General features: G+C 41.0%; 10 protein-coding genes and 1 long non-coding RNA gene across 19 annotated transcripts in view; 4 read left to right on the top strand and 7 right to left on the bottom strand.

The window, feature by feature from the left end:
• The window catches only part of nedd4l (NEDD4 like E3 ubiquitin protein ligase), a 62659-nt gene extending 130 nt beyond the window's left edge, over nucleotides 1-62529 (bottom strand). The window contains 32 exon segments of the mRNA XM_048259554.1: nucleotides 1-1640; nucleotides 1745-1817; nucleotides 2059-2155; nucleotides 6673-6780; nucleotides 7043-7102; nucleotides 7596-7656; nucleotides 7775-7848; nucleotides 8018-8113; nucleotides 8268-8338; nucleotides 8447-8568; nucleotides 9722-9951; nucleotides 10486-10551; nucleotides 10698-10756; nucleotides 11644-11698; nucleotides 13651-13728; nucleotides 17487-17608; nucleotides 17611-17683; nucleotides 22115-22300; nucleotides 24611-24745; nucleotides 25752-25811; nucleotides 27756-27836; nucleotides 28180-28344; nucleotides 28486-28621; nucleotides 28785-28939; nucleotides 29563-29665; nucleotides 30846-30907; nucleotides 32828-32878; nucleotides 43133-43186; nucleotides 43774-43812; nucleotides 46062-46143; nucleotides 53514-53587; nucleotides 62076-62529. The exon segment at nucleotides 1-1640 is cut by the window's left edge and continues 130 nt beyond it. Coding sequence (XP_048115511.1) covers nucleotides 1538-1640; nucleotides 1745-1817; nucleotides 2059-2155; nucleotides 6673-6780; nucleotides 7043-7102; nucleotides 7596-7656; nucleotides 7775-7848; nucleotides 8018-8113; nucleotides 8268-8338; nucleotides 8447-8568; nucleotides 9722-9951; nucleotides 10486-10551; nucleotides 10698-10756; nucleotides 11644-11698; nucleotides 13651-13728; nucleotides 17487-17608; nucleotides 17611-17683; nucleotides 22115-22300; nucleotides 24611-24745; nucleotides 25752-25811; nucleotides 27756-27836; nucleotides 28180-28344; nucleotides 28486-28621; nucleotides 28785-28939; nucleotides 29563-29665; nucleotides 30846-30907; nucleotides 32828-32878; nucleotides 43133-43186; nucleotides 43774-43812; nucleotides 46062-46143; nucleotides 53514-53587; nucleotides 62076-62120 — 2976 coding nt within the window. The 5' untranslated portion in view covers nucleotides 62121-62529 and the 3' untranslated portion in view covers nucleotides 1-1537.
• A 45885-nt stretch (nucleotides 62530-108414) lies between these two features.
• LOC125305023 lies at nucleotides 108415-115260 on the bottom strand. The gene is made up of 3 exons (XR_007195319.1): nucleotides 115231-115260; nucleotides 115051-115117; nucleotides 108415-108709 (listed from the first exon to the last, which is right to left on the bottom strand). It is a non-coding gene; the product is annotated as an uncharacterized LOC125305023 (long non-coding RNA).
• Nucleotides 115261-116593: 1333 nt separating this feature from the next.
• Nucleotides 116594-139138, top strand: prlra (prolactin receptor a). 2 transcript variants are annotated; one of them, XM_048259787.1, is made up of 9 exons: nucleotides 116594-116746; nucleotides 126613-126712; nucleotides 126938-127070; nucleotides 128911-129080; nucleotides 129644-129810; nucleotides 135093-135234; nucleotides 137092-137188; nucleotides 137348-137417; nucleotides 137877-139138. In XM_048259787.1, exons 2-9 carry the CDS (start codon nucleotides 126646-126648, stop codon nucleotides 138720-138722), a joined length of 1692 nt encoding a protein of 563 aa, XP_048115744.1. In that variant the 5' UTR covers nucleotides 116594-116746; nucleotides 126613-126645; the 3' UTR covers nucleotides 138723-139138. The 2 variants fall into 2 exon arrangements, with proteins under 2 accessions (XP_048115744.1, XP_048115743.1); XM_048259786.1 differs by having other exon boundaries at nucleotides 116594-116874.
• Nucleotides 139139-147472: 8334 nt separating this feature from the next.
• agxt2 (alanine--glyoxylate aminotransferase 2) lies at nucleotides 147473-177837 on the top strand. 2 transcript variants are annotated; one of them, XM_048259771.1, is made up of 14 exons: nucleotides 147473-147670; nucleotides 149863-149954; nucleotides 150057-150224; nucleotides 150549-150668; nucleotides 151283-151377; nucleotides 153278-153371; nucleotides 153816-153909; nucleotides 154402-154502; nucleotides 172829-172921; nucleotides 174440-174572; nucleotides 175276-175364; nucleotides 175496-175645; nucleotides 176549-176647; nucleotides 176984-177837. In XM_048259771.1, the coding sequence occupies exons 1-14, from the start codon at nucleotides 147571-147573 to the stop codon at nucleotides 177083-177085; spliced, it is 1530 nt and encodes a 509-aa protein (XP_048115728.1). In that variant the 5' UTR covers nucleotides 147473-147570; the 3' UTR covers nucleotides 177086-177837. The 2 variants fall into 2 exon arrangements, with proteins under 2 accessions (XP_048115728.1, XP_048115727.1); XM_048259770.1 differs by having other exon boundaries at nucleotides 150057-150247; nucleotides 150545-150668.
• A 4640-nt stretch (nucleotides 177838-182477) lies between these two features.
• Nucleotides 182478-194127, bottom strand: dnajc21 (DnaJ heat shock protein family (Hsp40) member C21). The gene is made up of 12 exons (XM_048259893.1): nucleotides 193724-194127; nucleotides 193284-193377; nucleotides 190286-190409; nucleotides 189084-189212; nucleotides 188046-188350; nucleotides 186954-187108; nucleotides 186447-186531; nucleotides 185579-185743; nucleotides 185415-185463; nucleotides 185002-185231; nucleotides 184076-184157; nucleotides 182478-182772 (listed from the first exon to the last, which is right to left on the bottom strand). The coding sequence occupies exons 1-12, from the start codon at nucleotides 193818-193820 to the stop codon at nucleotides 182617-182619; spliced, it is 1671 nt and encodes a 556-aa protein (XP_048115850.1). The 5' UTR covers nucleotides 193821-194127; the 3' UTR covers nucleotides 182478-182616.
• A 997-nt stretch (nucleotides 194128-195124) lies between these two features.
• bxdc2 (brix domain containing 2) lies at nucleotides 195125-198030 on the bottom strand. The gene is made up of 10 exons (XM_048259718.1): nucleotides 197857-198030; nucleotides 197461-197572; nucleotides 197325-197368; nucleotides 197171-197241; nucleotides 197033-197082; nucleotides 196876-196949; nucleotides 196739-196789; nucleotides 196555-196656; nucleotides 196280-196408; nucleotides 195125-195648 (listed from the first exon to the last, which is right to left on the bottom strand). The coding sequence occupies exons 1-10, from the start codon at nucleotides 198007-198009 to the stop codon at nucleotides 195394-195396; spliced, it is 1041 nt and encodes a 346-aa protein (XP_048115675.1). The 5' UTR covers nucleotides 198010-198030; the 3' UTR covers nucleotides 195125-195393.
• A 109-nt stretch (nucleotides 198031-198139) lies between these two features.
• rad1 (RAD1 homolog (S. pombe)) lies at nucleotides 198140-204553 on the bottom strand. Its single transcript, XM_048259719.1, has 6 exons — nucleotides 204454-204553; nucleotides 204009-204220; nucleotides 203782-203890; nucleotides 202894-203152; nucleotides 198688-198786; nucleotides 198140-198518 (listed from the first exon to the last, which is right to left on the bottom strand). Exons 2-6 carry the CDS (start codon nucleotides 204201-204203, stop codon nucleotides 198341-198343), a joined length of 840 nt encoding a protein of 279 aa, XP_048115676.1. The 5' UTR covers nucleotides 204204-204220; nucleotides 204454-204553; the 3' UTR covers nucleotides 198140-198340.
• Nucleotides 204554-211583: 7030 nt separating this feature from the next.
• sema4d (sema domain, immunoglobulin domain (Ig), transmembrane domain (TM) and short cytoplasmic domain, (semaphorin) 4D) lies at nucleotides 211584-238128 on the top strand. Its single transcript, XM_048259032.1, is given in 17 exon segments — nucleotides 211584-211943; nucleotides 214681-214783; nucleotides 229391-229524; nucleotides 230141-230286; nucleotides 230399-230461; nucleotides 230580-230678; nucleotides 230786-230879; nucleotides 231023-231139; nucleotides 231314-231465; nucleotides 231787-231962; nucleotides 232135-232291; nucleotides 233600-233822; nucleotides 233943-234058; nucleotides 234677-234852; nucleotides 235078-235124; nucleotides 235530-236212; nucleotides 236215-238128. Coding segments are annotated over 16 exon segments (2721 nt in total). The 5' UTR covers nucleotides 211584-211943; nucleotides 214681-214745; the 3' UTR covers nucleotides 236515-238128.
• Nucleotides 238129-241262: 3134 nt separating this feature from the next.
• Nucleotides 241263-243299, bottom strand: zgc:86839 (Cyclin-dependent kinases regulatory subunit 2-like). Its single transcript, XM_048258924.1, has 3 exons — nucleotides 243121-243299; nucleotides 242325-242452; nucleotides 241263-242233 (listed from the first exon to the last, which is right to left on the bottom strand). The coding sequence occupies exons 1-3, from the start codon at nucleotides 243174-243176 to the stop codon at nucleotides 242190-242192; spliced, it is 228 nt and encodes a 75-aa protein (XP_048114881.1). The 5' UTR covers nucleotides 243177-243299; the 3' UTR covers nucleotides 241263-242189.
• A 2029-nt stretch (nucleotides 243300-245328) lies between these two features.
• On the top strand, nucleotides 245329-261536 carry shc3 (SHC (Src homology 2 domain containing) transforming protein 3). Of its 6 annotated transcripts, none has more exons than XM_048258919.1 (14): nucleotides 245329-245983; nucleotides 246224-246292; nucleotides 246935-247720; nucleotides 253987-254057; nucleotides 254593-254656; nucleotides 255456-255575; nucleotides 255691-255744; nucleotides 255865-255916; nucleotides 256145-256274; nucleotides 256499-256655; nucleotides 257080-257131; nucleotides 257222-257416; nucleotides 258214-258509; nucleotides 258667-261536. In XM_048258919.1, exons 3-14 carry the CDS (start codon nucleotides 247136-247138, stop codon nucleotides 258790-258792), a joined length of 1902 nt encoding a protein of 633 aa, XP_048114876.1. In that variant the 5' UTR covers nucleotides 245329-245983; nucleotides 246224-246292; nucleotides 246935-247135; the 3' UTR covers nucleotides 258793-261536. The 6 variants fall into 6 exon arrangements, with proteins under 6 accessions (XP_048114876.1, XP_048114874.1, XP_048114877.1 ...); XM_048258917.1 differs by having other exon boundaries at nucleotides 246568-247720; XM_048258920.1 differs by having other exon boundaries at nucleotides 245329-246292; nucleotides 246935-247015; nucleotides 247107-247720.
• Nucleotides 261537-261635: 99 nt separating this feature from the next.
• On the bottom strand, nucleotides 261636-263926 carry LOC125304540 (sphingosine 1-phosphate receptor 3). 2 transcript variants are annotated; one of them, XM_048258922.1, is made up of 3 exons: nucleotides 263772-263926; nucleotides 263021-263238; nucleotides 261636-262621 (listed from the first exon to the last, which is right to left on the bottom strand). In XM_048258922.1, exons 2-3 carry the CDS (start codon nucleotides 263055-263057, stop codon nucleotides 262002-262004), a joined length of 657 nt encoding a protein of 218 aa, XP_048114879.1. In that variant the 5' UTR covers nucleotides 263058-263238; nucleotides 263772-263926; the 3' UTR covers nucleotides 261636-262001. The 2 variants fall into 2 exon arrangements, with proteins under 2 accessions (XP_048114879.1, XP_048114878.1); XM_048258921.1 differs by having other exon boundaries at nucleotides 261636-263238.
• Nucleotides 263927-288358: the final 24432 nt, after the last annotated feature.

Raw genomic sequence — 288358 nt, 5'->3', positions numbered from 1 at the left:
CAGAAAGAAGAAAAAAGGAGGACAGATGTAAATAATATCATTAATTTACTAGATCACATGTATGTTTAGTGAGTGGCTGAAGGAAGAATCTAGAAAAGAAGTGGAAGGGGCCCAAGTCTGGGTGACATGACTGTGTGTTAAAACGTTAGCAGCAGTCAGATGTAGAGACATTAGGTATTGCACCAGGTAATTGAGTGCTTTCAAGAGCAGAAATCAACAAACAAACAAAATCATTCAAGTTAATAAGAGACGCAGGACAGCCGATATGATCAAGAATGGGATCTATAAAGTGCCCTTTTGGTTTAGTGTGTCAGAAGAAAGGGGGAAAAAAAAAGATGTCGAGAGTGAAAAAGAAAAAAACAAAAAGCCTGCGGCTTTCAACATCACATCTTGCACAGCTTCAATCGTTCATGTGTTCATTAATACTTCCATCTAATGTAGTACATACAGATGAGAAAGAATTGTTAAGAAATTAATTTACAGCATTATGGACATGGATAAGCATAATCTTCATAATAATAGTAATAATAATAATAATAATAATAATAATAATAATAATAATAATAATAATAGTAATATGTATATATCTGCTGTGACATCCCCTCCTTCTCCAACACACACTAATGTACATTTCCTATAGGTTCCCCCACAGCCCTTCTTGTACATCCCAGCAGGAGAAAAACAGAAAAATTACTATGGAATCATAGCAAACACAAGTAACATGTTCATGCCAGTTTCATAGCACTATGATAAATCTGTAATTGAGGCCTTCTTGCAATGATTTTCACTGTTGGCTTGATTCATGCCTACAGATAAACATTGTCTAAAAGAGCAAACATCATATTGGTACAAATATCACATCTGAGTATTCCCTACGAGTAACCACAAGGATGATAAAAATCCGATAAAAATGATTATGACCATCCTGTTGCTTCATAGCTTTCGTTGCAAAAGGGAGATTTAAAAAGCCAGGAGGCAGGACAGCGTGGCATGTTGGGGAGGAGAGTGGACTCTGATCATGGGTCATGTCATCATCAGTGCTTGGCTAGTGTTGCTAAGGTAATATGGTAGAGTGAGACCTGCTTAAGTCATAGTTGCAAGTTTGTCTTTGTGTTTTCATTTTTTTTTTGCTTTTTTATTAAAATAATGCAAAAAACTCGGGCCATGCCCATTTCCAGCAGAAGAGGAGAGTAGAAATGCACCGGAGGCTCGTGTCTTAACGAGATGGAGAGGGGACTTGCGCTCCTGACCGCTCTACTCTGGCCTGCCCAGACAGACAGGCAGGCAGGCAGGACAGAGAGACAGACACCAACTCCAGCATAAAGGGCACTGCTCTTTTGCTTGACTGCTAGACTATGAGCAGTCTCAGGGTCGGGTGCAGCTCGCCTGCATGCATAAACGTGCACGTCTGCGCCGCTACACCTGCGGCAAAATGGCAGCATGGTGTGTGTGTGTGTGTGTGTGTGTGTGTGTGTGTGTGTGTGTGTGTGTGTGTTGTGTCTGTAGTTGTAGTGGCAGGCAGTTGTGATCTCTCTTTTTAGTCCACCCCCTCAAATCCTTGGGCATTCTCTACTGCCATGAGCAGCTTCTCTCTCAAGTCTTCAAATGTGTCGTAGGCAGGCAGGTCCAGTCGATTGAAGCTAAAAGACAAAAGCAAGGTACAGTTACTCTATCTGAAGTGCCGCAATCTAACTGAATACGCATTTTAAATGTGCTCTAGGTTAGTCACACGCAGAGTACATACCAGGTGTGAGCTCGTGGCAGCTTATCAGGCGTCCCCCACTGCTCTATGGTGAAGAGCTGTGGCCCATTTGAACCTGAAAGGAGAAAAACACACACACACACACACACACACACACACACACACACACACACACAGAGCAATAATTGCACACAGCAAGAGAACGGTCATTCAATTAATAATTCATCAACAGTGCGAGAAGGTGTGTGTACATGCACCCCCATGCACAGTAATGATGTGCCTTCACATTTCCTTGAGTGCAGAAGTAGATTTGATTTTTTTAATTTGTAGGGGGTCTGTGTATGCATTTTATTTACCATAGAGCTCAGCAAAGCCGTTCATTGGCACTCTGGACGTTCCAGTGACAAACTGTAGCAGACGGATCCTCTTCTCCGCATCCATCAGAAGCACAGCCTAAAACGACACACACAGCCAGACCACAATCATCAACTTACTGAATGCTTTACTATGCCTTCATGTTCAGCCACATGTAAAGCCTCACATTAAAAAGACTATGGTCCCGAGCTCAGGGAGAAGAGTGCAAGTACAGTTTTCTTTGCACTCTTCTAATATGCAAGTATGGCTATTCTCAGCTAAGGATATATGCAAAGCTTCCGACAAATGTCATTAAGGGTTCCCACTCTAAGTCAAATGTAAAATGTCATGACTTTTCCCCCATTTCCCTGAAATTAAATTTCCACAACCTACTATATAATCAATGGTACCAAAGATTTCAGAGCTGCCGCACAGCAGCTTTGACTTTATGGAGTGGGAGATGAATAAATGGATATTGAAAAAACAAGGGCTAGCCAAACGACTCAAAGAAGCAGCAATGGAAAAAAAAGAATAATCGAATAAACACCAATACTGCATGGACATGAATTGGTATTCATGTATTTTGCTAAGTAAATTTGAACCAAAACACTTCTAATGCCAAACGAAAAACAGAATAGAGCAATTGTGGTCAACTAAATATTTAGGCAGGACAACTGTAACTTTCAAAGGTGCTGGGCTTCAGTTTGCAGATTCAAATTTATTTTCTAACAAGCTAAATGCAGAGAGGACTTTTGTAATCTTTCTCACTGTTCTGTGTTCTTGACAATCTTATTTTGTCCAGCTTCATGTTGATAAAACTATTAACACTTGGAAGATGTGACTTTCAGTAACCAAACCAATGTGTGATTAGTTTGTGATTAAGCTATAAATTAATTAATTAAATTCATGTGCGCATGCATGTGTGTGTGTGTGTGTGTGTGTGTGTGTGTGTGTGTGTGTGTGTGTGTGTGTGTGTGTGTGTGTGTCAGGGCATCAGGGTCCTGATAAACAGTTTCTGTTCCAACAGCTTTCATCTGAGCAAACAGCAGCAGTGTATCTCCAAATAGACTTTGATCTGAATCAGGCCCCATGCTGGGGGCCACAGATCACAGCGACACTGACACAGGGTATATGCAGGAATCATAGAGTTGAATTTACTACTTTTTACTACCTTTTTTACTACCTCCACAATATTTTTTACTACTACATCAATTATTAGGGGTATGCAATTATTACACTTCCGCCATTGGAGTCTATGGCAGCCCATAGAACGCCTGGCTAAAAAGTGCAGATTTTTGGCAGAAAGTTTCGGGACACTCCACTGACCACTCACACTCATTTACGGACCTCTAAACCCAGCCATCTAGCGCCATCAACAGGTCAAAATCTGGCCGAAAATTGAACCGCTGGGTCTAAAGTTATGAAATTTGGCACACTGATTCAGCACTGTCCCATGATCACTCTCACCAATTTACAGAACTCTATGCCCAACACTCTAGTGCCACCAATGGGTCGAACCTGGATTGCATTCACGCATGTGACCATTGAACGGTGCGTCCGATTTTCACATATCAGGCACCGTTGGAATCCCTGGACTGACCTAAGTTCAATGACCCCTATTACGTCACTTTTCGCCATATTGGACCTCCGCCATATTGGATTTAGTCCAAACTCTACGAAAAGTTTCAGCGGTCACAAATTTCATCCGATTTTCACGGAACTTGGCGGAGATGATCTTCTGCCCGAGCCGCACAAAAGATACTTGTCAGATTTTTCAATTTCATTTTTGTTTGCCCGTGACAGCCAATCAAATATGGCGATGAAACCGCCAAACAGGAAGTGGACAAACATCTAGGTGACGCTTTGAGTTAACATAACAAAACTCAATACAATTAGTCAGGACACTGTCCCAATCACTCACAGCAATTTTTATGCATATACATCGAACACTCTAGCGCCACCACCAGTTCAACGCTGGACATGTGTTCAGGTGCGTGATTCTTGACTCTTTTGTCTGATTTTCACAATTGAGGTAGCGTCTGAATCCTTGGACCATCCCGAGTTCATCGACCCCTATTCCGTCACTTTCCGCCATATTGGACCTCCGCCATATTGGATTTAGTCCAAACTCTACGAAAAGTTTCAGCGGTTACAAATTTCATCTGATTTTCACAGAACTTGGCAGAGATGATCTTCAGACCGAGCCGCACAAACGATACTTGTCAGATTTTTAATTTCAAGTTTATTTGCCCGTGACAGCCAATCACACATGGCGACGATGCCGCCTAACAGGGAGTGGGCTAACATCTCGGCTACGCTTTAATGTATGAAGTCCAAACTTGGTACAGGGACTTGGTACCTGATTGTGAGGACGCACTAGGAAATTGGAATCATTTGGCCTCTATAGGGGTCGCTGCAATACAGGAAATGAGCTTGTATCTCAGCAACACTTTGATGTCCAAAGTCCAAACTTGGTATAAGGACATGTTACCTCATTATGATGACACCCTAGGAAATTGGCATCATTTGGCCTCTATAGGGGGCGCTGCAATACGGGAAGTGAGCTTGTATCTCAGCAACGCTTTGATGTATGAAGTCCAAACTTAATACAGAGACAAAGTAGCTGATTGTGAGGACATGCAAGGAAAGTGGTCTCATTTGGCCTCTAGGGGTGCTGTAATAGACAAATTGAGCTCACATCTCAGCAACTCTTTGGTGTATGAAGTCCAGGGACATGGTAGCTGATTCTGAGAATGCACAAGGACATTGGTGTAATTTGCGCCTCCAGGGGCACTATAACAAAGTAAATGAGCTTTTTTCTTTATCCAATTGCAATCAAACTTGCTGTGAGTGCTTGCTCATGCCATGGCAACTCCATTCCTGCTATAGCGCACTGCTTGGCCCCCACATTGCACCATGAAAAATAAAATAAAATCTGAGGGTTTCAGTTGTTAAATAGGTGAAAACAATAAATGTAGCCATGTAGCTCCATAGGACCCCATGTATTTTGGACTCATGAAAAATACTTCCCAAAACAACAGTTATTATAAGGATGCCACCATCGCCATCTAGGTGAACTCTGGTGAACAGCAGCCAAATTCGGTTTGTATGGGATTAAGAGAGAGTGGGGAGGCTCTCCGTAGACGGGCTATGATTTAACTGACTCAAGTTTTCATAGGATATTGAATGCTTTAAATGTGAATGCCATAAACTTAATTCACCATTAATTAGATTAGCGTGGTTCTTCACAAAGTTGTCATCTAAATGCAGTGTTTTGTAGGCTATTCAAAGCATTTCACGTTCATCACTCAGTTGTGGTGTAGGCCTGTCTTGAGTGATCGCTGTCCCTTTATAAATGTCTGGGACTTTAAATTACGTTTTAACTCCATGCTGTTTTTGTTAGACAGCGCCGTCTTTAAATCAGTTTTTCTACCGTTTTAATAAATGACACACGCACTTAAGTGGTTACAAGTAAGGAATTGTTTTCACTCGTTTTCTTGCAATTCCCACGTAACATTAGATACTAGGTCTAGGTTATATTAAAAAAATGGTATCGGTTATGCCTACTATGTCAGTGACTAGTTTGAACTTTATTACTGATGGGCTAGGTGGAATAATTTAACTATTGCACGGTTCTGGATTATCACAGTCAGATGGCAGCGCCACCGTCAGCTGAACGAAAGCACACTAGTCAAGTCCACAGTTGTTAAAACTTCCAGCTGAAGTAGTCTAGTGCGAACTGAGAGAGTTGCCTCCTAACGGAGTGAGTGTAGCCGATATTTTCTTAGCTGCTATCAGAGTGATAGGCTAGCCTACATCTACCGCTCCTTTGCTACATGAACAAATATTATCAGCTGAGTGACAGAAGCACCGGACATTTGACCAGCAGGCCCATAAACGCTGCTCTGGTTCCTCTGGTAGCCTGCGGTAGGGCCTAGATGACGTGAAAAAAAAGCGAGGGAATGGACAGCTGTATTCATATTTTCTCCAGAATGACATGTCACATGATAAAGATACTAAAACTCCTTATGGTTTCTCTGATGCTACATTTCTGAGGGGGAAAAGTTTTGTAAGAATAAAAGACTAAACAACATTTTCACAGTCAAAGCTCACATCACTGATACTCTATGGTACAACATAACGGTGTTTACAGATATGGAAAATCCAACTAGAGTGACATGGCAAGCTAAATCTAGTGAAACTAGAACATGGGAATAGCTGAGGCTCATTGCAGTCAGTGTTTACATGTTAAACTGAGCACATATCTTCAGACAGATTCATTTTGGAGCTAAATATTAAAACATTACATAGTCCATCATATTTAGCCTTTTGTTCACACTGAAATGTCTCAAACAGTGCTAGTTAAACACAAACATTTCTAAATGTTCAAAAATGTCCAAATGTCCATTTGTCACGTCACCAATTCAGACTTTAAAGTCATAGCCTATGGGTACAAAAACGGCCAAAAACTGCACCGATCAGGTTCTTGGGGTTAAAGTGTAAAAGCCAAACCAAACAGTTGAGGGAGGATACCTATGCCACCTGATATTGTACTTTTGCACGCAGTGCGTGTGAAAAGAGACAGCAAAGAAAGAATGAGAAACAGGAGGAGTTACCTTCCAGAACCACTGGATGACAGGATGGTTGGGGCAGTAGCCATTCTTGTAGACAGTGTGCTGCCTCCAGTCATTCACATCCACATCACCCAGACCGCACATCAGAAGCTGGACAACAAAACACAACCATTAAGGCCTAGACTATACACAAACATGACATATGCACCACGAATGACAACTCACTACACATCATCAGGTGTATCAAATATTGAAAAAGCAGTACTGTGCGCTGGGGGTTACACAGAGTACTCAAGTGCAACCCCTACCTGCAGACTTCGGCAACTGAGATTAGCTTACTGCGGCAGTCAACACTCACGAGCACCTTCATATCAGCACTGCAACATAGTGTTTCTCTGGCGCTAGTGCTTACCTCCAGCTCATTCTCATCAAAAATCTTGATAAGGTCGATAATAATGAGTTCAGTGAAACCCTGTGAGAAAGACAGTATTTGTCATCAAACACCGATCCAAAGTATATTTTCACCATCTACCTCCAGCTAGACAGAAGCATACATCATTTTTTACTTTTCCACTGCAAATTCATTCATTCTCAGAGTTTACAATAATGTATGCCTGTTTTTAATTAAATACCTTTTATAAAGGTTTCAAATGAAAATTAAACTGGAATAACTCAAGCAAATGCTAATAGTGCATTATTTTTCCAAAACCCATTTCATTCTGCCCCCTTGTGGTAAATGTGTCATATCAACAGACATGCCACACGAGAGCAGAGAGAGAGAGAGAGAGAGAGAGAGAGAGAGAGAGAGAGAGAGAGAGAGAGAGAGAGAGAGAGAGAGAGAGAGAGAGAGAGAGAGAGAGAGAGAGAGAGAGAGAGAGAGAGATAGAGATAGAGATAGAGAGATAGAGAGATAGAGAGATACTTTATTGATCCCCAAGGGGAAATTCAATTGATGATGTAAATACCTCCAGAAAGGCGTTCATCTGCTTCTGCACCCGGTTCACAAATCTCCACTGGATGACAAGACTGCGTACAGAGCAGACAAAACATGTTATTTAATGAGTCATACTGACATAAACAAGGTGGCAACAATGCATGTATTAACAATCAACATCAACCAGTCATGAGGCCTTGTTATACTCACTCAATGTACTCCTTTTTGTTGTCATTTGTGACAACCATATCTGAGCCACTGGGTTTCAGGTCAACCTGATATGTCTACAAAAACAGACACAAAGTCATCTCACTACGGAGGGATCAATGTGCATCACATGCATAATGCAGTTCTCTTTAACAGAATCTAAAAGTGCATGATTTAAAGGGCTAATTAAAAGAGCATGTGTGTATGACTGCACCATGAAGTACATCCAGGGGGGTGTGTGCGCACCTGGCCAAAGTTGTCTTCATCAATGCAAAACCGCAAGTCCAGTTCAGTTGGATCATTCTCAAGGATCCATTTGAGGGAGTTGTAGTATTCACTATCCTGCAGGTGCGCACAAGGGCACAGAACAGGCAACTGAGCAACCATATCACACAGGCTAACACTAGACACACAAAAAAAAAAAAAAAAACAGTGACTAACATCATTATTTCACACAAGTCAAGACAACAGCTTAGAGGCCGCTTTGCTGCCTTACCACAGACTCCATATCCTTCAGTGTAATCTGTTTTCCCAGCATCATCTTATAAAATGGTCGGATGAAGAAGCCTGCAGAAATAAGGTCAAACTTGTTTTTAATAACCATATCCATTACATGAAATTAAATCTGAGCATATGCGTGTCCAGAAGCACTTGGAAATACTGCAAGATACATACCGTCTAAAAGCTTCCCATGGTACACAGCCATGCCTGCCACACGTCCAATGAACTTAAAGTATGACAGGTGGTCTTCGTTACACAGACCTGAGTTGGGGTTGATCTGCAGGGTGTAGTTATCCCTAGAAAACACCAGAGGAAACACATCTCGTCAAACACGTCAGACAACCGCCAGAGGAGGCGGCTGAGAAATCCATTTGACTCTAAGTAATGAGGAATGGCTCACTGGCTGCATTAGGGAATCTATTCTGCCAAAGAAAGCTCCTCATGGCCACAGAGGGCACAGAACGCCAGCCTTGATGGGCTCTGCTGGGTGCAGCCACCAGTCTCTGCTAGTGATATGGCTCAACATTTGGGGCGTGTGGGACACGGCGCCACCACACTGTTTTTCACGGATGAATTCCACTAATCTATCCATCTGTCATGAGTAGGAAAAACCTCAGGGAGGGTTGCGATGGCTGAGATACATATATAAGCACCATCTCTGAGTGGAAATGGTGTGCACTGCACAGTAGCATGGTGTTCAGTTCCTACTGCATGGCTGGTCAGGAAAGAGAGTGAGTGGAAGGACACGCATTGTGCCCCATGCTGAGACTTCCCTCAGTGAAAAACTGGTATGTATTTTCTATTTTTTTTTTTTAAAAGGTGCCACGTGTAAGAATTGAGGTAAAAATATCCAAAAAATTAGCTACACACATCAAAAGAATGAGAAGAAATAAGGGCGATGATGTCATTAAAAAATTAACAAGGTATAGTGCTGCAGAGATATCAACCTGAATTAGCATGGTAAATTACTAGCCACAGGCCAACAGGTGTCATAATACCAGTTTCAGCCATGGGAGGCAGTATGCAGGCAACATAACCGCCAGCCAAACTGCAATACACGTTTCACGGTTGTTACTCCAGGGTAGACCAACTCACTTTCTGGAGGTATACTGCCCACATCTTATATGGAATGTGGAGTATGAATTGATTTTTTGGCGGACATTACACATGGCACCTTTAAGTTCTCCTGAGTACTTTACTCTGAACTGCAGTACAATGAAAATGTTCTGAGATGAGGCACAGCACTGACCTAGAACAGCCCGAGTAGTGCTTTAATATTTGACCTCTTTAATGTAAGCATAAGCATATAGGTACTATCCAACAACAATTATTAAGGTACGGGAACAATTCTGGTCAATGAACTCTGTGTGAATCTAGTGAGCAGTGTGATTTTTCGAGTAAATGTTTAACGAAGCGGTGTTTTTGTAGTAGACACTCCAGTGAACTCACGTGGCGGAATACTCAAAGAGGCCGTAGTAGGGGTTGAACATCTCCTTAGAGAGCAGGAAGAACCACTCACGGGCCACACCACCATAGTCCAGACCCTTTTCAGACTCAAACTCGATCCAAAGACGCGCCTTCAGGATGTCCGGCCGCTTCAGTGACATGATGCGCCGATACGACTCCTCAAAGATGTTGTTTCTGTGCAACTTCATCTCAAAGCGGTTAGGGATATCCGCCTGTATAGAGAGGGGAAGAAGTTAGAAGAAGACTTCAATTTGAACAGAGATGGTTGTTGAAAGAATCTTTGATGAGAAGCACAAAACCAGTTTCCATTGGCAGCGGTCATGGTACAGATGTATCGGACCTCAAAAGATGGGAAGGTCTGTTCATGTTAATGGAACTTTCTGCAGCATTCTGAAAAGCTGTATAATAACCATCCATGTAGTGTTCATTTGAGCCAGCAGTGTTTTGAAATATGATTTAATGCAAGAGTGTTGTAGATCTTAATGTGTGAAGCCTGCCTGCATCAAGTTAAATCTAAAATGCCCAAATAGTGGTACAAATTGAAATGTCACAGCTCTTTTGCCCACTTCATTTAGATTGTTCTCACTTGTTCGCCCAACATGCAGTGTGAGGCCAGCTGCTTAGCAATGCATGGCAAATGCGTGAATTTTCACACTTCCTGAACAGAGATGAAAGTGTAGACACTAACATAAAACAGATTCATGTGAAGCCCTGTGGCTCAATCATGTAAAAAGCAGGGATCTTACCGGTTTCTTTAACTTCTTCCTGAAGTAGTCATATTTCTGTTTGAACTCCCTCGAGTATGGCACGGCCTGGGAGAAGGGAATCATGGGAAATGTCACATACCAAGACTTATCGGAGTTGGAACTGTACTGTGTTTTAGATACGTTTGTGTATTACAGTGACATCAAGCATAAAGTTTAGAGGTTCCTGAATCACTGGGGGGAGCAGAACTCACAGGGCCTGTGATGGCGGGACTCTGGAGCCGAGGGTCCTCCCACTGCGTATTTCTGGTGTCTGGAAGAAAACCACCGAAGAGGAATCAAACTGACAGCTCTTAACAGAACATCCCCACACAGTCTCACAGAATCATCTCACACCCACACACACCGATGCAGTTGGTCCGACAGGTTTATTGACTAGTCAGTCTCTCCAGTATTTAGCAATGTTTCAATTCCAACAATAAACACAAAATCAACCAATCAGCGCAAATTATGTGCACCCTTCCAACCAATTCTCTGCTACCTCCAAAAATTCAAAATTTAAATAATGATAATAATAATAATAATAATAATAATAATAATAATAATAATAGAGCAATTTTTAACTTTCTCACGCAATTTTAGGGCATTCAGACTTTTTGGCTGCAACAATCTCACAAAAGGCCAACGAAATCCTGGAGGGACTGACTAGTATGAAGATAGAGCTCATATAGTTTGACACGTGTCTGCTTAAGTGACAGCATCTCTTCCCATGTCAGCCTTCAATAATAGATGCTATGAAACCTGAGCGCTCAAAGCCATTCACATTCCCAGGAGCCCATGGCTATTGACTCTACCCTGCCAGTGAGATGAACACGTCTCCCTCTCACCCTTTTCTAGCTCTCATCAAAAAAAGTGCCCTCCTCACTTGCCTCTCTGTTGAAGGTTTCTGAGCTGTTCTAACTCTCCATCCTTCCCCCATGTTTTCTCTCCTCTCTCTCTCTCTCTCTCTCTCTCTCTCTAATATGCCACATAGCTTTGAAAGAGTTCATCAGAGTAATGAAGGCTGAGAGAATGAGAGTTAAAGAGAACCATGTGACAGAGAACTGGAGAGTGCAGAGGAGAGGGAGATGGAAGGATTAAAAACCATCTGTTCTCCAGGGGAACCCGTGTGTGTGTGTTGAAGAGGAAAAGTGGTCTTACTGTGGTCAATGTAGAAGGTTCTTCCATCAGCATGGATTCGCTCCTCCCATCCAGGCTAAAGATCAGAGAGAAGAGAGTTACCAATAAGGCCACTAAAATACAAAACAGACACAGAACAAGAGAGAAAGAAAGAAAGAAAGAAAGAAAGAAAGAGAGAGAGAGAAGAGAGAGAGAGAGAGAGAAAAACATACACAAATATTGACAAGTGCAACTTGCTTAATCTGATATATACAAGGGGAAGACAACAACATTTCACTCACATGCAAAACCACAAGCACACAAGTTTTCCCCATTTCTTTCCTTTAATAAGCCCTTCTCCCTCACTCTCGCTACCTCCTTCCCACCGTTTCCTTTAATAAGCCCTTCTCCCTCACTCTCGCTACCTCCTTCCCACCGTTTCCCAATCTCTGCTGCTGCCAGGGCAGGAGGCAGCCCGTTGACACAGCCCCTTCAGCTGGGATGGAGTCTGGCCCAGCTGCTCCCCCGGCATGCTGCATGGCACAGATACACCGCCCTCCGACTGAGACCTCTGCTCAGCGGGCCGACTGGGGCCCTGGCCCGACGAGACACAAAGACACCAGAGCCACCCCAATGTGTCACATCACAAGCACACGGGCCGCAGACTCACACACACACACACACACACAAACGCACCCCCCATGACTGAACAGGGGCTGGGGTGTGTGTGTGTGTGTGGGGTTTGGGGGCACGGCACACTGTGCAGTCGCAATCCAGGGAAGACTCCAGGCTCAGCTGGAGTGGAGGAATGGATGGAGCAGAATGAAGATGTGTGACTGGGGGGTGGGGGTGGGGGAGAGTGATGGAGGGCCAGAGAGACTGGCACATGTCAAGCAGGAACGGAGCGTGATGGAGGGGAGGGGAAGGGCTGGGGGAGCGGAGGAGGACACAGTCAGAACCATGCCAGTTATGAGAGTCCAGAGAGAGAGAGAGAGAGAGAGAGAGAGAGAGAGAGAGAGAGAGCAGGCAGAAGGAGGCTGAGCTTGCAAACCAGCACCAACCTCCTCTGGAAGATTCTACTGGCCAAACGCCACCCCGCGCCACACAGCGGGGAAAAACGTCGTCCCACACGCCACGGAGAGAACAGAGAAAAAGCAAAACACACACACACGCACACATACAAACAATAACAAAAAAACACCTGACTGTGAGAGACTGCTGCCTGAAACTGAAGATTATTTCAAAGTGTAATGCAAAAATATTGTTATACTTATACTACTTTACAGTTTAATGTTATTTAATCTGTATTTGTTGAGCTGCTTTTTCATTTATTCTCTCCTCTGTGACTCAAACTTTCCTGCTGACATGCCCCTATCTTACAGTGTCACATATCTCAGAAAGTCGTCCTTTGACCAAAGAAATGGGAAGAAAACACAAGAGTTTGATTGCAGACAGCAGCAGACATCATCTCTCATAACTGTGCAGCATTGGTGCTCCAGACCAATGCAGGCTCACAGGCATTCAGCATGAAGTCACAGCAACGTTTGTGATTGACTGATTCTAAAGCTACACTACAGATGACAAACTGAAAGTAAATACAACCTCCAGTGACTGGAAAAACAAAGTGCAAATGATGGCCGTGTCGGGAATGATTGAAAACTCGCACTTAAAAACACCATTACTGTGGTGTGAATGGAACCAAACTTGGGAGTTGAAATATTCTGCAGCATCATTCAAGACATGAAGACTTGAAGCAAAGAGTACCTCAAAATGGTGAGGTGTCTGCTTAGTGTCTGCTTTCTGGTCTATGGGTGAAAATCACAACCCGACATTTCACTGATAATGTGATTTCTTCTCATAGACACATTCACACACATTCTATTTACAGTCTCAGACTGTGCAGTCTGCTGATTCTTACGAAAGGTTGATATTTTCACCCCTAAAAGTTAAAGCTACCCTTTGTCAGAGGGTATATAAAGACAGTGGCAACAGACCAGGTCTTGAATGAGTGCAGGATTGTGGAAAATGCGGTTCTCTTTTCAAACTCACTGGAAGCGGGCCCAGGTCACCAGGGTCCAGAGATGCTTTTGTCCTCATGTGGATAGGGTATTTCAGGCGTGGATCCTCCTGAAAAGAGACAGAGGCAAACTGGCCGTAAGTGTTTGAATGTAAGCGATTATAAAAGCATATTAGTTTGCATACAAATACCTTACATACTGTACATATTCAACAACAAAATCAACTGGAACTATACAGCATATTGCAATATTATACAACAGTTTGGTCTAGTCAAACTTTATTAATTTCTGATTGGACAAAAAACATTTACAATATCCCAGGAAAATCTCCACTCAGACTCTTCACTGCTAGTAATCACTCCGGCGTGAACATTCCGTTCAAAACTAGAGAGCAGCAATTTCATACGATTTCAATTATAAACGTCACATTTGTCAGTTGAATGTCGGATGAAGGTTCAATTTAGCATGTGACCTATAGACATGCAAGCAGACTACAAAAGTTCTTGTGTGCACAAGCACATAAAACATGTCCCACTGAACTTGGCTCTTGAGTGATATGCCATGTTGCTTGGCAACAGGAGATCTCAAGGCAAATATTTTTTTGTGTCTTTAAACTTGATTAGTTGTTAAGTTTAGTTAGTAAATCCTTTTTGACTATAAAAAATAATTCAAAACTGAAATGTTCTATGTAAATATTTAACCACTTTGCTGCAATAACTGCCTTCATAGAATTGATATTGACCATCTAGGTTGGTGGGATTGCTGCCACAAATTCTCAGTAGGATTTTGATCAGGCCTTTGACTGATCCATTTCAGAATGTTCACTTTACTGTTTGTGAGGTACTCCAGTATAGTTTTAGCCTTAGGCTATACCTTGGGTAGCTGGTAGGTAATGGATAAATAATCCCTCTCCCAAACCTTATTTTTACAGCACACTGAAGCAGGCTTTCTTGCCATGTAGAGTTTATTTCCATTCATTCTACCTTCAAGACTTCAAACTTTCCAGCTAACAGCATACCACCACTGCCCTATTTCACCGTGGTGTTTCTTGAGGCATTGGCAGATTAACACTACATGTAGCGTTTTAGGAATTGGCCAAAAGTTGAACTTTGGTCTCAAATGACCATAAAATACCCCCACCCCATGCATGTTTTACTGTTAATCTTCTACACCAATGATTTGTTTCAGTCAACCTCCAATAGTGCAGTTTTATGTCTAACTATGGACACTACTGCGGATAATAAGATAGGACTCCTACAACTGACCCCCAATTCCAGTCACAGATGTTTTTTGGGTGATCAACTGGTCTCCAAACGGCCACAGCAACGAAGCGCAATGACTGAAGAACTTGTAGGAAATTGTTGGTATTTGTGGGGGCCTGCAACAAGGGTACTGCCGCAACAACTTGCTGCATTAGCCTCAAAATGTATTATCATCATTATTATTACTTTCTTCTCTATTATTGTGTTAAATGTTTAAAATGTAAAGCACTTTGAGCTGCATTCTGTGTATGAAAGGTGCTATACAAATACAGCTTATTATTATTATTATTATCTAGTGAAAGGCTGGCAAGCAACACTGGTTCATGCTGAAGAACTAGCATGACACTATTATGTAGCGAATAATAGATTAGGATGACAGAAAGGGGTAGCAGCAGTAGCGCCACAAATTCATATTTAATCTATCTGTCTTCATTAGTAATTAAATGGCACTGTGTTCAAAATACTGCTCCTACAAAGGCAAGGACACAACCATGTCCCACAGAGGTAAACAAAGAGATTATTGTGTTGATGAAATCAGATCACATTGGAATGCCCCAACCGGCATTACCCTTTCCCATCACCAGGTGTCAGAATGTAGCTATATGAAATATTACCATCTGCATCACAGCTTCATGAGCCACACTTCTCCTACGCTCCACTCCAAAGGTGTGTGTGTGTGTGTGTGTGTGTGTGTGCACATGTAGGCGTTGGCTGTTGCTTACGCAGTACCACAGTCTCTGGTTCCAGGCTGTTTTCTTTTTTTCCTTATATGGGTGTGTCAATACTCCAGCACAAAAGCGGTAATGGAGTGTCAGAACTATAACACAAGCACACAAATATAACATCCCCTGTACTTGGAGAGCCATCTCATACATAAGTCTGAAAACAGCACATTTTTCTTAATCTATCGGTCACAGGTTTCATTTGATGGCCTTGTTCATACTGGCTATTAAGTTTGTTTGCATATTGCATTGCACACTTAGGAACAACATGCCAACTCCCAGTATGCACTAAGAAAAGAAAAGGGTCATGATATGGGTCACTGACAAGCTATTACGGATTACATTTGCCAAAAAGAAAAGGAATATTTCACCTAAATACTATTAGAGAATCAATATGCTCAGTTTCCTTCATACGTTTCCTACAGATGCGAGATGATGAGATCAGTATTGCATTAGTCAACAAAAGGAAATATGATACCACAGTCAGCTAAGAGAGAACATTATCCTACAACAGAACTATAACCCAAGTGACAATATTAATGTCGCCCAATCATTGAAGAAATATGTAATTGCTTACGTACGGATCCCTTACCAGTTTGCTGGACAAAAGGAAAGCCACTCTAGCTAATGCATTATTTCTACAATTTCAGCATTTACATCAAGGTACATTATATGCAAGATTTGCTCTAACTGCTGCTCTGAATATACTGTAAGCTACAGGACTGTGAAGCATTTTATCAACCCAACTCATGATGCCCATAAATATCTGCATGGCATCTGATCAGAAATGGCACACAATTATTCAAAGAGCAACAAATAACATATGTGAATAATGTCTGCACTCTGCTGCAGGCTATCTTTGACCTGTTTCTCTTAAGGCTCCAGGGAGCAGGGATTCCCCTGCATTGTGCTGAGAGCCTGCACACCTGTCTGATAGCATGCTGACACTGAAGGGCTTTTTTGGGAGTTCTTGCCAGCTCAGCAGATCAGCTCCTCCATCTGTTGCCAGCTGCCCGCGGGCTCATGCAGGCTGACCAGCGTGGGAACCTCCGTTCCACCAATGGACATCTCCACCAACAGCAAAACAAAACATCCACAGCAACAGCCCAAAACAAAACGTCAAAACACTCTGATGCAAAAACATCCACAAAATGTGAACATTCTCACGTCTTGAGGGAGGGGAACCCAATGTATTGTTGATTTTATAGTCCTGACTTGATTATCAGTGAGCGGTATGGTGAGTTTGATCGTTTGAGATACTGCTGCCATTGATATTCCTGGCCCTGTTTTAAGATGAATTCCATGCCTTCCTGTCATTTAGTAAACAAGCTAGATCTGTAAACAAGCTATATCTGATTCACAAGAGCAACAGTAAACGTTATGCTAATCCATTTGGGCATGATTTATTTTCCATCCATTGTAGTGGTTCTGAATATAGCAAGCACAGCATGGAACTTTAGTATGGATAGTGCTAAGAATGTCTAGCACTATCCATACTAAAGGAGGTAGTGAGGGTAGTGCTGGGACAGGAGGTAGAGTACTAAAGGATGTAGAGGACTAAAGGAGGTGTAAGGAGGTACTAAAGGATGTAGAGGACTAAAGGAGGTGTAAGGAGGTAGACTACTAAAGGAGGTAGAGGACTAAAGGAGGTAGAGGACTAAAGGAGGTAGAGTACTAAAGGAGGTGTAGGGTAGTGCTAGGGCTAGGGTAGAGTACTAAAGGAGGTAGAGTACTAAAGGAGGTAGAGGACTAAAGGAGGTGTAGGGTAGTGCTAGGGCTAGGGTAGAGTACTAAAGGAGGTAGAGGACTAAAGGAGGTGTAGGGTAGTGCTAGGGCTATGTGTGCTGGGACAGGAGGTTATGTGAGGACAGAAAGGGTCTTACCCAGGTGGTGTTCCTGCTGTTGTGATCAATGAAGAATGGCCGTCCATTGGGAGCTATCCGCATCTCCCAGCCTGGTGGTAGGAAACTCTGGGGAGTCTTGTGCTGAGACTTGGGTGAGCTGAAGGGGACGCCTGGGGTGACTGGGGATTTGAGACAGTGTCTTTCACAGCTCGCCGTGCCTGGATGTTATTGGCCCCCTAGAAAAAAACAGGATTTATAGGTATGGGAAAGTTGGTTCCTGAAGGATGAACTTTCCTAAAGGCCCTCGCTGAGAATGACATCTAATGACAATTACTGTGCACCAGGAGCGCTGTGTAAAGCTTTAGTTCAGCAGTGAACTTGGTAATTAAAAATTTCTCAGGATTAAAAAAAGTTTTCCAAAGAGGATTTCACCTTTATGTGCTTTGACACATCACTCACACCTTTTCTCCTAACCTCTCTCTGACGCACACTCTTTTCATATCGTTTTGTAATTACTAAGGTAAGAGGTCTGCTCTCTACAGACAGACACACACAGCCTCTTCAAAAAGTTAAAAATACAACAGCAGGGTTATCATTTGTTTCCCTGCCACCTCAGAGCTGTGTAATCACTTGAGGATTGCTGCACTCGAAGGGCTTTTCTTTGCTCTTTAAGGCGGCCTTGGGGACAACTAGACAGGCAGGCATTTCTCCACTTCTCTGCCATCATACATTTTGACTAGCCAGCCTACATCTCTGACAAGACACTTATTACAGCAATCATTAAACTAATGGTGTGCAGATGTGGGCGCATTTGCGTGATCCTTACATTATTTCATAGGTGCTTCAATACTGAACACTTAAATGTTTCAAATTGGTGCACTCTACTACACACATCTGTTCAAAATAAATCAGTGTTTCTCAAACTTTTTTTCTGGGGACCCACTTTTTAAAAATGACAGACTAACGCGACCCAACTCGTGACTGTGGTAGTTAACAAACTAGATCAGTGGTTCTCAAACTTTTTCTTTCATTCCCCACTTTGATCAAGGGGGCATTCTCGAGCCCCACCTGTCCCTCATTGCTCTAAGAAAGTGGTAGGTCAAGCTTAAAATTGTCAAATTTATTGAAATAATGACAAGTTCTAAATATATCCTCTTCAACAGAGTTAAAATCAGCTGGTGCTGCAGATATAACAATAAATAAATACATAACACATATTTCTGTTTTCCAGCAACATATTAGGAAGCATAGGCCATTTTACAGCATTCTATATTCAATGAAATACCAACATGCTGCATTAAATGGATTCAAAATCCAGTCATACTGAGCACTGCTGGTTGGGAAATATTTTTGAATTAAACTTTGCAGGGATGTGATGTAGGCCTACTGTTTAATACATGGGATCACGAGTGGCTCCCAATCAGACGTTTCAGCGATTTCGCTCAGAAATCTCATAGGCATAATACTGTCGCGATCGAGGCCTGTCCCATACTCAAGTTTTTTTGGTGAATGCAGTAATCTTATTTGCTAGGTGAGGTAGGTGCTTGTCTTTGCCTTGTAACTGGACATTTAACTCAAATGTATCGCTAAGATATATCAAATATATCGCTAAGATAGGCCAGCTTCGTCAAGAAATGTTCATTAGTAAACGCGCTTTTGCAGATTCAAACATGCTTTTCCTCCAAGAAGAGGCAACCCGAGCTCAAAACGCCGCGATGACAGCACTTTACCTCGAAAGGCCACCTTGCCTCAGCTGTGAAACAGTACAGCCTTTGGTTAGCTACCATCTCTTCAAGCCAAAGTGTGGAGAATAGACGACTTTTAAGGGCCGGGTTTTGATGAAATTCACCACTCTCACAACAACATTCAAAATCTCATGTAGGTCGGGACTAACTAAGCTGCCTTGACATGAGCGCTTCCCTGTGAATAACACAGTGCGTCCATTGCACATCGGGTGCTACCTGGGCTCCTGTTTTTCACGTCAGTTCGCGCCCCACCTGGCATGTCGACCCAGTAGTGGGTCGCGACCCACAGTTTGATAAACGCTGAAATAAATAACCACACATCATTTCATATAGGTCTCAACCCAGCTTGAATGGCAAGCCATGAAAAAGCAATGTTGACATGGTAACACCAGATTCCTAACTGCCTAGAAGACCCTCATTACTGCCAGACTTGTTTTGACACGCATCCGATTGTGTTAATTAGGCTTAATGGTTTTGATGACAATCAGTGTTCCGTGGCAAAGAGATTTAATGGCAGTGCCCACGCTCATAACCAATCAGACACCCAACACTCAGACCAACATCTCCACCTGCCTTGCAGCAGAGTGTGTGAGCAGGCATGTCTACTGCAGTCAGTAACACACAGGGTTCTCCTGAGTCCTGACACCGAAGCTCACACAGGCAACTTATTACAACAGGAAGAAATGTGCATGAAACGGGAGTATGATGAATGAATGAGAGAAAGGCACAGGAGTGGTGATTAAAATACTAAAAGTCACGAGGTTCCTCTTTGAGGGCTGTGTGACCTTGGCTTAGGAAGAAAAGAGGATCACTTTCTCAGAAAGCTACTGTGTAAGCTCTGGATACGGTGAGTTAATGAGTGCCACCAGAAAAATTTGCTTGAGCAAGCATACCCACCCACCCACACACACACCCACACACACACACGAAGAGTGCATCTAACTTGATATCTACAACAGCTGCTAAACTTACTTCATCACCATGACGCAAGATTTCAGCATCACACTAGGAGTCATGCCCTTCGAGCCAACAGTTACAGAGAACACTTAACGAGAATAGCAGTCAACAGTGAGGGGAGAGGGACAACCAAAACATCTCCATGACCAATGCAATAGTAGCTTTGTCTTCCAAATGATCCCCACACAGCTACTGAGGGGTAGCCTGGGTGTTCCCATGCTGCCTTGCGCGCGATTTGATTCACGCTGCTAAGGCAGCCTGGAGACCATGGAGAACAGGGGGGAAAGCAAGACAATGATGAGCTATGCACAGACGCATTTGATAGACATCCGTGGCACCCAATAAACAGATCTGGGCATTTTTTTCAAATACGAGAAAATGAACGTTTGGTTCCCAGACCACGTCTCATTGAGAAGTGGTGGCGCTAGCCAGGCTAACTGAGGGGTGCATTGCATAATGAACATGGTTAAGTGACCCTTTCAAGAGAGTTCCATTATCAGCATCATAGTTGGCCCCACAAGGCTTCTGTTTTAACATTCCATTTGTTATCTTAAAGGTGCGATTTGTAGGATTGTTACCGAACGTTCTATAGGCCAAAATCAAAACACTGGTGAAATGTTCTCAAGACTACCAGACGCGAGCCTCTTCTGGGTTGCCAGAGGTAATGAAGACTTAGCTAACGTTAGTTGACCTGCAGCTGCTTTAACGTTTCTCCAACCATGACCCAGCTACACATTACGGAAACAGTGAAAACAAAAAATACCTCTCTAACCAACATAACATCAATGCAGATGAAGTTTAGCTAGGCTACCTGTTGTGGAGAAATATGGCCAGCTCTGCGTCAGACTTGATATTCTTCGTTTGACGAAGACGTCACCATCTCAGGAAGCTCCTCCGATGCCCACTTAATTTGTTTCTTGTTTTAATTTTGGAAATTTGCCTGCCTTTCATAGGCGTTCATAACTACAACTGACAGCTGTTGACAGTTGGTCTTTGCTAATTTGGCAACCCAAATAGGAGGACGCGCTAGCCCATTATTAATACGCTATTCTAGAATTAATCATTCAAAACATAAACGAAAATTCCAAGAGATTCCGCCCCGTAACTCATTTTTTTTCATGGGTTTTACGGGTTAGAGTAATGTTGTCAAATAAGCCATTACTTCAATTTATCGTGTTTTCTTACTCTTTGACAACATATGGTGATCATTTTTGGAATGGTTACAGTTTATTTTCCATTTTTTCCTACATACTGGACCTTTAATGCAGAGGAAGTCGATTGGGAACCAAATAGAACGTTCAAGCATTGTTTTTGTTTTTATTGTTGAAAGGGTCTATAATCTGCAGGTCCCCTCCAGACCTGCTCAGCTAAAGCAGGGGTCTCTAATCACAACCACATGGTCCATTACACATTAATCATAAACTCTACTCCTGCTATCAAAAAAACAATTACAGTAGATGGACAAACCACCATCAATCCCTTCACCAATACAGGCTAAAAAAGTAATCATCTTATTAAAACAACCTATCTGCTAGAATTATAATTGCAAACATAATCCCTGCAGATACAAAACTACAATTACACAATCATCTTTCTCACAGTTTCTGTATAAATGGCAGCGTGCCGAGTCTGAAAGCAAATGGCAGAAAGATATTTAAGGTGACAGTGGAACTAGATGCAATGCTGTTTCATGCTTACATCCAACAGATGACCCTCTAATGACACATATATGGCACAGAGACAGAGACAGACAGACAGACAGACAGACAGAGATGAAGACACTGAGACTGTTACAGGGGAAGAGAACAAGAAATGACAACAGCAGAATGGCAGAACCTGATGTGAGCACAGTGAAAAGAGAGAAGGGATGAGAAGATCAGTTAGACAAGACACGGAGGGAAGACGGTGACGATGGGACAGGACAGCAGACAGACGGAGAGGAGGAGGATGGGACGCTGCTCTCACCTCCAGCGGGGTGGAGAGGGTCACTGTGGGGGAGCTGAGGCTCCTGGGCCGGCGCAACTGGGGCTCGCTTAGGTGGCCGCCACTGGCCCCGCCTGCTGGCGTGGCTGGGGTGGCCGGGTGGCCGGTGTGGGTGGCCCCCCCGCTGGCCACTGCTCCAGCCGAACCGCTGGTGCCGTCTTCTGTGTGCTGTCGGGGGGAGAAAGGGCCATTAAAGAGAGGCAGCTCAACGCATGCGGCCGCAGCTCTTCTGCAGGAGGTGCTAATGAGAGGAAAAGCCAGAGAAGACACAAGGCAGGAAACGCCTCTCTGAAGGATGAGACAGTAGGCTGAAGCTCGGGTCAGCTGAACAACTACAGCCTGCAATTTGGTCTTAGTTTACTTAGGGCGTTTTCACACCTGAAAGTCCGGACCAAGGTCCCAACCAACCTTTGTGTTTAGTTACATTTAATACATCTGATCCGGTTAGTTCCTGGTTTCACATTGCAATTTTGCTACCGCACTAAAGAACGTTGCATGACATACCTATGCCCTGTTGTTACCACCTACATGTGCTGTGTCTCCCTTTGATTGGTTTGTTTACAGGCGTGCGTCGAACATTGGTGTGTTGCCAATTCGGCAGGTAGCCTTCTCCTTCCTAAAAGCACCGCTTTTTCTTATGGCTTCACATAGCCCAGCTTTATACAGCCTAGCCTACTGCTGCCGCAGTTTTTTTTTCCCCATCTTCAGATGGCATTGCTCTGCTGTCCTTTCATATCCTCCCTCTCTCATCCTCTCAAAATTATCTTGAAGATGTCAGCATTTTTATGCATTTTTTTTCTAAATCTGCTATACCAAATTGTAATAAAATAGTCCATTAGATCTCCTCCTCTCCCTGTGTGCGTCTGAGGCTCATTTTAGGCCATTTATTTTCCGGTTATTTTTCTTCTTCTATGGTGACTAGCTGCCTCAAATTCCTTTAATTGGTCTGAAAGTCCGAACAATCCAAAAAGTGTTTTTATACTGCAAACAAACTGAACCATGGTTCAGTTTGATCCGGACCGAGACCACCTTTTTTGGTCAGACTAAATGTTGGTCTTTTGATCTGGACTGTGGTTCGAAGCACCTTTCTCACCTGCAAAGGACCAAAGGTAGATATGAAAACGCCCTTAATCTTGATCAATTTAAATATCCACTGTGTAACTTTACATCCATGTGTTTGCAACAACTGAAACTATGAGTCTCTTTCAGGGCTACATCTGACTAGGAGCTCCTCTCATTGAGATGGCTACGCAAGTGGATATTCAAGCCAAGTTCTCTATCTAGCCTTCCCTACATAACCAGACAGTACATAAGGCACACAGTGAGTGAAGATAGAAGATTAAACAGAACACAAGACAGCGGTTGCAAAGAAGTGCCTAACACTGCAGAAAGGAGGACCAACTGGATTGGTCCGCTAGAAGAGAGCTTGGAGAGAAAGTGTATCAGCCAAATAAGGAGGAAGGGAAGGAAACTAAGCCCACCATGAGGAGCCTATTCTCTTTTCATCTTTTATTCATGGTTTATGGCTGATTCATTTGAAACTTTTTAAGATATCACGAAAACAGATGCCATCTCTGTTTTAAACAGTGGGAACAACAGCAACAGTAAAGGGCTGCTTTCAGTGCCTAGAAAGAGATGAGTAACAGGAAATAAGACACTGAGAGAGACTGAGAGTGGTTTTTCCATTGGCACTTTCGCCAAGCTGTGCCAAGCTAATTTGCATTTCCATTACAAGTTGAACAGTGGCAAACTGCAGAAGACTCATTTTGGACGTCTCCTCCGTAGGGCAAAACCTCGCTCCTGTGTTACACTATAATATCTCTTCTGTGATAGGCAGTCATCACTCGAGACACATATAAAGCAGATCCAGTTATAAAGTTGGATATGAAAACTTTCAATAGTAACTATACAACAACAGTAAATGGTTATCTGAGAACTAGCAAGTTTGCAAGCCAGTCCACATGGAGTTAGAAACAGATAACACAGAGACAGCAAGTATGCAATATAATGGAATCAATATTAACCCAAGCAACCTCTATTATCTTTGAATAAAGACAAATTACTAGTTGCTTTGTTTTTACACTAAACCAAATATTTCCTTCATGGACTAATGTTATATATACATTGTACCTACATGCATGTATGGCAACTGGGGTATTATAGAGCAAACATAAGGCTAGAATTCTTTGCCTCCATTTCCTTCAATATTTTTGTACCTTGGAGGCATTTATCCATTGCATATATACACACCCTTAAGCTAGTAGACGCTGAGGTATGGAAATGCAAATCTAGACTCTGCTTGGTCAACCGGCTAAGCTGAGCACAGCCACGCCAAGCGACGCCATTCATATGGAAAAATGGCATTAGAGGCAGGACAATAAGAGGAAATCATCCAACATGAAATGCAGGCCCAAAACATCAATGGTTTGTTAGCCTCGTCTTGATCTGAGAGGCCTGTGACCTGGTTGCTTTGTATACCTGCACAATTGGCCGGGTCCAGGTGGTGGTGCGGCTGTTGTGGTTGACGTAGTAGGTGCGTCCCTTGGCGTCCTTCCGCTCCTCCCAGCCAGGGGGCAGGCCTGGGGTGGTCAGCGCATAAGCCGCTGATGGAGACTGGGCCAGCAAGAGGCAAGGAGCAGGTTAGGATAGCGCAGAAGCAAGCACACAGCTTTCCACTTACTTACTTACACATCCATAGACATGAACAAGAAGGCCAGCTCATTAGGAATAACAGAGGAGAGAAAAGGGACAATGTGTCCTCCACCATGTTTAACTGTGTCAGCTCTTAGTACTGTAAATACAGCATCACTTTGCATTTAGATTTTAATCCCTTTTATGGAATTCCCAATCTAGCAAGTCTCCTTCAAGGGTTTCCTGGCACACTAACAAAGACAAAGAGTTGAGTTCGGACTAAAAACATCTGTGTTCCACATCTGTGTGGCTGTCTTACAAACCTGGTTGAATAGGTTTTGAAAACCTTTGCTTTATAACAAGTTAAACATTTGTGACATGGACCTGTAAAGGAAAATGATGTTCCTCTGTATGAGGTTATGCCAATGTGGTTCATGACCAGGGGGTGCAAAACATAACTCTTCAGATGACATGAAAACATAAACATAAACACAACCAGAGAGATTTAAGAGTGAATGTATGGACACAGTGAGCAACAACTTTAACATTCAGAAATAGACAGTGTAATCCAACTTTGTGAACAGGATGTCCAGTGATCTAATACAATGTTCAAAGACAATCATGCACAACTGCTCTGAAAACACACAGCCTCACTCCTAGGGAACAAAGTGACGTCCACAGGTGGTCACTAGAACCACATACACTACTTCAAAAATGCAGGGGTTGAGCAGGGCTATGTCAGGAACAGGGGGAGGGAGCAGTGCTGTCTGGAGACCACCACTGACGTTACCTTTATGTTTACTGATCGCCACAACCTGGAACCCCCTTTCACGCGGGATTTATAGTATGAAAATAAAACTGACTGTGGAGAAAGGAAGGCATGTCACAGTCATGTCAATAAAAAAAAAGAGGGGGAAAAAGATGTGTACAGTGGAAGTGTACAGTGGTGGACACTGGTCAGGGATATGTGCAAGAAGAGAGACATTACCATGGGCTCTTCAACGCCTGTGACAGTTTGAGCTCTGCCTCGCCTGGCCTGGGAACACTGCTGGCAGATAACAGCTGGTTTAAAAATGTGACCAAAGAGGGTGGGGGCGGTAAAACGCAAGGAAATCTGGTAAGGGGGCGTGAGATGAAACGAAGGATATAACCTGGAGTAGTGATTTGAGAGTTGTGAGGTGAGGAGTGAAGGTTTGAGAACACCATAAAGCAAGGCTGACTTCCCATACAGTGCTTAAGTCAGGTCTGAATATGATTTCCAACAGGGAAAAACACCAATCATTTAAGGACCAGGCTTAAAACACTGTGTAGAAAACTATGCCCCACAGTTTTTAGATTGGGATTTAAATGCAGTATGTGGTGGGGGATCGGGGAGGATTGTGGTTAGTGTGAGGGAGGCCGGACAGGACTGTGCAGCCAGGTGCACATGGGCACACGGGGAGGAAGAGAGAGTGTTGCTCGGGAGAGAGAAAAGCTGGCGAGACTTCAGATAGAGATTACCCCCAATGAATTATAATTATATTTGATTATAAAGCTGCGCTGATTGTGGAGCGAGAGAAGCATGGCAGCATGGAAAGGTCATCACGGGTGATTATGTCTGCCAAAGAGGTTAACTGGAGAGGTTGGGAACGACTAGTGCAATTACCGCAACTATTGTATTCCTGTCTCAGATTTGATTATTCTCATATTAGTAGGCCACTGTAACTGCACTGTAATTTAATCACTTGTCATCTAATACTACATCAGAATTACAGCCAAATTGTTTATGCTGAGACCTTTAGCTTGCTCAAGAGTATAATTTTAAGTCACATCCTCGCTGTAACACATCAATTGCAAACTGAGTCATCACCGGCGCACAGATGCACACATACAGTGTGACAAACTGTTCTGCTCTGTAAATGCCACCCACTCGGTTAATATCAATGAGGTATGGCAAGACTATGACAAATCGATCATTTGTGCTTCCAGGAAGCCCCTTACGCCAATTTGCATCCCACAGTCTTACCACTCCAGCTTTCACAGCTCTTCAGGACGGCCAGTGCCAAGAGCCAGAAAAAATTGTAAGATGAACAAAAAATAATTTAAAAAATGTGTGGTCCTATTAGCTCAGCCACAACTAAGTCTATTAGCATATCACAGACTAACGTTGAACTCTTAGAACCCCCAACAGACATTTGCCAAAGTCTCTCTACCAAAGTGCACTCAGACTGAAAAGGTTCACAGTGAGGGAAGCAAATATAGTAACAACAACTGCTATGTCCAGCTGGATTAAAGCTGTTCTGTAGGCTACATGGGCTGCCAGATGAACTATAGATCATATAGCTGTGATGCCCTAGAAACGATCATGTGTCAAGAAGGCCTACCTCCTGTGACACATCCTCACATTGTCTGAGGCTATGAAGCCTGTTTTCTCGCTCAAGTCAGGTGACCAGTGAAGTGTGGCCTAATGAGGTCATGGCTGGCGGCCGTCCACAGTGACAACTCTGCAGCGTCTGCTACCATTCACAGAGCTTTCCCACTCGGCTCGGGATCCATCAGCGCTCTCCAACTGCTAATGCATGTATCGGCACTAGTAACCTATGCCGCGGTCTCGTCTGACTCATTCATTATTAAACAGTGATCTTAAATGAGACTGTTACCAACACCATTTTAAATGAATCCCACACCTGCATCACTATCTGCTGCACCAGAACTGAAAGACCTGAAAGAGTTACAAGAACACTTCCATAACTTCTTATTTTGGTGCTATGGCAAATGAGATGTTTTATAGAAAGGATTGTATTTAATATGTATAAATGGGTAATGATTTGAGACTTCAGGTCAACTGGAAGCTTGTAACTCTTCAGGTCTGTCTGTCCCGACGGTTTGTTATACTGAGTTCACCAGTGAATCATCAGGAGCGGGGGGCACAGTAGGGACAGGCGAGGCAGACAGGAGAGCAAAGCGGGAAGAGCAACACGAGCGAGCACAACGAGCGAGCAAAACGGCATACCGTTGGAGGGGGGGGCTGGGCCTGCTCGCTAACCCCATCAGTCATACTGGAGGAACGTAGTCTGGAGGAGAGATGGCTCTGCTGTGGACAGCAGGAGGGAGGGAGGGGAGGAGAAAAGAAAAAGACATACAAGGATACAAATGAAGAAAAGTACTTACAATATTAGAGGTGTTTATTCTGTGTGTCAGTTGTTATAAACTAAAGGTTCTTTGTCATGTTACAACATCACTCCCCTGGGATAAGTTATACCTTAACTGCATGATCAGTTTGCGTTATATGAGCTACTTGTTGTTGGGAATGTTTTCACAGATTAAAGAAATCCTTCCTCTGTTTCTAAACAGATATTAATCTGTGCTGTGTTGTGTTGTGTCACCATGTTGAAGTGATCCCTGTCTGGATTGGGTTGTTGACATGATGTGCTTACCACAGCAGAGCTGGGCCCTGGCATTTCCCCGTTAGAGTCCGGGGTGAGTGACAGGCGGAGGCTGATCTCCTCAGAGAACTCCGGCCCACCAGGCGTGGCCAAGGACGGGCCTGGCTGAGACTGGTTAAGAGAGTCAACAGGCTCCTCTGTGATTGTTTCCCATGTCTGCTGGGGGAGGAGGGGGACAGCAAGCAGCGCTGTTTTCACTTTGATTCCACGATAATATGCCAGGCTCTACAGTGTTCTGCAAGCAACAACAAAATGGAGAAGGCCCCTACAGGGCAAAAGTGTGACTCGGAGACTCACATCGTCCGCCTCTCTGGGCTCTAGGTGCTCGTTCTCCAGATCCTCACTGATGTGTCTGCGTGAGCGGAACACTCGATGGGCTTCTTGGTTGATCTGCCGCAACTGGTTGTCATTCTCGGTCTCTGACACCACATCCCTAAAATGAAGAAAGGAGAAACTCACCCACTTTTTAACACTACGGTGGCATATCTGAAATGTACAGTATTTCCATGATGAAGTCAGCATCAGAACACTGATTTAGAATGGAGAGCATGAGGGTCCTGACAACAATAGCATGTGTGAGTGAATTGTGTACATACACAAGAGTTGGCCTCTTCCATTGCGTAGTGCGGTTGTTATGGTTGACATAGTAGGTACGGCCCAAGTTGTCGACCTTCTCTTCCCATCCAGGGGGTAGTGGGGGCAGAACCTGTTGGGGACGCTGGGAGCCTGGGTCAGTCGAGTCTTCCCAACCCTGGAGAGAGGGAGAAGGAGGGAGAAGGAGCCAGAGAGAAGAAAAGTCAGAAGGGCAAGAATAAGAGATGTCGGGTAAAGAAAACAATGGGGGCGTGTGGGCAGTGGTCATGAAGGGAGTCAATATGAGAGAAAGGGAGCATATCTTAATGCCAGGCAGACAGAGAGGGAGACAGGAGGAAAGTTTAAAAAAAAAGGACAGTATGGATGTCTTGACAAGAAAGAGAGCGGGTCAGCAAAAATGAGTGCAGAGCTGGAAAAATGACAACAAAAAGGCAGCTTCAAGATATCTGACATCTTAAACAGCACACTACATTTTCTCCAACTGCACACAGGCAGGCAGACAGACAAAAGGACTTTCCAAAAGATCACATTTCTCCAGAAAATTAGGGGAAGTAGGTAAATGGTCTTTCCAGACAGTGCTTCTCTCTTACTCCGTGTGTGTGTTTGTGTGTGTGTGTGTGTGTGTGTGAGTGAGTGAGTGAGAGAAAGATATTTTAGAAGGGAAGAGGAGTCAAAAGAGAGCACTACTATATAATGAGAAATTTAAAGACAGGGTGATCAAAAAGAAAGGCACAAGAGAACTTTTCCAGACAACTAGGATGGCTAAAGATCATGTTGTACCTCTGCCTCTTCTCTCATTTCATTGTTTTCTTCTTCCTGCCCTCCATTTTTTGGCAGATAGGCCATCTTCAGACGTAGGTACCCTTTCACCCGGGATTTGTGACTGCCATGTCCACACAAAAGACAAGAGAGTGACAGGTGGTACTATATCAACATTGACTGACATTTCCTCTAATACATTAATTAAAATATGGAAGCGCATAAAATTGGAGAATACATTTGCAGGAACACTTGATTAAAAAAAACAAAATTAGGGCTGTCAAAATAACTGATTAATTTTGATTAATTAATTTGAGAAAAAATAACTGATTAAAAAAAATAACGCAGATTAATCGATTCCGTATGACCCCGAGCCGTTGTAGTCAGTAACCATTAGACTGTAAAAAGAAGGAGAGAGAAAAAAATGTGCTGCCTAGATCATTGATTGGAACATTTACTTTTAAAAAACGGCCTGATGGTGTTGATTAAAATAAAGTCCTCTGCAATGTCTGCAGCAAGGAATTTGCATATCACCGGAGTTCATCAACTCTATAGTCGCACATCAATGCAAAGAAATAAGTGTTGACATTGAGGGGAGTGTTAATTTATTTTCATTGTGTCCCCTAGGTTATATCTGTGGCCTGACATACCTTTAAAAAAAAAAACTTCTGAAGCACTTTTGAATTTATTTCCTCAGCATATTAGGTCATATCATAGATTATTATGGCCATTATTAAAATAATAATAAAAGAGTTTTTGAACTTTAATGTCACTAATGCTGATTATTCGATGATTCATTTGAATTTAAATATTTAAAATACTTTTACAGCAAATATTATATATGCGATTAATTTAGATTAATTAATCACAGAGTATGTAATTAATTAGATTAACTTTTTTAATCGATTGACAGCCCTAAAAAAAAATACAATGTTTTATAACGTTTTGGAAAATATACAATAATTTGCATTTCCAACCAATAAAAGACTTGATGATGTCACAGAGATTTACACTTTGCGATAAAACTACAAACAAATGTAAGGTGATAAGGTCAAAAGTTAAATATCTAGGCCACTTTTATGACTAATTTTATGAGTTGATTCATACATGGTTCAGAGTTGGCAACATTGCAGCCTTTAAAAAAAAAAAAAAAATAATAATAATAAAAAAAAAAAATCTTCATCATAGCACACTAAGCAGCAAAAATTATCAGTTTAACAATAGTAGCTCAGCTTATCATGCTGCTCTATTATGCTAAATCTACAAACAATATACCTTTTAACTTTGCTTACATAAGCACTGACCTTCGAGGACGCAAAAGGAAGTCTTTAAACGTGTATGGCCGCTCCATTGTCGGGTCCTCTGTCTGTCAGTGAAACAAACAAAACATTCACCACTTATTCACTTCTGTTCAGTCAACATAAAAGTCAAATGAACATTCAAATACACACAGACCGAAACCTAAATGACAACCAACTGGTTAAGGGGAGGTGGGCCATTGGATTATGTCCAGGGAGTTCTTACACAACAGCCCTCTCCTGTTACATATTTAACAGCCCGCAGGTTGTATATTCATGGCAAAGGAGGACCTGTCATTAGTGGCTTCTGAGGAATCAGAGGACTTTGTGCTCTGCCAGAATGGGGACAAAAACATGCACTGGTCTAAGAAGCTACAACAAGAGAGGGTCTGTATGGGCTGATTGCTTAGTGTTAAATGTGTGAAACAGCAAAAGTATCTTAATGTTATCCATTATTTCAGACTTCAGATTCTGCCTTGGTTGAGAAGGAGAGATTCATTCCCATTAGGCACCCATGTTATTAATTATGTAGTGTTATGTTCCAGATGAGAAAAACCCAAGCAAATGTAACAATATATGGACACTGTAAAAAATATCACCAAAATTCAGGCTACCATAGGTAGTTAGCTAGTGTTCATTAGTGCAACAAAATATTTTGACTATTGTTTTGATAATTGATCTGTTTATTTATATTTTTTAAATAAACCACTTGGTTTCTTTTGAAAATACAATACAATACAGTTTTTACATCTCAAGATTCAATGTGCACAATCCGAAGCTTTATTTTCATTAAACAGATATTCTAAACAAACTGATGCATTTGTAGTAGTTTTAGAAAATGCTCCCTATGTGGTGGACAGCTGCTACTGCCCTGGTGAGATTTTTTACTCATGACAAAATTGAATGGTCCATAGTTAGTTCATTTTAAGACGTGGTTAACATTTCCTTAGAAACTAGCGAACCATTTTGAAGTCAAGCCTGAGGTATCGCAATGCAATATTACCAGGAAATTAAATTATTGATTCTAAGTGTTCTGATTGCATGATCATAATAAGTTGGCCATTAATTGATTCTCCAGAGAAAAAAAAATCAGAGGAAAAAAAAAAAAAAGTAAAATAAAAACATTCGATTCTATCAACACTATCGATTCATGTTAGGTAAGATCTACTCAGAGCCCACACTGCATATGCAAATGGCCTCGGCTATGCTGCTGTAAGCAGAAGTTATATGCGTGTATGCCGTTTCTGCATAAGGTGGGTAGCTCCAAAACGGTAGCAAATTGGAAAGACTTTGTCTTGGAAACTCCAGACAAGTGCTGCCACCGGTATTTGAGGGACAACTGAGGAAAATCTAATTTCACATTGATCAAAAACATAAACTTGAATTAAACAAATTAATTTGATGTATCGCCCAGCCCAAGTATGAACCATGGGAAAGCAGTGATGGTCATTGTAAATAAGGATGTCCATTTGACTATTCTGTATTAAATTTGAAGGTTTCAATCAATTTCACCTTACCATGGTATGGTTTTTAGGCTGTCATGCAACTAATCGTGGCTCATTGCGGCTACTAATCAACTTTGCAGAGAACAGGGTTTGCATTGTATGGGAGTTGCTTTAGAGAAAGTTTGAATGTGAGTTTGATCGTCGGCTGCACTCCCAGGAACCCTGTCTAAGACCTACCCCTCTGTTTACATTCCGATTGGCCTTCTTTCCACTCCGTACAGGGAGGTGCTCCCCGCATAGACACATCTAATTACAACAACTGCCTAACCGGCACCATGACAACGATCCCTAAAGCTTTCAGAATAAGAATCAGCTTTATTGGCCAGATTTGCGTAAAAACAAACAAGGAACTTGACTCCAGTTAATCTTTGCTCTCAAAGTACAACACTCACTTAACATATACGAATAAAAAAAACAAACAAACAAAAAAAAAAGTGTTGTGCCTTTTTACACCTGAAAAAGAAATATCCATTCAATACTCACCGGTAAATGATTAAGAGGCACATCAACTTGTCCAAGAAAGTCATCTCTGGTCTGCATAAAGGAATAGATTAAAAGATTTTAACAGAAAGAGGATAAGAAGAGGGAGAGAGGGGAGAGAGAGAGAAAGAGGATAAGAAGAGGGAGAGAGGAGGAGAGAGAGAGAGAGAGAGAGAGAGAGAGAGAGAGGGAGGGTGGGAGGGAGAAAGAAAGAAAGAAAGAAAGAAAGAAAGAAAGAAAGAAAGAAAGAGAGATAGAGAGGTTAATACAGTGCTACCCAAATGTTTGGCTGTCAGTTAGGGGAGTGGCTGAGTGCCAGAGGGACTAATAGGGGCAAACCACAGTGATGAGAGAACTTATACACCTGTGTGACCCAGAAGAGGAATGTGTGTAATCAGCAGGATGCAAAGAGATACAGCGAGAGACAGAAGTGGAAAAGAGTGAGAAGAGAGAGCGACCTGAAGGGGACTGGAAAGCCAGGAGCAGCTTGTGCACCAAAAGGTAATGTTTCAGCAGGGGAGGAAACCCAAACAACCCAGAGAGGACCAGGGGTCTCAGAAAGGGACAGAATCAGGGGTGGAGCTTTAGAATAGGTGATCCCCCATTCATTACGCCACCCACATCTGAACCAAACGGTGAGATTGACAGGTGTGACTGACAAATGACTGAACCACTCTAGAGGGTGGATTACCTGTCCAGGGTTGACATGCCCATTCTTGGAGCGACCGAGACCAAAGTGTGCCTGCATGTGGAACAAACTGGTTTAAGAGAGCAATGGGCAGCACACACAGCCACATCACACGTGTTTAGGGACTTACAAGGTAGGTGGAAATGGGCTGGTGTCTCAAACTATATCCTATGGAAAACCAATAATGTACACAATACATCATGGCTATGATCTGACCAGAAGCAGGAGTGCCATGGATTCTTAGCAATATCACATTTGGTTTCCAATTATTTTTCTGAATATTTACTAAGCCATGAAACAAAAAAAAATGAAATCTCCAGCAAAACTGTTATGCCACTAGTAAAATTTTGAAAAAACGGAACATATGCACATTCGGACGGAAACGAACAGGAGAGTGAAATGGTTCGAATGCCAGGTTCATGATGAAGTCATGATATTATCACAGATCTGTTTCTCAACATATATGTATAAACATAAATATGCTAAAAATACCTTGCATTCAGAGAGAGAAAAAACTAAATGGAAAGCTTAAAACAGCTTCTTATTTGGGATAGTGTAACTTATCTTTAAGGCCTATGCAAACGAAGAGAGGCAAAACAGGGATAATCAATGGAACAATAAGCTCTAGGCCTAGATTAGTCCAAGGACAAAACCTAACAGAGCTAACCAAACCTATATTTATTTGGCAAAAAAAAGTTGGAAACATTCAGAAGCTACACCAACTAAGGTGACTCCATAGGTTAATTTCACAAAAGAAAGTTCCAGACACAAAGGGCCCAAATATGCATAACTAAGACTCAGCACAGTAGCCCTGTTTTCTCTTCCAGTTTACACCCAAGACATTCATAAATAAAAGATTACATGAGTCAGTCAGTCCATAATAGCGAGTGTCCTATGGGTCACAAATTCTTCAAGAAGTACCAACACTACACTGAACAATAACACTGTGTACAGAACAGAGGAAGCAGAGATATGCTGAGTGCTTATGGAATCAGTTAAACAAGCAATGTAGACTTTTTGCTGATATTTTCTTAAGAATATGCTTATCTTTCGGTGTAATCTGCAGCCACATTTATTGGGGTCATAGTTGATGTACAGCTGTCTATATCATGCAGTTTATGGGGATGAAGAGAGTAACAACAATTAGGAACAGGAAACAAGAAAAACTGGTAAGAATTGCTCAAAGACACGGGCTACAAGACGTGGGTAAGATCCCCAAATGGAGAAGGCTATCCACACAATCTTTGGGAAACACAAAGGGGGAAAAAACATATAGGTAGGTACTGTATATACATTTCACTGATACACTTCACAGAAATTAAATTAAGGGGAAGCTGTACTTCCCATGCAGTCTTAAAGCAATCATCACTGATCTGTTGTAAATGGCAAGTATATCAGTCACGCTGCAGATGGCCAATAAGTAGATGGAAGCAGTAGCGGCTGGCTGCACCTGTGTGGAAACAGGAAAACTCCAGCAAGACCCCAGTAATAAGCAGATTTTCATTTCTCTAACACCTTTAAAGTAAGGCATCACAAGCTATAGTAAATGTCTTAAGAAATAAAAACAACATAAGGATTAAACCTAACCTCCTACCTAACCATAACCTCCAATCAAGTCAACTTGATCTCTCTTCAAGAGCCTGTAATCATTTCAAAACGTTTGCTTTGTTGTTATGGGACTGCTATGACAAATCATGTCTAGCTTGTTAAACAAATGTAGGCTATTCTCTTCAAATACACTGTTGCAAACTTCCAGGAGACAGAAGTGAGCGACTGAGATAGATGTCTGATGGCTTTTGCACATTTGAGACATCCAGATGCCTTCTTACTTCACTTCCAATAATCTCATTCAGACAGGTACTGGAAATAGTCAGCCATACTTCCTTTAAGCTTCTGTGGAAAACCTGAGAAGGGGCTTTGAGTGACATCACCTGTTTCAGGACTGCAGAAGCAGTAGAATTTCTGGCACAGTAGACTTGAAAGCTGACCATTGGAAAACAAAATGTCTTCTACATTTGAGAAGAGATCTTGCGGGAAAGAGACTAAGCAATATGAAGTGTTCCAGATAAGTACCTCTCTGATAAGGGTTTAAAATACCATTTAACCTATGATGAATATACTCATACAGGCAATACTCATACAGGCACATACAGGCAATTACAATGTTTATTCAGTACCATTTCTGGTTAAGGTTAAAGCTATTTTGAATGTGGTTGGGAGACATAAGAGGATACCAAATAAAGAAAAACACTAAATAAAAAAGTAAATAAAAAGTCCAACACCTAATTTCAAACGTGCCTGCTCTGAGCACATGCTATAGAAAGCAACAGGAGAGAGTGTAGCCTTGAGAAAATGCCTCAGATGGAAAACAGGTTTGTACATTAAGAAGCTCAAAAGGTCTGCATGTTGATCTAGGTTTTTTATATACACACTGCTGTTACTGAATTACTGAAGGCTTGTTAAATTTCATATGGTCAGTTTGCCAGTGCTGACATCTTAGATCTTAATCACCATGGTTGCAGCTGTCATGAGAAACCCATGCCGATCCAAGCCAAAAGTAGACGGACTGTTCTGAAAACCAACAACAACGATTCAACAGTGGGCTAAAGATAGCACTATCTCTTTAAATGGGATTAATAGGACTGATTTCTCTACAATAACAGTCAAAATTGTGAAAAATCTGTATGCCTGCTAGAGCAGGAAAAGCCATTGAAGTGTGTAAAAGTTCAAATGCCTGTGGTCAGGATTCGAAAGCCTGTGTGGTTAAGCCTAACTCCTGGCCAGACCTTCGTTGCATTTTCAGTCCTCAGAATGTGACTAACCCCTTCCTGCCTTCCTCGCTACATCCCTTTACCCCTATTTGTGGCTACTTACTCTCTCCGCACCTTGACATTTTAGAGCTGCTTAGATATAGATATATGCCCTTATTAAATTTTGCAAGCTTGATTATTTCATAGTTGAGAGTTCATTTAAAAGCATGAGAGAATGTCATCACTCACAGCAAAACGTAACAATATGTCGTTGAAGCAAGGCAATGACGGAAAAACGCAGACAGCAGTTAAAGGTTTTCTATGTCATTTAGCATACCTGAAGTTTTGTCCTGACAGGTCCATTTCTCAAACTTGCATCCTGTGCTGACATGGTACCTTGATCTGTACCCTGGCTGAAGTATATTTTAAACTGGGGTTGTCTGAGTTTCTGCTCATTTTGAATTTTAAATGTGCAGCTTTGAGCTCCATCCTCACTCTGGGTGTCCATCTGTGAGGTGGTCCCCAAAAGGTCTGGAGTAGACCCACTTCGTCGAGGGACAGAATGGGATTTAAGTGGCTGAGAGGCGCTCCTTTCCAGGCGGATCCTGGGGTACCGTACAACACGACCTCCTTTAGATCCAACAAAACCAAAGTTAAAAGCTTCCTTCTGGACTTCTGGCTGTCTCGGTTGGTCCTGCTGAAGCTGGAAAACAAGCCTCTGAGGCCCTGGGGCACCATCCAAGTTCTGCTGGACAGACCAGGAGCATGGGCCAGCCTGACTGTCTGATCCATAGGGCAGGATCCTTAATTGTTGGACTTCTGATCCATCTGGCGAGTTCCTCTTGATGCAGAAACCTCCGATACTAATCCCAGGAGAGGCTCCGGAAGATACAGTGTATCCATCCTGAAGATCGCCAGGCCTCACACAAAACACTCTCCTCTTTGGAAGTGCAGGCTCGGTATTGGTGTGGGTGTGCTCTGCACTCGCCCTACGCGAGTATTCAGGTGGACCATTCCAGCCAGGACTAGGCTCTGTGTAGGCTGGGGCAGGTTCATCTGGGTATCCTGGAGGGGAGTCCTGGTAAAGTGCATCATCCGCAAATATGTTAGAACGCTGGAGGGATATCTGCATTGAGGAGCTCTTAGTGGGCCGTGACTCAGGAGAACTTTGCAGCTGTGGGATGAACATGGAGGAGCTCCGCTTGAGTGAGGCGTCTGTGGCTGGCTGTGCCTCATAGAGCACCCTACCCTGACCCGGTCGCATCTGGAATGACATGGCTCCACCATGGCTCCCATCCCCAATGTGTTCGTCGTCAGGCTCCTGCAGCTCAGGGGCTGTGTTACTGCGGCCGGCGCCAAAGTACAGCCGCAGCCGATGGGACATTCTCTCGTCCTTCTGCCTTCTGGGCCAGCGTTGGGCTGCCTTTGGCTAAACTACTCCCGTGGCAAATTTGTGTCCCCTCCTTCCTAAACCTCTTTCTGTGTCTATGCTTCACTCTTGAAAATTTTCCACCCACCTTCTCTCACTGAAAAGACCCAAGAAAGAGAGCAGCGGCGGCAGCAGCAGCTCTCACCACAGTAACAAGAGAGAGGCACTGCCACAGTGAGCCAAAACTTCAGAGTTCTAATTCCAGAAAGAAAGAGAGAGAGAGAGAGAGAGAGAGAGAGAGAGAGAGAGAGAGAGAGAGGAGGAGGGGCAGCATTAGAGGAAGGGAGAGAGAGGGGGAGAGAGTGCTAGAGAGAGCCAGAAAGAGAAGGGAAAAATAAAAAGACTCCCATCTGCCAAACTGTTAGGACTGCCGACCGATAGCGACAGACATCAGAAATAGCCAGAGTGACAAGCAGCATTCCAGAAATGATTGGATAAGGCCTGCCTCCGCTCTGCATGGGGAGGTGAGGGTAGGGCACCCAGAGTCATGTGACACAGATGACACCCACTTAGGTCCTGGACACTTCACTCCCATAACCCCCCCCCCCACACCACAGCCCTCTCTCAGCTGCTCCAAACCCATCAGAGGGAACAATGCCCAAGGGGGAGGAGCCGAGGCAGAAAGCAGTATGCCAAATATATAGAAAGAATGAACACAAATTTAGCTGATCAACAAATCATGCATCATGAATTTGTGTGGGAACCTACATCCTACTAATTACAACCTCAGATCAAGACTAATCCAACGTATTTTATACAACATTTTACTTGGAAAAGAAATGCACTGTTTTAAAAACAGCCATCTTCTGTCAAGGGTGGTGAAGAGGGACATGAAAGCAATCGTCTGTGCAGGCAACACATTTTCTAGTCACAGTGCTCATGCTAGTCCTAATCCCCCGCTCTCCTTCCAACCCATCTCACCCGCTCCCCTCCCCAAAGAGTCTGTTTTTATAAACACACTCCTGCTCTACTCACTCCTAACAGGCCAGGTGGTCTTGAGAAAGCCACCCAGCTCACTGTACTGTTAAGAGGAACTTTGTTTTCTAGCACATACGAGCATTAAATTAAGTAGTCAACAAAACTACTGATAAAAACTCATACCCTGTTAGAAATATTATACCCCATACTACAGAAATTAAAGATGAGCTTAAGTTTAAGTTAATCAGAAAAACAAATCTTAAACTAAAATAAACTAAACTAAAAGTAAACATTGCAATAACATTTACAAAAAAATCAGAACTGAATTACTTCACAGGGTAACCGTTGGAATCTCAAACAGTACAGTCACTGCATGGGTTCATTGTAAAACACTGATAGGATCCAGAAAGGCACTGACAGGTCTGAAGTCTGAGGTGGGGAGAATCCTTGTGTGTGCTTGGAAGGCTCTAGTCCTATTTGATTCCATGGCAATGACACAGGTTGGGTCGGGTCTCTCTCTCTCTCTCTCTCTCTCTCTGTGTGTGTGTGTGTGTGTGTGTGTGTGTGTGTGAGAGAGAGAGATGGGCAGTGGTCATAGTGGGCGTTTTGTTCTTGTAGTGAGGGAAATGCCAGCACCCTCAGTGTGGCACTGCAGCAAACTTCAGTGATGACAGCTCCATGTCTTACGGTGTGTTAGGAGATTGGGTCTCTCTCTCTCTCTCTCTCTCTCTCTCTCTCTCTGTGTGTGTTTGAGTGTGTTAGAGAGAGACTGCAATGTTTCCAGACTAAAGAATACACAGAATTTTCAATAAGAAAGCTTTGTGAGGGATACTGACGTACAGGACAAGGGAATGGGACAGTTGTCCACTGTGTGATGTAAGCAGATGGAACACAGGACAGCCTCATACCAAATACATAGCAGCATTCATCCTAGCTGAAATGCTACATCTTCAAGGCATGTCAGTTCTTCAGGGATTTCAAGAGATTTGCAGATCATTAGCAAAATCAGAGGGTTTTTTTTTGTGATGCTGCATATTTTCATATTTATCACAAAACAGCAGATAATTGCAGAAAATAAGTCTTGATGTTAAATTGCAATTGACTTCCACTTCTTCTGATTCCTGATGGTGGTATGAGGTTTTGCATAGTCTATTTCAACATAAATATGTATCCCTAACCCTAGAAAATATAGTAAATAAGCAACTCTACTTACTCTAATTGTTTACTATTGCTTGCAAGGTCATTGTAAAAACACAATCTATGCTGCATACTCATTCTTTGCATTCACCTGTAATGCTGTTGTGGCATTCAACTGAATGCACAACGATTGTGGGTTATACAGAACAACTACAGAGAGAGAAAGACTCAGAGATAGTTGTTGATATGTGAGAGACCAGGCACTAGACTGAGGCATCTCTATACACAAACATATAAGCTAGTACTTTGAGCCACACAGAGAGACCAAGCCAGAAGTCCCCTGCAGCTATTAATTGCTACAGTAACTGTCTACTAGTTAAAGGAAAATTCCGGTATTTAGCACTTTGAGTCCCTTTTCTGGTTTGTTTTGGATGAACTAGAGTGGTGGACACCGAAATGTTGACGATTGGTCCTGTCTCGACTTTCTGACTAGTTTTGAATCGCCTTTGACTACTCAGAGTGGCTGCCAACAGGCATGCTCAAACATGTCCTAAAACAACCCTTAACGTTCGTTTTGAAAACTGTGCAAATCACAGAGTGGTTAGTGGTGTTCGTTGATGTTCCAAAACAAGTAGCGTAGCGAAATACAGTTTCTGTCGTGTTTTATTTGGCATTTTGTAAAATCCCACTGCTTTCTGTTGGAAGACTCATTGCACGTTAATATTACTGTGCCACCGTCTATGCTTCAGGTTCAAATATTGAGCGGAAGTTTATATGCGGTTGTGAGGTGTCTGGAAAAATAGTTCCACAATAGCAAATAAGATGGCTGGAAATCATACAATGCGTCGATATATTTGATTTTAATTAGGGCTGTCAATCGAGCCATGGCCTACTGGTTAGTACTGCGGACCTGTAACCGGAGGGTTGCTGGTTTGAGCCCCGACCAGTAGGCACGGCTGAAGTGCCTTTGAGCAAGGCACCTAACCACTCACTGCTCCCCGAGCGCCGCTGTTGATGCAGGCAGCTCACTGCGCCAGGATTAGTGTGTGCTTCACCTCACTGTGTGTACACTGTGTGCTGTGTGTGTTTCACTAATTCACGGATTGGGATAAATGCAGAGACCAAATTTCCCCTCACGGGATCAAAAGAGTATATATACTTAATATATAGACCCAATATCCTCAAATTCAAGGACCCAATGTGTCGATACATTTCAAGCGCAGGCATGGTTAAATCATGTTACCTCAACAGACCAAGGATACCTTGTCCCAGTTTTCTTTTATTTTTGGTCATATGACAAATGGTAGGCCTATTCTATTTTTTATGTTTGTATTTTGCATAAAACTGAGCTGAAAAACTTTCTAAACAAGTTAAACTTGTTACCATGAACCTGTTGGTTTATTCATCAATATGTTAAATTAAATATTGGGCAACAAATACTACACGCGGGAAACAAGCAGAAACCACGCTGGCCGTGTAGTTCTAACCAACGTAAATCAGGCATACGCATAGGATATCGACAGAAGTGGTGGCGAAATAATAGAAACATGTTAATAAGCGGATGGAATTATATGGAATTTTTTCCTCAAAACGAAATTCAAGGACTTTCAAGGACCTCCATTTATTTATGTCTGTTTTCAAAAATGTTCAAGGGCCTTGGAATTTTTTTTTCAAATTCACAAACTTTCAAGGATTTCAAGGACCCGTGGGAACCCTGCTGATTTTAGAAAATGTAAACAAATGTTTTTTAAGGAAATGTAAACTACAAAAAGCCATCTCAACTAGGGATGCACGATATATCGGCAGCCGATATATTATTAGCCGATAACTGAAAAAATGAAAATATTATTAAATTGGTCCGATAACAGAATTCTGGCCGATAATTTGCGCCGATATTTTTTAAAGTCCTAATATAGACCTACGTAAGGTCCGTCTGGCTACACTGAGCTAGCCTACTTGAGCTTGGTTGGCTATACTTTTTCCTCAATAAAATGTCAGCGGTGTGAATGTATTTCACCACTCTAACAAAATCTGTGGATATGCATTCATTTGGGAATCTGTGCATCTCAAAATCCTCTCGTTGAATGATCCGCCATTTAACCTTAACAGAGCCGGAGCTCAGCCCCATCTTAACCTGGTGTGTTTAACAGGGAAACAAATAAACAAACTCGTTAGTGGGACGAGTACATCAGCCCTAGTTCTAAGTTGTGTTTTAGTATTATATTTGCATTACTTTAGCTTGGTTTTGTATTATTACCTAGAAATATGCTAACCATTAGTGTCTCAGTTCCAGACAGGGTTATTAAAAAACCTTGGGGCTAATGTCTTTCATTTCTGCTGCAGCAGGTTGTGCGCAACAGAGTAGACGGACATAAGATACAGTCTGAGGAGTTGTAGCTTTATTCAGTTACCCGCAGTTAAAACTAAACCTAAGTTTCCCTCACAAACTCTGATTTGGTCGCTATACTGTAGCTTATTCCAAGCTGAGCTATTTATGAGCGTTTAGTCCTAAATGAAAACGATTCAAACTCTCTAGCCACTCACTCGCAATTCACTGACATCAGGTTCACTTAAAGGAGCCACACATACTGTAGGGCTAGGCTACTGTTACTGTATGTTGTTGACCGCCATACTATTGAGGACTATTATGAGTTCTGTCCATCATTTGGTGGTAGGTAAAATTACTGCAATAAAATTATGCTTATTAAATGCTTTCCCCAAATCACTTTTCACAATTTTTTTTCAAGAGCAATATTATCGGTTATCGTATCGGTATCGGCCACAACAAACCAATAAAATATCGGTTATCGTTATCGGCCCTAAAATTCCATATCGGTGCATCTCTAATCTCAACATTATAAGAGCTTGCAAGTAGAGTATTTGAGTTGTGAGGAACAAACCGCCTTTTGAGAGGCCACGGCAAAATGACAAACAACCTTTGTGTTGCAAGGAAAGCCACTCCAGACACGACATGCTCATAACTTACAGGCAAGACAGAGCTTTCATTCACCTTACTCAACACAGTACTCAACTAAGCAAAAACAACATCTTAACTACAAACAAGTATACCTTTGCCTAAAGTCTACTAGCACCAAGTCCTGCATCTAGCCTCTGGGCAAGGCAACTGCAGGACTTCAGGTTTGGCTAACTGTAAGCAAAAAGGCATAGATAGGAAATAGGCATGGATTATTGAGGATGTAAGGCCCCAGGGAATTATCCCCAGATTGAGCAAAACATGTAAAGTGGGTTGAGATGTCATTTAACACACATGATCAGCAGACCCTGGTGGTAAGGCAAAGCACACAATTAGGGTTGGCCTTCCAGAATGTGAGTGAGATCAAGGCATACAAGTAGCATGGAAATCAGACAAAATGTCTGCCACTTACCAGTCTATTCTCATCAAACACTTCGAGCATCAAGCGATGGTTCTGTGGGCAGACCTTGAGGGGAGGTTGAGAACACTACATCAGACGGTTTCAATTCTAGTCAACATAGTTACCTATGCAGACACCAGCAACTTACTAGGAATCACATAAGCATATGCAAGAACATACATGTTTACAGCCATTTACAACCAGAAAGGCAAATAAACAGAGAACTACAACGAAATTAATGAGCAGAGAATACTGCACACACAACTTCAAAAACCAATGTCAGGCCAGTGATTGTGAAGATATACAGGTGGCTTGAAAACAATGATGACATCCTTGGTAAAAAATGCCACACACTTACAACAAATTCCATAGATCATGAGGTATTCCACAGACAGGTCCTGAAAATCACTTTTATTACATGGGTGCAGGGCTAGATATGAAGTCTAATTCTTCACCCATCAGCACTGTAGTGTGGATGTGACATCACCCAAAAACATAGGCTGTTGTCACTGAAAAACCTTCTGTCTGGCATCTCTGCCCTTTACCTGATATATTGAACACAAGTATTCAATGTCTGAACACATGCATGATGGGACATGCATGCACACAGCATACACACACATAATAATGGGGAGTAGATAGTGTGTACTCACTCTGAAATAGAACTCCTCATTCCATTTGGGGTTCAGGGTCTAGGAAAGCAGCACAAAAAGAGCAAGGTCTTAAAGGAACATGCCAACTTTGTAAGAAATTAGATTATTTGCCATCTACCCCAGAGTTACATCCATCCCATTTTAATCTCGGTCTCCTTTTCTTCCTGTGGATAAACATGCAGCTGTATTAACATACCATCTTATTTATGCAGTGATTTACTAGTCAGATACAGTGATTGATATTAAAGGAACACGGCAACTTTTTTTGGAAATAATCTTATTTGCCGTCTATCCCTAATCCTATTTTAGCATAATTCACTGGAAATGGGTTAGACCAGTTAGAGTACAGCTAAACAAATAAATACAGGTTTGCTGTGTTATCCAAATATCCACTGAAGGTAGCATGTAAACCAGCCAGGGCTGGGTCGGTTCTCTTGTAATACCACTTAATATCATGTGTGGCTGCATTCAAGACAGATATTCCATATAGCGCCTTTAAAATACCCAGTGAGACATTGGCTGACACACACACACACACACACACACACACAAAACAAACACAAATACACACAGAGAGACAAACATACTCACTCACACACACCACACACACACCAGGCAAAATAAATTAAACATTGTTAAAAGAACCCTGACTAAAACATTTCACATGTCAGTTATAACTGCACCCATAACGGAGTTATATAAAAAGCCTGAGAAAAGCCTTCTGCAGAATAATCACAAATTACCCATGTAACAGTTGAGACCACACCGCAAAAGAAATATCCCCAAGAACAACTGAGCTTGATTTTCCCAATAAAATTTTATAGCAGAAATAGATACATATTGTATACAATATGTATCTATAGGTACATGGAAACACAAACTTTTATGGGTCCATGATTTGTGCATTTTGTGAACCATACATTTTCCAAAGAGATCAAAGAGGTATTTTCCTACACAGGTACAATGCCTAGTGTCAGTGTTTGTGTATGAGTATCTGGGTGTGTGTCACTTCAGTGGTTCAGACCAGAGCAATAACCACTCAAGACTCACACAGACATACAACTCGCACACAGTCACTCAGGGTAGGGGGGACTCCTGCTCCACATAGCAGGACACAGAAGAGCTATATTTATCATGGGCTGAGCAGAGCTATTTGGCTCCTTGGTGCGGCAGTCAGAGAGTACACCATCTCTCATCCACACAAGAACACCCCCCCCCCCCCCCAAACAGGTTTCTGTTCACCTGTTCATCACTTGGTCTGGAGACAACAATTTCATTAACCCTGACCTTCCTAATTATTTTAAAGCCCAAGTAATCATTACTTCTGCCAAGGAGGCTATGGTTTCATTAGTGTGTGATGGTTTGATGGCTGATGTTCATGAAACTTGGCAAATGCTCCACCCATCCACCAAGGAGAGCCCATTCAATTTTGTAGAACCAGGCATTTCCCACCCTTTCTTTAACAAGATTTTGGGAGGGCCAAAGACATGGGCATGCTTTAACCTTGTGGCATCACTGGCCTTGAAGGAGGTCTGCATTCTTCAAGTGCCCTTTTAGTTCTAAATTGTATTATGTATCCCTAGAATACATATTAATAAATGTGTCCTAGAAGACGTCTTTGTTCCTTATTTAAGAATTCGAAAAGATGCTTTTTGCCAAGCTTAAGAAAGACAGTCATTAAAGAGCACATTTAAGCACTCCTCTATTCAGGGCTTTACTGTCAAAAACAAGAATATATTAAAGAATGTAAATATTGTTATAAATCGATAATAAACTAGAGGCTAAATTTATATCTTGAGAGACTAAATCTATATCTTGTCTAAATGTACTTACAAAACAATAGAAACAAAAGAAAATTTAAATAAACATAATGCAATAAGATTCATAAATCAACAACAACAATAGTGATAATCATGCGTATGAAGGTTGATTTGTTGGAGATTTTGTTTTTGTTGCTTTGATTTTTTGGTTGGGAATTCAGCCTACTGGCAGCGCATTTGGTGCCGTGAAAGGTTGTTACGTATCCTGGGTACAACATGTGGCGTGTTTGCAACTGCCACCAACCAACTGTGCATTGTGGTTGTATCCTGTATCATGCTGTGTAATGTTAAATAGGCTTGGTTGCTGCCTCTGTGGGAATCCCCTGCCTACAGTAATGAATTGAACACCTCCTGTGTATATCAGAATTTTTTTTATACATATAAAATACTGCATGTCTAAAATATTTTGACAACTGTGCAGTCAAAGTGCTCCCTCTGGTGTTTGTGGCATTTAGAAGAAAGACTCACCTTTTTGATGGTTTTGGTCTGAACCAATGCAAGCTCTCGGTTTTCACTTGCCACATACAAGGACAGCTTAACGTAGGGGTCACTGCAAAGAGAAACGGACAGATGTGGTCATGCACCTGTCTTACTTTTTGGTTTTTCAAACAACATACGAATTTGTTAACATTTTCCTTCAAAGTTGTGACCTCTGCTTAGATACAAACAATGCAAACGATCTCCTTGAAGAGACAGAGGTATGGAGAGCAAGATATGCACTATATAATTTCTTTTTCAAAATGGCCACCATAAAAAACTCTAAAAATTGATTTGTTGTACAGAATTGACAAAGGAACTTATGGTACAGCCATGAAATTTGGCAGGTATGTGCTTAAGACCAACAATACATTCTAACTGATTTTCCAGTTTAAATGACGGCAATTTTCCAAGATGGCCGCCAAAAAATACCATAGAAATGGATTTGTTGCACAGAATTGATCAAGCAATTTGGCATTATGCTATACAATCAAATGAAATTTGAAATGAATGCCATTTTAAAATTGAAAACTGAAAAGACTGAATTTAGCCTAGAAGTGAGCAAGAAAATGATACAAGTATGTAATTTTGTGTGTTTGTGCTACAGAGCAATATAATCAAATCCACCTAAGTTGCAACTTGAAAATGTAATATGGCAGCCATTTTTAAAGATGGCCACCAAATAAGACACTAGAACTTCATTAATTGCAATTCATTTAGCAGATGTGGCCCAAATCAATGTTAACATTCACTACATTTCTGTTTCCTTCTATGATGAAGTCATTGGAAATTCAATCAAGCAAAAATCAAGCAAAGGCACATAACGGAGATTCAGTGTTTCACAAATGAACTATGTACAAAGACTACAAACCCTGGAAGGCCTAAATTAATCTCAGAAATCTCACTGAGGGACAATAGAAGAGAGCGTATGCAACAGCATCAGGACTGACAGAGCCGTACACCAACTTGCCTATCTAAAAAAATTTTTTTTTTTCTTTGTTAACTGTAACAAGGCAAAGAACTTGGATGCCAAGAAGAACAATATGGCAGTAAGTATCTCAGCATGGAAAAATCAGTCCATTTCACAGCAATGTGAGCAATTTTTCAATTGTGTTTTTAAGAAAACACCATCAACATTTCACCCTTTGCTCTTATCTTCGAATGTCCCAGGCTGACAAGCCAGAGCCGTTATGTGATAAGCTAAATCAAACATGTCACGTCCAGAGCCAAAAAAACGAATTCATGACAAAACTTCTTCAACGACCTTGGCTACTTTATGGCTGAGGTTGTTTCTGGTGTACACGCATCTTTTGTTTAACAGCAACCAAATCGAGAAAACCATGAATTGCCGTTATTAGCATATTAGTGTCATTATATTATTAGCCTGTTATCACCATGCTATTTGTGTGTCATAAGTGGCTTATTTGTCATTGTGGAACATTTTTAATATCTGTATATCAGTAATATCTGTATCACTTCATCCTCTATGGAAACATATTTAATGAGAGTGAACAATTATTTACACCACATTTGCAATTTGCAAATTTCTCGGGTCTTTTTGGACGCCATCTTCGAAAATGGCCAGCATTTCAAGTAGCAAATCAAGTGGATTTGATTGTATTGGTCTTGATCACATCCATGCCAAATTTCATGCGTCCATCATAATTTGCTTTGACAATTCTGTGCAATAAATCAATTTCTAGGGTCTTTTTTGGCAGCCATCTTGGAAAATGGCCACCATTTCAAGTGGCCAATCGGGTAGATTTCATTGTATTGCTCTTGAGCACATACATGTCGAATTTCATGCTTGTATCATAATTTGCTAGGTCAATTCTATGCAATAAATCAATTTCTGGAGTCTTTTTTGGTGGCCATCTTGGAAAATGGCCGATCAGGTAGATTTGATTGTTTTTTTGGTTATAAGCACATACCTACCAAGTTTCATGCTTGTATCATAATTTGCACGATTCTTGCCAAATTGGCCTTGTAGCCGCTCTACTACCTAGACATTATGGGGCAGCCGTGGCCTACTGGTTAGCTCTGGACTTGTAACCGGAGGATTGCCGGTTCGAGCCCCGACCAGTGGGCCACGGCTGAAGTGCCCTTGAGCAAGGCACCTAACCACTCACTGCTCCCCGAGCGCCGCTGTTGTTGCAGGCAGCTCACTGCGCCGGGATTAGTGTGTGCTTCACCTCACTGTGTGTTCACTGTGTGCTGTGTGTAATTCACGGATTGGGTTAAATGCAGAGACCAAATTTCCCTCACGAGATATAGAGTATATATATATATATATATATATATATATATATATATATATATATATATATATATATATATATATATATATATATATATAAAAGTATATATACTCTTTTGATCCCGTGAGGGAAATTTATATAAATAAATTGTAGCCCCCTATCAGGCCTAAGCAATACACACACATGGGATGCACCAGTTGTTGTTATCACTAGATGGGTTCATGGACAGTTTTTTTGTCATTTTGATTAGTGAAATCTGTTGCTCACTTAGTATTATGAAAAAATTTCAAGCTAAGGTCTAGATGGGTTCATGGACAGTTTTTTTGTCATTTTGATTAAACTACTCCAATTGAAAAATTCAAGTAGGTCTCACTGCAGAACACAAGATCCAAATTGTGGAGCTGGATCTAGGTCCAGTGGGCGGGGTTGGACCTGCCAGAACACAAGATCCAGGGGGTGGAGCTGGAGCTAAACGTAAAATATACAACATTTTAAAAAATAAACTTAATGACTTTTCAAACAAGTGTGTAAAAGACATGGCTACATGGCTACTAGCTTGGATCTCACAAACTTGCTTGACAGATAAAATATGCAGTTTCCGTTTTAGCAACACTAGGGTCCTATGAAATTCGTTTTATTATTTTCCAAATTCCATCTTATTTCCTATTCCATCTTATTTAATTTTAGTTGTTTCGGATTTATATATTTTTCTTCACTTATAAAAACTCAATGACAGACACATTTCAGCTTGTTAAATATTCAGCAAAGCCAATCATTCAAAATTCTCCAACATTGAGCCAAACATTCAACAAATCTCTGCGCAAAAACAACAGTTAGGGCCTAGGGCCTACATAACTTCAACTACATGGCCATAAATAGGCTGCAAGTTTAGATCTCAATAAAAAAGCACTTTGTAACTCAAAATGCCCCACTACTTAAACGTAGCCTACTTTTTTGTAGATTCTTGTTTTATTTTAAATATGTGTTGCTTTCTAGAGCATTTAGCCTACCATCGTTAGCACACATCTCCACTGAAGGATGGCTACATGATGGTAAGGCACTTGATGTTGCGTTCTCTCGTTGGTGAGAATCTATTGCAGCACTTTTTGAATGGTGGGTCTGCGTGTCTGCTTGAGGTTGTTGACATTCGTGTCTGGGAATGATGTCTGTACATGTGTATTTGTGTATGTTGCTTATTTTCTTTGTCACACACCAATCAACAAACTCATTTGTTTCGAGATATAATTACTAGGCTACAGAACGGTTTAACTAATGTCTTTCGGTCACGGTTTAGTTTTTTTGTTTTAAAGTAAACTAAAATAAAAGTGAAGCAAGTAGAAAAAACGTCTGTTTATTTAATGTGTCAACAGAATATCTGCAAATTCCGTGCAATTGACCGTTCGCAAAACCCCGCCCATCGAACGCAGATGAGCCAATGGCAGTCCAGTAGCTCCGTGCAGGCAGACATGGCCCGTCAACTTCACCTCACGGCTCCATAGAAATGTATTGGGAGCCTTGATGTTTGTCCGGTTTTATGGGATTTTATAGTGATATGAGTTGAAAAGGACAATCAAATGACATATGTGGGATTAACGCAACACCGATATACAGAAAAATGCCTTTCAATCTTGATTTGAAGTTTTTTGTAATTATGTTAAATTAGATTAAATTTTCTCGTCCCAGATCTCCACTATTTTAAGCAAAGGGTTAGAACTAGGCTACTCCTTAGCAAACCATAACGAACAGTGCTCCACCACATCTGTGGTTTAAGCCACACAGTCAACTCAATGTAAGTAAAATAAATAAGGATGTCAATTATTCTCAGCAGAAAAGCTAGCTATTAACTAGATATTATTTTTTATACATGTGTCTCCATGTCATACTGCAGTCTTTCAATGGATTGTAAATGATTGTGAATGAATTTAGGTCCGTGGCTCTCTAAAAGACCCTCTTGTGTTGTAACTTTTACAGACATCTTAAAGCAACACCAAAGAGTTTTTTATACCTTAAAATAATGTTTCCAAAATCGTTTCAGTGGTTCATCAACTCGTAACAGGGTGAACGGCAATTCTGCATTCGCTTCTCGGCCCTCTATCGGCTATAACTGCACTATGTAAGTTTGCCAGATCGGGTAGCGGATCTGTAGTTCGATGGAATGAGACATAAGAAACTACAAATTTGACTTGCATCTGATGTCGCAATACATCGTACTGTTATAAATCATGCTAAATATTCTACCTTGTCTGTGGACATCGTTATTTGCAAAGCCGGTGCTGGATAAACAAATAGCGTGCGTGCAACAGAGGGAAAGTTCTTTGGTGTTGCTTTAACAGCTACCATTGAATTTCTAGACAACTCCGGTCTGAGTTTGACGGGTGTAGTAACAATAACTAGGGGGCGCGGCTTTTGCGAACGGTCAATTCCGTGTTCTACAGAAATCGTAGGGTCCTACAACACCTTCATAGTAGCCTGGGAAATCCAGACCCTGGTAACCTAGAAAGATTAAGGGTCTGGCCACGAATAATGAAAATGGCCCAACTCGAGGGGCGGCACCAAGCATGCATTTGAAAATCTCACTGCACACAATTGGATAACACTACAACTAGGGATGTAACGGTGTGAAAATTTGTGTGTAGTAGAGACTAAAATTATCACAGTTTTCGGTATTATCACGGTATTTCTAAAAGTGTGTTCAATATGTTCAGAAACCACTGATAGGCCTACACAAGCTAAAATAGTTTCAAAAAGTATCCCCTTCACTTTTTTCTTCATGTTTAATTGGCTATGTGCTTATAGCTTAACTTACCCTACCATAACTTGGAGTTTGCCATTTCTGTTATTTGGATGCAACGAGTGAGACCAAAGTAAGCGTTCAAAATAAAACTTTAGGCTACTGTATTCTCCTGATAACGTGAGTGGAATGGATTTAATGTGGACATGAACATAAAAAGACGCAGAGTGGCTACATGATACAGTGCATCAGGTGTAGCCTAATCTGAATCGTAGTTAAAACCATCAATTAGACAACAGAATCAGTAGGGTACCAGTTTTGTTCCATTGTACCAGGCCTACTGTATGTCAAAAGCAGGCTCGGATGAAGCTGGGAAGGATTAAACACACGGTTTCCACACTGCAGTAATCAACAGTGATAATCATGATGTTTGAAATAAAAACGGTAATTATTATTGTCAATATTTTTATTGCGGTTTACCATTATACCGGTAATCGTTACATCCCTAACTACGACCAATGTTTACTGACTGATTCTGGACTTTGACGCAATTGGAGAACACTACTTCCAATGTTTACTGACTGATTCGTTGCAGCGCTGTTGTCATCTGTTTAGCTCGCCTCATGGCCTGCCTATATCAGATACACCAATGTGATTGGTTCCTCGTGATGCAAGGGGTAAAAGTAACATGCATCATTATTCATTGCCAGACTCTGGATTTCCAGGGTACCTTGATAGCTCAAACTCTTCAAACTCGCTAAATACACGCATATGACGATGACAAGGACTTGTAACCAGACTACTAGGCTATGAAGAGGGTTGTTTGTTTAATTTAAGGCCATTTCAGCAACTAGGGCAAATAGCCAGAGCATTGTGAGTTAGAGAAGCTTAAATATGTTTTTTAAAATCTATGCTAGTAAGATATTCTAAAACTTTCAAAAGGTGGAACCTTCCTAAAACATCAGCTATAGAATTTTGGTGATAAAATTGTTGTCTTTTGGTTTTCAAGGCAGGGCAACAGATCAAAATATGTCTCACTGACAGGGGCATTTTGGAAAATTGGCATAATGGAGGATCTTCCTACTAGGAGGTAAAGCCCAGCTCATAGACAGCGATACGTTCCTGCTTTCTTCTTCTTGTGAGCGTTTATTGGCAGATTAGGTGCCCTTCACATTAGCCTCTTCTGCATTACCGCCACCTACAGGATAACGTCAATGTAGAGCAGGGCGCAAGACAGATAGTGGGAGGAGTTGGATTTAGATCCAGCGCCAGCCCTTGGATCTTGTGTTCTGCAGCGAGGCCCATCTCAAAAAATATGTGCCGTCTGTTTACATGGGGTACGTTCTATTCCGATAAGGTGCTCTCAAACGCTTTAGAATCTTTGATTGGAATAGTCATTGTTGCCTACATTTCCTTGAGAAGATACAGCAGGCAATCCGGTTGACCATATACATGGCTGTTCAATCAGAATAGAAACGGAATTCTTACACCACCTCTTTCATTCTGATTAAAATTCCGATTGAGGTGCTTATATGAGATTTTTTATTTCGATTGAGCCATCATTCCATTTCTAAACAGAGAACGTGTCCATGTAAACGTGGCTACTGTCAATCCACCAAACTACTACAGAGAAATTATGGCAAGATGGCTAATCTAACGTTAGAACACGCCTGATTGTTGAGGTTAGCATGCTACAGCTTGTCAATTACTTCTACTTGTGCAAGTGAATAAAATTAGGCAAACGTGAACGTTACTATTAATCACTAACAATGACTGTTTGCATCTTCAGTCCTAATGGATTATGAAACACATTTTCCAAGACTCAGAAGAGAAGGCATTGGTTACATGTATTATCAACAAAGACTGTTGCATGCATTAACAAAAGTTAATTAGATCCATAAACAGGAAGATGATATGACAGCTGACAGCTGTCCTGTAAAAAAAAAAAAAAATAGTTAACATCTACAGTGTAGTGCTAGGAATACTACTATACTATCCAGCTACTGAATTTCATGATTTCTCCAGGCCTGAAAAATGTGATTTTACAATTCCATTACTTTTCCAGGTTTTCCATGACCGTGGGAACCCTGCTAGCCTAACCTTCCTCCTTTCTACACTCACCCGTTGCTTAAACAGCAAGGTAATGGTAAATCTAAAACACTCTTCATTTTTCCAGAAATCACTAATTTCCTGATCCTAAAGGGCTAAACTTTGTTGCCAGGATCACAAATGATAGGACCTGATTGGGACAAGGCCCTTGGCACAGAAAAAATAACTGAGTATCTGTGTTTAGGGGTAAAGTCTAACAGGGGAGCGTGACAATATGTGGTGTTACATAAATGCTCTTGACGATGTTCCAAAGAATTGCTGACAGTTTTACTGAGCTTAAACACAACCTGCTTTACACCACTCATGAAGTCATGGCATGGATCCACACCTTTCAAACAAACTCACCTGGCTCCGATGATGTCTTTTTTGGCCAGATCAATACCAGCGATGACCTTGACACGGAGAACACGGGATTCATTCTGTAGTAAGAGAGGAGAATGCTCAGAAATCAGAAGACCTGAACAACAGCTATTCCACTTTAAGTTTTAATTAGGCCTAAGTATTTTCACACTTCTCCAAAATGATAATACAATATAGGGATCTCATGGTAGTTACAGGGCTGAAGTGCAAGCAATCAACATAGCTACCCAAACATCCTGACAAAAACAGCCTTGCCATTTTACATTAACAGTGCTCTGTATGCCATGACTGGAGTAGGCAAGACAGCAACACCACATCAATTTATTACATTAATGTATGAGGTCTCCGCAATTGAAGATAACAGCACAGGAGTGCATGCTCTTAGCAGGTCTAAGCAATTCAATCAAGCATATTGCGGTCTGTAATAAGGGTCTCAAACAGAGGACACCACTGCCTTAGAAGCTTTGAGGTAGATACCTGACGCAGATAAGTGGTTATAAGCAGAGAGGTGCGAGTGTGAAACAGTGCATTTCAAATGTGCCCAACCATGTGCCCAACATTTTTAACATGTATTATTTTTTATGTTTAGCGGTAGAGGTGTTTTTTTGGTCACAACAAATAGCCTAACACAAACAAAAATAAGCAGTCATGGCTGAAGATTTAGGCTTTGGGTTTACAGTGTACCAATGACGGTCCCAGAAATATTAAAACTACTCAGATTTGCCAGGTAAAAAATCTAAGGAACCAATTCAGAGTACTTGTGGGGTGAGGATGTAAATATTCATTAAAAAGGTGTTATATGTAAGTATTTTCAAATACTTGCTTCAATGACAACAATGGTACAGCCAGGATGTTCACAACACAAACTTTCATATGCAGCCTGCAAATAGCCTACTGTTTACATTTTGAGTTTGTATTTTGGTCTGCGCGCTAGGGTTGGGTACCGACCCCTGGGACTTTACCGGTCCCCACCGAATCACGTCGGTATTACCGAGTATTGGTTCACGTAAAATCAAACTAGTGCTGGGCGGTATGACCAAAAATGTATATCACGGTATTTTTCAAAATTCTTACGGTTTCACGGTATATGTCGGTATTTTTTCTCCCATGCATAATCAGATGTTCACAGCATTTTCTACAGGTTGAGAGAGGAATTGCTGCAGTAGGCTACATAGACTAAGGATGGTCTATTTTACTGTCATGATGTAGAATAACTCCACACTAGTGGTAATGCAGTTTTGCATGGCCCCAGAAAATGATGCTGTTTACAAAGAGCCACTCATGATTCTAATCAGAATGCAAAGACAATTGCAGTCAAAATACTGAACTTTTACTGTGCAAATTTCACAAACATCTTGTATAAAACCAATACAAAAAGTAGTGCAACTTGCAATAATTATACTTTTTTGGAAATTCTACAATTTAAAATAAAACCTCTCTGCTAATATGCTTACTCTGTCAAATAGGCCTATCAGAAACATGCCTTATTGTTATTGTGTGGTTTACATGACGTTAGTGGTAGGCTAATGTTAACTTCATGTGGATGTGGATGTCTTGTTAGCCTGCCATGAGCTTTGGTTCGGTTCGCTAGGCAAAACATTAACAAAAAAGTTTGTTTTGGTGCACTGATAACAGTCAGGATCATTTCTAACTAGCCAGCTAGTATTGCTCAGTGCATGTCTATAACATGCTTTACTTGCTACCTGGATAATTTCAGCGAATATTCTTAAGGTGAGATGAATGATAAGAACATTAAACCACTGTGTTCGGTGGGTTGCTAACTAACGACATCACCTAGGCTACTAGCCAGCTAGTTACAGCTGTTGAACAATCTCAATAGAATTTTCGTGACGGTAAATCCCTTTCATTGCAGTATCCCTTAATGTTTTTCCCATAGACTGTATACAGTCTATGGTTTTTTCTTAACTAAAGAAACAATTTAAGGTATTCTGTGCAACACCCTTAAATAAACCCCTTATCTAAGTAGAAATTAAGCCTTAAGGGTCATACTTCAGGGGAAAAACTTGTGTTTTGTGTTTACCCTCACTATGCCTCGCAGTGGCACCATCGCGTGTGTGTGAAAAAGTCCCGTCCCGGAAACACTGTCGCTAGCGGCATGGCAGCATCCCCAAGCGTTGTGTAGCCTAGCCTATTCAAATACACCCGTATGGCGGTATATTAAAAATTCATATCATAACGAAAATATACACCGGTATACGGTGTGAACCGGTATACCGCCCAGCACTAAATCAAACGGTGCCAAATTTCGGTACTTTAACGTGTATCAGGAGCAGGGAGCACCAGCTGAGGATATGCTGACGCTGTGTGGAGCAGAAGGAGAAAGATGGCCAGCTGAAAGCATTCAGTTGTGTGGTTGTATTTCACAAACCTTGGCGGAGACAGTGGTCTGTGCAACATTTGCCAGGCAACATGCAAAATGGGCAAAATGGCAACACATCAAATCTTAGGAAACACCTTGTTAAACATCAAATAAACTTTAAGAGCAGAAGAGTGTACCGTGTTCACTTCTATAGCTGCAGAAACTAGCAGCACACCTGCAGCTAGCCAAGGAGGCAACGACGACATCAACGAGGCATCTTCGGCATCTTCAGGCAGGTTAACTATGTAATGTAGCTATTTGGATCAGTTGTTGGTAGAGGTGTGCAAAGTCGTAGCCTGGAAAATCCAGACCCTGATAATCTAGAAAGATTAAGGGTCTGGCAAAGAGCAATGTAATGGCCTAACTCGAGGGGCGGCAACAAGCATGCATTTAAAAATCTCACTGCACACAATTGGATAACACTAGACTAGGGCTGCAGCTATCGATTCTTTTTGTAATCGATTAATCTAGCACTTTATCGATCGATTAATCGAATATTTTTTTTTTAAACAACCAAAACAAATAATGCATAACGAAAATGACATGGCTGTAAAATGATCAAGCAAGGCCTATTCTAACTCCAACATTTGGCTCCAAAACTAAGCCCATTTATTGCAATTTACCCATTTAGTGTTTGTAAGTGCCAGTGCCAACAATTAAATAATGTTCAAAATGCTCTCTGTAAAATTGCAGCCTCTTGTGCATGACTTAGCTGTCCATACTATGTTGTGAAGTGCTGGGAGGGAGAAGAGGGAAAGCAATTTAAGTTCCATGAACTTAAGTTCCATTATCTAGACCTGAAATTAAAGTAAATATCTGTTTTATGTAGATTTCTACACCTGCAGCATTTACCATTAGGCTACTAACAAATAATTTTACCATTAGGCTACTAAAATAATTTCTGGGGTGAGCCTATTTGCTATGGTAACCTAGCAACCTGTGTGTGTGTGTGTGTGTGTGTGTGTGTGTGTGCACGGTATAAGAAGGGGTTCTTTTTTAGGCATACTGTCTTGCAATTGAACGTGAATAAGTTTACTACTTAAAAACATCAAAGCTAAACATTATACCACGACATCGCTACAAATACAGTATGTGATTAAAATCAGCCAACATCAATGTAGGCTATAGGCTACGTAGATAGATGATAGATAGGCTACATAGATTGATAGATAGCCTACTTTATTGACGCTTGGTGAAACAGCATGGAGTGGATGTTTTCGGTTCAGATGCTTGTACTTTTTTTTGATTAATGTAATGATTCCAAAACTTTACTTGAAAACTTTAGACATTCTCTGCCATTTATAGACATCTTGACTCTGCCATCGCGCCAGCTAAATTCTGAATGCATCACGATTCACGCGCTAGTGGTGTGCTTCCTGAACAACGGTCCGTGTGGAACAATCAGATCCCTGCGCGTATAGTGGGCGTCATAGTAATTTAACGAGGCTTCGAGGCAGGGTTTTTGCCTCGAGTAATTTTTGTAATCGAGTTATTCGAGTAACTTGATGAATCGTTTCAGCCCTACACCAGACCATGTTTACTTTGAATGATTTCGGACTTCGACGCAATGGGATAACACTATGACCAATGTGTACTGTCCTCCAACGTTGCAGCGCTGTCTTCATCAGTTTAGCTGGTTCCCAGGAATGTTGGGGAAAAAGTAACGTGCATCATTGCTCCAAAGATTGTTAAGGCGGAGCAAGATACTTCGTCGTAGTTCATGTCTATGGGCGCGAAATGGGGATCGAATCCTGTCTGCATAAAGAGGCGTGTCGATGACGTATTGACGAGCGTAAGTTGCAACCGCCAACAGCAGCGCAGAAATAACCGGGCGCACACCTGATATAAGGTTGATTTTCTCCAGACTGGATTGCTCAAAAATGCTAAAAATGTACCTGAAAAGTTCAGAAGGGTTTGAGGATCATGAAAATGTGCCCGAAATTCACATTCCTAACTCTATAGAACCAAGACCTTAGCATATGTGGTGAAATTCTGAGCTATGCCCATAGACTTCAATGGAGCAGTCGCTGCCTCTGCTCTGCATAAAGGGGGATTTTGACCCCCCCCCTCGTGCGATCCGGGTTCCCGGAAGTGGCTCCTGATGAAATATCTTGCTCCGCCTTAACAATCTTTGATTGCTCTTTGCCAGAGTGTCTCGCAGAGACAATTCCATTGTGCTCTCGCGAGAACACTGGATTTCCAGGGTAGCAAAGTCGAATAATTGGTTAACTATTATAACATTATTACCACCTTTATTCTAAAATGCATAGAAGCAGCATAACATGGCATAGCATAGAAGTCAGGTTATCCTATCACGGTAACGTTAAAGGTCTGCTAACGTTAACGTGCAGTGTCGTTAACTCAAAAAGTTACTAGTAGTTAAGTAACTAGTTTAGTTAGAACTTAACTACTAGTAACTTTTTTTTAACAATATTTATTGTGCCCCCCAGAGATCTTCTTTCAAACACAGTAAACCTTCATACCCATGCTGTGTACATCTCACAGACAGGGCCTGAAATAGCTGAAGAAATCAATTCAATTTTAGAGGAATTTTAGGTGAGATCCAAAGTGGTAGCACTGACATAACTAAATCCCACTGCCCACTACTAGCTGAAAAAGGTATATGGTCTCCCAAGCAATGATGACCACATACACAAGACATGCTACACCACCAACACCTGAACATCGAAGTCCAACCACATCCAATCAGGTTAGCCAATGACTACCCGTACACCCAATATCATACATTAACAAATTAGGCCCACTGTCTGAGTTGCATAAAACACAGCACAAATCCTGAAGTACATAACTTCCATCAGCTTGGTACTCTGATTCCCTTTTCAATTATTCAGATTCAGCATTGTTCCATTGTGTTTTCAAATACCCATGAACATTTAAAACGCCTGTGGTAGGTGAAGACACAGGTGTTTCCTACCTGCGTGAAGCTGGCCCCCATGTTATTCAAAAATGATTAAAAACACTGCTATTCGTTTGTGCTACGTTTGTGCCGGTTTGTTCCGTAAAAATTATTGTTTGTGCTGTTAAGGGTTTTAAGTAATTAAACTTCACATTTTCTGGCCAGTGACGTCACTCAGCCCCCCATATTTGTCCAAATCTTCCCAAAATGGTCTCAATCGTTTGTGCTAGGTTTGTGCTGATTTGTGCCGTTAAAAGAAACATTTGTGCTACTATGTTTTCTAAGTTATTATGGTTTATTTATCACTCCTGTGACGTCACCAGCCCCCCATCAATGTCCAAAACTCACCAAAATGGTCTCAATAGCACAAACGAATAGCAGTGTTTTTAATCCTTTTGAATAACATGGGGGGCCAGCTTCACACAGGTGTGTTACCTTGGCTTTGCTGATGGAACAATATTGAATCGCATGACATGAACCATGTAAGCTGTGAAAAAAATCTTAGGTCTACTCATTTGGAATTGTTTGAAATCTGTCAGGTAGCAAAATTAGCCCTGTTAAAAATAATAGCAACATCTTCGACATTCAACAATTCACAACAAGGCAGTAGGCAAAGCAATGGCGGCATAAATAAAGCCTGGCGCTTTCTGCACTGGGCCGTGGGCTATAGCAGGCTGGGAGTCCACACAGTTCGTACACTTAAGTTGACCTGGATTTCTGAAAGCTAGCTGGAGGTTTGGGAAAGACCGTTTCATCCACGACAGGCTCAGGTCTGGACACAAGTTCTAACTCTACCGTTATCGACTGTTGTTAACCTGACTCATGTCATCTCCACCTCCAAAATTAATTAATATGGTAGTCAATAATTGGGGGCCAAGCAGCGAAGCTGCGAAGGCACCCATTGTGTTTCTATCTTTTCTTCTTATTATTATACCTTCTTCCGCCATGGAAGTCAATGGCAGCCTATAGAACCGTCTGGTAAAAAGTTGTGGAATTTGGCACACTGATTGGGGACAGTCCCATGATTAATTTCATCAAGTTTCATGTCGGCACCTCTAGCGCTGTAGCGCCACCAACAGGCCAAAGTTGGACATGCATTCAAGCACGTAACTTTTGACCCGCTGACCCGATCGTCAGAAATGAGGTATCGTTGGAATCCTTGGACCAAGCTGAGTTCAACGCAAGTCTTCACAGGTCACAAATTTTGTCCGATCGACACCAAACCTGACATACATGATCTTCAGACCAAGCTGCACAAAAGATACTCCTTTTCGTCTTCGGAACTAAAACCGATCGTCCGTAACAGCCAATCGAAATTTTCGGCGAAGCCGCCAAACAGGAAGTGAGCTCATATCTCAGCAACCCTTGCATGTATCAAAGCCAAACTTGGTGCATGGACTCAGGTCTCAATCAGGGGGAAGCTCAAGAAATCTGGTGACCTTTGACCTCTAGAGGGTGCTGTAATTAAGAAACATGCCTTTTGGCCTGTAGCTGCTGTTGAGCTTAGAATTAAAACGCACTAGTGGTGTCTGGTAATACTGTTGGAGGTCCTTAGGCCAACCCAAGCCAACTTGTGATGTCATCGTAACTGATGCGGCCGCCATATTGGATTTCATCAAAAACACGTACAAGTTTTCGCAGGTCACAAATTTCAGCGGATCCTCACCAAAATTGGCAGAGACCATCTTCAGAGAATGCCTTATCAGTGCATTGCTTTCTGACAGAAGCAAGCAGAAGACAATTGACAGAAGCATTCGGCTGTAAGAGCCAATCGAAATTTGCAGCAAAGCCGCTAAACAGGAAGTGAGCTCATATCTCAGCAACCCTTGCATGTATTAAAGCCAAACTTGGTACAACTATTCAGGACCCCATCAGGAGGACGCTCAAAAAATGTGGTGACCTTTGACCTGTAGGGGGTGCTGCAATTAGCAATATTGCATTTTGATCTGTAGTTGCTGATGTGTTTTATCTATCTTTTTTTTATGTGAAACTGATGACAACATATTCCATCCAGTTCATTCTAATGCAGTGGTGGGGTGTGGGGCTGGCTGGGGAGACGGCGGCAATACTCAGCCCTGTTTCAGCCCTACAAAATCAGTTATGTTTTGATGTGTTGAAAGTGTTGATGGCGGGTGTCTGCTGAGTTCTATCTTGTCGCCCTGGCTACTCCGGCCTATTCTGCTTGGCCCCCTCATTGCTGCTTGCAGCTATATTATTCGTATTGTTTTTTCGGTTCCACGCCGACAACAGAATAACTTACATGGTGAAATGTATTGAACTGAACTAGACTGTTCTGCCGGCACTGCTTCACACATCATACACTGCTGAAGACGTTATTGTCTAGACATGTCATTTAACGTTAACATTACTGCTACACAAAACGTTATTGAAATGCGATATCCGCCGAGAATCGTATTGACAGACCACTTCAGCACGCTCAACGATATTGCTAATTAACATTTTAACTTGCCTGTCAACCATGTTAGCAAACCCACCAGGATTATTATCAACACTCAATATGGAGATGTAAGCTAAAATTGTTAGCACTGCTAAAGTAACGTCACATTAACTATTGCCAGCTACTCATTAAATGTTTTCCAAATAACGTTAACTTATATGCCAATGTTATTCATGCAATAAACATGCCAAAACTCACATTGCCCAGCATAATCGCCATAATCAATGCACTGGTTGACAGATGTATGTTAAACCCCATAGCTAACTTTAACTCCTAGCTCATGAGTTAAATACTAACGTTAACATTGTCCTAACTTGGTCATATTAACGTTACAGACCCAAAGAATATTACACGCCGAGTCGATAAGTTAGCACTACCAGCAACACCCAGACCTAGCTAATGTTGGTCGTCTTACAAGCTCACACGTTTCTGAGAATGTAGGCTAATACACAAATTCTTAAATTGACTTTACATATTAGCATATTAGCTAGCTAGTAATTACATAGCGTACGTAAATTGTGCTACATAACTAACAGACAATAACATGTTACACTATGTGATGTAGGTAAATTAGCTTCCCAAGCTAACAAGCTTGCATACCATGGTATTCTTGCCACTTCTCAGTCAAGACGCTGTGAACGAAGTTTAAACATCTTGATGCTAACTTACAGACAGCTAACGCTGGCTGGTGATTGCAACATTAATTCTTCAACTAGGTAAAGGCTAGGTTACCTGGTGGGAAAAGCGTGAGTGTTTGAAGCGTGACATTATCAAGCGTAAAAATCCACTTACTTCGTCTTCAGAAAGTCCGTAAATTGGTTCAAAATTCGTAGCCATATAGCCAAAAAATGCACTCACGAATACACTAGCCGCTTAGAAAGCTAGCCAGAACAATAGCAAAGTGCCCCTCCACCTCCTTTACAGACTGTTTTCGTCCGCGGGGAAATCCTTTCTTCGATTGATACGACTTGGTCGATTTAATTCCAGCCAATGTTTATACTGTATAAACTGGCGAAATCTCTGACTAATGTCACTGTATTTTGCATTAATTCTTGCCACTTCATAACACTGTTCTTAGTGAAACGCTCTTATGGTACAGAAATGCTGTCATCCAGTCACTTCCTTCCAGTGAGACACTGCCCACACACGCTGACTGAAGGCGTCTTAAGCCAACCACGATTATTCTTCCAAATTTATAGAGCTGAAACTGGCCAATAAAACCAACGGTAAGGCGTTGAGTTGAACATTTTTCAACACAAGGCGGTTTCCTGTGTTTTCGTGTAGGTCTGACGGCTCCTACTCACGAGAAAACCCGTAACCCATTTGAATGGAGTTTTAGCGCCCTCCATTGCATTATCCGTTTGTTGTAGGCTATGATGGAATGTGTAGGCCTAGTGCAAATTCTTGTTTCGGAACATTTCGAGCCGATTTGATGTTACGACTAGGCCTAATTTGTTGTCCCACTGTTAGTTTCACTAATCCGAAGGTTGACTGTATGTCGTCCTTTCCAGCAACAAACCGCATTTGTCTATCTATGATATTATGGTTGGTAGGCCTATTTAGCAGAGGCTTTCCAAAGCGACATACAAATAACAAAAATAGAAAATTAAATTTAACAGTAGGCCTAAACAAGTTGGTAAGACTACATTAAGGAGAATAGCAATAATAAACAACAATGTCAATTTGATCAATAGCCTAATGAAAATAAATAAATAGCCTATACTACTATAATATACAAACCATGGTAAAGAGGTGGGCACAAATAGGCCTAAATCAAAAACTATTTTGTTTCAAACTAAAAACTGGCTCATGAAATGAACAACAAGATGAAATACAAAATACTGTTGTGAAATGTATTTAATTAAATAATGTAGTAATTGGCCTAGTAATGTGAAAATACAAAATTAACCACACAATAATCATGGCATAGCCTATTATTATGACCGCTGCTAGCGAAGCGGTCATATAGTGATTTTTTTTTTTTCGTCATCTACTTCCTGAATTTTTGGTCAACGATACCCAGGACACCGAAACACCGGGCCACATCACCGGGGAAATTTGGTGGGTATGTAGCCACTAAACTTTTACGGAAAAAATTTGTTTGGTCCCCCGGTCCAATTTTTTTCTACTAATTTTAACCCCCACCCAATTTTGGATGTCTATTTTGGTGAAAGAAAAATAATTGTGTGAATTACCTTCACAGCTATAAATGCCCAATTTTAGGGTCTGGGCTGCTTGCTTTTGAAGCTGGCTGTACATATCTGGTTGTGCTTACTGGCTGAGACTGACTGTTCTTCACCTGTATCTGTAGTAGCCTATATTACTTGCCAAAGACATGTGCACTGGACTGGATTCCCTTCAATATTTTTGTTCAAAGTTAGCCTAAGCTATTTAAATATTTTAATAGGCCTTAATAATACTTTATATAATTTACTATGTGCAATTTACTATGTGCATCTATTCCCATATGCATCATATGTCCCATATACAGCACAGCAAATTAAAGTTAACCCACTACTTTACATTTTGCATACCAGTTGTATCTAAACAAACCAAAGCTTGACTGAAACATTGTAAAACCATTGTTTTGTTTTAAATTAATTAAGAGAGAGGTCCTCCTTGAATCCTGCTGAAAACTGCTGGTTTCATCTCAAGCACGTAGGCCTAGGTATTATGAACGCACGTTTTTTTTTTTTTTTTATATAGCCAGTCGCAGACAATCAAAAAAAATATGCGGTTATATTTCACAACTTTTGCGAAGTAGGCCTACTGGAAAAGGCTGACAAACAAGCTGCTGACAGATATTAGGCTACAGGTATTATAACTTAGACAGATATTTTCTTCCCCTAGGCCAGCAACACACGCCGGAAAGATGCAAACAGATAAACTTAACAGTATTTCTTTCTGATTGCGAAAATGCAAGTCAGTCCGTGGTTCCTTCATAAATTGCGCAGCAAATTATCAGACAAGTGACAGAAGCACTGCGCATAATTTGACCAGCAGTCTTCGCATCCATAGTTTGTGAAACCATGCTGCATCCGAACAAAGATTCTAGATGCCCAGCGCAACTCCAAAAAGGAGGACAAATGCGTCCGGCTTGAGGCTGCGCCGGGCGCCGGACCTGGCTTTTAAAATCCTTATGTCCGGTCTAAATTCGAACGTATGGCAACCCAATCGCTAACTGGCTTATCAACTTTCTCCCGCTCACGTAGGCTACCTGCATATGTCTCAGGCCTCGGCTACACCACGAAAACGTCAGGCATATTTGTACATATTATTAGCCTACCGTTTTCACACCTTTAACCACACCCGTGAAAATCATCTTCACTCTGCAACCACTACACTTCCTCCCGTAGCCTTATATAGCCTAGTCCTTATATAGTCACTGTTCGGTTTGATGGAGACATTTCACTCGCTCTCCTGCGCTCGCTCATTCGCTGGCGGTCTCATACGCAAATTTCTCCCTTTCGAAAATTCAAGACATCCCCGACAATTTAAGACTTTTTAGGCCTTAAAAACAGAAAGTTGTATTTAAGACTTTTTAAGGATCCGTGGGAACCCTGGTTAATCTTAAATTATAGCAATAGCCTAGGACGTAGGTAAAATAATGTTACCTTTAGTAGGCTATATTGGTTAAGTGATGGAGGCCAATTTAATTATTGATGTATTTGTAGAAAACCATAAATGCGGCTATAGGCTACCAAGCAAATTGATAACAGCACTAATTGTATCTTTCGACATCTCATTTGCTATGACCATAACCTATGCTACTAACAGGAGCTAAGTGAGTTAGCCACAACACGTTCGCTATGTGATGGAAAATATATAGGCTACCTGAAAGATACGTCTATGATTCATCCTAAACACCGGGCTGCTCAAAGTCTCAAAAAGCATCTGTCAATGTTCATTCCCAAACACCCATATAGGCTACTTCAATCCTCTATTTTCAAAGGTGATTCAAGTAAGGAAGAGCATGATTCAAAGTAAAGTAACTAGGACTGAAACTACATAAATTCGTCAAAGTGAATATTTTGTGTCAACTCGCCGCAATGTAGATTTATTAACGCACCCGTGATGATCTACATCTCCATTTAAACCAGTGGTCCCCAAACTTTTTCTTCCGAGGGCCAGCTCAAAATGCCTGGCTCTAAGAGAGGGCCAGAGACTCGGAGTATATCAGTAACCATAAATAGCTTAGTGCTGTGAACAGTCTACCTTAGTTGAATATTCCATTACATTTAATCATAGGCTACTGTAATTTAATACCATTGCTAGCTGTGTTTATATTGCCATCATGCCATATCAGTGTAAAATGTAGCTCAAATGAAAAATTAAAAATGTGTGAACTCTGAACTCTTTGCATACACAGCTCAAATTGTAAACAAGCAATATCCTACAAATAATTTAAAGTTCTCAAACTATGAGAGTTTTATGAAGTGCTGGCAAAAACATCTGAAATGACCACTTTCACTCACCTGATGAGAACTTTGTGAATTGTGAATTTGTATGAACATTTGAACGAGTGGATACAAAATATAAATAATTATCCCAGAAAGTCCCAGAAATATGATTTGAATAGAAGTTAGTTAGTTATTAGCAATTAATTGATAAACTTTTAGAATACTTTGAGCACTGATACATTGATCTTACATTGTTTGCAAGTAGGCCTACATTTCATTCCGTTTTCGATGGCAAACGCGAAACAGCGCCAAAACAACCACCAGTGGACAAAAAGAGTATTACATGTGTACTGTTAAGACTCGTCATAGAGAATGAATGGGGGAATTACGGAGGTTATAGTTTGACGATGTCATACTCCCATGCGGGGCAGATGCTATATACCTTGGACATGTTTTGGGGGGCCACCCAAAATGAGCCGTAGTTTGGGGACCACTGATTTAAACCAAATGTTATAGAGCGCACGTTGAGAGATGTTCAGGGCAGGGCTGTAGGCCTAGGCTACCTACACATTTGTTGCACGTGCTACAAAAATATGGAGCTAAATTTGTCTCAATAGTATTTGTATATGCGCAGAGGGGGATCCACAAATATTTCTTGATTTGCATGTGTTTTGATATCTACAAATAAAAAAATCATATTTGTAACTCGTATATTGATTTTTACAAATATAGATGTGCATTTGTAAATAAAATGCCATTTGTAAAACCGAAAATTTCATTTGTGAAATGTGATTCTGCATTTGTGGATCACCAGCACACGCATTCTTTGCTTTGCTTTTCAAAGTTACGTGTTTTTGAGACGTTCTTCACATGAAAGTCACACAAATCCACACATAAATAGGCCTACTTTAATTCACGGCACACAGAAATCGCAATCCAGTAGATGGCGACACCCACAAATATTTCTTGACTTGCATTCGTGTTTTGACATCCACAAATAAAAAAATCATATTTGTAACTTGTAAATTGTTTTTCACAATTGTAGATGTGTATTTGTAAATGAAATGGCATTTGTAAAACTGAAAATTGCCTTTGTGAAATCTAATTTTGCATTTGTGGATCACCAGCACACACAGTTTTCGTTTTCGCATTTGTGGATCAGCATTTGTGGATCACTAGCCTAGAAATCTACACGAGCCCCTAGCGGCAGCAAATTACATTTGCTGCCAGGGTATGTGGGTCTGGCTCGCCAGGCTAGTGGATCACGTATTTTTGAGACAAACTGCGCAGAGAGGCCACCCAGATCCACAAGTAGCCTGCTGACACTTTCTAATCCAGTAGATGGCAGTGTTGTTCTATGGGACTCATAACCAAAGATTCTTTGCTCATAACACACAGAGCTAGCGAACCTAGGTCTTAAATCTAACAAGGTATGCCTTTTACAACAAGCGTTTTGATGGAAAAGTGGTGTTTAATTTCCATAATCTTTGTTTAGTAAACGCATTAAACTGTCAGTTTGCAAGCGAAATCAAGAATTACGAGCTTTTTAGCTAATATGCACGTTAGCTTTCTAAGGTGATCTAGCCAGTTAGTTTGTTAACATCATTCCTTAACTGTGTTATAAGCAGGGTGGGAATTTTACCGCGCCACGCCGCTGTTCCCATGCTGGTCTGATCCCTTTATTCGTCCCCTTTGAAAATCGGAGGTTCACAGGCCACTGTGGCCTTGGTGCCCCTTTCTTTCTATATTCTGCCTTGCATCCGACTAGCGATTTTTATTTAGCCTATGGCCTGTCAAATTAAGCTTAGCATTCACAACGCAAATTAATTTAGCCTATACGCAGTGGAGAATGTGCGTCCAAATCCACCCTTTGCTGAACTAGCCTACTCTTCACACATTACATCCATCACATCACACGAAAGAGCTTTTTCTTAGCTTTTAAACAATGTTAGCCGCAAGTTGTTGTGGTAAACGGTACGCCAGAAAAGTAACTTTAATTTATTCATACTACATTCTGCGCCCATCTCCTATGGCTATCCAGCGGTCGGTCTCGGTGGAATACTTCACGAATTTTTCCCGAACACATGACAAATCATATATCAGAAGAAACAGCAGACCTTACCGAATACAAAGGTGTAAAGCATTCCCCTGTAAAGTTAGCCATTCCAGAGTAATCCGGTTTTACATTTGCAGCAATGTCTAAATGTTTGCTATAAATAAGGGTTTTAAGGTAAAAAGTAAGGCATTTGTAGAAACTGAGCGGTTTTGTTGCTTAGTGTAAATGTTGTGTGTGTGTGGGGGGGGGGGGCAGGTATTCATTGCTCACCCCAAATTTCTATTTGCCCCCACAATCTGAGCAGCCTATCCGGGCCTGATCTGCTGGCGATTTCTTTTTCGATTTCTTAAAAGATTGAGCTTGGTCTGGCGAAAGCCAGACTAACCATGGACCTCATAGTTGCAAAATGCAAGGGAACATGAATCAGCCTATTATTTGCACGAACAATAATGGACATAGCTCTTCAACTTGGCCCGTTACAATGTGTATGAACAGTCTAGCAACGCATTTCATGAAGGCCCTTTTGGACATGTCAGTTATTTGCACCACTGGGTAAAACGGCATTTTGTTTTAGACTACTGGTATTTAATTTGTGCATTGACAATAACGCTGTATATCATATGAACTAGATGACTAAACTTATGCATATGTAGAAGAAGAAACATTCACAAAAATCCATGACATGACCTCTCTTCTTGATAGCTGTTGAAAACTGCATGGAACTGATAGGGATTGTTTTGTTTAATAATAAATAAACATACATTATGCTGCTACCTTCTGCTTTTCCCAAAAACAATGTAGCCTACAGGTGTACCTTTCATCAGTCCAGTTGCAATGGATGGACTGTGATGAACTGCCCTACTTGTTATTGTTTAGAGATTTTAAAGGTTATATAACAATGCTACACATTTTTTGGCAAGTGCTAATCTATTCACCTTTGCAGCGCCAGTAGGCTACTTTGTGTGCAGCCCGCAAACACACATTCCAAACAAGCATACACAAAAGTTTCAAGAGTGGGGGATGGAGTAGAAGATGGAGACAAATTCATTAATATGATTTATTTTCGCGGACAGGCCATTTTAGCACATGGACTCTTCCATATGGATAAATACGATTTAAATATGTGCAGAATTAATTTTGCCATTGTTTTCCTGAAATATTCAAGGTCTTCCCTGGAATAGATTTTGCCTGGATGGCAGTATATGTTGCTCAAAACCTGTATAAATCTTTGAGAATTGATTGTGCTTTGCCAAATGTGCAAGATGCCCATGCTGTAGGCACTAATGCTCCTCCACACCATCATAGATGTTGGGTTTCGAACTGAGTACTAAAACAAGTTGGATAGGTTGGATACATGGATAGGCCCTCTCCTCTTTAGCCCAGATCAGTCCATGATTTCCAAAAATACAAACAATTTTGGTTGTTAAAATTTTGGCTGCAGTTTTTGAATTGAGTATCAAACTGTGCACATAGACAATGGTTATCAGAGGTTGTCCTGAGCCCATACAATGACAGGTTTGGAAACATGTCTGGTGTTGATGCAGTGCCATCTGAGGTCCAAAAGACCACGGCCATCCAATGTTTTTCAGCTCCTTCCCTTGTTTGCAAAGATTTCTCTGGAATCTCTGAATGTTTTAATAATATTATGTCCTGTAGATGATGAACCCCCCAAATACTTCACAATTTCATCTTAAGAAGCATTAAAATGACATTGTTTCATCATTTGTGTACACAGGTTTACACAGAGTGATGAATACCCCTACAGAGACCCTGCTTCTCTGGGATGTTCTTTTTCATACCCAATCATGTTGCCACCAGTTGCCCTAATTAGTTGTGAAACATTCCTCCTTTTGTTTTCTTTATCATTACAGACCTTTTCCCAGCATTTTGTTATCCCTGTCCCAACTTTTTTTGAAACATGTGGCTGGTGTCAAATTCAAAATTAACATATATTTTCCATAAAATAGTCACATTTGTAATTTTCAACATTTGATATGCTGTCTGTGTCCTTTTTGCAAATAATTATGAGTTTAAGAGATTTGCAGATTATTACATTCTGTTTTTATTCACATTTTACACAACGCCCCAACTTTTTCTATTTTGGGGTTGTACATCTAATTAAAATACTGCCCATGTCTGCAAACCATAAGACATAAGAAACACTTAATAGACTAAGTGCATGTTGAACAGATATGCCTTTAGGTCTTGGAAGACCCAAAAATAATCTTGAATTTGACCTAGCGTTTATGGTTGGTCGACACAACAGACGCTCATCAGAAGACCGCAGTGGGCGGTTGGGGATATAGATCTTGATCATTGATACTTTAATATGCTCAATTATAACAATAATAATAATAATAATAATAATAATAATAATAATAATAATAATAATAGGCTAATGATGCTGCTACCATTATAGTAAAAATGTATTATTTACTGTTTTATTCTATTATTTGACTAACTTATATTTTTGCATTGTTTTATTTTATGTTTGGTACATATGTCGTTTTGGGCATCCTATTTCAATAAAGTATCTATCTATCTATCTATCTATCTATTTGCCTAAACTCTTTCTCTGAGCATAGCCTCAGTCACAAATTATGTCGGTTCATGCAATATTGGGAATATCAGACCTGATCTAACACAGTATGCTACACAACTTTGTGTGTAGGCCATGGTTCTTTCCAAACTGGACTACTGCAATGCATTGTCAGCTGGCCTAGCTGTTTGTGTAACAAGACCATTACAAATTATTCTAAATGCAGCAGCACGTAGGCCTAACTCTTGTTGTTTACTTTTCATTGGCTTCCTATGACAGCCAGAATCAAATTCAATTCCCTCAGCCTATCTGGCCTATTGAGCGCTGGATCTTGCCATCTTAATCCATGATCCAGCTCTATGTCCCCTCTTGCCCACTGCAGTCCTTTGGTGAGTGTCTGCTGTTGGCCTTCCATCAAGCCTAGAGGTCACAGACTATTATTCTGTGACCCTTGTTGTAGTAGAGGAAACGATACCACCGCTCGAGGTAGAACAAAACACAGCCATGTTGTGTTTTGTTCTTGTTTTACATATATATATACACAGTATCTTTGATATGTGTGGTTTATGAAATGGATTGTTGTTTAACAGTTTTTTTTATTATGGTATTTGGATCCTCCCCAAACATTCTGTATTCTAAAAAGGATAGCATTTGCTTTGTTACATGCATCTTTGGAAATCAGTAACTGACCAAATTTGGACTGTATCTCCACAGGTATTTGGTACATACAATGAAGTGATAAATTATCCAGTTATGAGTAGGCCTATGTAGCTTTTGAGTATGTAGCAAATATTTACCCTTCAACATATATGTAATGTAGGCTGAGAGTATTGGAATTGGAACTTAATTGGATTCTTAAATTCATAAGTGGTTTATGTCCTGATGTTTCTGTTATGTGTTCTTCCACATATGAGATGACTGTTGTTATTTATGGATACTTAAACCCTAACTATGTCCTTTTCTAGTTAGAGCAGCTGGTGGATCTTTGGTGAAGGTGAAGTTATGCTGTCTCTCCTTTGATGCGCATCGCTGTAAATAAAACTTCCTCAATTTTCCTACCATTGGTCTGACTAGGTCTTCATTTATCTGTGGTATCAAAATTACCATCAAGGCTGAAATTGAGGTAATAAAAAAATATTTTACCATGTACAGTATATGTTTGCAATTTTGACCAATATGTTTGTTATGACTGAAAATGACACTGCCACATGGCTAAAGGTTGTAAGACAATGTGGTAGAAACATGGAATCAAAAAAAATAAGCGTTTTCATCTTCTTTAAAAATGTTATGGAAAATGTCATGTCCAAAATTATTCCTACCCTTTTTAAATAATCAGTGAAAACATCTTTATTTGCATTCACATCTCTCAAAATGGTTCTTATAATACATACCAAGATTCTCAATGTCTCCACAATGATTATAGACCCCACCTTTTTAGCAGCAATCTGGGTTTTGAGGTAGGAACGATTCTTTGACATCACTCTGGCCATGTGCTCACTTTTTTGACGGATTGCCGACTGGACTCAGGCTGAGCCACCCTCATGGGTGTTGCACTAAATTGTAAAGTTACATTTTATGGTGATTTCTGTCTTTATTTTTAAAATGACAAACATACTATATGCATACCAGTAGTTATGTCTTTTTTTGTCAAAAAAAGTAGTTGTGCAGAAAAATATTTGTATACAACAATCATTTAATAAACTAGACATATCAAAGATAAGACTTTAAACTGCTCAATTTTATTTAGTCTGGCTTCCGTCAATGCGTTTAGGCTACGTTTCCCTGTGTGTGTATGTGTGTGTGTGTCTGGGCGTATGGATGTGTGTGTGCATGTTTGTGTGTTTTTGCGTGCATGTGTTAGTGCGCTTGTGTGTGTGAAACAGTGCTGCCTTGTAGCTCCTCTCATCATTCTCTACCAGCAGCCCTTCGCTTTTTTCTGAGTTAACACAGCTGTGAGTCTAGTAAACTTGGTGACATGAAGTGAGTCTGAATGTGACCGAGCTTGAAATACAAACCATATAACTAATTGCTGTCCCTCAGTCAGGAAATAAGCCCATCAGGTCTGCTGATGTTTCTTGACGTTTGCCTGGTGGAAATTTCCCCTTCCACCACTGGCTCCCAGACTCTTTCGCTGTGTTTCAGTTGTTTGAAAGAGATAACATAGCACAATAAGAGTATTTGAAATTAAGCCGCCCTCCAGATGGCTATATTATGTAAAGCTTTAGCAGGACTACTGCTGGGAGGGGCAGTGCACTCCCACTCCTCTCCTGATCTTGTGCCATCTGAGCAGAGTAAATGTGTGTTTGTGTGTGCATTTGTATGTGACCATCATAGGTTCAGCTGTGTGTGGTGCTCATGGTGTTGTAAAAAAAAGAGCAATGCCCTTATCCTTACAGTAGAAATATTTCTTCCAACCAGTTATCTCCCACAACTATAAGGCAGAAGAGAAAGGGTGAGAAGCCACATAGCACCACACCACACCACTGTGCAACATGAGAATTAGCATACAGGAATGGAGAAAAAGTAGCAGGCAGCTGCGACCAGGGTGCTCTGACTGTCCAATCCCTCCTAATCTCACAGGGATTACAGGGGAGGTGAATATATCTCTTGAGAGTGTGCTACCCATAGCCAACTATATAGTAGAGGCAGCAGTGCAGACTTTAGGCTTTACGGTGTGTCCATGAGGTGTGGTGAGTTGGTGTGAGAGAACACTCATGCATAATGCAATTTCTCTTTGAATAAAACAACGTAAGAAGGGAGCAGCTGCTGTCTAATTAAATAAACCAACCAGAAGTGACTATTTATATGGAAGTTAATGTGCAAACTGATATTACATGAGTATACACATTTCTAATTCTAATCTCTTTCTAAATGAATTGAGGGGTAAAGGCTTATGTTTCTAACCTATGGAGTGGACCAAACATTATTGCCATTGCCCAATAATGAGAATAATGTTTGTGTAATGGGCCGTGCATTTTATACCTAAAGTAACTCAATATGAATTTCACTCTCTGTCAATCTTGGTATTTAAGTGCTAAAGGGGTAGACAATTTGTCAGAAACTGACAAAAGGGTTCACACCCATAACAGCACTGTTATGTGCTATACCAGGTGTTGTGAGTGCACAATTCTCAGCATATTGTCAATATAGCATCAAAATTAGTTTGAAGGTAAAATAAGTACATAAGTATTTTACATAAGTAAAATAAGTTTCTTGAATTTCCCCTGGGGATCAATAAAGTATCTATCTATCTATCTATCTATATGTGGGCCTTGAGCCTGTAATAAAGTTTATATATATCTATCTACATTTTTAAAATGAAATGATGAAAAATAAATGAGCTTTTCTTTGAGGTATCATGTCTTTTGTGCAGAATAAAAATACTGCTATATGGTGTATAACAGTGTTGGGAAAGTTCACTTTCTACGTGAACTAGTTCAAAGTTCAGTTCACAAATTTTAAACTGAACTAGTTCAGTTCATAGTTCATAATTCAAAATTTTGAACTAAGTTCACACTTTCCAAAAATGAACTAGTTCATAGTTCTTTTTTTTTTCATATGTTGCTGCGAGCTATTATTTTTCAAAATTACACACAGCCCATATAGAATGCAGTTAATTTGGGTTGAGGATCTGTCTTGACTGTCTTTTGATTTTTTTATTGGCTTCCACATACCTTGAAAGGCTAGCCAGGTGCTTCAGTTCAATGTGCCGTTTCAGGTTTGCTGTGGATGGGACTGAAGTGCAGGCAAAGTTTGCACAGAAATGTATTATTTTTCCTATCCTCACTGACCTTGTCATAAAACTTGTTTAAATGATCATACGACGCCTCCTTGCTGCTTTGTCGTCTTCATCAGCCTTTCTCAAACTTCTTTGACCTGAGGCCCAGTCAAGGCATACTTTGGGGTCATAGGGCCCACCTACATGAACCCACGCCCTCCTCCCATCCCCCATCAAATTATCATAATGATATCACAATTATTATTATTTTTATACTATATTGCTATACATGCACTTCAAAACAGTCAATATTTAAAGTGCTAAGATTGTTCACAAAAGTTTGTGAAAACATGCACATCAGAGTACTGCTTTACTAATGTAAAATATAATTAGGCCTACAATAGTTAAATAAAATAGTAAATAAAATATAATTAGGCCTACATTGTTTTTGCATTGTTGCATGATGCTTGCATGAGAAATACTTCTCAATACAACAGCAATTATATGGGTGCCATTGTTTTGGGATGTTTCCCTCATGCAAGCATCATAAACTGATAGAATATTTATATGCTATTTAATTACATTTCTTTTGAATGCCTGGAAACACAATACCAGCTTTTGTGAATGGTAAATGGCAGATCAGTGCCATTGGTGTGTGTGTGTCCAGGGGTGTGTGGGTTATACACGGATGTGTTGGTCATGGTTGGTGTCCTGTTGATGTCATGGGAATGTGTACATGGGGGTGTGTACATGGGTGTGTATATAGTATAAGTATATATACTCTTTTGATCCCGTGAGGGAAATGCATTTATCCCAATCCGTGAATTAGTGAAACACACACAGCACACAGTGTACAGACAGTGAGGTGAAGCACACACTAATCCCGGCACAGTGAGCTGCCTGCATCAAGAGCAGTGAGGGGTTAGGTGCCTTGCTCAAGGGCACTTCAGCCGTGCCTACTGGTCGGGGTTCGATCCGGCAACCCTCCAGTTACAGGTCCGAAGTGCTAACCAGTAGGCCACGGCTGCCCTGTATGTACACGGATGTGTGTGTGTGTGTGTGCGTACATGGGGGTGTGTGGGTGTCTCATGTGCTGGGGATGCGTGGTGTGTGTCATGAGGTGATCATGGGAGTGTTATGCCTAGACAATTATCAAAAATCAAAAATCCGAATGGGTGCTAGAAGCCATGAGTCTGGTCAAAATGTCTGTATAAAAAAATGATGGCATCAACAGAGTTTTAAATTCAGATTCACCAAGATTTTCATCAAGTTATTGAAAAGAATAAAATGTATCAGACAGTAGAATGATGGAGAGAGGGTAGGGGCTGGGCCAAAGGTCTGTGTGTGTGGTTGCGTGTGTGTGTGTGTGTGTGTGTGTGTCTGAGAGAGGGGGAGAGAGAGAGGAGGGGGTTTGTATGACTGTATGTATGCTTAAAGTTTTAGTGATATGAACCTGAATAAAAGAATCAAGGATGTGATGATGCCAAGAGCCTAAAAAGGTTTCAGCCATGTGTCTGTGAACTAAAATAAAAAATAAATCCTACATGTAAGGTTCAGGGTCATGCATGTCTAATGTGATGGCTCCAGGGTCCTGAGGGAGTAGGTTGCGTGTGTGTGTGTGTGTGTGTGTTTGTGTGTGCTTGCATGCTTGAGAGTGAGAAAGAGAGAGGTTGAAATGTTTAGTCATGTTTATGTTTTTAGGATTATTAAACTGAATGTGAATGAACTGAATGATCTGATCATGTCAAGAACCTAAATAATAAAAAAAAGGTTTCTGCCATATTTCTGTGAGCTAGAATAAAACATAAATCATAAATGTAATGTTCTGGGTAAGTGTGTCTAACGTCATGGCTCCAGGGCCCTGAAGGGTAGGTTGCAGTGTGTGTGTGTGTGTGTGTGTGTGTGTGCGTGTGTGTGTGTGTGTGTGTGGAAAGGGGGAGAGAAAAGAGAGAGAGGGTCTATGTATAGGTACTTTATGCTGAAGATGGGTGTCTGTGTGTGTGTTTATGAATGAAGATTGGGGAGGGGGGACTTGCTGTACTGTAGGAACGTGGTGGAGCTATTGATCAATCTAATTATCCATCCAATGATCTGTAGACCGGTCACCGGAATTCATTTAACACTCATATTGTAACTTCATATGGGCTTTGCACTCAGAGACCACCTCCTTTTTAAGTTTGTGAGGTTAATGAATATTTTTTTACTGTTTTATCATTCATAAATAAAGAGAGGGCAGGGTATACCAAATGAGAAAGTCAATTACTGTATCAACAAAAGAGGCACCAAAGGCAAGTAAGTTGAGGGTTTGCCTGTACTGGGTCAGATTATATTATTGTTATATGCAGATTTTTACATAGTCAGATGGTGTCTCTAATAGGATATAATGAGATAAACTAAAAGTAACATTTTATAATCAATAATAACATTTAGGAGTTTGGAGTGAGTGAAATAATTAAAATTTTCCAGTTTCATCCACACACTTCCTTCTGCTTCACACCCAATATATCCTTTTCAATATATCCTTTCCTTTTTCATGGCACGGAGGTTTTTTTTTCCCCACAGTAGGTATATCTAGCTATATCTATTGCTTGAACACTAGCATCAAAAATATTCCACAGTTAGCGAAACCTTAAACTCAAGGAGCAAAACATCAACACATATTTGCACTACTATAACCACATTGTTAGCTTCGCTAAAAAAAAGGATTTATTTCATTTTAAATCCCATGACAATTAAGTTTATAGTATATAGGCTACTGAGGATAGACATTCAGGCAAACAAAGTTGTAATAGGGAATATTGTGCACTTAGCATAGAGGGCAGTGTCTCTCAGGCAGAAAACCAGTCTTGCTATTTGGCTGAAAAGTATTAAAAAGCCTTGAAAAGTATTATACGGCAAGGTAAAATATAAGTTTTTCTGAGACAAAATAGACAAAGACAAAACTGTCTTGAAGCCTTGACAAAGCACATGAATAGGTCAGGCCTCAGAATTCACTTATATTATACTGTATGTCGAGGAACAAAACTTCTCAACAAACTTCTTTTCAAAGCATAACATAAGACACAATCCAGCATCAAATTCTACTGTTCTCTTAGCATAACTGTCTTTATAAAAACCCATATATTCTGGCAAAAGGCTTATGGGAACACCATGAAACGGCGACACCAAACTTGCCATATGATCATTTGCTTGCCTGGTTCAGTACTTAGCTGCACTTACACATGATGCTGTCAGATAAATTCATTGAGGTAAAATATATCAGTTCAACGTAATACCATGGATCACTAACTGCGACAAACCCCGTTTTCCTTTTTTCACAGTAGTAAAAAACAATTAGGTAAATGGAATGCTCAATTGGAATGACTAGCTGAAATCCATACGTTGGTGTTTCATTCAAAACTAGACTGATTTATGTAATTTCTGAATTTCCAGATCAAATTTGGAACTGGATAGATGTATTTGGTGTACTTCATCATGTGAAGAAAAAAAAAGTCGGCAATGGAGAGGTAGGGTCTTATGCGGCATGTTTGGGCAGTATATTCTCTATGTACTCTAAATTATCCTCTAATCCTTCTCAAAAATATAAGGTTCCTATAGCATACCGGTTAGATTAATATTAGGTTACTATTAGGCATACTGCAGGGGTGTAAAATGGAGGGCGCAAATGCAGACACCGAGATGGGAAATGGATATAAGTTTAGAATGTTAAGGTTAGTCAGCAGCACAAAATGGTAGGTAAATCTCGGTAGTCAGGTTCAATACAGAGGAAGCAGAGGCAAGACAAAAATAACAATCAATAAGAGTTTTTGAAAAGAGACGTGATGCGGACAGGGCTGAAACATTTAGAAAATAAGTCAGAAAAGACCCAGAAACAAGACAGTGTGTGACAGAGATAGTCAGGATGATTGAGTAACTTAGAACAGGGATGCAGGACTCTATCAACAGAAAGCCAGGAAGTGCAGTAACAGGACACAACATGGCGTGGACAGAGGGGCCTAGCACATGACCAACACGGCATGACAAGGAACAGGAAACATAGAACCTGGATCCTTGGATCCTGGACCAGACTGTGACTCATACACTACTGTATATCCTAGGAGAAAACATTTTTACATATGTGTAAGACATTGAGTAGCCTACATTAGGGTGTAACTGGTTCAAACATTATCAGATCATATGCATGCGTTATGACAATGTGATATGGTTTTGAAAGATCTGATGTGTAGTGTTTTTTTTTTTTTTAAAGAAAAAGAAAAAAAGAACAAAATTAAAATTGAGGGAATTGCCAGCAATTGAATATGTTGCAACTATTGAGGTTTAAGGTCCGTGTATCATTCGTTCATTTGATATTCAATTGAGAATCCAAAATAAAAAAAAAAAAAAAAGGACTTGTTATTTCATTATTTGTTTATGAATGTGATACAAACCAACAAATAATGCTTTGTTTTTCAGACTTTTGATTTCATGATCAGATCAAAAGTAGAACGTTTAAAAAACGGCCTCAGGCCAAAAACTGATTTTGATATTTATTTTTTCCGATTTCTGTGACCCGGAAATTATTTATTGACTTCCATTGCCAGCTGCTGCTTCTGTTTTGCAGTGTTAAATCGGACTAGGCCTACCAGACAATAGATTGACCATATTGTAGGCCTACAACTGCAAAGCCTTATCATATGCATGTTACATTCATGACACTAAAAGTAGAACTTATTGAACAAAAATGGCAAATTACGCAGTGGGCTAAACATTTTAAACTTGCGCAAAACGGCATGAACCCAGCAACAGTGCGTCGCATAACTTAAAACACAAACTAAAGCAACAGCTTGGACAATCCTACTGCAAAGCCGTTCCTTCCATAGGCATGCAACGTCTATGACATAAAAAGTGGAATATGAACGCCTGTTTTGATGTATAACATTAATGACTAAGGATGAACAATGATCAATTTTTCTTCAAAAATGAGTCGATGTAAACTAATCAATAAACTGAGAAGAGGTGTCTCACAACATTGTGTCACAGCTTTTTTGGCCTATTAAGGGACCTCTAAATGCCCTCTAAAAGGGATTTAATATGCATTGGGACATGAACCACCTTCCTCCATGCCACGGGGAGTACAGTATTTCTGTATCATATTTACACAGTAGACCTACATTGGTTTTCCCGCATTTTATTTCTTCAGAGCAGAGTAGGAGAAGGAGGAGTTAGAAACAGACCTTTTTAATTAAAAGGTGAGGGATTCATTCTTTTTTATTCTTTAGCCACCCTTGAACTCCTCCTCAGAATAAAGTATCTACTCATACACTTTGACCGCTGAACGATGCATTTTACTTTCAAAACAAGTTTGTTTTTTGTTAAGGATATGACCAGATATTTTGGCCCTTGTAATGCCACCAAAAAAAACAATTATGGATTGTGTCCAAAGCGACTTACAGATGAAAATGACTTGTGAATGTGGTTAGACTATGTAAAGGAAAAAAGCAATAATAAACAATAATGTCAATGCAATATCCATGACCAATAGCCTAATGAGAAGAAACAAACAGATAGAGATGAAGCTACTAAAGACAATAAATGAGCTGACAAAAGAGATGAGATGAAGAAGAAAGGTTGGAAATATCAGCTTACAAACTTGATGATGAACTTTTATTGGGATTTGGCTAAAGGAGACTTTATAAGATCCAGGACCAGATGGTTAGAAATGTAACTACCGGTAAGTGTACTGCCCCTAATTGAATTTCTAAATGTCGCAGCATTTGACAAAAATCTGTACTTTTCCAAGTTTAAACCGCAATAGTTGCAACATATTCAATTGCTGGCAATTCCCTCAATTTTAATTTTGTTCTTTTTCTTTTAAAAAAACAAAAAAAACACTACACATCAGATCTTTCAAAACCATATCACATTGTCATAACACATCCATCCATCCAGCCATCATATGATCTGATAATGTTTGAACCAGTTACACCCTAATGTAAGCTACTCAATGTCCTACACAAAATGTTTTCTGCTAGGATATACAGTAGTGTATGAGTCACAGTCTGGTACAGGATCCGAGGATCCAGGTTCTATGTTTCCTGTTCCTTGTCATGCCGTGTTGGTCATGTGTGCTAGGCCCCTCTGTCCATGCCATGTTGTGTCCTGTTACTGCACTTTCTGGCTTTCTGTTGATTGAGTCCTTCATCCCTGTTCTAAGTTACTCAATCACCCTGACTATCTCTGTCACACACTGTCTTGTTTCTGGGTCTTTTCTGACTTATTTTCTAAATGTTTCAGCCCTGTCCACATCACGTCTCTTTTCAAAAACTCTTATTGATTATTATTTTTGTCTTGCCTCTGCTTCCTCTGTATTGAACCTGACTACCGAGATTTACCTACCATTTTGTGCTGCTGACTAACCTTAACATTCTAAACTTATATCCATTTCCCATCTCGGTGTCTGCATTTGCGTCTTCCATTTTACACCCATGCAGTATGCCTAATAGTAACGTAATATTAATGTAACCGGTATGCTATAGTAACCTTATATTTTTGTGAGGATAATTTAGAGTACATAGAGAATATACTGCCCAAACATGCCACATAAGACCCTACCTCTCCATTGCAGACTTTTTTTCTCTTCACATGATGAAGTACACCAAATACATCTATCCAGTTCCAAATTTGATCTGGAAATTCAGAAATTCTGGAAATACTATGTTGGTAAAAGAGCAGTGTTTGGTAGTTTGGTCAAACAAAAAAGATAGAAAGCTATATGTTACAGTATGTGGCTCGACCAAATCTTCACAAGCAATGTTGCTCAAATCTCATCTGAATACGTGTGGTCCTTGTCTTTCTTCACATGTGCCTACAGTTATCTCTTCCTCAGTGCTATATTGCGTTCATTTTCTGCTGACTAGGGCTCGACTGTTGCCCTGTGTTTAGGCCTGATTGTTGAGTTGACAGTTATGCAGCTAGGTGTCTTTACACCTTATCATTGTGTTTGATCAATTGGGTTCTGGTGGTAGTATTTTGGAAGTATTTTGGAAAATATGTGATTTCTACATCACAGAAGTAGAGAGATATGTTTAGTGTTTTGTAAATCAATGTTTGTAGCGAAAAGTCATATTATTGTAACATTACATAAATCAGTCTAGTTTTGAATGAAACACCAATTAATATTACTACACTAGGTTGAAGTACTCCCAAGTGCTATTGCGCCACACATTGTAGTTCTCCTGTTTATTCGCTTGGAAAATCGCCATGTTTCATGTTGTGTGACCTTACACATTTTTATCAACTACTCGTGCAACTGTATTTAAGTAGGGAAAACGTGGATGTTTTTGATTACTGCTATCTTCCTCCCTCTATGGCTACGTCTGAGCCCGCTAGCATAGCAACATGCTAACACATTCGCGCCGCGCACCAGAGCGTTTGAGTGCACGTACAGACACGGGAAAGGTATGACTCAACTCGTGAAAGTTAAGGTAAGAACATATATTACTACTGACATTGGGTGGCGTGTTCCTTTAAGGCCTGTTTACGGTGTGTTTTAGCCAGGATTTCGCATGGAAGGCTATGTAGAAATCTGGCACCCTATTGAACGAAGTTGAACTGAGAGAGTGCGCCGTTCACAGACACCAGAATGAACGAGTTCACAGTAACGTTCATCAGGCAGTAATACAGTACGTTCAGTTCATGTTCGCTCAAAATATGAACGAGTTCATGAACTTTCGTTCAATGAACGCGTTCAGGCACAACACTGGTGTATAATGCTAGGAAGAAAAGGTTGTACAAAAGCATATCCACTTTGGAAGACAAGCATAAAAAGTCAAGTCTTGTTTTATCTGTGTTCAGGTTGGTATTGCATGCTTGAAACTTAGACCTAAATATTTCTAAGATACATGATAGCTACATGAGAGTCCATAAGCACATGTGAAAAATGGTTGTTCAACTGAATAATAAGGAAGTGTTATCTATGCATGTTAGAGGCTGGTTTTGCTTATCTTCATAAAGGGAAGTTTGCTTCCATGGATATATGTGGACAGATGGAGATAGTATAAGTACATGAAAAAGCTAAATGTAACAGGTGGCTTCTGGACAGAAATATGACAGGTGCCCAGTCCTTGCAAGGATTTGAAAAATGCAGCCATGTCTATTTACACAGCTTATCCTTTGTTTCCATTCAACTCTTGGAAACTGGAAATATTTTCTTCATTGCTTTTGCAATATTGTACTAACTCTCATCATCTGCGGTGTAATATTGTTGACCTGATTGTCTTCAGGATCAGAATTTATGATATTTGTCATTTACACTAGCCCTAATGAAGAGTTGTGAAAATGAGTGTGGCTGACCGATTTATGTGATCTATGATCTATGTGTTTTCAATGTCTTTGATACTTTGCACAAATGTTGTATGTTGTCAATAATTATAAAATGGATCAGGAAAGACATAACAAGTAGTCTAACAACATTGGAATACATCCTCATGATATAATTTGATTTTAGTAACTTCACACTTTTGTGGTGACATCTATACCACAAACAACTAAATGTATTCTTCTTGGGTAGCCCAAGAGTCATTGGTTTGGACTTGTTGAAAGATGTTTAATGTTGGGGCGAATACTATTTGTTGCAATGTGCAACTTTACCTCTGACAGCCTGAGATATAAAAGCAGTAATTAATTGTATGATCTAGTCTAGTGAATGATGAGTGGAATGAGTATAGATCAAGATACATGAAAAGTCATTCTTTTAAAGGTTTGAATGCTGAGACCCAGAGTATACTCCAGCAGGACCCTCTGATGTCAAGTACAGGCATCTAGAAAGTCGCAAGCACAGAGGGTTTAGCAAAGTAAAGGCCTTGAGTATTACAGACGTGAACGAGTGTGACCCACCAAGATTAAACTTTGCTACACTCGCAAATGTCAGTGAAGTTCTAGAAAAAGAGAAACTAGGTTGAAAATAGTTTTGGGTGGAGTAATCTCAAACTCTTTGTGAAGCGTTTTTGAGGGCTGTCTGAGAGAGAATGCACAACATATGTCCCCATTCTCTTCAGAAAATATCCAGAAGGACATAGATGAGTGTGGTTTGAGACTAATGGCCCCCTTACACCAAACAACTTTGACAAGACTTGGGAAAGATTCTTGAAAGATTGGAGTCTTTTGAGTAAAGCTGGAATGGGGGCATTAGTTAAAAGACTACAATCTTTCAAGAGTCTCCCTAAATCTTGCCAAAGTTGTTTGGTGTAAGGTGGCCATTATTTGGAATTTACTAAACATTCGCAGGCCCATCTTCTCATAGCCAATGCATCCTTGGGGTGGGAACATGGTGCCCTTGTAAGGAAAAATGAAATGCAGGCCAACTTTTCTGGGTGTGCAGACCTTCTAATTTTAACAATCTGGGTTCGCCAAATTAACATTATTTATCATTGTTTATCAAATCAGTTTTGATTTCACCTATTTTGTTTGTGAAAATATTTTGTAATGTTGTTTTGACCTAATAAAACATTCCTGTTGTTTGTTTTAGTAAAATAATACATGCATTGTCAATGATAATTAGAAGATTTCAAGACTTTCAAGACATCACCACCTGTTTTACAGTGCAGGGTAGACTATTTTCTGTTCATGTCTGAGTTGCTGGACATGTCTCAGCTTGAGAGTGGAAATGTTCTGGTATCTCACACATTTGCTGTACCTGGAGAATAGCCAAAGCTACAGTACATCAGCCTTTAAGCTGCACATTCACACAAGCAGAAGGACAGCAAATAAACAAGTCATTATGAAACAATTTTCCTCAATGTGTGTGTGTGTGTTGAATGTGTGTGTGAAGATGATTTATCTCTGACACTGGAACAGCTATTTTCGTCTTTAAACCAAAGTGTTCTTTCCTTTCCAAAATAGCTTATAAGTGGTGATTCTGTTATCTGTGATGGCACAGTCTTCTGAGAAGAATAAAACAAGAACAATTCAATACAGCTACTGAATTGCAAAAGGCAAAAGTAAAGCGTATTTATTGGATTCTTTGATTTACAAGTTGAAGTATCTCCACTACATATTTAATCCGCTTTGTCTTGTTACTTGTTCTTTTCTGTTTCTTGATATGCAGGCCACTTAGTTGGTCTTCAGCCACACAGAAATAAGCAAAGTGCACTAAATCTTAAAGTGTCGAATCACTGGGAGGTGTTTGTGTGTCACCTTGTGCGCACTGGTTAAAGTTTAGCATTTACGACAGTTTCGAGTCATATTAGGATGGGAATGATCCTACAATCTTGGAAGTTTGGCTTACTCTGGCTGGGTCACTGCTGCACACTCTTAAGTTTCTTAGCAGATTGCTTCAGGTTCTTGTTTTGTTCTTGTTGAAAGGTAAATGCAACTATGATGTGCATTTTTTTAACCCTTCAAGAATTTTGAACCTGAGTTTATCCAATTTTCAGACTTCTGTATTCAAAATGAACAAATGATCATATTTACAGTTTTTCTCGATTGTTTACACACATTTTCTAAAAGCATGATACTCTCAGAACTCTACACACACAAATCTAAAAACACACACACAATGGGCAAAACCCCTCAATTCTCCTGCAAAATAAAACTTTACATTCAAAACAATGTTATTTCTTCTCAAAATGGAATTTTGTTTTCAAATGACACACACAAACCCATGGGCGTAGATTTAGGGTGGGACGCTAAGGACTAGTCCTAATCAAAATTTTAAGATGACAAACAATGTGCAAAGCAGAAAATGTGTTGAAGCTATAGTTACACACAGGGGCGGACTGGGACCAAAAATCGGCCCTAGCATATTTGGCCCAAGCAGCCCTCAAATCGGTCGGGCACACCTAATTAAATACAAAATCCTTGCATATATTTTCAACTGTCATGGAGCACTGAAAGTGATGTAGGCTTCATTGGCCATCACTCTGACCGATGAGAGATAGCCATAGAGCACATGATCTCTATATTCAAGTAGGCTATACAAGCAATTATTAAAAAATAATTTTTGCTTGAATTCAAAATATCATTTCAAATTATTCAATAGGCTAAATTTAAACTATACAATGTTCAATTGACAGCAGCACCAAACAATTACTGAAGCCTATATGTAAATAGATAATTACCTAGACTGCCATATACATTAATGTAATTTATACCAGTTATCACTGTGGACAACTGAAACAGGGCTGTTGCTGGAAATATTTTATTCCTGTAGGCTATAGCCTACTACATGTACCTACCTACATTGCTGGTACATTTTGGAACAGTATAGCTACATGAACTAATTATCTTTAATGTCTTCCAGTAGCCTATCGTATAGTTTATATATACTGTAGCTTAGGTGGCTTGTGCATGAATATGACTTGACGTTTTGTAGCCTACATTTCCGTCAGTCTACAGTCTTTTAGCCCATCTTTACCATGATAACCCTTTCAAGATAGAACCCTTTCGACGCTCTACTTTGAGAGACCAACCACCACTCATGCCATCGATGTTGAATTTTCCAAGTTTGGGCGTCTGACGGAAACTGATCAATCTGACCAACAACATCGATTTGACTCTTTAGCTGTCCGGGTTTGCAAATCATTCATTTAGAAAATTTATTTGTTATTATGACAGCACGGCCTTACTATGTTATCATAACCATATCATTACATTATCGCAAGTAATAAGTCATCATAATCATCATCGTCAGCATGGCATGTCACACATAGCCTACCTGCTCCACCACTGAGTTATATCATGTAGCCTCAACTAGACTCTACACTCTCCACCACCTGCTCACTGTCCCTCTGCTCTGTATGCTTGCTTACATCCTCGTTCAAACTCAACAAACTTCAACATGTTGCTGACATATGCTAGCCTACTTGCAATATTGTAGTTTTGAAGCTTCTACATTGGTGTTACTTTTACATAATTGTCACTACCGGCACCCGCCGCAATTTCGTGTAGGCAACTTCGATTAACTTTTGATGCGCTCACAGAATCTTGGCTCTGAGCCAAAATGGGAGGGGTGGGGCCTGATGTGAGCGGTTATTGGATCAGTCGAGTGTCAATATGGAAATGTAACCAATGGGCCGCTGATTGTCCTTCCTTTGGGCCAATCGTTGGCCAAAATGATTAAATTATATGAATAGCCTATTCTATCGGCCAAAAGGGTCGTCGGCCCACCGGTATGCCCGATGCCAGATGGCCAGTCCGCCCATGGTTACACAGTGTTTAAAGTATGCTACAAAAAGTTTAGGTATTGGGGCTTTGGTTTAAGCATCCGTTTTTAGTGTGTAATCAATGGGCAAAAATTGTAAAATACACAGTAAACATAAGCAATATTGATAATAATTTGCTGTTGTGAAAACAGTATTTTGTGTGTGTGTGTGTGTGTGTGTGTGTATGTGTCTGTGTGTGTGTGTGTTGGGGGGGGCAGTTGGGCAAGTATATTCATAGGCCTATAGACTCTATCAAATGCAGAAACATGTGCCTTCCTAAGGCATTTGCGGAGGCACAGAAAACAACATTGAGCTAAAGGTAACTTTTACGTAAAGTCGACTTTTTATAGAACATTACGCTAAAGTCCAACTCGTTTTCATTTAAAAGTTTCTGCACTGTTATGAACATTTCAACCGTAAATCCTCTAGGAACAGATTGAAAGGGTCTATCCTATATAGAGTATCTATTCATAGGCCTAAAGCAATAATCGGATGGTGTTCAGTTAAATACTGAGGGCCAGATGTACTAACGCTTTTGCGCCCACTTCAGGCGTATTTGTTTCGCAACATGCGTGTAAAATCATTGCGAGGTATGTACAAACAAGCCGCAATGACGTTAAAGCGCAAACTGCCTGTCGCGGGAGCTGAAAATGGCACATTGCGTTTTTCCGTGTCATGCATATGCATTCATGGGAGGATCCAGGGGAAAGTGGGAGTTTAGTGTAAAGAGATGGGAGGGGAAGCGTAAAGAGCGCCTAATTATGTATTCCGCTGTATGTACAAAGACTGCTCGTGAAAGCGCATGTCTATTCTGCTCCTAAATACTTCCGCCTTGTAAAAACGGGTGTTAATCCAAATTGCAGTTCAATGCATCAATAAGAGAACCTTTCAAAGACAACAGAATCGCTATTTAGAACACCAGTTTGTAAGTATTTGTAGCCTACTATCAAAGACAACCTTAACTTTCGTTGGCCTTTCGAATGTCTTACTTTCACTTTCACATCATTCACTTAAACTTTCCTACTTGCTAGATTTGACCAATCTTCCATAGCCTATGTGCACAAGTAGTTTGAGTAGAACTACTGATCTTCATTATCTCCCTGCTTGTTAACATCCTATCATGTATGGTAATATTTCATGATCGCTAAACGTTTGATTCTTTTTAATGTTGTCATCAGTTAACTTCATTCAACTGCGCTTGTATGTAGGCTCTGCCGTTCAGTTGTGATCGGTAAATACGACGGAAACTTGGGTCTGACAGCGTTCGCAATCTGCGGTTTGTCGATGGTGCTGATAACGCTACGTTCGCAAATGTAGGTACAGTACATCTGGTCCTGTTTGTACATTCTTGAATTTCCCCTTGAGGATCAATAAAGTATCTATCTATCTATCTATCTACATTGAGGACTGAGAGTGAATGAGTGGCAAAAAAGTGGCTTTTTGATAGGTTGTGATTGAAAACTGAAATCAAATTGTGTTTCAGGATATTGAAAACTGAGTGAAATACCGAGTTAGTGTATTGCATATTTGGTGTTGGGTTATGGTGTTTGGAAGACCTGTTTAGAAAATTGTGTGTGTAAGCTGTAGGGGAAAAAACTGTAAGTAAAGGAATTGTGTACTTTGTCCACCTCTGGTAGATGGTTTAATGGATGTTGACAGACAGATACTTTAATGGAAAAATGAATGGTTGGAAGTAAATGGATGGAGAGAAAGTTGAATGGAAAGTGATTTGTATTAATATTACTAAGGTACTTGTGATGGTAATAGTAACCACCATATGTACCCTAGCAACACCCTATCAACATATGGTGGTTACTATGCCAAATAAAGTGGTTGCTATGCTGGTTACTAGGGTAATCATGTTGGTTGTGATAGTGGCTGCTAGGCTGACATGGTTTACAGTAATAAATGTTGATAAATTGTTTAATGCTTAAAAATCAGCATGTGGGATAGGGGTGGAATTGTGCAAATGATATATATGTCCAATATCTGGAAATGGTGGTGTTACAACTCACCCCATTGACCATGTTACAACCATACCCGGTCTCCCCTACCTGTTCCATGGCATTGGTCATATTTGCTAAAAGCGCACACATGGGCAGCTGCAAATAGGCTACAGATACATAACCTAGTTGTTACAACTGCAAGGTTATCTGCGATGAGTGGGATGCATGATACCATACTCATGACCTGAACTATTCAAACTCAGTTAAATTGTGGTCAGAATAGCATTATGTAAAGTAAAATAATGACATTAGGCTAAATAATGACCATCAATTTAACCATTATCCACATATACTGAGTTTCCAACTGATACATTTTATTTGTTTATCAGTGAAATTGAAATGTGCCTTACTTATTTATTCCCTTGACTTAACTACTTATCACACTTAATGACCTTGTAGTCACACTAACTCATGGCCAACCATTACTAATTTGTGGTCATGATTTTTGTCCCACCAATGTCACCAGGAGGGCTCCACGAGATTCAATAGATTTTATTTTTCATTCTGTTTAAGAACATACATGCATCATGCCACATAGAACAGAACTACAGTACACAGGATTGGAAACAGTGCGATTTAAAAGAAAAAGAAAAAGCAAAAAGAAATACACTTATGTTGATAGCTTATGTCATTCTATCTCTGATTATAAGAGGGACTCTCATAAATTTGGACTAAGCAGCACTTACCACGATAGTCACCGTTACACTGGGCATGGGTTCACCATACTGATCAACACATACAGTAAAGGCAGCAGTGTTAAAGAAATATGGGTCTAACATATTTCATTAAAGAAATATGGGTCTAACACTTTATTTGAAGGGGTCTACATAAGGGTGACATGTAACCGTCATAAGAATGACATGACACATATCATGTACATTAATGACACATTATTGATGTTTATGACTGTTGTCATAATGCGTCATTCGGTTTTTGGAATGTCAAGTTGACATTGTTTGGGTGTCATCATTATGACAACTTGACATTAGCCAAGATGACATGTAAAGTGTTACCAAAATATGTACACAAAGTGTTTTACACAATATAGTTAAACACATACCAAGAATTTTCAGCACGATTCACATCCAGCTGTTAGTCCATCTTTAAAAACATTACATCACCAACATAACTGTAACATGCTCCATGAATCCAACATCTCAGATTGGTTGGAGACAAGGTGATGTTTTCCCCGTTGCCTAGCCCGAGAGGACATCACCTGCAATGTCGACCAGGACTTGTGGCCAGATCTGAACAGAAGGCAGGATCCATAACCCCCCCGCCACACACCCACACACACAAAATATGGGGTTTTTTCAATGGCAATTTCTCTTTTTACTTTTGTTTTGTTGCATTTTGCTTACACTTACACTATTCATTGATAAGTGTGATACTATTTTTCTTAAATTCTGTAAGAATGTTTGTTTTTTGTAAAAACTTTTGTTGCAAAAAAAAGTTGATTATTGCAGAAAGTCTACTTCTTTTGAGTTTCACAGAAGACTGAGGCCAGATGTACTTTTGCGCCCACTTCAGGCATATTTGATTCGCAACGTGCACATAAAAACATGGCGAGGTATGTACAAACAGGCCGCAATGAAGAAAAAGTGCAGACTGCCTGTCGCGGAAGCTGAGAATGGCTATTTGCGCGTTTCCGTGTCATGCATATGTATTCATAGGAGGGTCAGGGGCCAAGTGGGAGTATCGTGCAAACACAGGGGAGGAGAAGTGCTAATAGCGATTGATTAGGTATTCCCCATATGTATTTTTAATGTCACAATTGGTTAACTCTATTCAACTGTGCTTGTGGTTCAGCTGTGGGCACGCAATTAGCATTGTAGAGGGGATGAGCACGTGATGAGAATCTTGAATTTCCCCTGGGGATCAATAAAGTATCTATCTATCTACAGTATCTATCTATCTATCTATGAGCGTTGTTTACGTAATGAAGTGACAGCTTAGTAAATTACCCACAATATGGCAAAGCACAGCGTTCGCTTTCTGCACATAGAAAAACTCGGTATTAGTGCTTTCTCTGTACATCCGGCTCTGAGTCGGAGAAAATTACAATAAAAACAGAAATACAAAGACTGCAGTGTGTTGCTGTTGATTTGAAAGAGTAATTCAAATGGTGCATGTGTGTATGGTTTTGTTGCAATAATGACATTTTAGAAAGGATTGTTGAGTTTTGATTGTAGTGTTTCATTTTGGCATAGATGTGAGTTGTTTATATCCAAGTGCTATATCTTATTTGGCTGTGTGTAGAGTTTTGACATAATGAGCCAAATTCTGCAAAAAGTGTGTAAGAAATAGGCAAAAACTTAAGTCCGTCCACCAACTCTATACACAATGTGATTGGCCTGTCTAGAGTTTGGTTTTTCCAGCTTGCAAGCCAACGGAAAGTTGCTAGACTACCCTGGCTGCAAATTACTTTTGCCGCCGCTAGAGTGCGTCTAGATTTCTAGGCTACAAAAAGTGTGTAAGCAATAGCCAAAAACTGTAATAAAACAAATAAAGGTGTGCTCCGCCCCAGCAGGAAGGCTAAAAGCACTTGGTTACTTGCAAGCACATCATTGCAGTCTACATCACATTTGTGGTGTAGCGCCACCTACTGAATACCATCAGCATTAACAAAGTGTCGCCCAACAGGAAGGAAGTGCATCCGATGTATAAATTTTGGTTTTGGTTGCCAATCAGAATGTTGGATTTCAACAGCAAATCAGAATACAGGATTCCATCAGAACGCAGGAATATTTCAGCCAATCAGAATGCAGGATGTAAGCAGCCAAACAGGTTGCAGGATTCCGAAAGCCAATCAGGCATACTAAAGGCATGCAGCTATACTTATAGAAAATTGCTTTTAATTACATCAAATTTAGGGACGAAATTCAGCATTCTTAATAATACAATAATCTGTAAGGCCACCAACAATTTCAGCCAGGTTCATGCACAACATTTATAATATAAAAATCAGTGGCTTTAGAATGTTGGAATGTTTGCCAATGTGGGTAAAACTGAAACTGAAACTTGAAAGAAGATTCTGAGATTCAAGAGGATAGAATATTTGCTAACAAAAATACGGGCTACTCTCTCTAATTTAAAAGTGAAAAAAAAACTCTTCTGTCCCCTGACTTTAGAGGACTATAACATTTTAAAAACATATTACTGTTGCAATTTATTTATATTTTAAAGTAAAATAATATGTTTCCTGAACAATTACACCTTTTTGAGCCATCACTATGGAAAAGGCACCACAAAAATGACCCTCCAGCTATATGGGCCCATTTGGATCCTATTCTTCAGTTATTGGCAAAAGACCACTCTAGTGTCAAAAATCTTCACTTTTTTAGTGATGGACCTGCCACGCAGTACAAAAACCGCTCAAACTTTTACATGTTATCCACTGAGCCACACCAGAGAGGTTTCACAACAGTGACATGGAGCTTCTTTTGAAGCTAAAGGATAAAGAGGATGAGGAAAGATATCCCTAGTGAAACTGCTGAAGGATATGAGCAAGGTGAAACTGTATTATGTGACGGAGGAGGAAGTTGAAAAGAAGGAAAAAGTTTAAAAAGTTCACTATTACAAGGCAAGTGTCCAGGCATTCTCAAATACAGGGACATTAGCTGTTTCTGCCAGGCTGCTGAGGGGGTGTTTGATTGTCATAAAAATGAGAATGCACAAAAGGTGCCAAAGCGGCCTTTTAAGGAACACAGAACGGGGCAGCATTGGCCTACTGGTTTCTTCGGACCAGGCAGGGTTGCCGGTTCTCATGGCAGGTGGGATGTGGCACCACTAAAAAGTATATATGCAGGCAGCTCATATACTTATCACTTGTTCTACATTCAGTGTTCAGTTTAAATTGTTGTTGTTGTACGGGATTAAAAGTATATTTTAAAATCATTTAATTCAGTTCAAGTTTTAATTTTGTAAAAATGAACAAAAACATTTCTAAAACATTTAATCAGTTCAAGTTTTAGTTTAGTAAAAATGAACAAAAACATCTCTACATTTGGCGATACCTGTGCACTTATAAAAATAAACAAAAACATCTCTACATTTGGCAATACCTGTGCACTTGTAAAACTGAACAAAAACATCTTTACATTTGATGATCTCATTGCTTGTGCAGACATGACCACCTGTGCCTTGTTTTCTGGTACACAAGTCTTGTATAGATATGTAAAATGGAAATAACATTGCTTGGGCAAACATAGCCACCTGTGCCTTGTTTTCTGGTACACAAGTCTTGTATCGATTTGTAAAATGAAAATAACATTGCTTGTGCAGACATGACCACCTGTGCCTTGTTTTCTGGTACACAAGTCTTGTATAGATTTGTAAAATGGAAATAGCATTGCTTGTGCAAACACTAACAACAATAACTTGTTTGTAACGAACAACAGAAATCTGTTCAGTTGTATAGATTTGTAAAAATGAACAATAAAACATTTAAACCATTAAGAACTGATTATTTGCATAACTGATTAGAGAAAATAATTGATTATTAGGCCTAAGTGACAGAACTAATTCTAAAAACTAACCACTTTAAAGCTCTCACTTCTTTGCAGCCCATGCCTTAACCAGCAGTCCATTCTGATAATTGGACAGGAGGCATGCAACAGAAAACAGCTGGTCAATGCTTCCACACATGGACAGAGGGATGACATCATCAAATAGTTTGTTCTCCTTCACCCTCCTGACGCTGCGCTCGAAATGGACTCTCAAACGGGCAATTGCCTGTGTCTTCTGGACATCCTCTTTAGTTATTTGTGCGTTCTTCAACAGGAAAGCTGGTCGGTACACTTTTCCTGGGCAGAGATTTTCCACCAAGAAGCCCTTATCCACCATAATGGCCATCTCTGGTGTAAGAAGTTTAGTGATGCCCGACAACCTGAAAATCTCCCTGTCACTCATGGAACCTGCATACAGTGGTGAGACAAAGGTAATTACACCATGTGGTGCAATGCCAATCATGGCCTTGAAGGTGGTGTGCGACTTGTATGTAGAGTAGACTTCACTCTGCAGAAGGAGAGAGGAGGGAGTCTGACAGTAGATCTCTGTGCAGTCAAGGACCACTTGTGTATCAGGGAAAAAGGAAAAATCTGGTGGTAGATGAGCTTTCACTTCTTCTGGTGGAATCCAGAGACGAGTGGAACCAAGCAGATTATTCAGGAATTGGGTCCACGTTGTGATTATTCTGCTGGCCGTGGATGAATGAATCCTGAAACGGATGGCGAGGTCCCTCAGATCCAGACCTGCAGAGAGGTGCATCAGAAAGAGCAACAGCTCATCCACAGGGGCAAGCTTCGTAGCTCTCGGTTGGGCTGGTTCACTGCTACCAGAGGCCTTAGAGGTGATCCGTACCATCTTAGTCTTAGCAGCGGGCTCCACCAACTCCCAAAAACGTTTGAAGTGCTCATAGGAAGCAAATCTGCAAAAATATAATCACAATATGCTATATGCTTAGAGGAGGAGTACAAATCACATAGTATCAGTATGAATGTTGAAAATGACACTTTGCAAAATATTATTGTGACAGGCTACTAGGCCTATACTGTCACTATATCAGTGTAGTCTTATTAACAACAACAACAATCTTTTTTTCTATTTCCTATATGAACAAAGTACTAGGGTATCTTATCCTTTAGGCTATTAACGTTATCAATCCTTGAGCAGATATAGCTTAAGCTACACACATCAAGGCTGCCTAACCCTATTCACCTAAAAAAAAATGAATAACGTACATAGTTGTCATTTTATTTTTTTACATAGCCCTTGTCATTATATGATTTTGGTTTTATGCTAGTAGTAGCAACTATGCAGGAAGAATGTCCAGACATGGATAAAGCATGCTAGTGTGTTAACAAGTGGCCCTGAACCAAGCAGAGAGAGGTGACACCATTATAAACCTACCTGGTGTAATACCGGAGATCCGCATCGGATCCAACGATGTGCTGCAGTCCAAAACGAGATTGCAGTTGAATGGATTCCAGCTGGTGTTGGAGCTCAGCGACCTTCTGCATAAGGGCTTCACACTTGGTTACTAGCTCAAAAGACGACGTTGACACACTGTATGTATGATCAGGCGGCGGTGGCAGCGGTGCTTCTGGAGGGTCAGACGCACAGGCCATGTCAGGGGACGGGGGTCTTGGACGTCGCTGCCAGACATTAAGCCTGGGAGCTGGTAAGTTGTTCCACGAAAACAAGCAGGGAACGACACCTTTCTTCAATCGTTTTGGCCCCTCGGTAGTGGTAAAGTCATCCGGGAGGAAGTGTCTGCTGCAAACCCGAGTCCCTTCTGTAGGAACAAAGTTGTCCCGTCGTATCTTTACCAGCCATCTTGCCCAGTGGTGTCATGCCCATTGAAGTTAATGGGGCACGTGCCCCCTCGGATTTTTCGTCCTTGATAATTTTTTTGATCATAACTTTGTTCCTATTATGCTCCATAATAAGCCAGAGCCTATAACGACTCAAATGTATTCTTCTAGATGTGTAATAAACTGTAGCAAAATAGCTGAAGACCAGTCAACAGCCCTTTTCCTAAAATTGGTGTCTGTGTATGTTCCCGTAACAACTCACACGTGCATTCAGCTCGCAATGTTTTGCTTGTGTTGAACTGTTACAGTTAACTTTAGGCTACAGTTTGAACAGTTGAACTGTTACAGTTACAGTTTAAACAGATACAGTCAATGGTGTTGAAGTGGTAAGTAGTCTAGCTAAGCAATAAAAAGTAGTGGAATTAGTGTATCTATCATATGAGTTACAAGATTCAAATCGATGGCTAACGTCACGAAGTTCAGTGTGAGTCTGCGCAGTACTGGGGGGACCAACTGAAAAATCGTTCTATTTGGCTCAGTGCCCTCCCGTTGAAAACGACGGAGTCTGTTCGTCCATTTCTTTTACTGTCTATGGTACCACCGGGGGTACGCGTACCACAGTTTGGGAATCCCTGCTATAGGCAAAATGGGGACTTGAAACCTTTTCATCAATATAATCTTTCTGCCAAGCCTTTAAACATGTTTGTCGGCATAGCCTACTGGGTCTTTGTTCCTTTATGAATGAACACATTTTTCAAAAAGAAATTAGCCGATCTAGCCGTATTCTACTCTATTTACCTTCAATGTCAATTTAATGTTAAGGTGAATGAACACATTAGCTACTGCTGTTTTGTCTAAAAGTAGGCCTACACATAATCATGAAGTTGCAGCTATATATTTGCTACAATTACAGTGTTGATTAAGATATTTTTTTAAGCCTTAGGGGAAGGCCCAGGAGAATTTTTTTGGCCTGTGGTAGGGCCGAGGAAAATTATTTTTCCCTGATCAATGATCGTTTTCGATATTTTAAAAGGTTTGTAGGCCAAAACATGATTCCGTCTCTTTGACAGAGTGGGCGAGTCCAAAAGTTGCAACCCTACCTGAATCTCCCACAACCCCCCCCTCGTAAGCTTGCCGTCTAGTGAGACAAGCGTGGTGATTTTTCTGCAATGCTAGATTGAGTTGAAATGGTCTATAAAAAGCAGTTTATTTTGTCTAATATGATGGGGCCCTCTACTGGTGCTACTGCAGACATTACGAGCATTTTCTAGTAGCCTGTTCTATGTTTTACTTTGGCAACTATGCTGTGAAACATACAAATTCTGTTATCTGAATTAATGATAACTGCATGAGTTGGAGAAGGCTAGACTGTGTATGGCTGAGATGAAATCGACTTGACTTGACTTGACTCGACTTGAGATGACTTGAAGGGGACTTGACTTGACTTAAAACCCAGAATCCTAGCAGTCTACACAAAACCATGGCTTTTTGGGGAAGTTACTTTAATAGATATAAAAGGTTCTGTACCTGATGGACAATTGACAGCTGTAAGCATTATCTTGTGCTGTTGTAGCTGATCTGGATGGCTATGCACAGCCACAATGATGAACCAGCTTCAGCCTCAAATTCCTCACACTGTCCACAGGAGAGGCATGCACCCTGGGAGGGGAGTGTAGCAGTGACTGTGTGTGTGTGTGTAGTGTGCGTGTGGGTAGGTGGGGGCAGTGTGCTGTAAGTATGTAGAGGATGTGTATTGGAGAAGATCCTGAAGACAATGTGCTGTGTATGTAGGGAGGGGGGGGCAGTGTGCAGCAAGTAGAGGCTTACTGTAGCAAGCAGTGTGCTCTATGTATGTGAGGTGATGACAGTGATGATGTAAGTGTGTGTGTTTTTTGTGTGTGTGTTGGGGATGGGGTTGGGGGTGGGCAGAAAGGCTAGGCAATCAAGGACATGGGTAGATGGAGGAGAAATCAAAAATAATAAATAAAAAGTTCTATGGAGATGTGCAAAAGTTGGAGAAAGTCAGATATGTGTGTGTGTGTGTTTTGACGTGTGATGAAATAAGAAAATAAAATAAAAGGTCTATAGCATAGGGTGAGGGATGTAAAAGTGCTAAAAGTCTTGTAGGTGTGTGTGTGTGTGGGGGTCATGAGTGCTGAGGAGTGAATGAGTGCAAAGTCAGTATAGTGTGAGTTCAGAGTTGGGAAATGTTTGAGTGCTGAAGAGTGAATGTGTGCAAAGTCAGTATAGTGTGAGTTCAGAGTTCGGATGGCCTGGGGATAAAAACTTCTCCTGAGTCTCTCAGTTCTGGCTTTGTGACTACATAGGCATCTTCTTGATTTCAGCGGTAGGAATAATCCATTGTTAAGATGAGAAGAGTCCTTCAGAATCTTTTGGGCTCTTAGGAGTACTCTTCTGGAATAGATATCTTGTAGAGCAGGGAGTTGAGTTCTTATTACGTTCAGCTGAGCGCACTACTCTCTGCAGAGTACTACAATCTCTAACTGTGGAGTTCCCATACCAGGTGATGATGCTACCAGTTAGAACACTCAACCGCTGAAGTGTAGAAGGCCTTCATGATGGATGTAGAAACTTTGAATTTCCTTAGCTGACGAAGGAAGTAGAGTCGTTGTCTGGACTTCTTCAGAAAATATTGAGTGTTAACAGTCCATGTTAGGTCTTCAGTAATGTGGACACCAAGGTATTTAAAACTTGTGACTCTCTCTACAGGTTGCCCGCTGATCATTAGTGGGGTGTAACTGTAGTTCTGCTGCTGCCTTCTGTAATCCACTACCATTTCCTTGGTTTTATTGATATTCAGTGTCAAGCTGTTAGATTGACACCACTGTGCCACCTCATCAACCTGATCCAAGTAGGGCTGTTCATTGTTGTTACTAATCAGGCCCAAGATCACTGTGTCATCTGCAAACTCGATGATGGAGGTATGACTACTGTTGGCTTTGCAGTCATGTGTGTAGATGTTGTACAGCAGTGGACTCAAAACACAGCCTTGGGGAGCACCAGTGCTGATGGTTAATGAGTCAGATGTCAGACCCCCCACTCTAACCACTTGTGAACGGTTGGTGAGGAAGTCAAATATCCAGTGACACAGGGTGGTGTTTAGCCCTGATGTAGCCAGTGGGACTTTAGGACCCAGGAGCGAGTAGCAAGGGCTTAAAGGCTGAGGTGTCCATAGGGGTGGGTTCTTGTGTTTTCAGTCAGCTGCTTAGCTAGGGAAACGGAGCGGAGTGGATCCGCGGTAAGTTTGAATTGTTTGGCACGCTGTTGTACTAGGCCAGCATTAGCTGCCTCATCATGGGTTATGGCACTTATAAGTCTGTTCGTTCTTGTAAATTACAGATGAGTGTTGGTGGCCAGTGTGCTGGCGTTCCGTATGTTGAAGGGTTTGCGTGCAGTCACCAGTAATTAAATCACGGAAGCATCTCTGGGTTTAACGCCAGTAGGTATGCTTCCCTTAAAGAGTGTGGTTTTGATGTGAGCCTTGAGATATGCAGTGTTGTGATTTTTATTATGATCTATGTTGTAGAATGGGCATGTAACTAGAACGAATCTCGATATCCGCTGGGAACTCTCTCTCACTCTGGCGGCCAGGTGCGTATAACCAACAAAGCATTGAGACGGTCCCCCTGCTCTGCGCGCTGAGAATATTAATATCAAATGTTTTTCAACAGACTGTGCTGGTGTTACAGGGTGTTTGTATACTGTAATTGCTGCCGTGTGCTTGGGCGGATGGCCTAGCCAAAGTAGGTATTTGTTAGCCTGATTATCTAATTAACTGTTAGACTTTGGCCTTGCAAAGACTCATCCTTATTCTATGTGTAGCCCGTTGTTATACCAGGTCCCGTGCGCCCGTCATGCGTGTGCACTGGCTTCTGTCGCTCCGGCGTCTGTGTGTGTCTGTTCACACAAGGTTATTAGAAGCCTTTTGTGAATGAACCCCGTCTCTCGTGAGTGCTTGAAAGTTTAAGTTCTTTCAATGTATATCATCAGTAAGGTGAATGAGTGTGTGTGTTATGTGGATAAATTAATAAGTGTATGTTTTGTCTTTTTAGGTCTTGTTTACTTTGTTTGGACATCCAGCCACTGTTTTCTCATGTATGAAACTTATGTATGTTTTTATCATTCATTGATACCATGCCTATGAACTTATAGGGTTAATGTCAAGCTCTTCCGGTCATTAATCTTTTACCATTGAGATAAATTGTTGTGTTTGGGCAGTGTGCAATATTACGGGGGGGGGGGGGGAAAGTGCCAGTGGGCATGTGCAATTTGGATAGCTTTAGCTGATCATCATAGTAGCACTCACGCACTTTACTTGTTCTTAAATTTAAGTGGCCATTGCTTGGGTTCTCGTAGCTAGTGGGCGGAGCTCAGTGCTCAATGTATTAAGGTGACCACTGTGTGGTGTGATTTAGAATTTGTGTGTACTAACAAAGCACTTTATGGTTAATGCGGTGTAGCCTTGGTTGCTGTCTTTGGTGTGCTGAATCCTTTTGGAGCCTTGTGCTCATGATGAACTAAATGTGGATTTCTGGTCAACATTGAGTACTGTGGTCCGGCCCAATATTTAGTGTAAATATCTCCTATGAAGGCTTGTCTACGAGAACTCATGTATGTGTCCATGATGTGTTACTACCATTAATGTTGTTCCTGTACGAAGCACCTATTTTAATAACTCTGCAGACCATAAATAAATTATGTCTACATTGCTTTTGCTACATCAGCCTCCAATTGTTTCATTCACTTGAATAGTACTAGCGTGGGGTACATCTTTAGTCTACGGTACTAGTTGGGTCTCTCATCCCAGTCCAATAAATGGGAGTAGTCAGACCATCTTGTGGTATAGTACAACTGGGTTTTACACTCCCAACGGCCACACTAAGGCCTTCATCTTTGTGACCAAGGTGAGAGGTACTATCGTGTTGAATGCTGAACTAAAGTCAATGAACAGCATCCTCACATAATTCCAATTCCCCTCCTCCAGGTGAGTTAAGGTGGTGTGCATGAGGTTTGAGATGGCATCCTCTGTAGACCTGTTGGCTCTGTAAGCAAATTGGAGGGGGTCGAAGGAGGCAGGGAGGGATGAGCAGATAATGTTTTTCACAAGCTTCTCAAAACACTTCATCACTGTAGACGTCAGGGCTACTGGGCGGTAGTCATTCAGACATGATGGACTTTTGTTTTTCTGTACTGGAACAATAACAGACTGCTTGAGGCAAGTAGGAACCGTCTCTTGAGCCAATGATGTGTTAAAGATATAAGTGAACACAGGAGCTAACTGAGCAGCGCAGGATTTCAAAACCCTGTTAGAAATTCCATCCGGTCCAGCAGCTTTTCTACAATTAACCCTCCTAAAGGCATTGCTCACATCGACCTCAGAGACACAGAAAGGTGCATCCTCATTTGCTTCACATGCTGCAGCTAGTGTAAGATAGTCTGTGTTTTTCATGTCAAAGCGAGCATAAAAAGCATTAAGTTCATCAGGGAAGGCTTTACTCACATTCATCATAGGAGGGGACTTTCTTTCAAAGCCAGTGATGGTTCGGAGTCCTTTCCACACTCATGCTGGATCACCCTCCAAGAAATCAGCTTCAACTCTGTCTCTATAGCGCCGCTTAGCATCTTTAATAGCGCCTTCGTAAACTATAAGATGCTGCTTTGTAATCAGTCATATCCCTGAAATAAGCCCAGCATTATAAGTCAGGGTGCGTGTCTTTAATGCCGTTCTCACTTCTCTATCCACCCATGGCTTCTGGTTAGGGAAGCTTCGGATCTTTACAGTTGGGATGATGGAATCAGTTAGCATATTGATGTAACTCAATGGTACTTCCGTAAACTCATTGATGTCAGCAGAGTTCGTCTTGAACATCTCCCAGTCAACGTTGCTAAGGGCGTCCTGTAGCCTGGCTTCCGATTGGTCAGTCCAGCTTGACCCTCCTTAGTCACTGGGGGTCCGTCCGACTTCTCTGATTGTACATAGGCAGTAGGAAAACAGCGGCATGATCTGATTTTCCGAAAGCTGGTAGAGACTTCGCTTTGTAACTGTTTTTGAACTGTGTGTAGCAGTGATCCAGTGTGTTGTCACCACGTGTAGGGAAGTGAATGTGTTGAATAAATTCAGGCAAGTCACATGAGCTGCAATAAAGTTTGGGAACATAGTAAACAAATTGGCAGCATCTTTGTGGATATTCGGTCATGAAAAATTAGCATTTATATCTTAATATGAGACTGTATGCTCATTTGTACTTAACCTAGGCAGAACTTTTGCAAGATGAAGATCACACAAGTCACAGGCATACCGGTATGTGAGTTCAAGCAATCTTTATTATTTGTATGTATCAAAAACTGGTAGAAAAAGGCCAACTCTGATGTTATTCTTAACCACACATAAAACGGCATGTTTTCCCCTTGTTCCGTATGATTCCGAAGCATCTATTCACTAGCCTGGCGAGCCAGACCCACATTAAAATGTAGGGTCTGGGCACTCACCGTTCGCAGTGCTCAGTCCGAGGGGCGGGATAATCAGTTGTCTTTCAAATTCCCTCTGCATAATGGGGCCTTAATAGGATATTTGTTTTCAAGTAGCAGGGAATTCAAGTCAAACCGTTGCAACTCTGCCATCAATCATTATGTTAAGCCCACCAAACGACTCTATACACGATTTCAATGCCCTGATTAAGCCCACGATTTCTGAAGCTCACAAGCCAACGGAGAGTTGCTAGACTAGCGCGTCTAGATTTCTAGGCTATCTATTCACCTTATTCCGCGCGCAAACATGGGGGCGCTAGCTTTGCCCACATTGTCTCCGAACTTCTGATTGAGCAGTACATCCATTGCGATACATTGAGATGGCAGAGCTCTATCGAGATTACTGGCATCATATATTATGGGTCATCCCAGTGGCGGTTCTAGGATTTTTCTGAGACAGGGGCCATAAAGGGGCCACATCATACACTGAGGGGCCAAGAACTGGTCAACATCCATAAACAGAAAATCCCTTGTTCAGTAAGGCAGAGGCACGTTGTCTACGTGATATGCAGGACTATACGCAGTATACCCAAAGTCCTTTTAGGCAAGTCCCTCCACTCGACGGCCATATTGCAACGCTTTTTGGGCACTCATCGGGCATCCTATTCGTGTGTGCGCAAGGCTTCACGACACCAATCTTGCTCCAGCGGCGAGTTCACAACACGATTGGCATAATGTCTTCACAACACACCATATGATTGGCTCAATGTATTCACATCACACCACATGATTGGCTCAATGTGCTAAAAAACAAAAAAGCCAATACAATTCTTAACAATTTTCCCATTTATTTATAATGTGCATTGAAAACACAATATAAAACTAAAATATAATAGACACTTCAGTGGAAATACATTGATATAATTGAAACAGACATCATACATCATCATACACACATTTTTCGTTCAATAAAACTGTTTCCCCTTTTGTTGATAAGAGAAACCACTTTCACTGCCAGTTTGCGTACATTAAAACAAACACACACACATGGCATGGGAGCAACAACTACATCATATTTACACAATTTTTTCAACAACTTATTTGGAATGGTCTTTGAAGCCACCGTCTTGCTTCCAGTTAGAAAAGCCTGATTCTGATTTGAAGACTGACGATGGGTCATTTGAAAGCGAAAATTACGGAAGGGGTAGCAAAACACTAAAGATGGAATATTCCTACCATTTGAAGTCTTTGTATCAGAAGTCATTGAGTGGCCTCTTCCTATTTCCTGCATCTTGCGGAATACCAGTTTAGGAGAGGTTGCACAGAACCATCTGCTCTAGAATGGGAAATGTCTGGAGAGAAGAAACAAGTTTGAGTAACTTAATTGTTATTAACTTTCATAACCCACTGTCAACCTGGCGTTTCTAAAATGAATGACAAAATATGCTCACTGTAGTGGCAATAGGAAATAGCATCATACCATTAGGAGCAGCTATGCTTGGTGACTGGTGGTGCTGAAGACTGTGGGTTGAAGTCAGCTCCTGCACCATCCCAGTCTGTAGGTGTAGGTTTCACAAAATCCATGCTTGTATTCAGCATGTCGTCTGGCAACTGTAAAACCAGTTAATTATTATTTATTATTATTATTATTAAAATCATATAAAGCTTGAGTGAATAGAGTAGAACATTTAACCAATTTATCTTAATGAAACTCTCCTTGTCCTAACACTTTGAGACAGAATTCATGCGAAGCCCATGAATCAAATAAACTCAGAATAGTGGTTAATAACTTTGCAATGATGGCTCACATTAACTACAAAAAAACGTAGCGTTAGCTATTAGGCATGTGTTCTCATGTTTATGTTAGCAGCTGCCAAACGTTTTCCTCAAGCAAAAAAAAATCGAACGTTACTTACATTTGGTAAGGCGCACGCACTAGCGCATGTAATATTATTAATTTCGGACCCCAAACAAACAGGATGTCCATTTCTCTGCATTTCATATAACACCATTTCAAACACTTCATACATTACCTTTTCATACATAAAATCTATCAGCATGCTAACAAACAATCAAACCTCAACTCAAGTAACCTAACGTTAAGTTAATGTTAACAGTTCACTGATTCACATATTGTGACAGCAACAAATAAACGTCCCTTTCACATAATGATGATAACCAACATAGAGATTTGTGACTCACCAAGAAACTTCTGTGGAGGATGAAACGCTGCCATCGGTTCTTCACGTTAGAATTCTATCTGATACTTTCGTTAGCCAAATGTATCAGTTCTTCACGTTAGCTGATACTTCCGTGAGCCAAATGTATCGTTTCTTCACATTAGCAGAGACATTTCTGGTTAGCCAGTTTTATAGTTCACTGTGTGCTTTAGCTTTCAAGCTTCATAGGTGCATTACTGCCACCAGTTGTTTGGGAATGGAATTGCATCTCTGATCGTCGTTCTCAACAAGTTTGACACTTATTGATGATTGACGGTACAGGGGCCAATGAGACAGGGGCCTCTTCTGCCGTGTTATCCCAATGAAGCTAACTAGACGTAGCTAGCCGACAGGAAGTTTAAAGACAACGTGAAATTTAAAAAAATGGGCGGGGCTGAATAAGGTGAATATAGCCTACGAGAGGCGTAGTATTGTAGAGATCAGCGCTGCGTGTGTACCCGTGTGTGTGTAGCCTATGTGTGCTTATGACGAAGTATTGTACTTCACTACATCAAAAATCCCATCCGTTACTTGAGTAAAAAAAAGTTAAGACTAACGAAAACAGAAAGGGAGAGAAAAAAAATCGCGCCCAACCACTAGCCTAGTGATAATGATCAGCATGTAGCCTACAACAGGACATGAATCAAGCTGGCGCCATGCAGTCTTTCTGAAAGTGATGGAGCTGGATCACGAGATGAATCAGATTAGCCTAACCTATAAAAGTGTATTTTTCGCTATTCCAATGGGTTGTCTCAGTTCGTTTTGACAGTGTTTTGACGTTTGTGCTCACCTTTCTATGGAAAGAAGTTTATTAGCAGTTGTTTCCCCTCATTTTGATGTCTCTCTTTTTCCTGTTTTGGCCTTTGTTTTTAGTAACCTGACTTGGCTTTCTTGGCGAGAAACACATTGCACCAGCAGCACAACAATTAGCGGTCCACTACTAGCGATGCTCAACTAAATAAACAAAAGATAGACTACCTTATGAATCGTGCAGGCGGACTAAACCATTTAGCTCTTTAGCAAGGGAGAGTGAGAGTGACCTTAGACAGTTTTCACTATGTTTTGTAACGTTATACAAAATCCAGTCAGTCAAACTTTACATTTCGTCTGACATTCATTTTTACATTTAATTTGGAAGTTAAAATATTCAGGAAAAATATTTTTCCAGTAATGAGCCTAAACTTCCAGTGAGTCTATTCAAAATTTTCACCACACATTATATTAACACACATATAAAAAATCCAAACATAAGAGTTTTGTGTATTAAAGTGGAATGACACAGGAAAAAAAAGTATTGAGCGTGCCTACTGAAATTTCTTCAATACTTTGTGGAAAAGCCTTTGTTTGTAAAGACAGCTTCAAGTCATTTCCTGTATGACAAAACTTATTAGTCGCAGTATCAGGTGTGATTTTGGTCCATTGTTCTAAACAGATTCCAGGGGTCCCTCTTGTGAATCCTGATCTTTAGTTCAGATTACTTCCAGAACTGTTTTGAGCTTTTTGCTTTTATCCATCATGAAATGTTTCTTGTGTGACACCTTGGTAATGAAAAACCTTTTTATAGCCCATCAATATGTAAGCTACAAGCTTATATTAATTTGCGCAGATAGAAAGGATAACTAATCTCTAACTACTTACAGATTCCAGCTTGTTCCTTCCCTTTCCTTGCCTTTGTGCTTTTTCTTAGCGTGTTCAATACTTTTTCCCTGTGTTATTCCACTTCATTACACATGACTCTACTTATGGAGTTGTTTGGATTTTTTATGTGTGGATTACCTGAGTTATTACTAATGCCTGATGAAAATGTTGTGCACCCTGTATTCCACTTTTCAAGGGCCCTCTCCTCCATTGCCCTATACTTCCCACTTTCCCCCCCAGTTCGACGCCCTTTAATCTGCTGAACCTTCTGCTCGTTTCCAAATATAAAAAAAACTCTCTGCAACTCAACAGTGGCCTGCCTGCCTCAGCTGCCTGTGAGGGGCTTTTCAGTTGTGCTGGTTCACTGCAAAGCGACCCAAGGATGAGTGCAACTAACTTTGAAAATCAACTACTGCTCAAACTTAAAGGAGAACTCCGGTGATTTTTCACATAGATCTCCATTTCTCAACATCCTTACTCGGCGGCCATATTGCAACACTTTTTGGGCACTTATCGTACATCTATTTCGGCGAGATCACAACAGATGATTGGCACGATGTCTTCACAGCACACCACATGATTGGCTCAATGTATTTTACAACACACCACATGATTGGCTCAATGTATTCACATGTCAACGTTTTGCCGCGGAAGGGTTGTGATATGTGTAGACAACTGTTACAAACTAACCCCATGCATTACTATGGAGGATTTTTTAAGTGCTGTATCTCCTCATTAGAAAGTCTCTGGTAAAACTGGTTGTTCTGGTACCAAAAAAAAAAAAAAAGTAACTAAGTAACTTTTACTTAAAAGTACATTTTAAATGAACTACTTTTTACTTTTACTTGAGTACATTTTCAGATCGGTATTTTAACTTGTACTTGAGTAATATTTCATCAAGGTATTGGTACTTTTACTCGAGTACAATATTTTCATACTTTTTCCACCTCTGCCACCATGCGCATCTCGGGTTTGGTCTCAGCTTTGGTGGGGACACATCCCCAAATGCTGTTGTCACGATACCAACATTATTGTTTCAATACTAAGTGAAGAATCTCGATTTCGATACTTTTGAAATTGCAATTTTTTAAAATTTGATTTGGTTTGTGTGATTTGTGAGATCATTTACATCAGTGGCAATCATAGAATTTGATTGACCCTCCACACACACACAAGGAAAGTGATGGTTGTCATAGGTTTCTATTTCATATTTTGGAATTTATATAAACTTTATTGTTAATTATTTATAGTATTTTATGATCTGCATAATAAGTAATAGTTAAACATATTTAGTAATTTGAATACATCACATTGATATTTAAACTATTAGGCTACACTTGTCTTTAATATCATAAACATATCTTTTAACACAAGTACTATTTGAATACATTAGTAATCACATTGATATTTAAACTATTAGGCTACACTTGTCTTTAAAGGCCATCATCACATTTGTGGTGTGTAGGCTCAGGAGGAAAAACTAATTGAGTGTCTGTCACTTTAGTAGCCTAGAACGTGAACGCAATTAGCTTTCAGTCTCACGTTTTAGGCTAGTGAAAAATAGTTTTCTCAAGTGCAAGGATATGTGGATTCAATTCATCATGTTTGCTATCAGTGTTGCCACAGTTACCTTGAAAAAGTAATCTGATTACTTTTTCAGATCTAAATCTGATCAGATTCCAAAAATAATTCAGTGGAAATGCATGTAGTAGCAGCCACTGGAATCCATGCATTTTTACGGAATTATTTTTGGAATCTGATCCCTTATCATACCTGTTTGTTTAGGTGCTCACTTAAACTTGACTTATTGTGACTAAATTCAAGATGGCGTCGAACGGTAAAATTCCTTAAGGTACTGTCTGTATAAGTCGTCTTGTAAATAAACTATCAGTGCTTTTTCAAAGTTCTCTATGTCTCGTTTTAAATGTCAAGGCCTTTGGAAGTCTACCAATGAAGTATGGAGCTACTTTGAGCCTCGTAAATGGTGTAAAACAGTGATTTATTTGCATGGCTAGACCGATGCCCGAGGCACCACAGCGAAACACTGTGTTGGTAGCATTGGCTAACTAGCGCCAGATTTCTGAGTGCAGGGGACAAGCCGAGGTGAGCTATGAGACATACGTTCACACTCGGTATCATGTTTCAACACACTTTAGGTCAAAATCACACCGGAATTATCCTTTAACGTTAGTGAAAACCATTGTGCTCCCGTTATGAATTAGCTTAACGTTGGTCATACTAGCCAGGTGTGAGTCAATGAACAGACAGCTGTAAAGTTAACGTTAGTTCACAAACATACTGGGGCAACAAAGCATTTTCTCGTCAGAAAAAAAACCTTTTGTAAATACGCTCTGTGGGAATGCTTAGTCTATTGACAATTTATACAGTCTTTGGGTTGTCACGTTTAAGATAAAAAACGTTTGTTCATATGATAACTTCAGCCGAAGCATTAAAAGGCAAAATTGTGAACCGCTATGAGCCATTGACCGTATACTTTGAACATGGAGCTGTGATAACAAGCGATAGCTAGTCACCATAACTGGTGTTAGTTATAACTGACGTTTGGAACTCTTATTGATGCCATTTATTTGTTAAACACAAATTTGAACGAACACTTCTTGTCTATGCAAAGTTTCCCTGTAGGTAATCCAGACAGGCTGGGTGCTGGAGAGGGCTCTGGACTCTTAACTTCACTTCTCGTCTGTGCAGTCGACTCAGAAGCATCACTTCAGCACTGATTATGGTACTTGAATGCATTTCAGACATTTAGAGTGTCCCTATTGTGAGCAGTCCAGGGCACATCTGTGCAATAACTATCAAAATAATTATCATTAGCATCTTTTGATAAGTCACACACGGAAAGTAGTTGTATTATGCCTTCAAATCAGCAGGTTTTGGTTGGATGCAGATTGCATAATTAAACAATATGGCACCAGTGGCTGGCTACTGTTTGACTGGACCTTGGCCTAACTGTTAGTAACTACTTCAATAGGGTGTAGATATGAGCTTACATTGTTTCACTGAAAACACAAAAATACAAGAAATAGTTATTCTACATTACTTTAAATACACCACATTTGTTTTTGCTTATTGCCCACATAAACAGCCAGGGCATGTGCAATAGTTGAATATGCGTGTCCTGTCCCTATTCAGCTAAGTGTTCTGTGAGTCTGCAAATCTTACTTCGTTGTTGTCATATATTGCCTCCACAGTCTATGATTGCCACATAGCTTAATTTGTGAGCACTTGTTCATAGTCCTACCAGATGTGACACAAGTCATTGAGCAGTGGCAGCTTCTGACTTCCAAGGACTTTGTTCACCAGCAGACCCCTTGATGATTACCTTTATTTACAGCATTTGCATCTGTCAGTCTGTGATCTAATATGTATTGAATATGTACTAGCTTAGTACATATTAGTTTTTGTTATTTTAGTTTCACAAATTCAGTGGTTACCTGTAATGCTCAAGATATACAAGTAAAAAAATCACCTTCACTTTTGCATCTGGGTCTTCAATTCAACCTACTGACTGAAGCTGACAGATTTGTATAAATGTTTGAGAACACAGGCAAATTGGTTTGGCATGAGTTTTAATGTAATTCACAGTTCAGAAAAGTTCCATAAACATTTCCAAGTGCAAGTTCAGTGCCATCAACAGTAAGTTTGCTTTCTGATATTTAAAGAACAGAAATGGGTTTGGCATAAGTAAAGGGTAGGTGTAACAGTCCATCAATAGACATAAAGTGAAATGTACTGTATAGTCTCAATGGGTTCAATATCACCACACCCCAGCCAAACCACATCACCTGGATCTCTAGTCCCAGGTTAGAGCCCATGGACCTCCTTGCCGCCTCCTCCCCATGGTGAACTGCCAAAATAGAAAGGTAAACATTTCATTAGTACCTATATATCTTACAAGATAATACAATAATGCAAACCAACACTACTTGTTGTAATCAACAAAAGTACAGTTATTGTACAATGCTGTAGTACTATTGTGCAATTTGAAATGGGTCTTCAGTGACAAACTACACTAAAATTGCCATTGTTATGCCAAACACCGGACACTGTAACTGGATTTAACGTTTTGATGTTGATAATAGCCTGACAAGAATGGGAAATAAGGCAAGCTAACCGAACATGAACGCTGGATCGTGAAATGGCCACCGATGAGAAATGTCAATGTCATCTTAGACCAGTGGTCCCCAAACTACGGCCCGCGGGCCAGATACGGCCCGCCACTTCATTTTGGGTGGCCCCCCAAAAGATATCCGTGGTATATAGCATCTGGCCCGCATGGGAGTACGACATCGTCAAACTATAACCTCCGTAATTTCCCCCATTCATTCTCTATGACGAGTCTTAACAGTACCAATGTAATACTCTTTCTGTCCACTGGTGGTTGTTTTGGCGCTGTTTCGCGTTTGCCATCGAAAACGGAATGAAATGTAGGCCTACCTGCAAACAATGTAAGAGGCCTATGCTGACTGCATCAGTGCTCAAAGTATTCTAAAAGTTTATCAATTAATTGTTAATAACTAACTAACTTTTATTCAAGTCATATTTCTGGGACTATCTGGGATAATTATTTTTATTTTTATGCACTTATTCAAATGTACAAATTCACAATTCACAAAGTTCTCATCAGGTGAGTGAAAGTGGTCATTTCAGATGTTTTTGCCAGCACTTCATAAAACTCTCATAGTTTGAGAACTTCAAATTATTTGTAGGATATTGCTTGTTCACAAGTTGAGCTGTGTATGCAAAGACACAGAGTTCAGAGTTTTGAATAAAACATTTTGAATAAAATACACTTTTGGGACTACCTGCTAATATTATTTCTCTGCTATTAGTATTATTTCATTTCAGCTACATTTTACACTGATATTGTATGATGGCAATATAAACACAGCTAACAATGGTAAATTGCAGTAGCCTATGATTAAATGTAATGGAATATTCAACTAAGGTAGACTGCTGTTGTTCACAGCACTAAGCTATTTATGGTTACTAATATACTCCGAGTCTCTGGCCCTCTCTTAGAGCCAGGCATAGTGAGCTGGCCCTCGGAAGAAAAAGTTTGGGGACCACTGTCTTAGACCAAGCTACCACTGACAACTTTAGAGCAATATAGCGATTTCAAAACGTGATATTAAGAGTTAATCAAAAATAATTAATGATGTACAAGTTAACTAATACCCTACTACGATTTTGTTATCAATTCACACCACACGTTGACAGAATACAGCGATCTGGCTGATGTTATCGTAAATGAATTAACGTTACAATGATGGCTGCCACTGAGGATATGAGATGGGTAACGTTAATCACAAAACAATGAAGGCAAAGATACATTTTTGTCTGTATGAGTTGCTGAACCTGTAACGCTAAACTGCTAAATTACTCTACGTTATTTTACCGTAACTTCAGCAAGGGAGGGATGGCTAACGTTAGTTTATTTTACCTAGAAGCTAGAATCTGCAAACTCAACTTTTTTAACCGTTCACCCGAATACCTTTCAGCATACAAAATTAAAAAGTGTCTGAACATGGCATTAAGAAACATACATGAACTTCACGTTAGCAGATCAAATTATGTTACACCAACGTCTGTGCCAGTCCATCTTGTAGGCCTAACGTTACAGATAGCTTAGCTGAGGCTGCTCGGCTGACGACGAGGTGGGTTCACCGGCTTGCTCAGTCTCATACAGAGCCCCGCCCTTTTACCCATATATGGATTGGCCAGGAGGTGGGCGGGGTTAGGATTTCCCAAGGTTTTCCAAGATGGCGCTGCCCATACCCCCCATAAACGGCTTCATAACCGTTCTTCAGAAAATCTATGGGTGACGTCAGACGCTTTGTCCATATTTTTTACAGTCTATGATTACTCCTTTAAAAAGTAACTTAGTTAGATTACAAGTTACTTTATTAGTTACTTTCAGCAGCTGCCGACAACACCCCCACCGCCTCAACATAAAAATGATAACTGGTTTTGCCAATACTCACTATACTGGAAGTGCATTTTAACAGTAATGTCAACAATGTATAGCAGACATCCCAACCTAACCTACTTAGATACTGAAATTCAGATGTTTGTTCTGAAATTCAGATGTTTAATGTCTAGTCAGTACACCAAATAAGGAAGGCCTATTGATAGAAATTGTGATGGTAAAATATGTAGATTTTGGTAGTTTGGCCTTTTCATGTAGCCTTGGCAACTAGCCATCTAGTATAGGCCTGAGTAATATGCAAATGAAATTACACTTGTTAAACTCACCTCAACAATTCTTTTGCAATCATTTAACCCGCCGTGAGCAATGCTAAAGTCACTGTTACAAACAGTGCAGTGTGCAAGACTATCATTATGCTTTACTCTTATGAGACAATTGGGTACACAGGTATCGCCAAATGTAGAGATGTTTTTGTTCATTTTTATAAGTGCACAGGTATCGCCAAATGTAGAGATGTTTTTGTTCATTTTTACTAAACTAAAACTTGAACTGATTAAATGATTTTAAAAAGTTGAGTAATCTACAACAACAACAATTGTAAACTGAACACTGAATGTAGAACTATTGTTCAAAGTGAACAAAGATAATTTTAAACAGTTGTAATTGAACAAAGATTATTTTAAACAAAGAGACATATAAAAATAAAAGGAAAAGTGATCTCCCCTCTCCCGTATCACTTCAGCAATCTCTGTGTCTCTGTATATTCTTTGAATGACCATGTCATCTTCTGCAAAGACAACAAAGTCACACCATTCCATGCCAGTGACAAGAAGCTGCCCCTGGACCTGCCAATAGTAGGCGTGTTGCCGTTTAAGTGACATGGTGTTTCATTTACGAGGCTCAGACCCCGTTTACACGAAGGGAAAACGCAGATATTTCCCTGTGGTTTGGCCTCTCGTTTACACCAAAACCCCGTTTTTATCACAGAAAACGATTATTTCTAAAACCTCCGGCCAAAGTGGAGATTTCTGATAACGCCAGTTATGTGCTGCCGTGTCAACAGGGATAAACAGCGTTTTAGCTTCTTAAACGTCACATTATGCGCCAGAAAATCCTTAACATCATGTGAGCGCCTGATGTTTACAGTTTCTTTGGCTACTGATCAAGATTATCATAGATGCTGTTAAGGTGCTACTAATTTTTACTTATTTTTTGTAGTCTAACGCTACACGAAGGAGTAACTCTACTTCGCTGTCTGTCCATACAAACGAACCTCGCGCCATGTTTGCTGTTTTGAAAGAAACCGGAAGTCGCTCGTGTTAGTCATTGGTGTCGATTCTGAGGATTTTGATTGGCCAGCATGGCTTTATTCCTTTCCCTACACTGCCACCCATTGGTTTGGCATAGTTATTATGGCAATCGACAGCGTATTTGAAAACAATGTTGTGTGCACGATGTTATTATTGAAAACGGAGGGGGGGAAATATTCGTTTCTCTAAATACCCGGCAATGTGTAAATGTGGCCTCAATGTATCTCCACACTTCATTGGTAGACTTCCGAGGGCCCTGACATTTAAAACGAGACATTGAGAACTTTGAAAAAGCACTGGTAGTTTACTTACAAGACGATTTATGCAGACAGTATCTTCGAAGTTTAGCGTTTGCAGCCATCTTGAATTTAGTCACGATATGTAGCTTATTTAGTAAGAATGAACAGGTATGATAAGGGATCAGATTCCAAAAATAATTCCGTGGAAATGCATGGATTCCAGTTGCTGCTACTGAATTATTTTTGGAATCTTATCCCTTATCATACCTGTTCATTCTTACTCGTCGCTCGACTTATCGTGACTAAATTCAAGATGGCTGCAAACGCTAAACTTTGTGAATATACTGTCTGTATCAATCGTCTTGTAAGTAAACTACCAGTGCTTTTTCAAAGTTCTCAATGTCTCGCTTTAAATGTCAGGGCCCCTCGAAGTCTACCAATGAAGTGTGGAGATACATTGAAAACAGGTAAATGGTGTAAAACAGTGATTTATTTGCATGGCTAGCCCGATGCCGAAGCACCACCATTGAAAAAGCTGTTGGTAGCATCGGCTAACTAGAGCCAGATTTTGGAGTGCAGGGGACAAGCCGAGATGGGCTATGAGACGTACGTTCACACTCAGTATCATGTTTCAACACACTTTAGCTCAATATCACACCGGAATTCTCCTTTAACAAAGCAAGCAGCAACCCTCCTCTATCTGAGGACTAAGCTAAAGTATCTATTTTGTAAGTTAATGTAAAACACATAGGATGGTGAAAGAACTGTAAGCTCAAATTCAGCTCATTAAAGTGTAAGCTCATTAAAGCATGTTTAGACACACACATTTACACTTAGGCCTACTACACATGATTTTAAAAACGGTACCATTGCAGTTGTTATGATTTGATTGATATGTGACCTAAGAACAATCTTACATTAAGAAAGTTGCTGAGGTCTGACTTTGTGGTGCTCAGAAATTAAATTATTTTAATCTTAATTCATGTGATGAAGGACTTTGAGAGAAGTTTAACAGGTTTCAGTGCTGAGTAAGGTTAACACTAAATATTTTACTAGGCCATTACCATTATAGCAAGCAATAGGCTACCTCATTTGTAAGTTGCTACCAGCAAATCATGAGCAAGTGACCTGATAATAAAAATAAAAGTTTAAAAATGAGCACGAGAGAGACTATTATACTTTCTTACCCTCTACATCACGGTCATAGCGATCCTATTTAAATAAAACAACTTTAAGCCTCCTTTTGAACGGGTAGCCTATTCCTTTTCACTACATGGATTAGCTGCCAGATACATGAAGAGAACAAGTGGAGAAACATCCAACGCAATGCCTTGGTAGGCCTAATGTTATTAGGTTAGATTTTGTAGTCACTGCAAATTTAACACCCTCGTTTCTATGAAACTGGAAACAATTGAACCAAGAGACTTTGCCAAATATTTGTAAGAGTAGCCTAGGCTACGTTATACTGACACCATGTAGGCTAACGTTAACGTAATGCTCTGAATTCGCGGCCAACATCAAATCCATAGTTCTAACTATTTGATCAAGTCAAAATTTCCTGGTCAACTACAAATAATTCCACTTCTTTTTATTGCTAAGCTAGACTACTTACCACTTCAACCTGACTGTTGCCTATCTGTTTAAACTGTAACTGTAACAGTTCAACTGTTCAAACTGTAGCCTAAAGTTAACTGTAACAGTTTAACACAAGCAAAACATTGCGTGCTCAATTCGCGTGTGAGTTGTTAACGGGAACATACAGACACCAATTTTAGGAAAAGGGCTGATGTTGACCGGTCTTCAGCTATTTTGCTACGGTTTATTACACATCCAGAAGAATACATTTGAGTCGTTTTAGGCTCTGGCTTATTATGGAGCATAATAGGAACAAAGTTATGATCAAAAAAATGATCAGGGAGGAAAAATCCGAGGGGGCACGTGTCCCCTTTATTTCAATGGGCATGACGCCACTGATACCTGTATAGAGATACAATGTGCATCTCTCTCCTCCCTCCGTTGTTGTTTACGTTTGTGTCGCTGCGTGGTTTACACGTGAGTTGTCCTCATGCTGAAAACGTGAGCATAGCCTAGGCCTACACGGCGTTAATCCCCGAGACAAAAATAAAGCAAAGAATATATATTTTCACTAAGGAAAATGACAAAAATAGTAACGCACAGTGACTTAGATAAGTAACTTTAATCTGATTACTGGTTTGTAAATAGTAGCGCGTTAGGTTACTCGTTACCGAAAAAAGTGGTCAAAATAGACGAATGCGCGTTACTGCCATCACTGTTTGCTATGCCATTAGATAAAATAAATGTTCAAAAAACTAACAAGTCAAAGAAAATCTTTCTGGGATGAGATCACAGAAGAGATATCTGGTGCCTCGCAATGTTCATATATAATGCACCATAGTTTATCTTTTATTTATTTGCATTGTGCAGGCTACATTCACAAATACATTACCCTAATAGAATATAGGAACAGGAAAATGTCTCGGATCCATAGTTTATTGCGACTGCAAGATTTGCAGCCCAATTAACAGTCAGTGATGGTGACTTCTATTCTGTGCTATGCGACTATCCGTGCGGCACACCAACATGACTCCTAACTTTGGTTGAAAGATTACAGAAGCTAGGTTTAGCTGTAGCATTTGAAAGCCTGGTCGCCAGTTGCCAATTTGTATGGCTGTTTGTTAGGCTATTTTACCTATAGACTCTGCATAGTGAAAAAGCTTTGTATGTCCCCTTTCTTCTTCTTCGGTGGCATAACTGATCTACAAACCACAAAAAGGGGCAAACATGTACATGCTGAAGGGCAAAATGAATATCAAAATGTTTTACTCTGGCCTTTTATGGGGTATGTTGGCAGACAGCCCTGGTAACTTACCGTTGTCGTTGACACACCCGCTCGCTCGTCTGCCAGTGCAAAGTCGCCTGTGCTTTGACACTCTCCGTGCGTGTAGCGGGCGTGTCAGATAACCCTTCCCCTCGTTTTTTTAGCCAATCAAATGACGATGTCGTGCTGGCTGTTGGAATAAAAAGCAGCACAAATAAAGTTCGCTAAAATATTGGTGGGGACAATTTTGTCATCTTAAAATTTTGATTAGGACTAGGCCCTAGTCCTAGCGCCCCACCCTAAATCTACGCCCATGCGCTCAGAGCACCACAATTTAGCCAGAGTAGCTTTATTGCAAATGTCTTTTCAATCTTAGAGAATGCTTACAATGTCAAAATGTACCAACAGCATCTTACCTGTAGCCTGAATAAGGATGATACTTTTTGGGTCCTCAGTCTCCATTATGCAGCAGATCTGACTTGAACGTTATCCTTGAATTTCTCCTTCGGGATCAATAAAGTATCTATCTATCTATCTATCTATCTATCCTACTCGTTTTAATTGGGAACGCGTCTGAGCGCGTGGCAAGTTCCAGCTGGCTTGTCATTGTTGGTAATTGATTGATCCTTTTTTAAAATGAGAAACTTTTAGGCTACTGTAAAAGGAAATCATGAGTACAACAAAAACAACGCCAGAGAAGATTGCAGAGTTATTCGGTTCCCACTGACCATTTATAAAATGTGAGAGGGCACTTTGACAGGCTGCACGCACTGTGTTTTGGACTGTGATAGAATATGAAGAGTGGTCTTTGCATTTGTGTTATATAATTGGGGTCTTGAAGTCTTCAATAATTAGTTTCCCTTAAACTAAGCATTTACGTGAAGCACATGACATGCCAATTGAAACACATTCCACTCAGATACATGTAGCTGGCTAACAGGTTAATCTAGCTAACATGTCATTACATGCTTCTATTTCCAAAGGAATGAAGGTTGTTTATACCAACTTAATAGTATGCTTATCATTGTTAATATTGTGCTATAAATGTGGCACAAACAATGTTAGAGTTTGTGGACTAGCCATAGGGTATATTTGGGTTTATTTGCTGACAAAATGTTATGAATGTGTAGACAATGTTCTTAAAGTGATAGTGCACCATTTATAAATACAAATTTATATTTATTATATATATAAAACAGTATCAAATCGGTAGTATTTCTTAAGAAATGTATATTTTAAAACAAAATTACTTTGTCATTATTATTATTATTATTATTATTATTTATTTATTTATTTTGGGGTGGGGGTGGGGCTGAAAGTGTCCCTGATTTGGGGTTGAGAAAGCGGGTCTACATGGAAATGACAAGGGGCAGGTAATGCAGTCGCATGCACACGCCAAATGAAGGCTGATGCGTGTTGTCAGAGGTGGGCGGTGTCAGCGGGCAGATTTCCAAGGCAGATCGACAGGAGTGTCAACAACGCACTCCACCCGCTTCTTCTTAAGACCGGTTAGACAGGAGATGCTGTAATTCCGCCAGTTCCGTGCTTGCCTCCGGAGTTTAAGGAAGTAAGAGTTCTTCAACATTGTCTGAACAAATTACAAAGTTCAACAGCTTTAGATTTATAGATTTAAACAGTTCAATGTAACCTTTCAACGTTATTCGCTAAACGTGGTTATACCGCTGCGTTTCAGAGGTAAGTAGCCTAGTCTCTTAACGCAGCGTATATCCTACAGTAGAAGTGATTGAGGGCGGTGTATTTAACATTGGAAGATCTTAGCTTTCCTGTACACTTTCGGCTGAACCACTTTGAAATCCTCAAGTGTTCAAGTCATGCGCTTGAACTTTTTTGCGTATTTTACTTGACTTTAACAAATAGTCTCCTCTTCGTGGATGAGGCTACCCGAGGGCGAATGGATTGAGTGATGCTTTGGTTAAATGAAAGGAATACTGGCCTTTTTATATCCCATTGGCTATCTACATCAATATCTTGTGTGATTTAATATGCTGAAGTGCCTACTCGCACCAGTCTGTGAGCGCGCCGGTGCCTATGGTTCTTGAGAATCACCAAAATGGCTTTCTCGTAACTGCGAGGTCAGATAGAAACATTCTTTCTCACACCATGTGCAACATGTGCAAAAAAACGTCGAATTGTATTGAATGTATTGGATAGATGTTTGCCTGCGGTTTCTTGCTGTTTTACAACAAATGGATTCCCCTTGTCTATTCTAGAGAGAACATTCACAAATGGGAAGGTAGTTTCTCGGTTTCAGACCATATCAGTAGCATCATTTTATTTTACTGAGAGATTTGTACATCTTTGGATTTTTATGAAAATTGCATTTTCAGAAAAGCTGTTTCAATTTTAAGTAGGCTAGGGCAAAAGATTATTGTCAATTGACATGACTAAGAATTTTGGCCTGATAAATAACACAGCCTGATATAGCCCACCATATTTGTTTACACATTAAAATTGCGAATTCACAGTGAAATGTTGGTGACCTATGTTCTGTCCATCAAAACCACCTTAGTTTGGATTATTGCTTTTGCATTTGCTTGTGATGGTTGTTTGTGTGTTTTGTTTTTTGTTTGTGTTTTGGTAAACAAAATAAATATATTCTCAGAACAGTGTTTATTTAGCCTAGCCTATAAGAAAGTTGGAGAACGCTGATAGCCAGCGGTTATGTAAGACGATTTAGGCTACCCTTGGTAATCCGCATATCAGTGACTAGTCAGGCTACTTCCATTCCTTAAACAGTTAAACAGTTAAACAGTTAAAATTTAATATTGAAGTACCTAAGTACACTGACTGGCTGTTACTATTTTGTCATGATTTAGAAAGTGTCATTGAGTTGCAAAACCATTGGTTGATGTATTTCACCATGTCACTGGAAGCTCTTGCTTTTCATGTCTCCCAGCTTTTATCTTTTTCTGACTATGATGGATGAATGTGACTTACTATTTCATTTTGTAGGCCATTCTTTGTATATTATTGCAACTATCAGAGTTAAAAGGTATTTTAACTGATTTACTCACCTACTTACTTATAAAAGTAACCTTTTATCTACATTGCAATATATACTTCTAACAGACCTGATGGCTAAGTGAAAGCTACAGATGCCTTCAACTGAGCTCAGCCAGAAAGGTACTGTCTAGCAATGAAAGGTCAATAAGTGAACTCAGAAATGAAATAGCCGATATCAGTGCGCTAACCACAATCTTTGATTTCTTATCACTCATACTATTATTAAGGATGATGTTTCAAGATATCATTTTCCCTTAGACAGATTATGCACAAACACCAGGTTGGAGTGTTTAATTAATAACTTTTTTCTGGAACCCGGAGGCCTTTCCCCTTTACCCTTTAAAGAACTAAAGAAATAAATAAGCAAACAAACAAACAGGAACACCTGAATGTTTCTATGCCAACTGGTAGTCCATGTCCTGTTGAATGGGCAAATTAATACTCTGCTGGTACTGTGCCAGTTATTTATTTAAAATGATTCACTATCATGATGGCCTATTTCATTAGTTTAACCTTAGACCTTCTATCTACAAGCCATCTCTCACTCACAGATAAGGAGATGTGTGCCACATACTAAAAAGCCATACAAAAAAAACACGGTCTTGTTTGATAATGTAAAACAAGTAACTTTTTCAGAGAGCCTTCAGTGATACAGCTGTAGACTACAACCTAAAGAGCCCTTGAGAACCCAGTCTCACAATCCTGTAATTACTGGGTCTTGAAGGCTGTTGTTTTACATTGTAGTTTCCTTCTTATCTTCTGATTGCCTACTTCCTCATCACTCAACTCTTTCAAAGAAAACAAAAATGATGTAGAGTGGCAGAATCTTTGCTATGGCTATGGAGTAATGTTCAGGACCTGCTGTACAGTAAGGAAGAACATTATGTTAGTGCACTACGGCTAATCCACAAATAACACATTAAACAGTCAGAAATTCCCTGTGTACTCTTTTAGGAAGCGTATAGTGACGCAAATACATGGCATTTTGTGATAACATAGAAACCAAGTTCCTCTATGTACCCATAGCTGATGTTGGTGTCTGTATGCTGTTTTGGCATCAACGGGGTAAGATTTTCCAGAGGCCCATAGGGTATGCATGTTTTTATTCAGACATCAGCAGGTAAATTTGCATCCACTGTTGTTACCTACTACAAAGTAGAAGTTTGTTGAAGTTGAGACGGGTGCTGCCATTAGCTTGGTAGATTTGGCAGCAGAAATAACTAAAGAGTAACTTAATAAAGACAATGCCATGTTTCTTCTTCACCCTTGTTCCTGATTGAACATGCTAACATACAAATTACACTAGATTGTCTATAAAAAAAAGTTTCATCTCAAGAGTTCTCTTTTTATTGCTTCTTCTCATCTACTTTGCAACCTCACCAGCGTATGGTGATGGCAACCTAAAGCCCACAGGTGATCATTAGCCGGTGTTACGCAGGTCTTAATCACTCTGCATCATCAGATATCTCCATGGAGACCTGGCCAGTCTAAATAATGTAATGTTCCTAATCCACCCAGGTAGTGTTACTGTATAGCAATAATCCAAGGCTCCCTCTCTCTCACCGTCCCTGATCTCAGACACCTGTGTGTGCAATTCTACACCCCTGATCACACCTAAACAAAAGGGATTGTGTGACGCCACAATCTTTGTGTCTCTATAGTGTGAGATGCTATCAATATTTATGGCACAAATCAATGAGTGCTCAAGAGATATCAATTCCGTCAGTCAGCCATGACATTGCAGACAGAGTGGCAAAGTACACCCTCAGGAAGAGAATGACTTAAAAAATGGACCAAGAACCCATCAGCCTTTGTAAGGAAAGTATAGAAAATATGTGTGACTTAGTTGAATAAGATGTGTTTATTTCATTGTTGATAGTTTAGATATAATTGGTTAAAGAAATAGTTTGAAATAGACTGAGAATTAAAAAAATAATTGATAATAGGATTGTCCTTGTATGTCTCCCCGGTGTGGACTTATGCAAGTAGCTCTGATGAACCACCTTGAAGCTTTGGAGGCCATTTCCGCCATCCGTCATGTCTTTGATGACGGAAAAATAATACAGGACAAAGTGTGTAACTCGTGTTTAGTTCATTAAGAAAAATAATACAGGAAAAAGTATGTAAATAATACACGACAAAGTGTGTAACCTGTGCTTAAAGTCAAAGTCAAAGTCAAAGTCAAAGTCAGCTTTATTGTCAATTTCTTCACATGTTCCAGACATACAAAGAGATCGAAATTACGTTTCTCACTATCCCACGGTGAAGACAAGACATATTTTACCAATTTTAAGTCCACAGACAAACATAACATTCAAGTAAAAACAAAAAAAGTAAGTAAATAAGTAAATAAGAGGGCACATATAATAATGAAAAAATAAGAGCAGCAAAATTTTGTTGAAATTGTGCATAGACAGTCAATAAAAAACTAGTGCAAAGTCAGGCCAATAAGAGGCTTGGGTAGTTCTGTTTGACCTGAGTAATGAAGAAAGTGGCATAGTGGTGCAAGTTATGTAAGAGCAGCAGAAGTGTTGTGTTTTCAGGACAACAACACCAAGTTGTAAAGTGTACAAGTGTGCAAGTGTTCAAGTGTGCAAGTGGAGTAGTGCAGGCGGCCATTGTGGGTCCAATGTCCAGGATGTTATGTAGCTGAGGGTGGAGGGGGGAGAGGAGGGAGAGAGTTCAGCATCCTTACAGCTTGGTGTATGAAGCTGTTGGTGAGTCTGGTAGTTCTTAATTCATTAAGAATTCATTAAGAAGAGGCAGTCTTTTACTATTGCATGTTGGAATTGTGCAGGCTTACTGAAAGTTGCTTATTAGGTGAGATGTGGTTTCAGCATGGATTCTTAATCTAGTAAAAAAATGCATTTTGTTTTTGGGGATAAGGTGTAATGTCCATTGTCTGATTCTGAGACTTTAAAGCAACGCCAAAGAACTTTTCCTCTGTCACACGCACCATTTGTTCATCCAGCACCGGCTTTGCAAATAACAATGTCCACAGACAAGGTACAACATGTTGCATGATTTTATGAAAGTATGTTGTATTGCGAGATCAGATGCAAGTCAAATTTTAGTTTCTTATGTCTCATTCCATCAAACTACAGATCCGCTACCCGATCCAGCAAACTTACATAGTACAAGGATACAAGGATACAAGGAAGTTTATTGTCACATGCATATAGTTACTGGAAGTAAGAAATGCAGTGAAATTATGTCTGGTGTCAGCCTATTTGTGCATTAATGGGGGGGTAAAAAGTGCAGTAGAAGAGGGGTTTAGTAGATTTAAGTGGAAAGGGCTGCATAAAAAAGGTGGGGGAGGATTGGGATTGGGTGGGGGGCACCAACAAGGAGCACCCAAGAGCAACAGGGGCAAGGAAAAACTCCCTTACCAAGGAAGAAACCTTGGGCAGATCCCACGGCTCAAGGGGCTAACCCAACTGCCAGGGGTCTTGGTGTGTGTGTTGGGGGATGACAGGGGAGATGGGATAGTGTGCTGTGTATGTGGGGGAGAGGGCAGTGTGCAATATGTGTGTTGGAGAAGCCTCCTCATGAGACAATGTGCTGTGTATTGGGGGGGGGGGGCAGTGTGCTGTAAGTATGTTGGGGATGTGTGTTGTAGTGCGGTTATAGTCGATAGAGGGCTGCGAAGCGAATGCAGAAAGTGCCGTTCACCCTGTTATGAGTTGATGAACCACTGAAACGATTTTGGAAACATTATTTTAAGGTACAAAAAACTCTTTGGTGTTGCTTTAATGTAAAGTAGAATTTTCAGGTTCATAGACATAGGAGAGGCTGTACATAGTGCATGGAATAGACCCTAATGCCTAGTACAGTGGCCAGAGGTGATTGCTGTTGTTTTATTACAGTGCATGAAAATGCACTGTACTGTTCTTCCAAGTCTTCTTATTTTTATACTTTTTAAACTATTAATAAAAAACTATTCAAAATTTCCCCATAGACTTAACATTGGGCTGATGACATCACAATGGGCTAATTAACTTGATTTGCTCAACTACGCCCCATCAAAGAGCCAGTTAAACTGATTGATTGATTGATTGATTAAACTATTAATTAAAAACTATTAGGCCTTTATGACATCACAGCAATTAGAATCTTGTGCCAGGTGGCCAGGCCACCTGCATCAACTGTTTCTCAGGCTTTAAGCATACAGTCTCATTCTCTTAAGACTACACATTCTGTTCAACTGTTCAGTCATTCCAACTATATTAAACCTCATCTACCTAGCAAATAATTTTACCTTTTAACTATCCACCTATATTAAACCTCATCTACCTAGCAAATAATTTAACCATTTAAACTATCCATCTATTTAACTGTTCAGTCATTCCAACTATATTAAACATCATCTACCTAGCAAATAATTTAACCATTTAAACTATCCACCTATTTAACTGTTCAGTCATTCTAACTATATTAAACCTCATCTACCTAGCAACCAATAGGCCTATAGTTTGTTTTTACTCTGTATGATATTTTACATCATATTTTTTGCATTTTCATGCACTATATTTCCTTCAGGAAATGCTTTTCTAGTTATTCTTCTAACCCAGTTAATGCAGCTTCAACCGTTTAACGTAGAAACTTCATTCAAACTATATTACGTAGGTCTTACTTAGGACATCTGGGCTTTGTATTTTTCATCTTTCAGTTCAGTTTCACAGGCTTTAAACATACAGACTCATTCTCTTAAGATTACACATTCTGTTCAACTGTTTCCTCTGTCCACAACTGTTTCAAAAGTCCTCGCTACAATAATTCCCTATTAAATAATTTAACCATTTAAACTATCCACCTATTTAACTGTTCAGTCATTCCAACTATATTAAACCTCATCTACATAGCAAATAATTTAACCTTTTAAACTATCCACCTATTTAACTGTTCAGTCATTCCAACTATATTAAACCTCATCTACCTAGTTCAGTCATTCCAACTATATTAAACCTAATCTACCTCGCAAATAATTTAACCTTTTAAACTATCCACCTATTTAACTGTTCAGTCATTCCAACTATATTAAACCTCATCTACATAGCAAATAATTTAACCTTTTAAACTATCCACCTATGTAACTGTTCAGTCATTCCAACTATATTAAACCTCATCTACCTAGTTCAGTCATTCCAACTATATTAAACCTCATCTACCTAGCAAATAATTTAACCATTTAAACTATCCACCTATTTAACTGCTCAGTCATTCCAACTATATTAAACCTCATCTACCTAGCAACCAATATAGCAACCACGTCAAATACCCTAGCAACAGACTAGCAACCACTTCCACAGTTACAACCTAGCAACCAATATAGCAACCAATTGCCTAGCAATCATGTCAAATACCTTAGCAACAGCCTAGCAACCATGTCAAATACCCTAGCAACAGCCTAGCAACCACTACAATGTCAACCTAGCAACCACCATAGCAACCAACAGGATTACCCAAGCAACCAGCATAGCAACCACTTACTTTGGCGTAACAACCAACATATGTACCCTAGCAACACTATTGCAACTATATCTGCATTATTTGTTTTTACTCTGTATGATATTTTACATAATATTTTTTGCATTTTCATGCACTGTATTTCCTTCAGGAAATGCTTTTCTAGTTGTATATACCGTACTGTATAACCACTTCTGTTAGGTTTGGTATTTGGGACTTTTATGATATAATGCCCTTAAGCAGTAGACAAAGAAAGGTAAAATGAGAATAGACTGAAGAATAACTGGAATGTTGGTCAAAAGCTACCAGGCTTTTTGTAGTTAAGAGTGCTTCCTTGGCTTAGTAGCTTTTTAAGGGAGGTTATATAAGTTGGCTATTTGCAGTACAAGGGCAATCCTAAGCACTTTCAATTATCCAATTATCCAATCACTGCACCATTTGTTAAACCAATTTGTGTTTGGTAATGTGGTTGATGCATTCAGGCATAATTAGATACCCATCATGTTTCTACCTTTTTTATTAATCATCTTTATCTTATTCTTCTGGTTAGGGTGTCAGCCTTAGAACAGTATTGACAAGATAAGCTAAGACTAACTATCTTTAGACCAAGTTATTTGCTGACTTTTTGGTGCAAGTAATGTGTTTTTTTCCATTTATCAAGCTGGAAGTCAATGATGGAAATGTTCTTTACAGTAAAATAACTATACCTATATAGCCTATTTCAGTCCAGCTCAAACTATGATTTGGAAGCATCATCTTCACAGAACAGCCCATGTTGATAGGGCATATTAAAGCTTTCGAATAGTTTCAGTTGACTGGAGCTTCATGTGTATGTTGTGTGAACAGCTATCAAATAGAAAAAAATATTTTTCTCCAGCCAGGTAGAGTTTGGTATTTTACTCCGCTTTTATGTTTTCTGCTTTGTATCCCAATGCGCATGAGCCCAATAAGAAGCCTGTGAGGGCAACATCTGCACCATGTTCCACTGAAGCAGAATGCAAATGGGTATCTAGTCCAACGCGGGCCAGCACTGATTCCCTCCTCTTATGACATAAGCCCTTACATAATCAAATATGCCGTACTTCCAGCTGGGTTTGTTTTTTCCCTAATCCTCTGTGTCACTCAACATGGAGCAGAGAAACACCCACACTCATTCACTCTTTCATTTGGTCCCAATCAAATCACTTCGCTTAAATTGTAAATATGGCTTCTGACTATATGGTGTACTTGTGTGATATGGGGGAGGGGCATAGGAAAGGCCCTCTGTCATGAGAGAGATTTCAGATAAGTTAGCATTGGTAGCACAACTTTTTTTTCTGTGCCACTCCACCCTCCAAAGAGGAGGTCTGTGATTCTAACCCAAAACACTGTGTCAGATTCAGAGAATTACTCCTCATGATGCCTCTCTGTTCAGTGTGTGCTTAAAGAATCCAGTGTTTGTAGTCCTGGCCAGTTATTATAGCTTTGAGAATGTCATTAGTTTTTATTTTACCTAGTCTTTCAGTTTGTTTTTTTATTTAAATTTAGTTTTAGTTAGCTTCGCAAGTGCAAGTAGTTTAGTTTTACAGGACATTTTAGATTCACTTTTATTACGTTTTAGTTTTTCAGGTTTTATGAGGAATGTCTTGATTTAGTGTTGACAAAACAAGTACCGGTACAATGAAATAGTCAAAGGTCCTTTTTAATAGGCCAGCGTCTCTCAAGAATTCAAACAGAACATGAAAGTTGTATAGCAACCACAGTGCAAATTGAGTTGGAGAACTAAAACTAATCTAATTTTACCTTTTAATTCGATTTAGTTTAGTTTTGCATGGTTCATTGTCATTTTTATTTATTTTTTTATTTTTTGGACAACTGTCACTTTTTAATTTTTATTTTTGTTATCAAAATTATTTTTTCACTGCTAGTTTTATTTTAGTTTTAACTAGTTTAAACTAGTTAATTTCATTAACTATAATAACCCTGGTGCTGGCATTGTAAATAAGAAAACACATTAGCTCAAACCAAGCCATTTACATTCCAGCCAATCAGTGCTTGCCTCGGTAGAACTGAAGGGAAGGGAGTAATTGGCCTCAAATATCAACAACCTTAGAGTACAATCTTTTAATTTATTTGGTCTAAATGTGTGTGCTTGTCTGTCTTTTTAACTACTGGATCTGCTTTTATGAGAGGAGATTGCTGGTAGAGAGTTTTCACTGGAGACATGTTAAAGTGGTATTGGTGGGGATTGTAAAGAATGTGTAGATGTGTAAGCTAGCTTTTATTGTTTGTTTCAACTGGTAATCATTAATCTTAACAGCTGAGAAGGTCAGATGGTTCCCTAAAATAAATTCTTTTACTTAATGAAACTGACAGACCATTAAACATTTTCGCAATAGAATGGTTTATGAGACATAATTTCATTGTGTTAACTTATACGGAAAAGCATAGCAAGCTCTCCATTAACTATACATAACATAATACACATGTACACTGTCTATTATCTTGGCCAGCAAAGGAGACTAGCTAAGGTTATTGGGTGTAAATCATTATATGGTGTTCATTGTTTGGACTTCTGAGCTTTGTAGTCACATGTTCCCTGGTAGTTTTCCATTGTTGCCTAGGCTCTGCAGCTACAATGTTTTTGTGTGTGTGTGTGTGTGTGTGTGTGTGTGTTTGCGTGCATGTATGTAGGCTACGTGTGTGTGCTTGTGTGTGTGTGTGCTCTTGTGTGGAACAAAGAGAAATAAGATTGAGAGTCCTTGCTCTGATTAAAACATTTTTTTTCTGTAACATTTGTTTGCTGACATTTTATCAGTAAAGGTGCAAGGTGACTTTTGTTGGGTTTTCATCAGTGATTAGACCAGATTTATGATTTATGATTTGTCCCTAGCATATTTTTCCATCACATTTTAGTTACCATCAGTTGAAGTAAATGGCACTCTTGTCTTTCTTCCTTTCCAGCATTTACACAAAGGTCTACGGCCCACTGTCACGATGAGAAGAAACATTGCAACAGATCTCATCCTCTCCATTCTATTCAGTGTAGTGACAAATACTGTTTGTAAGTACAAATAACATTATTCAACTATTAAATATTAGCATATGAGATATTTGTTTCAGCTTTTTCATGTGTGCTCTTGGTCTGTCACCAAAGATATGCTGCTCTGAATTACTGTCACTCCTTGAAAGGAAAATAACTAACTTGTTACAGCAGAACTTTTGTGTATGGATGGAAAAATAAGATTTGCAGTGAGTGTATTTGAATTGCCTAATCTCCCTGCCTTAGGTATCACGCCGCCAGGAAAACCCAAGATCACAAGCTGTCGCTCCCCAGAGAAGGAAACCTTCACCTGCTGGTGGGAACCTGGCTATGATGGTGGCCTGCCTACCACTTATGCCCTGTACTATCGCTTGGAGACGTAAGCCATAAACTTATCATGTCTAAATGTATTGTCAAACCTAAAAGCTATAAAATGGCAGGGAAACTGATTTACACCTGGTGTGTTCCAGTGATAAATCTGACCAGAAATGCAGTGTTTAATATAAATACAGTAACATTTGTGGAACAGGTGGTTTGAAGGGAAAAGAATATGAGCAAAGTAGATTTCCAGGGAGTTGAAATGGCCTCTTATAGGGTCAAGTGAACAAGGGCATGTGTGCACATAAGTTGGTAGGATTGTTTATGGGAATACAGCAGACTCAGGGCAGGAGTGTATGAGGGTGTTTTGCAAACAGCAGCCAGTGTGAACAACGAGCAAAGGTTAATGTCAGACTGCACCAAATCAACAGAATCTATTCCAAAGTAGCACGTATACAATATGTGTAGCTTATGTCCCTGTCTGTAGTTCTAGTTACTTCTTGGTCAGACTTTTTCACAGTTAGTGATTATCATTAAATGTGATTATAGTTTGTTGGGAGGAGTGGCAATGAAAGAGTGTTTATACCACTCTATCTGAAGCATTCCACAAATGGGTTGCTTACAGCAATAGCGGTAACCTTTACTTGACGGGTGATTTCATAACACATTCATAGCATCTGTCATAAACTGCACATAAAGTATTCATGACTGTTTCATGAGACATGACTCAACATTCATACCAAACCTTTCATGAATGTGGAACACAGAACGACAACAACTTACAAAAGTTGAAAGTTAAAAAAAACAAAATAAAAGTCCAACATCGTATTTGTGTAACCTGGATAACATTAATTTAATCTATCCAACCTTTGTAAATATTTCATCAATATCTTATGAAGTCTACATCGAATGTCACTTTACTATACAAGTTGTGAAGTATTCGTAATCACTGAGTTACTGGGAGGTAGGCCTAAACTAGCCTACATTTAGCTGACTCGTATTTGTGTAACCTGGAACGGTTGGACATTCCCAGTAGCAAAAGTTTAGAAATAATCTGCAAAGGTCATAAAACAAATACATTTTTATGAAACAAAAATTATTTGCTTGACCATGTTCTGTCTTTTTGGCACTGGAGTAGCCCATTGACTCAGATGTGACGTGATCAGGTAAGAGGTCTGGAACAAAAACGGAAATGCTGCTTTGCGACTTTGGACTTTTATTTTGACAAGTTATCGTCGTTCTGTCTTCCACATTCATGAAAGGTTTGGTACAGTATGAATGTTGAGTCATGTCTCATGAAACGGTCATGAATGCTTTATGTGCAGTTTATGACAGCTGCTATGAATGTGTTATGAACTCACCCGTCAAGTAAAGTGTTACCGCAATAGCTTTAGCAATAACAATGGGATTGCAAAACGTTCTATACAGAATTCTCTGGGAATCTTAACTGAAATGGGATCCTTGAAAAAACAGTTTCCATAAGGAATTCCAGAAGTTACTGCAGGCACTTCTAAGAGCAGGAATATTTGTGAACTTGGAGGAGTCCCTATAACCTTCAAGGATCAACTCTTTTTGACAGTTGGTTGTTTGTAATAAACAGCCGTTACATTCTATATAACTGAAGACCAAGTGCTATTTACACTGTCAAAAAATATTTAGTTTATGTGTGTGTACACATATAAAGACACACACACACACTGAGATGCAAAGCCACTTCCAGCAACATGTTTATCAGATGACTGTGAAATTTGCAAGTCCAGACAGATACTCTACAGACTACAGACACTTGAGAATATGTTACGTCATGCCATATGCTTTCAACCAGTCCCAAGGTGTGGCAGATAGGATATAACTGGAAATACATGCATCTGAATATTGTTCTTTTCTCTTGCTCTCTTTAGCTCTGAGACAGTCTATGAATGTTCGGACTATCATACAGCAGGGCCAAATTCTTGCTACTTCAATAAGAATGACACCAGCATATGGGTAAACTACAACATCACTGTGGTGGCTACCAACAGAAGGGGTACCAACTACTCGGATCCTGTGGATGTGGACGTAGTCTATATTGGTGAGTTCCTCTTTCATGGCCCCATTCTACACTATAGGCCCAAGTTTGAGAACAGAATGTTACACTTTACTTGACAATGCTTAAGATTCATTTTATAATTGAGCTCCATGCCATCTGCTGCCATGCTTCTGGCTGTATTCATGTCGGTTTGAGCAACCCTGACGTCCTGTGGTTAAACATCAACAGGATCAGTGTTGCAAGTCGGCATTTCTCAGAAGTGTGATGGCTTCACTAGGAAGTTTGACATTCATTTGCTCTCAAAAACATCTTTAAGGAACCACAAGATTTCCATATCAGGACACTTTTTTAGAGAAGCACTATACTCTTTTTTTTTAATAACAAACACACACACACACACACACACACACACACACACACACACACACACACACACACACACACACAGTGAGAACATTACCAAATGTACAAGTCAAGCATTGCATGAAGCGCACATATGCGGTTTGAAACCATTTGTTTTAACTAGTAATAGATAAATATATTGGTTTCATTCCCATATATATAAATATATTGTTTTTTACTCCTCTGTGCTCTTCTGTCCTCAGTTCAGCCCCATACTCCGGAGAATGTGACTGTACTGGTGAAGGCTGACGAGCAGGGTCCTTACCTGCGGGTCTCTTGGGAGAAGCCGCGCAACGCAGACACCAGTTCTGGCTGGATCACCCTCGTTTATCAGCTGCGTGTCAAACTGAAGAACCAGGACGAGTGGGAGGTGGGTGGAGTGCAGCAAAACGATTCAACCACAAACAACATTTGTGTAGCTTAGTGCATTTGTTCAGTATTAGGTTTGGATGAAAAGTGCATTGACTAACTGAGGGGTAGCATTAGCCTCTTGCTGGACAGGCTCATTCAACTAGCCACCCTTGGGTCGAATGTGGCCCTTTAAAATTGTGTGTGTGTGTGTGTGTACATGAGTGCGTGTGTTTATGTGTGTGGGTGCGTGCGTGTCTGTGTGTGTGTGTGTGCGTGCGTGTGTACTGTGTGTGTGTGTGTGTGTGTGTCTATGTTTGTGTGTGTTAATGTGTGTGTGTGCGTGTCTGCGTGTGTGTGCATCAGAGGTGGGAGTAAGTGACACATGTGTGACAAACAAGTCTCAAGTCTTAACCTTCAAGTTTCAAGCAAGTCCAAGTAATTTTTGTAACAGTCAAACAAGTCAGGTCAAGTCATAGCTCCAGGGTCAAGCAAGTCAAGTCAAGTCATAGCCAAATCATTGAAATTCATGATGATTTACCCATGTTTTCATTTTAAAACTAGATGTACCGCATAGTGGTACAAAATATGACCGCCGCTCAGTCCTGTACATCCGTTCCGCGAAAATAAATCACACTTCAATTTGTCTCCATATTTTACTCCATCCCCCACTCTTGAAACTTTTGTGTATGCTTGTTTGGCATGCCTGAGTGTGTGTAAAGCGGCTGCACAGAAAGTAGCCTACTGGTGCTGAAAAGGTGAATAGACTGTAGAATAGCCAAAGAAGATGTAGCATTGTTATAAAACCTTTAAAATCTCTAAACAATCACAAGTAGGGCAGTTCATCACAGTTCATCCATTGCAACTGGATTGATGAAAGGTCACTTACACCTGTAAGCTACATTGTATTTGGGAAAAGCAAAAGGTATCAGCATAATGGTATTTATTTATTTATTTATTTATTTATTTATTTATTTATTTATAAATAAACAAAAACATCTCTGTCAGTTCCATGCCGTTTTCAACAGCTATCAAAAACAAAGGTCATTTTTGGATGGATGGATTTTTTGTGAATGTTTCTTCTTCTACATAAGATTTTAGTCATCTTTAGTTCATGTAATACTTTATTATCAATGCACAAATTAAGAAACAGTAGTCTGAAACGTTATTGTTAATGCACAAATTAAGTAACAGTAGTCTGAAACGAAATGCTGTTTTACATCTAACCAGTGGTGCAAATAACTGACATGTCCAAATGGGCCTTGATGAAATGTGTCGCTAGACTGTTCATACACATTTTATGGGCCAAAGTTGAAGAGCTGTTGTCCGTTATTGTTCTTGCAAAAATAGGCTGATTCATGTTCCCTTGCATTGTGTAACTGAGGTCCATGGCTAGTCTGGCTCACCAGACCAAGCTCAATCTTTTAAGACATCAAAAAATAAATAGCGGGCAGATCAGGCTGGGTTCACCCAGCCTAGTCCATAGGCACCCGATATTGTTTAATTTTCCGATTGAGATATCCACGCTCTGGCTATTCTAAATGCAAAAACTTAACTTAACTGAAGATAGGGGCGAGTAAAGCAGAATAATATTACATTTTCATTTTTACCGAGTGCAAATCACAAATGAGTGATTATGGGCCAGATTGATGTGGGCCCTTGAGACCAACATACCATAAAAGATTCTTCATCCTCAGTGCCACGGTTCAGGTAGTTATTTAGGAAAAACTGCTATTTTTGCGGTTCGGGGGGCCCAGCACGGGGGGGGAGTGGCCCCCGGGGACGAAACGAAATTTTTCCCTACATACCCACCAAATTTCATGTGCCCCGGTGGTTCGGTGTCCCGGGTATCGTTGACCAAAAATTCAGGAAGTAGATGGCCGGGGGGAAGTTTTTTTTGTAACAAACAAATATACATTGCATTTATTCAAGCCACATAGCCTACATCTGAACGGTTTATAGAATAAGATGAAATGTATACAAATAAAAATAAATGTATTTCAAGTAGACCTATTATAAAATAGCCTATTATTGTTTCAAAATGCCTCAAAGCCTAAGCCTAAGCTACATCAAATCATGAAAATATATTCAAACAGTTCAAGTTACACCTGTAGCACTTATTCGTGAGCACCCTCATGTGGAACCAGAAAATGAACTGCAACCAATTCAGAAACCGGAAGTTTCCCGAGAGTGGCGGCAGAGAATGTCTAATAAGGGGAGAACCGCCACTCTCAGGAAACTTCTGGTTTCTGAACTGGTTGCAGTGACAAATGTGTCAATGACGTCATTCATTAGCAGAAAGCTAGTGTGTTGTGGGCAACAACGACCCAATCTGTAAGAAATCGAAAGGATGTGACTACTCGTTTATTCAACTTTTGACCTATAATCCATATTGAGCTTGCAGAAACCACAATCAAATCTTTGATTTCTCAACTACAACCAGGTGAAAGAGACACATTTAGTCGTCTAGCTCCATAGACCCCCATTGTTTTTGCACTTATTCGTGATCGCCCCTAGCGGAACTGCAACAGATTGCAGGTACAATGGAGTTAATAGGGAGTGATCCGGCTCTCCGTAAACGGGCTCTGGTGGCGGTTCTCCCCTTATTAGACATTCTCTGACTTCACTTCAATTTGTTGTGTCGCATTCCACTCTAGTCCTATGGGTGACGTCAAGCGACTTTAACGCGCCCGCAAAGCATTCCGGGAAGGCAGCGCTGCATTTGAAATAATGTTGCGCGTCAAAAAGCTGGCCGATGCCAGATAATATCTAATAAGGGGAGAACCTTCACTCTCAGAACTCTTCCGGTGTGGTCATCTAGGGGCGCTCGCAGGCGAGTCCAGAATGAATGGAGGTATATGGAGCTGTACCCCTCAAAATCCACTTTTTTCAAGTAATTTGAATATTGTATTCGAAAGGGGAGGCAAAGACAATACACTTGGTTGAGTATTATATTTTTTAAAGTCACTTAATTGTTCTAAAAAGCCTTTCAAACGTGTCAATGACGTCATTAGCATGATCATAGCATAGCATCAATGCTAGCGTGTTATGTGTAACAACGACCCAACCTGTAAGGAAACGAAAGGACATGACTCCCGGATTATTTCATTTTTGATTGATAATCCATATCCATTTTGCGAAAAATAAAATAAAATCTGAGGGTTTCAGTTGTTAAATATGTGAAAACAATAAATTTAGCCATGTAGCTCCATAGGACCCCATGTATTTTGGACTCGCCGGCGATCGCCATCTAGGTGAACTCTGGTGAACTGCAGCCAAATTCGGTTTGTATGGGATTAATAGGGAGTGGGGAGGCTCTCCGTAGACGGGCTCTGCCGATGCCCATCTTTATGCAAATGAATCCGTTGAACGCGAGGCGACTATCCAATGAAAGCACGAGGTTGTAGGTCCTTTGTTCTACCACAACAGTGCCTGTGAAACTTTGGTTCCGCTTACAAGACAAATAATGTTTTAACAATCTCTTCCACGACCACCTAGTAGTCCATAAAACAAACGAAACTAGGATTTGGATGAATATATTGACTGTTGGTGTTTCTGGTGAGGATTTGAGATTGCATTGAGTAGTTTAAATAAAACAAGATTTCGAAATGGCTTGCATAGTTTGTTTAGGCTATTACTGTGTTGTATACTGTTAAGTAGCCTACATGCCTAAAATTGTGGTCAATTTGTAAAAAAACACTTAAGATACATTCAAACGAACTGAATATGAGCTGCTAACAGACATTTTAAACTAAACGGTCACACACGACTGAACGAGGGGAGGCAGCGCGACCCCATGCGTATGCCGTGTCGTGCAAGTGGATCGGTACCGTAACACGACTAACTTCGGATGAAAATCAACGTGGTGGTGGTTATGTCGCTATTTTGCACACTTGCGGACTGCTGTTCATTTCTCCTTTGACTTGTCAGATACATCATCCGTGAAGCCAAACATTATTATGTTTTGGTATAAATGTAGAGCCTTCCATATTTGCAAGTTAGCCTACCTCAGTCTGTCTCATTTGATCTGGCACTTGCTGTTGGTCTGTCAGCCGTCGTCACTTGGTACAATGACAGGTTCGCCGGCGTGGACGCATGCAACAGCACCTAAGCAGATTTTCTAAAATCGTAAAGTTAACTCCTTAATATCTATGAAAAAATAAAAGTCAAGTCATTTCAAGTCATTTGTCTCAAGTCTAAGTCAAGTCTCAAGTCATGAATAGCAAGTCAAAGTCAAGTCGAGTCTTTTATACATGTTGATCAAGCAAGTCTCAAGTCTTGAGATCACAAAAATGTGACTCGAGTCTGACTCGAGTCAAGTCATGTGATCACAATGATCACAATTTCTTGCAGTTTTGAACCTGTCAGCCAAAGATACCTGCGATTACAACACCTCGTTTTTGCCTTTTCATTTTTAACTAGGTGGCGCTATACCTCAAATGAGTGGATATGGTATGTGTTAACATGGCCCCTGTAGACCAACATACAAAAATAATTAATCCTAGGCCCTATAGTTCTCAAGATATTTACAGAAAACTGTGTCCGGCAGATACAGGATCAGCCAACAGTCACTAAATGTACACATATATTAATATATTGTATGGCCCCCCCATGAATGGAATTTCACTAAACTGGTCATGCATTCAAAGGGTGTCATAATGATACCTGTGTTTACAACGCCTCGTTTTTGATTTTTCATTTTTAACTAGGTGGTGCTATACCTCAAATGAGTGGGTTGACATGGCCTCAAGTGGGATGGGTTGACATGGCCCCTTGAGACCAACATACGAAAAAAAAGTTGGTATCTTAAGCCCTACGGTTCTCGAGATAATCACAGAAAACTGTCCAGCCTACCCTCCTTTCAGGGGCCCCGGTGCAGCGGGTGGGTGACAGATCAAAACAAAAAACAATGGTCCCATGTCATCCTTGTGGGGCTACATGCACACCAAGTTTCCAAGAATCGTTGACACAAAATTAATGAAGAAAAAAAAAATTCCAAAAACATCCAGAAAAAAAAACTGATAAAATAACAACTATTCTTTAAAAGTTTCAACCCCGTTTCCAAGGAACGGAAAGCTATACTATTGATAGATAAAAGGTTTTAAGCAAAAATTGTTATTTGGGCATTTAAAGTAACATCATGCAGGTTTTATTGTTTGGTAAATATTTTTATGTCACTATATATTCACTAGATTTTGTAACATTCCCAACTTATTTATTTTATGTAGTCCCACTATGTGATTCTATGTTATTTTTTATCCTGTATTAACCTTCAATGTTGTTTACATTTATCTGTGTATCCAGGAGCATGATGTTGGGCAACAGAAGACATTCAATGTGTTTAGCCCTCACTCTGGAGGGACCTACATGGTGCAGGTTCGCTGCAAACCTGATCATGGTTTGTGGAGTGAATGGAGCACAACATCCTATATCCAAGTACCTGATTGTAAGTCCCGACTATGAATGTGTCTTTTGTAGGGGGTGTAATGGTACACAAAACTCATGATTTGGAGCGTACCTCGGTGTTAATGTTAAAGGAGAATTCCGGTGTGATATTGACCTAAAGTGTATTGAAACATGATACCGAGTGTGAACGTATGCCTCATAGCCCATCTTGGCTTGTCCCCTGCACTCCAAAATCTGGCGCTAGTTAGCCGATGCTACCAACAGCTTTTTCAATAGTGGTGCTTCGGCATCGGGCTAGCCATGCAAATAAATCACTGTTTTACACCCATTTACGAGGCTCAATGTATCTCCACACTTCATTGGTAGACTTCCGAGGGCCCTGACATTTAAAACGAGACATTGAGAACTTTGGAAAAGCACTGGTAGTTTACTTACAAGACGATTTATACAGACAGTATCTTCACAAAGTTTAGCGTTTGCAGCCATCTTGAATTTAGTCACGATAAGTCGAGCAACGAGTAAGAATGAACAGGTATGATAAGGGATCAGATTCCAAAAATAATTCAGTGGAAATGCATGGATTCCAGTTGCTGCTACTGGAAGAAACTGGAATCCATGCATTTCCACTGAATTATTGAATTATTGAATAGGTTCATTTTGATGCACATATAAGCAGGAATAGTATTTTGAAAAGATGTCAAATGTTTTTTGCCATTAATTAACTCAACCAGGGGTTCCCAAACTTTTCAACCCGCGACCTCCAAAATAACCGTGCTAGAGACTGGCGACCCCCGCTATCCCTGGATGTGACACAAAAAATAAAATAAAATGTGCGCACCGGCCATACGCACTAGGCTTATCCAAACATGGGCTTAACGACAACACAAAAGAACCTGTTATGAGTTATATAATATGTATATTACCAGCCTGTTATGATTTTACATATAGAAATTTACTATATGATAAAAGCAGAATACCTTAGTCAAAAAATAATATCCATGTAACATAAGTGCACATTATTGCTGTCGTGCAAACTTAACTTTGAAATATTACTTTAATTTCCATTTTAACAGAAGAATATCTCAGTCAGGGTAATATCCACAAACTGTTGTAAACATATGTACATTGTTGTTACAAACTTGAATTTGAAACATGGTCCACACACAAAAAAGCATGCTGTTGATTACTGTTTAAGGCTGTATTTGGTACATTCAGTACACATCTGCATTAAACCTAATGTCCTATACCTAAACGGCTCGGTACAAATATGTGTTCCTGCATACCTCTAGTCTTTTGCTTATGTGTGTCTTCCCGATATGTGCAGTTGACCTGTCTTGTTCAGTGTCCATTTGAAATGTCCCAGAGCTAACACCAAATGCAATTTGTTCACCATCATTAGCTGTTGTAGTGGCACATAGCGGTAATAGTGTGTCTCACCTAGTCAACAGGGGTCCTCACTTAAGTCAGAGTTAATGCATATATAGAGCATTTGACCAGCAATTGTTCATTCCTCATATACAGTATATATATTTATATAGGGGTAAAAACCTGCACAAGGAAGCTGAAACCATATTGAGCCATTTCTCTTCTTTGTTTTTTCTCCTTGTGGGGTACCAGCGTAGGGCCCAGGTGTGTTTAGTTTAGTTGATCAGCCCTCTCAACCTATAATTGCTCTCTAGTGATATTCCAGGATCCCATGAGAGGCCACTCTGACTATACAAAGCATGCATTAACCTGTTTTTCAGCTTTGACCTTTTTAAGAACTATTGCCGTTCTCGGCTGTGAAGCATTATGTAGGTGGTAGAGAAAATCGCGTCCTTGATTTTTGTACATATTTGCACAAATGCCACTGCTCCTTAACAATCCTTAACAATCACACAACTTCTGTGTTTTTCAGATATTACCAGGGAACGATCCATGTGGATTATAATAGCCATTTTCACTGTGTTAGTCTTCATCATCCTCACTTGGATCCTGAATTTAAAGAGAAGCAGGTAATGTCTTAAGTTATAGAGCAAGTGAAAATGCATTGATTTCGAAATCAAGTCATAGAGTTTTTTACAGTGACTAACATACTTTTTGTCAGGGTGAATGTTGGTAACCTTTTTCACCTAAGTTTGGGACTCACAAATTCTTTTTGTTCTCAACTGTAGTGTGAAGCACTGTCTTCTGCCTCCTGTTCCCGGTCCAAAAATCATAGGAATTGATAGAAACCTCCTCAAGGTAGGGCACATTTATTTCAATCTGTCTACATGTCACTCTACAAGGCTCTTGGTGGGGATTTTTTTCTGAGCTCTTTTTGCATTCCTCCACAGTAATCTTACATTTCCTTGCAATAATTTTGCATTCTCTGACAATACCTTTGTGTACTTTTGCAATACTTTTGACTAAGGAAAGTATTGCGAGGGAATGCAAAACGTTTGCGAGGGAACTATTGTATCTATTGCAAAAATAAATTCCCACCTTACAAAACAATAAATTCCCACCTCACAAAACAATAAATTCCCACTGTAACCCTTTGATGGTACAGTATATCCTAATACAAGGTACATCAAAGAATACTTTGACTTCATGTAGTGACAAACACCATCTTCAAACACCAACACGTGCCTCTAACACTTTTTACTGGAGCTGTCACTTATCTAGACCAGTGAACATAATTATTATTTTTTTTTTTTTCAGAATGGGAAATCGGAGGACGTGTTCAATGCTCTGGTCATTCCGGGCTTTCCTCCTTCAGACTACGAGGATCTGCTAGTGGAATACCTTGAGGTTTATGACAGTGAAAACCAGGAGCTGATGCTGGATGGGAAGGATCTCCAGGAGGGATGCCTAAAGTTGAAAAGCCCCTCAGACAATGACTCAGGCAGGGGAAGCTGCGACAGTCACACTCTGCTAATGGAGAAAGTGGCCAAAGAGGAGCCGACTCTGGAGTCCTCACAGCAGGAGGTGGAGGCAGAGACACCGTCCACAGCCTCCCTTCAGCCTGAATATGCTCAACCCAGTGCCTGGCCTACGGTGCTGGCTCCTGATCAGCCCTACCAGCTCGACTCACCCTGGAAGAGTCTCCCTGATGTGTTCATTTCACCCCCTGTATCTCCACAACTGAAGTGCACCACAGGCCCCAAGCACAAGAAAGGCCTTTATGAGCCAAGCATTAATGGCTTAGAGGGAAAAGGGGATAGCATGGTCTCTTCTCCCAGGACCATGGAGTATGTGGAAGTCCAGAGGGTCAACCAGCAAAATGTGCTGCTCCTCAGGCCTCTAGCTGAGCAGAACCTGGGTTCTCACACCACCTCTGTCGAGATGCCTGAGGAGGACTACAGCAAGGTCAAAGGTGTGACCAGTAACAATGTCCTGCTGCTCCAGCAAGAGGTGTCCACCCAGTACATCAGTGACCAGGAAGAAACATGCCCCATGATGCAGCAAACCCAGTTGGGGAAACCAGTTGTCCATCATCCCCCTGCTGTGGTTCCTAGTGGCATGCAGTTGACTTCCAATGGCTATGTGGACACTGCCACTTACTGACAAGCCTCACTTCAGACTTCATAGAAAGATATACTAAAAGAAAAACAGATAGACTACACAGAACTTTCAGGGGTATGGAAGAAACACTGCACTTTTTTGGAAGAAAATATCATCGAAAAAAAAGGGTAAGAGTGACAGTCAATCCAATGATGTCATACAGACGCACTGATTTACCACCAGATGATATAAACATTTATGTTGGCTGGCAGACTTGGCTGTGTTGTTTTGTTTGTTTTGTTTTTGTTTTTGGGCTTTTGGCCCAAAAATGTTGGATACCCTTTGTTCAATGCAGCACTGGAAATGTGGTCTCTTTGAATGTTGTGCTCCATGAACTGCACATTCAAGGATACAAGGATACAAGGAAGTTTATTGTCACATGCATATAGTTACTGGAAGTAAGAAATGCAGTGAAATTATGTCTGGTGTCAGCCTATTTGTGCATTTATGGGGGTAAAAAGTGCAGTAGAAGAGGGGTTTAGTAGATTAAGTGGCAAGGGCTGCATAAGAAAGGTGGGGGAGGATTGGGATTGGGGGGGCACCAACAAGGAGCACCCAAGAGCAACATACAGGATGCTTGGATTTTATAGACCCTTGTTGTGTAGTAGCACAATGTCTTCTACTGTATTTAATTCATCGGTTATTTTTTAAATTATGGATTTGTTGTACTTGGTTTAGTCCTGCCCACTGCCACTCCAGCCCTCGGCTGATATACTTGGCCCCCATCTGCTTCATCCCAACTTTACTAAATCTTTAACATGCGTGATTACTGCTGAAGTACACCTTGTCTTCTTATATATACTATAGAGGTAAAGCTGTACTTTTAATATAAACCTATTTGTAATTAACTTTACTCTCAAAATCAGTGGTTAATGAATCTTGATCTAACACACAATTGATGCTAATTTATTTGCAAAGCGGACCTAATTGTTGTCATGGAACTTCAGAATACCTGAAGAAATCTATCTACAGACAATGACCTTAAGCCACTGACTCATGAACCATGAGTGAATAAAGTAATGTGTAAAAGTTTTTTGCAACAAGACCTACCAATGCCCAGTTAACAAAATGCTTTCTTATCACACTGGTTATGACAGCTGAATTACCTGTACATAGCAGTGTACATGTAGCTGTAATGACTCCAAATATGTTTTAACACTTTAGTCGATATGTACATTATATGGCCCCAGCCGTGGCGCACCTGCACCATACGCCGGCGACCCGGGTTCGATTCCCGCCCCGTGGTCCTTTCCGGATCCCACCCCGATTCTCTCTCCCACTCACTTCCTGTCATTCTCTACTATCCTGTCAATTAAAGGCATAAAAGGCCAAAAAAATATACTTTAAAAACAAAAATGTAAATTATATAATTGATAGTCTTTTATTTTCTATACAGATGTCTATTGCTGTTAAACTTTAAATGAACAGGAAAAAATATATTGACAACCTGCCTCTTGGTGCGACTGATCACCATGTAAGCTGATAATGAATGTATGTAAAGATTGCACAGTTAAACTTAGAGCCATAATTGTGATTTGGGGTGTATGGTTGGCTACACATATCCAAAGTGACACAATTCATAAGCACTGGTATACTGTAAAAAATATATATATGATGTATATAAGAAATATTTCCTTAGCCAGTGTGGCTAAGGAAATGTATTCACAGACATTTAAGAACTGTGTATTTTCATAAATTGCTATAACCAAAAACTATTTGGTTTTAGATCTTCTAAAAAGTTATTAAGAATTTAGCAGAGTTGGTACTTATAGTATACACTGTGAATTGTTGTCAGACTGTATGAGTTTGTGATGGTGCATATCTGTGTACATTAGTTATGATTATAAGTCATTGTATGTCATAAATACCCATTTAATGGAAAACCTAAAGATAGAAAAAAGATGGAGAAAAGAGCCATTGACAAACCATCATGTTGCCTTACCGTGAACAAGATGTCTCATGACTATACAAATCTTTTTTTGGTTAAGATGTACTGTATATTATAGATATCAACCTTTGCTATAGGTTATGTGATGGCGAAATTGTTAAATAGATTATTGGAGTGGGGAGAAACTGCTTTTACTGTGATTAACCATAACTGCAACATACTTAAAATCCATCTTAACTAATGTTTTCACTAATCATTTTCTTCAATCCACTCAATGGGAGTAAATAAATGTAATATATGACAGTTCTCAGTTACAGCCTCAGTTATGAATAAAACCTTACTTAATCAGTGGATTACAACCATGTGTAATCTAAAATGGTCACGGACAACAAGATACACACAATATTGCCTAGTGTATACTGACAAATTGAGGATGAGTTTTCTTTTTCTTTCACATATGATTTCAAATGGATGCTTTATGAAACCAGCAGCATCTGCTGGTACCAGTGGACTGACCGATTGAAAGATATGTGTCCAATCAACCAATCTCAGATGTTGGATTCGTGGAGCATGTTACAGTTATGTTGGTGATGTACTGTTTTTAAAGATGGACTAACAGCTGGGTGTGAATCGTGCTGAAAATTCTTGGAATGTGTTTAACTATATTGTGTAAAACACTTTGTGTAGATATTTCTTTAACACTACTGCCTTTATGTGTTGATCGGTATGGTGAACCCATACCCAATGTAATGGTGACTATCGTGGTGAGTGCTGCTTAGTCCAAATTTATGAGAGTCCATCTTGTAATCAGAGATAGAATGACATAAGCTATCAACATAAATGTATTTCTTTTTGCTTTTTTTTTAAAATCACACTCTGTTTCCAATTCTGTGCAATGTTTAGTTCTGTTCTATGTGGCATGATGTATGTTCTTAAACAGAATTAAAAATAAAATCTATTCCATTTGTGCTTTGAATGTTGTTGAGCCCTCCTGGTGACATTGGTGGAATAAAAATAATGACCACAAATTAGTAATGCTTGGCCATGAGTTAGAGTGACTACAAGGTCATTAAGTGTGATGAGTAGTTAAGTCAAGGGAATGAAATGATATCCCTGAATCTCTTGGAGTTAAGTAGTGTCATTTGCAAGGCACATTTTGCTGAATAAATAAAATGTATCGGTTTGAAACTCAGTATATGTGGATAATGGTTAAATTGATTGTCATTATTTAGCTTAATGTCATTATTTTGCTTTACATAATGCTATTATGACCACACTTTACTGAGTTTGACTAGTTCAGGTCATGAGTATGGTATCATACATCCCACTCATTGCAGATAACCTTGCAGGTGTAACAACTAGGTTATGTGTCTAGCCTATTCGTAGCTGCCCATGTGTGCGTTTTTAGCGAATATGACCATTGCCATGGAACAGGTAGGGGAGACCGGGTATGGTTGTAACATGGCATGAGTTGTAACACCACCATTTCCACAAAGCAGGAATAAGATGTTAGACATACAGTATATATAATTTGCACAATGATACACGAAAACATACCTTCAGCTGGTTTACGATAGTAATTCAGCCGGTTTTGCTTCTCATACCACCTAAAGCTGGTCGTTTTAGTTGGTGTTGCTGGTCTACATTGCTGGTTTAACTGGCCATGCCAGCTAATGTTGGTCATTCTAGCAAACCAGCATGACCATCTTACACCAGCAATGTCAAGCTTGACAGGCTGGTCACCAGCATGACCATCTTGCACCAGCTGTATTCCACACAACAGGCTGGTCACACCAGCATGACCAGCTTCCTCAGATAGCATATCTGCCAGCATATCCAGCTGGTGGACCAACCAGCTACACTAGCATAGACCAGCAAGAGAGGAAAGAAAACCAGCAAAAACCAGCTACCAGCATAAGCTGGTTTCTAGAGCTGTTTTTTGCAACAAGACCTACTAATGCCCAGTTCACAAAATGCTTTCTTATCACACTGGTTATTATGACAGCTGAATTACCTCTACATAGCAGTGTACATGTATAAGTATATATATATATATATATAAGTATAAGTATATATACTTTTTTGATCCCGTGAGGGAAATTTGGTAGCTGTACTGACTCCAAATATGTTTCATTACTTTAGTCAATATGTAAATTATATAATTGATAGTTTTTTATTTTCCATACATATGTCTATTGCTGTTAAACTTTAAATGAACAGGAAAAAAATATATTGACAACCAGCCTCTTGGTGCGACTGATCACCATGTAAGCTGATAATGAATGTATGTAAAGATTGCACAGTTAAACTTAGAGCCATAATTGTGTTTTGGGGTGTATGGTTGGCTACTCATATCCAAAGTGACACAATTCATAAGCACTGGTCACACCAGCATGACCAGCTTCCTCAGATGGTCACGCCAGCATATCCATCTGGTGGCCCAACCAGCTACACTAGCAAAGACCAGCAAGAGATGAAAGAAAACCAGCAAAGACCAGCTACCAGCATAGGCTGGTTTCTAGCTGTTTTTTTTAGCAGGGTGTAAACCATGTCAACCTAGCAACCAGCATAGCAACCGAGATGATTACCCTAGCAACCAGCATAGCAACCATTTTATTTGGCATAGCAACCACCATATGTACCCTAGCAACACCCTCACAAGTACCTTAGTAATATTAATACAAATCACTTTCCATTCAACTTTCTCTTCATCTATTTCCTTCCAACCATTCATTTATCCATTAAACTATCTGTCTATCAACATCCATTAAACTATCTACCAGAGGTGGACCAAGTACACAATTCCTTACAGTTTTTTTTCAACTGCTTACACACTAAATCTTTGCTTGTCACACAATTTTCTAAACAGGTCTTCCAAACACCATAGTCCCACACCAAATCTGCAAAACCATACACTAATTCTCAGTGTTTGACTCAGTTTTCAATATCCTGAAACACATTTTGCAAAACACCACACAATTTTCTATGTAACACATAACAAATCTAACAGGAAGTAACTTGATTTCAGTTTTCAAACACAACCTATCAAAATTGTATTCGCCACTTATTCACTCTCAGTCCTCAATGTACAAACACTCATTACTTAACTGAACACCATCCGACGATCATTGCCTTAGGCCTATGAATACATAGGCCTGTTTGATCTACTGCCCTCTGGGAAGAGGTACAGAAGCCTGCGCTCCCGCACTACCAGACTCACCAACAGCTTCATACACCAAGCTGTAAGGATGCTGAACTCTCCCTCCCTCTCCCCCTCCACCCCTCAGCTACATAACATCCTGGACATTGGACCCACAATGGCCGCCTGCACTACTCCACTTGCACACTTGAACACTTGCACACTTGTACACTTTACAACTTGGTGTTGTTGTCCTGAAAACACAACACTTCTGCTGCTCTTACATAACTTGCACCACTATGCCACTTTCTTTTATTACTCAGGTCAAACAGAACTACCCAAGCCTCTTATTGGCCTGACTTTTGCACACTAGTTTTATTGACTGTCTATGCACAATTTCAACAAAAATTTTGCTGCTCTTATTTTTCATTATTATATGTGCCCCTTATTTACTTCTATTTACTTACTTTTTGTTTACTTGAATGTTATGTCTGTCTGTGGACTTAAAATTGGTAAAATATGTCTTGTCTTCACCGTGGGATAGTGAGAAACGTAATTTCGATCTCTTTGTATGTCTGGAACATGTGAAGGAATTGACAATAAAGCTGACTTTGACTTTGACTTTGACTTTGACATACTCTATATATAATTTTTAAAACTCCATGTAGGTGGTCATTGTATTTTGCTTCTTTTTTCTTGTTGGCTGTAAAATACTGTATTCACAACAACAAATTATTTGGGAAAAATTAACTCTATTTTTGGTTTCGATATTGCTTATGTTTACTGTGTATTTCAACTTCTCTCTGTAGATGACTTTCATTCTTGTATGGAAATATTGTTACAAATGCTTGGCTCAAATGAGAACATAAGGGAGGTCCACACGTAGGTAACAATAAATAAAGAATGTTTATTAAATTATTAGATAAATGTCAGTATAGTGAGTAGAAAAGCAAAATGTCGTGCAAATGTATGTCTAGGGGTAAATGGGTCAAAGAAACAAACAACGACGGAGGAACGAAGAGGGAGCCCGTCTGCCCCATGGAGCAAGGAGCAACACCACACACCTGCGCATCTCCAGCCACCCAGCTGCAACACATAGATAGACAGACAGCGGTAGAAAAGAGATGGGGCTGGTGCAGAGTGCAGACCCGACAATATAGAAGAGCTTTAGGTTTTGAGCAACAGTGTGTACATGATATATCCATAATGTCATCTTATGACAAAAGTGTTTATAATGTGAGGCGAATGTTTGCTTTAGAGATGTGTTCTCTTCTTTTCCATTCATCATAATGATTTAGGCCCTTTTTTGTTCAGTGTTACACTTACTACAGACAGTACATACATAAGTATGTTGTGAAATATTTGAGAATATTGTTTTTATACTCAGAACACATGCAGAACACACCTGCATCCTTTTCTTCTGTTTAGGTCTGGCCACGGCACCTCATCCACATCACAAGCATTATGCTAAAGCTCTGATTGCTAATTGTAAAACTGTGTGTTTGCCCATGTGATGAGTCAGTGTTCATAGTAGGGCAATTACTGTAATTCAGATAGATAAAGTATCTATCTATCATATCATTCAACTTTCTCTCCATCCTTCTACTTCCAACCATTTATTTATCCATTAAATGATCTGCCTATCTACATCCATTAAACACATACATTTAAAGGAGAATTCCGGTGTGATATTGACCTAAAGTGTGTTGAAACATGATAAGTGTGATATTGACCATAAAGTGCTTGTTGTACTCAGAAATCTGCCGCTAGTTAGCCAATGCTACCAACAGGGTTTCAGTGTGGTGCCTCGGGCATCGGCCCAGCCATGAAAATAAATCACTGTTTTACAACATTTACGAGGGCTCAAAGTAGCTCCATACTTCATTGGTAGACTTGAGGGCCTTGACATTTAAAGCGAGTAATGGGAGAACTGCCTAACTGGTAGTTTATTTACAAGAAGACGATTTATACAGACAGTAATTTAAGGATTTTTATGCTCGACATGCCATCTTGAATTAGTCACGATAGTCGAACACGAGCATGATAAGGAACAGGTATGATTCCAAAAAGATTCCAAAAATGGAAATGCATGGATTCCAGTTGCTGCTACTAGAAGCAACTGAATCCATGCATTCGGAACTGAGCAACTGCAACTGAATCCATGCATTTCCACGGAATTAGTTTTGGAATCTGACCCCTTATCATACCTGTTTGTTCGTACTCGTCGCTCTACTTATCGTGACTAAATTCAAGATGGCGTCGAATGGTAAAATTCCTTAAGGTACTGTCTGTATAAATCGTCTTGTAAATAATCTACCAGTGCTTTTTCAAAGTTCTCCATGTCCACAACGAAACCCTGTTGGTAGCATTGGCTAACTAGCGCCAGATTTCTGAGTGCAGGGGACAAGCTGAGGTGAGCTATGAGAGATACATTCACACTTGGTATCATGTTTCAAGCCACTTTAGGTCAAAATCACACCGGAATTATCCTTTAACTATTTGTCTATCAAAATCCATTAAACCATGTCAACCTAGCAACCAAGATGATTACCCTAGCAACCATCTTAGCAACCACTTTATTTGGCATAGCAACCACTATATGTACCCTAGCAACCATCTTAATTATCCTAGCAACAACCTAGCAACCACCACTATCATGTCAACCTAGCAACCCCCATAGCAAAGAGCAAGTAAGTAAATATGTTTTACAGACCTGGCGCTGGTGCAGAAGGGGGCGGTGCCCCCTCAAATAAAATCTGTGCCCCCTCTATTGTGACCACCATACAGGCTATACGTTTCTATTTTGTTGTTCGCGTAGATATGGTCTTCTTTCATTAGTTAGGCTACATGCAGCAGCATAAAATTCACACAGCCTCTCCTTGCCCCGCTCTCACACACACGCCTCATAAGCAGGGGGAGCGGGGGTTCGGTCGCTCCGGGCCCATGGCTGCCACGACGGCAAAGGCGCCCCACCTTTGGCCAAATCTCTTGCTGAATTTTTGTATATAATCATGCTTATTTGTAGGCCTACTGATTGCTGGGAGGGGGGTGCTACTAAAGATGCCGCTGGTCCAGTGCGCTCACAATGGGAGCTCGTATGTCATGCCTATACGATGTAAATTAAATTGCCCGCAACAGGCACTCTCCCTCTCACGCTACACGGTTTACTGAAGTAACTAGGCTACAGGCTGCATTTATTACAGAAAATCAAGCGACATAGCAAGTACGCCTAGTCTACACTATTTAGAGACAGGGAGCTTAAGTTCACTGTGACAACAGCTGTCACTAGTTCACATCGTCGTAGGCTGCGCCGATGCACAGATTAAACGGTAAAAAAAAAGTTATAATAGCCTGCTCTGGAAACCTCTACCCTTTTGGATGTGTTAGAGCTGTAGGTGCACTAGTTGTTAGCGATTGACCAGGTTACAGGTCACAGGCAAGTGAACTCGAAGGAACGCTGGAAGTACAGTATGGGCTCTGTGCATAGCTTACTTAAAAACCTGTTAGTTCGTTGACTGCTGAATTGATGCATTAAACGTTAAAAATATACCCATAGGGGGGCTTGTGCCCCAGTGCAGCTCTAGGTCTAGTGACGCCCCTGGAAGTTGGGATTAGCCAAGAGCTGCGATGACTTGCAACTACGACAGAGATGTGAGCAGAGGTCAGTTTTCCTCCAGCTGCCATTGGCTGAATGTGTTCTCCGCCCAATGCACTAGGGCCTAACTCTTGAGGACAAACCCCAAGAATTGATCAACTTTTACGTGTGAACAATCAGTGAAAATCACACAGCAGACGTGTACGTGTGGTAGTAGGAAAGGGTAGAAATGCAGATGTTTCTCTCTCGAATGCACAGGCCATGTCTGGCTAGGAGCTCAAATTATTGGAATGTAATTGATTTCACGGCCAGATTCTACCGGCCTAGCGGTGAGTGTTGCGCACTATAAAAACACTGTCGTCTCTTCGCTGGTTCTGATCTACTGAGACAAGAAGCTTTCGCTACTGTTATTTTAATATTACTTGTTTTTGAATGTTTTGGGCCGTGCACCTTGTTGAACAGCGGCCCTTCAAAACAGGTGTCCGTCCCTCATTTTGCTTCGACATTGTATTAGAAGAGGAATCCATGACCTTTTACTGACCAGAGCCTATGTTTTAATCAGTGTAGCACACTTTATTTGATACTAAGTCTAGTATATCTTTAAACTTTATGAATACAAATCAAAGAGGAGTAGAGATGATTTCTTTTCAACCGAATAGCCTAAGGCAGTGGTCCCCAAACTACGGCCCGCCACCTCATTTTGGGTGCCCCCCCAAAACATGTCTGTGGTATATAGCATCTGGCCCGCACGGGAGTACAGTACGACATCGTCAAACTATAACCTCCGTAATTTCCCCAATTCATTCTCTATAGCGAGTCACATTCTCTATAGCAATACACATGTAATACTCTTTTTGTCCACTGGTGGTTGTTTTGGAGCTGTTTCGCGTTTGCCATCGAAAACGGAATGAACCTACCTGCAAACAATGGAAGAGGCCTATGCTGACTGCATCAGTGATCAAAATATTCTAAAAGTTGATCAATTAATTGTTAATAACTAACTAACTTCTATTCAAGTCATATTTCTGGGACTTTCTGGGATAATTATTTCTATTTTTTTATTTACTCTTCAAATGTTCATACAAATTCACAAAGTTCTCATCAGGTGAGTGAAAGTTAGAATGGTGGTCATTTCAGATGTTTTTGCCAGCACTTCATAAAACTCTCATAGTTTGAGAACTTTATTTGTAGGATATTGCTTGTTCACAACTTGAGCTGTGTATGCAAAGACACTGCTAATACTTTTGGGAATGCTAAAGTCTTTTTATTAGTATTATTTCATTTGAGCTACATTTTACATGGTATGATGGCAATATAAACACAGCTAACAATGGTATTACAACAGTCTACCTTAGTTGAATATTCCATTACATTTAATCATTGGCTACAAGGATTAAATGTACCGGTAATGGAATATTCAACTAAAGTAGACTGTTGTTGTTCACAGCACTAAGCTATTTATGGTTACTGATATACTCCGAGTCTCTGGCCCTCTCTTAGAGCCAGGCATACTGTGCTGGCCCTCGGAAGAAAAAGTTTGGGGACCACTGGCCTAAGGTATCCTTTCATTGATCTACTACTATAAAAAAGTTTTTCTGTGTGAGTATCTTGAGTAGCTTCAATATGGGTTGAATAGCTTCTTTTAATCATCCTCTTTTTCACTTAATATTCTTCTAGCCTGGCGAGCCAGACCCACATTAAAATGTAGGGTCTGGGAACTCACCTTTCGCAGTGCTCAGTCCGAGGGGCGGGATAATCAGTTGTCTTTCAAATTCCCTCTGCACGCAATAGGACGCAATAGTATATTTGTTTTCAAGTAGCAGGGAATTCAAGCCAAACCGTTGCAACTCTGCCATCAATCATTATGTTAAGCCCACCAAATCCACTCTATATACACGATTTCAAAGGCCTGATTAAGTTTAGATTTCTGGAGCTCACAAGCCAACGGAGAGTTGCTAGACTAGCCCGGGCAGCAAATGTAATTTGCTGCCGCTAGGGGCGCGTCTAGATTTCTAGGCTAATATTCTTCAGTTTTAACTTAACAATGTGCTATCTAAACGTTGCCTGTTATCCATACTATCTCACCTATGCAGTAAAATAGGGCCCAACCATCAAAACCCACCCATATAATCTGTGTTGTCATCACATCCTGTGAAGGCATTTGAGACACACACACACACACACACACACCTCCCTTTTGATGCTGTAAAAACATTTTTCTACCATGCTGGATGGTTTTCCATCAAGACAGGCACACTTCTAGCGAATGTATCAAAGGTAGCAAATGGAACACTATTGCGAGATGAACGAGGAATCACCCTGTTCCCACTGTTCACCCTCACCCACCCCACAGCATGGAGGACTTACATCACTCTAAGATCAATTCAGGACAGTCTAAAGTGATAACAGTGTGCTATTAGGCCACTGGGCTTTTCTCAGGATTAACTGATAATAATAGCAGGAGTATTCCCTTACGGTGTCACCGTGTGACGTAAACCCCTTTAACTCCCTCTTGGTGCAGGTGCATTATGTCAGAAGTCTGCAGCAGTGAACCACACATTCTCTGATCTCCCGGAGATGCCTAAGTGCCACTTCAGTCCTGAGCCGTACCAGGTGAACTCTCCCCTTTTCAGTAAGAGTTCTGGCCTGATGCACACAGTGTGCTGCTGTCATGCAGTTGCATCATCCCTGCCATTCCATTCCTCTCCCTTATAGGGCATGTCTGCCAAGCAGATGATGCATATTAGGCAACAGAACTGCAACCCCATGACTATGAAGGTGACCTCATACAAAAAGCCAGTGTTTATCCATCAGGGCCACATGCAGTGGCTGTGGGATGTGGATGGTAGGCGTTACTTGGACCTCTTTGCTGGAGTGGCCACAGTCAGTGTCGGTCACTGTCATCCGTAAGAGTTCTTTACTTTTGAGATGTATGATTATAACTGATTTATTATAGGCCTATATACATACATACCACCCTGGAATTACGTATTGCACACCATAATACATAATACCACCCTAGAATTATGTAATTTTGGAATGTTTATCTTTTTGTATCAACCTCTCCTACAGGTGATCTTTAGTTGTTGAAAATTGGCATTGGCATTGACATTGGCACCTGTGACCTCCTGTACTGGTTTGATATAACAGGCAGAGAAAGGATAGAAGTGACATTTCTTCATTCAGTTTTCATCTCTGCCCAGGAAGGTGACAGCTGCAGCAGAGAAACAATTAAGACGCCTTTGGCACACAACGAACATCTACGTTTACCCTACCATCCATGAATACATAGAGAAGTTAGTGGCTCTTCTTCCTGAACCACTGAAGGTACAAAGGAAGACCTTATGGCTTGCATAGAGACTTTTGGAGATTTTGTGCTTTTAGATGCTCTTGGATATACATGCTGAAGCCGGGTTCACATTGTATGCGGCATGCGCCGGTCATCGCTTGGTTTGTCTTGGTTGAGGTAATGTCCCAAAGATTTTTGTTGTGCTTGCCGCTGGGCTCTGTGCAAAATACCTTTGATTACCTTTTACAGCATGATGATTTACATGGTAAACTCCGTCCGTGGCACGCGCAAGAGTGGCGAAGCGGCAAGATGCCACTCGCGCTGTGCTTTACTCAACGCTTTACTCAACGCTTTGCTCAGCGCAGCGGCAGGCCAGTGGTTGCGCGGGCAAGCCATTGAAAATAATGGGTTTCATAGCACAGCGCTGCCGCTTGCCCGTGCAATGTGAACCTGGCTTTAATCTCTGGAGAATGGGTTTCCCTTTTCAGAGCTGTAGAGAATTCCACTGTTTTCTATTTATCAATAGGCCTTCTATTTTACAGTTAGCAATACAAATTGTTTGGGAGGGCAGTTTCAAAGTCCACAAGCACACACTGACTATCGTAATAGATTAGGAAGTATAATTTCTATGATATATTCTCTCTGTCTCAAGGTGGTGTACCTGACAAATAGTGGTTCAGAGGCCAATGATTTGGCCATGCTTATGGCACGTCTACACACTGGCAACTTTGACATTATTACCTTCAGGTATACCCAAGTCTTGCTCACCCAAATGCAACTTTCATTGTTTCATAAATTCAATTAAATTTGGTAATTGTTATTTTAAAGCATTTGCAGAGTATTGTCATCACCCTTTCTTATATTACTTAATATGAGGTAGAAGTAATATTTAATCCACTAAACAAACTAAAACCAAAGTAATAGTAATAATAATAATAATAATAATAATAATAATATAAGATGTATTTGTATAGCACCTAAGTAATATTCACACCATTTTATTTACATCCCCAAATCAGAAAAAGGTGGGACATTGTGTAAAATGCAAATAAAAACAAAATATGATAATATACAGGTCTAGTAAATCCATATTTAGCAGTAAAAAGGACAACATATCAAAATGTTGAAAATGAACATTTGGACTATTTCATGGAAAATATATGGTCATTTTGAATTTGATGCCAGCAACATGTTTCAAAAACAGTTGGGACAGGGAATGTTTACCACTGTGCTGCCTCACCTCTTCATTTAACAACATTCTGTAAATGTTTATGAACTGAGGAGACCTTGAGGAGTTTTGAGAATGAAATGTTGTCCCATTACTCCTCGATAAAGGATTTCAATTGCTCAACAGTATGGGGTATTCTTAGTCATGTTTTTCATTCCATGATGCACCTAATTTGACAATTCTGGTTCGCAGACAGGCCATTGTAGCACCTAGACTCTTCTTCTATGGAGAAATGCTGTTTAAATATGTGCAGAATTCATTTTTCACATTGTTTTCCTGAAATATTCAAGGTCTTCCCTGGACAAGATAGTGCCTGGATGGCAGTATATGTTGCTCAAAACTTGTATACGTCATTCAGAATTGATTGTGCTTTGCCAAATGTGGAAGATGCCCATGCTGTAGGCATTAATGCTCCTCCACACTGTCATAGATGCTCAAACTGAGCATTAAAACAATTTGGATAGGTTGGATACTTGGATAGGCCTGCCCTCTCCTCTTTAGCCCAGATGAGTCCATTATTTCCAAATTGCACATTTTGATTGGTCTAACCACAGGATCTTTTTCCATCTAACTTCAGTTCATTTTAAACAAGCTCAGGCCCAGATACGACGGTGGTATTTTCTGTATCATGTCTCAATACAATTTTGACTGTTTTTGCTGTTACAAATTTGGCTGCAGTTTTTCAAACTGTGCACAGAGACAATGGTTATCAGAGGTTTTCCTGAGCCCATACAATGACTGGTTTTGATGCAGTGCTCTGTTGAGATCGAAATGTTGCCTTTTCAAAATAAATAAAGTATCTCTCGGAGCCCATACAGTGTGCAGACCATCTCCTCTCTCTGACACATTTTGTCTGGCACCTGTTACCACATATTTTGGATGTGCGCACCCGTCTCTACAAATACGGTTTTGATGCAGTGAGGTCCAAAAGACCGCGGCCATCCAATGTCCTGTAGATGATGAACTTCTCAAATACTTTCAAATTACTTAAACAATTTCATGTTAAGAAGCATTAAAATGACATTGTTTCATCATTTGTGCACACAGGTTTACACAGAGTGATGAATACCTCTACATATTTACTCCCTGCCTCTCTGGGAGGCTCTTTTTCATACCCAATCGTGTTTCCAGTTTCCCTAATTAGTTGTGAAACATTCATCCTTTTATTTTCTTTATCATTACACACGCAGCATTTTGTTGCCCCCGTCCCAACTTGTAACATGTTGCTGGTATCAAATTCAAAATTAACATATATTTTCCATGAAATAGTCAAAATTGTCATTTTCGACATGTGTCCTTTTTGCAACTAAATATAAGTTAAAGAGATTTGAAGATTATTACATTCTGTTTTTATTAATATTTTACACAACGTCCCAACTTTTTCGGACTTGGGGTTGTATTTGTGCATGTTTTCTGCAGAGGTTCATATCACGGTGGTAGCCCACAGACTATGGGACTAACGTCAAACACAGCATACAAGTATCCTGTTGCCTCTGGACTCGGTTGTCATAATGTACGTATCAGACTGAGTGGTTTATCTCTGTCAAGCTTTTCCTGTGTTTAATCTCTTCCATAATCCTCTATCTGTTCATGTCCTTTAGCCACAGGACTTGGCAGCAGCAGACTACCAATATCAGACTTTTTAACACATGCAGTTGCAATTTATTGTCATGCAAATGTAAAATAAAAGCAGTAAAACCCAATGCCTGATAAAGGTAGATGATAAAGGTAGATTAATCCCATGTGTAAATAGCAGTGGTTTATGATGGGTCTCTCTTTATTGTCCATTTACACTGTTTACGTTTGCCTTTCATTGTAAGGTAAGGTAAAACTGAAATTGTTGTAATGTACACATGTATTAAATATATGAAAATATTTCCATGAAATTCATACATATATATATATGCATATTTCGTTTATTCTCTTCTGTTGTCCTATCTGTCTCTTCTGCCGATAGACCATGTGTCCTGATGTGTTCAGAGGCCCCTGGGGAGGCAGTCACTGTAGGGACTCCCCCATCCAGACCTATCGGCAATGTAGCTGCCCCTCAGGTATGTCAAACACAAACACTTCAGAAGAGGACATGCACTGAAGCACATGCACCATTCTTTACTAATATGAAGTTAGGATTTTGCATACCTAGGACTACACTAAACACATTACTGATCACAGTATACAAAGGAATTTCCCCTTAGCATCTAAGAATAATCGAAGGCATGTTCTGTATGTCCGAATTTATGTACCGTATGTGAAAATGCCAAACTTCAGAGACCCAATGTAGTACTCTCATATGCCAAATTTTGAAGGCTTGCAGAATAAAGCACCACCATTAGACTGAAGCCAGGAATAGACAATTCACTAAAGTACAAGGTCCGGAACTTTTTCAGGTCAAACATTTACTGCTTTCAATGAAACTGTCAAATATTTTACTGGCAAGTCCACATGCCTCTGAATAAGTATCTGGAAAATGGAAATGTCTCCAGATATTGCCACTATATAAACTGTATATTTTACCTGATATTCCCTTCTTTGATTTTCTGCAGACCATTGTCAGGCCAATGACATGTATATTAGTCAGCTGAAAGAAGTTTTTGCCACTAGTGTTCCAAGTCGAATTGCTGCTTTCTTTGGTGAGCCTATACAGGTATGCCGTCACTTACTACAAAACAAATAATTGTGTTGCTGATTTATTGTGTTTGCTGATAATTGTGTTGCTGATTTATTGTGTTTGCTGATAATTGTGTTGCTGATTTATATGAAAAGTTTGCTACATTAATAACGTAAGAGGAAAGCTGGTATCATAATATTATAGCTATGATGATTCTGTCATAGGCACACTGGGAGACGACCATTGTGGTTAAATTAATTTGGCTTTTACATGATGATGTCCTATACCACTACAGTTGGGCACACTTTCGGTGCCACTTAAATCCCAATCTGCCCTCTCGTATTCTGCAGGCCTGTCGCTAGAAGGCAAGCAAACCAAGCAATTGCTTGGGGCCCCGAGCTGGCCAGTGGCCCCAAGAAAACGACTGGTTAAGAATAAAATGCAACGACAAACTGTGAGCGCCCCTTTGATAGTCAATGCAGTAAAGTGCAACGACACTGTTACCGGTAATACGGGATCCCCTCAAGGGGGCCCCCTTCAGTAGTCGCTGACAGCAGCCAGCCAGCCAGGTTCGCGGATCTCTGCTGCCGCGAAAATATAAAACCTCGGCAGTCATAATGAAGCCGGAGTTATCGTCCGAAGCCAGAAAAGAAAGAAGAGAAAGGAAGAGGATGACAAGAAAAAACAAGATAGTGGTAAGTGATAAATTACACTGGATAAAATAACTCTACTTGTCTTGTACAAATGGTGTAATGTCGCAGCAGGAAGGCTAGCCTAGCAAAAAATGTTTATGTTAACTACCTGCCTGATGGCCCATGCTGCTTACAAACTAGAACAGTTAGCGTTTTTTCAAAGTTAACTTTTTTTCCCGAACGGACGGAATATGGTTACATACTGTAATATGTTTATTAACGGGATAAGGAAGCCGCAGATCTGTTCCAGAATCACACGTATTTAATGACATAACATTGCTATAGCTTTGTAATACGTTTTGATGAAAGTGGCATAGCTTCTCTGCTATACTAACTATTCGACCGTGATAATCTATTTACCAAATGGGGGTTAGGAAAACCACACGATAAATTCCGTGCATCAAAGCAGACTGGAACATTCATGTCTAGCAGTATTCATGCACGCCAGCTGTTTACTGTCTTTAAAGCACCATGTGCGTTTGTCTAATTCTCAAACAGCAGAATGCTTAAATGCTATGTTAAGCTACAAGTAGGCCTAGGTCAATGTATAACATTAGCTTGGGATGTTTTTACAGTAAGCATTGGTAGTTGTGAAAGCAGCTGCATCCCTTCTAAATATCAAAATATGGAAATGCTAACATATCTTTTCTTTCTCCCTCAAGGTGCTTTGCTTAAAATTCTCAGCCCTCAGGCTCTTCCTAAGGATACCTCCACTGATGAAGGTAGAGTGAATTTCTCTCACTGAGCTGAGCTGTTAATGACCTTTTCCAATATGCTAACAGTGAAATGGTCAAACGTACTTCACAGGTAATACCAGTACAGATTTTTTTTTTCAATTATTTTCCCAGGTACACCATCAACTCGGGGGCGGATTATGAACTTTTGGGCCCCTGGCCCAGATGTATTAAGGGCCCCTCACGTATTGTCGTTTTAATTTGTTTGATGTGATTTCCTGTATTCTGGTGCATTTTGGGGATGGCCAATACTAAATTCAATTAGATTCATAGCCTACGTCCTGATTTGTTCATATTGAGGCAATGATTCCATACAAAGGCTTGGGCTTCAGGGCCCCCTGACCCCTTGGGCCCCTGGGCCTGGGCCCGGTAGGCCCGTGCAGTAATCCATCCCTGCATCAACTTCATCCTCTATTCATGAGGAAGAAGCTGACATTGGATTTTATGGTATGGTGGTGTTTTTGCAAATGTTCAAATGTTCAAAATGTTCAAAACTAATGCACAGTATATATATGCAACAGCAGTATTTGCACTGTCAACATTTTTTATTTACATACTGTAAAGTGTGGGTGAACTTAAATTGTATGGCTATGCTGTGGTTCCGGTAGGCTTTGCGTGCGGGGGGGGGGGGCAACACACACAACAGAAGCCACAAACACAAAGAATATGCAACAAGACCCACAGGGTCGTAACACCCCCACCACCAAAAATCAACATCTAATGTTGATCACATTCAACTGGTTAGGGAGTGAGGCAGAGTCCACCTGCACAAGTACTAGATCCCCAATGATGTTTAAAGGGGAGATGTTAGACCTAACCCACATCCATATGGTGACAGCAGTCATCAGCACAGGAGGGAGTATCTCAGGAGAGAGCTGGAAAAGACACACTTAACCTCTGTACATCCTTAACACACAAAGCAGACAAATGAGACAAACACTTTTCAACTCTTGCAGAAATCTCAGAATTCTTAAGATTCTGGCAAAAGACAGGCACAGGACAATCAGCAGTCTTCTTCCTCATAGGGATTTTTCTTGTGAGATCTCAGAGACTTATTGGCTACACCTCCCATCCCAGAAACTGTGGCGTGGCAACAAGCCAAAGTGGGGTCAGTTACCTGCGCAAGCCTGATCTGATTTCTGTCTATAGACAACGACGAATGAACTTCAGCACCACCGGACATGGACAGCGACCGAGGTTAGCGCGAGGTGACACAGACTGGTAATTAGTAGACTTTAAAATGTTCTAACTAGGGACAACTTTTCCACCAGCTAAATCGTTACCCAAGATAAAGGTTACCTCTTCCATAGGCGACTTCCACGAACCCAGAAACCAAATCATATTTAAGGTGCACCGTGTGTATTGGAACTTTTAAAAGTCCCATCTCAATACCCTGAACTAGCACATCAGTGCTACAGTACGTTTCTTCAGAGAATGGCAAAAAGAAGCAACAATAAAAGACTGGGCTGCACCGGTTATTAAAAGAATTTTGGTAGGGACACCATCCCTCTCACGCCCTGAGAGAGACACCATCCCCTCCAAAACAAACGGATCATAAACTGAGTCAAATCCCCTGTGTAAATGGTCTAAACTTAGAGTGCTCACCAAGCCAGCACTCTTCGAATTTTGTCGCTTCGGAGACTAATTCTTCCTTTCCAGGACCGGACATACTGCAATGAGGTGGCCAACCTCATGACAATAGCCTAATAACACTCACAAGATTCCACTTCCAAAGATGGCTTACTAAATTCTGAATTTCTCCAGCTCTGCTTCAGACTGGAAGGCCAAGCTGAAGAACGATGAGGAGGAGAAGAGAACTGAAACAAACATTTGTGCGCCAGCACAAATTCATCTGCACAGACAGCAGCCTGCGATAGCGTTGTTACTTTCTGATTGTTCAAATACATCGCTACTGCGTCTGGAATGCAACCTTTAAATTCTTCCAGCAAAATCAATTGACGAAGATGTTCTTTAGTGTGTGCATGTTGTGAAGTGCACCACCTGTCAAAAGCACTCTCTTTCTTTCTCGCAAACTCCACGAAGGTGAAGCTGTCGGACTTGCGAAGGCCACGAAATCTCTGACGGTAGGCTTCAGGAACCAACTCGTAAGCATTTAAAATTGCAGTTTTAACAGTGTCATAATCCGAACTTTGTTGCACGGTGAGGGCAGAATACACAGACTGTGCCTTGCCAGTCAAGACAGTTTGCAATAGCAACGTCCAGACTTCAGCAGGCCATCTCAACGTAATGGCAACCCTCTCGAAATGCGAAAAATATTTCTCAACCTCACGTTCGTTGAAGGGCGGAATCATCCGAGTGTTGCGACTAACATCGAACGGCTGAGCTGGGACAAATGGCAACGGAGGACCAGGAGCTAATGGAAGGACATTGTCGGGATTTCTCACGTTCGCGTTGGTATTCGCGTTGACGCTCACTCTCAGCCTCTTCGTGCTCTAATCTCTTCAAATCAAGCTCAAGCTGAACCTCTAATTTCTTCATTTCAATTTCTTTGTCCAATTCTTTCTCTCTAACTACTCGATTTTCTCTTTCAGCACGTATTCGTGACGCTTCCAACTGTAATTTGCGCTCCTCAAATGAGTACTCTCTAATTTTAAGCTCCCGATCGGAAACATTGCTCGCTGATGATAAAACAGGAGAAACAGGGCCTTCTCTAGGCAGAATATTTTTAGCTACTAGACCTAAAATCACAGCTTTATGCAACAGCTCTTTAAGCTTCTTGTCCTCAGACGTAATAGTAATGGAGAAATGCTCTGCAATTTTCTCTAACTGGTCTTTAGTGCAACCAGACAGAAGTTCCTCGGAAGAACTTTTAATAAATTCTTCCACCACAGACATTGTCACTAACACCGAATAAAACTAAATTTTAACTGCCACGAATTAAACTAAAGTGGACTAGTCTGAGGTAGGTCAAAATTTACCAAAATCACGACCAGCAATTTCATTCATCCACAATCAAAAACGGAGTATCTAACTTCTACCCCCTCCAACCCAAAAATGAATGCTCGGACCAACAGCTCGGAAAAAGTCTCAAAAGCCACAAAAAAAAGTCTTCAAACATTTGCCACTTACTGCCACGAACAAAAAACAAAGGCACTTGGCTACGAAGCTGCCACCAGATGCAAACGAACTTCAAACGATGACAAAAACAAAAATCTAATGTTAGTCGTGTTAGTCTGCCCATCTATAAGTGCTCAATTATTTAACAAAGCATCGCTCTAACCAATAACCCAGACTGGGCGAAGCTCTGGACCCAAATACCCAAACTAAAAATAAACATATCTTCAAAGCGTACCAATTGGAGGTTCGCAATGAACCTCCCCCCGGGGTTGCTTCACAAAACCACCACCAAATCAAAAAATAATCAAAACACTAACTCACCAGAACCTCTTGGTCATAAGCGCGCTTCCTAAAAAAAAAGACCGTTACAAAATACAAAACAATACGACGGCACAACTAAAGCGATACAAAAGCGATACAAATTGGCTGCTCCCCAATATGTTACTGAAGGGGGGAAATTTAGGCCCCAATTTGCTAAAACTGGGAACAAAAAGAACCGTATAGAGCCCCCATTTGTTACATCCCGGTCTAGGACTTGTGGGACATAACAAAACGGACACAAAACGTAAAAATATTGTGTATTTATTAATCCAAAAAAAAACAGTATGGAAAAACAGTCTATAAGCCACTACGAAAAACAAGGCCTACAAAGTAGGCCTCTGCAGCCAGGCGCTCACTCCTGGTCTCTCACCCCAGGGAGTGGAAAAATGACGGTGGTTGCACGGGAAAGGCCCGAGGCTGGCCCTAGTGGCAGCGAAGTGCGGCAGCGACGGTGGCAACGAAAATGATCCCCAAAGCGAGCAAGAGTGAGCGAGCTCTGAATGGCATTAGTGATGGGACATTCAACACTGAGGCACCGAAGCTTGTATCACTCCCGTGAAGCAAATTGTTACGACGCTAACCTCGGTCGCTGTCCATGTCCGGTGGTGCTGAAGTTCATTCGTCGTTGTTTTTTGTGTTGGAGCTTGTATCAAATTGGAATAAGCATGTGACTGGTGACGTCCGAAGCTTCAAACGTCACCGAAGGGTTTTGCTGGATTCGAAAGTTTGCTGCTGCGCTGATACCCAACAGGAGCAACACTGCTTCTCTGTAGCCTACTTAGTTACTCAGCAATCATTGTTGCTGAAGAACTTTTTAAAGTTTTGAAGTCAAATTTCAAATATTTTGTTATTTTTTATATTTTGTTATTGCATAAGCCTAATAAAAATACCTTGTAAAGTGACTCACAGGGATTGAACCCACATCGCCAGATCTATCGTCCTCATCGTTACCTCTACTCTATCATAGGCATACGGCAAGAATGGATGTTCACGAACTATTTATTTCTAACAATAACGACCTATTTCTAACAATAACGACCTATTTTAACAATAACGGCCTGTTTAGTTCTAAAACACACTACCTAAATAATGCCTCTTGGTTATGAGTAGGCTATGACAGTTTATTGGATAAGGCCTAGGTGCACTTTATTTGATATTGCCACATAGCAGACGGCTGCATTTCTTGCTGCAGTTTGTTAAAACCAACTGAACACACGTAAATTCAAACGCTGAACACACTAGGCTATATTCAAACATTATACCCTAGTTCTAATTAATGTATTTAATTTTCAGTCATCTCATGCCATGTGTTCATTCTGTCCCTCATGTTCATGTTGTAAGCTTTGTTCGGGTGTGTCGAATTTATAGCCGCTGTCATTTCTGCTGACCACCAGATGTCAGTGTGTTGTCTTTGATGCTTTGATGCTTCGGATCATTTTGCGATACAATCAGGAAGAAGCTTCAAAAGCTTCACAAGGCTTCATTCGCCATTACTAAATGACGTCAGCCACTTTTAAAGGGACGGGCTATCCTGACGTCCAATGGGTTCACACCACCACTCAGCTGCACCAATCTGCCTGCAAGACACACAACAGAAGCCACAAACACAAAGAATATGCAACAAGACCCACAGGGTCGTAACAAGGGTACCAAATCAATGTTGTGTCCCCATGAGAGCAGAAAAATGCATACTACAGGGATCTTCAAATCATTGTAATGTTATAAGCCATGAGCTTCATGTAAATGAACAATAAACACACTGGACAATAAGTTGTTCAGAATACAAAGATGGAAGAAAGGCTTAGCTTTAGCCTACCCATCTTGAGGTCTCTATAGGAGTTATTATAACAGTAGGCCCTGAGGCACATCAGAGCAAGTGTTACAGATGACACACGTGCAGTGATGCTTATGTTGCATGTAACATCAGAACACCGGGGCCGTTTCAAGGAATTTGGGGGCCCCAAGCAAAATGGACATTGAGCCCCCCCCCCCCTCCACCGCACGCAAAGCCTACAGGAACCACAGCATAGCCATACAATTTAAGTTCAACCATCAATAAAAAATGTTGACAGTGCAAATACTGCTGTTGCATATACTGTGCATTTTTGCACATTTGAACATTTGCAAAAACACCACCGTACCATAAAATCCAATGTCAGCTTCTTCCTCATGAATGGAGGATGAAGTTGATGGTGTACCTGAAAAAAAAATCTGAAATTACCTGTGAAGTACGTTTGACCATTTCACTTTTAGCATATTGGAAAAGGTCATTAAAAGCTCAGCTCAGTGAGAGAAATTCACTCTACCTTCATCAGTGGAGGTATCCTTAGGAAGGGCCTGAGGGCTGAGAAATTTAAGCAAAGCACCTTGAGGGAGAAAGAAAAGATATGTTAGCATTTCCATATTTTGATATTTAGAAGGGATGCTGCTGCTTTCACAACTACCAATGCTTACTGTAAAAACATCCCATGTTATACATTGACCTAGGCCTACTTGTAGCTTAACATAGCATTTAACAGCTGGCGTGCATGAATACTGCTAGACATGAATGTTCCAGTCTGCTTTGATGCACGGAATTTATCGTGTGGTTTTCCTAACCCCCATTTGGTAAATAGATTATCACGGTCGAATAGTTAGTATAGCAGAGAAGCTATGCCACTTCCATCAAAACCTATTACAAAGCTATAGCAATGTTATGTCATTAAATACGATAAACAGTGATCATGGGCGTAGATTTAGGGTGGGACGCTAAGGACTAGTCCTAATCAATATTTTAAGATGACAAAATTGTCCCCACCAATATTTTAGCGAATTTATTTGTGCTGCTGATCATTCCGACAGCCAGCAAAACAGTAGGCCTACAAGAAACGTCGTCATGATTTACTGAAAAACAGAGGGGGAGGGGGAAGGGTTATCTGACATGCACGCTACAGTAGGCCTACACGCACGGAGAGTGACAAAGCACAGGCTACTGTACTTGTTTGCACAGGCAGTCAAGCGAACGGGTGTGTCAACGGTAAGTTAGGGCTGTCTGCCAATACATAGCCTATCCCAAAAAAGGCCAGAGTAAAACATTGTGATATTCCCTTTGCCCTTCAGCATGTACATGTTTGCCCCTTTTTGTGGTTTGTAGATCACAGCTATGCCACCCAAAAATACAAAGCTTTTTCATTGCAGTCTAGGCAAAATAATTAGCCATACAAACTGGCAACTGGTGACCAGGCTTTCAAATGCGGATTTTACTGTGTAAAATAGCATTAGCTGTCAGGATATTACCCAGGATATTGTCACAGCTAACCTAGCTTCTGTAATGTTTCAACCAAAGTTAGGAGTCATGTTGAATAAGGGTGTGCCGCACGGACAGTCACATATAGGCTATAAGTCACCATCACTAGGCTGAGCTCAGCTTGGAGTGAGATTTGAGATTTGGGCGGGCACTCACTAACTAAAATGTTTCGCTTGTGTGTAAAATTGAATAAAGTAAGTGCATTATTTACTAAGATGAGTGCACCATTTATTAAAATAAGTGCGTAAAACGTGCGCACTATGTAGCAAAAGGTGTGCACACATGGGCGGATTTACAGATGTGAAATGGGCCCCCCAGGCACAAATGTGCACACTGCACAGATGTGAAATGGGCCCCCCACTTCAAAAGGTTGGTAACTCAGCTTTAGGTCTGGGTCTGGGGGCATGCTCCCCCTGAAGATTTTTTTTTAAATAACCCCTTAAATAACAACTTCTGGTGAGATTTTTGGAAAGAAGCATTATCACTTTGAGACCTTGAATGTGTCATTGTATACATCCTATATCTTGTTTTTGTTTATTTTCCAAGACAGTCTGGGATTTGTACCCATCTAGCATAGCTTATGTCTTTTATGTCAGCCTTTATATCAAGAGGAAACCATTTGTGTTTTTATGTCACCAGGAAGCAATAACTTTTGATATTTAGGTGGGATAGATTGGAATTTTCAAATATAACTAGATGTACCGCATAGAGGTACAAAATATGACCGCCGCTCAGTCCTGTACATCCGTTCGCGAAAATAAATCACACTTCAATTTGTTACCATATATTACTCCATCCCCCACTCTTGAAACTTTTGTGTATGCTTGTTTGGCATGCCTGAGTGTGTGTGTGCGGCTGCACAGAAAGTAGCCTACTGGTGCTGAAAAGGTGAATAGATTGAATAGCCAAAGAAGATGTAGCATTGTTGTAAAACCTTTAAAATCTCTAAACAATCACAAGTAGGGCAGTTCATCACAGTTCATCCATTGCAACTGGATTGATGAAAGGTCACTTACACCTGTAGGCTACATTGTATTTGGGAAAAGCAAAAGGTATCAGCATAATGTTATTTATTTATTTATAAACAAAAACATCTCTGTCAGTTCCATGCCGTTTTCAACAGCTATCAAAAACAAAAGTCATTTTTGGATGGATGGATTTTTTGTGAATGTTTCTTCTTCTACATAAGATTTTAGTCATCTTTAGTTCATGTAATACTTTATTGTCAATGCACAAATTAAGTAACAGTAGTCTGAAACGTTATTGTTCATGCACAAATTAAGTAACAGTAGTCTGAAACGAAATGCTGTTTTACATCTAACCAGTGGTGCAAATAACTGACATGTCCAAATGGGCCTTGATGAAATGCGTCGCTAGACTGTTCATACACATTTTAACAGGTCAAAGTTGAAGAGCTGTTGTCCGTTATTGTTCGTGCAAATATTTCAATTCAATTTATTGTGCTTATATAGCTGCAAAACATTACACATGTATCATGGCGCTTTACAGAATGTAGGCAATCAGAGAAAAAAGAAAAGAGGGAGAAAAGAAAAGGAAGAAAGAAAGAAGGAAAGAAAGAAGGCCCATGGGTAACAGGGGTGGGGAAAAACTCCCTAGAATTGGAGATACATATAGGAAGAAACCTCGAGCAGATCCACAACTCAAGGGCCTGACCCATCTGCCTAGGGTCAATACGGATAGTAAGGTCTATAAACAATGACAAATGCATATGACAGTCAGGTGTGGAGAGAAGGACATGGTGTTTAAAGCACCTGAGGTGAAGGTTACAGAAGGTGGGATGATTACGTATGATAAAGCATAATCATGATTTAGTGAGAGAATGTGCAATAGTCCGGCGTCGGAATTGTCCAGGAAAGAAAGTTGTGATGGGGCCAGTGGTGGGTCAGCAGACAGGCCAGAATCCGGGCAGAGTTGTCATAGGCAGGTGATGGGGCTGTACGGGCCAGGAATCCAGGTAGGGGGACAGTAATACAGCAGTCAAGGATGGGACTTCAGGTGGGATGGGTAAGAGGAGGGCCAGGCGCACGGATGGTTGATGACTGGTGATGATATACCTCACAAGTGAGGTACAGTAAGGGAGAAGAAAGAGAAATGTAGAATGTGGTTAATGTCAAGAAGTGATCAGTAGTGCTATATATTGTTACAGTAAATCATAGTGAGAATGGGCAAGAGAGGGAGAGTTGAGAGAAAGAGGGTAGGAGAGAGAGGAGAGGGGAGGGGGTTGTACGGCATGGCACACGAGAAGTCCATGACATCACTATGCTATAGCAGCATAACTAAGGCATGGTGAGGGGTAGTCAACACCAGCGCAGTGACCACCATCTCACGCGCGACTGGGGTGCCAGTCACACGAGGACTCAGGGTGGTCCATTCCAAAATCCCCGAGATGGGTGAAGTTCCACACCGCACCATACCTAACTATGGGAGGCAGTAAAGAGGTATGTTTTAAGTCTAGACTTAAAAATAGGGAGGGTGTCTGCTAATCGAATTGAGGAGGGTGCGCTGAGGGTGAATTGAGGAGGGTGCGCTGATTCATGTTCCCTTGAATTGTGTAACTGAGGTCCATGGCTAGTCTGGCTTTCACCAGACCAAGCTCAATCTTTTAAGAAATCAAAAAATAAAAGCGGGCAGATCAGGCTGGGTTCACCCAGCCTAGTCCACCCGATACTGTTTAATTTTCCGATTTAGATATCCACGCTCTGGCTATTCTAAATGCAAAAATGCATCAGGGAGTTATGACAAAACTAACAAACTAGATCCTAATAGAAAGCTGTTAGCTTCCCTAAGCTACAGGTAGGCTTATGAGGTAGGCCTACAACATAAATTGTCAATAGGCTATGCTGGCGACACAAATAAAATCTCCTTTGGAAACCAATGGCTTACGCCTTACAGTATCAAGCGGACTTAAACTGCCATATCGTGGCGAAAAGTTGTAATAAAATTCACGCAGCTCCATGAGTCAAGGAAAGCGCGAATGAAGTAGCCACTAAATGGGACCCACTACACAGTAGCTTAAGGTGTGGGGGAGCGCGGGGCACAAAGTAACGCGGGGTTAAATGTAACACGGACTTTTTCCCTATTTGCAGGGGGTTGATCGAGGCATGGTATTTGTCATTTGATCACATTACTATGAGACAGTGTTCCACAAATTTTCAGTCAGTATAGACGTGTTTCCACGTAGATCTGCAGCAAAACACCTTTTGAAGACATCAATGTAAATGTCTAGGTGGTACTTGTGTTTCCATTACTGAGTTGTGGGTGCAGCTCACTGACTCCAATCTTGTATCATCTTAATAACCGTCTTGTAGGCTAAAAATGAACACCGTTTTGAAACATGTAGCCAACTCATAGCAGGAGCTAGCTTATCTTATAACAAACGTGACCCAGCGGGGTTAGTTGTAATGCGCTGTTACAACTAAGCCACTCATACTGTACAATGATGTTGCAATACAAAAATATGCGCGTATTAGTGTTAGTTTAGTTAGTTTTTGTGATGTTTTGCATTTTGCCTCATTTTGCCTGCTTTTCTTGGCAGGATTGACCTTGGTTAGACTTTTTGCTTCCATTGGCGCATATTTCTCATGTTATTTCTCCGTATAGAAAATAAAGTCAATTTTCGACACACGTCTGTTGTTAGTTCATGACTTATGTATCATAAATAGTCAGATCCTATTCTATCATACACATTCAGATACATTTATTGAATTAATTTAATTAAAAACAGCCTTTGGGATGAGTGTTACAACTAACCCACATATGGGGCAGGTTGTAACATTTCACCTATCGCCACTCTCGGTGGAATTGTAAAACAACAGTAGCTCCTACAAACAAACTTCCAGTGCATATGTGTAACAGAGATATGTATGTTGCTTGTTAAAAAGTATTACTGAAACTCAAATGATTTTAGAATTATTTAGCCATAACCAAAAAGTGTTACTTTGTGCCCCGCGCTCCCCTGTTGCTAAAGCAGCCACAATGAAATGAAGGTGTCATTCGATACTTCACACACACGTGCTTTTTAATTTCACAGACTACAACTACTGTACCAAGCTGGAATCAAAGCACATCGATTCCCCTCTCACACCCTGCACGCACTTAAAACAAAATAAACAGGCGTCTCAGTCTCACGCATGTAGCCTATATGCAAAACTGTATCAGACCAGTGTACGTTGGTAAATCTTCCATTGCACAGAATGATTTTTGTAGCACGTGCAACAAATGACAGTCGAAAGATACAATTACAGTGCTGCTATCAATTTGCTTGGTATAACCGCATTTATAGTTTTCTACAAATGCAATCAATCAAATTGGCCTCCATCACTCAACCAACGCTAAGGGTAACATTACCTAGGTCCTTATTGATATTATAAGATTAACGTACCTGCAGTAAAAACCAAGCATATCCGATAAACATCCTCAGATTTATTTCGGCTTCAAGAAGAAATGGAAATTACATTTCATGTGAACATCATCCTATCCTTATTAGACGTTCTCTGCGGTAAACTACACTCCTTGTATGAGGCGTCCATTGTTTTTCCAACCCACTTTTAACTTCCAACAAAATTACGTCTCACTGCAACAACGCGCCATCTAGTGGACAAACGACTACTTATCGCCAATCCTGGAAATGCAGCCATGATGATGATGATGAATATTTATTTTGGCTTTCTTTTAATCCTACTGAATTTGTAATTATGTATCGGCCATTCTAATACCGATAGTATGTGGGTGCCTGTGTGTGTGTGCATGTGTATATGTGTGCACCGCCATCTATAGGCCAATGTACAGTCACTTAATGTACACATAACCTAATTTTTTTAGACCCCCCCATGGATGAAATTCTACGAAACTTGGCATACCCCCAGAGAATGCCAGGTCAATCATACACATACAATTGCAGTTCTGAACATCTTAACTGAAGATAGGGGCAATTAAAGCAGAATAATATTGCATTTTCATTTTTTACGGGGGCAGATTGATGTGGGCCCTTGAGACCAACATACCATAAAAGATTCTTCATCCTCAGTGCCACGGTTCAGGTAGGGGCCCAGCAGGGGGAGTGGCCCCTGGGGACGAAACGAAATTTTTCCGTAAAAGTCTAGTGGGGCTACATACCCAACCAAATTTCATGTGCCCCGGTGGTTCGGTGTCCCGGGTATCGTTGACCAAAAATTCAGGAAGTAGGTGACGAAAAAAAAAAAAAAAAAAAAACTTTGACAATCCCTATATGACCGCTTCGCTAGCTTTGCTAGTGGCGGTCATAATAATCTTGACGGTGGGATATTCTATGGCTCACCAATTTACGAGATATATGTACTGAGTGAGACAAATATTTTATTTATTAGGCTAATTGTTGTTTTTTTTCACTCGAGTAGCCTATTGCCACTGAACCATTGGATCAAGAATGCATGCCGAGACCAACTTTTTATTTTTTATAAGGACAGCAAGTTCATTATTTTGGGTTGCTATTACATTATGGTGGTTGGCAGCTCATTGTCTGCAGCAGTCCTGTATCTTTAGAAAAAAAAAATGTGTAGTAGCCTATACTCGCTCAAATTGATAACACTCATTGATAATAAGCTAATTGTATTCATTGTTAACATGGTCCATGGAGGCTCAGACGGGTGAAAAAAGTAGCCTACATAGCATAACAACATCCACATGCAATAATACAACGACAACGTCTACAATGACCTATTCATTTGGACAACTTGATACAGCCCTATACAGGCTAAAGTTACCTTTAGTTTTGTTCTAGCTGTAACGTGACGCCTGGCTTTAGTGCAGTCTAACGTTCTGACAAGCACACCAATTGCCTACCTTGTTCTTGTCCATCTGGAATAACTCCTAGCGTTGCTGCCTCCATCCTTTCTGTTTTCGTTGTTTAAAACTTGTGATATCCATGATGAGTAGTAATATCCATGATGAGTATTGAGTTCGTGAATTAGCTCAACATTGTGTGCTGATAACCATATATAGATAGCCAGTAAAAGAAAACAACAAGTAGCCTATTGCGTGCCTGCGTGCATATTCTCTCTCCTGCTCAAACAAAATGTGTTCACTAACTTTACGTAATAGAAAATGGTAAATAGCCTAATGGCATGCAGCTAATGGCATACTGTGCATAGTTGGGAAGGTATGAATACACACACACACAAGGGAAATTTTCTCTCGCTGTTGAGTAGCCTGATAGTACACACAGTGCGTACGGACGTACAGGCGCGCCTGGTGATAGGTCGTATAAAATGAACGTTGCTGATGTCTGGGTTACACAAAGCTACAACGACACTTCATTATGTTTTCTTAATGACCGACAGTTTAGTTTAGTTTATAAATAGGAAAATAATTTTGCCATAAAGTAGCCTAAGCAAGCCTACAGCGTTACAAGTGTTCGTAGAAAGGCCTGATTTACACACACTTTTAAAGTGCCATAAGCTGGTTCACCAAAATGACAAACAGTTGAATTTCTGAATAAAAATAATTTTGGTGCAGTTTTGACATCTTAAACACCCCATAAGCGCACAAACATAACGTGGTTGCAGGGAGGGGATGTCCTATTTTGGAATTTTACACGGATACAACGAACACTATTTTTTGATTGGATGTCGGTGGCTATTTATGTTTTTGATTTTGCTGGTGAGTGGTGCGCTAGTTCTAAACTCTGCGAGATATCCTCTCGTATGCCTGCGCGTCCTCTAATATGCAGATACCTTCCTACATCTCTAGTAATATTTCTGCGTGAGAAATGCAAGGTGTGGCGTGAACCTGTTAAATTGCGTGTGTGAGACTTGAGAACCCTGCTGTTAGGCTAATTGGGCTACCAATCTTGCAGTCGTAATAAACAATGGATCCGAGACATTTTCCTGTTCCTATATTCTGTTTATGTAGGCTAATGTATTTGTGAATGTAGCCTGCACAATGCAAAGAAATAAAAGATAAACTGGTGCATTTCCATACTCATAGAAATGAGACACTTATCTCTTCTATGATCTCATCCTAGAAAGATTTTCTTTGACTTGTTAGTTTTTTGAACATTTATTTTATCTAATGACATAGCAAACACGATGAATTGAATCCACATATCCTTGCACTTGCGAAACAATTTTTCAGCATTCACGTTCCTCTTAAAGTGACAGGCACTCAATTAGATTTACACACCAAATGTGATGATATAGACAAGTGTAGCCTAATAATTTAAATATTACATTAGGCCTACATTACATTACATTACATTTGGCTGACGCTTTTTAGGTCAAAGCGACTTACAACATAGTAAACAGTTTAAGTTTTAAAGCAATTCTCAACAATTTTAGGACAATTTAAAAAACGGTTGAGTACAGTAAGAATAAGTGCATCAGTGAGTGCTGTTTTTAACAGTTACGTGTCAGTTTAAGACGGCTGGTGAGTGCTAGGATCAGCAAGACTTGTTGTAAGTGGTGCTATGAGAGGAGATGTTCTCTAAAGAGCTGGGTCTTCAGGAGTTTTTTGAAAATGGAGAGGGATGTCCCTGCCCTTGTAGGAACTGGCAGTGTGTTCCACCAACGAGGAACAACAAATGAGAAAAGTTTGGATTGGCCTGAGCGTACCGGTGGTAGAGCTAGCCGTCGTTCGTCTGAGGAGCGCAGCGGTCTGGAGGTAGCATATGTCTGTATGAGGGCATTCAAGTAGGTGGGAGCAGAACCGGAGACTACTTTGTAGGCAAGGGTTAGAGCCTTGAATTTGATGCGGGCCGCCATAGGTAGCCAGTGAAGCTGGATGAGCAGCGGGGTAACATGTGCCCTTTTGGGTTGGTTGTAGACCAGGCGCCGCGTTCTGGATCATCTGAAGGGGTTTCACTGCGCAGGCTGGGAGACCTGTCAGGAGGGCGTTGCAGTAGTCGAGTCGTGAGATGACTATTGCCTGAACCAGAAGTTGGGTAGCATCTTGAGTCAAGTAAGTCCTGATTTTCCGTATGTTGTAGAGTGCGAAACGGCATGACCGGGCGACTGAGACATGATCTGATAAGTTTAGTTGGTTGTCGAGAACAACACCTAGATTTCTTGCAGTCCTGGTAGGTGAAACAGACAGGGAGTCAAATTTGATGTTGACGTCGTGGTGTATGGTAGGTTTAGCTGGGAGGACCAGCAGTTCAGTCTTTGAGAGGTTCAGCTGGAGGTGGTGTGCCTTCATCCATGCTATGTCTGAGAGGCAATCCGAGATCCGTACTGAAACCAAGGGGTCATCAGGTAGAAAGGATAGATAGAGCTGTGTGTCGTCTGCATAGCAGTGGTATGAGAAGCCATGCGAACGGATAATCTGTCCCAAGGAGGTGGTGTAGATAGCAAAGAGAAGGGGGCCCAGCACTGAGCCCTGGGGGACCTCTGTGGTGGGATGGTGAGGTGCAGATAGCTGACCAAGCCATGATACTTTAAACGAGCGTCCTGTGAGGTAGGATTCAAACCAGGAGAGAGCAGAACCGGAGATTCCCATGTTAGCGAGTATAGAGAGAAGGATGCGGTGATTAACCGTGTCAAAGGCAGCTGATAGCCAATATCAATATGATGTAATCAAATTACTAAATATGTTTAGCTATTAATAATCATGCAGATCATAAAATACTATAATTATCAATATACATTTATAGTTTATATGAATTCCAAAATATGAAAAAGAAACCTATGACAACCATCACTTTCTATGTGTGTGTGTGTGGAGGGTCAATTAAATTCTATGATTGCCACTGATGTAAATGATCTCACAAACCAAATCAAATTTTAAAAAAATTGCAATAGTATCAAAATCGAGATTCTTCACTTGCTATTGGTATTGAAACAATAATGTTCGTGACAACAGGAGTTGTGGATGTGTCCCCACCAAAGCTGAGACCAAACCTACGCCCTTGACAGTGATTCTGGAACAGATCTGCATCTTCCTTATCCCGTTAATACACATATTACAGTATGTAACCATATTCTGTCCGTTCGAAAAAAACACTGTTCTAGTTTGTTACAAGCAGCATGGGCTGTCAGGCAGGTAGTTAACATAAACATTTTTTGCTAGGCTAGCCTTCCTGCTGCGACATTACACCATTTGTACAAGACAAGTAGAGTTATTTTATCCAGTGTAATTTATCACTTACCACTATCTTGTTTTTTCTTGTCATCCTCTTCCTTTCTCTTCTTTCTTTTCTGGCTTCCGGACGCATAACTCCGTATCATTACGACTGCCGAGGTTTTATATTTTCGCGGCAGCAGAGATCACAAACCTGGCTGGCTGGCTGCTGTCAGTGACTACTGAGAGGGGCCCCCTTGAGGGGGATCCCGGTATTACCGGTAACAGTGTCGTTGCACTTTACTGCATTCACTATCAAAGGGGCGCTCACAGTTTGTCGTTGCATTTTATTCTTAACCAGTCGTTGTCTTGGGGCCCCTGGCGAGCTCGGGGCCCCAAGCAATTGCTTGGTTTGCTTGCCTTCTAGCGACGGGCCTGTGTGAACCCATTGGACGTCAGGATAGCCCGTCCCTTTAAAGGGAAACTTGGCAGGATTTCCCCCTCTGCTGGAGAAATTGTGCATTATGCTATTTCAAACTGTGGGAAAAGGTAACGATAAAGCACATGGATTTGTTTACAAGCTAGCGAACGGTTAGCATAAGTTTGGCAGAACTATGTGGATGTTACAAGGTAAGAAACACGATTTAAAACGAGTTAAAACTTGTTTCTCACTTCTCTTTCCGGGACGGTAAGTCTCAATGTTGCAAGGTTGGTTTTCCGCCTGGGGACGCTAGGGGAAGCGGGAAAGTCACCATTTTCACCGAACAGGTCATTTAACCATCCGAATGATTTCTAAACGGGTTTATTACGTTGAAATAGTTGCCAAGTTCCCCTTTAAAAGTGGCTGACGTCATTCAGCTCTTGCTCGCTCGCTCTTGCCGCACTTCGCTGCCACTAGGGCCAGCCTCGGGCCTTTCCCGTGTAACCACCGTCATTTTTCCACTCCCTGGGGGTGAGACCAGGAGTGAGCGCCTGGCTGCAGAGGCCTACTTTGTAGGCCTTGTTTTTCGTAGTGGCTTATAGACTGTTTTTCCATACTGTTTTTTTTTTGATTAATAAATACACAATATTTGTACGTTTTGTGTCTGCCCGTTTTTGTTATGTCCCACAAGCCCTAGACCGGGATGTAACACCCTGCGGTGCATTTATGAATTGTATGCTGTGGTAATGAACCCTTTGGTAATAATATATTTGTCACAGGGTGTGGGCGGGTCTGTTCAGTACCCTAAGGACTATTTGAAAGAGGCCTACAAGCTTGTGCGTGAACGAGGAGGCGTCTGCATTGCAGATGAGGTAGGTTTCTTTATGTTCATAGTTTTAGTAATTAGACTAAATACAATTTAACAGAATAACAACAATAAGTATAAATATATACAAACCATGACTCTGTCCTTAGTAGTACAAGGTTATTTTGTATTTATGGGGAGGGGTAGCCTGACGAGCCAGACCCACATTAAAATGTAGGGTCTGGACACTCACCGTTCGCAGTGCATAGTCCGAGGGGCGGGATAATCAGTTGTCTTTCAAATTCCCTCTGCACGCAATAGGACAGCGGCAGTGCTATGAGTCCCATGCGTTTCCCACCAGCGGAGCTAGTTGGCTAGTTCAAACGTTTGCCAACTTAATAAAAGCTTAACTCGTGTCACACTGTTCGCCAACAGCAACATATATCTTATTTGTTTTCAAGTAGCAGGGAATTCAAGCCAAACCGTTGCAACTCTGCCATCAATCATTATGTTAAACCCACCTAACGACTCTATACACGATTTCATTGGCCTGATTGAGTTTCGATTTCTGGAGCTCACAAGCCAACGGATAGTTGCTAGACTAGCCCTGGCAGCAAATGTAATTTGCTGCCGCTAGGGGCGCGTCTAGATTTCTAGGCTAGGGGAGGGGTAGTCTGGGGAGGTATATATTTTATCTTTATTTTATCTTCTTATTTATTCACATTTTAAACTTTTATTCTATAACTTATTATTACACTAGTATGTGATAGCACAGTTGGAGTGGAGTCAGGAGTTCATTTCACTGCTTGTTGTAGGCCTATCACTATGCATGTGACAAATAAAGAAACTTGAAAGAAACTTTTTGAAGATCCCTGAACTATTGCTAGAATGAAGAGCATTAGGTAAATCATTCCTCCAACAAGCAATCTCAGAAGAGGTTTGACTGTGACCTTTTAGTGCTGATGGAAGGCCCACATGCAGATGCTTATCAGAGGAGGGCCCACATAGCAGACACTTCTTTATAGTATGTTCCTGCATACTGTACATGCATATCTGTAGGTCTTCATTCAGACTTTTCATGTACTTGTTGACACATATTCCTGAAAATCAGAACTATTACAAAACCATGTTAATATTTGATACAAACAGTATACTGCCTTTTTGTTCTACTGTGTCATTGGTTAACATGGCCGTTATATATTGAGTGTTATTTTCACTACCATTCAAAAGTTTGGGGTCACTTAGAAATGTCCTTGTTTTCATCATTAATGTTGGAAAGTATACAGTATACAGAAGTATACAGAAAGTATACAGATGCCCATTATCAGCAACCATTCATCCAATGTTCCAAAGGCACATTCTGTTTACTAATCTGATATAATTTTAAAAGGCTAACTGAGAAAACATTGGTCTATAATGGAGTGGAAAGAAAGTGACCCCAAACTTTTAAACGATAGTGTACATTTGTTCGATTTTCCATTGTTCAAAGTGTACACATTCTTTGTAGGCTCAGATAGTCCTGTGTGTGTCCCTCAGAACGAGGAAAACGTTATTTTGTTTTTTTCTCCCAACCCCTGACCGTCAGGTCCAGACTGGGTTTGGACGTACAGGAAGCCACTACTGGGGATTCCAAGGTCATGGTGTTATTCCAGATATGGTTACCATGGCAAAGGGCATAGGTAATGGATTTCCAATGGGGGCAGTTGTCACAACTCCAGGCAAGCCTTCAATTTAAGGATGTTTCTTTTCATGAAACAACATCTGCTGTAATTTGTTTTATTTTCTCACGGTGGTATACTAAATTGTAAGAAATACATACCTAACTTACGCAGCACTTGTCAAACATGGAAACATCTCTACCCTTTATAATCCACTCTGCAGTCCACTCATTTGATGAAACGTAATCAAAGGCAAATGCTACAATTTAAGTATTAATCACATTCCTCTCATTATTGCAAACAGATGTTTGCACCTCATCAGCTACTCAGGGGATTGATGAGCAAGGACATACCGGCAGGGGAGGAGGAGGAGGGAGAGAATAGACAAAAGCAAGAGATATTTTGAAGGTCTTAACTGGAAGGACACTGTCGATAAGGAATTAAATTGTAACTGCTGCTCAGTGAGACATGCTGGTGCCTACTCCTGTTTTGAGAGTGCTGCAAGTTTAGTCTAAAGAATACCCTGTCCGAATGGGTCTGCTGTATTCTCTTTTATGTCAGCCTGACCGTGTTCCCACTACTAAGTTGCACTTTCTTTTATTAAAAAAGATCAGGGTTTTTGGAAGTTGTACACTCAGGGCAGGCTTCCTTTGTCATTTTGTTGGTCTCTTAGATTTTCTAAGACTTTTTCCCTGAAGGAAGCCCATTTCAGCCTTTCCTGAGTGCCTTTGCCTCTGAGTCACTTTGCTCCTCTTCTTTTCAGAGATTGCCAGCTCATTTGGAAAAGGAGTTCACTTCAACACATTCGGTGGCAATCCAGTGGCATGTGCCATCGGCTCCTCAGTGCTTGATGTAAGTTCAGTGTTTAATGACATCTTTTCAACATTATCTCATTCTTTTCCTGAAAATGTAAGTTGTCATGAATATAATTATGTTCTTTTGAGATTCACAAAAAACATAACTAGTCTGTTTGTCTTTCTCAGACAATAGAGGAAGATGGAATCCAAAAGATAAGTGCTGTTGTTGGCACGTATCTGCTGGAAGAACTTGCAAAGCTGCGTGATAAGTATGAAATCATTGGTGATGTACGTGGCAAGGGACTCATGATTGGCATTGAGATGGTCAAAGACAAGGTAAGTGTAGTTCAACATGATTCCTTATGTTGCATATTATCAAAACAACGTAACAGACAAATGAAAGAACATTTAATTTACATTTACAGATGATGTAACTCTCTGAGCAAGTTTTAATGCCTGTGTGTCCTGTGATTTCCCAGAAAGGCACTTTTTGCAGTGTGGTAGATATTTTCACCTTAAATTGATATTGTGCCCTGCTTGCTGCTGTTATAATACATGCCTATTTTATTTTCTACGTCATGCTTGATAGCTCTGTCAACCATATGGTTTGTTGGAAACAGGTGACTTTGGTGTAGCAGTTGTCATAGGCCAAGGTTTATGCATAGTTAAAGGAACCGTATGTAAGATTGTGGCCAAAACTGGTACTGCTATCACTTTCACATTACTGTAGAATGGTGTATCCCCTCCCCCTCCCCCCTGAATGGAAGAGCTGGCAACCCGGATGCCGAAACACTACTGACTTTGTGATTAGTAGATAGGTGGAGGGTGGCGCATCAGGCCAAAACACAACATGAGAACATCAACATCAGTTGAGGGCTGCAACCTTAACTTTTTAAATGACAATATCCTGGCCGGACTACTGTTGTCAGTGATATAAGTATTTGAAATGAACATGATTTCTTAATGTCTAGTGGCATATCAGGGACATTTTATGATTAATTGAAATACATTTCTTACATACGGTTCCTTTAATGCCAGTGAGAGAGCGACCTTTCTGAACCTTCACTCATAACTCGCATGCAGTGCGTTTAGGTGTGTCTGTGTACCTGACAGAATGTGATTGGAGGCAAGTCATGGCAGCACTGTTACAGTTAAAGATTAACCACGATGGAAACAGCACCTCTGCACCTCCCATATGCAGGCCTCAACACGACCTCTATTTGCCCTCTGCTCACTCAGGCAAGTCGTGACCCTCTTCCCCCTGGTGACGTGGCTGAGATCTTTGAGGGCGTCAAAGATATGGGAGTTCTTATTGGGAAAGGAGGCGTGTATGGACAGGTAGGCTGGTTTTCAGCAGGAGCAGAGCTACCATTAAGCCGTCAGCATATCTACAAACTAGCACACCCAAAGGACCACCCATCTGGTCACCCAGCCATTCTCGCATGGTGCAGTCTGTATGCAATTCTTTAACCTATCAAACTGAAATAACCCTGCGTTGGATATTAGCTAATGAGTATGCAACCCGTCTGTCTCTGGACACTAGTATTAATGCAGATATCAGCAGGGTTTTGCAGGTTGACAAATGTTGTGATTTAATGTATTGCATACTGTGGTGGAAGAGTGCCTGTGTGCAACAGACCATTCAGTCTCTCACAGCAGACCATTTCCCTACAGACCTTCAGGATCAAGCCCCCCATGTGCATCACAAAAGAGGATGCTGATTTCTTCCTAGCTGTTTTCAATCAGGCAGTGGTCAACTTCATGGAGAGGAGATGAATGCCCCAGTGAGACTGGAATGAGACCTGGTTTGGACACTGATTTCTCCAGCATAGATATGGTGTGGCATGGGATTACTGTTTATAAAGCTTGATGTGAAGTCCTAGCACAGCTGTAAGGTGCATGCTACACTACTGACCGGTGATTTGGTTTTAATGTCAGGGCAGAATATTTTAATTTCAGGATCCATGATGGAAATTAAAATTAGCCAGAATTTGTGACTTTCAGTAACAGACTTATACTACATTTACACATCTACAGTCTGTATTCACCTGAAATCATATTTACATTTTTTATCTTTAAAATCAAAGATTGAATTCGATATTAGAAGAATATCCAGTCTCTTGGCTCACAGCAGAATATGCTCTTTAAACCTGGCACCAGAACACCCATCTCACAGGAAACACAATAACTAAGCTATTAATGTAAAGCAGTCCTAGGGTAAAGTTCATCAGCACAGTAGGCTGAGATTACAGTCCAGATTAAGCTATTTTCTGTTAGTCTCAATAGGAGCGAGGCTGTAGCATCTGCATCTGGAAGAGGTTACTACCCTTCCCCCTACCCCAACTCTTTAGATTGATTATCTTTCAACCAGCATCCAACACTAAAGTGCCTTTCATTTGGACTCTGCGGGTAGGTGGAAAACAATTAAACAAATGAATAATGAATGAATTAACCTAAAATTAACACTAAACTGTTTTGAAAACCTTGATGCACTGTTTATTCAATAAACTGCCTGACATTGTTTTTTACAAAGGCATCCTATCTAACTATAAAACAAGGCATCTGTCTTTTGCATATCTCTTGAACTGTTCATCCAACTGACTGACTCCACATTTGGGTCTATTGCTGGGGTCCAGAGTGAGAGCTGTGCTGACTAATACGGTGATTGATTCTGTAAGCTGTGTGCCTACGTTTTATACTGCTGCTGCCCAATAATTACAGCACCCTCTGCACTTATTGGCACACCTCTTAAAGTTGACTAAAATGCGGTATAGACCCTTTCAAGAGAGTTCCATTATCTGCATCATAGGTGGCCCCACAAGGCTTCCGTTTTAACATTCCATATGTTATCTTAAAGGGACACCAGGCAAGCCTGATACTTTTTCTCTACGAAACTCCCCCTCACTCGGTCTGAAGCTCATTTCCTTTTCTTTGCGTCTTCCGTCAAGGGTTTTCACTGCTTCTTCGCCGGCTCTGCCATTATACACACGTTTGAAACAATCTCTAGCGTTTCATTAGCCTGCCTCTGTCCCTGAAGGACATTTACACCTCCCACCTCAGCCGCAAGGCGACCACAATTGTGAGTGATGCAAGTCACCCCGCTCACAATTTGTTTGATCTACTGCCCTCTGGGAAGAGGTACAGAAGCCTGCGCTCCCGCACCACCAGACTCACCAACAGCTTCATACACCAGGCTGTTAGGATGCTGAACTCTCTCCCCCCTCAGCTACATAACATCCTGGACTTTGGACCCACAATGGCTGCCTTGCACTACTCCACTTGTACACTTGCACACTTTGCAACTTGTTGTTGCCCTGTTGTCCCGAAAACACTTCTGAACACACTTCTGCTGCTCTTACATAACTTGCACCTCTATGCCACTTGCATACTTAGGTCAAACAGAACTACCTCAGCCATTTATTGGCCTGACTTTTGCACTATTATATTGACTGTCTACTGTATGCACAACTGCACAATCTCTACCCAAATTTTGCTGCTCTTATTTCTTCATTGTATGTGCCTTCTTATGTACTTTTTATATTGTTTACTTGAATGTTATGTTTGTCTGTGGACTTAATTGGTAAAATATGTCTTGTCTCCACCGTGGGATAGTGGGAAACGTAATTGAGACCTCTTTGTATGTCTTGACATGTGAAGAAATTGACAATAAAGCAGACTTTGACTTTGACTCTGTGCTGTAAACTGATCCTGCTTCAGTCGGCGGGTAGGATACACCGAACTTTTAAGTAGGATATTCTTCCTACAGGCAGTAGGGGCGGACGAGAGAGCCTTCATTCGCCCAGTAATGAGTCATTTAACCATATACCGATTTACGAAGATGATTAATTAACACGAAAACGTTGCCTGGTGTCCCTTTAATGCAGAGTAAGTAGATTGGGAACCAAATAGAACATTCAAGCATTGTTTTTGTTTTTATTGTTGAAAGGGTCTATACAAAATCATCTTTTGGTTATCTTAGTCTCACAATGAAAACAAGGATTTTCACCTGAGGATTTTTCCTCATTGTGTTAATTTTGAGATTTAATGTTAAAATGCCAATAAATGCCAGTTAAAATGCCAATAGATGATTTTATATATATATATATATATATTTTTGCTTACCTTTACCAGAGGTGCCAATAAAAGTGGAAAAGGCAACAAGCATCCTTTCATCAACAATACCTGAGTGAAATGAGATGAAGCTCAAAAGCACACACCCCTCTGACAAGTCCTCTCTACTTCAATTTGTGTAATTAAGCTAATTAGCATAAATTGGCATAATCACCTATATTGATCATATTTTAGGAGCTGCTTGGCCAAAATGGACAATGTTAGTATATTTTTAGGGGTTACTGGAGATGCTGAGTCCATATCTGACATATCTGACACTATTTAAACATGGTTTGGTCACAGTCTTACTCTCATTAAGCTGATTTTGCTGAGTTTTTGGGGGCGATTTAGACAGATTTTTGGAGGATAAAAATGTTCAGTGTTCAGGACTAATTTGGATCAAGTTATTTCTGAATTCCACAATAATTTTGGAAATAGCTATTCACTGGCCCTCTGCTGTGACTTACAATTGAGTATCAAAGGGAAGAACTACCCTCTACTAATCCTCCTCACTGTCCTCATCCATGGTCCTGTCGCCATCTTCTCCACACTCTTCATCCCTGTCCTTCTGCTATTTTTGCAGTGTAAATATATTGCCACATGTAACATCACCACTGCCTTTGCAGAAACAATAATTAGTACAGGCCAGGCCTGCAGCTACACAGCTGCACTTTCCAGATACATGTATAGACAGTTTTAACCCAGCTTTGCAGTTACAGCTGATAACATCTAACAAATCAGGACTTGAATCGAGGGTGGGCGAGTTTCCAAAGCAGCACTTGTAGATGGGCACGTTTTCCATGGAGGAGCAAGTTGCGATCTGTAGGAGACAGTGTCTTCAGTGCTGGAGGAGCCAGAAGTGGGAGACCTCACCGCCAGGGATGGATTACTGCACGGGCCTACCGCGCCCAGGCCGAGGGGCCTAAGGGGTCAGGGGGCCCTGAAGCCCAAGCCTTTGCATGGAATCATTGCCTCAATATCAACACAGGGCAGCCGTGGCCTACTGGTTAGCACTTCGGACCTGTAACCGGAGGGCTGCCGGTTCGAACCCGGACCAGTAGGCACAGCTGAAGTGCCCTTGAGCAAGGCACCCAACCCCTCACTGCTCCCCGAGCGCCGCTGTTGATGCAGGCAGCTCACTGCGCCGGGATTAGTGTGTGCTTCAGTGCTCACGGAATCAAAAGAGTATATATACTTAACACATCAGGATGTAGGCTATGAATCTGATTGAATTTAGTATTGGCCATCCCCAAAATTCACCAGAATACAGGAAATCACATCAAACAAATTAAAACATTTCTGAGGTAGGACTCCCAAACCCACCTTCCACATTAGTGGAAAAATTAGCAGGGGGCCCTTAATACATCTGGGCCCAGGGGCCCGAAAGTTCATAATCCATCCATGCTCACTGCTAGGTGGAGGCCCAAGCAAGAGGATCCGAAGAAAGCCCTTGTAAGGGGTACTGAAAAGCTTACAAAGGCCTTCAGTAGAAGCCGCGGGAGGAGACCAGCTGTCGCCTGGGCCTGGCTACAGGAGGAGTGCTTGCCTGAGGAGGGTCTTGATGCAGTGGCCACGGTGGAGAAGGACTTCACGCGACCGGGAGAGCGGCCTGAGGAAGCGGCCTTGGAAGATGAGGTGGTGACGCCGGCCTGGGCGCGGACTTCACCGCGAGAAGACCTGGAGCCCCTGCCCCCGCCGGGCGGCTTTAGGCTGGAGTTGGCGGTGGCCCTGGCTGCGGAGCAGAGGTGAAGCAGCAAGGAGGTGGTGCCTTGAGGACGGACGGTTGGCGGAGCCGTTTGAGGCACGACGGTTGGGCAGCTTCGGCGGGAGGGCCCTCTGAAAAACTGAACTCTAAGCCTTTGGATGCGTGTGGGAGGCACCATGCTATGCGGGCGCCTGTTCCGAGTTGGCCTGTTCGCCGGCGCTCTTTAGAAAAATAAGGGGAAAAAAAAGTTTGTTGTGTGAAATCCGATGGCACGAGCCAGAGAGAAGGTCGAGGCCTTGGCGCGACCGTGGCGGAGTGGAGCAGCGGAGGACAGCTCCGCTGCTTGGGGATGGCAATGGATTGTTGGGGGAGCTGTAACGTCAGTGTGCTGGACTGTGCTGAAGATTTCCACAATGTTTTGCGCTGAGGATTCTGGGAGAACTTTGGGGTTGTTATTGTGTGTGCTTGTGCCTGTATGGTGTGGCTGCGTCCAACCCCATGTGTGTAAGGTGCGAGTGTTCTTGACTTCCCTAGCGTGTGCTATGTTCTGTGCCTATGTCCCTGCTCCCGACCTTTAATTGAATTAAGTTGAATGATCATCTCAATACTTCCCAAAAGGGCTTGTCCCAAGGAGAACAGTATTACCTTAAACACACATGAGGAAACTGAACAGTCCAATCAGTAGACTATGATAAGCTAGCCAACTATGCTACTTTGTTTACAATATTTCCAGGCTTCAACCAGTGATTTTGAATCTTGAAAATGTCAGATATGGACTCAGCATCTCCAGTAACCCCTAAAAACACACTAACATTGTCTAGCCTGGCTAGCGCCACCACTTCTCAATGAGACGTGGTCTGGGAACCAAACGTTAATTTTCTCGTATTTGAAAAAAATGCCCAGATCCGTTTATTGGGTGCCACGGATGTCTATCAAATGCGTCTGTGCATAGCTCATCATTGTCTCGCTTTCCCCCTTGTTCTGTGATTGGTCCCCTATCTCAGGCGAAAATTTGCTCCATGGCTGCCTTAGCAGCGTGAATCAAATCGCGCGCAAGGCAGCATGGGAACACCCAGGCTAAACATTGTCCATTTTGGCCAAGCATCTCTTACAATATGATCAATATAGGCGATTATGCTAATTAGCCCAATTACACAAATTGCCCAACATATGCAAATTAGCATCTGGCAGTTTCTGCATGCTGGGAACCCATACTATATATATTTCCATCATAAAATGGTTATGGTTTCATAAATGTTTTGCTACAAAGACTGTGATGTCCTTGCTGATAATGTTGAACCTGTGTATAGAGGACTGATTGTAGTACCATATGCACATGGAAATAAAATCCTGACCATTTCAGTCACGTTTAATTTAAAACAAGTTTGGATAGCCATCATTCACGACTCATAGAGCCACTCCCACAAAAAAAGGTGGTGGGGGTAGTGTTCATAACTGAAAAAGTATTTAGTCCGAGTCAATGTAGCCATAGCTATCTGTTTTTCCTCTTCTCTTTCCTGCTCTTGCCTGCTGTATTGGCATCAGAGGAGAGTGCACTGGCGTGTCCTGTCGTCTTCAAGTGGTCGAACAGTTTGTTCCTGGATGAGAACTCAAACTGACAGGTCACACAACGAAGGTTCAGCTCCTTCTGTAAACAGAAGAGATCATAGAACAGACAAAACAGATGTAAGGAACATACACAGACGACACAAACAATTGTACATGACGTCTATGGAAATAACAACATTCCACCAAACAGAGGGATAATCTCTTTTGTAACTAGGCTATTTGATCATGTAGTCTATGTTTGGATCATAGGCATGATGATTCATTCATGGCTTCATAAAATATCAACATATCAAGTTTCTTTTTTCTACCATTGACCCAAGTACCATTTAGGGCAGCCGTGGCCCACTGGTTAGCACTCTGGACTTGTAACCGGAGGGTTTCCGGTTCAAGCCCCGACCAGTGGGCCGTGGCTGAAGTGCCCTTGAGCAAGGCACCTAACCCCTCACTGCTCCCCGAACGCCGCCGTTGAAGCAGGCAGCTCACGAAGCATGCGCCGGGATTAGTGTGTGCTTCACCTCACTGTGTTTACTGTGTGCTGAGTGTGTTTCACTAATTCACCGATTGGGTTAAATGCAGAGACCAAATTTCCCTCACGGGATCAAAAAAGTATATATACTTATACTTAGTAGTGACCAGTATTCTACCATTGGCCCAAGTAGTGTGAAATAAATAAAAGTAGAATTGCACATAGCAAGAAGCTGGTCTGAGGGCAGATCTGGCGTTGTGCTCATCTCACAGTTTTCACCATGGTTTAAAGTTTAAAATATGATGGTCGAAAGTGGGCCAGAGGTGGCGATCCGATATCTGGAAATCGGATCTCATTATGGGTTTGTGTTCACAATTTGGTCCCCCTCACTTTCAAAATATGTCCTGCGCCCCTGACACAGCCTACGCTTCTTCTCCGAATTCGCACATAGAGCTCACAATATCATATCCAAAAAAGTTAAACGGATTGGCCAACCTCATCAGCTGTCTCGATTGTGTCACTATAATCCAACTTTTAGACCGTTATAGTCCTCCACACGTGTTCTTTTTTTTAAGCAAACGCCCGAGACAAGCGTTTAGCTACAACATAAACAAAGCGAAACTCATGGCTGACGTAGGCCATCTTCTTGAGCGGTCACTGATTGAGACACAGAAAGTTCTCAAGAACACTATTAGGTCTTTAAACATTTCCCATCGCACACATTAATTCATCGGACCTAATATTTGTAGTTGCCTTAAAAAAGGAAAAGCAAAGGTGATAGTCCTAGTCCTCCCCCTCCTATTATCGGATCTGCATCGATCTCAAATATGACATTTCTAAAATCAAATTGACGGAAATCCATCGTACAACGGAGAACTTTAATCCTTGCAAATAGGTGTTGGAGAGTGTTGTATACCTCAGGGGCTGCCTCCTGAGTCCCTTGAGACTTGCTGACCTTCTTGAAGTCCTTTCCTTTCTTCGCCTTGGTTTTCATTGAGCTGGCAAAATGAACACAGAAACAGAAAAGCTAGTGAAATGGTGGTCACCACAGGATGAGTTTCCCATTTCCGTCTTCCCTGTACACTGAAGACCAGTTCATTTCCATGGTTCATTCCAGTGTATGCATAAGTGGACTACAAATGCAGACAGTGCAGAAGTTAGATCGTAATGCTTCAAGTGTCGAATTGAAAATAAAAAACCTTCTCCTCATCATATCAAACTATATGAGCGCCAGGTCACTTTGTTTTGCCGAACTTCAAGTATTTATTTAATGACTGACATAATTCCCCCACTGCATTGAGGTACATTTGTGTTCCCTTGTAATATCTTTGTGCTCCTTCAATAGGCCTTTATCACGGCAGCCGAAGTAGGAAGTGAACAGCCCTGTTCCTGTGTGAACACAGGTGTTTCTAATTAAGTGTCAGATTCGGCCACAGTTACTTCAACCAGAGGCCTCGTTAATGTTTTTAGGAACACCTGTGGTTTGCCTGCCAACAGGAAATTGAACAGCCCTGCTTCAGCTGCCCGTGGGCTGCCGTGATAAAGGCCTATAGTTTTGCATTCCCTCACCATACTGTTGCCTTTAAGAGGGAGTGCAAATATAGGTCAAAAGCAATCTCACCCTATCCTTTCAGGGTCTCTATAGAAATCTGTGAAAAACTGATGTTATTCCTGTACACTCTATGGATTTGGTCCTGAAATGCTGTTTTCAGTATAGAATACACAGGAACATAAGTCTTTTATTTTATACCTTAATCACTGCTTGACAAGAGCAGCAGGTTACATTTTAAGAAGCACAATCTAAAAGCTCGCAGTGTAAATGAATCTGACAGCACAGCGCACCTTTTATTGTTTGTGGCCTCAAGCCCCTCTGGGCTCATTTCCTCTGAATGGTCCTCACACGGTGGAGGAGCGTCCTCAGCAGCGCCAGGCTGTGCAGCTGGTGGATGTGCTGCTGATGGTGGCTGTGCTGCTGGCGGCTGTGCTGCTGCTGGCGGCTGTGCTGCTGGCGGCTGTTCAGAGCTACACTCTGGGGGCGGACTGGGGGCCTTCTCTGGTTCTTCAACAGGTTGCTAAAGGAAAGGGAGGATGACGGAAGAGGTTGCAATACAAAAAGAAAAAAAAGGGAAAGATGGTAGAGAATAGAGGTGGGCAAACTAGAAGATGAGTAATGACAACATGAGAATTGTTTACTAAAGTCATTTACTGACAAACATGATTCCTTGCACATCACTTCAGCTTTTTGTGTCACTCACCTGGGACATTTTCTGCTGTCTCTTCTTCTTCTTCTGCTTCTTGGACAGCCTGCATGTTTGCAAAACAATTATGGTTAAAGTACACATTATGCTGATGTAGGGTTAAGAATGAAGGCATCTCTGTGTTGTGAGAATGGCACCAGCCCAAAGCAAAGCTCCCATACTTCTGCCGGGGAATGTCCTCCTCCTCGTCCTCCTCCTCATTCTCCCCCTCTTTTCCTCCTCTCTCCCCAGAGTTTGCGGTCAGAGACTCGTCCTCCTCCTCAAGCTGTTGCCTTAGCAACGCCACCATCTCTCTGTGTTTCTTAGACTTTTCATGGTTTTTCATCCTGCCGGTAAGCAAGGTAGTGTGCTTAGAGAGGAGTCCAATAAATGAAACATCGCATAGATCAAGACCATTAGACATCAAGTCTTACAAGTATGAAAAAAATTGACAAATGACAAATTTAAAATCTGACAAAGGCTGCAGTCGGATAGTCTTTTTGTTTAGGAAGATTCAGAATAAGAGCTGTTCAGGGTCTCTAAATACTAAATAGGAAAGGTGCTTCAACGCTTCTTTTCAAATCTCTTTTAGCATATGGTACAATGAAGCATCCGTTACAAAAGGTAAGGTGATTGTAACGCCCCACAATTCCTAATGACAGGTAAAAACAACAGGTCAATAACACCCGCCTTCCCATAATTACATAGCCTAGTGTACATAGAGTCGGCGTCCCTCATTTAGTCCTTATTTAGAATTTATCTTCATATCTTTCCTTAACCTCATAATGTTTTCTATTGAGGCCAAGGGAAAGTGGATAGAATAAGATAATAGGATAGAATATCCAAATGCAGCCCAATTTTACTGAAGAGGGGTCATGAAGCGCATGATGATGTGGTTGGACACATCTGTGCCATCTTCACAGAGACACTGTAGAGAACAGGATTCACATGAAGGCTTTTGAGTGATGGGACATCCTCTTTCATTACCCTGCTCATGGTTATATGATGGCAATTTTCTTTGCCTCAGGAGTGACTGAATATATTACTCACGCTTTATCTGATTTGAAAGATTTATCGCAGGCTGGACAATATAAGCAGTCATCAAAATCGTCCATTTCCTCTATCTGGACAGCATCTACAAAAGAAAGGACATAAACTATAAGTAGACATGACAGTCCCATAAGTCTTGCATATTCTATTGTAGGCAACTATACTGATCTAAACCCAAAGTAATTTCCCACACAATTCCATTGATAACATGACCCTTCACCAAGCCGTGTACGATACATTTTTTTTAAAATTTTATTTCATATTCCTCCAACATAATTTAAGTACAAATAAAGCTCATTTCAAAACTGATCATTTTGGACCTTATGACCAAACCTGTTTGAAAGAGATTCTGAATGGAAATGAGTTACACATAAGAACATGTTAAAATGGTAGGTTGGTCAACACGTGTCTGTTGTGAAATCATCATATTGTACAGGCAGCGAACTGCACAGGCATTGTGGGTGTGTGAATGAATAAATTAACATGTGCATTCAGCAGAAGACTGACCTCCGCCTCCATTGAGCGCCTCTGCGTCCACCTCCTCGTCCTCACTCTCGGACGTGTCTCCAAACTCCTGGCCATACTGCGCCTCCATTTGCTGGAGCTCTTTCTCCAGCTCGGACATAGCGGCCCAGCTCTGCTCTTTGTAGTCCTCTGCTAGCCTGCACATAGAACATCCACAGCCAAAATGATTAGGCTCTTTCTCCAAAGAAAAAGCAACTGAATTGGGGCTATGGTTGGACTGTGTTGACAGTGCTGTCTCCAAACAAACCACACCATCAATGGTAAGCAAAGGCAATGCTCACAAAATACTGGTAAATGTCAACAGGTGCTTCTCAGTTCTCATGTCACTAATATAATACCATCAGGTTGACCTCAGTCTCAAAAAATATCTAGAATACATATTTTGAGAAATGGGGAAAGATAACCACTCAATCAAAACATGACTACAACAATTTAGAGGCAAAGACGAGTCTTTTTAACATAGCAGTGGATTGGCAAATGTATAAAGTGACTGCATGTCATTACTTGGCACCTTCACTTGAATATGTTGCACCTCCTAGAGATGGCCAGTGCTTCAAGAGAAGTGTTCCACTACTCTGTTCTTAATTCCATGTGTGGACACCTTCCTCCAGGCACATGATTGCGCACACTGATTAGCTCAAGCTCTCCCCGGTCACTGATCTGAGGGGGCAGCCGTGGCCTACTGGTTAGCGCTTCGAACTTGTAACCGGAGGGTTGCCGGTTCGCACCCTGACCAGTAGGGCATGGCTGAAGTGCCCTTGAGCAAGGCACCTAACCCTTCACTGCTCCCCGAGCACCGCTGTTGTTGCAGGCAGCTCACTGCGCCGGGATTAGTGTGTGCTTCACCTCACTGTGTGTTCACTGTGTGCCGAGTGTGTATCACTAATTCACGGATTGGGATAAATGCAGAGACCAAATTTCCCCTCACGGGATCAAAAGAGTATATATACTTATACTCATCCCCTTATACTGATCCCTAGGCTCTGCTGCTTCATTGACATTCCACCTCCAGTCTGATCTCATCACGTCCAGAAACACGACGGGGCTAGTGGACAGCGGGTGGAGACCACGTACTTGGCCTGGCTGAGCTTCTGCTTGCGACGGAGCTCCTCCACCTTCTTAGCCTTGGCTGCGTTCTGCTCCTCCACCAGCTTCTTGTGCGCCTGCACCCGCTTGTCACGCTTGCGCACGAAGGCCACCAGCTGCCGCACCATCTCGTTGCGCTCTTTGCGGGCTTTGTCGCGCACCTTTTTGTTCTCCTTCTCCATGGCGCGCTTCTCCCAGCGGTTGGAGGCCTGCCGCGTGTCGTACTCCTCCTTCCAAGCAAAGTTCTTGCGTGTGCAGAAACTCTGCCAGTGAGCATAGAACAAATGTACAACCTGATAGAAGGGAGGGAGAGAGAGGGAGAGAAAGTGAGCCATTTCTGGGTATACCGTACACCTAGCTGCCTTCTGAATGAAAAAAAACATGATCTACTTGTCATGATTACCATGGCTCCTCTCCTTGTCCAACGGACCTAGAGTAGATATGTTCAAATAGACCTTATGCACGAAGACTCTGCAGGTAGCTCATTTGCTTCTGCTGGAGCAAGGAAAAAGGATTTGTGTGCGTGTTCAAATTGTTATTATTGGACAAACTATAACAGAAGATGCCGTTACAACACAGCTGACGCTGTACCGAAAAAACATGAGCCGCCTAACGAGCCTTCTGTGCATAAAGTCCATTAGTGAACAGAACAGCAGTTTGAACTTCCATTAGCTCTCTATCAGAGCTGAACTGAATCGACCACTTGGATTTGTGCTGCATACAAAGGCAAATTCTAAACCCTAAGAGACATGGTTGTTTTGGTCCAAAAAAGCTAGTGGGAGCAAAAGCCCCAGCCGAAGAAGACAAATAGTGCTTCTTCTGTTTACACAGACCACTGGGACCACAGCAGAGTGTGTGGCAATTGGAGTGGAGGGACAGTTGGGGCACTTACATTACCATCCTCTAATGGAATCAGTGTGAGGAATAAATACAGGGAGCTTAGAGCTCAACGTAGTCAGTGCAAAGTTATGATTATTTCTTAAGGGCTGTCATTGACTGGGGATTCAAAGGGATTCAATGGCTTACCGTATCAAAATCACTCTCGGAGTCACCGAATGATGGAAACTCCTCGTCCTCCTCATCCTCTTCTTTACTGTGCTCCATCTCCTCCCTTACGATGGATTCAAACAGTGTTCTGTAAACCGTATAGAATCCCTGGGGGCAGTGGACAACAACAGTGTGTGATATAAGGCTATATACTCTGCTGTTTGCAAAGACGATGGCAATTTAATAAAAACATTCACAAAAAATTAAGTAATAATGAATGAACAAACAAACACAAATAATAATGTTTCTGAATCAACCTGAATCAAATAATGACATTGATATAAAATGGAGTTGACATAAGTGTTTTACTGCTCTCTAGTGTCTCATGTTGAGTGTTGCCACAACACTGCAATAATTAAAAAATGAACCATTCTAAACGACAATTCTTGACCTGGCTTACCATTCTTGAGTCAAATAATCCTTTTCAAGCAGCAGGGGTGGGCAAACTTTTTGGCTCAAAGGCCACATTGGGTTTTTGAAAATTGGCTGGCGTTCAAGTTAGATCTGCTGCAATGTAACATGATGTTTTGACATTGACACTGTAAACGTTGTCTAAGAAGAGTGAAAAGCAGTTTGCAGTAAAGCTAACCAACGTCGTCTCTATCGCAGGAATGCCGCAGTTTGCCCACCCCTGATTTAATACATATATTCTAAAAACTTCATGGATTTCACCAACCCAAATTAAACTCGCAAAGAAGGACAGGGTGTCCTGTGCTTGAGGTCACCTGTGATTAGAAAACACAGGAAACTAACATATTCCCTCGGTGATTCCTTGTTGGTGAAATAAGTTGCCTAATGTTCTGCGTCCTTGTGATGGTTTTGGGACTTTCAAGTGTTTTAAGACTCAAGTCTCTTACAGAGATATGGTTTGTGTGTTTGTGATTTTTGTTGATATGAAAACTCATTATTTTAATTGATATTTGACATTGTTATTAGTACTACTACTTCCCCTTGGGGATCAATAAAGTATCTACTGTATCTCTCTCTATCTATCTATCTATCTATCTATCTATCTATCTATCTATCTATCTATCTATCTATCTATCTATCGATCATCTACTTTTTCAGCATTGTTTGGCTAGTGTGGTGTTCATGTTGAAACCAGAAGTTTAAATAGTTGTACATAAACACGAATAAAAAAAAAAAAAAAAAAAAAAGCATCTTTTGGAAATAATAAACACCTTTTCATCATCACCATAACCAGAATAACAGGAGACAGTGAAGTACTGGAGGATGTCAATGCTGTCATCCTGGTAGTCTCCATCCACTCCCCCTTTAAGTAGAGCCTCCCGGTGATTGTCATACCTGCAGAGAGAGGCAGAGATGGAGGATGGTTTAGGAGTCAGCCATTTATTGGCCTGACTTTTGCACCATTATATTGACTGTCTACTCTATGCACAATTGCAACTCAAATTTTGCTGCTCTTATTTTCTTGTGCCTTCTTATTTTTACTTTTTATATTGTTTACTTGAATGTTATGTTTGTCTGTGGACCTAATTGGTAAAATATGTCTCGTCTCCACCGTGGGATAGTAGGAAACGTAATTTCGATCTCTTTGTATGTCTTGACATGTGAAGAAATTGACAATAAAGCAGACTTTGACTTTGAGTCCTGATTTGGAATTCATTTGGTCTTGTCGCTGCCTCTAGTGGTAGTGCTCAGCAGAGCAACCACCCTCCCTGAAAATGTCGGTCATAGAGAAAAGCTCCCAGATAAAAAGCTCCCATGAAGGACATACTCAGACGGCTACTGATGGGTATGACGAGTGTCTTTGTTGGAGAACAATCTTTTTCAAAAAGTCTGATTAATATATAGGCTGCATAAATTGTTCCCCAGTTAAACCATAAATGCAAAACTGGAAAGATGCATTCCCTAACTCTGCCATAACCCTCACAAATACGCCCTGTAACAACTCTGTCATTACCAACAGTCATTAGAAATTCACAAACATTTTACATGTTCTAATCTGAGATTATGTGAAATATAGATGAAAACACTCTGTCTGCATGCACTCATTTGCATGCACTCCCCGGCTGACAGATGTCGGATAGAATTTCTAACCAGTAAGCATTGCGTCCATCCCAGCATGCATCACATCAAGTCAGATCTGCCTCAAGTCGAACAAGCCTAATGTCAAGGGGAGAAACGCCACTCTCGAGAAACTTCCGGTTTCTGAACTGGTTGCAGTTCCTTTCCTGGTTCCACATGAGGGCGCTCACGAATAAGTGCAGAATTAATGGAGGTCTATGGAGCTGTACCCCTCAAATCCACTTTTCTCGGGATATAATTTTTTGCCCAGAAATTTGAATGTTGCATGCGAAAGAGGGGACCGAGAAAATACACACCGCTGAGTATTATATTTTTTGAGTCACTTATTTGTTCTAAAAAGCCTTTCAAATGCGTCAATGACGTCATTCATTAGCAGAAAGCTAGTGTGTTGTGGGCAACAACGACCCAACCTGTAAGAAATCAAAAGGACGTAAGTACTCGTTCATTCAACTTTTGACCTAGAATCCATTAGCCTAGAAATCTAGACGCGCCCCTAGTCTAGCAACTCTCCGTTGGCTTGTGAGCTCCAGAAATCGAAACTCAATCAGGCCAATGAAATCGTGTATAGAGTCGTTAGGTGGGCTTAACATAATGATTGATGGCAGAGTTGCAACGGTTTGGCTTGAATTCCCTGCTACTTGAAAACAAATAAGATGGATGTTGCTGCTGGCGAACAGTGTGACATGAGTAAAGCTTTTATTAAGTTGGCAAACGTTTGAACTAGTCAACTAGCTCCGCTGGTGGGAAACGCATGGGACTCATAGCGCTGCCACTGTCCTGTTGCATGCAGAGGGAATTTGAAAGACAACTGATTATACCGCCCCTCGGACTGAGCACTGCTAACGGTGAGTGCCCAGACCCTACATTTTAATGTGGGTCTGGCTCGTCAGGCTAATAATCCATAGTGAGCTTGCAGAAACCACAATCAAATCTTCGATTTTTCAACGACAACCAGGTGAAAGAGACAAATTTAGCCGTCTAGGTCCATAGACCTAACCTGACTCTCGCCAGATGAATTTTGTTCCGCTTAGCTCAGCCTAGCTTCACTCACATCCATCTGGGACCTCTTCCGTTGAGAGTGATTTCAGCACGAGATTGAGATTGTATGGTGGAGCCAATCAGGACGCAGGGCGGGAGTTTCATAGATGTGACAGCGTAGAAGCGACTGTGAGACTGTTATCAGCGTCACAGGTTGGCTTCGATGTGAGTGGTTGAAGTAGCACGTCAATAGATGACGGACAAGTGGCTTATCCAATCATATGCAAGCATTTTTTGATTAGGCCCAGCCTTCTGAAGCAACACTTCAATGGATTGATCCCAGATGGATGAGTGGAGCTAGGCAGAACGAAATTCATCTGCCGAGAGTCAGCTTACCATAGACCCCCATTGTTTTTGCACTAATTCGTGATCGCCCCTAGCGGAACTGCAACAGATTGCAGGTACAATGGAGTTAATAGGGAGTGATCCGGCTCTCCGTAAACGGGCTCTGTCTGCCCTCTGTTGTAGCTCCTCCCGGCTAGCCTCTGAAGATCACGTTTACGTAGAAAGCCAGACTCAATGTGCATTCATGTTCATGTGCTTTGCCGTTGGAATGTGTGACAAACACGGATGCCACAACAAAGGTTAAAACATACACTCACTAATCCTAAATAAACAACTGTATTTGCTTAAAATATAGTTTAAGACGTTTGTGAAAGATAGGCAGCTTTCAAATGACAAAAGCGGCAAATTCCCAAGTTCACATTAAACCAGTTAGACCTGAAAGGCCACATGGACTACAAACGAACTACAACGTGACGACAAAAGTGATGAGCCCCTAACTGAAAAAGGTTTTTCCGAAGCCCATGAACGCTAGGTCAGTCGATCTCAAACAAGCCTAATGCCAGACCGAACTTCCCGACCTCAGTTGCGGGACTAAATTCGGAATGGCACCCAGGCTACATTGTTATGATAATCCGGCCATGATTATGGTTATGGTTATGGTTTATTGTCTATTATCAAGATTTGCATTCCTTATTAGTATTATTTAGGCTGCATGACTTTTCTTTAAACTGTTGATTTTAATGTTAATGTAATGTTTATGGATGGCATAAGTCTCTATAGGCAAAGGAAGCATAAACATAAACATACCAGGCCTTCTCCTGCGGGTCGCCGAGGACGTCATAGGCCGCCTGGATTAGCTTGAACTGCTCCGCTGCATCCTCTGCGTTGTCCAAATTTTTGTCTGCCATTTGAAACACACAGTGAATACACAGCGTACAGAGAATAGCTTATCATCATAGTGAAAACAAGACATCTTATCAGACAATGCAAACGCCATTACCTACATGTTAAAATGTCGATACGAACGCGTCAAATGTTTTTAATGAACGTTTAACATTACAGTCCCAATCAGAAAAACATATGCGAAAATATCTGATCTTTGATGGTAAATGCCATGTAGCGCCTTTCTACTCCTCCCCCGAGCACTCAAAGCGCTTAACTGATTAATGCCTCCCATTCCGTTACACACTCATACACCGATGGCGGATATGTTTGACCCTACGTTCACATTATTGGTGAATTCTTACCTGGATGCCACTTCAAAGCTAGTTTCCGGTATGCCCTTTTCAAATCATCGTCTGTCGCGTCCCTTTTAACGCCAAGCACTTCGTAGTGACACTTCATTTTAGCGTAAAATTAGAGTCAGACAAGTAATATAGAAACATGAACCTTCGTTGAAGTTAGCTAGGTCGGCTAACCAGTGGCAGCATGGGCTCTGTCGACGGTAGGCTACCTCACTCGTTAACGTACTTGGCCAAGTTCTGAGTTAAGCCTAAAATAGCTCTTAGAGATGAATATAGAGACAAAACCTTCAGAACACCGAAAAACGGAACTTCTATGTGATATAGGCGCTGTGGCTGTCAAATAAATATTCTTGACAATTTTCAACGTGAGGCCAGCAAATGCCAAACACCAACACCGGTCAGGCGCATTCAAATGACGTCACGGTGAATTTCCTCCTTAACCCTTAAAGGTGTAGGTTTTTGAACGTTCTAAGTTCCGCAACAATTGAAGGTTCTAAAATTCTATGTTGAATTCAATGAACCCAGATATTCTTTAGAACGTTCATTTCCCAACATTCCCGTCACACCAGTGTGACTGCACCAATTCGAAACCACGATGGTTAGTGAATGTTAAATATGTTCAATATCCCTAACGGAATGCATGTCCTCGCCAAAAATGACAAAATACGATGTTATATTAATAATCCTAATGAACGTCAAACTTTGAAATATAGTCTGAAATGAGATGTTATCATTTATCAAAAAAAAAAAAAAATTATCAGAAAAATCCGATTGTAGTTTACAGCAGCCGACTATTTAGGTTAAGTTTATAACGTTGCGGACGGCCACCAAGCGTCTTCTGCCTCAAGGCTGCGCGCATCTAGTTTTGTTGGTAAACGGGAGACCCGTGTATATACTCTTTTGATCCCGTGAGGGAAATTTGGTCTCTGCATTTATCCCAATCCGTGAATTAGTGAAACACACTCAGCACACACCACACAGTGAGGTGAAGCACACACTAATCCTGACGCAGTGAGCTGCCTGCTACAGCGGCGCTCGTGGAGCAGTGAGGGGTTAGGTTAGGTAATGTAATGAAATGTAGGGAAATGATTGGTCTCCTGACTTCAATGACTGTGTAGTTTGTATCAAGGCAGATATAAATATATAAAAAAGGACATCCATAGAAAAGCAGCATATAAAAATGTCAAATATTCTTATGTGATGTAAGCTTATGTGCATATCTAAAGTGAATTCAGGTATTGCCATCATGTGCTCCAGGTACAGTCCTCATTCAAGATGTGGATAGAACATTTTATACTCTGATACATTTTATAAACTGATTTTATCTATGGATTTAACATAATATGTTTAATCTTTCCTGGGATATCAGTCATATATAAAATGAAAAAAAAAAAAAAAATGATGTTTGTCAAAAGTTGAATTTAATGAAAACCAACATAAACTGTGAACCTGTTGATGAAAATATCTTTATAGCATACATCCACTTAACCATAAAGGACAACAGTTTTGGGAGATAATTTGACACAGCAGATACAGAGGCCCTTGGGACACAGGACAATCTACCTTATTTTTTCAAATAAAATCTCTTTCCGCATCAACAGATTCTTTAACATGTCCAGTATCTATAACAATTTAATGTGAAAACACACCAGTCTCTTTTTGACAGATATACTTTAACGTATACCCTTGCGCTTCAGTCTGGTCTTCCTTCTAAGCTCTGTGAGTTTGCCTTTCTTTGGCGGCTTGGGAGGGGGTGCCTCCAGCTCAATCTCCACCGGTTTCTCTGCCGCAGGGGTGTCAAAGACATCGTCCGTCACATCTTCCTTCAGGACCTCTTTTGTTTCCATCCTCTTGGCCTTCTGAATCTCCCGCACAAGCTGGCGCTCCCGATGTTTAGCAGCCAGAGCCAAGCGGACCATTCGCCTTTGCTGCATGCACAATTACGGGGGGGAAAAAAAACACTTAAACATGTCTCTGTCACACTTAGTGTCTTTAAGAATTGCTACACCCAAACAGTAGTTTCAAAAACTGCATTATACTGTTCTAATGATCACTTTCAGGATAGTAACTGTCCATTAAAATGGCCTATGATGTATTCTCAGTAATTCTATATATTAACGAAATTTAGAATCATAACTTGGATCATCTTCAACAAATTTTCAAATTTTCAACAAAATTTTGCTGCTTCAACAAAATTTTGCTGCTCTTATTTTTTCATTATTATATGTGCCCTCTTACTTACTTATTTACTTACTTTTTTGTTTACTTGAATGTTATGTTTGTCTGTGGACTTAAAATTGGTAAAATATGTCTTGTCTTCACCGTGGGATAGTGAGAAACGTAATTTCGATCTCTTTGTATGTCTGGAACATGTGAAGAAATTGACAATAAAGCTGACTTTGACTTTGACTTTGACTTTGATCTCCCATCTGTCAATATCACTTCAATTTCATTTCTATTTGAAACCAAATTTGATTCAATTTCACCTAAGGGTTTTTTTTTTTTTTTAGTTTTTGTGTGTATTGCAATAAAAAGATTAACCAAAATCAAGAGACTTACCATGTTAGGGGACTGGAAATGTGGGTTTTCATAGAGTGTAGGCCCACCAAAGCTTCCTTGAAATATTTTGATGAGATTCAACACAAAGCGGGGCCCAATTTCCACCAGTGATGCATCCTCTTCAATGATCTACCAGTGGACGAAACAACCTTCAGACAATGGCACTTGTGGCAAAAAAAAACACTAAAATAGTAATACTGAGTCATAACATGCATGATGAATATCATTCACCATTAAATAATTGTGACACTAAAGAAAAGATTCACGCAACTGACCTGGTAATTCCTGAACCATATCCTGTTGTCTGCGATTGTAAATGTGAAGACGTGATCCACAAATGGCTGGCTCTTTGGGTGATACTGAGGCGTTGAAAATGTCTGCAAAAGACTCTTTGTAAACACCCTACTTACATCAGTAATATACTTAACAAATTAGGTTTTACATCAATAACAAACAAACCTGGATGAACAGCTCCTTCAGCAGAGAGTAATGGGGAACACTGTCAAATTGCTGTACAGAAGAGAAAAAAAAAAGTGAATATGCAATAATATCAAACAGCTCTGAACCCTACATATTTAGTCTGGGAGAACACTCACAGGGTCAAATGAAAGAAGTGGTCTGGATCCTTTAAGGCAGTTACCCGTCATTTTGAGCTCTGCAAGTGTGTGCACTTAAAGAGAGAGAGGGATGGTTTGTCAATACATACTCTTTTCTGCCAATCCTAGCAAGCATATCATTCTAAAAGACACTCACCATTCTGAACCAGAAATTTGGCTGAGGGTCCATGGGGGACATTAGCAATCCTGAAATAAATACACATCATTATAAATCTAATATTTTTACCAATATCACAAAGAGGTAACTGCATAATTTGCAAGGATACAAACTCACCACATGTAGAGGTCCTGCTTTTTCTTTGCCTCAAAATATATGCACTTGTTACAGTTCTTTATTTCGCACACCTTAAAGGAAAGAACAAACATTAGGATCTGTCGATCTGGAACCTACAATATGAAACTACACAAAGTGTCAAAATATGTCCAACCTCATTAACAACGAACAGCTTGTCTTTTCGATCCATTTTAGTGTCTGAAATTACAAATGGGGATTCCATTCAAACATTCATAATATAACTTAAGGGTAAACAGTAAACACGGATGAGCGTGCTAAGCTAAACCTACCAGCTTTAGCATGAGGCATCATGGTCCTTAGATCCTGCATTAAATGTCTAGTTCTGAAGTTGATACCTCTGGAAGAAAAGACCAGAACACGTTCTTTGTTTTTCCATTTTCCCTGTCAAGTGGAAAAAAACATTTATGACCATGGTTAGCTCGCTACCATGCAAAATATGAAGGTAACATCACTTCATAAACTAGTTAATTTGATGCACCCAATCTCAAACAATGTACACTGATGACAGCCGTTTACCATATACCGACAGGGCTATGGATAAAAATACATTAGAAAAGAGATCGCTTAAAAGAACGGCACAACTACCATTTCACACATACTATGCTAACATTGGTTAGCTAACATTAACTACTTATGTTTATGTTGAGCCGACGACCATATCTCACCATTGAAACGGGTGCTGGAATGTTGATTTCATTCTTCTGTTCTTGGTCTGTAGTAACATTTGTTTTGGATTCTCCATTTTCCGCAAATTTAACTTTTTTCGTATTTTTGGCTCCGCCACCTTTTCCTCCACGCTTTCTCTTGAGCGCCGACATCTTGGTTCTCTCATTCTACGGCTATCGGTGGAAATGAACCCATTAGAAATAGTAACTAAAATGACAGCGCCCCCATGCATACTGGAGTATATCTTTGCGATGAATTAAAACCAGTCTGAACAACTGTAGTCTTTTTTTTTTTTTTCATTTTCTTTATTCAAACACACATTAAATACAATACACCATATAATGTCCTCTGTACAGTTTCGCTGACATAAACTCTGACCTTGTTGACAGACCTATGCAATCAGAGCAAGAAAATCATTAATGAGTTCAGCAATGTAATGCAGCTGAACATTTTGGTGTAATAAATAAAGAATCCTTTACAATATCATTCTTCATCAACTTCTTCATCTGGTGAACAGAAATACTCCACAAAGCAGATCTGCCCATCATCATTGCGAACCAGGTACTGCAGTGACAGAAATCCACGGGAATCTGTCCGCACAGACACCTTGCATGACAGAGCCAATGCTTTTGTTGAAGGCTTTAGTAAGGACATCTTATATCTACAAGCAAGACCCAAATAAATATTGTCATTATTGAAGAAAAACTGGTTAAGTCAGGCATATAAACACTTACAAAAATTTAACAGCATCATTAGGACTCTCATTCTATTGTTTTCTATTTTAATTACTATGCTAATAATAATTAAATAATCATTATTATTATGCTAACCTGTTGGTCTGTGTTTTTGTGCACTGGAAGAGCTCCATCATGTCTGAGTCCTTGGGGTAATCATAATGTGCATTTCCAGAGTTTCCAAATGTGGACAACCTAGAGGAATGGAGACAAATACAAAGGTATCTCTACAGCATTGTCTTTAAGATGACAAAGAGAAACTATGATTATATCTGATCAAACGTGGTCACATTTTTGTCATCTGGGTAAAAGGCCAAAAAATTGCATACATACAAAAACATATACACAAAAACAAAGTCTGCCATTCTTCCTCAGCAATACTGGTGTCGTGTGCCTTCTGGTTTACCACAGCTGCAGGAGTTGTCAGACATTCCCAAGTTCTTCATTCAACAAGTTCTTTTAGCCGGATTTGAAGTCGCATTTCATATCTACACCATGAGCACTACACTACGTACAGCCACTCGGACAGAAGACAAAATATATAGTTTTTGCAAAGCATTACACTGGATTCGATCCTGCAATAAACAACATACCTATAAGCTACCTATCAAGCTCTCTCTCACTGAGCTACTCCAATTCTCCCAGAAACAAATACCAAACAGCTATCTATTAATCACGTAAGTAGCACCTTTTGTCTTGCATTACGGTCACAAATGGCCCTTATCTTATAACTCCTTGTCCTAGCGACTACTAGGCCTATGGTTTTCAAAAGTCAAATGATCCCTGACACAGACATTCGATTTCTTGATTTGATAAATAGGCTACATATTTTTGCAAACTCACTTCATTCAATCCGCTAAAATATAAAAAAATTATTCTCTTACCATTTAATCAGCAGAATTTACTATAATAACGTCAGCACCCAAGACATCTTTTATTTTTAGTTGATCAACCATGAAGATAGAATAATAGCCTACTAACACTGTGCACTGACGACCGTTGCAGCCCAAAGTAACCAGTCAACCTTCAAATCCGTCTAAAACAACTTGTTTGTGAATGTCTGACAACTCCTGCTGCTGTGTTAGGCTATGAGTACAGCCTGTGCACGCGCAAGGAAACCAGTAGGTGGAGAAACCAGAAGGCACAACACGCCGGTGACATGCTATCTGACAAAATTTTCTTTGGTCACCGTTAGTCTTCGATTTTCCCACTTTGAAATGTGAACTCCTGTACATTTGCAACTCACACTATTTATATCTGCCATAAACCATTTCACTTTCATAATACACTATTCCAGACGTATGCAACAAGAGTAAAGGAAAATGATTGAATGGATTTTGAGAAAATAATTTCCCTTTGCACAGATAATACCGTAGTGACTTGGTGCGTCTGAGGTCTGGAACAGAGATGGGGGGGGTGTGATTGGCAAAGGTAAAAAAAGAAGAAAATATGCGTAGCACGGAGTGATACCCCGCACCCCCCCATCGTTCGAGTACTTTAGTGTAGCCTACTATAGTGTTGGCTACCGTATATATTTACATCACCTACACTTCCTATGCAAGGGTGGCATTAAATATATTAAATATATAAGAAAATATATTTGGGGCAAATACTAGGGGGGTCCGGGGGCATGCTCCCCCGGAAGACATTTTTGAAAAATAACCCTTTAAATGATGACATCTGATGACTTTTATGGGAAGTATTGATACATTGAGATACATATATTTCAAACATTATAGCATATTACAATACAGCCAATAAGACCTAAAGAAAACTAATTTATAATAGAGCAAAGTAGATGTAGCCTATAGACCTACACAAGACTAAACCAAATATGGCTGAAATATATAGGCCATCATCATCATTTTTCCATCAGTGACGCAGAACCATGGATTTTTTCCATTTATAACATGCTTTGTTTATAACTTAAACCAACATTGAGTTAAAATGTTGACTAAATTATTTACTATACTCCTACTTGATGATAATATATAGCCTGCCCCCTAACAGTCCTCTGGGCCTACGTACAAAATAGTGAATCATGTGATAGGCCTACTGGTATTTTGATGCTGATTGAAGAGGTTGCAACTTGAAGGTTATTCAGTTCCAAAGATAATCAAATTACATCGATTCCTCTCCTCCCAAAGTAACACTGCAGGTCCTACACCTCTCCTACTAAAATAAAGGGTAGGCTCTGTTTTAAGCTACTGCACCAGGATTGTGTAGGCTAAGCGGCTACAACACTAATTTTACAAGCGCACACACTAAATGGAGAGCTAGGGTTAAAATGCTGACTGCGCCTTTAAATTGGCGACTTTTTATCGATCAGCACAATGCTACAGTATGCTATTTCCACTAAATATTCAGCTCAATATTATGTGCAAGACGTTTTCTCATGGTGAGATGGCATCCTGAAATATGTTTTAGACAAGGTGTGCAGGTTCACGGAGGTGAACGGCTAGACAAAGGCGAAATGACAAGGTGTTAACTAAAAATGTAGTAGGCCTAAGGTAGACAGGCTTTGAAAACCTGTAAGGTTAGTCTGTCACAGCTAACTTTAAGCACAGCTTACACGCGCAGAAATTAAAATTCAATATCAGCATCACGAGATTCATGATCGGAAAATCCTGACAGCGAACCCGACGCAAAGCCAAAACGAGGGGGGACTTCATACATGATGATGTCTTTTTAAATCAATTTGTTGACCTTTACTGTTTCATGGCTTCTGCTGAGAAACTAGTGCGCCACACACACTGAACTTGAATCAAGCATTCTTCAGAACGCAGCTAATCAACCCGTCTACTTTCACTTTCAATGAAATCCACTAGTAAACGGAATACACTTGCGGCGTGATATTCGGAAAGATGTGAAGCACAAAACCCGTCTGCGGCCTGTTATAACGATGGCCTGTGTTATGCAGAATTATAGCCTGCCTCTGACCGACAGACCCCCCCTCTAAAAAAAAACCTCATCGGATCTATACGAAGAATCACACCCCTGAGAGATGTAATTGGGAGAAGTACCTGTCCATTGCTGGCATGCTGCCAATCACCAGAATGTCCATGCTTTATCACTCAGAGCCTGCAAGTGTTCTGCCTTTCTCTCACATGACTGCCAAATCAATGGCGTGAGTTATAGATGTAAAGCAGTTCACGTTTCCAAGACTGACTAGGTTCTAAGTGCACTAGACCAGTGTTTCTCAAAGTGTGGTCCGGGGACCAATGGTGGTCCGCAAGCTATCCTAAGTGGTCCGTGAGCAGACGTGGTAAAATATAATATAGAGGAGTTGTTTGCAATATTGAGCCAACTTAAATCCAAACAGTTCTGCAACACTGTCTATGTAAGATATGCCAGTTTAAATCATAAGAGTCCTCTGACACAATAAGCAAGGAGCCAAGACAATAAGCAAGGTGGTTTTAGTGAGTAGGCCTATTGTGTAGGCTCTTATACTGTTGAAGTAGGTCTAATCTTTTTTTTAGGTGGTCCGTGCGTTTCTTTTTTATTGGTTAAGTGGTCCTTCGTCTGAAAGAGTTTGAGAAACACTGCACTAGACTAATGACTAATGGTGATCTAACACATTTTGTTTAAGACCTTACCGGATTTTAGCCCTGGGTCCTTTCACTGGGAAGGGTAAACTTTTATTTACCATTTGCTACTAGCTTACTATTATTTATTATTTGCTACTAGCTTACTATTATTTATTATTTGCTACTAGCTTACTATTATTTATTATTTGCATATCACTCCAGTTAAAGATGCTTTTAGATAGATAGATAGATAGATAGATAGATAGATAGATACTTTATTGATCCTCAAGGGGAAATTCAATTTTTAAAGCAACAGCAAAGAGTTTTTTATACCTTAAAATAATGTTTCCAAAATAGTTTCAGTGGTTCATCAACTCGTAACAGGGTGAACGGCAATTCTGCATTCGCTTCGTGGCCCTCTATCAGCTATAACCGCACTATGTAAGTTTTCCTAGATCGGGTAGCGGATCTGTAGTTCGATGGAATGAGACATAAGAAACTACAAATTTGACTTGCATCTGATGTCGCAATACATCGTACTTTTAAAAGTCATGCAAAATATTCTACCTTGTCTGTGGACATCGTTATTTGCAAAGCCGGTGCTGGATAAACAAATAGCGTGCGTGCAACAGAGGGAAAGTTCTTTGGTGTTGCTTTAAATGAATTTTTAGTCCCTGCCCCTTAGTGACAACAACACCAATCAATATATAGTGGAACATTGAAAGCTCAAAGTGAATGGAAAAAAATAGTGTACCAAAGAAACAACTTGCATTACCTGAAAAATGGCTGAGAGGGAGACATTGTGATTTGAAGGACCTCACTTGTCATGTCCAGCTCAGAGAAGGCCTCTCTCAGGCTATCTGACTGTAAGATGACCTTATTGGTGACATTTGTGCTGCAGAAGTCAAAGTCTATTGGTTCCTCAGGCTCCTGGGTATTGATTTTACACACGGTCACCACCCCACCCTCTTCAAGAAAGAGTGTGAGGGGAAATCCATAACCACTGTAGCACATGCGCAATGCTGTTGTGACACCTTTATTAAGAGGAAAGATATTGACATAAAATGAGTGACTGCGTGTAGTTTTCATGTATCCTGCATTGAGAGGTACACGGTGGCTTTAGAAAGTACTAGTAGAATTCTACATTACAGTAGAGCATAGTTGAAGGTTAGTTTGAGGCAAGATGCTATAACATCGCGGCCACTTTCAGTTGGACAACTCTGTGAAAACAAATGCATGGACAACTGAAGTAAATCAAAATCACAAAGCATAAATAAAATAAAATAAAAAAGCATCTGAGTATGTTTATGACAGACCAAAGTTGCATACCTTCTACGTTAACATCACAGAACAAAGTAAAATCCTGTTCATCCATTATGTCAAGGCTAAAAGTGCATTATCATTTCCTCTTGACATAAAGCGCAGTCTATGGGCTGCACTCTGTGACAACAAAATCACTAGGAACTAAGAAAAATGACTGGCTGAATATTTGGTGCCATTTTTAAATTCATCTACACGTTTGTTTTCATAGAGTTGTCCCAAACCAGAGGTGACCTCAATATCCCCTATACACACCAATTGTCATCTAGTGCCTGACTTAAACATACAACGCAATATCACCACAACCATCTTCAAATATAAAAAAATATATTAAAAAAATGACCTGGTACTGTGCTTCCCCCAAATATTGTGAGGCAATCGAGAAGGACTGTAAGATTAATTTGAAATCCCACAGAATCTTCTTTGATGACAAACTCCTGAAAGATGTCAGCCTGAATTGCAAACAAAGTCATTAAGATCAGTTGAGACTAAAATTAGCTCAGACTCTAACAGCTAATATTCCCCAAGGAAAACTAGGAAATGTGAAAATAAAAAAGGAAACAATAAAACCTGTATGAAGGCATTTGCTTGCAAACACTTTGAGTCCTCGACAGTCACTTTCAATCCATTCTGAGTGGCGTTAAAAATGGCATGGTCTTTAAAAGTAATGGCTTTAAGGATGTTGGAAAGATTTCTGACGTTATCCAGAGTCGCAACAAGGACATAGTGCTCATCTCCTGGTTGAGAATGAGTGGACAGTGGCATTTTTGGGCACTGGGCACCTGAAACAGACATAACATCTGCATCATTATTTCTGTACAGACCAATATAAAACATCTGTAAACGACATTGTTTACATTCGCAGTAAGAAAGCGAACGTTAACTTTATCCTCGCTGATAAACGTAGCTAACGAACGTTAACCTTATCGTGGTAAGCCCACTACAAACTAACTATCGTTATAAACAAATAGCTATCTGCATAGAATAGTTAGTGTGGGCTGCTTTTATGACTTACTAAGAGAAGTTTCACAGAGAAAGAGACTACACTCCGTTGCTAATTTTCAGAGACCGCGCCATTTTCACTTGTTGTGTCTATCTTCTTCGGCATTATTGTGCGCTTAGAAGCCCGCTAAGATGGGTAGCGCCGCCTATGTGTTGGAGTATAAAAAGCACCTCGGTCTGGAAGACCAAGTTATAAAGCAAACGCCAATAGCCTACGTCTATGCAAGTTGCAACGCAAGTTGCTATTTGAGACACATAACAATTGTCACATAAAAATGCTCCTACATCTACAATGGAAAAGGGTTAATGTTGTCTGTTTGTGTTTTTGCTGCTATATTGAATAATCTCTCTCTTTAATAAAGAGTGGAGCTTATTTGCAGATATTGGAATTGTATTATGATAACTATCAGAATGTGCAGAAATCCACCATCAATTTATTTTTCCATCCATATTTTTAAAACATACATGTATTTGTTTTTCTCTGACACTCTTATCCAAAGTGACTTGCTGACACCAATTGCAGAGACAGTCCCTCCTGGAGCAATTCATGGTTGCTGCATAACGATGGATGGTAGACAAAAATAAAACTTTTCTGTTTTCAGTTCAGTTCTTTAGCTTTAGCCACTACACCATGCACCATGCTACCTTTTTTTAAGACTTATGTGCATAATGGAGCAACATTCTTTCAGTCAAGCTAATACAGATCACTCTTTTGACATCACTTTTGCTCAGTTATAATGGCATGCATTGTGTAGACATTGCAAATGTCTATGCCAAGCTACTGAAATGCTATGTGAAAGGGCCCAGAGACGTGTGAAATGTGTCCACACAGTGGTAGCTACTGTAATGTGCACACCAACAACCAGGAATTGTCATTCTGCATGGATACACAGACAAGTGTCACTAAATTTAGCCTGATAAAATACCTTTGAGAGGTGGGGGAGAGGAGAAATGGAAGCAGTGTGTGTGTGTGTGGGGGGGTACAGATTCAGAGAGATCATTCTGTCAAATGAACTGATTGATCAGACTTGGAATCACCCCAGAAGTCAATGAATTCACATCGGTTTAATCAACAATCAAATGAGCATGTGGAACTGATGGAGCATTTCAAAGCCACCTGTTTTCCTTTCCCCATACATATCAGTGACTGATTAAAACATTTAACACAAGACCTTGAGAACACTGACTGTAAATTTGTTAAAAAAGGAATAGATTCTGTGTGGTAAGCGCCGTCGACATACGAGTTGTACACTGATGTGTTGGACAAATCAAGTGTGTTTACACAAGTTTGGATGAATGGGACTAACACAAAAATATATATGACATCATAGTGTAGACTTCAGACTAGCTAAGCAGCTATTTGTACATACATTTCTGATACATATACATTTACATACATTTGTTGTGACGGCAATATCTTGTGCTTTACAGCTTTTGCAGTCTGAGGCATTCAGGACTCACACAAGCTGCCTCTGCTCAAAGCTGTGATTGTTTTTAGCAACCACTTGAAGGAGTCTGTTCTGTTGGCCTCCCCTTGCCCACCAGATAAGACAAGGACTGGTTTGTTCTCTGTCACCATGGGTTTAATACACTCCTAGCCTGCACAGTAAAAATATTACATAACCTTTGACCTTATGCAAGCCTTTTCTGTGGTCTGTGCACTACAGTCAAAGAGAGAGAATACATGAGTAATTTCAGTTATGCTCATAAATCAATCAAATTCCCTTACCCAGGACACAAACATTTTCAACTTCTCCCCCACAGGCGCTATACAGAACCCTGTGTACCAAACATACCCTTCACAGGAGCACTCACGCCACCCCATCACCCTCAGTGGGTGACAATATGTTATGTCATCTATTCTGTTCTTATTAAACCTACTTTGAAATAATCTAGACTACACTAGTGACAGCTCTAATTTTTCAGTTAAAGTGACCAGCATACTTCACATCTTGTATGCTGTAGTAGTTGTAGGCCTAAGATAGGCCTAATTAATTTAATGTGATGCAAATTAATACACTGGTCTATTGTTTGTCTTTTATCTGTACTAATATTGTGTATTCTGCAAATGATACTGTAGTCGGTCATATTGTGCTTTTCAACATGCCTGGACAATACGTCGATTCTGCTTTTTGTTTGCTCTGTGGTTATATTCAAATGTCGATGTTTTTCCCCTTCTTTTTTCCGTCTAAGTGATATGCGGCGACCATTCATTCATATCTAAGTTTACTCCCGCGCTGTGACAGTAGATTTGTGAGATCATCAAAATAACGTTGGCCAATACGTAGTCTGCCTGCCTGGAATGCGGCTATTTAATTCTGCCAGGGCATAGCCTGAACAAACATCAAACACATATTTTAATTGACTATATAGCCACCACAAATATTATTAAAACGTATACATTTAGACTGAATGAATCACAGCCTCTCCAGTCATATACCGGACATGATGCTGTAATTTAACATCTGCTGGTTGATTAGTAGTTTGCCAAACATCCCGAACTCTACCTTGCGTAGCGGTCCACCCACCCCTCCTCCCTCCCTCCTATCTCCATTGATACCGCAGTCGGGAAGGGATTTTTGAATCCGAGCAACAGTGCAGCCGCCATGCTGGGAGAGACTAACTTGCCACGCTTTTGCTACAGCTGCTCTGTGCTATTCCAGTGTTTGTAAGAACGTAAAGGAAAGTGGTTGCACATCCAGGTAAGATAACTTTCTGAGTCAGCTGTCATTCACTGCATGATGTGATAGCTTGCCGCACTCTGTTCACCAGTCTTGAAACTTTAGCCGAGCTCTTGCAACAGCCCAACTAGTTCTGGCTTGTAGTTACCCTTCTCCCTCATGAGAACAGACTGCCGTCGTGCACTTGTTACGCCGGGGTGTAGGGATCTTGTATTTGAATAAGTTTAATGCCCACACCTGCACAGTTAAAGAGGCGCATATCATTGTGGGTAAACGGGTATCCTACCGTGATGTGTAAGAAGACCCTTAAGCATTATACTGATTTTGTTTGTTAACTATGTTTAAGGGTTTAAAAGTCAAACGGTATTATTTGACCGGACTTGGTGTTTGAATCAACAATCAGTGGTCCATTACATTTAAATCATCAAACGCAGCTTGTGAAGTCAAAGTCATGGGTACCGATATTTTTCGGTCATTTGATGGAAATGTTTGTCTGGCATGCACGGGTCATCTAGGGGTTGCTATCTGAGACACGCATAAATCATGGTCGCTCCTTCGGTTAAACAACAAAGAGACTAGGCTACTGGATCGGAGAAAAAAAATGCTATTATGAGATGATGGGAATTTGAGCGCGTTACATTGTTGCAACTGCCAGATTAATTTGCTATTTGTAGCCGCAAATTAATTTTGCCGAACGTTTGATTCCCCAATACGTAACATCAGGCATTTGACTAAACTTTAACCATGGGGAAATGACTAGGTCTGCCACTCCAATTCTTTCTGATCGTTTTACTGCCGAAACTTTTTGGATCACATGGCACTCGTATCAGTTTCTGGCTAGAATATTTCAGATGTGTGATGTTGATGTCGGCCTATTAAAGAGCTTGACCAGGCTACTATTTTCCTCATCATAAACAGTGCTAGAATCATTCAGCACAGACCATTGCGTTGTTGACAGACTGGTTTTGCATGCTTTCAATCGTCCTCTATAGATATGTTAGAGTAGGCTATGGATGCTTAATTTATAGGCTACATGTAAACTCGAAGGCCTGTAGGATTTTATAATTTACACTTTCCATGGTGCATTGTGGTTTGGTCAGCACTGAAAAGGCCTGGAGGATGCAATAACTAAATTATTTACTCCTGCTCTGGATCAAAAAAAAAAAGTTGGTCAATGAGGGTCTTACTGGATACATAGCAGCCAACCAGATGAAGTCGATATAATGACCAGTCTGGTTTTCAGCCCTCTCCAGGGCATGGCAGATTCATGTCACCCAAACCCTTTGGTGCCATGTCAGTGGGCCACTGTGAACAATTTTACATGAACAATCACTGAATAGTTACTCTGACAATAACATTGATCAGGGGGGATGCCTGTATGAGAGGTATAGTAAAGTTTAGGGCAACTCAGAAATAGAAAAATCCTGTCATGCAGATTCCAAACATAAAAACCGCTTGCTTGTGTTGCTGTTTAATGCCAGTCTGTCTGTGCACAGACTAAAAAAAATATTGTTTGGTAGGCCTACTTTTTCCTTTGTTTTGTCAATATGATTGTAGTAATAGACTTGACAGTGAATGGAATTAAATACTAATGCAACATGATGTGTTCCTGCACTGACATTAAGGCTAAATTAAAGCTGTGCTTGGTATGTCACAATCTACTTTCTTTGAGGGTGAATGCATTTTGAGGGTGCATCTTCCTACCTGTAGTTTAGGGATGAGGTTATCTTTGACCTGTTAGGTCCTACAGTGCAGATAAGGGATTGTGCTTCTCAGCAGGAGGGAAATGAATGATTTTGATGTCCAAGAGCAAGATGTCACTGTTATGCATTATCCTATCAGCAAGCATACAATGGCAATTCATAGGAGCACCATTAACATTCAAAACCAGAAGCAGATTGTCTGCAGGAATTTGTCACCAGTTTCCAAAGTAGGACAGTTGGAATATTGATTACATATCTGACAAATCATTACATGTCTGAAAATTAGGATAACCAAAAGTTAGAAAGTGCATTTGAAGGGGTGAAAAGCTGTTTATTTATCATATGCCTTATCTCAGACACTGTTTGGAATTGGATGAGTGATTTATTAATCATCAGACATTTCTTCAGTGATGCATGCCTGAGAAATCATGCTTCATTTTGGTCAGGTTGAAGGAGTTGCCAAGCAAATATTAGTGTTTTCACTTGGAGTGCACTTTTTCAGTGAGGTCCATTAGTATTCTTCCCTTTAGTCTTCTGTTTTGGAATGAGCAATATAAATAGTGTTGGCAATCAACAATGCAGCACAAGAGGAAGGAGTACTTTATTGGTTGTATTTCAGGTTTCAGATTTCTGTCATCTCTTGCCATTAATGAGGACTACACCTTTAAAAGTGAATGTTGAAAATTGGAAGCACAAGATTCACATGAGGCAGGATCACATGGAGGGGGGTGAGCTTGTTAAAGATAATATGTTTAAACCAGGAACCCAGGCTTGTTGCGTGCTTAAGTTCTGATGATAAGACGTTTTGGAGATTTGTGGCAAATACGTTTGAGATGTGGATGCACATCGAAACAGAAAAGGCTCTTTGTTGAGAGTAGAGTTCCAGCCCAAATCAGTAAATCCCCTGCATGACACGAGTTATCTGTCAAGATCTGTGCCTAACAGTGATGTGTACAGTTGTTGTCGTTTGTTCTTGACAACTTTAAGTAGGATGACATTTCCTCTGCATGCTCCTGTAACTCAGTTCTGATAATTGTGTTCAGATATTGACAAAGACTAATCTTCAGACTTGATCTTCAGCAGCCTTGATTAAAAACCATCTATTCTCTGATCCATCTATTCTCATGCACATATCAGATAGATATTGATTCTGTCTGATGTTCCACTGTTGTTCTAATGGACCACCATGTAGGCAGTGTCGAGCCAAGACTGCTTATGAAAGTTCTCTACTGAGAAAACAAAATATGGCCACTTGCCCTCCTGGACAGTAGAGTGACCATGTCAAAGGGTTGAAGAATGTCTTGAAGTTTTGACCTCCTCCCTGCTACTTGAAGCATCATAAATGGTGACACACACACACTGGCCATCATGATCACTACTCAGTAAGAACGATTTAATGGCTAAATAAAACATAACACTTAAATTACATTCCCTATATCCCTAAATACTTCAGATATGTTGATCTCTAGACATGATTTGTATTTGGTGACCGGTTGTACAGTTTACGTGACTTATGACCATAACATAATTTTGCTACCAAATGTCTTCAGTGACCCTGAAAAAATTGCAGTGCTTTAGAACTCTCTCTTTTTGAGCACTGAGGGATGGTGTATGGTCTGGGTTCACTGTTCCAGAATGATTGCCTTGCAGGGAAAATACAGCTTACTCATTTAAACTGAATCCAATTGGTTCAGATTATATTATTATTATATTAAAGTCAGAACACAGAGAACACAAGCAATATTTAAAAGGATGAATGCTTGTTAATATATGATCTTTTGTTGGCCTGCTTCATAAAGAAGTTTCATGTGGACATGAGTAAAATCTGTCTTTGTGTCTTTGGACTGGAGCCCCTTGCTGCCCTATTGTACTTGATGTCCCCTTGCTCTTGCATGTCAGTCCATGTACAAAGAGAGCACATAGAGTACATTCTGTCATAGCAGGGCTTCACAGCTGAAGCGTGCATCCACTCCGGCCCTTGCCTTCTCACCTGGCCGGGAATGCTGACGTCTCCCCAGAACACCCGTTGGCATGGCATCTGTGTCTGTTAGCTTTCTAATCCAGAGCGGTTGGAAATTTGCATTTGGCATTTGCAGAAAGGCATTTGCACCCCACCCTTGGAGCAGTCCCACCTCCCTTCCTTCTGACACCTCCAAGCCACAAGGCTGGACGTGCTTGCGACCCATTCTATCCGCCCAGCTTCGGAAGTGGCTCAAGCTCCAGTTCCCCTCTGATTTATGGCAGAGCAAAGGCAGCTGATCTGCAGCCCCGGCTGTCAGAGAGAGGGCCAAGAGCACATAACAGCCCGTGACCCGGTGAACAATAGACACACCACCACGCACAATCACGCACAAACACGTTCGAACCCCAACCCCCATCGTATCCTGCTCCTCCTCCACGAGGAGTGTGTGCATTGATGTCTCCGCGAGGAGACTGCCGAGCTGGGGCTCTCTGTACAGGCAGCTGAGAAGCACAGCGTGGCTGATCCTCCTCCTTTGTGTGGAGCTGGAGAGGAGACGAGTGCTCGCAGGCCCCATGCCTCTGCTCTTCCCTGGGTGAGTGAAGGGGGGAGGAGGAGCGGGTGTGAAGACCGACAGGAGCCCCTCTGCCTCCCTCTCATCTACTGTCGCTTTTTGAAACCGGCTGACTTTAATTATTAATTGCTGTGTGGTACAGTTGAGTGTGGAAAGGGAGTGTGAGAAAAGACCTGCAGAGAGGGAAATGTAAGGGGGAGGGGTGCTAGAAAGGGAGAGGACTTGTGTAGTGCTGGTATTGCTGCTGTTTTCTGATTTCTTGTGGCTGTTCATATTTTTTTGGGCATGGTTGCCAGTGTTTTTTTCTCCAGTCAAACACTTCGATCTGTGGGAATCTTTGAAAAGGGACTGGTGCCTCCCTCCTCCTCAGCTGTGGGAGGGCTGAATGGGTTAGTTATGCTGCGCTGGCTGTCTCCAGTTTTCAGTGCATGACAGGCAGCAGGGCTCTTGGAACAGAAATTGTGGAAGCATGGATCATCCCTGTTGGCTTTAATACGACAAAATGAAAACATGCTCCATGCTCTAATGCCAGTTTTTGCATTGCTCACTGTCTGCCAGGTTGAAGCCCAATTCTGCTGAGTGGTGGTAAGACTGAAGTTTGATGACTTATTGATGGATACATCTGGGTCTTTTTTTTTTTTAGATATTGCTATGTTTGGAAGGGATTCATTCTCATAAAACCAATTTAGTTCTTCTGAGGTGGTTTAACAGTCTGATCAATGAATATACACGTTTCCACTTGATTTAACTTATTTTTACAGACCTTGCTATGCTATTCTTTTATTTAACTATCTATTTTTGCATTTGTAGGACTTGGTCGGTTTTCCTCTCAACTAACATAATGTCATTTTGGATTACAACCCACTGAAGTAGCCTAATTACTGATTTCTCTTCAGTGAAGTCCTCCCTCTTTTAATATTGTGTGCATTGTTATTATTGAGCAATTGCTGTCTACTTGAACCTGTGTGTGTGTTGTGATTGCTAGTCAGAGAGGTAATCTTCCGTTTGCTTGTGAACTTGGCATGCTTGGAGTGAGCGGTTTGGGCTCCAGTGCATTTTGGTGTTGTCTGTAGGAGATCAAAGCCAGTTAACGACCCTCCTCAAGTGCTGTCTGCCAGCTTCAAAGACACGGAGCTTGTGCCTGTGTGTGTTCTGCCCTTGATGTTTACAGTAATGGCTGAAGAGACTGTCGTCACCAAAGATGCATTATTATGCTTAGAGAGGTGGGCCTGATACTAACTAGATCTGACTAGATCTGATAGCACTTAGTGGCAGTAGAGCTCCAGCAGTATTTTCTCCAGTCTCCTCTCAGTACTTGTGTGTAATGTAGTGGACAGTAATATGGGTGTAATCAAGCAGACATCAGCTGAAGAAGTTTAGGATCTTGTGGGACTGGTGGGCTTGCTGTATGTTGTGTATACACAGCATTTCTTCTGTGGTTTATGAGGCTTTATGGCAATCAGTCATTTGTCTAGAAGCTATCTGTGATGGGTAGCAAATCAAGGAATCTTCTGTTTGATTTATTTCTCTTGATATAGTTGATCCAGTTGGCATCAAGGTCAAATTCCTCTATAGTGCATAGTTCCTGCCCTTATTAGTTTGTTTTTACTTGGACTTAAAGCAGAGGGAAATCATTCTTTTTGGAAGATGTGCTGCCTTTCCACTCATGATAGCAGCTCCTTGGCGTTTGGTTCAGCGACCATACTGTGGAAACCCATGGAATTCCGGCATATTCCAGACATTCCATTCTGCAGCACTGCTGGATCACAGATGTGCATTGGAAACCAGCTTGTTGTTATGTGTGCAGTTCATGCATACTGTAGGGTACTCTTAAATGCCAAGGGACCTCCATTGCAGGTACTCACATATTGCAAAACTGGATTTGGAGTGAAGTCTTTAGACTAAACCCAAACACTATACCCAGAGCCATCTGATGATGGGTCTACTCTCTCCTCTGCCTGCCCGTGACAGGAAGGCAGATGCCCAAAAGGACTAATGAGCTGGAGTCAGACAGGAATCCCCAGACAGCATGTCAGCCTGGAGGAATCACCCGAGACTATAAGGGGGGGGGGCATGTTTGTGTGTGCCTGTGTATGACCAAGAGACTGAGACTATTGTGGTGGGGGTAGCAAAAGGAGCAGCACATTTCCATGGGGTCCATCCACCATTGGTTAGCTTTTTTTGGGGGCAGGTTCTAAAACACCTGGGGGTACAGTCAGCTCTGTGTCAGTCAGCCTTTGTGTACATGCATTTAAGTGTCTGCAGTGTAAAAGCTGAACCCATTTGGGACCAAAGTCTGCTTTCTTTAGAAGTGTCTTGTCAGGAACCGTTGACCTTTGAATTCTGGGGTTGAATGCAGAGTAATGTACAGACGTAAATCATTTTAACATCAAGGGATTGCATGCCCCATGCCATTAACACAGGAAATTATTTTAAAGAAGAGTGCCACTGAACTTCATTACACAGGATTGCCTGTCTGTTTATTTTCCCTCCTCTGAGTGTCTGTGAATGCATCTCATGCTCATGTATTCTGGGCAGCCCGTATTCGATGCTGACATGTAATGCTAGGCTAATGATATGTCAGTGTTTGTAATCTGTCATGGACAGATAAGCTTCAGCTTAAGCCTGATTTTGCTGATGCATTAGAGTGCAGTGAGACACATAAGGCAGAGTGAATTTATCAAGCAAGTACTGCATTTCAAATGGCAAAGCAAGCAGGACTGTAACCTGGACTGGACGGTTCAGAGTCATGATGTAGCCTACATTTTGTAATTATGGATGACCTACACAGTGACTTTGAAATCAATTTTGTATGATATTTTCAAATCTTTAACCTTACACATAATTTTTCTATATGTGATATGTTGTTAAAAGTCTGAAATCTTCTGAATAGCTGGTAGCAGAATTTTTAGGCTCTCATAATTTATTCGCGTTGGCCCTTTGGTTGCCGTGGCAATGGTATCCCCCACAAAGTTGGCAAAGCGTGCCCCTTGCCTTGCTAATTGTGAGTAACTCAGGCATGGCTGCAACTTTGCAGTGAGTAAAATGTCTTTTGTGTGCAAACACGGATCATTTCTGCCCTTCCTATGAAGCTGGTGTCTCCAGTGAACAGGAAAATGCCCCAAGCTATGTACAGGCAATGGAACGTGTGTTCATATTTGGAATCCGGTTATGCCTTCAAAAAACAAAAGATTAGTCTTTACATAGTTTTACCAAATGGGATCAGATTGACTGGGGGGCATTTCAGGTAGTGTACTTGCAGTGAAATAATTTGTCTGGCTGGAAGAATGTAATATGTCTGTGTCTCTCTCTGAATTCTCAGATTGGTGTGTCTCCGTGGGAGTGAACCTCAGCTGTCCTAGACTGTGTACTGGAGACGGCTTTTTCATGAATCAGTATTCGCCAGTCGACGCCATGGCTTACAAGTAAGTAGTTGTTGCTGACATCCACAGTGCACAAACAGAACTATAAGCACCCATTGTGTTGCCATGTGTTTTTCTCGAGGTAAACGCGATGAGGCCATCACTGTTGCGTGCCGCAGTTGCGTCAGCCCTGAATATGGCCAAACGTTGAGGATGCCTATCAGCATTCTCGTATGAAGGGTCCTTCTGTTTTTGCACTGCGAGACGTATTGCATTTGCATAGGCCTTCATTTGCATGTCGTTGTTGTGTTATGTTTGCTGATGCTGTCTTTGTTTCTTGCCTCGGGGCCTTCGTTTGGCTGTTTTGAACGGCTGCCACCAGCCTTCCCTGCCACCATGAAGAGGAGAATTAGTCTGCCGATGAAAAGTTTCAGCACACATGTGCCACTCCAGCTGAGGAGCAGCGTTACTAGGGCAACCGAGTGGCTCTTTGGGCCTTATGCTATATACTCACTACTTGTTACTGAGGAATCAAAGGTTGTGGTGTGTATCCATTTGCTCTGACCTGCTCAAACCAAAAGTAAAAACCTTAGGTGGAGAATTTGACCATCAAACATCATTGATGCTTACGTACATAAGTGGGCTATAAATAAGAGGCAGCGTCATGCTGTTTTGATTGATTTAACTGGGTCTCATGTCAGACTCGAGTAGCAGACCTGACTTGTCCAGCACTGTGCCTACTGAACACATGTTTAGATCATTCTTTGCCCTTGCTTACACTATAAATACGCATAAACACACAAACAAGCAACATACAAGCAGCACTATCCAGTTATTGTAATACTGCTGGTGATGTTGCTGAGATTGAAGGTTTTTTTTTTTCAAAATAAAGAGCTCTTCTCCTGTTTGAGCTTTAAGGAAGTCATGATCTTGTTGACAAGCTGTCTAGTGGATCAAAGGTATCCTAGCAACCTTTCCAAGGGGATAGCTGAAGGCCCCTGATTTAGTAGTCCATTGTTCTGTCTGTGCTAGTCAGTGTTGTAGTGCAATTGTTCATTTGGGAGAATGATAAATGTTCTGCCAGAAGGAAGTGAGGGAAAATCTGAGAGATGGACACTGTCATTGGGAGTGAACAAAGCTCTTCACAACATGTGACTACTTAAGATTCATACAGCCCTGCCCCCCAGCTCACCCGCCTAAGTCCTGTCTGGCGAGCTCGTGAGCAAACGTTTACACATGGAAGTTTTCGCAGGAATTCAAATAATGCATGTATTCCCTCTTTGTTGCTTCTCTCTCAGGACCATTATTGGTGATATTGAGACTCCTTCAGCTCAAAAAGCATCTGAACTTTGGACGGGAATTTCTCACTCACTAGTTAGGTGTGAACGGATGAGCAGCCATAAAAGAAAGGCTTAAGGCAGCATTGTGCACACTGATATTTTCATCTCATTATGTGTGGGTCTCCTTTCTCTTATGTTGAATTGGGACAAACAAACGCATAGCTACATTGGTCTTTTAAAATACTTCTTAGTATAATGCTCTTAAATCCGTATTTATGGCACTGTGTTTAAGGCTTAAGTAATAAAGATTCCAGATTTGAATGCTGGCCAAATGCACATTACTTAACCATTTAAGAGAGTTATTGCTCAGGATTTTAGTCAATCGAGGAAAATGTCTTAAAGTTCTTGCATCTGGGCATTCCGAGATCATTCACGCAGCAGCTTGATGTGGGGAAAGTCCTTTGGGCTAGGGATGTTTCCAAAGCCAGATTTGGGCTTAAAGTCTTGTACATAGGATTCTTTCAGTCCCAGGACAAGCCCCTATAATCCTGTTCATGGTGCTCTGCAAAGCAGCCTCTGATTCTCATATAAGGCTCTTTTTGGGCAATATTTTGGAATTTCATTCTGTTTTAGCTCTATGGCAGGGCTGTAGAGTTGTGGAAAGTAGGACAAAAAGCTTGCACAATCACCCTGAAAGCATATAACTCTTGTTTATTGACCTCAGCAAACAACGAGGACATGGTTTTCCCCACCATTTTTATTGATTGGGTTAGTTGTAGCTGTTAAACGGAGTATAGTAGCACCTTCAAAAGTCCTTTCTTAATTATCTGCTATTGAGTAGTACGGGGTACAGCAGGGGAAGGTGCTAACCGGAGAAAAGAGTCCTCAGTTATCACCCCTTTACTTGCCTCTTGCTCTCCTCTCTTTCTCCCTTTTTTCTGCTGCCCTGTGCCCGTTTCTTGCCCGGTCCTGTCCCCTCTCTAAACTGGCCCAGAGCAGAAGTGGCAGGGAGTGAGGGCTTTGGGGTGGTGGCAAGTGTGACCGTAGAGATGAGAGGGGAGAATGCTGGGTGTCTTCCAGCCCGGAGTGATCACATGTCTTATGGATGATTGGCATTTCCCAGCGCTCTTTCTGTTTACTCATGACTCAGTGCTGCATGTGAACTGGGTTCAAAGTTCAAGTGCCAGATCAGCTTAGCGATTTACAGTGTGTGTCTGGCTGGAGGGAGGCACATTCTAATCAAATGATGTTTCTAAATGCCCTTAAATTGCTTTTAGGACCATATGTTTAGATGAGTTGGTTTGAAGATCAGATTATGTAAGTGTGTTACTCTCGATGTTGTCCATGTAGTTATATTGATCATAATCAACATATCAGCCAGAATAATAGGCTTTTTAAAAAATCTGGTGTCTCTTGAAATCAACATTTAAAGTAGGCCTAATCTTTTGGATCCTTAAATCTGGTATTCATGTTCATGGTCCACCTTCAAATTGTAAATAAAGGCACTATCCATTATCAGTGGGACACCCGTGACATGCAGACTTCCGCTGGCTCTTGGGCCTCTGTTAGAGGGGTGTTCCTCAGCAGGGGCCTGTCACACAGGGCTGAATTGAGACATGTCAGACGCCGGTGTCACGTTTTGTGGGAGTCAAGTGAGGCTGAGATCCGAATGCTTCCGACTGCTGTTTAGAAGCGGGCGACCCCTGACACAGAGCTCATCAGTTAAGGCGTCCTGTCATCTTCTCCAAACTTCTGATACCCCCTGCCTGAGTGTTGATGTGCGTGTGAATGTGGGGGGATCCAGACACCTGCCATGGAGTGAGGTTGAGGGAGGCGTGGTGAGTTGGGGGGAGTTCAATTCGCCCCCACGATTCTAAGTAGACCATTGAGCATAGCTTCATTTTGACGTCTGCCATGATATTGTTTTGTCTGCAGTTAAGCTGTCATTAATGTGAGGGCTTCATTCTGGAGTCTTATTTGAGGAGCCCAGATAAAATTGTCACAATGCTTCTCACAGCTACCTCCTGTAGCTCTGGTTCCAGCTCTGGGTATTAAATATTCAGTGACCTGGTTTATAATGTGTTGCAGAAAATGAAAAAGCACAGAGATGTATGCCTGATATATGCACCTTGAAAAGTCCATTTGGCAAGATTTTATAGTTATTTTCTTTTAAATGGATGGCTTGGTAGAACTGTTAAAATCATGTTCAGTTGGCTTTTTATTAGCTATAAACAGAGGTAGTTAATAAGAGTTTGTGCGTGTGCAGGAATTGCTGCATGATTTGACATAATTATGGGTTGTTGTTGGTACAGTGCCCCTCAACAATATAGTCACTTGTAATGCTTGGATGCCCTTGTGACCTAGATTTATTTGTATGGCATATTGTCTCGATCACAGAATAATGATCTCTGTTGCAGTGCTAGGGGCAAAAGGACAGCGGAATTAATCTTGTTATAAACAGTTTGTCAGTTCTTCTCATTTCATAACACTGATTAATGTTGGTGTTCAATGTGTAAATTGATTTGTGTAATGTTAAAAGTAATGTTGGTGTGTTCAATGTGTTGATGTTCCTCCTCGGTGGGTTGTGCTCTAGGCTCCTGTGTTACTAGGGGAGTTGGGTCGAGTCTCCTGCTCCTTCGAATTGTTTAATGCATTCATTCTTTTGAAGTTCTTTAAATTTGCGTGGGGAAGCCTCTGAATGAGCAAGGAAAGTGATTTGAATGAAGCACTGGCCATCTGGCACAGAAGCTTAGAGAGCAGAGATTCTCCTCTCCACTTGCTTATTTAGCTGGGCATGTAGACACAAGATGCATGTTTGGCTGATCATAAAAGGGAATATCACAGATGCTGATGTATGGAAATGTCTTTGTGGCAGCGGTGAGCCATGATTACCACGGTGTGAATCTGGATGGAAAATGGAGTTAAGACTAGAATGTCTGCTTCCCAGTTCTGCAATGTGGATTTTGGTCAGATCAGAAGAGTATTGAATCATCTGGAATATTCCATAGATTCTGCACTTTTAGCTACTCATTGTTTCAGTAGGAAGATGAACTCCTGAACTAGCAAAGGGCTCAGTGCTGGATAAGGGACCTCCATGGATCAATATCTATCAGGTACACCAGACAAACTCTTGTTTTTAGATAGAATAATATATTGATGTCAAGCAGTATAGTCTATTCATGACTGTCATATGTCCCATGGACAATGACCATGCCTATGTATGTGTTCATCGTTTTAGCTTGTTTCCTGCCAGTTGTTGAAACGCCAGCTAAGCTTCTAGGCAGTGTGCGATGTGATGGAGGAATATTGTCTGTTGTGGTTGGATTTGGCTTAACTGTACTACTGGAAGCAATGGATATGTCATAGCTGTGCCAGAGATGTTGTTTCATGGTGTGTGTTTTTTGTTGATTCATTACTCTAAATGTGGCTTTTTTTTTTTTTTTTTTTTTTTTAAAATGTAGAACTTTGTATCTCAAGCTCTATACACTGATCTTTAGGAACAGCTGTTTTATTCACACACATGCACATGTAAAGATGCATTGATACAGACTCCCATGAACTAGTGATGTCATTTGTCATTCTATACTTTTCTCTCCCTCCCATAGCTTGAGGATTTTGTAATTCAGCGGGAAGAAAGAGACTCAACTAGTCGAACGTCGTTGAGGAGCCACAGGTCAGAAACAAACTCCCACCCTCTTTGGAACGCTTGCAGGCCTGCATGCTACAACACGAATACTGCATGCTTGTGTGTGGCTAACACCCCCCCCCTCTCCCGCACCCCCCAATGTCACCCCACCAATACCCCTCCCCCAAACCACCTCTGCATGAAAAAAGCCTTGATGGTGGTGGTTCTGAGACACTCCTAGCCTGGGAATTGATTTTTAAAATGCAAACCCCTCTTTATAAATACTCTTTCACTGCTCTGTTAATTGTCTTCCTGTGACCTGATGTTCCCCGAGTTGATTGAGATGCAGTTTTTGGCTGCTTGTGCTCTTGCTATTTGTGTTGCTGAGGGGCCACTCCCCCATCCCCCTTTGCAACCTTGCTTCTTTCAGAGACATAAGGGGCTTCCTTTTTTCCTTTTCAGCAATGCTCCCACTTATGCTTTTGCCTGATCGGCTTCCCCTCCTGTGTGTTCCCTCTACATCTTTTACTTGAGTTATATCCTGACTTGATGAAATCAAATGTTTCCTTTCATATATTTTTCAAAAGTATTTGCCACTTTGTTGCTTTGCCTTGCCTTGCCTTGCCTTGCCTTTGTTGCCTGTGTTATTTGAAAGCATTCGTATGCCGTATTTCAGTGTAATGCAGCCTTTATTTGAGCATTTTACATAGCCATTGTTACTAATGCTGATCACATATTTAGGGGACATAAATCTGTTGGCTAAAGCAAAACTACAGAGTATTCCAAGAAGCCATCTTACTACCTTGCTACTTATTTTGTGTTCAGTAGAGCACACCTATTTGCTTGACGTATGCAAACAGCAAACTGAAATCTGATAAGGCGATGGATATATTGCAGATCATGAACCTGTTCTACCTGTTGTGTTTTTTTGAATGGTTAGTATTGGGAATGTCCTTATGCAATACAACTCAGTTGGGATGGGTTATCAGATCAGTTGAGTTAGTTGGCCTGACCTGGTGAGACTAAAATAGTGTGGGAACTGTCGAGTGCTTTAGTTACCACACTGGTGTACAGAAACACCAATGGCACGGGAAGGCAGTCACACAAGGGTAGCCATTGTTTGAGTGTAACAGTCTTAAAAGGCACCTTTGGTGAGATGTGCAAGATGCACTGATGGGGAATAGTGTGAAGCATCAGTGCTTGTCTTTGACCGGGTTCCATCCCTGATGGGCAGGGAGAATTGATGGAATGTTTTGGCTCGATTGCATCCCCCGTTTCTCACTGAAGTTTCTCGTCTCTCCTGTGTGAGTGCCAAGTTCAGGGGGCCAGGCTGCTGGAAGCGTCTGGAGTGGCCATAAACTCTCCGAAGGAACCCCAAAAGGGATCTTTGTTTCCCCTGGTCTAAATCAGACCATGAAATCAGTGCCATGCTGGAAATAGTCCGCGGCAACAGTGGGGAACGCTCTTAAGTGCCCATTTCCATAGTTTTGGAAAGTGGGTGTTTGCCATGGACTTTAGGAGTTGTATTAAAGGCTGGTTAGCACAGGGTGGGGGGTGCAGTGTGCAGGACACCTGGGTGTTGGATCACTCTAGACCCCAGCTCTTAACTGCTGTGGCTATGTGAGGCCTCCAGAGGCTTGGGCTTTCACAGTAAACACATCACCAGGTTCCTTTCCTCGGTTTAGCAGCAGGCAGTGTACAGTACCAGTGAAGCCTGGCGGGGAAGGTCTTCTCAGTGGATTGTTTGGCACTGGTGTTTCTGTCCAAATGGAATAAAATAACTTCAGCGTATAAATTGTTTAATGTGTGGATGTGCTTATGGCATCTCAATACCAGCTCCCTTAAGAGAATTAGGAGGGGATTTTAAATGGCCATTAACTAGACAGCCCATTAAACCGGATCTCTCCCTGGGTGTAACTTTTAACTTGTATTTATACACCACATGAGTCAGGGGTGGGGAGGGGGAGAGACGGTTGTATTGGAAGCAGACACTCGCGGAGGGTCTCGTGAACAAGGTACACTCCCAGAGTCCCAAGTGCTGGTGCAAGGCAGATATGGTGGAGGGCACGGAAGTAAGTGGTGAGCGGTCGGTAAGCGATCCCACCCCACCAGGGTTAAACCGGATCCCCCTCCCGAGAGTTTGTCATAGAGCGCCCGCCACGGTCACCCTGGCACCTGCGCAAGCCCATCAGCAGGAAGGGCACTGGAACAGCCTCGAGAGGGCTACCGGTCTGTCGTGGCACCCAAAATAGCTAGGCAAGTAGTATTCACCAGAGCTTAATGCCCAGGATCATATTAACCTCAAGAAATAGGACTCTGGTTAACGGGAAGGGCCCTGGCTCTGTTGGACTCTATACTGCTCAGGCCTGCGACAAGGCCCCATTGCACAACAACTCTGCTAATATTTATTACCCCTCTCTATATTTACACTGTTCCTAGACCATTGGTTAATGGTTCATTTGTCTGTCCTTACTGGGTAGTTTTGAGCAGCAGGGGTCTCTGTGAATTGTGGCTGTTCCTACCACCTCTGGCCTGTGATTTGCCTGTCCTGTGGTTGTGCGTGACGTCTCTCTGTGGTGTAATGAGATTGGATAAAGTGCAGGTGCACTGGTGCACACACAGTCATCTTAGAGAGGGGGCATTAGAAAGAAAATCCTGCTTTGGTGCAACTTGGGCATGTCTCTGGTCCCCGCAATCCTTCAGACTCCAAGATCCCTAAAGTCCTCATTTCACTTAGCGTGCAGATGCAGAAAGGGATTTATTATTATTTTTTTTTGACTTAAGTTGCTTTGACGGTCTCCTGGTGAGATGAGAGGCAGGCACAACTGTTATGACTTGTAAACTGATCCCTCATGTCTATTGTTTTTACCAGCAGCTCAGCTGCTTTCGTGCCCTGCTGGGTTCGTCCCCTTTGGGAATAGACCGTATCTTTCTCAATGTGCAATGTGGGGGTAACAGGGTCTTGACCACCTCCTGCTCAAATGAGGCTTGAAGAATGTCAAGGCTGGGAGCTGAGAGATGAGGTCTTGTCAAAGTGAGAAGGTTTCTGAATGTTGGTTGGTGGCATGTCAGGGTCACCTGTGTGTGTGTGTGTGTGTGTGTTTGTGTGTGTGTACAACATTGGCTGGTGCAATGGTGGGGATGGCCTCACCATAAATAAGAGGGGCTAAATGAAGGCTCCTCCTTGTGTCCACATGTCAAGTATGCTGTGTGTTTGTTTCCGATGACCTCTGACTAAGCGTGGCCACTCTGCTTTCTGCACTACGCTAGCAGATGGTAATGCACTGGCGCTCCAAACCTCATCCTTACATTTTAGGCTTCAGAAAGGCACACATGGTCATTACATTTTACTGTGCTGCTGCAGAAAGCAGCCTCACCAGAATGAGTCCTGTTTGGAGCTGCACCTCTCCACAACTCTGTTTGTTTATGGTCTTTTTTTTTTAAACCATGCTCTCCTCATGTGATCCGCGAAGGGTGTGTTTTGAAAGGCTCTCAATCACAGGCTAAATATACATTTTAACAAGAGCTGACCTCTCATTTCCCTTTAGTGTGGTCACTTTATGGTGAGCTGCTAGCTCAGCAGTCATATGGAGGGTAGCAATTATACGTGAGGGCATACATTTTGTGTTCGTTGTATGGTGATGACCCTGCCCAGTTCTCTCCAACTCCCTTAGGCTTTATTACTCCCCACATTCTGCCAGCCAGGTCAAGACTTTTGGAGTGTTCTGCAAATTGACAATATGTATTTTGTTCTTTGGCCAAATATGAAAGCATTGAACTTCAAATTCTGACCACCAATCATTTCCTTTTTTTGTCATCCTCAGGGATTTTATTTGCAAATGGAAAGATACTCGGCAGATGTTCTGGGATTAATTTCTTTGTCTGATGTATTGGTTGAATTTTTTTTTTTTTTTTTTTTTTCTCTCTCTCTTTTTTTCCATACATATTATGGCAGAGGATTTATCTAAATAGCTCACATGGACTTACCATGCTATTCTCAGAACAGGAACCCTCTGTCTAGCATTCAGCCATGTTCTTTAATCGGGTTGATTAATCTATGCCAGGAGTACTCTATGCGTATGTATGGCCAATAATTTATTATTCTGATATCTTTTCTTTTTTTAATGAAAGGAATTCCTTTGTTTCTGTGACTTAAGATTATGATGTCATGTGGAGAACTTCAATTCTACTGCCAAAACCAAAAACCCAGTATACACCCATTATTTATAGTGCATCTGACATCTGTCATCAAGGCCAAACGCTGTGGTCGTAGTATTGTGTTTCAGAGTGACTTGACATGGCCGAACAGATACCACATTTCACAGGGCTACTCCTCTTGGTGCCCACATAAAGAGGCAGGACTCTGCAAGGAGGAACAGAGACACTCTTTTGGGGGATGTTTCAGAATGGGTAGGATATTGGTCAGAATGCTCATAGATTCACCCTGAGGCATCTGGTAGTAAGCAAGAGAGTCGATTGCAATCAAGTGTATTGATTACAGCGCAGTGTGCAAACACACAATGAAAGATTATGTATCTTCTAAAATCTAACAAATGTTCTTTTTTTGTACAAAATGTCTGTCAATATGCCCTGGATCTGCTGACTTGTACATGGATGGGCCCCCACGGATGGGCCCACTCGGGCCTTTCAGGGATGAGACACTGCTCACATTGACCGCACTAGAGGGGCACTGAAGGAGCTGCCAGAGCCCAGCAGCAGAAGCCAAGCCTGACAGGATGGCACTGGAGGAGGGGGGAAGAGATCCCCCATACTGCTGCCTCACCACAGAGTTGGAGCATTGTCTTGCCAGGCGTTTAGCGGTTTTTAGTTTTTGTTTGTTTGTTTGTTTGTTTGTTTGTTTGTTTGTTTCATGAGCAGGTGTTGAATTGGATGTGTCTTTATAGAAGGTTGGGGCACAGATGCTCATAGATGAACAGACAGTTGTGGTTGGTGTTTGCATGTGTTTTTTTGCATTGATTTTTATATTTACTTTTGAGGTTTCTGTATCACATTAGTCAACAAACATAATCATCACCGTCATATGTCTACAACATAATTGGTTTATTTTTCTGGAATATTTGGTTCTGTGGGTTGAGTGTTTATTCTTTATGGATCAGTCCACTGAGGCCTGGGATCACTAGAGATTTTTTGGCTTGGCATTTGACTAATCTAGCCTGGCATGTGAATTGGCAGCTTGGTGAGTGGAGGAAGTGGATGGCCCTCTGTGGTTTTTCTCGGCTCTATTGTTTATTTACTGTAGAAAGTGCACAGAGAGAATAGAGATTACTCTTGTCCCTATGGAAACAAAAAGCCCTTTGTATCTTTGACCTCCTTTTGCGAGTCTTGTTATAAATACGTTATTTTGCCAGTGTTACTTTTGGTCTTTGGTGCTGCGGTCTAGCCACCTGGTGTGTGTCAAATTGTGGTAGGAGACCCAATTGTGTGACTCACACCAATGCTTCCAAGGTCATATTCCTACATTAGCAAAATAGTGGCCCTTTTGTCTGAGGAATTTGGTAGCAGAGTTTAGCTGGGTCACAACTCTGAAAAGAAACAACTTCTCTGGAAGGACTCACGCACCACTCTGGCATGAGTGAGTCAGTCTGAACAGGAACTGTCTGACAAAGCCTGTGTGTGAGGTGGCACTGGACCTCCCCTGGGCGCCACTTCATTTGTCACAGCCAATCAATATCTTATTTGTTTAAAGCCACCGCTGGCTACCGATTGTCTATAATTGTTCAGTAATCATGTAGAGTAACACAGACATTGGTAGATTACCATTTTTATTGATTATGCCAAATGCAATTAAGAATATCTCCATTTTAAAAGAGAAACTGCAGTCTTGGCCATTTCTTCTGTGTTTTTTTCTCGCTTTTTGCTCGCAGGTTTCTCTGCAGAGCTCCCCCTACAGCTTCAGAGTATATATTTTACGACACTCCTCAATCGGTCAGTCTGCCGCTTTCCTCTTTCCCTGTTCCTTCGACAACAGTTCACTCACTTTCTGCTTCTTTTCGCTGGCTCTGCCATGACGAACGTCTGAGAAACTCCATCGCATACCTTGTTCTAGCCGGTGCCTGGTGTGTGTGGTGTAGTAAAGCAATTTGTTACATCGCGAGACTTTCTGTCTCTGAGGCCGTCGGCCCGCCGGCCCAAAGTTGAAAGGGTGCTTTTTCCGCTCACAGGCGCTGGGGGAAGTGAGACTGCCACCGTTCAACCCGAAAAAAGTCATATAACCATTCCAATGACTTCGAGGCTGTTCAGTTAAGGTAAATTAAGCTAAAAAACCTGCATAGTTCCCCTTTAAATTGCAACTTTTCTGAGTTACCATGGTGATTTATGTAGGTGACAAGGAGATGTATACTATTAAACTGATTGCCATTTAATAACATTAACAGACTACACTATAAACTGAAGGGCTACTTCATTTCAGCGGAATACTGAAACCACAGCTTTAGTTGCTGTGAGAGGTTATATGTCACTGAACTGAAGTGGAAAAACATACAAAGTTATGGAAATAATTGCCAAGAAAATATCCCACCAGTTGTAACCATCCAAGTAAAGACTTTGTGGTTCCTGCAATCAAACTGTCAGAGATAACAAACTGAATTGGTGGTGAGCTGGTCCTGGATAATGCCACTGTTGAACTATACAGTATAGCTGTTACTTCTTGCCAAGTGTTCCTTCTGCAGCAATCCTGCAGCATCTTCTGCAGCCTCTTGTGCAGTAGCTGATCTGCCTGTTGGCCAGCTATAGAGCTCGGCTCTGAGTGCATCTGTGCCGTCTCTTCCCCTCCAGGTGTCCCCCAAAGCGGATGTAGCTGAAAACCCCATTCATGCCTGATATTGACCCTTTGATGTCCCTTTTTGCTTTGGGGCATCCAGTTGAATGGTCAATAAAAGAGCAATATCCATGATGCCAACATGCTGCCTCAGTGTCCTCATAAAATCAATGCTACTACTACTTGCGCCTGTAACTTTGAACTATCCTTTTATATTTTTTGCAGACTTAGTGCAATTCCCCAGTACAACTGGCTCTCCTCACTCTCCCCCTTTCCTCTAGACTACATATCCTGAAGAAGTTCTATCGTCTTGTAAATCCATAGTGTGATACAAGGCCTCTCAACAGCTTTACCAAATACTACTAAGCTTAGTCTGTCATTGAAGCATGAATTCTTGGGTGGAGTTAAAAGCGCTAGCTATCCTATAACAGATACCCGGATAAGTACATTTGCCGTTTTCATTGAAGTTTAAAAAGAGTACACTTCAGTTTCTTTTGTCACAGAATTTCCATGCCGTGATGGTCAGCAACATCATGGCAATCATGTCTGTGCACGACCAGTGCAAATGAAGCAACCAACTATCAGAATGCAGTTATAGAACACCTGTTATCAGATGGCAGCGTGAGCGGAATCTGATTGCAGACCTTTATGTAACCTTCCCTGACCCTCCTCCATCTTTCATGAAGTCAAACAGACGCCCTTTCTGTTGCAGCAGGACTCCAGAGAACCAGTTTTACCTGTTCTCTCACGAAGGATCACTTTCCTTTCAACTTTCAACGAGAGAAAAAAAAGCCAAACTGGCCATCTGGCTGTGGTGCTGTGGCGGCTTACCCACTGTAACTCCAGCTGTATGCATAGCCTCTGGCCGACAGCACATTACATCCAGACCCAGACTCGCTGGACTACAGAGGCAATAGGCCAAGCTGACGCCGAACTGCCTGTCAATGAGAAGGCAATCGTCTGTGATCTCAGGTTAACCTCTGGACAACAAGAGACGAAACTAAAGAGGGCCAAAAGAAGACTTGGGCTATTGTTCTTTATGGGCACCTCCCATTTAGGTTAGTTTTCCATGTGATTTGATGTGAAACGAAAAATGACCAGTAATCAAATTACTTTGGTTAATTTTAGGCTTAGTATTTCCTGGTTTCAGTGAAAAGTACCATTCTTTTTGTTCAACGAAAGTGTACAACTACAGGGACGTAAGACTATAGTTGATCATTTCCACAATATCTTTATGTTGCTGACAAAAAGGTTAAAGTAATCAGCTTATACTGTAATTTGTTAAAAAAAAACTTATTTCATTTTTCTGTGTGCCAGGAGACTGGCTATTCCCCTGAGCTTTCTGCTTTTTGACCCAGTTTGGCTGGGGTTAGGGGCAGATTAAATCTAATGGGACATTTGGACAGGCTTTGGGAGAGGTTTGCGTGTTGATTTTGAAGATTATATGTGCAACATGTGCCATGTCTGACTGCTAACCATCAATGTTGGCGTCTTTTCAAGCACCTATATCAGAAGTGGCATGCACACTGCAGCTATGCACTGGCCCACCGTGACCTGTGTGAATGCTCCACTTGTGTGACCTACGTCTGTGTTGTATCTCACAATGTTCCATGGACTAGTGGATTAGTGTCACATTGGCTGCAGTCTTTGCTGGATAACTAGTGAAGACAGAGCAAACCTTGAGAATCAGTGTGCAGTGAACAGTCAAGAGGCGCGCTATCTTGGGTGTCCTCTTTCTCTTCCAGGGATCTGTTTTACACTAGCCAGCTCTGTCATGTGGGGCTGTTAACCTCAGTTATCAACACTATCAGCAGGTCAGGGATGGTGGGAACAAATGAATAGCTAGGGAGGACCAAAAGGGGAACTCTAAATTAGACAAGCAAGAGGTAGGAACAGGCCGCCTTTTATAATATATAAAAGGCGGTCCTCAATATATATAAAATATATTCACACATTCAGCTACAGCTGCACGTTTAGCTACATGCAGCTAAATTAGGTACTTTGTTGTCTCAATTTTTTTTCTCTCAACTGCCCTCCCCCTCCCCTTTCTTTACCCCCTTATGCTTTGTCTGCACGTTGCTCTAATAAGGATGGTGATGAGACAAATACGATGTGTGAATTTGTGTACGTTTTGTCACACATAGAGTGTGCAAAAGGAAGTTTTATCTTCAGAATATATATAATTAAGTCAAGTGGCCATGACTAGCCTCAAATAGTCATATCCTGCATGGTTTGTTGTTGTGGTTAAAATTGATTAGATATGGTGCAGGAATTCTGATAGATTGTGGTTAAGTTACATTAACTTTGAGCTACTAGTTTGTTTGATTTTGAATTGTTTGTTTCCAGCCCACACCAATGGGGAAATCTTTGATTTTGCATGCATTTTTGAAAAAATGCTAGATCACAAAACATGAGTTTTTGACAAATGTTTATTTTGTCAGTCAGGTATGGTGTCTGTCTGGTGCAGGAAAGTGGGTGTATGTTGTGATTACATAGCATGATCATGTAGTCACGCAAACCTCTGATTTTGATCTGCTCTGTTTTGAGTGTAAGAAGTCAGTGACACATTTTAGTGTTTCTTATTTGTTTCAGTGTTTCTCATTTCTCATTTTTGGGAATTTTCCCCAAAGTTTGGTTTAGATGATGTGTTTCAGAAAAATGATGTTTAAATCCAGGAGGGAAACAAAAATGATGTTTAAATCCAGGAGGGAAACAAATCATGAGGAATCTTAAACCACCTCATTCTTATTCTGTACATTTTGCTTCTCTCCAAAGTGGCATTTCTCTCTCTTTGCCAGTTTCACAGAGAGACACGCACTGCTAACCAACAGCAGAGGGGAAGTGGAGTCTGTGGTTGCCATTTGCATGCTTCATCAGTTGCACTGTCTCGCTTTGAGATTGTGAATTAGTTTTCTTCCCTTCACCTTGTTGTCAGCATAGCTTGAATCTACTCACACACTAGACACCAATTTGTTCTCTCCTAACAGAGGTAACCTCACTCTGCCAAAGATCCCGGAAACTAATATGGCCTTCAGTGTGCTGGGAGTGTTTCTTGGACTGCTCCTCGAGGTCTCCTCACACGGACCATCCAGTGGGCCGAGGACATCATGGAAGCATGAAGGTAAAAATGACACCCATCAAGGCATGTTATGTTGCTCATTCACCGTGTACAATTTAGCTTTATCTCAAGGCTCATTCTGCATCATTAACCAAAGTATCTGCTGTATGGAATATGTAAATATGCTATCAAAAAATCAATGCCACCTCAGAGAGACTTGCAAAATAGAAGGCAGTCATCGAGACGGAGTGTTTGCTTTCATCGTGTGCACATGGCAGAGGGAGGGGGTTTCCGAGCATGTGTGGGCGCATTGGTGTTCTGGGCCGAGCGTCGGCGCACGCAACCTGAGCTGTCTCTGTAGAGTGACACGGAAGCTGCCAGGCATAGCAGAGCGCAAAGTGTTGCCAAGTTCATCATAAATCATCTCTCACTTGTGCTCACTTGCTTTCTCTGTCTCCTCTTCCTCTTTCTAAGCAGGAAGTCCACTGTTGGACAACAAACAAACAAGTTATATATGTTTTTTTCTCTTCTAGAAAGGACTGAACAATTCAGCAAAAGGGCAAAACACCCTAACTGTTATGGCCTATGACATCCACGTTGGATATAAAAATGGTTTTATACCCTTTCCTGAATTGGTTAATTTGTCTTCTGATTGATGAATTTGTGCTTTTCTGTACAGATGTAAATTTGGTGGAGTTCTCTGAGCCAGGAGTCTTTAACTACTCTACACTGCTACTGAGTGAGGAGAGACATGTGCTGTATGTGGGTGCGAGGGAGGCCATCTTCGAGCTCAGCATGAAAGATGTGTCTGTCAGGAAGAACAAGGTAAAATACACACAGTCTGTAGAAGACCAACATGTACTGTGATCACTCAGGGAATTTACTTGAGAGTTACCCTAAATCAAATGATACTTAAACAGTCCTTCATTCTACACAGGTCATCTGGAAAGTTCCAGAAACACACATGGAAAAATGTATTGCAAAAGGAAAGTCAAAAGAGGTATGTTTGGAATGTTGGTTAAAATCACTATCAGTGTTCTTCTATCTATGAAATCTTCCATAGGTATTTGAGCATGTCAGACATGTTGCTCACTGTGACTTGCGTTTCTCTCCCACAGACAGAGTGTCTGAACTACATTCGGGTTTTACAAGTCCTCAACAAAGACAGCCTGTATGTCTGTGGGACGCATGCCTTCCAGCCTCAGTGTGACCACCTGGTATGTCAACCATGACACTGCAAATTTCCCTCCCTTTTTACTTTCCCCTCTTTTACGTTTCATACTATGGGACCACAGTTGATATACTTCCTTTGCCTTTTTTCCAGACCCTTAAAGATTTTAAGCTTCAGGAGAAGCAGGAGGATGGGAGGGGGAAGTGCTCCTTCGACCCGGCACAAAGTTTTACCACAGTCATGGTTGGTGAGTTGACCCGATATCCTGATGGCCTCAGGGCCCATGGAGAAAAGACACTGTTGTTTTTCTGAACACTGGAGTGGAAACTCCTGTCTAGGCTGTTCAAGTCCATTGAGTGGGTGTTAAAGCTCTGATTTGTGATCTTCCAGATGGAGAACTGTACTCAGGAACGGCTTATAACTTTCTGGGGAGCGAGCCCATTATCTCCAGATACTCCTTGTCCCAGAGTCTGTTGCGCACAGAGTACTCCACATCATGGCTTAATGGTAATGATGAGATTCTGTAGTTTTTAAAATTCAGTTTTCATTGTTGCCATTTTTGTGGGACAGTGTAATTTACATTTCAGATTCATCAAGCTTTTTAGAACTAACATGGGACTGGCATCATACAGTACAGCAGATTTCTCCCAGACACTAACCCTCATCCTGCTTTTTTCACAGAGCCCAGCTTTGTGTTTGCTGATGTCATCCGAGAGAGTAAAAACAGTGCTGATGGTGATGATGATAAGATCTACTACTTTTTCACTGAGGTGTCTGTGGAGTACGAGTTCTATGGCAAACTACTGATCCCCAGGATTGCACGTGTCTGCAAGGTGAGTATGTTATCTGGCACCAGAATGCCCTCATTGATGCTGCTCAGATAATTGGAGGGGGCACTTCACACAGTGGAGGGTGAAAGCTGGTTTCACCCTCCTATCGTTCCAGCAGGTGCAAATCTCACCCGAGTCTGTAATTTGGGTGATGCCTGAAGGGTCCCTTTAAATATGTAAAGGTTTAAGTAACTATCAGTGTAGATGTTCATTTAGTAATCATAATTATCCCCTCTACTTTCAGTGTGTGACACTGCACATTAGTAGCTGGTAGCTAGGAGAAGGCATAACTATCCCGTGACACTCCCCTGTTCCTCTCTCTAGGGTGACTTAGGTGGCCAGAGGACACTGCAGAAGAAGTGGACATCCTTCCTGAAGGCCAAGCTGGTATGCTCCATGCCTGAGCTCAACTTTGTCTTCAACGTGGTTCATGATGTGTTCATCCTGAGGACCCCGGACTGGAGAGAAACGGTCATCTATGGGGTTTTCACCTCTCAATGGTGGGTGTGCTGTATTATATGCTGGTGTGGTGTCAGCATTTGTAGTGGGTTGGCTTGTGATTTTCACTTGTAACCTCAATCAGTTATCTTTACATGTATTTTTGACATTTTTTACATTTGTGTTAAATGTGTTTTTTTTTTTTTTTTTTTTTTCCTGGTTTACTTCTTTCAGGGCAAATGTTGGCTTGTCAGCAGTGTGTGCCTACAACATGTCCTCTGTTGAGGAAGTGTTCTCAAAGGGGAAATATATGCAGAAAGCCACTGTGGAACAGTCCCACACAAAGTGGGTTCGATACAATGGCATCACGCCCAGTCCTCGGCCAGGAGCGGTGAGTCTGTCTTCACTCATGACTGCCTCTTTAGACTGAGATTAGTGGAGGGTCTGAACCTTGATCACAAGCAGAGCCACCCAAAGTCTTTGTCTGGAGAACTTCTTGAATAGACATTTACATCTACTAATCTTTTAAACAAAAGCTTTTCATAATGCAAAGCATTAATAATCCCACGTTGCTGGGTGTCATGCACATAATAGATCTTATTCTTGTATTTAGTTTCAGTTGTATTCAAATTATTTTATTTTGCATGTCCTCAAGCCTCCACCACACTCAAAAAAATCAGATATGAACCCATTCTTTGACACCAAGCCATGCAAGTGCACAGTGCATAACATGTCATGGCGAGCAAGTATATGTGTGCTTTTAAATAGCTGAAATATAGCCTGATCAGCTAGTATGAAAAGGTGTGAAGAATGAGCCCAACCATAAAAAAGTCATGACAGTTGATAGTAAATTGAATAGTTAACAATAGCACCTTAAAGTTACCTTGTTTGTCCAGCAAGCTTGGTTATGTTATTGTTTTCTAGTAAGCAAGTGCAGACAGGCTGATGTGCATACCAACATGACTTCAAAGAAGATTCTGCATCACCCATGTTTTTCTTCTTTGAAGCACTGCCTTGCCCCCTTCTTGGAATGTAACCCCTTTCCCCTACCTATATATTTCCGAGGTGGACACAGGACAGACTAAACTCCAATTAACTCAGACAAAACCTTTGGACCCCTCACTAACCCTGTGGTCAGTTGGTCTGGTCAGTCAGTATTTTGATCAAGGACTCCCAAAAATGTTACTGATCTAATCAGCTCTCTGTCTGCTCAGTTCTCCACAAGACCTCTTGGAGGATGCAAGCGTGCACTCTGTGCACCTTTGTACGCTCACCTGAGTTGGCGCAGCGCTAGGGCTGCGTGTTGGCAAGGCCCTCACGATACGATATGCATCACGATACATAGGTCACAATACAATACATCACAATATATTGTGGTACAGCGCATTCAATACATGTATCGCAGTGTGCAATGTATTGAAAATGTAAAAAGGGAGCTGAAAACACAATTTACTGTGTACCACCAAAACAAATATTGCAATAGTCGGCTGTATAGACATTTTTGCACAGCCTAATGCTTTTATTAGAAATATCAATATTTTGCAGCAGTGGCGTTACAATATATTGCACAAGTGGCGATACGATATGTCGATATATTGATATTTCAATATGGAAAGCACAGCCCTATTCAGTGCATTGGCAGTGGTGAAACGAGACGTGTGAATTGTGTTGATCAAAGGAACCTTCTCTCTTCCTGCAGTGCATCAACAACCACAACCGTCTGCAAAACATCAGCAACTCGCTGCATCTCCCAGATAAAACACTCCAGTTTGTGAAGGACCACCCACTGCTGGAGGACCCAGTGCTGCCCATTGGTAACGGCCCCCGGCTCATCACCAAAGACGTCAACTACACACAGATTGCTGTGGAAAGGGTCCGTGCCCTTGATAACAACATGTATGACGTCATCTTCACAGGGACAGGTGAATGTCCTGTCTGTCTGCGTGTGTTGCTGATGCTTGTGTTGGTCTGTGGACGTTGTCTCAGTGTTCTGCTTGCATTTCTCATGACCACTGATTTTTTTTTTTTTTTTTTTTGACCAGATAAAGGAGTCTTGCACAAATCCGTGGTTTATGAGGGAGAAGTCCACACAGTGGAGGAAATTCAACTCCTCAAAAAGGCTGAGGCCATTAAGACGTTGCTTCTGTCCACACAAGGGGTAAGTAAGGCACATGCGTCTGAGCCAAAAGAAAGAGGAAAATGCTATATGCCTAGATCAGCAACAGCTGGTCAGCTTGGTCTGCAAACGCATGCCACTTCTCCAGCACCCGAAGAGACCATCTCATTTTTGCTATTGCATTCGCTCCCTCCCCTGATTTTTCATGTAGTTATTCATTTAGCCATATTTCCCATATCCCCCCAGATCATCATATTCCGTTATGCTTACACCACTGGTTTAGGATAACCATCGCTTGTAATATCAGCTGCATTTCTACTTAGCTTGGAAGGAGAAACTTTTCCGATGATGGAGACAGCAAGTCTGCACAATCAGACAACCACAAGTCATTCTTCCGTTTTGCAGCCAGTACCCACAAGTGTGTCTATTGTTTCTCATTCCGCCTCACAAACATTGTGAGATACCTGTTGGTGGTTTTCGAACACAGATATGCATAACCACAGAGCCCAAGTTGAAACTGGATACATTGCTGTCTGTTGGATCTTTTAGGCCAGTGCTGCTCAGACTTGTGTTTTTTATGCTGCCAGCGGATGACATGTGTACTAATTTCTGTAGTGGGAGATCATGTTAAATATGTGCGCGTGTATGTTTTGTTACCAGGCCAGGTTTTTGTATGCTGGTTCAGATTCTGGTGTGGTTCAGTCGCCCACTGCTTTCTGTGAGAAGTACCCCACCTGTGGGGACTGCATCCTGGCTCGGGACCCTTACTGTGCCTGGGACCCTCGCACCTCCTCATGTGTCAACATATTCCACAACCAGGAAGTCACAGGCGTCAGGTATGCCTGGATGTCCATCTGCTGCCGAAGATCCACAAAAATTTTAAGAACTGTGGACATAAGTCCTTTGATATTGTAATGATATAGGAATACTGACTGATTTACACTGTAACACAAACCTTCAGCATCTTATTGCCTACATATACTTACTGTATCTATTTTACTTGACTAGACCTTTTGTTTCTGTAAAAATCCCAATGCTTGTATTCTGGTTTGTTTTTACAGTCGTTTGATCCAGAGCCTGGCTGGTGACGTTGACCGATGTCCTGCAGGTACATTCACAGAGTGCAGGAGGAGTTGATAATGTCTGACCATGAGCTGGAAAAGAGACTGTTAATATGATGAGGATGTTGCATCTGCTCCACAAAGGCTGGAGAGTGCAGCCATCAATGTAATGTGTGTTAGCATATCAGCCGTGTTTATCATAATACTCTGAGCTATCTGGCTCAAAATGGATTTGTGAGTAGGCAGAGCAACTCATCTGGTATCTGGTGATGCTCTCCATTGTAATTAATGTCTCCTAGGCCCTCACGGAGGCAATTAATGATTGTTGTTGTTGTCCCTTGTTAGCCAAGCCATTCTTGTATGTTGTCGTTCAGAATGGTACATAGAGGAACAGTGAATAGAATGCACCAAGGAATTTGAATTCACTCTTAATGAACTTGTTCTGTTTGTAGCCAGGAGACTTTCTACCAAGGAGTACCAGGGCATGGAGGTGGAGCCAGGGAGTATAGTAGAGCTGCCCTGCCCCCTGCTGTCCAACAAGGCAGTGGCACAGTGGAGAGTCAACGACAGCGTTCTGACCGAGCCCTCGCGGTTCCAGTTGCTGTCGGACACAGGCCTGGTGATCTACAGCGTGGGCCCCGACGAGCAGGGCCTCTACGAGTGCTGGTCAGTGGAACGGGCCGCCGGCAAGGACTTCAGAAGCCTGGTAGCCAGATACAGGCTCAGCCTGCAGACGCCTGTGAACCCGCACTTGCCAGGACACCTCCCCCGCTCCTCCTCCTCCGCCGCCACCTCATCCGCAGCCTCGTCCGGCGCTAAGGCAGCGCACGTGCCCACCGCGCCTGCTGAAGGTAATGGTATCACCTCCGGCCCCCCTCCACTAACATCTGCCCAGCCTAGCTCCACCCAGCAAACGCCCCCAATAACCCTCACCCTCAGCTTGGGCGTCGGCCACACGGCCAGCGCCCTGCAGCCCATGCCCCCGTCCAGTCACGAGCCGAGCGCCAAGACCATGGACCCCTCGGCCGAGTACTTGCAGCACGACAACAGCGGTGCTCTCCTCTTCCTCTTCCTGCTGTTCTTCCTGCTCTTCCTGGCCGCGCTGGCGTACAACTGCTACATGCGCTACCTGCCCGTGCGCCGTGCCTGCGGCTGCGCGCCGCCCTGCTGGGCACCCAGAAGAAGGCGCAGCCCGAGTACGTGGCCTGCGAGGCGGGACTCGTGGAGACGTCGGCCGAGAAGCCCGAGCTGACCGAGCAGCTGTTCCAGAACGGCGCTCAGCTGCGAGCCCTCCGCGACACCGGCTACGAAACAGAGCCAGAGTGTGGCAACGGTCAGGTCCCCTCACAGGGTTACAGTGATGAAAGCCCCCCAAAAGAGAAGCCGTTTGACGTGGACTGTGTGTCGCAGCCTATTGAGTATGCGGACGCTGACTAGTAAGCTGGGGTGAGAGGGCGACGCTAAACTCCATTCCATTCATCACGCAATTCAAACACAGAGTTCAGTTGTTAAGCAGTTTAGTGTCCCTCATTTCAAGCTCATTCACACACCTTAAGAGTATGTAGACTCGTCAAATTTAGTGATCAGAAGTGTTTCACTAAATGATATACACTTTCCCCAAAACCTTCCTCCTGAGCTTGATGCAATATGAAGAGTATTTTTAATTTTTGTAATATAGAATTTAGCTTTAAACTGAACAACCTGTGTAACCTTGTGCATCTTTCTGCAAGACAACTCAATTTAATTCCAAATTGGAAACATAATTTACCAAATTGGTAAGTGAACTTGATGTTTTCCAAATTGGAGTATGGAGTACTTCTTTATGTGTTTGTTCATTGTTAGAGGCTTTGCTGTAAAACTGGCTCCATGTTTCAGTGTGTCAGTACATACCATTGTGACTGATGGTCAGTCAGCTGCCTCCAGACTGTGGTCCATCACATGTGGTAAACCTCAGGGATGTTTGATCAGACTTTGTTCTGGAACCTTACCATTAAATGCTTGAGCAGTGAGGAGATGGGAGGGGGGGAGGGCAACCTTTGGCCATACACACTGCCCAGAGAAGAGAGGGGCCCTGTCTGGGAGACTGATCGGACTAGTAAAGAGACAAGGACATGAGACTGCTGAAATCCAAACGGCTGAAGTGGTTCATAATGTTTCTGCAGACTGCAGAGTGGCATTCCGTAAGTGTCGCTTTTCAAATGTCCAGATGACTTCTTCCTAACAGCCCTTTAACGGAGACTATGCTAATTCAGGTGGAGCTTGGGCAAGATTTACTATCTCACGACCACAGACTAACAAACATAACAAGCAACCGGTACCACACCTGACCAAAAATACGCTGAATTCCATGATGGTTTTTGCACTCGTACAGAAAGTCACTAGACCAAGGGACTCTCGTAATTGTGTTTCTTGTGTATTTTATGTTTTTTTCTTTTTTTTTTTAAGTATTTGCAGCCATTTGCAACACCTTGTTGAATCATTGTGACTAGAAAACATTTTTTAAAGACATTTTTTTGTAAATCAGGTGTCTGTTCCTAGAATCTTCCAGAATTAGTCAAGGGCACTCTTAGACAACAGCAGGTGAAAAGAATCTCTTGTCTTCTCCCTAAACTTCAAAAGTACTATAATTATATACAGATAGCAATGTTATTAAATTTGTTTTGTAGGTTTCTGTGGTAAATTTTTGTTATGACTGACATTATTTTCTCTTGAAGCCTTTTCAAAAGGCATAACTTCACATTTCCCCCATCTTTGTGGGATCTTTGGTATACCTCCCAGCTGTTTTCCTCAATGCACTCCTTTTCTCTTCCTATCCATTCCCTCCTTGACATGCACACACTCACTCTTTCTCCTTCCCCTCTCTCTCCCTCTCTCTCTCCTCTTCCTCTTGGCTCTCTTGCTATGTGTCTTTCTGTCACCCTCACAGCCCCTGCTGTCCTTTTTCCTCCCGTTGACACATCGTCTGTGTGCACCTCTGGAAGTAGTCCCTCTATCTCTTCTTCCTCCTCATCTCCCTCCTCCTCCTCCTCCTCCTTCTCCTCCTCCTCTCCTCCTCTGCCGCTCTACAGGGTGTGGTGAGGCTACTCCCGCCCTTGCTGCGGGATCAGGCCTGGGGGGTCCACACCCACCAGGTTTTCCTGCTCTTCTGCCTAGCTGTGGGTGAGTGGCACCTTTGACCTCTGTCCTGTCACCCCATCACCTCTCCTCTCTGTTTGCACTCATGTGTTGCATGCTCCTCTACACATCTCTTAGCATCCTTCCAGGCCTGACTCATTATGTCTGTAAGATCCACTTCCTGTGATTTACTTTTTCTTTTAATTATTCCTAACGCCACTAAAGTGGTAAAAGTACAATATAATATAAGCTTGCTAGGTTTTTGAAATTCTTTAAGCAACAGAGTAATTTATTTTGTTTGACAGTTTTATTATGTATTTTTTTTAACTGGATAAGGTTTCTCAGATTATTTTTGTCCCACTAATGCCTGGTAAATCTGATTTTCACTGCAAATGTACGAAAACTACTTCTACTGATGAGCAGCTGTGTTAGGAAAAATAAAACGTTTTTATATATTTTTTTTTTTGTCATGTGAAGCCTCTATGGAACAAAGGGTAAAATCACTGTGTTAATTCTTTAGCTTCTCCATGCCTATATATTCATTGTCTTTCTAAATAGTGTAAATATTTTGTACATATGGTATATACATCTGATGTAAATACTTTCTTGCCCTTTTTGGTTACTGTTGACAGGGAGGCTAAATAAATCTTGACTTTACATGTTTGGAAAACCTTTGTCCTTGTAATTTTCAGTCTGAAATGGGGAAGCACAAAGTTTGTTTGTGTGTGTTATCATTGCATGATGAAACATAGAATATTTACTGTTGAATTAAAGTAATATTAAAGTAATCAGAGATAACTTAAGTAACTAGAGATTACATCAATGTATGTGCTCATGTAATTAAATAAGATACAAACAATATGTCAGAATATACATTAATCTATATCATTTTTCAATCAGTAAATGAGTGAGGAGCATTATTACTTTGAAAATAGATTTTGTTTTTATCAATTTCATTGTCTTTGCTTAGATTTCTGATATGAAACAAAACCTCCTTTGCACCAGGCATGTGCTCAGAACAGTATTAAAGTGAATGCATTCTAGAGATCAACTTTAAAAAGTCTAGGAAGTGGAGAGAGAGCCTGAATGTAATAGTCCTGTGAGAGATTTGAGGAGGAAGATTATCTCTCCTTGACTAGAGGAGGATATTTTGTCAAGTCATCTGGTCAGAATGCCATGTCTCCCTGAATTGCTGTTTGTCCTCAGGTCCCAGTGATGTGCACATTCACTGGCTGGTCGATGGACAGAGGACACAGGTTTTGTCCGTCACTGAGCACAGGCTTATTGTGACCCAGGGGACCGTTTTGCTCAGTAGCTGGGTGAAGGAGACCCACCTGACCAAGGATTCCCATTACCAGTGCACTGCCACAGCGAACACTGGCAACGACACTGCTGAAGTACACATCCGCATCAATCGTCGAGGTAGCCACTGCACTCCGCTGGTTGTAAATCTGCATGGACACATTGCATGAACTCAGTTGGGGCCTCTAGAAAGTGTTTACAGCATATAACCTCAATAAGTTACCAGCAGATGGAGATCTCTGTCTGGTTACTCCTAACATGGTCACTTCAGTGCTACTGCATGACTATATGGCATGGATATGGGAAAGCTTGAGCAGCACACACTTGCAAACATTGGGACACATCCTTTTTCATTATACATGGGGTTAGGATATTGGCACATGACAGTGTTTTAAGCCTTATGTAAGGCCCATTGAAATGTGCTGTTTATGAATAGATGAAGACACAGATATCTCCAGAGACATGAGCGAATGGAGAAGTGCGTTGACGGACCATGAAAAGCTGCTGCAGAGATGGAAAAAAGCATGGGTAGGTAGACAGTAAATGAAATGTTTTGTTTTGATACACCTTCCTGTCAGTGTTCTATATTCTGTGGCATGCTGGGATGGGAAGAGGCATCAGGTGTTAGTGGTGATTCAGGCCTATGCATTTTAGGTCTTTTTTTCTTTTTGCAAGTTGCCTTTTTTTTTAACAAATATCTGTGAATGACAATGCACAATCTCTCCAGTTCATAAAAAATACTGAACCATGAAATTTAATTTGTTGTACAAAGCTTGCAATGTTAAACTGGTCATCCCATCAGATCTATGAAAAGACCACTCATTATCAGCAAATGTTAGTGTAAGGTTCAGTAATTGCTTTAATGTCCCTGTTAATGTCTAATGTGTCCCTGAAAGATGACTGTAAAAGCCTATCTGAAAATGATTTTTTTTCTGTTTCTTGAAGTTTTCTTTGTAACTTCAACACTTTATTTGATCATATACAACGCTGGATTCCTTTTACTCCCACAGGAAAGTTGTGATGGACAAGGCATCATCTGAGATTTCAGAGATGTCCATTGGCAATGGTTGAACCTCCAGGCACCAACTTCTGGTGGATGTGTACCAGCGTCTGGGATGAGACACAAGGGGCTAAAATGATCTGCCCACACACTCGCCTGCTGAGGTTCACAGCATACACTAGAGCTGATCTTCCTCCCATACAGGGGAAGGAGTGCTATTGAACTGAGAAATGCACTGCATTCTAGTAACACGTGTGTGATGGAGTTGAGAAAAGGAGTAAAGCCTTAAACCAGCACATGACTATCAACAGCCACCATGTCCTTTTGGTTATTGTTTTCAAGGTTTTGCATCCTGCCTGTGGTTCTGACAATTAATCACAATTTCTTGGTGTAGGAATTCCTGTGTAGAGGACAAAGATTGTTATGTATTCTCTTGCCTTTTTCATTGTTTTCCCAAATAAATGTTATTGAAATATTGTCTGTAACAACTCCAATCCACCTGATCTCTGTCTAAATATGAATAAATGGAATTACCATTGTTAAAGCTGAGTAAAGCATTAACAACCTGAAGTTGTGAAATCTTTGCTTTTTGCTTTACTCTGTTGACCCTCTGAAAACACTGTCATTAGACAGCAGTTGAAAATGTGCATCTGATACTTACAACATTGAGCACTATGTGCTTTTTTGTTGTGTTGATGTAAAAACACTTATGTTTAGCCAATAGCACCCTCTAGCTGTAATAGCAGAAATTACCACACTTACCAACATCTATATAAAAAAGAAGGGTTTATTTTCAAGTCATAACATTCAAACCACAGAAGATAGACGACAACCTTCCCATCATTACTTTGAGTGCTCCATATGAGAATGGCCTAATGGACACATTTCTAATCAAACCTGGGTGTACCCAGGAAGGTAAAACAATACCATCAGATCATGCACAAAAAAAGTATTTCAATTTCAAAAGCTGTGATACAGTGGTGCCCAAGACTACATTTCTGTGAACAGGTACAATTAAGAAGACTAAAGAAAAAAAATTGAAAATTATGCATTTAACTGATATCCACACACACCATGTTTGCCACTATATTTTATCAACACAAATATAGACAATAACGATGCTACTGACACACAGACAACACTCATCAGGCACAGAAGAAAAAAGCTGTTGTTCTTGTGTAGGCACAGTGGTTCTGACAAGTGTACTTGGAGGTTAGACACCTAAATCAGTTTACAAATCCAGATGAGGCACTGCCACATGCACCATCTTTAAAACGAGGATACACTTATGATGCCTTGTATATAAAACAGAAGTTACTCCAAATAATTTACAATAGTAGAGGTTTTCATATTTTTATAAGCCAGAGTTTCTTGATGTTTCACTGGATGGCAAATTTACCAACAGCAAAATTGTACCAATAGTAACATCAAGATTAACATCCCTGATTATATAAACATATTTATTTGACACATGATCAACAGATTATGGGCACATTGGTAATACAATAGCAATTCCTCTGGACCTAAATGTCCATGCTACAGCAATGCAACTGTCAACTTGTGATCCAACTGAGCTTTTTTGCTGAGATAACACAGCGTGTGCACAGGAGGCATTAAGTTGATGGTGTGCAAGTATTCACTGAATACCAGTATTAAGCGCACAGCTGTTCCAGGAGCAGCACTTCTTGGTACGCCATCACATCTTTGGAAGAGGTCTTCGAAATAAGAGTATATGAGGTTCTGAGGGGAAAATGTAACAATCAAACAGAAGTTCATAATTAGCCTATGGTATGGTTCACGTCGGTGAGGCCATCCGTCCAAAGGGTCTCACCTGGTTCGTGGATCATATAGTGTACCCAACCTAGTGACTGCTGCACCCCAAGTCTCCGCCACTCATCCTCTGACATCAAATGTGATTTGGGGACTTGCTTCGCCAGTTCTCGGGGTAATACGACATGCCTGCACGAAACAGTAACGTTAAATCTCAACTAAATCCTTAACATACGCATCCTACGCTGAGCTCATTTGACTATAACGTTAATTCCACGTTCATGTTAACAGTTAAGTTAACGTTAAAACATCACTTTAAATCATTGACAAGAATGCTATTAAAAGGTACATTCATTTAAGTTGAGAAAAATAGCGTTGCTCGTGAACATGCAGCTTTCACACAGGTTATAACGTTACACTTAGATATGTAAGTTACTGTAACGTTAACTTAACTAAGAAGCAAGATAAGTTATCTGTTACCCCTTTACATCATTCGCTTAACGCAATTTCCTTTTGTCTTTTCTGTTGACTGCTCAGTGAAGACAAATTAGTCCGCTAACTACTAGTCAACTTTAGCTATATTTCGCCTTGGGTTAACACGTTTGTGGTCGCGTTATTGTGCAAACACGTTAGTATCGAGTAACATTATCGGAAGTCCACATTACATTAATAACTGCGTCGCATTAGTTAAACCTTTTATACTTGCCAAAAGTTTTATAGCTTGACACGTTAGCCAACTAACATTTGGCATGTGAATTCAAAAGTACGATAGCTAGCACTGAACATAGATGTTCTATGTAGCTAGCGTTAGCTAGCTTTACTTTAGGTATCATAGTTCACTAACTGTTAAAGTTTACCTGTATTCATAATGCTCGTCGGTGTATTTATCCGAGTAGTATATTTGCTTTGACATGTTTTTGGTAGGGAAGCGTTATATTCCAATAATGACAGATTGCAATCTTTCTAAGACAATTTACAAAAATATCGCTGCCCCCACGAGTCGCTGGTTTCAACCGATTCTGTTTAAACGTGCAGTGAAATTTGACCAACAAGCATATCATTGGTTGAAGAAAGTCACATGATCTATGCCACGCTTTTGCCTGAAGGGGAGTTGCCTTGGCAACATCAATGTGGCAGTCAGAGACAGTCATGGTGGCAGCAGAGAATGTCTGGTGGCAGTCTTTGAGAGAGTGAAACCAGCAACTTTGTTACACAGACGATTCCTTTCCTGCATTCCAATGTCTAAAATTGTTTCAATAACAACAAATGTTAGATGATCACCAATAAAAAATATTATTATTAGCTATATTCCCAGACCATTTCAGCTGTAAGCTATGCTACCGCCAATGTCTGAATAGGCCTATAGTCATAGTCATGTCATAGGCAAGTTTATTTATTGATATGTTCTTTTAACTTGGCTTTAAAAGCACCAATAGTTGGTGTGGATCTAATGTGAATCTGAATATGTACTATAACACTACCTACCCCAAACTAGCCAAGGCCTACTGTAGGCCTATGGCCTAAAAAGAAAAGTAGGAGGTGAGAAAGTTCCATCCACTTGTCAGACCAGAGCTCATATCAACCTACTGTTTGGATGTTGAGCTTATCAACCTACAATATATATCAACCAGATCTGGAGACTTGATGGAAATAATCCTTGACATTTAGGCCTATTTGTAAAGATCAATTAAAAGAGTAGCCTACAGGATGATTCAGAAATGGAATGGAATGCACCAAAATAATTGTGATTTCATTCATGAGCCCTTTTCATTTCATTCATTAGCCCATCGTATAGGGAGAAGACCCTCTTCCATTGAGTCTGTACCATTTTTGTTTCTACAGTAGCCCAGAATGGACTAACCAAAACAGTCACACTTTTGACACCTGGCAGCCACTTCTCGCTCACTAGGAAAGGGAGGTAGGCCTATTGGTAGGCTACACCTAATCTGCAGCCTAACCACTACATGCCAGTAGTAGATCCAACTTCCTTGTTTTTTGTTTAACCCCTGACAAGAAATGTTTAAAAATTATACAGTATTTATAGTTTTTATTAAGTAAATTATTTCAAAACACATACAACCTTGTAAATAAATCAGTAGGCCTAAGAAGTTCTTATGTTATTATTTATCATATTAGTGTGTATGTAGGCCTACCATATCAGTTACAACAAATATGCTGATGTTAAAATAATTATGCCGATATTTCACACTTTCTGGCCTTCTGTTGCACCCATATGTTGGGTTCATTTAAAGCTTTTATCATGGAGTGAAATAATTACTATTTATGCATTTGTCAGCCCCTGTGGTTAAATTGAATGCTATAGATTCCAACTGATTTCGAAACACTCAATCAGGTTTTATGTGGATATATATATATATATATTTTTTTTTTACTGCAGATCAATGGAAATCTCACCACAATATCAAGGAAGCGAGAACTTTTTTTATCATGACAAATGCAAAATTTGTTTTTCAAAATGCTCTATGTCAAATAGCACGCGTATTTGTCTGATAGTTCTGGATTACATATGACTGTGTATATTGTGTTCATTTAGAATATAGTTAGAAACTAAAATAAATTGTAACTAGAGACCAAAAAAAAAAAAAAAGCATTCGCTGACCATATATTCTCTGTATAAGTAAAAGTGTAGAATAATATGTAAATTACTACCATTTCAGCAGCTTGTTGAATAATTTACAAGACATATAATTGATATTCTATGTCCTCAAAACCTACAGACACAAAACTGATGAATCATCTGTCATTTATCATACTGCGACAGCAGAAATTATACATACTAAGCAGCATTTATGTGGCTTTAGAAAACATGCTTCTGTAATTATCAAAAGAAAAAAACTATAATAGCACCATTTCAATTTCAAAGCAGCTTAAAAATACCATTCAGCCAGCTAGATAGAAAGGAAACATGTGACCACCTACATGTATACTTGTAATGGTCTCTTCCACTATTCTGCAAGCCATCCCTGAATGAGTCATCCAGCCCTCCTCTGATTGGATAGAACCATTAGATCCCCAGGGATTGCCTTGCAGAGGCAGAAAGGCCTCTCTCCATTCACAGAAACATTGGTATGCAAGCTGCTTTCCCATTCACACGAAGCGAAAATAATATTCAACATCACCTCTCCTTGCCGTTGTTTTTGTCGTTCCTTTTGTGTTTTTTTTTCCTTTTGTCTCTTTCAAGCTGCATTCAGCTGGAGCCCTCATCTCTGTTTTGCTGTTGTTTCCAAGCAGGAGAGAGCAAACGTGCGTGTTCTTTTTTTCCTTTTAGCAGGCAGGAAGATGTTGGGAGGCACTGCAGTACGAATGCTGCAGCAGGAGACGAGAGCAGGAAGCTTATGAATGACTGTCTGTCTCCAGATTCACACTTCTCTGGACCTTTTACATGAATGGTTTTTTTTGTGGGTTTATTGTTGATGGCCGTACAGATGGCTTGGCTAATTTTTGACAAGAGCTTGTGATAGCTGTAGTCTTGTGTGGTCATGGTTTTCCAGCCTGTCTGCTGTGATCACATCTTAACATTGTGTTATGTGCTGATGAATTATTCAGAAAAAAATTCAACAAGAGCTTGGCTGTTTGAGTAAAGGCAGGAATTTATTCAAAGGATAACAGCGTAGGTGACTATGTTTAGGCTTTGATTTTAGACCGTGTAATGAAGAAAGAAACCCATTCACTGCTGAAGAGTGGAAGAAAATCTTTCATGTATGTTGATTTTATATATTTACTAATTTATTGTAACTTTACACTTACTGTGGGTATTGCAAGATTACGTAAGCCAACTAATATTTCCAGGTTAGCTATTGAAGTCGTGGGCAATAAATATACCTATATTTCTTAAGTGTTGGCATCAGTACTTACAGTTAAACACTATTGGATTTACACAATATGATACAATATTTACCATTTTAGATTTTGATTGTGATTTTTTCTGTTCTGATAAAGGGGCTTAATGTCATCACTCAGAAGAAATGAGATCAGATTTTTAGTGAATGTAAGGATAAAGACTTTGCGGTAAGCAATATCATTATGATTATACTTCGAGTTCATCTGAACATTGCATTTTGAATTACTTACTTATGGGTATTTGCTGTTATCTTTCATGCTATTCAGTGCCTGATAGACATATTTTTTCTGTAAAAATGAAATGAATAGAAAATGTTTTTCATGGTGATAACTGATTGACAGACAATGGAGCAACCATTAAATGGGTTGATTTTTAAAAATATATATATTTCCCATTTTCTGTTACATTTTCCCTTTCATCGGTTCAACACGGATGAATTAAGAGGAAAAAATCATTGCTGCAGCCGAGAGGAAGCATCAGTCTGCGAAATTTGAGAATTGATTGGTTCTAGTGTGCTGTAAGTGGGAGGATTTTTTTGTAACAGGAAGTGATTTGCAGTGTTCAGTGAGCCTTTTGTTGAGAAGGATCTTCTCAGATCAGTGAGTCATGCTTTTGCTGTGAGCCGGCAGTCACTGGAGAGAGGCTGGCCATCTCTACCGTTGGACTCGTCTCTGCTCCTGTGGACCACGACGGCAAATTTGAGCATTCTACCATACTGTGGAAACCATTTTTTTTATCTCCTTGCTCTTACATCCTCTGTTTCCATGGATTGTCTGTTTTGCATTTTATTTTCTGCCACTGAACTGCAGAGCTGGATTTCAATAACAACAGCCTGAACAACAGCAAAGCCACCACAGCCATCAACACAAATGGGCAGGGGGGATATTAAGGTATTATATATAACCTTGTGATATTGTCATCTTTGTAGATCAGTTGCTATGTTAAATGAGGAAATAATTAGCTGGGCATTGCATCTGCCAGTGCAACTGTAGGCAGGCAGATAGAAGGGCATGCTTCACCGTACCAAATACAACCGCTTCAGGAATGAGTCTGTGACGTCTGTCGATGAGCTTCTCCAAGGCCTCTCCATGAACGCCAAGCTCTCGGCCACTCCGGCTTCCTCTGGCGAGCCTCCCTATACCCCACCAGCTGAGGGGCTCCCCACCGACCCAGAAGATGGTGGCACCACCCTTTGCACCCTTATCAACAAGGTGTCCAACTTGAAATTTGCCAACTCTAGTGGCCTCCTAGGCATCAAGAGCTTGCCCTCTGCTGTCAAAGACCTGGCCGTTTCCAAACTCCAAGGAGGAGGAGGAGGAGGAGGAGGAGGAGGAGGAGGCTCAGGTAACCCAGGCCCCTTGGCTCCATCAGCTGCCACAGGCACAGGCTCCTGTGGTTCAGCCTCCACTGGAGCACCGTGCTCCCAGCAGGACACAGCCACTATGAGTGCAGGCAAAAAGGGCAGGATGGAGGACATGCAGCAGGGTGGGGAGGGCTGGAACCCCAGTGCTGGGGGTCTGGTGAACAAGCCCCCCAAAGGATGGCTTCACACCAGTGAGAAGATATCTGGACCCGGTGTGACGTATATTGTAAAGGTAAGTCTATTTTTTTCTTCTATTATTTCCCTTTCTTCTTCGTTCTCTCTCCCTCTCCCTCCCCTGTATCTAGTTCGTTTTCTGAGGAAGAAAAAAAACGATGGGAGGTTGAGGATGTGCCCTGATTTAGTTATATTTTACACTTGTATTGGAAAAGGTAGCATGCAAAGATGATGTGAGGGACAAGAGCAGAAAACAGCCATTTAATAATTCAGACGATAGAGAAGGTCATCATGGAGACAGAGGCAAAAGCAGAAGTGGAGGAACACATCTTTGAAGGCAAAACAAAAGCCCTTCTGGGTGGTATATGCCACATAGCTTTCTTATCAATGAATGATGTCCCTACTACTTACAGTATGTCTTGTTATTCATGGAGAATAAGTATCCTTTTATTGTAATATTTGTGCTACATGGGAGTCACGGAGCTCTCACAGTTCTTTTTAAGCCCCTCAGCCCTAGTACCTGTGTGCATTATGAATGCAGGGAAATGGTTGTTAGGTATGTACGATGCACAGTGCTCAGCTGTCTCTGCTAGCTCTGGCTGAGAGCAGCATCCTTGTTAGCAAAGAGCATTTTTTAACAAAGGTAAAATGAAGTGTGGTGAAGGTACATGTACAGAAGGCATGTTTGTTGTTACGTGGCTAGTTAGTACTGATCATGCCAAAACAATTATTTCCTGCACAAAACACAATTGTGCAAAATGTATTTATGATGACAACATGATGTGAATCTCTACAACATACTTAGATGATTGATTTCTTAAAATTATATATTTGGGTAGAATTTTGTGAGGGACATAACATAAAGAGGTTGGTTTATGAACAGTTTGAGGAAGAATAAGGACTGTTGTGTTTTTTCTCTTGTTACACAAGTCATTGTCATCACAATGCCTCACTCTTTGACACTGGAAGATAATGACTGTTAAGGTAAAACCTGGCATTAATGAACATGAATTCGACATCGTTTACCTTTATTATAGTTTTGTGTGAGGGAGTCTGTCAGCACCACCATCACACCACTGCTGTTCAGAGACCGGAAAAGAGTAGGTTTGACATGCTCAGTCGATATAGCTGTGGGGTCAATTCCTGTTTCTCTCCGCTAATTCTGCTCGATTTATGTTTTTCCACCCTCTGTCCATCTGTTTTTCCATCACCATTTGTACACAATTTCTCTCCCCTTAAAATCCTCACTCTTTTTCATGCATTTTTGGTACTATTTGATCTTCTTATTTTGTAAATCAACCTTTGTTTTACCCTTTCCTCCCCACTCCATGTGTCCACTGTTGTAGCAGTGAATTTGACATGCAATGTTGCTCACAGCACTTTTAATTAGCCTCATGTGCTCGGCCATACCCAGCATGCACCATTAGGCTAAAGGGACAATGATTGACATTGACAGTGTTTCCTCTGACACACATTTTCTCAACACATGAGCACACAAGGTCTGCAGTTACTAAATCCCTATAGTGTGTTCTACTTTGGAAGTGGTGATTTGCCCACGGTTAGCTTTATGGGTGATTCTATGTTTTCAAAATAACATTTAAAATGGGTAACAATGTACACTGTGGCTATATACAACGGACAATTTCCTCAACAATATGCTTACATCAATAGTAGCTGCTTTAAGGTAATCTGATGTCATACTAGTGATGATTATTGTAGGCCTGTGTAGGCTACTTTTTCCCATTATAGAGCTGGCCCATAGTGGCTTAGAGCAGCCAGTATCCTCTTCATTCATTGTGGCCGGAACTATATGACTCTATCTATGCTGAGGGCAAAGCTAGTGAATGGTGGTGTGCATTACATGGGACGTGACTTACTTTATCAGCTCATAGCTTATGTCTGGAGCATTGAGTTCATAGCAGTGCAATGCAATGCAAAATGGAGACCATAAATCAGACTTGCAAAACACAGTAACAAGATGAGTCATATCATATTTTGCTTCAGCAAAGGCCTATATGATTTTATGCAGTTTTCCATGACATCTATAACTTCTGATTAAATAAATTCCATTGCAACATCTAATCCCTTTCATGGTAGTCATAGTCCATTTCAAATGAGAACACTTTCTCTGTCATCACCAGAACCAACACTGACAGATTGGTGGGTTAAAAAATGCTGGGCTGGGACAACAGTAGGTTAATGAAGATATTTATGAAGCTGTAGGTTAAAGCCTCAGTGAAACTGTAATACTAAATTAATGTGTTGCTAACCATGGGATGCTATGCTCACTTACAAGGAGACTTTGTGCACATCCCAGGTGCTGAACAAAAAAAGTCAATTATTTGTGGGAAATAAACACACTTCTTTGTGTTCTTTTTGAGTTTATTTTCTCATTTGGCAGATAATGTTTCGACCTTGCGGTCTTCCTCACATTCATGTTATGCTCACCCTAAAAAACATAGGACATATACAGGAGCTTTAAATAGAATGCAATTACCGCTAGCAAGTGGTAAAATACATTTTCCATGGCATATTAAGTTATTCTTGAAAACATTGACGCTCATACATCAAATTGCAAATAAGAGTGAAAATGCCTAAAACGTAATGAAATTATTATAATATTAAGACACCTGTCTAGAGAAACTGTGGCCATTTTAAGTGTGGGTCACAAATGTAGGAAGGTGGAATGCAGGCCAGGACCACAGCTTTTGCCTTCTCTGAGGAAACAGAGGATGAGTCATCAAGCTCAGATGATTCAGAAAGGTCAGGTGAGCTTGAGTGGAGGTTAGAGGTAAAGCAAAGGTAATTGGCTGGCTAAAATCGCATCTATATGTAGTTGACCTGTTAAGCTGGCTAGAAACAAATAGTCATTTTGTTTTTGTAGAACAGGTTACATTTAAATAGTTAAACTTAAAGATAAACTATAATTTATTGGGTATATTGCCATCCACGTGCATGTATATGAAATTGTATCATTAAAGACAGAAATGAGTGTATAAAGTTAGATAAAATAGGTATTTTTTTGTTTTGGCCCTCCTGTAAAGTTGGTGAAATGTCACTTTCTAAGCTCTCAAAATACAATACAAAGTTGTGACATTATCCTACTCAGTCCCTTCAGGATTGGTTACCAACTCACACGTTTGTGTTCTGTCTCATACAAGGATGACAAAGTACATTGTACTTGTCAATGCATCTTATTGACAAAAAATACTCCTTGAAAGTTGGCAATTCTGCTCACATGCAATGGAAGCAGAAATTCATATGTTGGCCCTGGCAGAAGACCTAACTTTTGATAATTGAAATGAGAAATAATTCTGAAATGATATGTGTGTTGTGATTTACTATTCACAAAATTAAATGGCCTTACAAATCAAAACCTTATGTAAGTTGCATTTTGAGAGGCACAGTGTACCAGACTCAAACTTGTAGCCTTTGACATGGGACAGACAAATTAGAAAGAGAGCTAAAAATGAAGATGGTTGTTTGGTAGAGGCTTGTTGGTAGAGGCCTCTGTAATTATCTTTTCTAAAACCCATGAGAGATATCTTAAGGACACAATACCAGATAATGTTCTTTAGCTGTGCAGTTGAATATACTGTATGAGCACCTAGATAATTTATGGGGCAGCCGTGGCCTACTGGTTAGCGCTTCGGACTTGTTGCGGGAGGGTTGCCGGTTCGAACCCCGACCAGTAGGCGCGGCTGAAGTCCCCTTGAGCAAGGCACCTAACCCCTCACGCTGTTGTTGCAAGCAGCTCACCCCGGGATTAGTGCGCTTCACTTCACTTTGCTGAGTGTGAACTAGATTTTAAATGCAGGTCACGGGATCAAAAGTGTATATATAATATAACTTTTGAGGCAAATCATTTTTCAAACCAATTCATTGTTTACATATGCAGGCCTCGGTAACCAGTTTATTGGTGCATGAGTAAACCTGTCTCCTGAAAGTAAAAACACTGTAAATATAATTTTGAGGATGTTTAGTCATATGAAGGACAGATAAAAACACTGCATTACATGGCTGCAATAGCGGAAACATAGAAAAGTGTGCATGCAGCATTCTCAGCACTGGAATATACAAAAAGTCTGGTATAAATTCTTGTCTGATACAAAGATGTGAAAACAAGCTGTTGTTATGGCCGTGGAAAGCCAAAACAGGTATTAGGACACAAAAGCAGGTTCAAGACAAGATGAAACTCCAGCAAGAGTCGGAATTAAGCAAGAACATAAACACTAGAGCAAAGTTTGGAAAATACATGAACCAGGAACACTTACTTACCAACAACTTGACTAGACATTCTAGTAACAAGACAAGTCTCCAATGGAGTGAGCCAGCAGGCTGGCAAAGAAAGAAACTCAGCCTCACCTCCGTATGAGGATGACAAAGGGTGGTAACAGGTGTGTAGAACCAACTCAACAGAAAATCAGGAAGTGACAGGTCAACACAAAACATGGAATGGACTTGTTACATTGTAAAATACAAAAGTACAACATGACCATTGAACATAAAATAACATACACAACCTGTTTGCACCTGTACTCAACCTGTGAAAGATGTGAACCTAGTTTAACCAATATATGTTTTGCTGAACGCCTGTGAAGGGCTGATCACACTAAAGAGAACAAATACAAATTGTGTACAAGAATTAAAAGAATTGTGGGAAGAAATTAAGCATTATCCAAATAAATTGTACACAGAAAAAAAGGAACCATGGGCACACATTTAAGCAGCAATAAAGAGTTCTGGTCAAAAATTAGCAATCTAACAACTGGGCATGCAAACCCCTTACAAACACCAACATCAACACTAATAAAAGGTTTACTAACTTATGTCTTTTGGTAATACATTGGGCAACATTGTACTGAGAAAGCTTTTTTTTTCTCTTTTTAATATTTTCTCAGGGTGGGCTGACCTGACCCCCAGAACTAGTAGCCTAGTGGGTGTCATCAAATATTCACTTAACCATATACCATTGACAATGAATTTTAAGCTGGTTGCTTGTAAATATGTTATTGTATAAATATTGTATTGTATTATATTGTATGTACATGTATTCAAACACATTAATCCCTATGCTGTTTGCAGGTTAAAATGCTGATATATTTTATTTTCTGACCTTTGGGTTTCTGTGGAAATTGAGAGATGGAAAGGAAAAAAAAAACATTTGAGGAGCTGTTTTTGCAATGATTTGCCCATGTATGCATCCCCTACAGATCCCTCAGCTATTGTTGAACAACACAGTTCTTGTGATATAAGATAAAATGCTGAATCTTCAGCCACCTGTATTCCCAGCAACCAGCCACGATGTGCTAAAGTCTCTATTGAATAGCAGAGAGGAAAACAATAAGATCAATGACATTAAATGCTACTTCCGTTGCAAAGCTGCACACACATTTACGATGACATGATGTCCATGAAAAGGATCTGAGAGTGAGATTCCTGAGCTTGATTTTTCCCAGAACAAAATGTTCTCTGCCAGTGATATTAGTCAGAGGTGATGCTGTATGTGGGTGGGTATTTCACCACATGGGATCAAGATGCAACCAGATTAATAGATGAAGTGTGCTTAGAGTTGGGTGTTGTAAATCTCAGGTGAAGCAGACACACAAGCTTTATCTCTGTGAGGCCATGTTTTGGACAAAGAGTACTGAATGTGAGAAAAATGCATTTGGACTGGAGTTAATCAACGGACTCCCTCTACTGCCTCCCATCACTTACTCCAACATATATACAACATTTTCTTTACCAAGTTTCAAGATGCAGTTATTTTTTGTATTCTATTAAAATAGATTATTTGTGTATGGCTACTTTAAGCAAGCATATTATTTATGAGTTATTTATGAAAATATCATTTTTAGTTATGAAGGACTCGTCATCAACACTGACAAATAAACTGAAACTAATGCAACTAACTAAAAAGTTAAACAGAACAAAAAAATCAGACTTTTTGTCTGGCGCAGTATTTGTGGCCTGAGAATGCATTTTATACTGGGATATTTGCAGGCTATGTTTAGAACTCAAGCTGTCTTGAGCGCACCATTACATTGGCGACAGCACTCCTCCATTGATTTGTATTCGATACCACACTTGATATTCAAGGTGGTATTATGAGAGTGATATGGTCTGATGCTAGCTAATTAGCATGCTAACTTATCAGGGAAACAGTTTCAGTTTGACTTTATATCAAATTTATCTTTGCACTGGGTAGTTTTTTTTTGGTATTTTTATGTTTTAAACTAAAGATTACAAAGCACCTTTTCTCCTTTCACAAGCTATTATATTCCCTTAGCTATTGCAAAGGTGACCCTTGTCCTCCTTTTCCAGTATTTAGGTTGCATAGAAGTCTTACGGTCCATGAGATCCTTGGATTTCAACACAAGATCACAAATAACAAGGTGAGAGACTGTCTCCTATGTAGAGGATCCAGCATAACATGTTTTGTGTTGTGCTTCAGAGAAGGTTGCTTTGGCTATTGAGTGCAAAAGCTATGTGGGCTGATAATGTCTGAGGCACAGGGCAATGTCAGATGTGATGGCTGTGGTGTGTCATGTCCACTTTTCTGCTTGACTTCCTGGAGTCAGCAGCAAGCAGTGGCACAGAGCCATCCAGTGCTACTCTCCCCTGACGACAGGGGGATGTGACTGATTCCTGATGTTTCTGTCAATTTATGATGATCTTGTGTTTTGTATTCAATATGTTGTAAAGTTGTAATACATTGCTTTATGAGGAGCATTATTTATTGTCTGTGTGCTAGTGTGCATTTTTTAAAGCCCTTGTTAAATGAACGAAGCAGTATGGCGCTATCACACAAAGCACCATCTTTATTTATCATCTTTGCTCATTTGTTCTGTTTTCCTTCTCACTTTGCTCCTGTCAATTCCATCCCCCCCTCCCCTAACACATGAACACACATGCTCTCCTCAACCCCAGGGAGGCCATCAGCCTGGTGTGTGAAGCTGTTCCAGGTGCCAAAGGAGGGCTCCGTAAGAGAAAGGTATATGCCATGCTCAATGCTAAAGAGGGATGAACGAATGAAATGGAATAGCCAGGAGAAAAGAACAGAGCCAGGAAGAGTGGGGTTGTGTGAATGAGCTAATGAGCTTAGAGGGGAGGAGGATGTTACAGAAACAATATGTGAGCACAAACTGTGGAGAGAGATGTGAGATGAGCTGGAGAAAAGCTGTGGGAAGAAGAGAGGGAAGAAGGCTGCAGCAAGAGGCTGTGTGCAGAGGAAGTGTGTGTGTGTGTGTGTGTGTGTGTGGGGGGGGTGGATGGCGTGGTACAGCATGCGTAGGCGTGCACACAGCCCACAGCGCGCACTGCGTGCCTGGTGACTCATGTAGTGCAGAGCACCGCTAATCAGGAGGCAGAGCACCAATCCCTGATCTTGCCTGTTGTGTGTGTGTGTGTGAGTGTGTGTACAGTATGTGTGTGTGTATGCGTGAATGTGCATGCAAGTATACATGTTTCAGATACTATATTTTGTTGCTAGAGGGCACTATTGTGTCTAGAGCAAGGGCACTATTGTGTCTAAAGCAAGTGCACTATTGTGTCTAGAGCAAGTGCACAAGCCTTTTTGGCCATGTTCAGTTCTGTATAGGTTCTCACATTTGGAAGAACTAAATATGTCATAATTTGAATATTCTGTACGGCATTGTTATTATTATTATTGTAGTAGTAGTAGTTTTGTTGTTGTTATCATCATTGTCATCGCTGTTGCTGTTATTGCCATCAAGCAATGTCTTTACAGTGTTTTGTAGTTTGAAATGAAATGCCTTATCTTATCTTTTCAGCCTCCTTCCAAAGCTTTGTCCAGCATCCTGGGCAAAAGTAACCTGCAGTTTGCTGGGATGAGTATCAACTTAAACATCTCTACCAGCAGCCTGAACCTGATGTCACCAGATTCAAAACAGGTGTGTTGTAAAATGCCTTGACTGGATGAATTTGAGACATTTGATTTCTTGAAGATCCTGAAGATCTTGAAGTCATTTTAATGATGACACTGTGATATGTTTGTTATGATTTCAGATAATTGCTAATCATCATATGCAGTCCATTTCCTTTGCATCTGGTGGAGATCCAGTAAGATACTAAAGACATACTCATTGTTATTTACTGCAAGATGCATTTCTTATTTCTAAGCACAGATATTGGTCTTGGATTGTGAACAGTTACATGTGTTTTTTTGTTTTTTTATTGCAGGATACAACTGATTATGTTGCATATGTAGCAAAAGATCCAGTTAACCGCAGGGGTAAGTTGTAGTTGATCAGTCAATGTAATGATTGTATTTATATTGATAATTATAAACATCAGAAACAGTTCTGATGAAACCAACAATTTGGCCATTTCCACCCTGGCCAGTCAAGAGAGAAGTAACCAGCTAACCAATGGCACCAAAGTGTTGTGTGAAATACAGTGGGGGCGTATTTGAGGTGTGACAAGATCTTTAATCCATCTTATGATCTATTTGTTTATATAGCATGCCACATTCTGGAATGTTCTGACGGCCTGGCTCAGGATGTCATCAGCACCATTGGGCAAGCCTTTGACCTGCGCTTCCAGTTGTACCTGCAGTGCCCCTCCAGCAAGCTGTCCTCATTGCACGATAGGTAAAGTCTCCAGTTCACCAGCTTATAACCCACAAAGGAGTCATCTACTGGAATAGACATAATGTTTTTCCTGTATGTACGATAGGACATTTAGTTTTTCATATTCCGAGAGAGAGAAAGAAAACAATCCTGAAGTAACTGCGCTGGGTCTTAGAAAAGATGTTGCAGGGTACTTACTCTCCATTCTCTCCCTTCTCTCCCTTTCTCCTTTCACTTTTTGACAGGGTGTTAAGTATGGAGGAGTCCCCATGGACTGAGGAGGATGAGGATGGTCACGATCATCCATACTATAACAACATCCCGGGGAAGATGCCTCCCCCAGGTGGCTTCATCGATGCCAGACTTAACAGCCAGTCAGCCACTGGCGCTGAGGGAGGACAGGTGGGTTTGCTTCTAATTACTGAGACGTTAAAGGATAGATTCAGCATTTTTCAAGCTATGTTTTTTCTAAGTATCTCCAAGCAATTTTGACTGGTGAACTGTCCATATATACCCATAGTGCAGTGTAATATTTCCTAATATTTCACTGAGATTTCCTCTTTCAAGAAGTGTACTTATTGTTACTACTAAAGCTTTTGTCACAGGCTCTTTTCAAATCCATTAAAACTGAGAAACATCAGAGTACTGGTAATTATCTTTGGACTGCACTGTAAGTGAGTTTGACTCATGCATTGTGAGATCAGGTTGCTATGGGTTGTTATGTGTTGAAAAAGCCCAAAGGATAAGCCATATACAATATTGAATTCAGTACTAAGCACACACATACAGTAAACGCTTAGGTGCTGTGCTGTTTCCTCCATTTCAGGGTCCAGTAGCCCAGACGTACTACCAGGGCAGACCCATGCTCATCCAGCAAGGTCTAATCACCTTTCCTTTTCTCACAGTACATTAAGAATGGGCTTTTCTGTGGCAGCTGACTCACATCCAGTATACTTTGTTTGCTGCAGGCTCAAGTGACATATATAGTATGCCAGAAGGGAAAAGTTCAGTACCAAAAACAGGAGAGGCCCCTACCTACGTCAACACGCAGCACATAGATGCCCAGGTTCTAGCTGCTCTTCAGGGGGAATCGGAGCCTTCACCTGAGGGTGGAGTCGGAGTGGTCAACAAAGACAGTCCCCGGAAGGACATGTTCGATATGAGTAAGTTTTCAGAGCCACTCACAGCAGCCACATATTATAAGTCTGGCAGGTCCCTTATCCAGACTGATATTCTTTTGTTAAATAACATGCGTATTATTATTATACTGTCATGTATAGTAGTTCCTACATAGTACCTGCCAGCCCTGCCAACCCTTTCACATCATATCGGAACGTCACATATTACCAACCGTCACGTATGTCCAACCTGTTATGTATATGTGTCACTTAATATTCATTTCTATACAAACCAAGACGGCAGATTCCTAAAGAAACGCAAGCACCCACACCATAAGTTTATCTAAATAAGCTATGTACCAAAAATTACATTTTACCGTGACTCGAAGAGCAGTAAACAGTGTTGTAAGGCTGCCTGTACAAATCTGCTTGGAGCTCCAGTGGAATTTAGAATTGCGACGACGAGAATTCTCGGACTAACCATTGATGTGCCGTGAGAAAGGTTGGGAATAAGTAGGCCTACCCACCAGCCCACCACTAAACTCGTGGTAAAGTGTGGTAAACAAAATCGGATATTTCAGGCAGTAAAAGCCCCGGTAAGAATCAAACTAGATTTTGTTGAAATCTACACACCTATGGCTACTGAAAAATGTAAGGTTCATTTAGCAAATGTTATTTTGAAGTATTAAGAAGTTTTAGAATTTTCGAACGAAATGGTTGGTAATTAGCACGTTTACGATAATTTCCACTGTCTTAGTGGGAACTGCAATTGTGTAGTTCTTAAAGACAAGATAGATAAAGCATTGTATTATAAAATTCTACCTGTGCTTTTTATCCTGCAGAGCCATTTGAGGATGCTATCCTTACACAATCCCAGGCACCAGGGCTGCACAAGGCAGCCTCAGTGGACAACTCAAGCCCCTTGTTGGTGCGCGCAGTGGCCTTCCGGGCCCAGGAGGAGCTGGAGGGCCAGCCCTGGTACCACCATGAGATGAGCCGCAAAGATGCGGAAAAGCTGCTGAAGGAGGACGGGGATTTCCTGGTGCGGAAGAGCACCACTAATCCAGGCTCCTATGTCCTCACAGGGATGCACAATGGAGTTGCCAAACACCTGCTACTAGTGGACCCAGAAGGCACGGTGAGGAACTCTGTGTGTGTGTGTGTGTGTGTGTGTATTTGAACATGCAGTCATATACTGTAGTTTGTACAGTATGCATGATGAGTTTTCAGTTGTCTGGATATCCTCGATTAAATGAGTCATTTGCAAATAAAACAAAATCATTTTCTTTTTAAAGGTACGAACAAAAGATCACATATTTGAGAGCATCAGCCACCTGATTGGTCATCACCGTGACAACAATCTGCCCATTGTTTCCGCTGGAAGTGAACTGTGTCTGAAACAGCCTGTGATTAGGAAATAGTGACACCCCACCCTTAACAAACAAAACAAAAACAAACAAACAAAAAAAAACTTGCGGGTCACTTCACCCAAACTTGAAACTTGAAGATGAGAACGGAGAATCTCCTATTGTCAGAGATTAACTACTGTTTGATGACCGTGACTTGGTCAGTGAAATGGTCATGGGGCATCTGGCTGGCAATCCTGGACGATTTGTTGATAAAAATGACATGATTTATAGAACTGTTATTATTTTGTTGTGATTGAAATTATATATTTTTTGAGAAGACATAGGTGCATTTGGACATACTTGTTGATTTGGTGTTTTAAAGCAAAAAGGGACAACTGTTAATACTTTAGATGAAGAGCAAATTGACCTCAAGGAGGGATTTAAAAAAAAAACAACGTATTTTAGAATAATCTAAAAAAGTTTTAGTTTTGTCTATCAAGCACAACAAGATTTACACCATTGTTGGTATGAGGTAGAGCAGAAAAATGAAAACAAAAAATACTGTTTGTATTTAACTATTTTAGGATTTGTCCTTAATTGCAGCTAATGTGACAAACTCATTTGGTAGCGTATCAAATCACTGTTGATTCTGCTTTTATGGAAAAGATGTGAACGTGTTTGCTTTACAGTAGTGACAGTGTCAGGCACATGCTCACTTGCTCTGCACAGGCACACACACAAGATGAAGATTCTCTCTCTCTCTCTCTCACACACACACACACACACACACACAGCTTTAAGACAACTGACATTTTTCTATTGAAGTGCACATGTCACTGCACTCGCATGACTTGAAAACTTTAACTGTTCTTGTGGTCATTGTTGGTAGACCTTGAACCCCTGGAGAGGTGCTCGTGTATGCTCACAATGTAAAATGTTTAATGCTTTTCAGAATATTTATGAATTTGGTTCCTTCTTTAAAATGTAAAGGATGTGTAGTACAATTAGTTCAGGGCTTAATTTATAACATGGATATTTATATCAGTTATAGCTTTCATGGCTTGATTGTGGGCTTAAAACAAGAAACACATTATTATTATTATTACTGCTATTTCTATTGTTATTTATTTCAGATTAAAATATTATTAACAATAGCACAATCAACACTTAGATTGTCTGTGTGAACAGTGAAAAGGTGAGTCACTAGTGTGGTCTTGCGCAATCACAGTGCCATTGGGCTTAATTAAAAGTGTCTTGGTTTTCACAACATGCAGCCTTACTTCAAACAAACAAAAATCAATTGTGTGGAAATGAAACGACAGCACCTTGATGTCACACTTCTGATCACCCAGATAACTGATCATCTGCATCAGCAGTCTGGCATTTTTATAGTTCACCTGTCAGTCATACAAGAATGTCCCTTGAGGACACTGAATGTGTATTCCCTTATAATAAGATGGCAGTGTGCTTACAGTTATACATGATTAACTACAGTCTGCAAACACTATCTATAACTCTATTTATGATACAAACTATGCCATTAAAGGGTTAAGGATGTAGGGATCAACAGAGACTATTGCAGCTTGCTGACACACAGTTCTTTTGTACTGTAATACTGTAGCAGAATTGTATGACAGAAATGACAAGACACACAGTGCACAGGGACATGGTTTATTTATTGCATTCAAATGTGATTGAAAATTAAACTCACGAATGCAAGTGCATACATACATACATACAGTAAAAAGTATCTTAAAGAGTCTGATTACAACAGTTTGCTTCATTTTTCATTTTCAGTGGAATTTAATTGAGATGTATTCTGTTGTAAAGCAGGCTACATTTTCTGGAAATGTTGGAAGCACTTTGAGGAATAATACAATTTCAAATTTCAACTTCAGTTACTGTTACAGCCAGGTCTTCACTGATGACTGCAGGTCATAATAAAAACAATCAATTGTACTGTTTTAAACTGATGTGATGGGTCATATTTAGCTGATGAGCTTGCAGTTGGTCAGTCTCCATCCTGATTTAGTTTATTTGCTAAAATACCTATGTAAGCAACAGACTATACTATCCTAACTGGAGTAAAACATTTATAGTTATTTCAATCTAACTTTGGCATATAAATGGCAGATAACACTCTTGGGTAAACTAAAGCTAAAGGGAGCCATGAGGAAGAAAAACACAACAAAAACTATTCTATATATTCTTGTGTATAGTTAGTATGTTAATGGACATACAAAGTAGGTTATTTATTAAGTGGAGTGTTCTATTTAAAAGTGAGCACTCCTTGTGGAAACAAGGTCAAGGTCATTTTCCCTTTCCAGTTCCAGTTCCAAACACATTTTGTATTTTATGTTACCCGATGAAAAAATAAATTATATTATTTCATTTAGATTCATTTTATTACATGCAAACTTAAGGAGTTGACCTTGCAAATAATTGAGCTATTACTCCCAAATGTTGGCATTGTAAGCAAACTGGCTGAACACACATTACAAGATTTATATTTAGGAAAATGTGCCTTTAATTTGTACCAATGGGATTTCCTCTTCAAAGTGCAATAGCCAGTCCAAGGTTTTGTGAAGTGGCCATGATTGACGAATTGCTGCTGGAGATACAACGAAGTTTCTCTCTGTTTCAATTTCAATTTCCCCGCACTACAGTCCAGTGGATCACAGGAATTTTGGACAGACAAACAAACACAAACAAACAAACAGAAAGTGAAGTCCAAACAATGTTTACATGTTTAATTTTCAGTTGTATGAGTTATCATCTTTCTGTATGACTGTTGGCAATAAAACTGTGAATGTGAACTTTGGTTTGCTGTCATCCCTCTTACAGTGGCCTTCACACATGGTGACACTAACAAAAACATCAAGAATAACAACAACAGAGCCATGATTTGAGAGCCAGAATTAGTACTTTTTGATTGATTTGTTGAAATGAATGATATTCAATAGACATAGGGTTAAGATATATTATGCATGCTTATATAGTGGAAGAGGCCCATACATTGGGCTATGACATAACCATGCATTTGTATACTGGTAGTTATTACCAGACCCATTATCTACTATCTAGGAGTCAAAGGCTCGTGTCAAATGCAAAAACCAATACAACAACAGTAATTTTGTGCAAGACTCTCGTCGTTGTCAGTCGTGGCATTACCTGACAACACAGACTTAGATGCAGTCTTAAAACGCATGTGTGTGACATTCTCCGAAGCTAGATAATGAGGTATGAATGAGATCTCAACTCGCTAGCCACTGAGCTTTCCTTTACAACGGAAGCTGCCTCTCAGATGCAGTGCCCTGTCGCTCTGTGACCTCCGGCTTTTCCTGGTCATTTGCCCTGTGGCTGCTGCTGGTCTTGCTCCGACTGGGTTCCGATACAGGTTTGGTGGGGGAAGAGTTGCATTTGGTGAGACAGCCGCACATTAGACAGAAAAACGCTCGACGCATTTCTCTGCTCGCTAGGGTGTATATCACTGGGTTCATGGCCGAGTTGAGCACAGCCAAGGCGATGAACCAGTCGGCCTTGAGTAACACGGAACAACGGCGATGCTCACACGCCACGTCTATCAGCAATAGAATAAGGATAGGAGTCCAGCAGGCGATAAAGACCCCGACCACAATGATAACGGTACGCAGAAGTGCAATTGATCTCTCAGAGTTGCTATGCTTTGTGACTTTACGACTGCTAGACTTTACCAGTGTGTAGATGCGAACGTACAGCACTGACATCGCCAGCAACAGGACCATGAAGATTGTGATGCAAAAGGCCACATACTTCTTTGAGTAGAGAGGCAGGATAGTGGAACAGTCGGGAAGGTTACCAAGGCAGTTCCAACCGAGGATGGGTAAAGCTCCCAGCAAAACAGCAATCAGCCAGCAAGTGCCTATAAGTAGGAAAACTCTGTCGTTTTTCTTGGCATCATATGGTCTCATCTTTATCATTGTTAGGTGTCTCTCAATTGCAATTGCTAGCAGGCTGAAAATGGAAGCGCCCAGCGCAACAAACATGCTCCCTTCCCGCAAGAACCATAGTACTGGTGAGAGATTAAACGTCTTCTCCCCAGACATTAACAAATTTACTATGTAGGTTCCACCCGCCAAAAGGTCACACAAGGCTAGATTTCCGATGAAGAAATACATTCGGTTATGGAATTTATGATTTTTCCATATTGCCACAAGAACAATAACATTTTCAAAGACAATTACGCAACAGAATATAAGGAAGGCGATAGTTTTTGGGTCAGTTTGCCCGTTTAACTTTTCCTTGCGGTTATCCAGTTTACCAGTGTAATTGTAATGTGTGCATATCTGATGGTTCATCTTTCTGGAATGAGTCGGCAGAGGGCAGTGTGGTGGCGCACAACCACTCCGGGCTGAGTGTAGGTCCTCGACGAGTGGAAGAAATTGTGTAGAACCTGGCTGTAGTCAGGGAAGTTTGGAAGGTGGTCCGTGGTGGTCATCACCTTAGGAATATAGTCCAAAACTACACATCCAGCTCCACCTTCAAAGAAGAAGGGACACAAGTTTTATCCAAAGTAACTTGCAAAGTAAAACTAGGCTAGGCCTAACGTGGATTACAATACACCATGTTGACATCGGCAAAGTTCTTTCGTGGACACAGTCTGATTATAAACTCATGACTAAATGTGAAACAAAAACAACGGAACAATTAGCATCCATTATTATTATAATAATAATAATAAATAATAATAATAATAATAATAAACAGGAAAGGTTAGTTTTTTAAGGCGAGGACTTGAGAAATGTGTAGGCTAAACTAAATGTTTTATTTTAGCTTACACCAACAGTTTTCACGACAACAAATATTAACTGTGTAGAATAAATGTAGAATATCTTGCAACTGTTGCCAAATTAGATATACAGTTAACCACTTATTAGAGCTAAACAAATTACCTGTTAATTCATTCATTGCCTGTCTCATGTAAAATAGTATTTCGCCTCGTTTAAGGTGTAGGCTAGGCTATATAGGTTACTTAGTTTCTGAAAGCATATTAGGAATATCTGAGAACTCACGTTTTAAGATGAGAAATCGAATCAACTTGTGTGGCTGGATTCATTGCCTGATTAATCCATTCTGTTGTCCAGTTAAGAGGAACAAGATGATGGTCATGGATTCATGCGCTTTCGTGAGGAGTTATGTGCGCATCTGTCTTTTTTCACGATAATGAACTTCAACTCTGTACGTAGCCTAACTCGCCTCTCTTTTCCGACACCACGGTTAGGGCGTCGTAACCTCCTCTCTTCAGAGGAGGGGCGATTGAGCAGGGATGCAGTGGAGGCTAAACACAAGTAAACGCAGTTCATTTCAGAAATAGAGTTTATCCAAAATATCCACCTCCTAGAGTTTATTCACCTCTCAAAAGAGTTTATTCACCAATTGCAACTTTTATCATTCAAATACCACTCTGTATTATCCACATTCACAATATGTACACTCTAGGAACCATTTAATACCACTGATACTGTTATAAACATTGGACAATATAGCCTCCACCATCATCAAACATGTTCCGAATGACTTTTTTAAAACGATGATTCAGCATGGCACAGTCTACCTCACAGAATTCATAGTTTACCCACCTCTTATTTTACCACTACATCCCTGCTAAAGAGTGTAAACTTGTACAGACTCCTAGCAAGATGGCATCCCCCCCGGAGAGGTCTAGGCAAACAGGCCTAAAGCGTTTGCACAAACGTAAAAATGAGTACCACCTTAATAGAATCCATAATCAGTAGCCAAACAAACTGTAAACATAGGGTGCTCACATGACGTTAAGCATTTTCTGGCGCGTAATGTGAAGTTTGAGAATCTAAAACCCTGTTTTCCCAGTTGACATGACAACACATAACCGGCGTTATCAGAAATCTCCCCTTTGGCCAGAGTTTTTAAAAATAATCGTTTTCTGTGATAAAAACGGGGTTTTCGTGTAAATGAGAGGCCAAACCGCAGGGAAATACCTGTGTCTTCCCTTCGTGTAAACGGGTCCTGCATCTAAATTACAGGGTCAAACACAGAAAAACCACCGTTTGCATCGTTTTCGTAATGAATGAATTTCACCTTGCTTGATTCATAGTCAAGCAAGACAATGCGATTCATAGTGCATTGAATTCAGTTCAGAAATTGACTGGCAGCCAGTGCAAAGACTTGACGATTGGAAAAATATGGTCTCTTTTCTTGGTTTTGGTTAAAAGTCTGGCAGCAGCGTTCTGAATTAGCTGTACCTGTCTGATGGATTTCTTGGGGAGGCCAGTGAGAAGGGCGTTGCAGTAGTCAACCCTGCAGGATATGAATGTGTTGATGAGTTTTTCTAAATCCTGCCTAGAAACAACATCTCTGATCTTAGCTATGTTTCTGAAATTAAGATCCCAATCTAGAATTACTCCAAGATTTTTAACATGGGTACTAATATGAAGTGCCCTAGATTCTAAGTAGGCACTTCCTTCTTTATTCACAAACAGGATGATATCAGTCTTCTCGTTATTTAATTGAAGAAAATTAAAGGTACAGACATTCTGGTTTAATGGGACTAAGATCATCTGGTGAGAGAGCAAGGTTGATTTGACTATCTCTGCATAGCTATGATAATCTACCCTGTACTCTCAGGAGCTCCGAGGTGGACAGTTGAAATTACGACCAAAAGGAGGTGTGTCTCGGTGAAATGTTGCGAGATAGCTGGGAGATTTCACACTTTCCAACTCAGAAAGTGATACTTGAAAGCCGTTACTGTCCACCAGTAGCGGAGTGGTAATCGGGAGAGTCGGGAGTATTCTCGGCCGGGCTGATTACTGTGATCTCATTTTCTTTGCTGTGCAGCCCTTCACTTTTCACTCCTCCACTACGATGACCTGAAAGTTCCCTCTACATTCACTGCCCCCAGCTCCTGCGATCTAACGGGTGCCCCTGAGCACCTACCCCCATGCGACAGGCTTCCCAACTTCCCAATGTGATTGGAGACAACGATTGAACGTTCATCTCTATAGCAAGCCTAACAGATAATGAACCCATCTTCAACTGCTGGAAGGGGCAACCTGCCATCAATGTCTGCAGCATTGGAAGTGCACCTGAAAACAGCAGCACCTCAGATTGGGAGTCTGCTAGCACTCGAGTTAATAGCCTAGGCTGCTAGCTAGGTGTTGGGAGGGAGGTTTACGCAACATATATACTGCACATAATGTACCAGCTGGCTACATACAGTACACATAGTTACTATATCTCTCTTGCCTGGAAGCCAGCTCGAATTTACCCCTGCCCACAAACTTATTTGCATGAGCCACGACTAAAAGACTTTGTTTCATACTGTGGTAATGTCAAGACTAGAAGACTGATTTAAAACAGCTAGGATTACTGCATTAGACTAATCGATTGATATGACGGGACCACACCCCAACTCAAGTAAAACTCCCATGATTTCATTCTGACTTGATTTAGTGACATACAATAAAATTGCTTGAAAATTGTATAGTCGGCAAGAGGGCAACGGTAACCTGACCCTAGCCAGATGAATGTCGTTCCGCTTAGCTCCGCCTAGCTTCACTCACATCCATCTGGGACCTCTTCCATTGAGAGTGATTTCTCCAACCAACTTTATGGTTTAGCCAATCAGGACGCAGGGCGGGAGTTTCATAGATGTGACATAGCGTAGAAGCGACTGTGAGTCTGTTATTAGCGTCACGGGTTGGCTTCGATGTGAGTGGTTGAAGTAGCGCGTCAATAGATGACGGACAAGTGGCTTATTCAATCATATGCAAGCATTTTTGATTAGGCCCAGCCTTCTGAAGCAACACTTCAATGGATCAGTTCCAGATGGATGAGTGGAGCTAGGCGGAGCGAAATTCATCTGGCTATTGCCAGGTTAGGGCAACGGAGGGGTCGGACCACAATCTCCTAGAACATAATGTCAGCTTGTAGCCTGCTTTAACCAGTGAACCATGGGTCGTGTAACGGAGGCGAACTGAGCTAGCATGCTAATTGCGTGTGTAAATCCTCACACCCCTAACCTTAAGAACACTTGTAACTGCTGAGTTGGAAGCCTGGGCTTTTAGCTTAGTGGTTAGAGCGTTCGACTCCCATGCTGTGGTGCTGTGCTCTGTTACAGTGGTGCTGTGACCCAGATCATAGATAGATAGATAGATAGATAGATAGATACTTTATTGATCCCCAAGGGGAAATTCAAGGTCTCAGTAGCAGACATCACACACAACATGCACTTACAGCAGAAAAAGTAATATACATATAAAAAACTCCACTGTACAATAGAGACAGTAGAAGATAAACATGATACTAAAATACTAAATACTAAATATACTATATAAACTAAATCAAATATCAACATAGTGTGCTTAAGGATGATCAAGCATGACAGGGCAGGAACTGAGCCTGTAATTCAGTAAGGTGCTCTATGAGAGTGAGTGTCATTGTGATGGTGCAAATAAGTAAGTCCAACAAGAGAATAATGTATAATGTAGACAAGGTAATATATAAAAAAAACTATATCAGTGCAAGAATAGGTTGAGGTAACAGGGTTACAGCCATTGGTCAAGTATTAAGTATAAGGTATTAAGCATCAAGTACGGCCACAGTGCAGGAGGGAGGGAGGGGTTGTGGATATGTGCTAATATAGCATGTAAACATTGTATTAAATATGCAAATTAGGCCTTATCTCGTTAAAAATGCACTAATTTGCATACATTTTAAAAAACAAAATCAGATTGTCTGATAAAGCCAGGCTCAAAATATTTTTTTCATTTTGTTGTCATATAAGATGGGAAAAGATTTACTGAGGGGTTTATGGACATCTACTTCTATTATCCTGTAATTGACCTGTACAACTGTGATATGAAATTTCTAGGCCCGAAATTAGAAATGGGTGTATCTTAGGATCTAAATGTAAACTAAATATGTTTTTCCATGTTTCTGGGCATGAGGAACTCATCTATAGCATTGATAGCACTCTAAGAGGTCAACATCATTAAGTGCAGTGAAGATCACTGGCAAAACATCTACTTCTGTTATCCTGCATATATATAGCAGGGTATTTATTCGGGGCAATAATGATAAAAACAGCAGGGGAAGGATGACATGAACACTTCGAGCAAACAGGTGGCCAATCAGAGATTCGAAACAAACGAGAGACCAACATGTCACAATGCAAAAACGCCGGTTTCCCTATTTACATGCAACTGCGAAACTGGAGTTTTCCAAATAGTTTTTGTGATTTTCGTGTAAATGAGAGGCCAAACCACGTTGAAATATCTGCGTTTTCCCTTTGTGTAAACAGGATCTTATTTTCCCACAGTTCTGGGCTACAGGGTGGGGCAATGGGTGTGGCCTGGGTGTGGTTTCAGAAGTTCCGACACTTGGGAACCTAAATGGTTGTGTGCTGCTCTCTCGCTCACTTTCTCCTTTGACTGTCCAACAGTACAGAGCGATAAACAGCAGACTCAGTTCTTCAATTGAAGAAGAAATGTTGATTGCCTTTGGAACTGGAAGCCATTTCTGTTATATGGACCCTTTCAAGAGAGTTCCATTATCAGCATCATAGTTGGCCCCACAAGACTTCCTTTTTAATATTCCATATGTTATCTTAATGCAGAGGAAGTAGATTGGGGCCCAAATAGAATGTTCAAGCATTGTTTTTGTTTACCTTGTTGAAAGGGTCCATAGGCATTCACAATGTGGTTACTGCACTGGGTCCTTCCACTGGTTCTGCACTGCTAGCATTTCATGCTTTCACTGGCTGTGATACAACATCTGCATTCAGTGGCCGTGGTAAAAAGACTGCCTGTGATACATGGCGTGTATATCCAGAAGTTACAGAGGCTTTCCATAAAATGTTGCATATGCCACAAGAGTTGAGTGATCTTTCCTTGTCTCAACTAGAACGTTTTGTGGTGCTGATCTACAGGGTTCCCACAAGTCTATTCCAGACATGGAAAGTCAGGGAATTTGATCATTTTTGGAGCACTGTCATGGAATATCAGGGAATTTTGTTGTATCAGTTTAAAATATACTTTCCAAAATACATACAAATACATTTCCAAGCAGAATTGGTGTATATCTGGTTATTAGCTGTATGGCTTCCTTAAGTAGCCCAACTGTGTTTATTCAATGCCTCATCTCCCGCTCTAAAAAGATTCTTGACCTCTATGCGGGTACTCTGAAATCATTGGTCGCTATGTTGTACTATTCATTATATAGTAATAGTCATGGAATTTTACATTTGACTTAGATCCAGGGTTCCCACTTTATGACAGAACAAGTGCATGCTTAGAGGTCAATGAAGCAAGGAAACAACTTTTTATCCAGAGGTCAAGATCCCTGGAAAACATCCCCCCTACACAAGCTGCTTTGAGGCAACACATCAAAAGAGCAATACACCAGGCTAACATAATATGGAACCTCTGTATCAATCCAACAGGGGATGGATTGATACAGATGCAGGCTGGCAGCCACGTTGGACAACACTCCGAGGCATCACAGGCATGCTATGAGCTTGTGCACTGTGGTTGTAAAAAGGGTTGTACCGGGCACTGCAAATGCAAAAAGGCAGCATTAATGTGCACAAGCTGCACAGCTGTTTTGTCGGCCTTTTTCTTACCCCCAAAAGCTAACGCCTCGACAACAACTTTCACTGTAATTTTTAGAATGCTGATATGTTACCTGTTCAATGTTACATTGGGGATTTGTGATAGGAGTTCAAGTTGTGACTTTTTGATAGGAGCTCAAGTTCAAGTAGGGCTACATTTTTGTCATGTCCATATTTACAGAGGTGGAAAGTAACGAAATACATTTACTCACGTTACTGTATTGAGTAGTTTTTCTGTGTATTTTGTATTTTTTAAGTAGTTTATAAAATCGGTATTTTAAATTTTACTTGATTACATTTTGAGTGAAGTATTGTAATTTTACACAAAAAATCCCATCCGTTACTTGAGTAAAAAAAAAAAAGTTAAGACTAACGAAAACAGAAAGGGAGAGAAAAGAAATCGTGCCCTAAACCACTAGCCTAGTGATAATGATCAGCATGTAGCCTACAACAGGACATCAAGCTGGCGCCATGCAGTCTTTCTGAAAGGGATGGAGCTGGAGCTGGAGATGGATCACGAGATGCAACAGATTACATGTGTAGCCTAACCTATGAAAGTGTATTTTCCGCTATTTCAATGGGTTGTCTCAGTTCGTTTTAGCACTAATGATAGCTGTGATATTCAAGCAAACACCATGGGATTTCGTGTTTTGACGTTTGTGCTCACCTTTTCTTTGGAAAGAAGTTTATTAGCAGTTGTTTCCCCTCATTTTGATGTCTCTCTTTTTAGTAACCGGACTTGGCTTTCTTGGAGAAAAACATTGCACCAGCAGCACAACAATTAGCGGTCCACTACTAGCAATGCTCAACTAAATAAACAAAAGATAGACTACCTTATGAATCGCAGGCGGACTAAACCATTTTAGCTCTTTAACAAGGGAGAGTGACCTTTAGACAGTTTTCACTATGTTTTGTATACAAAATCCAGTCAGTCAAACTTTAAATTTCGTCTGACATTCATTTTGACATTTAATTTGGAAGTTAAAATATTCAGGGGTAAAATAAATATATGGTGGACATATATATATATATTTTTTTTTTTTTCCAGTAATTAGCTTAAATTTCCAGTGAGTCTATTCAAATTTTCACCACACATTATATTAACACACTATAAAAAATCCAAACATAAGAGTTATGTGTATTAAAGTGGAATGACACAGGAAAAAGTACTGAACGTGCCTACTGAAATTTCTTCAATACTTTGTGGAAAAGCCTTTGTTTGTAAAGACAGCTTCAAGACATTTCCTGTATGACAAAACGTATTAGTCACAGTATCAGGTGTGATTTTGGCCCATTGTTCTAAAACAGATTCAGGGGTCCCTCTTGTGAATCCTGATCTTTAGTTACTTCCAGAACTGTTTAATTGAATTTAATTGAATTGGCTGCCTTCAAGTCTTTCTGGAGCTTACTCCGAAAGTGGTCCTTGGCTTTTTGAATTGACTATCCTTCTGACTCCCTGGTCAGAAATATTATGCAGGAGATCCTGCATGGCAGTGATGTTTCTTCCACTTGCAGATAATGGCTCCCATGCTGCTTGCTGAAGATTCTGAAGTTTTGAAATGCATCTGTAACCAGTTTCATTGATATGTTTTGCAACAATAAGGTTGCAAAGGTCTTGGGAGAGCTTTTTTGCTTTTATCCATCATGAAATGTTTCTTTGTGTGACACCTTGGTAATGAAAACCTTTTTATAGCCCATCAATATACTAACCAAGCTTATATTAATTTGCACAGATAGAAAGGATAACTACTCTAACTACTTACAGATTCCAGCTCGTTCCTTCCCTTTCCTTGCCTTTAGTGCTTTTTTTCTTAGCTTGTTCAATACTTTTTTCCCTGTGTTATTCCACTTCATTACACATGACTCTACTTATGGAGTTGTTTGGATTTTTATGTGTGGGATTACCTGAGTTATTACTAATGCCTGGTGAAAATGTTGTACCCCGTATTCCACTTTTCATGGGCCCTCTCCTCCATTGGGGCCCTATACTTCCCACTCTCCCCCCAGTTCGACGCCCTTTTAGTCTGCTGAACCTTCTGCTTGTTTCCAAATATGAAAAAACAACTCAACATTGGCCTCCCTGCCTCAGCTGCCTGTGAGGGGTATTTCAGTTGGATTACTGTTCACTGCAAAGCGATGCAAGGATGAGTGCAACTAACTTTGAAAATCAACTACTGCTCAAACTTAAAAAAGGAGAACTCCGGTGATTTTTCACATAGATCTCCATTTTCAACGCCACCGAAAGTGCTGTCGGTATGAACAAAACTGAAACAATCGGTTTTACCTAGCTCGAGTTGCTGCAGCGCTACACACTGGGAGCATGAACATGGCTGTCTTAGCTGCTGGCTGCAGCAACTCGAGCTAGGACCAAAGTCCTTTTCAGGCAAGTACCTCCACTCGGGCGCCATATTGCAACACTTTTTTGGGCACTTATCGTGCATCTATTTCGGCAGAAATGCGTGTGGCGTAAGGCTTCACGACACCAATCTTGCTCCAGCAGCGAGATCACAACAGATGATTGGCACGATGTCTTCACAGCACACCACATGATTGGCTCAATGTATTTTACAACACACCACATGATTGGCTCAATGTACTCACATGTCAACGTTTTGCCGCTGAAGGGTTGTGATATTTGTAGACAACTGACTAACCCCATGCATTACTATGGATTTTTTTTGAGTGCTGTATCTCCTCATTAGAAAGTCTCTGGCAAAACTGGTTGTTCTGGAACCCAAAAAAAAAAAAAAAAGTAACTAAGTAACTTTTACTTAAAGTACATTTTTAAATGAACTACTTTTTTACTTTTACTTAAGTACATTTTCAGATCGGTATTTTAACTTGTACTTGAGTAATGTTTCATCAAGGTATTGGTACTTTTACTTGAGTACAATATTTTCGTACTTTTTCCACCTCTGCATATTTATATGGAATTGTTTGGTGAAATTATACATTTTGTACTTGGATTTGCCCAATCATTGGATCTTTTGCCAGTGATCTTCACTGCACGTAATGATGTTGACCTCTTAGAGTGCTATCAATGTTATAGATAAGTTTCTCATGCCCAGAAACATGGAAAACATATTTAGTTTATATTTCTATCACATTTAGATCCTAAGATACACCTATTTCTAATTTCGGGCCTTGAAATTTCATATCACAGTGGTACAGGTGAATTACAGGATAATAGAAGTAGATGTCCATAAACCCCTCAGTAATTCTTTCCCCATCTCATATGACAACAAAATGAAAAAAATATTTTGAGCCTGGCTTTATCAGACAATCTAATTTTTTTTTTAAAATGTATGCAAATTAGCGCATTTTTAATGAGATAAGGCCTAATTTGCATATTTAAACATTAAAATATAAAAACTTTCAATAATTTTTTTTCTTAGTTTGACATGAGTAATCAACTGAGAAAGTTTCATGGTGATATCTATTTATTTTTTTTTACCCCATTCACCTGTAGCGTCACAAAATATTACAGAGGTCAATGACCTCTATCTGACCTCAGAGGTCAAACTGAGAATGCCTCCAGATCTAAAATTAAAGCTTAGGTCATCAAGAACAAACCCTGAAAGTTTAATGCTTCTTTCATAAAAAGCAAGATCGTTGAGCTTAACAGCCCCACTATTCGGCTCCCACGACAGAGCCAGCTTTCCTTACCAGCCTATCTAGTCGCCCAGCGTCCTTCTTCTTTGTGCTTCCTCCCCAGCATACCACAGCATAGAAGAGGATGCTGGCAACAACAGACTGGTAAAACATCCTGAGGAGTTTAATGCAGACATTGAAGGACCGCAGCCTCCTCAGGAAGTACAGCCTGCTCTGTCCTTTCTTGTAGAGTGCTTCAGTATTGGTTGACCAGTCCAGTTTATTATCCAGGTGTAAGCCCAGCAACACTTGTAGGTGTTTACCACCTCCACATTGACCCCATCAATGGAGACTGGTAGCAGAGGCTTTGACCTGCGGAAATCCACCACCATCTCCTTGGTCTTTGAAGTGTTGAGTTGAAGGTGGTTGAGTTTGCACCATTGCACAAAGTCCTCCACCAGGCTCCTGTACTCCTCTTGCTCGTCCCTGATACACCCCACAATTGCAGTATCATCAGAGAACTTCTGCATGTGGCATGACTCAGTATTGTAGCAGAAGTCAGATGTGTACAGGATGAACAGGACTGGCGAGAGCACAGTTCCCTGTGGAGCTCCAGTGCTTCTGATCACAGTGTCAGGTGAGCGTCCACACCCATCTGCAAGAGCTTGTCTCTCAGTCTGAGGGGTTGGATGGTGTTAAAAGCTCTTGAGAAATCAAAGAACACGATTCTCACAGCACTTTTCCCCTTGTCTAGGTGAGAATGTGTCCTGTGTAGGAGATAAGTGATGGCATCGTCAACGCCCATTTTCTCCTGGTACGCAAACTGTAGCGGGTCGAGTGCATGACGTACCTGGGGTCTGAGTATGCACAAGACCAGTCGCTCCAATGTCTTCATCACGTGTGATGTTAGAGCGACAGGCCTGTAGTCATTAAGCTCACTTGGGTGTGGCTTCTTAGGGACGGGGGTAAGACATGATGTCTTCCACAGTGTTGGGACTCAGGTTGAAGATGTGCTTCAGTGGCTCCCCCAGTTCAGCAGCACAGGCCCTGAGCAGCCTTGGATACAGTCTGTCAGGCCCGGCTGCCTTCCGAGGGTGAAGTTTTTTTAAATGATAACTTACTTGATCAGCCGTGATGATGGGGGGGGGTGAGGGGAGAGGAGGGGGGGAGGAGGAGGAGGGGTGCTTCTGAGAGGGTTGTCGTGTGGCTAGAGACTGATGGCCGTTGACTGAAGCCATTGTTGCCGCACTGCTCGTGGTCACCATGTGGGGGAGGGGTGCGATAGCCTGATCTGCAGTGATGATGGAGGGGGGGAGGGGAGGAGGAGTGCATCTGGGGTCTGTGTGTCTAATGGCTGTTGACTGAAGTCGTTGTCACCTCGTTGTTCGTGGTCGCCATGTGAGGGAGGGGTGCAATATCCAGTGATGGTGGGGGTGAGTGTTGCACTGGTAATGAGGTGGTGTGGGGGCTGGAGGATGACCGCCTCCTTGATGTCCCTGTCAAGGCTGCCAGGGTCTTGGACACCAAAACAGGCACAGGCAAGGAGGCATCAGGCGGGGGCAGGGCGCTGGGGGCTCAGATCGTTGGATGTCCCCGGGATGCAGAGCTGGAGAGACTGGGAGGTGGGGGTAGGGCAGGCACGCAAACAAGAGCAGTACCTGGAGCGGATGCAGGGCAATCGAACCTGTTGTAAAAGTGGTTCAGCTGGTTCGCCCTGTCCAAGTCTCCCTCCACAGAGCTGCTGCTCTTCTTAAGGCCAGTGATGGACTTCATACTGTCCCACACCTCCTTCATGTTGTTCTTTTGCAACTTCTGTTCCATCTTCCTTCTGTAGTCCTCCTTAGCCTCTTTCAGCTTATTTTTGAGTTCCCCCTGTACTCGTCTCGGCTCTGCCATGTCCCCTCTTTAAACGCCATCTTTTTCCTATTGAGAAGGGTCTTGACATTACTGGTTATCCAAGGCTTGTTATTTGGATAGCAGCGTACAGTCCTTGTGGGAACAACAATGTCCATACACAAGTTCAGATAGACAGTAATGCAATGTGTGACCTCCTCTAAGTCCTCTCCATTCAGTAACACACTCCAGTCAGTGGACTCAAAGCAGTTTCTCAGAGCCTCATCCACTTCTGTTGTCCACTTCCTGAAGGTGCGCATGGCAACTGGTAGCCTCTGAACTTTTGGCTTGTACATTGGCTGAAGATGAATGAGGTTGTGGTCCGACTTCCCCAGTGGGGGAAGGGGGGTGGCACTGTATGCATCCCTCACGTTTGCATACATGAGGTCTATTGTCCTGTTTTTCCTAGTTGGGCAGTCAACAAACTGGTAAAAGTTTGTGAGGGTGGAATCCAGTGTAATGTTGTTGAAATCACCAGAGATCGCAAAGAAGGCATCACTGTGTTGAGTTTGGAGCCTTGCGACTGTAGAGTGAATGACGTCACATGCTGTGTCCGGGAGGGCTTGTGGCGGAACGTAAACGCAGACAACAATGGCGTGCGAGAACTCCTTTGGCATGTAGTATGGTCGTAGACTGACCGCTAGTAGCTCCACATCCTTACAGCATACAGTCTCCTTCACTGTAACATGTCCGGGATTGCACCATCTGTTGTTTATGTATAGCACCAGTCCACCTCCCTTCTTTTTGCCAGAAAGTTTATAGTCTCTGTCCAAACGAGCTACACTGAAGCCAGGCAGCTCAACGTTCGCCGGGGGGATATGGCTTGTTAGCCACATCTCCGTAAAGCATAACAAACTACAATCCCTGTACAACTTCTGATTTCTTACCATGGCAGCCAGTTTGTCAGTCTTGTTGGCCAGTGAGTTCACGTTTCCCATAACCATCGAAGGAACTGAGGGCTTGTATCGTCACTTCTTCTCCCGACGCCTTGTCCTCACTTTAACTCCCGCTCTGCACCCCCGAAAGCACCACAGCTCCTCTGGGATGTTTACGTAAACACCACCAGCATTCCGTTGTAGTGCAAGCAGCTGGTTCCTTGTGTACGCAAGTTTGCTGCCTCTGAAGCATTGTAGTAGATCCATAACCATAGGATAGAATAAAAACACTCCTCAAAGTGCGTAATCCAAGAAAGTTGCTAAGTAAAAAAGTAAACAAAAGACGGTAAAAACACAGACACGGAGCTACCTCGACATGCTGGCACTCTCGTCGGTGCCGGAACCAGGAAAAAGATTTGTAACTGTAAAACTAATATGTGATTTAACAAAAAAAATAACACGAACGATTTTAAGTATTACTCATATGTCCTTCACTTACAAATATATTCCACAGGTACTAAACCTTCCACAGTTGCTTGTCTTTGAATTACAAAGCTATTCTGCCATTTTGAATCTCTGCCGCTCGCACAAGTATTTTCTGCAAGTATACAGATACTTTTGAGACTGTTCTGGCACTTCCTGTTGAATGCTCAGGTTTGGCTAGCCAATGAGGAATCTAAGTTCACTAACCAATCACAGAGTCAGGAGGTAGCGCACCCCACCCCACGTGGATTGAAGAGGATCAACTGTCAGAAGAACGAGGATGTCATGCTCACAATGGTGCACACGGGAGAAATGCTGCAAAACGATATATCTTACATGGGATTAATTCAACACTGATACATGGAATTTGCTTTAAGTCTTGTGATCTATCTGAAAATGACGTTAATTAAAATGAGTCTACTTCCTTCTGTGAACTGTCCCATATTCTAAGCAGATTCATGAGCCACACAGTGAATGTAGGCTAATAAAGAAGGTAATCACCTGTGTATAATAGGCAATACTTGTCACTGGCTTTCTTCCGGGGCAAAAGTATGTCCATGTCGTGTATGTGTCGAAAACTAGCATAGTTAGCTTATTAGTCTATGCCGCGAGTTGCCAGCTGTTGCGAGAGAAAATTAAGACCATATGCCTATTTGCTCCGGAAAACATTCATTGTGCTGTGGATTGTCATGACAGCGAAGTCTTAGTATGTTAAGCTTAGGTCATTAGCCTATGGCGTTTACGTTTTGATAGCTAGGTTATTTTGCTAGTCTATACCAAGGTCCACATTGCATGACGCCAGCTATTGGGAGAAAAAAGGACATAATTTCGCCTGGAAAACAACACAATATGATGTGGATGGTCATTGTATGCTAGAGATGCGAGAGCGCGCTACAGTAAGTTAACAGATCAATGGAGATTGTCATCATGACAACATCAGATTCTCTTTAGAGTTTAGACCATCATGGACTTTACGTGCACAGCAAGTCTCAAAAGTATTCGTATACTTGCAGAAAATACTTGTGCGAGCGGCAGAGATTCGTAATGGCAGAATAGTTTCGTAATGGAAAGACAGCAACTGTGGAAGGTTTAGTACCTGTGGAATATATTTGTAAGTGAAGGAGTAATACTTAAAATCCTTCGTGTTATTTTTTTGTTAAATCACAAATCATTTTTACAGTTACAAATCCTGCACACACACACAATACATATGAGACGCTTCTTATCCCTAAGGTGGTGCAAAAGTCTGTGCACCTGCAGAAAAGATTTGTAACTGTAGGACAACTTTTTGTACGTAGAATATTGATTTGTAATAGTAGAATATATTTGTAATGGTAAAATATTTTTAACTGTAGGATGTTTTGTAGCTGTAAAACCGATCCGTACCTGTAGAATAGATTTGTAAGTGTAGGGCATATTTGTGATATTGACAATTACTTGTACAGATAATTTTACAGTTAAATAATTTCTACAGTTTCAAAACGTGATACACACGTACAAAACTTTTGAGTCTAATATTCTTCCATATGCTTCCAGATTTAGGGAGGTGAGTGTAACAGAGGCGAACTGAGCTAGCATGCTAGTTGCGTGTGTAAATCCTCACACCCCTAACCTTAAGAACGCTTCTAACCGCTGAGTTGGAAGCCTGGGCTTTTAGCTCAGTGGTTAGAGCGTTCGACTCCCATGCCGGTGTGTGTTAAGGTGGCGGGTTCGAGGGCCGTCAGCGGCGGACAAACCGACCTCTGTTACAGTCGCTTAAGCTAATATTAGATCAGTGTCAATTCCATAGAAAGTAAAAGAAAGGTCAATACAGTGGTTATTCAAAATACATGCCAAAAATATGTCTATTGGAAGATCCCTAAGATCGACCCCTGGGGAACACCACAGGTCAAGGACGTTGGCAGGCGCGCCTGCAGGTGTACGTCCGTATGCACTGTGCGTACCATCAGGCTACTCAACAGCGAGAGAAAATGTCCCTGTGTGTGTGTATGTGTATTCACACCAAATTGGCCTACCATACCTTCCCAACTATGCACAGTATCCCATTAGCTGCATGCCATCAGGCTATTTACCATTTTCTATTACGTAAAGTTAGTGAACACGTTATCAAAATTGCGTGCACACAATTTTTGTTTGAGCAGGAGAGAATACGCACGCGAGGCACGCATAATAGGCTACTTGTTGTTTTCTTTTTACTCTGCTATCTATATATGGTTATCAGCACACAATGTTGAGCTAATTCACTAACTCAATACTCATCATGGATATCACAAGTTTTAAACAACGAAAACAGAAAGGATGGAATGCAAAGCTAGGAGTTATTCCAGATGGACAAGAACAAGGTAGGCAATTGGTGTGCTTGTATAGACTGCACAGATGGACTAGAACAAAACTAAAGGTAACTTTAGCCTGTACAGGGCTGTATCAAGTTGTCCAAATGAATAGGTCATTGTAGACATTGTCGTTGTGTTATTGCATGTGGATGTTGTTATGCTATGTAGGCTACTTTTTTGCTGACTGACCAATGCATGGACCTAAAACGGACAAATATTGTTCACGACTGAATTATTTTTTGGGTGTGCGTACCATAGCATTAATTCCTGCAGGCGCCCCTGGACATTGGTGTTAAGGTACAGTTTCCGATGGCAGCAAAGAAGCTCCTTTCTTATAGATATAATTTGAGCCAGTTGATAACTGCCTGTAAATCCAACCCAGTGTTCTAGTCTGTGTAGTAAAATATTGTGATCAACAGTGTCAAATGCTGCACTAAGGTCCAATAGCACTAGGACCGATGTTTTACCTGAATCTGTGTTGAGGCGTATGTCATTGAAAACTTAAATGAGAGCTGTTTCAGTGCTGTGATTTGCCCAAAAACCAGACTGAAAGTAATCAAAATACCCATTTGATGTTAGGAAGGTGGTTAGTTGATTAAAGACTACTTTTTCAATAATTTTGCCAATAAAAGGTAGATTTGATATGGGCCTGTAATTGTTGGGGTGTAGGCATTGTAGCATGGAGGCATCCAGGTTATTCTTCTTGAGAAGTGGCTTTACAACAGCTGTTTTCAGTGACTTAGGAAAAGTGCCAGACAGCAGGAAGAAATAACAAAACGGGAGGGCGCCCGGAGATGACCTTGAAATACGGGAGAAACCCGGGAAAAACGGGAGTGTTGGCAGCTATGGTGGGAATGGGAGAATGTCCGGAAAGTGCGTAACTGGAAGCGTGTAAAAAAAAGATTTACGCGGTAACTTACATGCAAATGGGAGAATTTGGCCCATAGTGAGAGAGGAATCCCATGTGGACCAAAGATCCAAATGGTGAGAAATGTGCAGATGTACGTTGCAGAGCCAGCAATACCAAAAAAGAGGACCGTCTCAAGTGGTAGAGGGGAAATTAACAACGATCTCCCATACTATCAAAGCTGGCAAAATCCTTTCTGAGTGTCCCTGCAACATCCACTCCCTTCAAGCACATCTTCTCTGCAGCAGAGAATATCTGCTCTCAGAATAGACCAAGCCTTTTACAAGAGCACTTAGAGATGCTGACTTCCATCTATTTAGATAAAGATGTGATGGTACAATTTAGTTGCAACAGAGTGTAGACAGAGACACACAGCAAAATTGAAAAATTGACATTTAAAATATAAATTTAGATTGATGTTTTTTAAAGTTAAAGGTGACTGGTAATCAACCCTTAGAGGACTATTGACGCAAATTCTGTCAAAAAACCACACCCATTCTTCTCTGTTAAATTGCTCCGGAATTGTTTGTCGCAGCAAGATGAAACCTTTATCGCTTGACATAGCAGAAGTGGGGCTTTCTAACAAGACTACACATGTCTGTACGATCAGGTATTCAAATAAAAAAGAAATCATGAAATTAAATCAAATTGCATCATATTTACAGTCTGTACCGCTCTGTGTTCACCTGTGTACCCATTACTCTCATTTCAATGACTTGCGAACCTGTGATATGAGAGATATGGCAAGCATATCAGATAAAAGTTGAGACACAGAGCTATCCATTGATGCCAAGCACATCCTTCTGGGTCAAAGGGATCACGTTACAAAAACAGACGAAGTGACAGCAAAATAATAACTTTATATAGCTCAACCTATCAGACGTTTTCATGTGTCTCTCAATGGCAAAGCATGTTCATAATCTGACGTTATCATGTGTTCCTCTATGGCAAAGCTTGTTCATAATCCGTTATTGAGATCCTAGCAAATTCCTGCATGGTATCCAATTCAAGGCTCACATTGCATCCCACTTTGTTCGACAAAGTAGGGATGGACCGATATGGATTTTTTAGTGCCGATACCGATTTTTTTCCATCAGCCTTAGCCGATGACCGATACAGGCTGCCGATTTTCTTGAGCCGATATTTGGAGCCGATACTGCTTTTATTTTGCTTCCCTCAATTTACATCATACAAATGACACATAATTACAAATGATGATAACAAATGTTATAAGTCTCAATTTAAAAAAGGAACATTTATTGAACTTATGGATGGGTGCACTGGATATGGTTAACTGTGCAAAATGCTTTCATCAACATCTTACAACACAGCCTTGATGATGCATTGCTTGCTGACATATTATAAGACATAATTCAAGTCATCACAAAATGTCCTTTGTCAACACATTTAAATAATTTAAGAAAACAATAAGCCTGAAAAGTAGCTATTGAAATAAAGTGCTTGATTTGTCATTTTAGACTGCATGGTTTCAATTTTTCTATGTCTATATTTTTCTAAAAAAAGCTGCCAGATTTGTCAACCACAGAACATAAATCAGCAGAGGAAAATAACGTGGAAATAACGTGCTGTCAGATGTTTCTGTTCTAAACGGCATCAACGTCAAAAGGTATAAAAACGTATCTCTCAAAGTTTTAAAATCTCTCCTTCAGGTAGCGCAGCACTCTCATATCGCTGTGATGCGTGTGTCCCACTGAGTGAGACAGACCAGACGCACACACAAACTTCTGTTTGGTAGCTGACGAACCACCATTGAACTGGATTGATAATGATAACGTTAGCAAACGGCTCTAAACAAGTAAGGCATACACGGTATGTCTGATACATGATAAACGTTAACACGAATTAATATTCAACTACACGTCTCTCATTATTAAAACTGATATCACTGCGATGGCAACTCCGCCCCTCTCGAAGGGAGAGGGGGGAGACGCACACACCACACGCGTCCAAAACTCAGCCAGGTGGTTGCTGAATAAAACTCCCGCAAATATCTCGGAACAACGTCGGCATTACTTAATCATATGATTGACCAGTGTTCGTAACAGCTACCTTCAAAGCATGCATACGGATAGCCTACAACTTAGCTATTTGCAGCTCCTAAATACAATGGCAAGCATGTTTTATAGAACAGGCATTCAGGGAGGGACACACACACACACACACACACCACAAGCGTCCAACACTCAGCCAGGTGGTCGCTGAATAAAACTCCCACAAATACCACGGAACAACGTTGGCATTAGGCTACTTAATCATATGACCAGTGTTTGTAACAGCTAGGCCTACCGCATGAATATGGATAGCCTACAACTTAGCTATTTGCAGCTCCCTAAATACAATGGCAAGCAGTTTTATAAACGATCATTAAGCAAAAAGTAGACTGCCTATCTATCATTCGTGTTTTCCATTTGGACCCACAAACTTGCTTCCACCTTCAAAGTGTATGGCAATATTTCAGCTAAGTCAAACAGTTAAAAGATGCTTTGAAAGTTTAAAGTTTACTGTTGTCTTGAAGAGCAGATTTTCAGCACTGGGGGAGGGGCAGTCTGCACGTGAATTGCAGCGTCTCCAGCAACACAGAGCTGCCTGTGGACGCCTGTATGTAATGCGGGGAAAAAAACGATTGGCGAATGCAGCATCTTATCGGCCGATGCCGATACACGTAAAAAACGCAAATATCGGCTGATATATCAGTCGATCCCTACGACAAAGAAACACTTTTTGCTCAGGTCAAGTCAGGTCAGATCAGTTCGTGTCACAAATGTGGAGTGCAGAAAGGTCATAGTGAGAGAAGAGACTGCATTTTACATCAATAAATAAAAAATGGCATTTATTTCTGTAAGGCACACAGCACATATTTCTGTACATTGCTCAGCCCCAGAGCCTCCCTCCACCATGTTCTTATATTGCCAGATTCAGGACAGTCTGCCCTATGCACACACATGGAAGGCAATGTACATGAAATGCAGCTGGCAGACTCTTGAAAAAAAAAAACAATGTGGCACTATAATGACCAGGATACAGTCTTATAACTAAAGGTGGTGAGACACATTGTACTCCAGAATCTAATTTGACTAATTGAGACACAATGTAAAAATGTAGTTTATTATATTGATATATTTTTTGCTGCAACTACTTTGCACATTCTTGGTTTTAAATTTTGACGGGAAAATATATTGGGGTTTTATGTATCTTTTGTATTAAAAGGTTCAGTAATTAAACTTGAAGAAGTTTTAGCAATTGCAGCTGTGGCATTGCTATGCACATTCCAATCTTTGGTGCATTTTTTCATGAATCAGGCTCTTTCTTGTTTGTAGCTAGTGTCTTGGAAGTTTGTAGTTTGCAGTGTGTACAGTATGTGTGATGATGTGTGTGTGTGTGTGAGCACCATATGCAGCTGTCGTATTCCATCCTTATGGTTACTGCGTATTGTTTGAATCCATGCATCAGCCATCTTATAATGAAAAAATAGTGTGCCCCACTACAAGAGAAAATAAAGTAGTCAAATAAAGCTTCTGTTAAAGCCAGAAGAACCTTACACTGAGCCCCCACTGGCAGTGGTTTAGCAGACCCTGGTGGTGTTTGTTCAGTGATTATGAGCAGTGGGAGGGTATGGGTCTGATGGGTTTGGCGGCTGCTGAAGGAAAGGACCACACCAGCACACTCACCAGCCAGGTCTGAGTAATGCTGATGGTGATGTAGGCAGCAGAAAGGACCACACCAGCACACTCACCAGCCTGGTCTGAGTAATGCTGATGGTGATGTGGGCAGCAGGAAGGAAGGGAGGGGAGAGGCAGTGAATATAAGATCACTGAGAGATGATTACCTCATAGTGCACTACGGTGACATTAATAGCAGCCATAACACCACACTTGTTAAATGAAACCTCATACCTGTTGTCAGCATTCATATTTCTGACCATGCAATCGTAATAGTATACAGTATATATAATGAATTCACAACAAACGTCATTGACGTTATACTTGCATTTGTTTCTGTAAGGAGGTATTTCAAAACTTGACTTATTTTTGATAACCAAACAAGAATTTCGAAAGAAGCCTTGTTATCTTGTCTCATGTTTCCTGAAGGATATTTCAAAAAAGCAGAAGTAAGAAATCCAAGATAACAGATAAAGTGATGCAATCGTAATAGTATACAGTATATATAATGAATTCACAACAATTGTCATTGATGTTATACTTGCATTTGTTTCTGTAAGGAGGTATTTCAAAACTTGACTTATTTTTGATAACCAAGCAGGCATTTCGAAAGAAGCCTTGTTAGCTTGTCTCGTGTTTCCTGAAGGGTATTTTACAAAAGCAGAAGTAAGAAATCCAAGATAACAGATAAAGTGAGACTTGATCTTTTTTGTTAACAAAGATTTTAAATGCAGTTGTTTACTATGCAAGAAAATGCATATCTGTTAAACGCTGTCGCCATCAGCACAGCCATTGGTTGTGTTGAATACACTGCTCTGTCTGTCTTCATATAAAGCCCGCCCCACGCTGGATAAGCGATTATGATTCGTTCCTGGGTTTATGGGAAATGGGAAATAGGTGTCAATGACTTCCTTTCCAAACTGACCAGTACAGCAAATTCAGATTTGCTAACAGGTTTATCTTAGTTCTCCCAGGCTGGGGAAACATGGCTGTGTAACAGTGAGTGTAGGCGTGTAGACCACCTGGATGCACAATTATATGCAGTGTTAAGTCAGATTACTTTGAACTGTAATCCATTACTGAGTACAGCCTACAAACCAATTTTTGTAATCAGTAGCGTAATCCATTGTAGTATTGTAATATGTGACTGTCCATGCTGCACACCCCTAATCAACATGACTTTTAACCTTGGTCGAAAAGATTACATAAGCTAGGTTTAGCTGTGACAATATCCTGGGTAACATACTATCAACAGTTAATGCTATTTTTCACAGTAGAATCCGCATTCGAAAGCCTGGTCATGTTAGGCTACCAAATGCCAGTTTATGTTATTCTGCCTACTTAGACTCTGCATAATGAAAAAGCTTTGTATATCCCCTTTCGTCTTTGGTGGCATAGCTGATCTACAAAGCACAAAAAGGGGCAAACATGTACATGCTGAAGGGGAAAGGGAATATTAAAATGTTTTACACTGGCCTTTTTTGGGTTATGTCTTGGTAGACAGCTGGTCTGCCAGTGCCACCACAAAGTGAAGTATGCTTTGACACTCTGGGTTATGTATTGGTAGACAGCCCTGATAACTTGGCCTACCGACACACCCGCTCGCTTCTGCCAGTGTCACCACAAAGTGAAGTATGCTTTGACACTCTTGTGCGTGTCTGATAACCTCTCTTCGGTTTCAGCCAATTAAATGACAGCGTTTCTTTTACTGTCATCCTGGCCATTGGAATTAGTCCAAATAGCACAAAGGAGTTTGCTAAAATATTGGTGGGGACAATATTGTCATCACAAAATATTGATGGGGACTAGTACCTACCGTCCACCCCTAAACCTACACCCATGTATCAACCAGAAACCAGCACCAGACTATGTAACTTGTGCCAATTCAAACTATCATTTTGTAAAGTTGTGTCACACCTGTATAATTTGTAATATGGGAATCCTGTAGCCAAAAACATCCTTCTTCTTGACAAATGCCTTAATTGCTGTTTTCTTTTCATGTTTAAAGTTCTTGTGCTGTCAATATATTGTATAACAGACGTGCTCGCTATATCTAAACATTTCCCTTCTCTAACCTAACAACAGCCTTTTTATTATAAACAAAACCAACTGAAGCGTGCTCAGGTGACTGTTGCTCATCTGTTTATCCTCATGTAAGGCCCGCTCAAAGGATTTGATTGGCCTGAACGGCCCAAACACCTATGATTCGTTATGAAGACTTCTCAGTGGAGCGACTCCAGACCAAATTTATGGAACTCAAATTTTGTGGGCGGGGTAAATTCAGGTTGGCTTACAGGTTAATCATTCCCAGTAGTATACTTCCAAAAGTATACTGTCCAATAGTATAATGACCAATCATATAGTTCCAGTAGCATAATGTCCAGTAGTAAAGTTCCTATAGTATAATGTCCGATGGTACTACAAATGTAACGGATATTACATAATAATATGAATTTGTGATTTAAATGTTTTGGATTTTTACCGCAATAACTATCATTTTGTATCAGACAATGTATCTGTTTTATAGTGAGATAGCTGAGCCAAACCCTTTACCATGTCACAGATAGAGATGGAGAGTGGGGGAGTGAGTGGGTTAGACATAGTTGTACAGTCATCAGTACTTTGTCTGGGCAGTATGGAAAATGTTGGTGTGTCAAATCGCTCTAGATACTCCTGTGGTTATGTCTAATTTCTCTACCGTTTACATTTTTGATGTTACACAAACATTTTATCCAACAGCATTTATTTATTTACTGTTTATTTACAAAATATTGCAGACCAGTTTCAATCGTCCTGAGGGCCTCTTTATAAATACTGCCTAGGGTCATCTACCACATTTGTTCAACTGTATAAGGGAAGCTCTCTCTACCAGAACACATTTCATTAGCCCTGCTTTAAGTGGCCAGCTGCATTTTCCCAGAGCCCATATGGACTGGTCTCAGTGTTGTAATTGCCCCATCCTGGAACCTGGCTGCAGACTGAGGAGCTGGCAGTGTTTCTAAAAGGAAAGCTTTCAGCTGAGGGAACAAAGAATACAATCAATAGTGTATCATGCAAGACTCAAAGGCTTTCTGCATTGACTTTGGCTTTCATTTAGATTGAATACTTATCCCTTAACCACTTTATCATTTATATTAGAAAATGGCTTACAAGTAATCTTGTTTCTAGAGTAGCTCAGTTTGGTGAGAAGTCTCATGAAGTTGTGACTTATGTATATTATTGTGCAGTATTATATTGTTAAAGGTAAACTATGCAGTATTGGCAATTTCCTTACTGTTTTCTCGGTTTTTGCTTCTTTTTCGCTGGCTGTCATGACGAATGTCTGAGAAACTCCATCGCTACCTTTTTCTAGCCAGTGCCTGGCGTGTATGTGCATTTGAACGCAGTAAAGCAATTCGTTACACTCGTTATACTTCCTGACACTGAGGCCGTCGGCCCGCCGGCCCACAGTTGCAAGGGTGGTTTTTCCACTCACAGGCGCTAGGGGGAAGCGAGACAGCCACCATTCAACCCGAAAAAAAGTCATATAACCATTCCAATGACTTTGAAGCTGTTAAATGAAGGTAAATTAAGCTAAAAACTTGCATATTAAGCTAAAAACCTGCATAGTGTGCCTTTAATATACTTTTATAAGATAGAAAACCAAATTGCTGTCAACAGCATACACAATAACAACAGTCTTAAATGACATAAATGGACAAATGTCCTAGTTACAAATGAAATCAAATAAACTTTGGATGTAAAGAAGTTTGGAAGAAACCCACATGAGATAGTGAGATGAGTCCAGCAACTTCTTCCTGAACCGCCAACTGGAAGTGATCAGAGGGATAGTTTGCGTCACAGTCTCACTCACACACAGACAGACCACACAATGCACACAGAGCACAGACACTTGTTTTCACTCTCTTTCTTTCTGGGACTGACCGTCTTCACAGGAGGCAAAGGCATTTCTCCCCAAAAAACAGAGGAAGGAAAAGAAAATTAAGGCCTTGGTTAGTGTGGCACATGGCGGGACAAGGAAGGGAAGAATCTGGGTAGAATCCAACAGAAACAGCACAGGGCCTGGACCGGACTTTTTAAGGAGTAGCCTGTTCCTATGCCCAAACATAACTTTTAGGGCACTGGTGGGAGGGGGGCTCTGTAATCATCAAGGGTTTGCCCTTGCAGAGTGTCCAATCTAAGCAGTGTTTAGTTGAAAGATCCTTGAGCAGATGGGGGTCTGCTATAATGGGAAATCCATACAACAATTCTAACCTAGTTGTAAAAAAAGGCAGTATCCAAAAGGGAAACATTGTTAATGTACTGTATTGTGTATTATTTGTAAATAATAAAGTACATAATAAATAACACGATAAATCATTCTGTTTAGTGACTCAAACTGTGCCATGTGATGAGCTGTTTTTGATTTATTGACTTTTTATCTGTCTTCAAAATCATTGGCTAGGACTGAGGTCAGCACAGAATTGTTTGAAAGAATATAAAGAAAATATGCAGTTCTGGCTTCCAACAGTTCCAGTTCCAGTTGTATAAGTTAATTATGACCGCCACGCAGCAAAGCGGTGGTCATATGGGTTTAGTCAGAGTTTTTGTTCTTCCAGATTATTTTTTGTTTGTTTGTAGACCGGGCTGCACTAAACTTGGTGGGCATGTAGCCCCACAAGGATGGCATGGTACCTTTGTTTTTAATTTTGATCCATTGCCCCACCCACTGCACCGGGCCCCCCAAAAGGAGGGTAGGCCTGACACAGTTTTCTGTGAATATCTCGAGAACCGTAGGGTAGGATGACCAACTTTTTTTCCGTATGTTGGTCTCAACCCACCCCACATCCACTTATTTGACCTACAGAAGAGTAGGATCATGATGACACCCTCTGAATGCATGGCAAGATTTGTGGATTTCAGTTCATGGAGGGCCATATCAGCAACAAACACACACACGCATGCACACACACGCAGACACACACACACAGTAGACATGCACGCATGCACATGCCCACACACAGGCATGCTCTCTCTCACACACACACAGTACACATGCACGCACGCACACACACGCACACATAAACACTCACACACACACACAATTAGCCCACCCCCACACACACATAACACACATATGCAGGCAAGCAGGCACACGTGCACACACCCACACAGAGGCGGACAGAGTACACAGCTTCATTACTTGAGTAAAAGTACAGATACCTTTTGCTAAATTTTACTCAAGTACAAGTAAAAGTACAACAGTCAGATGT

This window comes from Alosa alosa, chromosome 12 (assembly GCF_017589495.1).
Source record: "Alosa alosa isolate M-15738 ecotype Scorff River chromosome 12, AALO_Geno_1.1, whole genome shotgun sequence".
NCBI lineage: Eukaryota > Metazoa > Chordata > Actinopteri > Clupeiformes > Clupeidae > Alosa > Alosa alosa.
This window is presented reverse-complemented; position numbering and strand designations above follow the sequence as displayed.

Bases quoted from the DNA above. Each gene is read 5' to 3' on its own strand.
- agxt2 (XM_048259770.1), top strand. From the start codon at position 147,571: ATGCAGATGTTTCTCTCTCGAATGCACAGGCCATGTCTGGCTAGGAGC. The intron at 172,922-174,439 runs GTAGGTTTCTTT...CCTGACCGTCAG, and splicing joins GCGTCTGCATTGCAGATGAG to GTCCAGACTGGGTTTGGACG. The intron at 175,646-176,548 runs GTAAGTGTAGTT...CTGCTCACTCAG, and splicing joins TTGAGATGGTCAAAGACAAG to GCAAGTCGTGACCCTCTTCC.
- LOC125304540 (XM_048258921.1), bottom strand. From the start codon at position 263,057: ATGAACCATCAGATATGCACACATTACAATTACACTGGTAAACTGGAT.
- rad1 (XM_048259719.1), bottom strand. From the start codon at position 204,203: ATGCCACTGTCCACTCATTCTCAACCAGGAGATGAGCACTATGTCCTT. The intron at 203,153-203,781 runs GTCATTTTTTTA...CTCTTAATAAAG, and splicing joins TGGGGGAAGCACAGTACCAG to GTGTCACAACAGCATTGCGC. The intron at 198,519-198,687 runs GTTAGCATAATA...TCTTGCTTGTAG, and splicing joins ACAAAAACACAGACCAACAG to ATATAAGATGTCCTTACTAA.
- bxdc2 (XM_048259718.1), bottom strand. From the start codon at position 198,009: ATGTCGGCGCTCAAGAGAAAGCGTGGAGGAAAAGGTGGCGGAGCCAAA. The intron at 196,657-196,738 runs GTTTGTTTGTTA...AGTCTTTTGCAG, and splicing joins TGAAGGAGCTGTTCATCCAG to ACATTTTCAACGCCTCAGTA. The intron at 196,409-196,554 runs GTCAGTTGCGTG...GTCCACTGGTAG, and splicing joins TATGGTTCAGGAATTACCAG to ATCATTGAAGAGGATGCATC.
- zgc:86839 (XM_048258924.1), bottom strand. From the start codon at position 243,176: ATGTCAAAGCAAATATACTACTCGGATAAATACACCGACGAGCATTAT. The intron at 242,453-243,120 runs GTAAACTTTAAC...TGTTTCGTGCAG, and splicing joins GACGAGCATTATGAATACAG to GCATGTCGTATTACCCCGAG. The intron at 242,234-242,324 runs GTGAGACCCTTT...TTTTCCCCTCAG, and splicing joins CTATATGATCCACGAACCAG to AACCTCATATACTCTTATTT.
- shc3 (XM_048258918.1), top strand. From the start codon at position 247,136: ATGCTTCACCGTACCAAATACAACCGCTTCAGGAATGAGTCTGTGACG. The intron at 254,657-255,455 runs GTATATGCCATG...TTATCTTTTCAG, and splicing joins GAGGGCTCCGTAAGAGAAAG to CCTCCTTCCAAAGCTTTGTC. The intron at 257,417-258,213 runs GTAAGTTTTCAG...TTTATCCTGCAG, and splicing joins GAAGGACATGTTCGATATGA to AGCCATTTGAGGATGCTATC.
- prlra (XM_048259787.1), top strand. From the start codon at position 126,646: ATGAGAAGAAACATTGCAACAGATCTCATCCTCTCCATTCTATTCAGT. The intron at 126,713-126,937 runs GTAAGTACAAAT...TCCCTGCCTTAG, and splicing joins TGTAGTGACAAATACTGTTT to GTATCACGCCGCCAGGAAAA. The intron at 137,418-137,876 runs GTAGGGCACATT...TTTTTTTTTCAG, and splicing joins TTGATAGAAACCTCCTCAAG to AATGGGAAATCGGAGGACGT.
- dnajc21 (XM_048259893.1), bottom strand. From the start codon at position 193,820: ATGAAGTGTCACTACGAAGTGCTTGGCGTTAAAAGGGACGCGACAGAC. The intron at 185,744-186,446 runs GTGAGTAATATA...GCTTACCGGCAG, and splicing joins TCTTTCAAATCAGATAAAGC to GATGAAAAACCATGAAAAGT. The intron at 185,464-185,578 runs GTATGGGAGCTT...GCAAACATGCAG, and splicing joins GAGGACATTCCCCGGCAGAA to GCTGTCCAAGAAGCAGAAGA.